We start from the raw sequence: 288,358 nt of genomic DNA, 5'->3' as shown, positions 1-288,358 counted from the left end.
GGTGTGATGTCTCCGTGATACAGCTTTAGCAGGTAAGGTCTTCTTTCTCTCCAATTCTCTCTTATCTCCCTTTGCAGGTGACCCAGGATGCTAACAGGCGTGGCTGAAGTCCAGATGCAGGAGCTGACACGGTGAGCGTCCAGCTGCGAGGAGCAGAACAACGCGAAGCAAGAGTTGCTGATCGGGCGTGGTTTAAATAGCTTTGGAAGAAGTTCCAGGTATGTATCCTTCCACCGATCAGGTATGTATCCTTCCCCGACCACACCCAGGTGGAAAGTAGTCTCACAGGTAAAGAAGTTCCATTCAGGCCTCAAGAGGGCCTGGATGTAGCAGCATGGTCTGCATCAGGTAAGTGCACATTGAACCACTTGAACCCATGTCTAGCTTTATGAGCCTGGCGCCTAAGGCGCCAGGACAGGGGTCCAACATGAGCCTGGCGCCTAAGGCGCCAGGACTGTGTCCAAAGGGCCCCAGCTTGGGTCCGCTGGCACTTCCATGGGGGGAATGATGCCTGCCTCTGGGGTTGCTGGGTCGGACTGGGCTCCTTGGAGGTAGGCATCATGACAGTGCTACAGAAATGATGAAGATATTAAGCCAGTTCACACGTGTGCAAATGCAAAGTAACGCAAGCAGATGAGGTTTTCATGAGGCTAGCTTTATAGTGAATAGATTGCGGCAAGCGCCAATGTATGGATACATAGTAATGAGTAAAAAATTGATGGTTCCACTACGAACTATAAGCAGAGTTCAGCTAAAGGAGAAAGGCCACTTTTTTCAGCATGGCGCAGTTAGAAAAAAAAAATTACAAGAAAGTTTCAGAAAGGCGAGGTTGAATGAGCCAAGAAGCCAAGGTCGTATCCGGCTGAGAAGAACAGAAATTAGTTACAATGTTGTGAAGGAATGAACATCTTGTTCAGAAGCTTGGAGATAACAAAGAAGACATCAGAGGTCTATTTGAAAATAGCATTTTAATACATTAAAAGCTCAATTTCGTGGTCTTCAGTCACGTGGGGAGGAGGAGTTGGACGAGCATGATGGACACACCTACGCACGAGAGATGAGTGTATCTCTACTCCCCTGTATTCTGCAGGAACAGAGAGCATCTTCAAGGACAAGTTCAAAGGCCCTAATTGACAACTAACCACTTAGGTGATGATGGATGATGTTCTAATTGGTGGGAAGCGGATGTTTAAGACTAACTCACCAGCACCTGGACACTAGGCCTGCATTCGGCTAGCAGGGGCTGAAGGATGCTGACGGAGGTTAGAAGCCAACCAATGATAGAGGATTGCATGATTAGGGGTTGTGTATTGAGTGACGTTCACCTGATGTTAAGAACCCTAGTATCTTTCGCACGCCCATTAGACGAGTATGGATTATATACTTAGATGTTGTCATGACCCACATAACGCGCCCCTTCTGGACTTCCTGGTCCTTATCGCGACAGGGCTTGTATTCATTGTTTCTTCCAACATGGCCGTATCACATGACACGCCTCGCACCAGCCTTCACGGCGGACATTGTACGTCCCATAAATGTGCCACGCCCCCACGGCCCGGCACGTCTCAATGCTATTGCGAAGTAGCGACCAGACGTGTGCTCCGTAGCTCGCGATATTGTATCGTTTGCTTCTTCCTGCTTACCCCATCCTAGTCCCTTTCCTTCCTTTCTTGGTTCCTGGACTTGTGTGCTTGTTGCGCACCCTGTTACTTTCCCGGACTCCTGGATCCCTGCATCCCGGAACCTTGAACGCACGCTGGAGTCGGAAAAGACTGGTGCAGCTTTATTCAAGACTTGATCAGTTCGCAAGAAGGCATCGACCAAGAAATCCAGCAAAGATCGAACTCAGGTGAGAAGGGGGGAACTCCTTGACAGATGTTCCCTTAGACCATATCACTCTCTTAAGTAGGTTTTTGTAGTTTGCCACGTAGGATGATGTTAGTAATACGCAGATTGTACGTCACCTATGATGAGATTTTAGTATAAAAGTGTACTTTTTTGTGAAGTTCATTGAGACCTTGCTATGATACGTCTGACGGCGTTCTTTGTACTCCATGTTTTAGATAATTGATATTAAAACAGTTATCTTTTTGCCAACTTCCTGAGTCGTTTTGTTTATTGGTGTTTGAGTAACCTCTGCATCCCCATTCCTCTCAAATGTATTGGTGACCCATCTTAAAGGGATGGAATTTATCCAGTTCATCCTGATTAAAAGCTCAACCGTGGAGGAACACATAGCGTAAATCCGCTATGGTGTGACCCAGTTGAGGGTTGCCGGAACAAAACTGTCCTTCCAGAAGGCACAGTGGTGTAGGGCCCGTGAAAACTTCTTGGGACATGAAATCACCCCTGAGGGTCTCTGTCCCCAGGTGAAAAAAGTGGAAGCACTACTAAAACTAAAACCAGAACAGAAAACCTGAGGTGTGCCAGGTGAAATAGCGCTTGAGAAAATAAATATTGCAGAATTGACCCTGTTTAGCCTCGAAAGGATAGGCTGCTGCACCCTGAGGGAAAAGCGGGCACCTCAAACCCACTTAACAAAACAAATGGAACACTGGGTATTCCCACATTTTGGATGCGCTGCCAGAACAAATCATTTGAACATCCTGATATTGAAAAGTCCTCATGCACACTCCTTGTGCAATAATTGTTATGAATAACACATGAATAAAACTTTCAAACTTTTATTCATGTGTTATTCATAACAATTATTGCACAGGGAGTGTGCATGAGGACTTTTCAATATCAGGATGTTCAAATGATTTGTTCTGGCAGCGCATCCAAAATGTGGGAATACTAAAACTAAAAGACTGCACAACTCTGCGTGAACTAAGGAGTCTTCTTGGACTGACTAATTACAGTAGGAGGTTCATTGAGGATTTTGCAGAGTTCACGAAACCCCTGGTCCATTTGTTATAGGGGGGTCAAGTGGGAGTGGGGTCCAGAACAGGCTGAGGCAGTGAAACAATTCAAAAGAAGTCTCTCACAAGCACCTTGTCTAGTTTACCCCGTCAAAAACAAGCAGTTCTTCTTGGAGACAGGGTTTTCGAATACATGCTTAACAGCAGTATTATATCAAAAGCATGACAAGGTCAATAAAGTCATCTCCTATGTAAGTAAGACTTTATCCTCTGTGGAGGAAAAATTCAAAGATTGTGAGGAGGCACTCCTGGCAACTGTGTGGGCATTGAAAAATTAAAGCCCGTTCGTACAGGGGGAGCACATCATTGTGGAGACTCCACACCAGCCTTTCCAATACCTCCAAAGTGACAGAATCCGGCCTGGAAATGTAAGTAATTCCAGAATTACTTCCCGGACTCTGTCCATGCAAGGCTTTCCTGTGGAGGTCAGATATGGCCAAAACAAGAAGAGTTCCATCGCGCAAGGTTTGGCTGACTTGCATGATTGAGGACGAAAGTCTCAAAACCCAAGACAACATGGAAGCATACCTGAATTCCCTGCACAAGGTCTATGAAGAAGACACGTTCAAGGGGATGCCCAGAGTTTATGTGGACGGGTGCTCCTACCACGTTGTTGTGAGTTCCCCGCACAAGGTCTATGAAGAAGACACGTTCAAGGGGATGCCCACAGTTTATGTGGACGGGTGCTCCTACCATGTTGACAACAAGGGGGAAAAGGAACTGGTGGCCGGCGTTGGAAATGCGTTGGTGGATGATGCCCCGGAACCCTCGGCTGGGTACATGATCGGTCCCTGCAGTAGTCAGGTGGCGGAGTTGATGGCAGCACATCTTCTCGCATTTTGGCCTTCCCCAAAGGATTGAGTCAGACCGAGGAAGTATCTTCACAAGTGAAGTGATGACAAAGATGTGGGAGATACTTTGGGTAAAGAGAAAACTTCATATTGCATACAGCCGATCCTCCAGTGGAGGAGTTGAGAGGTACAATAAAGCCATTGTGAGTATTCTTAAGAGGTTTGTGTCATATTCTGGGCCAACTTGCATCATCCGATTACTGCTTGTCCTGATGGCCATCAGATCTACACCATCTTCTGTGACCAAAATGTCTCCATTTGAGCTAATGACTGGACGAAAAATGGTGCTACTGCAGCATCTGCTCTATAGAAAACAAGAGCAGACACTCATTAACGCCTCCACGACACATGAATATGTTGAGAATCTAAGAAAACACCTTCAGCATGCTTTGCGTATGCTCCGCCGAATCTGAAGAAGTCGGCAGAGGGGATGAAAACCTGCTATGACTTAAAAATAACTAAAAAAGAACACCAAATAGGAGACAGGGTCGACTTGTACAATATTCAGAGTAACCACACTAAGGAGAGAAAATGCCTCCCCTCCTGACGTACTCCCTTTGAAATTGTAGACAAAATTTCACCTGTCACCTACAGGATTCGCATCCCCAAGAGCTGTCAGACGAGAAATGGGTTCACATCAATCAGTTAAAACATTGTCACCCCAGACACACTTTTGCAGCTGATTGATGAGCCAAAGGAAAATCCAACAGAGTAACCATTGGAAGAAAGGAAGAGAAAAAGCAGAAGGAAGTAGTTAAATGTATATGCATAGCTATATAACAGGGAGTATTTTTCTTTATTGTTATTGTAAAAATGAAAGAAAGGTGTTTTAAAAGTCAAGTTGCTGTCCTGGTCCTGTTGAGTAAGTTGCTTGATGTTATTGTAAAAATGAAACCAAGGTGTAAAAGTCAAATTGTGGACCTGGTTCTGTTGAGTGATTTGCTTGATGTTATTGTCCAAATGTGAGGAAAAGCTCACAGAAAAGGTGTAACTGTAATCATTGTTCCGCTGTTGTAAATCTTCCGGGAATACGGTCATTGTAAAATCCTAAAACTTATCTATCTCCTATTAGATAATTAACTCTATTACCTCCTAGCCTGGTGAGGACCTCCACAGGGACCTGGAAGGGAAGGAATGAAAGAGGGTGCGCTCCACACCCTCCAACCGAAAGACAGAAGGGGATGCTGCAGTGCCACTCCTTGAGGCAGGAGGATTCCGCCAAATGAACCCCACTCTGCCCTACTCTCTCTCAATAAAAAGTCACGGCAGAGCATGGGGGGTGGGAATCTGTGGGGTACATTTAGCGGCTCCAACAAAAATTCCCTTCTTTACAAAACCGTATTTCAAAATTCACCCAAAACACTGCTGTGTTGTGTTCTCCTTGGCACATGTGTGGCGAGCTTTGAATACTGTCACCCCAGAGAATGGCTGCATTCAAGACTGCATTGCAGTTTGTTCCTCCTTTAATTTTAAACACCACAAACACCTGCTCCAATAAACACAGCCCTGCAGGTGTATTTCATCTGATTGCCATCAAGCCCAGAAAGGCATTGTTTTCATTAATAAAGTCCATGAAGAGCAAAGAATTCTGTTTCAGTCAACACGGCTATGATTTCCTTTTGAAATGAACCACGCATGCAAATTACTGCAAAGGAAAGCAATTGCGTGGCTCTTTCTCTTGCCTCGTGTTAATTACAAAGAAACTCTTTGCAGCATATCTCTCTGTCCTGAAACTGACCCTATCTTTAAAAGCCTTCCAGAAAGTTAATTTGAAAGAAAGTGTGTGCGGCAGAAACCACATTTGTGAAATTAACATAAAAGAAAATGAACACACGTGTAAATCTGCTTTTGCAAAGCAGGAAAATGCCATTTGAAACCTAAAATGTTAAATAATACTGTGGCTCACACAGAAACACAATTGTATATGTGGGTGGAGGGACTGCAAAGCTATGTATATTATGCTCTTTCCACAAAAAAAGACTTCAATCAGCCTGGCTGAGGCCCAGGAATTCCAATCAAACCAGTTTGGCAAGAAGGCTTGCCCCCCAATTTCACACTTACACTTACACGTGACTGATGCTGCAAGGACATGGGCCGGGATTAACAGTGTGATCATTACTGGTTCTGCTAGACTGCCAGGCAGAACTGCCCCAAAGGACAAAGCAAGGGCATGAAGCCCTGTGTTTTGACCCAGAGGTATGATTTCCTTCTACATCCATTCCCAGCACCCACTGGATGGCTTCAAAGGGCGTCATGGAAACCCTTTGTTCAGGCTTACCCATGGGAAGACAATTTGGTTGTGGGGGTGGCAGCACTGCCCACATCTATGGCAAATGTACCTTATTGAGAATAAAGGACATTTATACTTTACGACATTTTTCCCCGCAATCTGAATAAGCAGCAATGTGATATTATGATAGTTTTCATATGATTTTTAAACAAACAAAATTAGAACATGTGCATCTTTCTGACACATGGTAGACTGGACTAGCAGGAAAAATGCATTTCTGGGTGAATGATAATTGGCTCAGAATTAAAACCTGGGGAAAATATGCCAAATGCTAGTATGCATACGTGTAGCTATTTGCAGAATTTTAAATATTATACTTTTCATGAAAACAATGAAATTGTGCCACAAAGTGATGCAACTTCACACAGAATTCGCATTCGAACTGGCCAATTGCTTGTGAAATATGGGATCTGCATATCTGCTTTTTATGATGGTGACTAGTGTAAATGTGATGTTTTGATCCATAACTCATTTTCGTTAAAAAGATAGGCTTTGTGAGACAAAGGAAGTCATAATTGCACACACATAAAATGATGTCACTTCCCCTGAACCAATCAGCTTGTGAGGAGGAGGGAACACCAACAGCCTGGCCTATCCTAGGATAGGAATAACTCCAGAGTACTTCCCCCAAGATTGTTAAATTCTATGATGTCACTCTGGCTATTTAAGGGGGAGACATGGAGACACAAGGGATATTCAAGATTTAGAGACTCAAAACCCAGATCCAGAGGCAGCTGATTTCATCTAGACAGGACCATCCAGATCCAGGCAGAAGCACCCATCCAGTTCCAGGCAAACCCAAGGAATCCAGGGAGAAGGGAGGAGAGGCAGCTGATCCCATTTAGAAGAGTCTAGTGATCAGACCCTTTGCCCAGCTGTCCCATCCTGCTGTCCACAGTGACCAGACCTTGCCCAGCTTATCCCATTCCAGAGAACCCAGCTGTCCCAGTGACCGGATCTCTTGAGCCTGCTGTCCAGTGACCAGATCCTTGGCCCCGCTGTCCGGAGACCTTGCTGGCTGCCCAAATTACCAAACTCAAGCTTATCTTGTAAGTATCCTACCACCCAGTACAAGAAAACTGCCTACCCAAGCTCTTTTACCTTTGTATCCTATTCAAATCCTATTAAAATCCCATAAAAACCCTAGTCAAATCCCAAATTCCCAGTATCATGTGTTCACCGTTCCTTAGAAGAATCTGTATTAGTCTATGTCCATTAGCACATTCCTTTTATAATTATTTCAGTTATCTCTGTAAGTCCTTAGTACCATTTTAAAATAAATCAATGAATTCCCCTATAAAGAGGTTCACAGTGAGTTGGTTGCAATTTGAAATCAACCACCTCATGTCAAGTGCCTTTCTTTAATAAATATAGGGCTTAAAATATAGTCTCAGTAGAACTAGTCATTGTGCTAGCAAAACTGAACTTGCCTGTGTATTTTGCTTTTCTTTAAAATCCGATTTGCCTTTCCCATAGAAAACCCCACACTTTCATCCTATTAAGAGTCATCGCTTCCCCTCAGAATCCTATCTGTTCTGTGCCTTTGTTTGTCATTCCCAAACTGATTTCCGATTTTGACTACTAACCCTCTTTTCTTAACTGTTTGTCATTTTAAAAACTGTGTAAAATAAGAAATTGCAAATCTGCCACGTATTTTTTCTTGTGCATTGTTTTCCTCCCAAAAACGATTTTCTCACCTGTGTTCACGCTGCTTTGGTGCCCTGCTCAGTAGTTGGCAAGCTTCCTTGTCTCTTAAGTGCAGCCACATGAAGTTCAGTTCTAGCCATCCTACTGCAACTGTAACTGATCTATAAGTAACCAGTGAAATCTGAGTATGCCATTTTGCTACTTTTGAGGGTTTTCATTTTTGTTTCTGTCCACCCATTCTGGGGTGTTGGGCTGAATCTTAAATCTGATGTTTCCCTCTTCTTCCCGACTCCTTGCCACTGCTTTCCATCCAAAAAGAATTTAGTCAGCAGGTGTTTGGGGGAAGTGTTGCATGGGGAGTGCATAACCTGTGTGCCATCTGTCATTATATTTTTTTTAAAAACGATTTTGCTTCTGTTTTCCATTAAAGGTTTATGAAGATTATGTTAGGAAGTTGAATTAACTGTATTATTAGATTTTGCATTTGTATTGCCACATTGTGGTGGCTGCTGCCCTACTTTTGTTTTGCTCTGATTTTGCATTGAACTCTAAAAATAAATAAATATTTCATTGTTACACATCAGCCTGGTTCATGGTCCATTGCGAAAAAAGGGTATTTGTCAAGGTGGGTGTGAGATGGGTTGGGGCCTACTCAAACCAAGAATCCAGGAATCAAATAAAAATAAAAATAAAATTTATTGTGCGCCAGCTTCAGTGTCAGTGGAAAAAGTCCCTGGCTGGGGTGTGTCATATTATAGAAACGCTACAAGAATGACCCGGCCACTGCCTCTGCTCTGTAGCCTTAAAATGCAGTTGATAAGACTTTACTCTTATAAGTTTTTGAGAATCTCAAAATACCAGTGCATCTTTTATGTAAGCTAAGGTTAGCTTTTTGTAACTGGGAATCCAAGGAATTGTTTATGACTAATCCTTATTCCCAAATAATCAAATGTTTTCACTTCATCAATGGCTTCCTGTTCTATTGATATTTTGAGATGCATGCAGTCGTTAGTCCTTATCCCGCACCACATAATCTTAGTTTTTGACTAATTTATTTCCAAAGGTTCAAATTTAAGTTTGTACATTATTGTGTATAATAATGTACAAACTTAAATTTGAACTTTTACAAACCCATATTTTAACTTTAACAGCCCTGCAACGGTGCAGTAAATTAATACTACATCATCTGCGAACATCAATATCTATATCTTTTCTCCACCTAGAGTAAGGGTGTCGGCATTAACTACCAGTGATCCACTGGGGCCATTAACCACTCCATCAAAATAAAGAGAAATTATTGTTGGAGCCAATATGCATCCCTGTCTTACCCATTGCTGAACCGGGAAATATTTTGTTTGCTCCCTTCCCAAGCCCCACCTGACCATTGCATTTGAAGCAGAATAGAGGATATCATAGAATAAAATAGAAATCATAGCTTTAAGTAAGGCTGGTGTTACTGTTGTTAATGGAGTAGTTAATTTCAAATAAAAAATGTTTACATGTCGAAACGTTTTAATAACTGGTAATGGAAGTATGGTGTGTGTGCATCCAGTTTCTTTTAGTAGTGATAAGTAATAATGTGCAGGTGTTTCAAAGCTATGTCCACTATTCTCCAGGTGCAATATCCATTGGGGTGCAGCCTCTCCATTCACAGTATTTATGATCAGGTTATTTTATTTGTGTTGTGCCTGTTTGTTCTGGATGTGTACAACGTCTGATCTGACACAGAAAGCATCATGTGTTTTGGGTGGAATGTTTATTTTGTTGCTTATTGGGTATGTAGAATTATTTCCATCACTGCATACTTGCCAACATTCCGTGACCAAAAAGATGTAGGATTTTTCAAGTTTCAAAAATAATACTTAGCATAACAGTCACATCACAGGAAATTACAAAACATACATTGTTGGCACCAGTGAAGCATTCCAAAATCGATCAATAGCACAACATGGAAAGATGTTCAAATAACTCCAAATTCAATTACCTAACTACACAGAAAATAGGCACACAGAGCTGGTAGGCAACGTTTGCCACTGCTCTGCAGCAGCAGACCTGACAGTACATATGTATTCCTGTAGTACCGGTTGAACACTGAACAGCATGGAGACTGATACCCTCCTCAGTCCCATAGGCAGATGCTGTGCGATGGTGATGCGCTCTGCCACTTGCCTTCACTGGTGGTTCATCTAAAGTCTGTCCCGACAAGAGTGCAGGGCAGAGTCATGTAGTTGTCAGGTCAGTGGATTGGTCTGAGCCCATCATTGAAATGTATCACTTACTCGCCCACGCACAGACAGATTAATTGCCTTAAAGTCACAAAAATGAACTGTAAAAAGTAGTAGGATCTGTATGCCAAATCTGTAGGCGGTAGGACTTCTTAAAAAGCAGTAGCCTACTGCCTAAATCAGCAGGGTTGGCAAGTATGTCACTGATTTAAGCATAAAAATGCCCTTGTTAATCCTCATGGATATTTATTGTGGGATGCAACTCGACACTGTTGTGATAGTTCAAGGACACTGTGAGCCAGCGCCACTTTCAGAATAATAGAAACTATTTTAAAAGGGGCAATCATTAGAAAAGCCTTTTCCAAACTCAAAGTGAAATGGATGGAGTCACTCGATGACACCAGGTTTCGGGGTTGTCCCAGATGTGTTAAATAAAAATATGGTACCCTTAAATTAACATACCACAAATTATAAGTAAGGTAAAGAACATTGAAAAGCAACAAAGAGAAACCTTCAACAGACGAGGTGCAACATTAGCCAGAGAGATCAACGTTGGCGATATAGTACAGATACGACTGCCCCAGAAAGCCAAGAACACTTCTTTAAAAGACAGTAAGTAGACCTGTAATTGTCATCGGGGTACATGATGACACCATAACGGTTGAAGGTGGCAAGAAAGAGACCATATGCAGAGTAGCGGTTTACCAAAGGAGCAAAGAAATTGAATCAGATAGCGGGTGCTCACGACCAAAGAAACTACAGCAAACCTCAACCTGAAGTAGCAGAACAAAACAGTTCACCGACCAATGAAGATGAGGTTGTGCATAACGTAAAGAAGGTTCAAGAGAAAACAGAGAGAACGCTAAAGTGTTGGGGGTCTATCATTGGCCCCCATGCGTGCCCGTGAGCCCCCAACGCGACAGAGCACACACACACACGTCTGTCGGCTTCGGGCTCCCCGGTCGCTCTGCTGGCTTCCGGGAACGCCCCGTTTATTAAAGCTGCACGCGGCGACGTGCAACGTCACGCCGCCGCGTGCGCAGCCCTTGCGGGCCAACGCCACACTCCTCCTTTTTCAGGAGGAAACACAATTGCAACATTAGTTAACCACGACACATCACACAACAAAACAAACTGCCTGTCCTGAGCCCATGCCCCTTTAATGTCAGCCACCCGGGTCCCATCACTCCGGATGACCCTCAACTGTCCCAACACATACTCGCTGAGGTAAGCGGGTTTCCCTCGCCCAGCCCTCTGGGGGTACCTCCCGCTCACCTCCGGCACCGGCAGTCCATCAGCAGCAGCCCCTCGACTCGGAGAGGCCAGGGCACCGAGAGTGGGCCCATCATCCTCAGGTATCTCAGCGACACCAGGGTACAGAGGGGGCTCCGTTCTTGAGTCCCCCAACTTCTTGAAGAAGTTGACGTTTCAGGTGACAGCCGGTCGCCCATCTGAGGCCGTCACCATCGACCCCTTCACGGCGACCACATCCAGGGGCTCTGGTTCGTAAGGGAGGGACAGCTTCCCGTGTGGATGTCGGTTCCGGATGAGCACCTCATCCCCGGGTTCCAGCCGCTGGGGACGAAGACCCCGGCGCATGTTCTCTTGGCTGATCCTGGTCAGTCGGTCGGCCTCAACCTGCTGGTCGTTGATCACACTGGGTTCTTTCTCCTGTACCTCTGGCAGTAGCCCCCGGGGGGATCGCCGGAATAAAGCCTCCGCCGGGGCAACACCAGTGGATGCATGTGGAGTGGTCCGATACACTCTCAGGAATTGATACAAGGCCTGTTGGAGAGGCTGACCTTGTCCCTGCGCAATCCGAAATGTCTTGTTCAGCGTTCGCATCAGCCGTTCTGCATCACCGTTGGCTCGGGGCCACAATGGGGATATCTACCGATGTTTGACTCCACAGCTGGCTAGAAATTCTGAGAACCGCTCGCTTTGGAACGGTGACCCGTTGTCCGAGCATAGCGTCAGAGGAAAACCAGGGGTTGCAAATATCTTTTCCACGGCGACTACCACATGCTCGAATGCCACCGACTCCACAAACTCCACCTCGGGGTACCGGGAGTAGTCATCAACTATGGCTAGAAAGTGGGTGCCCACGGACGTGGACCCAAAGTCCGCATGAACGACCTCCCAGGGCCTGGTCCCCCGAGGCATGGCTTCGATGGCCGGTTCTCTCGGCACCGGGGATGCTGCCTGACACCATACGCACGCTGCCACAAAGTCATCGACCCTTTTCTCCAGCTCCGGGAACCAGACCTTCATCCGCAGCCTTGCCTTAGTCTTGGCGGCACCCTGATGCCCGTGATGGGCCAGAGTGATCACATCACCTACTTTGGAGTGGGGGACCACTATGCGATCCCCTCGGAGTAGGAGTCCCGACTCCGAGAATGACAGTTCGTCTTTCACTTTCCACAGTTGTTCAAGGGCGGTCTTCGCCTCCAGGGTCCGCCCCGCGAGAGCTTCCAAAACGAACTTCCAGGATCCGCTCTGCATCGACTGCTTCAGTATTTGGAAGCACCCATCCTCGGCCGCTGCAGCCTCCAGCTCCGACAGGAGCATCGCATTTGGTGTTGCTCCTTCCACTACCATCCGGACATGGTCGTCCGCCTCTTCCGCGCAGGTGTCTCCCACCACTCCCCCACGCACTCCGGGATGCCGGGAGAGGTAGTCCGCTGCATTGTTAGCTCCTGGCCGGTACACCAGCGTGACCCCGTACTCAAGCAATGCGAGCATCCATCTCTCAATTCTGGCCGGGGGCTTTGAGGACGAGCCCGCCAGGATCGGGAGCAGGGGCTTGTGGTCAGTCACCACAGTCAACGGGCGCCCCAACACATAGAGGCGAAAACGTCTGCATGTCAGGACCGCCAGGGTCTCCCGCTCAATCTGGGAGTAACGCTGCTCCGTTTCCGAGAGCGCTTTGCTGGCATACGCTACGGGACGGAGGCTTCTATTCCGGCCCACCTGAGTCAAGATCGCCCCCAGGCCAAACGGACTGGCATCGACCACAATCTCCGAGGGAAGCGCTGGGTCGAAAAACGCCATGGTGTCCTCCGTTGTTAAGGCGCTCTTGATGTCCTCGAACGCCGACTGCTCCAGTGGACCCCAGTGCCAGGCCGTCTCTTTCTTAGTGAGAGCTCTGAGCGGCTCAGACCTTGAGGCCAGGTTTTGGATAAACCGACCGCATTAGGTCACCATGCCCAGAAAACTTCTCACCTCCGACACCGATTCCGGGGGCTGCGCCTCCTTTATGTCCCGGACTTTCCGCGGGTCGGGTGACACCCCTCCCTCCTTAAACACGAACCCAAAGAATTCTATGGAGGGGAGCAGGAATTCACACTTGTCCCTATGGAGGGTAAGGCCCAATGACTGCAGTCTCTCGAAAGTCTTGGCCAGGGGTTTCAGGTGGATCACCTCCGTGGTGGCAAACACCAAAATATCGTCACTGATGTTGAGTACCCCTTCAAGATCAGCAAGGGCACCTCGGATGATGTTCTGAAACACTTCCGCAGCCGAGGACACCCCGAAGCTTAACCTCTTGTATCTGTAGAGTCCCCGGTGGGTGGTGAATGTTGTTACATACCGGGACTCCGGATGGAGGACAACTTGATGATACCCTGCTCTGAGGTCGAGCTTGGAGAAGAATCTGGCCCCTTGTACCTCAGCGATTATGTCATCAATGGTCGGAGTCAGGTGTCGCTCCCTTTTGATGGCCTTGTTGGGCAGCCTCATGTCCACACATATACGAACTGAGTCTGGCTGTTTTGGTTTTCTGGCCACGACAATGGGGGACACCCATGGTGTTGGGCCTTCCACCTTCTCGATGATGTCCAAGGCCACCAGGTTATCCAGCTCCTTGTCGACCTGCTCCCTCAGATGAAAGGGAACTCTCCGGTGTTTCAGGGCAGTGGGTTGTACTGAATTGTCAATGTGCAGCCTGACTGGATCACCGGTCATTCTCCCAATGCCGTTGAACAGGGCCGCGTACTTGTCAAGTAGATCGTTAATGTCCTCCAGGTATGCAAAACTGACTATCCCGAGTGCCTCCGCAGCCGCACAGCTCAGCAGGGTGTTGTTGCTTATAGGGGTCACGTAGAACTGAGCCCTGATCATCGAGCCTTCATGTTCCACCTTCGCTACGAACGCCCCGTCCAGCGGTATAGGCTCAAGTCCACCAAAGGCGAATATGCGAGCTCTTGGCACAGCCAGATTCGGTGGCGGGTCAAGGGCGTCATAATGTCCCCTCGCCATTACATTGACAGATGCCCCTGTGTCCACCAACACGGGAACAGGCGAGCGGTTCACCTCCACCACGCACCTTGGCTGCCTCCTGCTTTTGCCTTTCAGGACCCCCATGCTTGAGACGAAAGATGTTTTCCTCCTCTTCTTCTTCAGCCACCTCCATCTGGGTCTCCTCTTCCGCTTGATCTACCTGGGCCACGTTGGACGGCCGGTTTTGGCGCGGAGTCCAGATCCGGGCAGGGCCTCTCGGTACCATGACAGGTAGAGCCGACTTGCACACTCTTGAGAAGTGATCAGGCAGTCCGCATCGGCCACATGTTCTTCCTGCGGCTGGGCACTCTGTTGGGTGGGGGAGGTCATAGCCACACTTTTGACATGACTCCCCTGATCTTCCAGCTCTGTCTCGGGGACCTCCACCAGGCCTTCTTATTCCTCGGCCGCCCCGCCAAACAGCGCACACCTCTTCGGCCTTGATCGAGCGTGACCCCGCCTCCATTTTGTTTGCCCGTGCCTCAGCCACTTCGTGACATCGACCCAGTTCCAGTATTCGGGGGAGATTGATTCCTGGCTCTCAGAGGACCTGTCTCCTCAGTTTGCCGGAGGAGCATGCTTGGATCAGCATTGTTCGTATCATATCATCCGCATCCCCCCACGCACACCCTTGGGAAAGGCGGCGCAGGCGGCCGTAAAAAGTGTCCAGGGTCTCATCATCCTTTTGTTTGGCAGACAGCATGACAAACCTCTCGAAGTCCACGTTGGCGAGGGGAAGGAAATGTGCAAGGAGAGCCGCTTTGGCCTCACCATAGGTCTGGTCAACCGGTGTCAGCGACTCGAAGATCTCCTGAACCGCTGCTCCCGCCGAGTACAGCATGGTGGCTACCATGCTGTCGTCGTCCGTCACCCGAGCAGCCCTAAAGTACATGTCCAGGCGGGCCACCCACCTCCTCCATCGGGGCCCCAGGCTGGACGGGGGGCCCGTTGGATCAAATTCTGGTATCGGTTGTAGGGCCGCCTGGGCTCTCGCTTGAGCCATGATGGGAGACCCTTGTGGAGCGGCTGGCTGCGCCCATAGTAGTGCCTGGGGTGCAGGCGCCTGACCTTCGTCCTGAGAGTCTTCCACAGGGTCCGCAGCGTCGCCGTCCTGGTCGCTGTCGTACATGGGATTGAGCGCACAGGCACCCCCACTTCAAGTCCTGGGGCCGCAACTCAGATTCCCACCATCACCATGCAGGTGGATTCACCCCCACACCAGGCACAGCAATGGTCCAACTTGGAGAACGGAGACGACGGTGAGGTGTGTCCCCTTCACTGAGCACCACTAAAGAGTCTTGCACACAAAGAAGCACCAACTGCCACCACCTTGTGATGATGAAGAGGATCAAGAGAATGTGAAGCACCAACTGCCACTACCTTGTGATGATGAAGAGGATCAAGAGAATGTGTCCTGATGATGAAGGGGCGAGGAAGTGCCTTGTCGCCACCCTGCAGCAATGCACCGCAAAGTAGAGGTCCCAAAAATTAAGCTATGTGGGTGGACTGGACTAAGCAGGCCCTGCCATAGTAGTCCTTGTCCTAGCTTGCACACGACGTAACAGTCCCAAAATATGAGTAAAACACACAAATTAGGTATGGGCGTGCAGGTTATGCAGTCTGTTACCATGAAATCCAAAACTTAGACCCGGATCACCTTCTCGTTCCGAACCGGAGCCCCGAGAAGTTCCGCGGCCTTGTGTCCAAAATGGCCGCCAGCCGCGTGTGCGGTCCGCAGCCACGGCGTGAAACAAAACGTCCGTGAACGTTCCGTTATTAAGAAAAATTCCAGACGCCTTTCACCGCCGGGCCCGGGCATCCGTCACCACTCGTCGCCACTGTTGGGGGTCTATCATTGGCCCCCATGCGTGCCCGTGAGCCCCCAACCCGACAGAGCACACACACACATGTCTGTCGGCTTCGGGCTCCCCGGTCGCTCTGCTGGCTTCCGGGAACGCCCCGTTTATTAAAGCTGCACGCGGCGACGTGCAACGTCATGCCGCCGCGTGCGCAGCCCTTGCGGGCCAACGCCACATAAAGGGGATAGGAGAGAAACCTGCCCTCTGCAAAAAGTGGACAGACCAAAAGAGGAACACATGTACCCGAATGCTTCAATAAGTATGAACTTTATGACCGACGATTGGAAATGATGTAGCATTACACGCCCTGCTATGCGCCATGACAGCCCGTGCTCATGACGCTGAGCAGCATGGGAGTGGACCAGGGTTCAGAAATGGAGGTGGTGAATGAATCAACAACATGCATCCCTCCCATGACTTGGGAACGATTGATCTATGCACCGTTTGTCGGCATAATATATATTTATTTACCAATAAAGAAAGGGTTTATAAACTAACAGCTTCTTTTATTTACCAACAACAATTCCCACACCAACTCGTGCATTGATATGACTCTAAAATGCAAGAGGATCTGCAGCTGAGCAAGGACCCCTCCCATGAGTATACATGCTAACCCTCCCGAATTAGGTGGGAGACTCCAGTTTTGTACTTTTTTTTTGTTTGTGTTTAAACGTTTTTTTATTTGTTTTATTGGTTTTCCGTTTTATCCCAACAACATAAAGGTGTACACATTTTCAATACATTTTGATCAATGGGCCTCATTCCGAGGTTGGTGCTAGTCCTGGCGCTATTACCGTGTCCGCCCTGGTTCAATGGGGACTTACCGGTCTAATCCGACCTTTGCGAGACCAGTAAGTCCCCATTGAAAATGTCAATCCCCATTCCCATTGAGCCCCCATGGGGCTCAATGGGAATGGGGAGGGTGCTAATAACGGTACCGTAAATTACGGTAGCGTTATTAGCTCTGAAGTCCCTTTGCGGGTCCCGTCCTTAACGTCTGCTAAAACCAGGTGTTAAGGAAGGACCCGCAAAGGGACCTTAGAATAGGGCGCAAAGTGATTACCGGCACCGGTGTCATTACCGGTGCCCGGTATCCCTTTGCGCCCGGGTCGTAATGAGGCCCATTGACTGGTTTGCTGTTAACTGTCATGCAACACCTTTTAGTAAACATTCCCTCCCCCCTCCCTTACCATAACTAGCCATGATACAGTATCCGTCCTCTTCCATCCTTCTCTTGTCCCTGTACACCCCCCCTTTCTAATTCACACCCTTCATTTTACCGCTCTAATCCACATCTCTACTCGTTCTCGGGTTAAACAAGGTAAGTGTAAGTTCTATTCATTGTAACATGCGTTCTCCAGGGTCCTGTTTCGGCCCATCAATCGCCTGTTTCCATACTGCCGTCTGTGCTATTGTCCATTTCTGCAAGTCTCTCCACCACCTCTCTACAGGCGGACCCATCTCTGACTTCCAGTTCATGGCTATGCAACGTTTAGCCAATACATATACTAAGTCTTTCAGCTTCCCCACCGCTTTTCCGTTCTTACCCCTCGGGAAGAGTCCCAGTATGCATGACTCCGGGGTGTGGATGTCTAATTATATGTTTCCTTTGGACATTTGGTGTGCAATTTCCCACCAGAACCTCCTTATGATGACACATTCCCAAAAGATATGCAACATTCTGGCATTTACAGCTTTACATGTGGGACAACTCTGTCTATCTGCCCCTTTAAATCCTGCTATCATTTTTGGTGTTAAATAAGCTCTCTGTGTTACATACATTTGTATCAACTGCAATCTCGCATTCCTGGATACCGTCTTGTGATAATTAGTTACCTTCAGCATTTTTCGTCCGTAAAGGTCGTCCCCAGATCTGTTTCCCATTCTGCCCTTGTTCGCCGTTCCCCTCTAGAGCGGTAGTCTATTTACACATTGTATAGCCACAATAAAGTATGCCTTCCTTCTGAGATATTTATTATTGTTTCCACTTCTTTACACCCTATCAGGTATTCCCCTATTGATGGCCATCTTCCTTTAATCATGTTCACGATAAATTGGTGTAGAAGATATTGTCCTCCCTGTATTCCTGATAATTCCTGCAGTTCTTGAAAGCTTAATAGTGCCCCTAGCCCCCTCAAATCCCCAACAGTAATAATCCTGCACTTCTCCCAGTAAAGTCGCACACTGGTTCTCATCCCTCTGCTGTCTGTCATTACTGCTGCTAGGGGTATCTGTGGCAATATCAGATCTTTGATCTTGAGTTTTTTACAGGTTTGCATGCACAGTTTCACCAGCTATGGGTATTCCTGTGGCTCTGGCAGGGCTCCCATAATAGGTCTTTTAGTTATAGGTGTTGTATCACTGGCTGTAGGAGTGCGGTATGTAATGTAGGTTTATCCGCCAGCCAACCGACCGCATATTGCATCTGGCATGCAACATAGTACAGCTCAAAGTTTTGAATTCTCAGCCCTCCTCTTTCATAAGGTCTCTTCAGTGTATTTAACGCCACTCTATACCTCCCCCTTGCCACCGGAAACTCCTACACTCCTTTTCAAGACTTGTAAATAATTGTTTAGGAATATTGTTGGGGATGTTCCCAAAACAATGCAGCATCTTGGGTAGTGCAATCATTTTTAGCAATGCTGCTCTCCCCATTACTGACAATTGCAACTTCCCCCAAAATGTAATTGAATTCACTAAACCGTATAGCGCTTTTACAGCATTATGTGTGTGTTCCTGTTTTGGGGTGTGGTAGATGTCCACCCCTAGATATGTGAAGGTATTCGTCGCCCATGGGAGTGCTAGCTTCGGTAGTTCCCCTCTACTGTCCTCTGCAAGTTTGGCTAGTGGGAATAAGCAGGATTTAGTCTTGTTTGTTTTTTAAACTTTGTTATTATTAGTTTTGATACATCAAAAAACATCAACAACATGAGTAGGATTGTGATACGGATCCAAACTTTCCTTTCTCCCCCCTCCCTCCAAAGTCACAACCTTAACCTGCACTACTTTACACCCTTGGCCCCTGCCCCAGCCCTCCTTTAAGCAGTGTCTTCTTCTACAAAAAACCACAACCGCCAGGTCTTTCATGGTATGTGGACAGTCCCTTCTCCTGTTGTTAGCCCATGCCTTCGGCTGCCTCTAGAGAGGCTTATTCCAGAATGCGATATTATCCAACTGTGGTGGACCCTATAGTGGCTGAGGCTGGGCACCCTCTTGGTGTGTTTGTCCATCTACTGTAGCCCCTCTTACTACATATTGTACAGTGTGTTCTTTTACTTGTTATCCAAATATCTAGCCATACATTCCCCCATAACATTTTGTGCGGTGCTGCTTTCCCATGGAGCGATGTGGTTATCCTCTCCATCGTACATATGTTTATGGCAACATTGATTTACTCTTTATTTTACTGGTATCTTGGTACCTTTCCATTGCAAAACATGGCAGGCCCTCGCTGTGAGCAAAAGGGGCGCTACCACACCCGTCAGCCTCCTGAATTCCCCATCAGTCTCTTCCATTCCAAATATTATCAAAAGCGAACCATTAGTACGGTGGATCCCATCTGGATCCCTAATCCACCCCAAGACCTTGTCCCAAAACACCCTAATACGGGGACAACCCCACCACATGTGCCACTAATCGGCCCTCTCACCACACAAACACCAGCACATGGGGCTAGCCGACTGAAACATCTTTGAAAGCCTGACTGGGTCATATTGCCATCTTGAAGAAGCTTAATGGCGTGCAACTTGTACTGGCTAGCAATCGAGATAAATGAGGCCCCCTTACATATTCTCCCCTAAAGTTCGGGGTCCATGTCAGTCCCCAAGTCCCTCCCCTACCTTAGTCTCAGATCCTCTGTTTACCCCTTCCCAGCATTCACCAGCACGCTGTACATGGCAGAGATCAAGCCCTTTGTTTGCCTCCTTTTGTCCAAAAGCTCCTCAAAGGGGGTGAAGTATCTCTGAATCTTGTCCCTCCATTTTCTGCCCGTAAAGACTCCCATAAGCTGCAGGAAGGAAAAGACTGAGAGGGGACCTATGCCCAATGCCTCTTCCAGGTCTGTGATCGTAATAAAGGTGCACGCTTTCCAGAGTTGGCCCACCCTCTCTAATCCCGCCTCAAACAAGTTTGGAATCTTTCGGGATGTGGAATTGCCTCCCGGACCCCGGGTGCCCAGATATGACTATGGGGATATGGCCATGAAGTTATTCCTCACATGCAGATGCGCTCCTGCCAAACCTCTTATATGGTACCCAGAATCGGGTGGTCCCTGACCCTTTGTGGGAGCTTACTTCTCGGTACACAAAGCCATTCTGCCACCGTGGCAAGGGTAAAATTGATCATATCTAGATCAACCCACTGGAGTTCCTTCTGCCTTCTTAGATGGGGAATGAGAACCCTCAGCTGTACTGCTTCATAATACTTCTACAGATTCGGAAGTCGAACCCCCCATCCCCTGTCTTTGGGCAATGTGAGTCATTTTACAAAAGCAAGAAAAATCCACATATAGAACCAAGCAATTTGTTTGTAGTTTTCCTTACAATTTAAATAGACTTGTTCGGTGTTCAAAAAGTCACCAAACAGAAAAGCAACAAAGTAGTGTCTACGGCTTGTCAATATTTATGGATAAGACAAAAGAATATATACCGAATGTGTATTGCAGCCAAAATATAAGCGATGAATCAATAGTGAATGAAAGCATAAGCAAATAACAGGAAAGTATTATCTAGGAATTTAGTAAAACAAACAATAAAACATTATTGAGCATAAACATTCAAGGTAGTATTAAGCAACATAGAAACACAATAATTCAAGTCAATTCATCATGTGTATACCCCAATAGTAGACCTATTCTCACTATACAGAGGTGTCAGAATCCTAATATTAGGAGTCCTTACTAGTTGGTTTGTAGCAATGTAATGGTCTCATTTGGTTTCATGATCAGAACCTGATCATGTCTAAATAGTCTGCCAATCTGCCAACGTGCGTGCCTGGGCAATGTGAGGACATCATACGCTGCTCTCACTTTCTTCCCCTGCCATAAGAACTTCAACAATACCCCCTTTACCTCTTGAAAAAAGGATTCGGGGAGGTGAATCGGGTGAAATGGGTATAAGAATCTAAACAGGTAAACCCTGTTCTGTGCGTTCAATCGCCCGAGCCAGGATATGGTCAGTTTCCCCCATCTTTCTAGGTCGGCCCGGAAGCCGGAAACAAGAGGGGGGAAGTTGGCTTCAAATAAGACACCCACCTCCCTTTTGAGATTAATCCCCAGGTATCGCAGGGTGTCCCCTCCAACCATCAGTCCCAATGGGGCAAATCTATTACCATCTCCCTGCGCAAGTCCCTTCAATGGAAATAGGACCGACTTGGCCCTGTTGATCTCGAAGCCAGATAGTTACTGTTCAATCAGTTAGATCGGGTTACCAGTCATTTCGTCGAAAAAAAAATGGTCGAATAACAAACTGATCGAATGAAAATGATCGAAAACCAAATGGTCAACAACAGATAGAAATAATGTAAACAGGTCAATAGGTCGAAAACAAATGATCGAAAGTGAAATGGTCGACAAACGAGTGACTAATGTGACAAGCATATGCGCAAGATATAGATGGCATTAACATAGAAAAGGGTCACAGGAAAAAAACATAAACACACGAGTAAAGAACCTCATATGACACCGGTGATCACAGATGACGGTTAAAAACAAACTGTCAGTACTTCATGAAAGTGACAGAGAGCACAGCTGATGAAAACATTTGCTGGTACAACGTATACGTACATAAAACAGCGGTGAGTTACACACGTTAAATAAACAAATTGCATAGTGGTTCACACAATTTCATATTACTAATGGGGGGGGGGTTCCCCCCATCCCCCTGTTTTTTTAATACATTTTTTTATAGAAATACGAACCTTCCGAACAATTGAATAAGTAATCATACATTTTTTTCAGCACATATATATGTTCGATTTTGCATTTTTGACGTAACAAACCTATAAATGCAAACTCATGTACCGAAAAACAAGTGAATTATTTAGAATCATTTTATTATTTTGCTATTTCAGATACTTCTTGAGAGAGAAAAATGGAATTCATAAAATCACAAAGAGGCGCCGATCAGTTAACGCATGAAGGCTACATATACAATAAAGAAAGCACAAAGCAGGAAAGAAACTACTGGAAATGTAAAGAGTACACCAAAAATAACCTCAAAGGAAGGGCGATTACGGTTGGCGAAAACATACATTTAACGTGCGAACATAACACATGCCAGACAATACAGAGGTTTTCATAAAGAAAACACTGAACATATTGAAGGAAAATGTCGAGAAAAATACGAATGAAGCATCGACTTCTCAGGTTAACCACTACATATAACGGTACAGATGCCAAACACGACAACTGTAAAACGCAATATAAATCGCCAAAAGCAACAGAAAGAAAACTTACCCATGGCACCAGTAAATTATGAAAATATGGTTATACCAGAGGTATTACAGATAACTGAAAAGGGAGAGCATTTTCTATGGAAAACTTTGGAAATTAAAAAGGAAAAAATGTTAGTTTTTACTACTTTTCAAAACTTAACACATTTAGGCAATTCGAAGACTTGGCATGGGGATGCAACATTCAAAACCTGCCCAACTCCATTTCAACAATTTTATAGCGTTCACGGCACAGTAAATGAAACCGTAACACCTCTAATCTACGTTTTAATGCCAGGAAAAACCGAAGAAATGTACAGCTGTTTATATAAATTAATACAAGAAACAATGCCTGAAAAATACCCGGAGACTATGATCATGGACTATGAACAGGGACAAATGAACGCTTTTGCTAAAATATATCATGAGACACATATTCAAGGGTGCTTTTTTCATTTTAGTCAATCACTGTGGAAAAGAATTCAAAAATTAGGGTTAAGAACATTGTACATAGGTGATACCGAATTTCAGCACCAAATCAAACGATTATACGCATTAGCATTTGTAAGAGAGGACATGGTTACTACGTATTATGACACTTTGATTGCTTCTAGTTACTATACTAATCATGACGAATAGTTAAGCACATTACTAGACTACATGGAAAACACATGGATTGGGCAACTTACGCGACATGGAACAAGACGAAAAGGGAAATATGAAATTAAAATTTGGAATTGCTACACATCAGTCATTAAGAAAACCCCAAGAACGAACAACGTACAGGAGGGATGGCACAGCAGGATAAATAAAGAATTCAATTCACACAACCCAACATGATGGCACTTCCTTAAAAGTCTGAAAAAAGAACAACATTTACAAGAAATAAAGGTGTCCCAGACACTGTCACACGAAAACCGACAAATGGCAAAAAGAAAATACAGAGACCATGAAGAGAGGATATCGAGCATAGTGCAGAATTTTGAAAAAACTGAGCCAATACAATATCTTGAAACAGTAGCATATAATCTAAAATGTTAAAGAAAAATAGAATGAACTCACCAAACAGAGAACTCCGGTTCAATGCAGGAAAACATGCATCCAGAAAGCAAAAATCCAATGTAAAATCCACCAAGTCCTTTTGAACATCCATCCAGGAAACGAAACGAAAAGATGCATCCAGAAAGTGAAAATCCAATTTAACATCCAAAGAAAGACTGCGATCCGGAAGTTGCAAAAAAAAACATCCGTTGGTGAAAAAAGCAGATCCGTTAAAAAAAACCCATCAAAAAGACGATCCGACGCAATGAAATCCAACCAGGAGAAAAAAAAAACATTGAAAAATCCATCTAAAAAAAAAACCAGGAAAAAAAATAATAATAATCCATGAGCAGGTCCCGAGCGCGAGCAACAGGCATCCTACAGGAACGAAGGAACTTCAAAAATGGCGTCTACGTCGCGTACGTACAACGTTATGCATTACAAAGTTTAGTAAAGTTGGATTTACAATAGCATTAAATAATAGTGAAATAGCACCATCTAGTGGTAAAAGTTGGAAACACAGTTATAACTTGTTCAGTTTAAAATTACATTGCAAATATTTATTTATTTATCAAATATCACTAAAGAATTGTATTAAGAAATAAAAATAAATAAAAAATTTACAAATACAAACTGTATTAGTGTACAATGTTTTAATTACAAATACAAACTGTATTGCTGTACAATGTTTAAAGCAATTACAAAAGCACAATACATATATATAATTACACATGTAGTTTAGTTTACTGCATTTCGACCAAAAAAATACTAACGACCAAAATGCATGTCGAGATAATTGTAATTCGACCATATTTATTCGACCAAATTAATTTCGACCAGTTTTTATTCGACCATTTGTCTGGACACCGTTAGATCGTCCTAGGTATGGAGGTCAGGGGGTTCCTTATGTGCAACAACAAGTCATCCCGGTATAGAGCCACATTGTACTTCACCCCTCCAGCCATGAGACCTTCCACTTGGGGGTCCCTTCTAATTCTCTGTGCCAGGGGTTCAAGGGAGAGGGTGAATAAAATCGGAGAGAGGGGGCAGCCCTGCCTCGTGCCCCTACTTAAGTTGAACCAGCAGGAGTAGCTTCCATTAACCGCCACCGACGCCCTGGGTGAGGTGTACACTGCCATTACCCCCTCATGAACCTTCAGCCCAACCCCACTCTGCCTATGACCTCCTCCAGAAAGCCCCATTCCACCATATCGAATGCTTTCTCAGGGTCCACTGAGAGAACGGCCGGACCCACCCCACCCATATTCCGTGACTCATGGATCAAATGCAAAGTTTTTCGCATCATGTCAGCCCCCTGTCGCCCCATTATAAAGCTGACTTAATCCAAGTGTATCAGGCGGGGCATATATGTTTTCAATCTCGCCGCCAGTACCCTTGTGTAGATTTTGGCATCGGTGTTCAGAAGCGATATGAGACGATAAGACCCACACCTTTTGAGGTCCCTATCTTCCTTATGAATCACCGTAATTAACGCCTGTGAGAATGATTCAGGGCTTCCCCTGTCTCAAGAATGTAATTAAAGAGCTCCACCATGAAGGGGAGGAGGGGGGAGATAAATGACTTATAAAAGCCAGCCGTGTAGCTGTCTTCTCCCGGGGCCTTACCCAGCAGCAATCTCAACACCGCCCTTTTGATTTCCTCTGCCGTAATAGGGGCATCCAATGCGCGAGCCTCCTTGCGAAAGAGTCTCGGCATCTGTTTATCAGCTAAGTATGCCCCTATTCCTGTCCTCCATGGGTTAGCCTCTGATTTGTATAGGGTCTCATAGAATGTCGAAAAAGCCTCTGGGATTCCTTCTGTCCCTGGGTCTCGCCCCCTCCCTCCTCATCTATGGCCGTCACCCACCTTTCTGAGCGCTGTCCCCGTAATCTGGCTGTGAGCAGTGCATCCGCCTTGTCTCCCTTCTCATAAAATGTTTGTTTCAGGAATGATAATTTCCTAACTATTTGGCCTTCCTCGAGGAGTCAAAGCTCCTCTCTTTTCTGTATAGCCTCGAGGACACTGAACTCCCTCTCCTCTGTGGCTTCCCTTGCCAGCCTGTCAAGGCGGGCAATCTCCCCCCTCAGCCTGTTCTCTATTAGAGCCCTCTCCCTCTTCTTCCTCGCACCTTCCCTAATCAGGATCCCACAGTACGTCGCCTTCCCCGCTTTCCACACCGTCTTCCTTGGGACCTCTCCCGTGTTATTTATTTTAAAGTATTCCCCAATTTCTTCAGCCATCTCTGTTCGGAACACGGGGTCCTTCCACCGTGACTCATTGCTTCTCCACTTTCACTCTTTATGCGGTAGGCCTGATAAGTCTAAATCAACCATTACCATGTCATCATCCGACCATGCGAATGGGAAGATTTCCGAGCCCAACGCCACATCCCATAGGCCACCCGAGACGTACAGGTAGTCACTCACAGTTAAAGGACCATGGGTTGCTCAGTAAAAGGTGTAGCCTTTCCCATACGGGTGATAGCTCCACCATGCGTCCCTGAGCCCATAAATCTCCAGCATCTCTATGACCGCAGCACACCCCCTACCCGGTGGGTCCTGTGCTCTGAGATCTCCCCCTTGCCTGTCCAACTTAATATCAGCCCATAAATTGAAGTCCCCACCCAGGATTATATGCCCGGAAGCCTTAAGCATAATTTTCGGGAGCGTCTTCAACAGGAACCGCGGCTGACCCGTGTTGGGGCAATACACTGTCACCAGCGTAAAACTCACGTTCTGTACTGTGCCCACAACCATCTGGGCCCTACCTTCCACATCTGCCCACACTTTGGTCACCTGCATTTTCAGCCCTTTCCTCATGAGAATACCCACCTCCCCCTTCAAGGGACCTGAGCCCCAGTACTCTTGCCCCAATACCCCACCCGGGATCCTCCATTCCTCCCCATATTTGCATATTTGGTCTCCTGAAGGAACATCATGTCGAGGCCCGCACTCCGGAATTCCCTGGCCACCAGTGACCTTTTCGTGGATGATTTCAATCCCTTAACATTTAACGTACTCACAGCCTGAATCTACCAGCATTCTCGCATTCCCACACCCTTATCACCACCTCCATCCCCGGGCAGCCAAGTCCAAAACCTCCACTTCCACACTGTCGCTTACACTCAGCTTAAAGAAGACCCCATTCCTACCCCATTCCCCCGCACACCCTACCCCCCCTCACCCCTCCTCAAAGGCATCCAACACCACCCAGTCATCACCAGGCCGAACTCTGACCACCAGCGGGGACCGTTCACCTTCCGGTCCCTCAATTACACAGCCTCGTAATTACTGAGCCCCCTGCCCCCCTCAACTAGGTCATGTCGCTACAGATCCCCATCAAGGCCTGTGACTTCTATACCCTACCTTCTGGTACATTGTTAGGACACATACATGGGGTCTCATTACACGGATGGCGGAGAACCATGGCGCTATTAGCGCCATGGTTCATGCCGGTAAAATACTGGCACCGCCTTGGCGGAAAGGGGAATTACCGCCGCATTCCAAGGTTGGCGGGGCGGTAATTCCCCCTTCCACCATTGCCCTTCCCCATTCCCATTTTTGGCCCATAGGGCTCAATGGGAATGGGGAAGGCGCTAATTACGGTACCGCAAATTGAGGTACCGTAATTAGCTCCCTGGGTCCCTTTGCGGGTTGGTTTTTAACGCCTGCAAAAAGCAGGCATTAAATCCCCCAACCCGCAAAGGGACCTCGTAGTAAGGCGGTAAGGATTTACCGGTACCGGTATTTTACCAGTACCGGTAAATCCTTACCGCCATCCGTGTAATGAGGCCCATGAACTCTCACGTCTAAATGTAAAACCTCTCTACAGCCACTTCCTGCACGCTTAACCAACATTACAGTGTACCCGGTGTGTGTCAGGTGTCCACCACAGGTGACGCATTCATTCTCCTATACTTACTGGAGCCCGGTCTGCGCCTTCGTTTTCAGCCGTTGAAAACGCCACTGCCTGTCATCGTCTGCTCTCTCACTCTGGTTCTGCTCACTCTTGGATTCCCGCAACAGCTCAGACATACATCTCCGGATGTCCCTACCCGTTGTCAACCTCTGCTTGTGCCCACCCTGTTCAAATGTAAGGGAGAACAGAAACCCCCATCTGTAGTGTACTTCCTTTTCCTGTAACCACTTTGTCAAGGGCATGCCCATGCTTCGCCAGCGTCAGTGAGGATAGGTCTTGGAAAATCGTCACTCACGCCGAGCCATAGGTGATTGGGCCCTTTTGATTCGCTTTCTCTAAGATTTTGGTTTTGTCACTGTAGTTATGCAACCGGGCTAGGACCGACCTGGGGCCTCCAGCAGCCACCACCGCTCTATGTTTCCTCTCGATCTTTGCTTCGTTGATGGAGTCATCCTCAAATACCAGCTTCGTAACTTCATGGCGCATTCTTTTCAGGTCTTGCTCAGATTCGTCTTCTTTGTCCGGGATTCCAAAGAATCTCATGTTGTTCCACCTGTCACGATTTTCCAAATCGTCCATCTTCAAACGAAATTCCTCATCCCGGTTCTCCATGTCCATTATCTGTTGGTCCATTTGTGCCTCCAGGGTATTCAATGAGGTCTGATTATTTTCAACTTCCTCTAGACACTCCTCCATCTTGTCTAGCCTATGAGTAATCTTATAGACCCTGCTTCCAATGTCCGCCCTCATGTTCCTTATCTCCCCCATCAGGGCTGCCACGTCCTTCTTGGTTGCTGCTGATTCCTACACTGACTTTGCCATTTTGGGCTGCTTCGGGGTCTCTGGCCCAGGACGTTGTGGGTTATATTTGTAGCTGGTCAACTACTGCCGTACTTCCATGCACCTCCTTCCGTTGCCCTTTGCGTGGCCCACAGTTTGCTCTGTTCACTTATGTTCTCCTAAGGGTGGTAGTTGCTGCTTCTTGTATGATCATTTCTTCAACGGCCTACTGTCCTCCGAGGTTGCAGGTCATCCACCGTAGCCCCTGTGGTGGGCACACGCCTCTAGATCGGGGGTCCACACCACAGAGGTAAGATTAGGATGGGAGGCAACCAGGCTTCTCCCCCTCAAAGCAGTGTTGTCTCCTCAAGGCCCAGTCGGTGCCAAACTATTGTCTCTCTTTGGCACCTCCTCCGGTACCGAAAGCCTACCTGGTCGATGAACTTCCCCTGGCATCTCTGATCAGCAGTTTCAAGTTGGCGGTGCATGCTTAGTTCGGAGCTCAGTAGGAGGGCGCACGCCCCAGGATTGAGGGCCCACCCCTCCTTCGGTGTACTGTTCTCTTGTGTTTAATCCGGTGCAGGTATGTGTCCAGGCCTTCAGGTTGGACTGTTTCAAGTGGGTAGAGGGTGTCTTACGCCTGGACGTTATAGGTATTCAATAGTTGGTGAATCAGGCACAGTCAGTAAGTAATTGGGTGGTGGAGCACGCCTTACCACCCACTCCTGTTGCGGCCACAGCACCCGCAGCCTGATTGGGCTCCTGTCAGTGTATGCCACCAGGGCGCGGCACGTGAGAGGAGGAAGTGAGGAGTCTGATGGGCCTCTAGATGGTGCACAGAGTAATGCGCTCCTCCAACGGTGTCCCTCAGATGTTACAACAAATAGACTCCCCCTGTCAAGTTCCCCCATCTCAGGGGTTCACTCCCTCTGGGCAGCTGTCTATTCAGGTGGAAACTGTATTCTGGCTCTCCCCTGGGCCTCTAATCTGCAGCTCGAGCACTGCCGTGGTCTCTGCTCCACGTCCTTCTGGCCCGGCAATGGCAGAGTATGGCGATCCACTCCTGTCCACCTAGCACTGCGTGCCTCCTAGCAACCCCCCGTGAGTGGAGGGACCCTGAGTCAAATATCCCGTGCCGGTCTGCGTTAGCAAAGATGGGTCTGTGCTCCTTTACCACCACAATGCACCTCCTCCATATTGGCCTCTTTTATGATCCCTTTACCGGGTTTCTCCCTTTGGGCGATGGATCACCAGACCTCCCGACACTGCGTTACGTTGAGGTAGGGCCGCTGGCCACAAACCCGGGCTGCCGATGCCCTGCTGCACCTCACCTCAGGAGCAGCCGGGAGAGGCAAGGTGTCCTTGCGAAGCCGGCGTCTCCGTCTAGCAGAGTCTCCTCTGGCTCTCCGCCATTATAATCCACCAGCTCTTTCCTCGTGTTGCGGTACTCGGCTGCTGGGAGCACCACGCTCCGGGTGCACAGCCAGGTACCACAAGCACCCTTGTCGCGGGGAGTGTACGGACAGCCACAACTCCTCCACAGCCCCCTGAACTGGCCCCGCGGGCCAGCCACTGGCTCAGTTGTTGTTCACAGTGGCCCTCCACCTCTTCATGCAGCTCCTCTGCCATTAGGAAATTGCTTTTGTTTTCGCCGCCTTATACCGCAGCTGTTTCTCAGCGATTCAGGGACCGATTTCCACTGCACTTTGGACAGTTCACGCAGAGACAGTTCCCACACCTCAATATTCACTCCATCTTGGGGCGGGGGGATTAAAAGTGGGGGATCAAGGCACTTTTTGGGACTTAAGGGCTAGTGGATTACGCAGAGACAGCCTGCATCCCGCGCCCCCTGGTGGCCACCAGATTTATTTTTGTTAATCGTAATTCCGGATAACCCACTAAAGTTATCCAATACATCTAACTTGTGTTGTAGATTCTCCTCAGTGTTTTGCAAATACAATAGCATGTGGTCCGCATACATGGACACTGTATGCCATACCCCATCCATTCTGATTCCTGCTTATTGGTATTCTTGCCTCAAGAGTGCTGCTACTGGTTCCATTTCTATGACATAAAGCATCAGGCACAGTGTACAGCCCTGTCTGGTCCCTTTCGGCCATTGCCATCTATCTGGGAAGATGCTCCCCGTTCTGACCCTAGCCATAGGTTTGGTGTAAATCCGTTTTATCCATTGCATATACTTTGGCCCAAAGCCTAGCTTCACCATTGTCACGTAGAGCCAATCCCAATGGACTTAATCAAATGCCTTCATTGCGTCTTCCTAGGCCACTGCACAGTATTCTTCCCAGTCTTTTGTACTGCTAACAACGTGATGTAACCCCCTCAGGTTCCAGGAAATGTTTCTTCCTGGGACATATCCCGTTTGGTCGGGTGTATCAGTTCTGTTATTACTTTCACAATCCTATTCGCTAATAGTGCAATAAGGATTTTGTTGTCTTGATTCAATAGGGACAGGGGCCTGAAGGAGCCACAGTCTGTTGGCTCTTTATTAGGCTTAGGAAGAGACATTATCACATCTTCTTTCATACTTTCTGGGAGCATCCCTGTTTCCAATGCTTCGTTGTATACTCTCAGCAGCACCGGTGTTTGGCTGTCCGCGTATTCGTTATAGAATTCACCAGTCAGTCCGTCCATGCCCAGTGCTTTTCCCAAGGGCAGTGCTCTGATTATGGCCTTAACCTCCTCTGACGTTATTGGTTCTTCTAACATCTGCAATTGCTCTATCTCTAGCTGCCGTAAGGTTATGTTAAGACTTGATGGTCGTGTAGATGATGAAACCTCCGTCCCCAAGTATCACACGGGCAAATAATAAAATCACTGCCCGTGCAATCTTTGAGGCCACAGGTGTAGAGTACCGTCAGCCTGGAAACAGCAACACCTTAAGGACCCCCCTGACCACTGCAAGGCAAGCAACGAGGTTAGGCAATGGAAAGTGATTCTAATCTGACCTATGAAAAAGGCACACAAGAAAGCTTACCCGAATGCAGGTGGTAGGATGTCCTCGGTGTAGCAAATGGGTAGGGGTCTGTAGTGGTCGACGGCAGCAGGCGACAGATGGTAATTAGAATGGCACTCTAGGTAGATGGTGCACACCTGAATCAGCAGAGAAGCATGAGCATGGTACAATGGCAGGAAAATCCGTAATGAGTCCAGTACACAATCCGAGGTCAAAAACCAGGAGGTAGCGTCTATTGCAGGGGAAATCCAAGAAACAATCCAGAAGACAAGCCGAGGTCAAGAGTTCAAGGTAAGGCAAGGCAAGGTAAGGCAAAAAAGGCAGAAGTACCAAGGAGAGACAAGGAGAGGTCCGTGGAAGCAGTCCGTGATCGATTAAGTCAAAGGAACGATAACAATGATGACGCCAAACAGTACCTGCCGAGAGCAGCTGTGAAGCGTTGTCTGGAGTCCGCTCGATTCATTTGAAACGGTAGCGTGGTCACATGATCGGGTCACGTAACGCGGGCACCGTGTCACATGCTATTTCCACTGGGGTGCCTTCCTGATCATGTGGATCACGTGATGCGTGATCAGCATCTCTCCTTCCTCTCCTGAGTTACTTCCTGGTCACGTGCCGATGCACGCGATGAGCCCCCAAGCACCGCCGAAAACCATGGTGCAGCGTGGACAGATGCCACGGCAATCGCCACCGGAGGAAAGGAGTCTGCACTGGGCACAAGATCCCCCCATGCCTGCGCCATGAACTGTCGCGCAGCTGCCGTCGCCGGGTGTGTGGAGGCAAGTGGGAAGCCGGGGGGTTGGTTCGTGACTGAGGACGTGACAGGGGACGTAGTTCACCGTTTTGCACTTCCCTGTGTCTTCATACAACACGTTGTAATATTCATAGAATGTCCTGTTCACCCCCTGTCTGCGTATTGCACATGTTGCCCTCCTTATTCTGGACTGTGTGTATTGCCATTTTCCTTATATGCTAGTAGTTTGCCTGGTTTATCCCCCTCTGCGCGTGTCTTCTCTAAGTGTTTCGCATAGCAGAATTTGGCCAGTCTCTCCCATTGTATCTGACAGTCCTGTCTTAGTTTAATTTCCTCGCCAAGATTGTCCTGTTCTGCATTATTCCTTCTCTCTACCTAGATTCATTCTTGTTCGATTCTGCTTGATTCTGAGGTGATGGCTTTACGTATCCCTCCAGCTTTGGCTATCATATCTCCCCTGCTCGCCACTTTGAATGCCTCCCATAGCTTTCCTACTGCTTTAACACTTTCCTCAATCTCCTCTGTGTATTTCCGCACATGTTCTTTGAAAGCTGTGCCTAATAGGGTCTTGCTACAAAGTCTCCAGGTTGGTATTGCCGCTGTAAGTGCCGTTATGGCCCATTCCACTTCTAATGGGCATGATCCGACAATACCCTTGCTTTATATTCCACTTCTACAAATTCCCTCAGGTGTTCCTCCCCAGTAAACAAGTAATCTAGTCTTGTATATACTTTGTGCGGAATGGAGTGGTGCAAGTAATCCCTCACCACTGGGTGGGGCGTCCTCCTTATATCCACAAGGTTAAAGCATTGTAAGAGGGTGTTCAAAACCTTTGCAGGCGGTGCAGGTCTTCTGTACTTTTCGTCTGACCTGACTACTTTGGGATTTAGTGTGCAATTGAAGTCCCTTCCCCACAATATGACTCCATTTCTGTACAGGATTAATCTTGCATATAGGGAATGGAAGAATGACGTAGCATTGTGGTATGGTGCATAAGTGATTACTATACATATTTCCCTATTTTTCAGGGTGCCATGGATCAACACCATCCTGTATTCATCATCAGTCTTCGTACATAGGACCTTCAGTGGGACTGTCGGGGATACCCAAATGAGAACCCCCCTTGCGTAAGCCGAGTACGTGGATCCCGCTACTAAGCCTACCCATTTCTGGGCCAGCTTGTCATGTCTGGTTATATTGAGGTGCGTCTCCTGTAGTAGGGAGACTCCTATCTTGTTCCTGCGTAGGTATGTAATTATTCTGTGTCTCTTCACATAGCTATTTAGACCTCGCTCATTCAAGGTCATTACTTTAATACTACCTGCCAGTATATGCTTACCTAGTTGTTCTCATTTGTTGACCTCATACTAGTATATCGGTTCTCAATGTCATGAGTCCATATGTGACAGAACATCTGAATACTCTATCTGCCTTTTTCCCCAAACTGGTTAACAACTCCCCCCTCCCGTTTTATCCAACTGCCCCATCCCCAACTTTAACCACCCAGCTATGCAGTGCATGCTCAGGCCAGCCCACTTCTGCTCCCTCCCCTCGTAGTCAACCGACCAGGTGTTTGGTGCCCAACAGGTGGGTACTTATAGCATACCCTAACTGAGATGTATGGGGAAGTTGGAGGGTCTCTGTCCAGTGACACTCCTCCTCTGAAGACTGTGTCTCTACTCCATGCGTTCCTGCTCAAATGCTACTGTTCAGGGCCGGCAACTTTATGTTTTAATCTCCGGTTTGGTCTCCTCATCTATTCCAGTTGTGCCCTCCATGTCGGGCTCTGGAGACCTTTGTTTACTTCTTAATTATCAAGGCCACCTATTTCTTCTAACAGTCTTCACTCACTGAGCCTGGTCTTTTCCAAGCACATGTTGCATTCAGTCTCTTTCCTGTGATGGCACTTTCCATCCAATCTTGTGCTTCTGGGTTTTCGAAGAACAGTGCTCTACCATTATGCGGTATCTTCAGCCTGGATGGATAAATTAACATGTATTGAAGTCCTTCTTTCCTCAATCGCTCCTCTACTGCAATAAACTGGGCTCCCGTTTCTGCACTTGGAAGGTGTAGTCCGGTATATTGCCAGTTTAGCCGAGTCCCTTTGGATAGCACCCCCCGTTCTCGAGAATGCCAAAATCTTCCCTCTGTCTTTGTAATTTATTATTTTGGTGATGATGGGCCTGAGAGGTGCACCTCGTGGTGGTTTCCTAACTAAGGATTGGTCCGTGTGCTTCCCCGTAAATCCCTGTGTGAGATTTTCTGGTCCCAATTCTTGCAACAGCATTTTTTGACATATTTAGTGGGGTCGGATCCCTTTATGCCTTCGGGCAGTCCCAAGATCCTAATATTGTTCCTCTGAGCGCGACCTTCTGTGTCGTCAGCTATATCTTCCAGCAATTTTACTTTTTGCTGCAGTCTCTTGACATCCGCAGTTGCTTGTGCCACTTCCTTGGTGTTGTCTTTCCCTTGCACTTCCAATTGCCTGCGTGTTCTGCTAGTGAACGCATGTCCTGTCTCAACAGTCCCACATCCACCATCACTGCATCAAATTTTGCCTCCAAGACCCTCTTAAACGCTGCGATGGCAGCCACTATTTGCAGATCTCCTTTGTCCAGCGCGTCTCCCATTCCTTCAGCCGGTTCTACTAGCGTTCCTCCTTTAGGGCTGTCTTGTCCTCTGGTGAACGATTCTATGGTGGTCTGTTTGCCTTTTGTTTTATGGCCTTTGTCATTTGGTGGCTGTGTACTTCTCTCATTCCCTGCTTGCCTTATTTATTAACTGCTTATGCATTTAGACTTTTTAGCTGTGAATCTCTCCCAATCCTCAGCACTATGGGCCTCATTCCGAGTCTGGCGCTAACCAATGGCGCTATTAGCGCCTTGGTCGGCGCCGGACCTGTACCGGCACCGCCCTGGTGGAATGGGAAATTACCGCCCTATTCCGAGTTGACCAGGGCGGTAATTTCCCATTCCCCAGGGCTCTTCCCCATTCCCAAATGAGCCCCCATAGGGCTCAATGGGAATGGGGAAATTGCAAATAACGGTGACCGTACTTTATGGTCACCGTTATTGGCTTAAAAGCCCCTTTGCGCCCTCGTTCCTAACGCCTGCTAAAAGCAGGCGTTAGGGACGAGGGCGCAAAGGGAACTCGGAATGTGGCGGTAAGGGATTACCGGCACCGGTCTCGTTAACGGTGGCCGGTATCCCTTACCGCCATACTCGGAATGAGGCCCAATGTGTCCTTGTGCCTCACTCTCGATTGCGCTGCCTTCTCTGAGAGGTGTTCAATTTCTCTCTCCACTTGGCTCTTCTACAGTGTGGGCCAATGCTGAAGTCCAGTCTGATCTTAGTTTCCCTTGCTTGCTAGTGTGGGATTTGTTTTGCCCTGCTCCTCTGCCAGCATTCTTTATGTCCACCTTTTGCAGCTTCCACTGCCTTTCTTTTATTTCGTTGCTGGTGGCTTCTTGCATCTTCTCCCCCTGCCCCGTGTTGCTTCCCTTTCTTGATCATGCCCCTCCACTAGGCTTTGCTATGTAGCCTTCCTAGCTCTATTGCATGTTATTGGTGCCTTCAGAGGACTCTCATATAATTCTCGCCCTTTCTGGGTATCATTTAGTCCCCCGCACGCCTGTTCGCCGTGCTGTGCTTTTTCCCACTTTGTGTCCTCCTTGAGCTCCTTACCACTTGTGTTCTGCTGATCCTTCAGTCTGGCGTGTCAGCCATAGTTTGGAGGGGTTTATAACTTCTCTCTAACTCCTCACCAGTTTGCTGGATACGTTGGAGTCCGCTCTTCCAACCTGTGACCGCCAGTCTTCTCTTGGTCTTCCGTCCTTCTGGCGAGCGGGGCACTCTTCTCGCCCTCACTCTTCCTCTCCACGCACAGGTCCTCCAGCCTCCTGTTCCCTCACGCTAGGGTCTGCATTGCCTTCACTCTCTACTAGCCGCCATCTTGCCTCTCCTTCTCGGGCATCCGCGACCTCAGATTATTCCCAACTGCTATCTCCACTGTTTCACTCGTTCACAGACCTGGATACTTCTTTTTTTTACTGCTTACTTCGGATCGGTGCAGGATCAAGCAGGAGCAGCTTGAGGCATGTCTTCACTGCATGGCAGTTAGCCGTGCCAAGTCCCTCGCAGAACAACATGTAAAAGAGGCATCTGAAGTAAAACATGGGATCTGGTACAATAGTAGTTGTCTATGCAGTTGGTATACACGCAGAGCCACAATTTCGATGGATAATGATGTGATACAAACATATGTATACATTTTCTTAAAACCTTGTAAAAGAGCAATATCTCAGTAACAAAACATGATTTCTATATAGCAGCATTATGTCTGAAACAGGATGAGAAGGGAGTCGATTCAGGTATAGTATTCTGATTAAGCTATTTTAGTAATAAGTGGGTAGACATCCAATGCATAATGAATTGATGGCAGTGACACAGTAAGTGGGGATAAAACAAAGTTTATTTAAGCTGTGGACCCCGTTGCTGCAGCGCCACAGAGCCCCTCCAACTGCCTCGTCCACACCCACACCACCAACAAGAGTAGGTACCGGCCTCTCACTGCACCCCAGCTCTGACCCACCAGCAGATTTGCACACACGCTGCTCCACGGAAAACCTGCTCAAATGAGGTTCCAAAAAAGAGCCACACCCAATCGATGGCGCCATGGTGGTATCACTCAACACAACAACCCTTTTCTTACTCCACCTTGTCCCATCGTCCACAACTACATATGCTTTCCCCACCCTAACCACAATGCGGGGTGAGATAAACATACTCTTGCCCTTAGGCACGTACCTGGGGTTCTTTACACATACACGATCCCCAACCTTGACATCCAGAGGCCTCCTATATCCCTGTTGTGCCCTCACCCATTGCTGGGAGGCACACACCTTTTCCAGCACCTCTGACATATTAAATTCAGTGAGAAACCCCCCTCCAGGAGCCGCCGTTCTCACCCTTGACCATGCCTTCCTTCCCCTGATGAGTTTAAATGGGAACTTACCGTTAAACGTTAAACGTTGATGGTGTCTGTCTATACGCTGTTAACGCCTCCGAGACCACCTCTTGCCAGCACAAACTATTGGCGACAGCCAATTGAATGGACCACTAACAAAACCAAAACCATTTATCCTTTCAACCAAACCATTCACAGATGAACTATACAAAGCTGTCATATGATGCCTAATACCATTATATCTCTAAATCTCCTGCATACAATGGGACATAAACTGCACACCATTGTCGGTGACCATACTCGATTGTCCACACACTATTTTAGTGATAACACCATGCTTTATATAAATAAGGTTCAGGATATCTACACAATCAATAACACACTTTGTTCTTTGGCAATACTAATATGGCAAATATGTACAATGTCTATGTGGTACCAAAGTTAACTCTTGACTCCTTTAAAATGCACCAACTGCTGACCGTCTCAATGGCATACAAATCAAATAGTAAAGTGAATCAACAATAGACATGGGAAGGAAGACAAGTTGGGTTAAACAAAAGGCCGAATACTTTGTCCCTACCCAAGACACAGTTCTGTGTGAGGACCCCCCCCCACCTGGGCAACCTGTAAATAAAGTGTATGTGAGACTCAGCAATAACACGGTGTCCTTCCCTCCACTCCTCTTCACCTCTGGGTTCAATGAAGTCTGTTGGGTGTTCCATTTATTTCTTCTTTCGGAGTTTCATAGTCTCCTTCCCTTTTTTATCCTTCTTATGATGTATATAAGGACGTGGCTCCCCAGAGGCCACCGTGACCGGAAGAGCACCTGGTCCCGGGGGCCTCCCAGGAGCTAGTCCTCGATTCCAGGGAAAAAGCCAGCTGGCAGAAAAAACCCTGTATAGAAGATGTTATTCCTTGGAGACGATGACTTGATTCTGGCGAGATGTTGACGTCCAATTCACGTACCTCTCCGTGAAAATAACAAGAGACTGCCAGTGAAAAATAAGAAACCTCAGAAGTATTTCACCAGGTGTGATAGTGGGGAAATAAAGTGTAAGCGAGTAAGTTGAAAGGCAAAGAAAGTTTCTCCTCAGCGTAAGGAACTCTGATAACTAGCGTTGGGAGTTAGGGAAAGAACAACGATACAACGCATCCGTACCACAGTGCGTGTGATGTAAATACGTGATGGAAGCCATTTTGGAAAATGCATAGACCGATAAGACGGAACACTAGCCTCCATTTTAGGTGTATCTCCATCGGAGCCAAACCTTCCACAGCTGATGCATTACAGTATGCCCCCTTCGATGTCTGAATCCTCCTGGTTTGCTTGGGTAAAATCGGTGGAACCTTTGTGCAAGTTCCGGAGCATGTACATGTGCTTTAGGCTCCCAGGTTCTCTCAGACCTTGGATATCCTTTCCCGTGCACTAAGTATTGTAGGGTTCCCTATCGATAGCGAGAATCTACCAATCTGGCTACCTCATATTCTTCTGGTTCTGGAGGAGTAGAGACTTCCATCTTCTTGATCCTTCTGTGGAATGGATCCTCTACATATGCCTTCAGTAGTGAGGTATGAAAAACCGGATGTATTATTTTGAATCGGGGTGGTAACTTCAACTCGTAAGCTACAGAATTGATCTTGGCCTCTATCCAAAATGGTCCGATAAATCTTGGAGAAAACTTGCCCAAGCGCGCCTACCGAGGTAGGTATCTGGTTGACAACCAGACTAATGAACCCGGACCCCATTGCGGATTAGATCTTCTTTTGGCATCTGCATACCTTTTATAGGTCTTTCGACTCTTTTCCAAAGTGTTGAGGGCTGACTGGTGTATCCTTTGAAGTTCAGACAATAATTCATCCACTGCTGGGGCCTTGGTACCTCCAGAACCGACTTCCGGTAAAAAATGTGGATGGTATCCGTACGTGCATTGAAAGGGACTCATTGCAATCGCTGAATGTAATGTATTATTATACGCAAACTCTGCCATGGGAATCAAGGACGCCCAGTTCTCTTGTTGCTTGTTGCAGAAACATCTAATGTACTGTTCAAGAGTAGCGTTAAGTCTCTCACTCTGCCCATTGGACTGTGGTTGATAACCCAATGATAGAGCCCTCTGGATCCCCAGCTCTTTACACAGAATGGACCAAAATCTTGAGGTAAATTGTACACCCCTATCGGAGACAACTACTTGAGGTAAGCCGTGCAGTCGTACAATGTCTCTGAGAAATACTGATGCTGTCCCTGCTGCAGAAGGTACTCCTGTTAAGGAGGAAAAATGAGTTACTTTAGAAAAAGAGTCGACCATTACCAGAATCTCTGTCTTCCCCTGAGAAGGAGGTAATTCCACCACAAAGTCCATGGAAAGGTTTTCCCAATGACGTGAGGGTAATTCCAGCTGCTGTAGAAGACCGAGAGGTCTTTGCTTAAAAACCTTAGCACTGGCATAAACTGGGCACATCTTGACATATGGGTTTACATCCGTACGTTCCAAAGGCCACCAAAAACTCCTGGTTAAAAGCTTATAAATTGCCTTTTGACCCTTATGTCCCGCTAAAGGTAGATCATGGCAGAACTGCAAAGCCTGTTCTTGAAGTTTTTTAGTGGGTAGAAAGAGTGCAGAATCGTGAAACCATAGTCCTTCTCTTTCTTGTAGGTGTTTAGTCAAGAGGTTCTGTTTCTTCACGGTCTTGCACTCATCCTGTACCCTTTGGAGTAAATGATTGATAACTGCTACGAATCTTTGTTTAGGCAATAAACTTTCCTCTCTGGTTTGTCTCTCTTCCTCTTCTCATTCTATTTCCGGCCAGCTTCTTGAAAGGGCATCTGCTAAACCGTTCTGCGTTCCCGGAATATAGGTGATCTGAAAATCAAAATTAGAAAAGTTATATGCCCACCTGGCATGTCGAGAATTGCGGCATTCCATCTGCCAGACTACCCGTAGATTTCTATGATCTGTGCCGATGAGAAATTGATTGGTGGCTCCTTGTAATAAGTGTCTCCATTCTTCACACGCCATCCTCATGGCTAGTAGTTCTCGCTCCAGAACCGAATAATTTTGTTCACTGGCGGTAAAGGTTTGTGTGTAGTAGGCTATTGGGTGTTCTTGGCCTTTTCTGTCTTCTTGTAACAGTACTGCTGCAATGGCTCCACCTGAGGCATCAGTCTCCACAATGAAAGGCTTAGGTTGGTCTGGCTGGATTAATGCTAGTGCCGTGGTGAATAATTCTTTGAGTTTGGAAAAAGCAGCCTGGCCGCCGGATTCCAGTTAAAGGTACACCCTTTCTTAAGGAGGGTGGTTAATGGTAACACTATTTCAGAGAAATGAGGAATGAAGCAGCGATAGAAATTCGCCAGCCCAAGAAACCGTTGCACCTCCTCGATTGAAGAAAGTTCTGGCCATCTAAGAATGGCCTTTACCTTGTCAGAATCCATCCATACCCCATTAGAGGATAATATGAATCCAAGATAAGGTACCTCGGAGGCTTCAAATGTACACTTTTCGGGCTCAGCATACAGATGGTTCCCCTTTAATCTTCAAAGGACTTCTTTGACTTGAATACAATGTTCCCTGTGAGTAGTAGAAAATATCAAGATATCATCCAGATATACTACTACCAATACGTTGAGCATATCGGCGAATACTCTGTCCATGAATCTTTGGAACACCGCTGGGGCATTCACTAACCCAAAAGGCATAACACAATATTCGAACAAACCCAACGGTGTTCGGAAGGCGGTCTTCCATTCATCGCCTTGTTGTATCATTAGTAAATGGTAGGCTCCACGTAGGTCGATCTTTGTGAAGATCTGGGAGTCCCTAACTGCTTCTAGTATATCCCTTATAAGAGGCATGGGGTATCTGTCCCAACTGTAATACTGTTCAGACCCCGGTAATCAATACAAGGGTGAAGCTCCTTGGTTCCCTTCTTTGCTATAAAAAATAAAGACGCCCCTCCTGAAGATCTTGACTTCCTTATGAGTCCGTTCCTTAGGTTGGAGTCTAGATACTCCTTGAGAGCCACCTGTTCCTGCTGGGATAACGGGTACATCCGTCCGAACGGTAAGGGTACGTCTTCCTTCAGTTCTATGCTACAATCTTCAAGATGGTGAGGTGGGAGGAGTTTGGGAATGACATCTTCAAATACTTCTTTGTATTCTCTGTATTGTCCCGGAATAGCAGAAATGGAAATACGTGGTTGAGCCGCAATCTATGCTGATTGCACTTCAGCCTGTGGCTCCTTGATACAATGCTCATCGCAAAATTCTGAATTGAAACTTAGTTTGTTCGAACCCCAGTCGATGCAAGGGTTATGGTGTCTCAGCCAAGAAATGCCGAGTATTAAGGGAAAGTGGGCTGCTCTGATTACATCAATTACAAGATCTTCTGTATGATTACCCATGATAGCTGGATGGGTAGGGTCTCCATCATTATCGGTCCAGAAGATAGAGGGCGACCATCCACTCCTTCAACTGGAATAATCCTTTTCTTAGGCTGGAGAGGAATCACTTTGTCTTTAGCCCAGGTGATGTTAATGAAGTTGCCTGCTGCTCCGCAGTCCAACATAGCAAGTACAGGAATAGTGATTCCTGATGTAACAGATCTGGTGGTGTTGCAAGGACTTGCCACTTTCCCCCGTTGTCGTGGTAGCCAACCCTTGAAATTGAGTAACGTAAGATTGGGCATCCTGACTTCCTTGCTTGACATCCAATAAAGCCTCATAAATTGAATACTGAACCTCTGGCCTCTCGAAACATGCCTTCGGATTGTGAACAAACAGGTCATAATCGTTTACTGAAGGGTCTTTGGCTGTTACCAGTGGTGTTCCCCATGCCAAGGCACTACCTGCCAGGTTTGCTATCAAAAACCCTACTCGAGACCTTTCTCTCTCTCGAAGGTCTTTGTTCTGAAAGAAAAATACACTGAACATGCATCGAGAAACCCCTTCATACCTTTGGATGTCCATCGTACCTTTTCATTGGAAAGGGCATCGGAGGTAGATCACCTCTTCCTTCGTCTCTAGCAGAGGCTTGCTGACGAAGAGTCTGATTTTCCGCCTTGAGTGCTTGCATGTCCACTCGTAGATTTTGAATGGCGTTAAACATCTCTTGAATCTGTTCTGGCATAGCCATTGTTCTCTTTAGGCATTGTATACTGTGAGACTGGGCAATAACACTGTTTCCTTCCCTCCACTCCTCCTCACCTCTGGGTTCAATGAAGTCTGTCGGGGGTTCCGTTTCTTTCTTCTTTCGGAGTTTCTTAGTCTCCTTCCCTTTTTTATCCTTCTTATGATGTAAATAAGGACGTGGCTCCCCAGAGGCCACCGTGACCGGAACAGAACCTGTTCCCGGGGGCCTCCCAGGAGCCAGTCCTCGATTCCAGGGAAAAAGCCGGCTGGTAGAAAAAACCCTGTATATAAGATGTTAGTCCTTGGAGACGATGACTTGACTCTGGCAAGATTTTGACGTCCAATTCAATTTGTGAAGTCCTTTGAAACTCTGCTGATTCAGATAAGAAAACAAACTGTTTCCATCCTGGCTGACAGGATCTGTAATAAGTACAGTGTTTGGGGTCGCCAGAGGCGCTGCCTTGCTTCCAGGAAATGAACGGCTCGGCAGGATAATAATGAGCCGTGGAGCAAATGCTAATGGACCTCACTGGATACCAGGTTGTAAATTCTAATTCTGAAAACGGGAAACCCGTCCTCAGAAAGGAGCACAAAAGGAGTACCCAAGAGGTACGAGAGGCAGAAGGTAAGTAGGAATGAATGAACAAAGTAGTAGAAGGATATCGCCAGGGATGAAAAGAAACAGATAAAAAGAGACAGAAAGGCAAATAGTGAAGATAAAGAGAATAACGGCTGGGAGAGCAGAAAACTTACCTCTCTGTGAAAATAACAAGAGACTGCCCACGAAAAATAAGAAACCTCAGAAGTATTTCAACGCGAGTGATAGTGGGGAAATAAAGGGTAAGAGAGTAAGTTGGAAGGCAAAGAAAGTTTCTCCTCGGTGTGAGGAACTCTGATAACTAACGTTGGAAGGTTAGGGAAAAAAAACACAATACAACACATCCGTACCACGGTGCGTGTGATGTAAATACGTGATGGAAGCCATTTTGGAAAATGCATAGACCAATAAGATGGAACACTATCCTCCATTTTAGGTGTATCTCCATCGGAGCCAAAGCTTCCACGGCTGATGCATTACAGTGTATCAACAAGCCCAGTCCATATATTGTTTAAAATAGTCTTGGTTGCTTCTAAAATAAATTCTACTACCCCAATGAACCTGGTTTGGCAGAGTTCTTTGATGAGTCGTCGACAGATCCTTCTTGAGTGAAATCCCTTTAAGGCAGGAGCCACAGATCGTCGAGATTTCTTTGAAGAAAATGTTAACAATGTTTTTGAGGCAGCAGCTTCGGTCCTTGCGGTGCTCGTCGACGATCAATCTTTGACGTCCTGTGACTAGGAGGAGTGCGGTGCACACCGATGACGAGAGTTTGTTGCCGCAAAGCAGATCGATGAAGAACGTAGGCCCAGCAAGTGTACCGGGTCATCAGCGTTTGGCATCAGCGATCAGGACTCGACAGTGGCTAGCTTTTGGATCTTCGGCTGCGTCTTTGTGGACTTCGGGTGGCGGGAAAAACCCACCGGCGGATTCTCCTCGGTTTGTCAGCGACCTTGACTTTCTCCAGCGGGACAAAGTGGTCGACGGTGATGACCAAGGGAGTCCTTGATTTCAAAGTGTCTTAGGCAATGGAGAGTTGTGGCTCTGGTCGACGAGGTTACAATGGTCCTCTGAACCACGGTCGACGGTGATGGTCGTCAACGGCCTCGACGTCCTGCGCTTCACTTCAGATTCCTCGGCGGTCCCTGTCTCTGGTCTGTAGCCTTTCGATGACTGACTTCGAGAGAGACTTGGTGAGGGTTAGCTGGTGCACAATGTTTTCTCGTAGCTTGGGATGAGGTATCCTAGGCAGGTCCTATCTTGGATCCGTTCTTGAAGACAAAACAGCTTTCGGATTGTGTCGAGGAAAAGCAGCAGCAGAGCCTTTTTCTTCCAGCTTGGCTTCAAGGTTAAGCAGCAAGTTTCGACTTGAGCTTCTGAACAATTCCAGTAAGTGAGAGGTCCCCAGATAGACTGTTCTGTCTCTCATCATTCAGAAGGGCATTCAGCAGGCAGGCACACAATCAGGCTCACAGTGCATTCAGGCCATTCTTCTCCATCCAGACACTCACAACAAGGAATGTGGATTGGGACAAGTACCCAGCCATTTAGCACTCCACACTGCATTCGTACCCGTTTCGGGCAGGGATGTTTCATTCATTGTGTTACACACCAGAAACCAGACACTTTAAGGTCCCTGGGTAGGTGTAGGTGCCTGAGAAAATAAAATGTTTTCCTTTATTTGGTCTGTGTTTCATTTTATTTAATTTTGGTTAAGTTCTTTCTAGTTTTTGGTTAGGCCTTAACTTTAGTTGTCAGAGTTCAGTTGGGAGCCCAAGCCAAGATGGTGGATGAGAACAGGAGCCATGATTGGTTGAAGGGAAACAAAGGTTTGACCTCCACATTCTAAACTGCCTTTCATTTAGTATTTCTTTAAGCAAGTCATGTGTTTTGTTCTCTCCTGAGCAATTTAGGCCTTGAGCCTTTGTGAAGAGATTTGGATTTAAAGTTAACTTGAAATAGCCATCTCAACTAGTTGGAAGGAAGACTACATTTCCATTTCCTGAAGAAAGAATATTCAGCAACAAGAAAATTAAAGATGCAGAGCTAAGTATTTCATGTTTTGTTTGGATTAAAACAAGAACTTAGTAGATGTGGAATTATTGAAGTAATTTTAACTTTTGAAGAAAGGATCTGGTTAGCAAGGAGTTCAAAATGATCTTGACTGAACGCACGTTTTTGTGCGCGGTGGTTCTTTTATTTTGTGCGTCATTTCTGATGCCTGTGCTGCTTACCTCTTCAGGAAGTTGAAGCGACGCGTCTCTGCTTCCGAAAACGTTCCATTATCTAAGTCGTGTGTTTCTATTCAATGCAAATGAAGAGAAGAGTTCAGCCACGGGATCGTGTGAAGACGTGTAAGTCTCTTCTGAACTAAACCTTTTGAAGTCAAGGTAAGCAGCACGTTTTTATTAACGTTTTTTCTTCGTAACATATATTTTAAGTATATCTTTTGTCTTTTATTACTCTGCGTATTATTTTAAGAATTATAGACTTGTTAACTATTTGTTCCTGTTGAGAACTCTAGTGCGCATGCGCGATGACCGGATACTTCTTTTGCTAGCACGGCAACTGAACATACTTTTCACTATTGATGTCATTCTCAAAACAAGCTGCATAAGAAAATAACTTTAAAGGCATCCCAAAGTTGAATAATAAGCAGGCTTCATAAGAAACTATAAACAAAGACAATTTTAATAAATATGAAGCAAATCCTCACTTTATAACTACAAAAATGAAATGCAAATATCATGCAGTGAAGGTAAAGAAAGACGCTATGCAGAAAGTGTTTAATGTTTATTGAGCTACAGGAGTAAAGACAAGTTTTAAAGGAAAATAAACATTTCAAGGTTTTTAATTTTCAATTCTCTTACTTGTTGAAGAACTTTTAAAACAAACTGATGAACTCTATTAACTATTTGAGTCTCAAGAAAGCTCAATAATCTGTTTGAATTCTCATTTAAGAATTAAAGGGTACACACTTTAATTCAATAAGAGAAGTTGAACCTTGTAATATCTTGGTACCTGAAGCAACACCCGGACCAGCAGGTAAGATATAAGTAGGTTTATTGTAGTATAGTTGCCAGGACAAACATTGGCATGTCGCCTCAAGCCAGCATAACTAACTGTAAAACACAGAACCCAAACCACCACTTACACAAACCCATACATACACCTGGCCAGCACGTAATGCACCAAACTCACCAGACTCCACTGGCGACAAGAAAACTGCCACCTGGAGCTCACCTATGACCCTAGACACTCCACAATTTATAACACTAAAGAAATGTGCTTATGCCTACATGGCACCCCAAGAAATACACTAACTGTGCCACCAACAGATTGGACAACATTAACAACCCGTGTCAACCAAGACACCCAAATCCACTCTTAACAACCGCTGTCAACCAAGACACCCAAATCCACTCCAATTCTACTCCTCCCTCTAAAAACACAAAATGAGGGACCCAACGCAGTCTAATAAGGGCTAACTCCTCTCATGAAACAGAACTGGAAAAATACCATTGAGAAACAAAAACAATAAACTAGCACTACCACCTGTTCCAAGCTGCCCCTTGGAACCTAGGACCTGCCATGACCCAGTGTTCACAAAAATACACTACATAACGCGCCAAACACTTCGTGCACAAACAACCTTCCGCCCTAGTCTGAACCCTAGGGCACCAGGGCTGCCACCCCCAGGGCACGAATCGAGCTCAACAAGAGCAACAACAGGCACACCATCCCAAGATCAGTCCACAACAGCACCCCAACAGGGCACCCCAACACCTAAGGAAGCCCAATCTTAAAAGATTTCAGAAAAACAATCACCTTAAACCATCACAATATGAGTACACCACAAACCTAGGACCCCTAGTCCAGCCAACTGCACCACCGCAGCACACTCACACACACCTTGGACCCCTGGTCCAGCCAACTGCACCACCGCAGCACACTCACTATCGCCACAGACCCCAAGTCCAGCCAAATGCACCACCGCAGCACACCCACACACACACTATGGACCCCTGGTCCAGCCAACTGCATGACCACAGGACACCACACCACCACTGAGGACACCCAGTCCCCACCACCTGCACCAACGCAGGATGCCACAATATAATTAAGGACCCCAAGTCCTACACACTGAAATGTTCACCTCACGCACCATATGCACACCTGTTAAACACACGATAGGCGGGCATACACACAAAATATTGGCATAAATGTGCAAATACAGTGACATAAATGTAATAAAACGCACCATTGCGGTCAAAAATTACTGCAGCAATACTACTGAAAGATAAATGTCAGTGCAGCAAAATTAATTACATCAAAAATCCTTCTGGCACAGAATAAAAATGCTGTCATCAATAAAGCATCTCAACCCGCGAGTACCCCCACCCACGAGTCCGTCCAAACCCAATAGTGCGAAACCCGACCTGCAAGAAAGCATTGTTAGACATTTAACATTTTTCATTAGTACACACACACAATGTTCAGGCAATCAACCACTGGTCTTTACGGGCGAGCCCCCACCCACGAGTCCAAAATCCCAAAAGTTCACTAGAAAAGTAAGTTACACAAGAAAACACAATGCAATTTTGGGCATATTAATGCAACATACTCAACAAAATCTCACTCGCACAGCTAATTGCAATTAAATACCAAATCACGTCATAAAACACATATCCAGATACATACATACACAACTACCAATGGCGCATCCACAGTCACTCAAATGGGCCCATTCTACACACACACACTGTAACCAACACACACAGCCGGCCATACATACAAATTCGCACTAGTGAAAAATGATCTGCCTCAACAGGAACTCCTGCTAACATCCTGCTGCCGTGATTCAGGACCCAACTGCTCCGAGGCCCTCGCAGCACAACAACTCCAGTACATAGCTCCAGGCAAATCCTCCACAGTGCCTGGCCAGATGGAACCACAGTTCACTGAATCTCCATCGCGTCCCTCCGGCAAGAGATTAAAACTCCCCGTGGGGTCCTTGCGAGTGTCCACACTCGCCTTCCCTACGACCCCACACAGATCCACCTTGCTGCCATCCTCACAACGATGTGGTGTTCTTCCGACCACAGAAGAAAGAAAGGAAACACTTTTCTTCTGTTGCGTAAAAGTAACGCAACATAATTCCTCCTTGTGTTACGCACGCCAAGACTAGGACAACGTCACTCCTGTCCTCAACATACATTGCGACTTTACTCGGCGCGGAACACCAATGACTAGTCCAAGAACCAATAGCCAACACGTCCAGGTTTTGGCCGCAACACTGATCCACTTCCAGGACACTGTTCCCAAACACATTTCCTAGACGTGTCCTCCACACGCAGCGCGTTCCAAAAGTCTTCTGCGTCCCAGCCGCACAGCTGGAACGCAATGTGATGGCCCCAAGACGTCATCGCTTCACTGCAGGCTCCAATGAGTGCAGACCTACAACACTCTGCCATGCGGGTCCCGAGGTGACTGGACCACCTGGCTTCCAGTCACAACAGCTAGCAGTACCACAACTTTCCTCACCGGACACCAAGGGAAGAGCGTCCAGTGTGACGTTTGTCCACCCTGGCAGAACTGCACTGCTCCAGTCACACCGAAGGACCGTCCAATATCTCTCATCTCCACACTGCCAATGGAAAAGTCCAGAATTCCACCAGGACACGCACCGCAGTAGAGAGCTTATGCACCAGAACGGGCCATGGCAAATATTTGCGGCTGCCGACTCACACACAAAGAGCCGCCTCCTTCCTGGGCGCTTCTCCGCCAGCACTAATCTGATCCCGAACACTGATCGGAACTGGCAACAAGCCCAGCCCGATGCGCTGGGACCTCACAGCTGGGGCTTAAGAAGTCACCTTATAGCCCCGCACACCGACCTTTGTGCCAAACAGTACCCACAGCACCAACCGGCCACTGGGTCAAGCGGCCCCCTAGAGTTGCTGTGCCAACCTGCACTGCACACCGACCTCTGTTCCGACTAGGCTCCTCAACTCAGCACCACCTTGCCTGCTGAAAAGGATACACAGCCCAGTCAAAACAACTCTGGACCCTAAACCTGCTGACAACTTCTTCATGGGACATAGGTTCAATGGAGGGCAATGATTCCTTGTTCTGGACTGTCCCCTCCACGACAGGATTCCATCCTCGTCGCCAGTGTAATATCTTGGTACCTGAAGCAACACCCGGACCAGCAGGTAAGATGTAACTAGGTTTATTGTAGTATAGTTGCCGGGAACAAACATTGGCATGTCCCCTCAAGCCAGCATAACTCTAACTGTAAAACATCGAACCCAGCTTCAGAGCATAATATTCCAACACTCCACTCACTCTGACATCAAAACATTCCATGTAACAGTGATGTCACCGCCTCATCTCAAATGCACATTACAACAAACCTCTATCTACTTTAAACAGTACTTCCCTTGTATGAAATAAACTGTAAATGAAAACTATATAATTACAAGGGATATGTGCTCTAGGCTTTCGCAGAGGATTTTCAGGTAATCAAGGTTTATGTGAGTTAGATAGCATGGAATAGACATGAACATTTAAATGCTTACTAATTTTTGGTTAAACTTGTTGATCTCTCATCCATGCAGATACAATCATCTTGAAGGGATTTCAAGTTCCGGTGTCTGAGTTTATTGTTTTATCCAAATTCCCCTTTCCCCCTGGGGTGTTACGGACTCAACTGGTTTTATAGTTAGTTGAGAACGCTACGCTTTCGTGGGTCTGTGTGGTTCAGCTCCAGCATTGGATTTGAAGATTAGTCATGACAGACACCCATAACATGAAATGTATATTGGTCACACACTCCATTCACCCAGGTCCCACCCAAGGGTGTACTCACAACATACAGTCATAGGGAAGGCTCCAGCCAGTCTGGCCTGGACTTCCCCACAATACCATATATGGAACTTCCACCCAACAGCCAGTCAGGGGAAGGGACAGGGCTTCCCATGACTTTGGTAAAACAGGGTAACAGGCAATATAAAGCAAGAGGCCCCAGGGGCCCTCTTGTCTCCTATAAGGAATCAACTGATTCCAATGGCAGGGCATCTCAAAATGGAAGTTACTCAGAGCACCTGTCAATTGCAGCATGGAGCTGCCACCAGCCCATAGCCTCCTCTGTGGACCACACACAGGTGCCCAAAAACATACACTAGGGGTACAGGGTTGTACTCCCACTCATGGGTGCCATAAAGTTATCCCAAAGGTCTGTTCACCACAACGAAGCAGAGGAAGAACTGCACTGCAAGGAGTGCTGCATGTACTCCTGCGCAGAAAACAACACAATACAAACATGAAAAATGAGCACAGGACAAGGACATGGAGGCCCTGTCCCTCCAATGCATTTTCAGCATCACAGTATTCTTCCTGTACTCCTGTAAATTTGCAAGTGGCCATGAGAGTACATAAAGCCGTAACGTAGACGTGGATGCCTTCCCAAACTCCTTGTGCCCTTGAGAAAAAATGGTGTTGTTCAAGTACCACATTGGGTCTCTTCCCAAATCGTCCCTCCAATTTCTTGAGAGCTGTGTCATATGCACTCATTACTCTTTCACCTTCTACGCCATCTGGCACATATACTTCTTCACCCGGCAAATGCCTAAACACTCCGAGACCTTCAGTGCCTAGACAATTTAACAATGCTGCCTCTTTTTCGTCATCGCTGTACCTAGAACCTCCGGCCGCTCTCACGTGCAGTTTGAACACATCCACCAAGAGATCTCACAAAACTGGAGGTTTTCCCTGAGACAGCAAAAATGCTGGGGGAGGCCCGACGTTGCTGTGCTGCATGGCTGCTCGAAGTTGCTCAAGTCACAGTCTGTAACTACGGCTGGGTATCACTGCATGCACTCCTAGGTCACAGTGCCTTATGTCCCTTCTCCTTCCTGTGCTGCCTTGCCGCACAACCAGCTGGATTACATTGCACAGTACCTTATGTATTTTCTTCTTCCTGTCCTCCCTTGCAGCACACCCAGCTCCACTTCGCTGGAAGTAGGTGCGCGAAGGAGCTCACAGCAATACAGATGCCGGGCGTTGCTATCAAACCAAAATGGCCACCACGTCCGTCGACGTTGCTAGGTCCCATCCTCTAGCGATATGGTGCCGGCCTGGCTGGACAAACCGGAGATTCACTGCCGGAGTGGAGACTACTCGGGTGCTTCGGTGCGGCTTCAACAGCAGGCAGCGGCCGCCTACGAGTGTCTTCCTGCGAGCCGTGCGTCACACTTGACGCTGTGACACCTGCTCTGCACGCGTGGATCGGGGTCTGCCAGCTGCCAAAGTAGCTTGTCACCAGTGAAGTGATGGCAGTGACACAGTAAGTGGGGATAAAACAAGCTTTATTTAAGCTGCGGACCCCGTGGCCGCACCACCACCAAGCTCCCCCAACTGCCTCAACAAATCTGGAATGCTGGACGCAGAACACATGCCAGCATTCCATTACAACGGTTAAATAGTGTAGGTGTCTTAGTAGGTAGATATAGGTTGTGATGTTTCTAGAGACAGAAAGGAGTGAGAGGTAAAGTGCTGAGTGAGCGGAAGGGCAGTAGTGTGAAAAGTCAAAAGAGAAAAGGAAATCCTGGAGAGGAAGGGAACCTTTGAAAGAGGAGTGGAGCTTAGCTATATGTGTGTCTTGTGGATGGGATGTTGTATAATGGAATACTAAACACTGATTGTGTGTACCCTTAACAAATAAATGGGGTGAGCTGAAACTGAGGATCCTGTGGGGGCAAGGGAAGGAGCGGGTGTTAGTGGTAGACCAGCCAGATGTATTTAAAAGTGAATGTTGCCCTTTATTCCTTAAATTGGTAAGCTAGGGATGTGCTGAAAGCTCCTGATTTTCCGATGAAAAATATTGCTATATTTTTTATTAATCCCACCTAAAATAATTAAGTCCCCAATGCAATCCTATGGAGAATTTCCTTCCTCCCAAGTGCTCAAGGGTGTTGGCCTGTATGCTTGAGCACCATATTGATCATTCCTACGAACACGTAAGTACCTTAAGTGTGCACTCTGCCCTCTTAGATTGTGCTACACTGCTCCGACTAAGTATTCTGAGGAATCTTTTTGCCTTTGGTTTTTTACTGTGGACTTTATCCGGGGGCCATTGTTTGCAAAAATGACTACGTTAGTAAATTGATTTACTAGACAAAAAAAATGTTTTTGAGCGCATTTTCCCCTTTTCTCTCTGAATCACTTTCATTGTTTTTTTTATTGTGGGCCTTATCCGAAGGCCAGTTTGCAAGAATTAATACGTTAATAAATTGATTTACTAAACAAAAAAGATAATTTTAGCGCGTTTTCCCTCATCTCTCTGAATCACTTTTTCATAACTCCACAAAGAGTCTCTGCTTTTCCACGGCGATAAAATAAGCACGGTTCCTGCGCAATAATATTCATGCACGTCTTCCAACTTTGTATAGTGAGGTTTCCCTTTTACATAATTCCTTAAATTTCACACATGTGTAGCCCAACATTTCTCTGTGGGCGTAGTTTCATCAAAGTCCTTAAGCTCAGGATCCACTTTTAACCAACCGGCAACCTGCGTGGTTCGAATTCGCATCCGGCGGCAACCAATTGCAACGCTGCGCTCCAAACTTTCCCAAGTCCTCGTTTCACCTCCCCGCGAAGCGCTCAAAACCGCACGGCGTCTTCTTACGTGAAAACAAAACAGTCAAGTACCTTTTTACACAATTTGGTTTTGAGAAGGCTTTTAAAAAATTCTATCACATAATGCTGGGTGGACTGACTGCAAAAGTCTCAGATCTGTGAGCTCAACCCGTCTCAAGGTTTATATCCCGGAAGTGTAAAAGCGTCTCAAACCTCGCTTTGAGGAAGGAAAGGGCGGGTATCCACCTATGGAAAGCGAAAGAGAAGTTTGAAAAAGTCTGGCCAGTGGGCGTGAAGGGGGCGTTCCATTCCTTTCAATTATGTGTATAGGAAACTCTAGGCTGAGGTTTGCCGTTGGCCTCGCGCGCCGAAGAGGCGTGGCTTGTGGGCGCGCGGCCCGCTCTTGGAAAATTCAGGCTTCTCTCTGCGATTGGAGTGGTCGCGGGGGAGCCTCTGTCCGTCGGAATCTGTAAACCCGTTTTACGGTCCCCAGCTGAAGCTATCTCCCTCCTCCCCCAGCGGTGTTGGATACTTTGAAAATTGGGAGATCACGGCGGACCCCATAACCATAAGAGCAGACCCCTCGGCGATGAAATCAGGCGGTGAGTCCCGTTAAATTGTGTCGTGTGTCTTTCCCCATGTCCAATTTTGATGGGTTAGGAATCTCTTACCCCAGCAGCAAATGCAGGTACCACGGCATTCTACCCTCTTAGCACACCTCGATTAACGTGGGGATATGAGTCTAAGTCACGTTGTTACACCGTAAGCATTGGTTTTACCTGATGCGATGCAGCGCTTTGTGGGGTTATGTTGCTTTTTGGGAACGCGTGCTTTAACAGAAGAACTGTTTTGGGCACACTTTTATCATCAATGTATTGTGAGCGCATATCTACTAGTAACTATCCAAACGGTCATAAGAGTAAGAGGGCGGTTACTCAAACCCCCTTTTCAGCCCTCATGATTTGCCACCCAGGATAGTAGTCCCGATTGACCGCTTAAGGCGGTTCCGATCCTATACGAACAAGTCCTGGTTTCAGTGCTTTTTCATTTGTGCCCAATAAATGCCAACACATGGGCAACTGAAATGGTCACGGATGCACTTTAAGTCCCCAAGGAAGGAAACGTTCCCACTTGAGCCACGTGATGTTAATCGATTCTGTAAATGTCTTATTCGTACGAAAATCGGTATTGGGCCGTGTCTGACAATGACATACTGCACAAAGGTGAGGCATTGTTTGATGCACATTTAAGAATGCATTTCACCTGCTGCCAAAATCTTGAATGCAGTTTTCCCTCCCTAAACTCCGCCCCCACGTTTAAATCCCATCGGCTCGAACTACTTCCTGAATGCATGCAGTTGATTTGAAACTGGGCTGTCATTGCCTCGCAGTACAATTATTGTGTTGTATGCGATCACGTATCCCTTGAGAGATATCTACGACACCGGTGCGGTGCACTGTCTAGCCTCATTCTCCCAGGTTTCATTAACAAGGCTGAGAGTTAAAACTGAAAAGCGTTTCAAAAACATCGCCTCCAGCTCGGGAACATTTTTCTTAACCATGTCGGTGATTAATCAGAATCAAGCCGTGAAGGCTAGATATTCAATACGATCGTGGAAGGGAAGCACATTTTTAAAGGTACTTGACGCAGTAACATTCATTCACCCTACCGATCATGGAGAGATCATGAGACCATTTTCAGTAATAAACTTTCACAAACGTGTTACCTCCAAATCGCCGTATCAAATTGGAGGGATTGGTCATGGCTTACTGGAATTTTAGGGGAAAAGTTTTAGTCCAGACATATTTGACCATGTTAACTTGCCAATTTGTCATGGAACACTCAATTACAATAGTTTAGTGCTGGGTTTTGTATTTCTGAGGTCTGTCGTCTAGACACACTAGCCATCCAATAAGATCTAGACGTGTCATCTTGAAGAAAGTTATAAAAGGCCCGAAGGGCTGGATATCTGCTGGTCTGAGGTTAAGGTGTGACCCGTACTGAGGGAGGCTGTTGTTGCAGCAAGTGCCTTGTGGAAAATGTGCATGGGTTTATACATAAACATTTACTGGAATACAAAAGGAACCCCACATAAGCAATTGTTTGATGCTATTAATGTTCTGATGGTTGAATGGACAAATGCCACCCAGCCAACTGAAGTCATAGTTCAGATATTCAACGCGTTTATTAAAGACAGTCATAATTCTATTAGACACAGAGGCAAAAGATTGTGCTTCCTATACTTTACTAACTCAGCATAACGATAACAAAACCATTTGAACAATAAAGTGAGGAAAAATGACACGTTCCATGAAAATCGAGTCTTTAGTAGATAACGGCAATTACAACGGCATTGACATCCTATTCATCCCAGAAACATGGCTGGATGACAACTATAAAATCGCACTCCAAAGCTGCCTCCCAACAAATTTCAAATGCCTTCAGGAAAAATAAAAAAAGGAGGCCTCGCAATAGCAAGGACAGCTGAAAATAAAAACTGACAAACCTCTCAACATAAACTACAAAACCAGGGTCATACATATCAGCAAATCTAAAAACTAACATCACAATCATTTTGGTGTACAGACCACCAACATACGGAGCAGCCCTACGTTGACAGCTTCATAGAAGCCATCGCCAACAGACATCAAGCACGAACATCTAATAATCCTGGGGACTTCAACATCTGGTCCGAAGAAAAACACGCAAACTCACCAATTGGACAGTTAACAACAATGAAACTACAACAGTTGGTCAAAGGGACAACACACTCGGTAGGACACATCCTCCAAGATGGACAGATATGTGGATGTGATAACGGATTTTTATTTAGCATTCGCTCGCACAGCCCACGGGCATCGAGGTGCTGTTACAGGAAGTTTTTTTTTTTAGTTGCATAATTGTATTTTTTTTGTCTTGTATTTAAAACGCGCTTAAACACCCAGAGGTTTCAAAGCGCGGACCAGGGGATCGAACCTGTGTTGCTTCGCGTCGTCTTGCTTCCAAGGCGCGCACGTTGCCGTTAAGCTATCCTCCCAGGGCGAGTACGTTCATGAACGAGAACTACCAAAGACTCGGTTTTCATGGAACATTTAGTTTTCCTCGCTTTATTTTTCAAATGGTTGTGTTATTGTTATGCTGCTCGAGTTAGTGGAGTATGTACTTGGATGGAATTGTGAAGGTTGGCATGTAAATGTTATATAACGCACTAATGAAAAAATGCTCAACGCACACAACCATCTCTTGCACAACAAGCCGCACACTTCACCACACCGCAACACATAAGAAGCAACCTCACACGAGCACTGGCATCCACCCGATACTCGCACCAAAGCTCAGTGCACATTGTACAGCCAGATTAAGCTGCCAACAGAACACCACTCCTACTCCCTATTCTCCTTATTAACCCATCCTGCCTTCTCGTTTAAAAATCCGCCAGAGCGCCTGCGGACGAACTCCGTTGGTGACGGTGCGTGTTACAAATACCTTAACATAAGAGAAGCATAATCCTGAGTCTTGACACAGAATTGCAGGGGATTTAAACTGCATGGACAATGTCTTGCAGGTTATCCGGTATGGCCATAAGAACGGTTTTATGTGGAGAGAACTGAGGGCAGAGTATTTTTGTTATTTTTTTTTGAGTGAATGTGAAAGGAGCGGGCCTGCATATCCCAACATGGTGTTCTAACAAGAATCATTGAGTTTATATATTAATCTTCTACACTTATTTTTGAAATCGGAAACATTTAGTGTAAAAAGAAATAGTGATCATGCACTTCCTTGTTATAGAAAGTAATCGCTCTTCTCAGATCCCCCGCCCCCTTCCTCTCACCCAAAACATTCTCCTTACTCAATTGTTCTCACCCCCAGGATTGTCTACTCCACGGCCATGGGTATTTTCAGAGCATTTGACACATGCATTGCATTTTTTTTACTTGTCATGGAGCTGAATAGTCCTTTTCGTCTGCTGCATCGTAGGTAGTAAATGGTTCAACATAAAGCATACTTATGTTTTGTAGCATGATTACTTTGACATGCTCTATATTAACAATTTGAAAATCTTTTTTAATGACTGACATAAGTTTTCTAATGTACACCAGTACAGTTGTGCATCTACCAATTTCCACTCAATTGTTTTATGTTGGGCGATGCACTTGAAACGTAGGTAGTGTTCCAAATGTAATGCGTATAGTAAGGGTTGTTGTATGGTAGGTGTGGCCCATGTCCTTTTTGATTTCTCAAGCTACCCATCAAAGTAGTGGATTAAACAGCTGACATTGCATGGCTTCTTTGTCAGATAGGTTTTGTCATTGGAGATCGAAATGTGTTCTGTAAGAGCTAAAAGCAGCTTCTGGGAATTCGGCATTGCCCGGTAAACAGACGCCACTTCACATCAACAACAAGCTAGTACTTCTAATTTCCACGTGATGTGCATATTGTTTTTCATTTAGTCTAGAATGTCCCCTTCTGTTTAGACACATCCTCAAACACCCAGTTAATGTCACACTGTTTAAATGCCCTAGTTTGCATGGTTTAGTCAACATGGCTCCTGTTAGCGGTTGATGTCAAGCCAACCAGTTTAGCTACAGGCAGAACGAAGTATCTCCCAGCTGCCAATTTCGGAAATTGAATTCGAATTGTACTTGCTTCCTGCTCAGTTTCATTTTATATGCTGTGGTGGTTTTCAGGCAATGGAATCAACTGCTATCCATTGGAAGTTTATGCTGCTTGGGTTGAACTTTGTTTCCCAGGACCCTTTAGTCTAAAATCTTGGTGCTTTATTGTCAGTTAGATTCTTTTAGATCTAGTTTTAAAGAAGGCCCTGGTCAAAGTTAATATGATCCTTGGCCAGTGAAGTAAAAGTGCACACAGCCTACTTAAGATATTTAAAACCTTTTATTAACTCAAACCGAGATCCTGAGAATGTCGGGAAGCAAGTTAAACATCCTACGCATTCTCAGTTCTATAATCAGTAGGTTGTTTAAATAAACGGGACATGAGAAAGGATTTCAGGTTAAGGAGAATGTCGGATTTACCATTGGCTAAAAGGGACTGTGATCAAGGGGTTACGACAGTCCTATCGGAACTGACTTGGGCAGAGTCGTGCCAAGCTGACGCAGAGGTTAATGTTCTCAATTAAAATACTCTAGCCTTTTGGGGTCTAATGAATAACATTGAATCTGCCCAGCATTGCAATCAACTTAATGTGTGGTTGGGTGTCCCACTTTCATAATCTATTTACTTGACTGCCTGTTGAGCATATTTTCTCCTCCTATTGGGGGTGTCAACATGAAAACCTCCTTGTTCGAAAATGATATGGTTCTGTAGTAATTAAGAGGATTAGGTCCTCCCGTGCTCCGGGCCCTAATCAGTTATCCAATTTTCTCTTTAAACGAGAACCAGTGGTTTGGGTGCTTAACTCTGAAAGTATTATGAGCACAAACCACTTTCCTGCATTTTGGTCTACTACCTTCATAGTTCCTATATATTGAAAAGGGTGCAAAATCAACCCAACTAAGTATAGACCAATTGCTTTATTGTATGCAGACAGTAACGATTTTTCATCTTTATTACTGTCATCTGGAGCTATGGGCGTATGGGGCAGGAAGGTTGGAAAAATGGAAAACTGGGTTTAGGTGGAAAATGGTCTATCCATAAGTCTCATTGTGAAATGTATACAACATCTGGCGTGGGGAGGTACTTCTGAGGTAGTGTGTTTGGCATCTGTTAACCTAATTGCTGCCTTACATGCCGCCGACAATCTTTTATGGTCAGAATTGAAGGCATGGGCTATTCCTTTAAGCCTTCTGAGGTTGATTATTCTAACTGTCCTAACATAATCTCCAAAATTGGTTGTCATGTCTTGGCTTTTGCCAACCAACTGTCCAGGATTGACTCAAGGTACAGTAGATTTTTTCCCTCCTTCTGTGTATTAAGTATTATGAAAGGAACATTGTTCCCAGGATTTTATATGGAATGGATGTGTAGCCCGCTATTTTGGAATATCTGGCAAATTTTAATAGACTTATTAGAGGTGGATTTTACATCTTCCCGACTCTGTACCCATGTGTTATCCATTACAAGTTGGGCTCGCTTTCATGTAAGGAGAGAGCTCAATGGAAAGTCTTGATGCTTCTAAGATCAATCATGTCTCCATTGAAGGGCTCGCTGTTTGTGGGCCTTAAATTGATCCTGGAGGGTAAGAGAAGCACTTGTTGACTGAGATGCATACATTTTGCTGTGATATCTTGATAGTCACAGGCTGTTATCTGAGGGATTTGGTGAACAATCCATCTAAAGTTAAGAAGCTTCCAATGCTTTGTGATTGGATAAAAGGAATGGTTTTTCCATTCAGCTTCTGCTCTGTTGCTCCATGAGCAGCAACAGAAGCACTGCATGTTTAGTTTCCTAGCATTTTAGGATTGTAAAATTCATAAGATGGAAAGAAAACTAAGTTGCAATTGAGAATTGATATTTTGTAACAAATTATGTTTTTTTTTTCTTCCAGTGAAAGCAAATTAGCATTGAGTTCCTGTGCTGTGTGCATAAGCAGATCATTTTTACACTTATAATGTAATCTGTAATGAAAAAAATAAAATGTGGTGTAAAATGATGACTAGGCACAATCTAGTTTACATCCATTCAACCTTGCAGTCAATGGGTACATTACTATAAATGCTCTGTGGCAGCAGAGTCTTTGCTCCAGGGTTGAGTGATTGGTGTAATGACAATCGGAGGTGTTCCCAAATCTTCAAGACTACAATTCAAACATCCAAAACTTGACTCTAGAAAGTCCAAGAGCTCTTCAAAAACAAGCTGCCAAACGGTGGAATGCCCTTCCCCCTTAGCCTCAAGACAGAACCTGCATTCTGGACCTTTAGAGCTAAAGTTAAAAGCTTGCTCTTCGGGGAAACTCCCTGTTTGCTCAATCTCTGGCCCAGCCGGACTAAATCTACCCAGCCCAATTTAAGCCCCTGCTGACACCGCATCCTGCTGCTCCCCTCCTCAAACCACATTCTGAAAATGCTGGTCATCCTGCACTCATCTCTATTTGTTAGGCAGAATTACACACAGTTAAGACTACAAGGGACAGTACAAATTCACCTTTGGTACAAGCCTGTACTACACAGTAAAAGTAGTAGCGATGGCTGAGCAGCCAGACTTATCTCAAGAGCAAGTGAGCAGTATCAAATAGTTACACAAAGGACCGCAATTACTATGATTCAAACAAACACTGACTCGAGGTTTCCAAGTGAAATAAATATACATTTACTTATCAGTTATATAATATTTCACTAAAGTAAAGCAGTTTAAAAATCACACTCTTAATGCACCACACCACTCCCAATAAGTTCCAGACAAGTTAAGCTCACAAAATGAAGTGGGAGCAAAATAGCACTCCAGCAAGGGAGGGAAAAACAAAGTTAATAGAAATTGAACCACACCAACAGGTAAGTGCCAAGGGCAATTGAGCAAGGGGAACTACTGTGATGGAACAGGGTAGAAAAGGCTTAAGGCCAAAGTCAATAGGTCAAGTCTTTTGCTCAAGAATGCACGATTCAGGGTAGTTTGGGGTAAAGTTCGTGCCACGGGTTCTGGACGAGGTTGGTTGGCTGAAAAGTTAGTTCGAAGAGAAGGACAAGCCCTCGGATTGGAGAAAGATTTCAAACCCGTTCACCGCAGCTAAACGAAACTAACAACCGGATTTGCACAGTACCTTGAAATGGAGAAGAAGCTGTAGCTGAGGCAGATGTTCCTGGTAGTTGCTGCAGTCTCACGGTTTCTGAAGCGACTGTACTGACAAGAAGTAGGAAGATGGAGGGTCCTGCACTACACAGGGAAGAAACCAGCAGCAGAGCAAAGCAACAAATAAAATGTGCGCTCCTTAAAACCCAAGCAGGGTCCGACCTTCCTGGCTATCTGCCCCACTGTAGCTCTGTACAGTGAATTCAACCAGGGAAGGGGTCCTGGCATGAAGTTTGGGCAAACTGGTTGGTCCCACCTGTGGGTGCGATTTCTCGCCGTCGCCAAAACCAGTACAAAAGGGACCCTATAAAAACTCAAACAGAAAAGAGTTGAGTAAACATTGCTTTATTAACACACAAGCATTCGCGAATGGGCCACAAGTTCAACCGTCTCGCAAAGCAAGTCGTCAAAGTGCCGCCCTTTGCCCTGCACATCGTGGTCCTTTTATACCCATCTGTTTTACATTGTCATACATTGCTGCACATAGATTATGTCCACCACAAGGCGGTTCCTCCCAGTCATGACTTTGCATCAAGGTCAACAGTTCAACATCTGCTATTGTGGTTTCCTGTTATCTGTTATTCGCTCTCTCTCGTGCCCTTCTGTGTATCTCTGTGCACGAGGCTGTGCTTACTCATTCCTTCCCCACCCGTAATCTGCAGATAGTTTTAGCAGGCTCAACATGCTTCGACATACAGTGACCAAACACAATTCTTCTGTTAAAACAAGTTCTTGCCAGGTCAGCAGGTCTCTTTCTAGTTTGCAATTGCTATTCATATATGGCCATTAAACGCCACCGTATAAAAGAGAAGGCCTCTTCTTTTAGCAAAAAGTACATTCTTTTAACGCATATGATGATTAGTACAAACTCCAAGTGTGAGCACAACATTACATATGTATGCGTACCTTCAATCCACCCTTTGCTCACACTTGAGCATCAATCTAAACAGTCCTAGCATAAGCAGATGGCAGGAAAGCAACATCATCACATACTGTATGTACCATAATCTTCTCCAGGCCTCCCATGTCAAAAAATTCCTGTTGTACATGGCTTTTATCCATTGGATTTAGGCGCGTTATGCTGGAAGAACACATGGAAACACAGCACGACACACATACCGGGAAACATTGGATGCAGAGACAAATACCTACAACTATTGCCGCTAGAACCAGTATAGGCGTAAGAAGTTGCCATCCAATTTCTTTCAGGAGCTTCATCCACCAGCTATCTCCTGACCCTTCCTCCTGGTGGATGCTATCCGCCACTTTATGCAGTTTGTTTACTCCATCCAGGATTCCTGTACTCCCTTCTGGTATGTAAACACAGCATTGGGATCCCACCAAAAAACAGACTCCGCCCCTTTCTGCAGTGAGTATGTCTAAGACATACCTATTTTGGAGAGCCACTAGCCGAATTGCTTTCATTTCATAAGTAATGTTTTCCATTAGGTCTGCAGATTCTTCGATTACGAACTCAAGGGCCCTGTTTAGCTTTTGGATTTCTTGACTGTTCATAAAGATGCCCGCTGGAGGAACCAGGACCCCCATCAGATCTATAAACGTTTCCCATCCTGTAGGTTGATACGTAGGAATTTTTGGGTTTACTGCTCGTTTATTTCTGCTGTGTATTTCTTTATGCAGAGTAGACGGGGCATATACCATCACAGCCGGCATTATTCTGGCTATGTAACATACCCCAACAAAATCTTTGGCTAACCACAAATAAGCCCTCTTGTTACAGACGTAGGCATGTCCTTCAATCTGTAACAATCCCTTCGTGTAGTTATTTAGATTCACCATTTGACTGCACCCCGAGATCATTCTTTGATTACCTCTTGCGCTCCTCTTAAAACATATATTCTTTGGCCTAAACTCTTGTGTGATGGTGATAGGGGGAGGAGGTTCTCTTACTATCTGTACCATAGCAGGTGCAAGCCCGATTCCCTCAGTTTTGATTTTATAGCGTATCTTTTCCTTTAGAAGGGTTTTGTTCTCTCCTCTAACATAACAAGCGGTATTCGGTATCATGTATTGCTGTGCTGACACTATTCTCATGTAAATTAATGTACACCCGGCATCCTCAGTAACTGGCGATGCGTACACTGGGATGCCTTCACTGCTATGTCGGGGCATGTGGGTGCAGATCCAGCAATCAGTTTTATTCACTACCCCATATGTTGTGTTTATTATCTTCACGTATTCATTTTTAGCATAGTCTTCCGGGTCGTGTTGGTCATAGGCATCTCGATTCCTGCTCTTGACCCAATCTGTTCTCCCTGTTTCATTTGACTCGGGCAACAGGTTCTTTAATTCATATCTAGATGGATGTTCCAGATACCAGAATATTATGGCAAATGCTATTAGTACTACTATCGTGCATACAGAAAACAAAATTTTGCCTCTTGTGGTACAAACTGGTATTTTCCTCTTACCTTCTGTGTTTGAGGAGCATACACTTATCCGTTCAGGGACTAAACCAGCATACACGGGTGTAGACATAGTTCAGTATATGGCTCAGTATACAGCGTATATCAGTTGCAACCTAGCGATATAGCAATATCCCCTATTTAAAGCACCAGTGTCCTTATTACTCTAATAGTGGTAGGTCTCACTGAAAACCTTCATCCGATCTGTCCCACGTCTCGCAGTGCCTGTCCCAGGAGGGGAACGCCGAAGGCCCTTCAGGCTACAAGCCCGTCGTCTTCAGTAAGGCACAATTCTGCTAAAACCAACAAGAGAGTCCAAATGTTCATCTCCCTAATGATCAAAGTTCAAAACAGTGTCCTTACACGTTGCTTGGCACATACACGTCACGGGATCGGAGGCGATGGGCACACCTGTCACTGGCATCTGGCAGTACACTTGCAACCTGCGGTTTGTCGGTTCCCTTTTCTGGAGGAATCAATAGTGGCAGCGTCTTCTTGACGTGATTCACGTGGTACCAGTGCGGTTTGCCATCAACTTTTACCGCAGTTTGTGTTGCGAGGAGCACCTGAAACGGGCCTCTCCATCTGGGTTGCAGTCCGCTGGTGTGATCGAAGGCTTTTATAACAACCCAGTCACCGGGCTGCACGTCGTGACCTTCTCCTATCAGAGGAGATGGAGCTACTGCGTTCACCTGTGCATTAATAGAAATCAGTCTATTAGTTAACCCAATACAGTACTGTTGTAATGCAGGCCATGCTTGCTCAGACAATCTCTTAGGTGATTTGGGGGTCCCAATACTTGGTGGGCGCCCCATAACAATTTCGAAAGGAGATAAACCATGTGTACGCTTAGGCATAGTACGCATACTCAATAATGCAATAGACAATGCATCCGGCCATTTCAGTCAAGGGCATCCAGTGTTTCAATATGCATTGTGCTGTGGAGGTGGCACTATTGTCCCGCAGGGGATATGCTTCCACCCATCCTGAGAACCCACATTTCATCACCAAACAGTAGGAATGTTTATTTACAGGCTCCAGCTGTATAAAGTCCATATACACCACCTCAAAAGGGCAGGTGGGTAACTTACTGTGGCCCGCCGGGGCCGGTACACCTTTCCCCACATTATATAAAACACATATTTCACATTGTTTTGCCCATTGGCGACAATACATTCCCAATCTTTTGTTGTACCACACAGTACTTAAAACTTCTTCCATAGTTCTTGCGTTAACGTGGGTTGGACCATGAGCCACGCTCACTATCACAGGTAAGTATGCGTCAGGTAGTACCCAGGTGTTCGTTTTGGTATGTGCCCATAGCCCATCTACCGTCTCCTCATATTGATCATCCTTGTGCCAAGATAGTCTTTCTTCAATGGTTGCATCTGCTTGGATTTCCTTTACGCGCTCCTTCGTCCCTTCCATAGTCACATCCCTCCCCACTATGAGCTGTCGGGCTTCCCACCGAGTGTCCCTTGTGGCAGCTAGTTTAGCCATCTGGTCAGCCAAAGAATTTCCCTGCGTGACATAATCCAGTGTTTTTTTATGCGCTGAGCACTTCACTACGGCCACCATTTTGGGCAGCGTAAGGGCTTGCAATAATTCAGCAATCAATCGGGCATGTTTAATAGTATCACCTTGGGAGGTTAAAAACCCACGCTCTCCCCAGAGTTTACCAAAACTGGAAACCACCCCATGAGCGTAGGCTGAATCAGTATAAATTGTCACTTTCATACCGCTGCTTAACACTAATGCTCTCGTTAGCGCAATTAATTCTGCTGCCTGGGCCGATTTTTCACACACTTTCCCACTCTCAATCAACCGTTCCCCTGTAGTTACTGCATACCCTGCTGTTGTCTCCCCATTTGGCAGTTTGAAACAGGAACCATCACAGAATAATATACCCTCATTATCAACCAGCGGGGTGTCTTGCAGGTCTGCTCTACCCTTAGTGTGTTCTTCCATTTGGATCACACAATCATGCCTAATGTCATCAGGTGAGGTGGGCAAAGGAAGCAGTGTCGCTGGATTCAAAGTGTTACACCGTTCAATTTTTACATTACTGGCAAACAGGATCATCTCATACTGTGTGAGTCTAGCTGTAGTCAAATGCTGTGTATGCACTCTATTCAGAAGAACATCTACCGTATGTGGAACCTTTACTGTTACTTCACTCCCTAGGATGAAACCTGCACTTTGTTTTAGGGCTATCGCTGCTGCAACTACTGCTCTCATGCATGGGGGTAGGCCTCGAGCTACTGAGTCCAGAGTGCTAGAAAAATATGCACATGGTCTCTGTTTACCCCCTTGTTCCTGTGTCAAGACTGACACAGCGCAACCTTCCTGTTCATCAACAAAAAGGCAAAATCTCTTAGTATAATCAGGTGTGCCTGTTTCCAGCTCCCGTGTCTACCAGACATCTCAAGTTTCGGTGGGGGCCGATCCTAATAGAGGCATAAGGCCCCCTTTGGTCTATAGGAACCTGCACCACTCCCGCTATCTCATTCCGGCATCCTCAGGACATATCGCTTGTGTTATCCTGAAAATCATTGTTATAGTATACCCCTTCTCCACATTCTTCACCCTGGCATACACCTTGTACTTGTGTCGTTTGTTGTGGCTGATACAATAGATTGGGGGGAGGCGGGGCCGGCCAGGGAACATCCCCTCTTGCTTGTCCGTCAAAGGCATTGGGTTGAGGGGGTTTAAACATTCTATTGTCTTGGTTGCCGTACCCACCAGTCCTATTTCCTGGGGCAAATGTTGTCTGTGAAGGGGGCCGTACGCCCCTTCCTCTCCCACCACTCTGGGGACACTGGGATTTCCAGTGTCCGGGTCTCTTGCAGAAGGCACATACATCTTGGGGTAGCCCATCCCTCCTCCCATATAGCGCACCTCCTTGCACTGTACCTCTTCCTGTCCCTTGGCCCCCTATCATGTTGCTGCTATAGCCCTGTGACGGGCCGTTATTATTGTAGTTATACCTGCCTTGGGGCCCTTGATGCAACTGTTGCATCAACACTTTGGTTTTTAAATCCTTCTCTTGTCGTGCCTTTTGTTGTCCCTTCACTCTTTCCCCTCTTTCGTAATACCTAGCCATTTCGAGGAGATCCCGGGGGTTCCTAGTCATCCATGTACTTTCTGCCCTCCTAATGTTCTCCTGAATTGGCCCGTGGAGCCCCTCTACAAAGTTTGTGGCAAAGTACCGTTGGCCCGTTTCAGACCCTATCTCTAGCCCACTGTGCGCTTTGAATGCTGCTTCATAACGCAGAAAGTACTGTGCTACTTCCTCACTTGCACCCTGTATCACAGCGGACAGTTTCTCCACATTCACATCAAATGGGGGTAACACCTTTTCTAGAGCCCTCAGGACTGCCATGCCATGCCCCCTTAGGGGTTCAGGATATTCCTCATGCAGTTTTCTATTTTTGCTCGCATCCATTACATCTTTCCATTTTATTGTTTCATTGTCTTTGGCACGAAAGGGGGTCCATATTTCTTCTGGGACAATGGCTAACAATATGTTATCTACATCCTCTACGGTAAATAACCCTGGTCTGAATAACTTTCCCACTTCTTTGTAGAATCCTGCCGGGTCTATACGGGGGTCGGGGATGGACTTGGTGATATGCATTAATTCAATTCGGGATAAAGGGACATACACATAGGTGCGCATCATGTTACCAGTGGCTGCCTCTATGGTGGGTTGGCACTCTCTCATTGGCATTAATAGTAACTTTTCCGTATTTGTTTGTTCACTCACAGGGGCCTGCGCTGGTGGCGAAACAGAGGATTGATGACTAAGAGCTTTCTCTTTTTTATTTTTCTATAATCTTTTAATAGTTTCTCCACCTTAGCCATCCTCCATTCTTCCGCCCCTGAATCATCCACTCTTATATTAGATAGCAGTTTCTTATCCAATTCCGTCCTAATCCTATTCCACTGGGACACATATCTAGGCTCCTTTTCCTCTTCTATATCATCCACCCTAATAAGAAGATATTTAATTACGTTTACTTGTATAGGCCAGCCAAGGCCCTCCATCAGACTCACCAGGGTGGACATGGACTGTGAGTGTATGGATGCTATCATACGATTAGCTACGTTTTGGCCCGCCTGGTCTGCATCTTTGAGTTTAGCCTCTCTTTCCCTCACCTCTCTTTCCCATGCCCTCTTTTCCTTCTCCCATTCAACACCGCCCCTTATGACTTCCGCTATTATGTCGGACATACATCCCCATAACTGAACACTGGACGCAGTCACTGGTAGTAACGCGACAGCGTCCTGATATGCTGAGGGCAGATCCGCAGTACTCTGTCCTCTCAATTTACAGTTACCCTCATAAAAGGTATATAGTTTAGTGGCCACTGTCCTAAATTCCAAAGGTGTCAAACGCCCCAATTGGTCCCGTAGGCTGTCATTGAGGGGTGTGCCATACAGCCCGGTCATAAGGATTTGCAAGTCTCCATCTCTATCCTTTTCTACAGTAGTCGTTCTCCTATGGTCTATCAACCTATCTGGGTTTCCATACTTCATTGGGAATTCCACCCTTTCACCCTCACTGTCTGCCGGTGGAGCTGTAGCTCCTGGAAACAATAATTCAGTCGTTGTTTGTTCTGCTTCTAGCCCTATCACATCTTCATATCGAGGCACCGGCACGGCAGGATACATACCCCCACTGTTCTTAATCATCATATGTCTATCCAACTGATCTAGCCTCTCGCCCTTCTCTTTTATCTCTAGATCATGTAATTTTTGATTTACCGTTCTCTTCTGCTCCTTTGCTTTTTGTTTGTTCTGAGCATTGCGCCTGCGCATTGCTTCTACCCTCCATAGTCGTATAGCCTCAAACTGTGCGGGTCTGACCCGTCTTTTACTAATTCTATTTCTACTTTGGATATGTGGTCCACATCAAAGGACCCGGTGTCTGGCCATTTATGCTCAATCAAATCTTTTGTGTATTCGGACCATTCTTTTAAGAACAATGTTGAATTCAATCCATGTTTAATCAACATATCAAATGCAGGGGTTCCTTCAAGAGGGGCATAGTGTCTCTTGCCTATACCACTCTTGCTGGAAGCCGCTTGACCCATTTTGTTGGTATACCACAATTGCCTAAAACACTCACCTTTCCCAAATATGCACCTATTGGCTAACAATAATAATACATCCTCCTGGCGTATCTAACATATCATATCATCATTTCAACATTACTTCTTCATAGACGGACTTACCACCGTCCTCTTCACAAACCCTGAATCATTATTTCCTTATTCCATCATGCATCCGTCCATACCACTTATCTTAAGGGTCCCGCCAGAGTGTTCCGGACCCGAAGGGCGACAGCCTGCTGTTCCACCGCCGACGGAGCCGGAAAAACAAGGATGACGCGTCGGTTGCAATCAAAGGTGCGGATTCAGTTGTTGGGGCCCCGTGATCAATTCCTTCTCCGGTTCCGCCGCGGCGTTCCTCACCCAGTGACGGACTGTCGCTCCTTCGCGTCCCACTTCTGACACCAAAATTGTGGGTGCGATTTCTCGCCGTCGCCAAAACCAGTACAAAAGGGACCCTATAAAAACTCAAACAGAAAAGAGTTGAGTAAACATTGCTTTATTAACACACAAGCATTCGCGAATGGGCCACAAGTTCAACCGTCTCGCAAAGCAAGTCGTCAAAGTGCCGCCCTTTGCCCTGCACATCGTGGTCCTTTTATACCCATCTGTTTTACATTGTCATACATTGCTGCACATAGATTATGTCCACCACAAGGCGGTTCCTCCCAGTCATGACTTTGCATCAAGGTCAACAGTTCAACATCTGCTATTGTGGTTTCCTGTTATCTGTTATTCGCTCTCTCTCGTGCCCTTCTGTGTATCTCTGTGCACGAGGCTGTGCTTACTCATTCCTTCCCCACCCGTAATCTGCAGATAGTTTTAGCAGGCTCAACATGCTTCGACATACAGTGACCAAACACAATTCTTCTGTTAAAACAAGTTCTTGCCAGGTCAGCAGGTCTCTTTCTAGTTTGCAATTGCTATTCATATATGGCCATTAAACGCCACCGTATAAAAGAGAAGGCCTCTTCTTTTAGCAAAAAGTACATTCTTTTAACGCATATGATGATTAGTACAAACTCCAAGTGTGAGCACAACATTACATATGTATGCGTACCTTCACACCAGCTCGGAAGATTATTCCTGGAGGATCTTCTGTCGTCGGATTCTGAAGATTCGAACCTGCAGCAGGGCTTCACTGGGCGGTTCAGTCGTTGTAGGGGTCCTCTTCCATCAGCTCCTCGTTGGTTCTTTCGTTCCAGTGGCGACTCTGCCTTTCCAGTCCCAGAGACCTGCTTTTTATGCAGTCCTGTCCCCCCCCCCCCCCCTTCACACAGCCTGGCTGTCAATCACACAGCTGGGTGGCTGTCCTGGCAAGGGCATTCACCCAGCCAATCAAACAGTCTTGGGTTACCAAGGGAACCCATGGCAGGGGTCCTACGCCCCCTCACATCCTGCCTACCCAGACTTTCAGGCGCCTTACGGAGGGCTTCTGTGCAGAAGCCCGCAAAAAGATGGCGAACAAAGGGACCAAACCTGGTTTGGCGCGCAGAGGAAGACTTTAACAAAAAGAAATGGCAAATAAACCCAGCCAGAGCCGAAATAAAATATATTTGGTCAAGCGGGTTTATGTTCGAGGTTAATAAAATAGCCTAAAACAAAGCCATTGTTTAAGATAACCGCAGTATTAAAAAAATAGGGTAGTTACCACTGCCATCAGCCAAGTCTTGATGAAAAGGGAGCGAAACAGTGCTCCAAGAGAAGCAGACAAAAAGGGATAAGATTTAACCCTTTCCAATACTGCCGGTAAAATGGGGTTGTACTGGGTCTGTGATTTAAAGAGACTACATAAAGTTAATAGCAACTTTACATGTTTCTGGGAGACAATAGTCAGTCCCAGAAACATTGAGTCAGCGGCAAGTCTAAAAGAACCCTGTGTCACTGCACTGAAGGTGCTGTGTAACGCGCAAAAAATGATGCTCATGGAGTAGGTGAGGCTCCAGAGCCCAAGATCACACAAATGGTAAAAACACATGTAAGAGTGGGGGGAAAAGGCTCACACTCTTACCAGGTGAAAAAATTAAACCCTAGACGTTTAGCAAAGCTGCTGAGGGACTCCGTAGGTAAGGGAAATCGGCCATTTATGAGAATTCTCCCCAACACTATTATTGCCCTCTATCTGTGTATCTCTTCAAAATCACCTGTATTTCCTGCAAAATTACCTGTATTAATTGCTGATCTGTGTTCATGATTCTGTAACATCTGTATAAGCTTTAAGCGCCCAGTTACCTGAGCGTTCGGTGAACGGTACAAATAGAAACTAAACTAAAAAATGAAAGTTACATTTGTAATTGAAATAGAAACTCAGCAAAACCTGTCCCTGTTATAATCAGATAGGTATTTAACTTTATGTAGCCCTTCATTCATGGCTCGTCCAACATCTAGGCAATGTGATTATTATCAAAACACAAGAGAACACTAGGTATTTTCAACCCCGGTCACACCTGGTTGATTTAATAGACCTAGAACAAAAAGGACAGGTGGAATGCATCTGTCTAGGGAATGCAAATAGACCAAATCATCCACCACTGTTAAAATATTCAAAGAAAATATTTTTTAGACAATTCAATTCTCATTCTCAGAACTCCTAATTTTTTCTAAAATCCATGAATGGAATCTATATAATGCATTACAAATTATATTGATACAATACAGATCAGCTTCTCCTATTTGAACACTTAAGAAACTCGCAATACTCAAAACTGAGTGAAATGCACACCATCCAGAAAATACCCTCCACAAAATAAAATAATGTATATAACCTAATTACACCTAAACAAGTGTACAAAATCAAAATAAATTTGACATCAATAATACACAAGATTGCCGACTTCCCACAATGAAATGTCAAAAACAAAATAACAAAGCTAATGTAATAACTACCTGTCTAGCTGGTATGTATTACCTGGTCATTCTAAATAACTCATAAGATCCATAATTCCCATACCATAGTCGATACTCGACTAACTGACCTCTGAAGGATGGAAGCCAGTAAGATAGCCCAGCTGGTTGAGCACTCGGAGCTACAATATGTGCGTGATCTGTAGGTTGCAGGTTCGAATCCCAACAAGGTCAACTAAGCCGTTTATTCTTTCAAGGTCGATGGAGTACTGACTTTGGTTTGGTGATATTGTGATAAATATGTTCTATGCATCGTGCTTTGCCAAACGCGCTATATAAATGAGCATTTGACCATGAGATTAGATATAGAATTTAGCATGCAGTCCTTCCCTCTCTTCACTGTTGTATCCTAACATTGGCATACAATTAGGTAGTAATGGCTCCAGGAAATCAGGACTTTCATTCAACATCAAGACAATTGTGCTTGCTTTACTATGTAATTGGCTGGATTTTTGTGTTTTCAACTTTTAAATGTATACAAGCAAGATCAAATGGTCAGACCGTGGGGAAAAAAAATGAAAGGTGTTTTCTGTCACAATGCAGAAAGCTGCCGTATAGTAATTTCCATACAGTTTTTTGCACATTGTCGGCTGGATGTGACATAAATTTTACTCTCTTGCAAAGGACAAAAGTCATTTGTACTTTCTTAAAATCACAAGAATGGCACAGAGTTATTCTAGGCAGGTAAAACCTACTATGTTATATACTATTAGTTGCTTTTCAGCTCAGTTGATCATAGTAAGGTAAGCAGTAACTTACAAGGCAGACCAAGGTCAGCAAAACCTGTAATACTTATTTTGAATCACACACAGCTATTCAAGGTAAGAAAAACCTATGGCAGACTTATTCTAGACCTGCTGTACAGCAGGTATGGGGAAGCAAGACCCATTTGGGGAACTTGTACACTCATTTTCTTAAATAATTGGTTCAACAGCATTACCTCTGGGAAGAGGCAAAACCAATTCACAGGTGAGTAAAATAACCATACGTATGCTTTTCAGAATGGCAGAACACCTTCAAGGTAAGTAAGAACTTGTAACTGTTCACTCTGTTACCAACCAACTATTTTACAAGTACATACACTTTTTAACACTTCTAGACAATCCTTAGAAGTCTTTCCCTATTCTTGGAGCATGAGTGTTCTCAGTGGCAGAAGAGGGGCATGGGGGGACATCACGACTCCAAGATGGCCACCGACACGTGGTAAACTTCGGCACCGGCTCTGCATGCCCTATGGAGAATCTGAGGCTCCCCAACCAACCTGGCGCAATCGGAATCCACCCAGTCTGCGGATTAGTGTTGTGGAACATTGCAGGCTTAAGCTCACATACCTGCAGATAGGTGGTCGAACGGTTGCCGCCCAAGTAATACAGAAGAGGGACATTGCTATTCCAGTACACTGCAGCCACAACAGAAAGGTGTAGCAGGGGCGTGCTGGAGGGAGGATTCGGCCCAGGGCCTTTATGCAGCCCCTGGAGAGGAGAGCAGCAGCAACGCCGTCGCAGCAAGATCCTGTCATACAAGGTGCCTGCGGCAGCCCAGGTGTGCAGTGAGGGAGGGGCTGCAATTGCTGGCAGCCAGATACAGAGCCAGGAAGGGTCCGGGAAGGCCTGCACCTCTTGCAGTGTTGGGGGTGATGCCCCAGTCGATCCGAGGAGATGGGGCGAGGAGAAAGACACAGTGAAGCCTCGGGAGGAAGCAGACTCCCCCAACACCGGGCTGTAATGTTGCAGGGCAAATGCTGTGGGAGGAGCCGACCTGCTGCAAGGGAGAGCAGGCACATCCCTGTTGCTTGGAGCGGAGGTCCAGAGAGAGGTGCCGGCCCCCTGGGTTTGCCACAACCAGGTGGGCCGAGCATGTAGCACCACAGGCGGTAAGGAGGCAGGCGCCTCTGGCTCCAATATGTTTGGAAAGACCGGATGTGGGGGAGGATCCTGAAACTCCCCTGTCCTTTGTCTCTCGGAATGCCTGCATGGAACCAGTCCTGATTGGCTGGCTGGCTGGCCACCCTGCTGTTTGATTGGCCGCCTAGGCAGTGCATGAATGGGAGAAACCTTAAAAGGTGAGGGTTTTGAGACTAGTCGACCACTGGGAGAAATACCCGATGAAACTGTGAACAAAGCTTGCTGCAACCTCCTGGACCTTTGAAATGCCCTGTGAAGCCCTGCTGCTGTGCTGAAACTCATTTTTCTAATGGACAAGGGAAGACTTCTTCCATTGGGTTAGTGGGACCGACTAACTCCACTGGACCATCTTCCTGACTGGCTGTACTACTTTGCTACTGCAAAGAGTGCCAGGGGTCGAGAAATATGTTGTCGGATGCAACGTCTGAAATCCGTACAGAAACTCCAGGAGTCTCGAAGCTGGACGACCAGAGCTCTTCCCCTCACCAGAGTGCAGGACCCAAGGAGCGAAAGAAGCCGTACTGGTATCCGAGATCCGTGACTTTGCTGTTTACCAAGTGCTGAAACTGCGAAGTGCCGCTGAACCTAAAAAAGCCCATAGCTGCAGACGGCCTGGCCTCCCTCTTGTCCCCACAGCTGAGGCTCAAGAACAAAGGGTCTACATTGCAGCAACAGGACAGAATCCAGCTGGATAACTCTTCTTCAAACCAGACATACTGTTTAGACTTGGGTTCTCAGTGTCTTTGAGCTGTGCGTTTCTCAGTTGAGACTTGAAGTGGCTTATGCTTAGAGTTGATTTTTCACAGGCTTAAGAGCGTGTGACCTACAAGTTATTTTTCTAACAAATTTCTAAATGTTTTCACGACCTTTTTATCGATGTGCCTCAGCTCCATAGACTGTGTTCCAATTGACTTTCGCTGTCCTGGCTGGCTGTCCTGGCTCCCTGCGGACTCCTTTAGCCCATTGACTTTGATACTTTTGGCCCCTCCAAGGTGGTAACTTGTTTGGGAGTGTTACTGCTGGCAAAGGCGTCTAATTTCATTGGAAGATTTAGTTGTCCTTGCACATACTGAGAACCTTTTTATTTTTTTTCTTCCTTAAACCTTTCCTTTCTGCCACCTCGGAATCTTCAAAGTATGAATAGTGATATATAAATGCCATTACGGTCCTTGTGAATTAAGTCACCTCAGGGTGTAGAAAGTGTATAAGGAGCCTATCCAAAGAGTATCCACTAACTTGTTTGATTCTGAAAAGTTTTTTAAATTAGATTTACAGTGTTGCATATCTTGCCCTTTGAACGCGTATTGAAAAATTGATGTTAAATAAGTAAATAACTAACTGAAACCAAAGTGTTAGTGTTACTTGTATTTGCGAATTTCATTGCTAGAGCTCACATTTACCCCTCTTGAGATGAGCCTGGCTGCTCAGTCACACTAACAACTTGTGTAGTACAGACCTATACCAAAAGGTGGATTTCCTAATACCAAGTAAATAAGTGTTGTGTAATCTCAGTGTGACTGCACCAATTCTGCCACAAGGCTGCTCCCGTGTCAGCCTCATGGAGACACCATGATGCCACTTACTGCAAAACCCCTGTCACTGAAGTTCCACCCAACCAATGGATAACCATTATGACCTCACAAACTACTGATCTGTAAATCACAGGAGCCTTTTCCTCATCTACTTGCCAGGTAAACGGGGAAAGCTGCATTCTAATGCTCCTAAATAACATTGGGTGGAAGTGTGTGGAGGGCGCGGGGGGGTGGTGGTTATAACATTTTGCTAATGCCATATAGATCGTGCTTCGTTCCGCAGCCACTCTGGCCAGACGAGAATAAAGCTGTTGAAGAATGATTGCTGCTAATCCATAACCGATCCCAGTACTAGCACAACCAATAAGTTCTGCAATTGCTGTATTTGGAAACGTTTGTTATTTTACAGCATACCACCAGTTAACACAACTTTAACTGCTCACTGACTTTGGGTGGCTGGGGCTAGGTTCTGTCTTTATATTGCCAGAGCAAGTTTGAGGGATAGGCCTACATCCGCTTTCAATCTCCTTGTGAATAAGTTTACATTCACTAAGCTGCCCTACAATAATTTTCTTTGATCTGTTAAGACTTCTCTGCCAATTTCCGCGCAGTGACTCTGTTGGTGTCTTAATTCTGAGCAATTTGCAGTATACTTTGTTCCTGTATATTGAGTTCTTTTTTTTAATTATTTTTTTTTTCCTCGTCAGTGCTTCACTGTAGATGCTCCAAATGCTTTTCACTCCCGGCAAAGCGTCGACTACGGAAACGTCCACGATTGCTGACCTTGCTGAGCCTCCCTGAAGATGTTCTTTTATACATATTAAAATGTCTTGCTGCCGAAGATATCCTCTCTGTGAGAGCTGTGAGTGTGCTATCCTATCCTTCTCAAGCACTCTTTTACTCGTCGATCTGCTGTTTGGAGTGGTGTTGATTGAGTTTAGTCTTTGTTGCGTGCAGTGTGTGTGTGTGAACGGTAAAGTCAAACACCACGGTTTATAATGTGTACGCCTCTCTTCCTCTGATTTAAAACCTTAATGGAAGGTACAGAAAGAGTATGATGCGTTTAAACCAGTGATGACCTCGGTATAGGCCCCATCCAGATCTTTATGGTAGTAGTAAAAGTGAAGTACATGCATAGTTCAACCATTTTTCAAATGTGTGAGTAGGAGGTGAGACCAGAGTCAAGCGGTTGGTCTTGGGGTTGCAGGGAAATAATTGGTGCAATAATCCTAAGTAGTGGCTGGTGGTGATGGGGCCACTGATCAACACTTTGTAAAAATATGTGAAACATTAATTTGAAATGGACTTGTGGGTATTTTTGCAATCTCGGTTTATTTTCACTGTAGCATTTCCACGTTCTTGCATAGTTCAAGTATCAGAACACCAGAAAAGATTTGACTGATCTGCCCTGAGAAAGCAGTAGATAAGGAAAGGGTGGGTACCTCCCTTAAACCTAAGCTTTGGAAGCATGTGCTGTTCTTGCTTTGCAAAGAATGCTGGGAGCAGGAGCACTTGGCTTCCACATGAAATGCCAACATTACCAAACAGTTAATTCTGGGAGGCCTACTAGAATTTTTACTCGCCGTTTGCAGTTGGCGAATGATGATTGGATAGTCAACTCATGGTGAGTAAGACATGATGTGCTGTGTGCATGTAGATGCATGGGGCTAACAACAAGGGACTTTATGCTCGCTAGGAGTCTTCTACTTGACATGCCCCCCCCAACCGCACCCATTTTGCTGGGAAGCACAAAGCCGCTTTGTCTCATACAGTTGGTGTCAAGCTAGCCATGCTCTTATAGGCTACAAGCAGGAGCTATGGCTCCAATTAATTTGGATGCCTGTGATGTAGCTATCCTGAGCATAAGGAGAAGTTATCCGCTGGCTGTTAACCTAGTTTTAGTCTATCATCGTTTTTATCTAAAATACGTAGGTATACTTTACATGTGGATTATCTTTACAATCGCATGCAAGCACCTTGCTAATAGGGTAGCATGGCGTGCATTCTTAAGAAAGCCATGCCTAACCGCTGTTTCCTAATCTATTTGTGCAAATTATTTCCTAGTTCTTAATAGTTTCCGCCAGCGTTGGGGATACCACCTTAAAAAGGGTGATGCAAAAAAAAAATACTGATTGAGGTGCAGATAACCAGCTTGTCCTCGAATATCTTATGGGGGTATTGAGATCTATTGCTTTTAACATGAACGTACCCACCTAATGCAGTGTACTTTCATTTTTCAGGTGCACTCACACTTTAAATATCTTGTGGATAATCACACAAGTGTATGGGCCTGTGCCTGCTTCCAGGAAGCCTGGCCTTCGCTGGACAACCTCAGGCTTTTTGAAAGGTAAGAATAGAATTGCTTTTCTTGCGTACCCCATGTCGCCAATGTTTTACTTTGTTCCCTGGTATCTTCATTACTTTTGCTGTTTTTTAAAATTTTATTTTTTACTCCATATAGATTAGTGTTGTATCGTTATGTGTTCATGCATTCTTTAATGACATATTTGTGTATTCGGCGTCCTGCATTCATCCGATTGAAATGTAAAGGGGTTCGGACGTGGAAGGTTGAATGCTGTGGCAGAGAGAGTAACAGGTGGCTGATGGCTGCGGATGGAGTGCAGGGCGACGGGTCTTTGCATTGAATAAAGTTGTATCCTTCCCTTTACTTGAGAGGTTTTTATTGTTGGATACATTACATTTGGCGACGAGGTTTGACCCGTTGCCGCTACCCACGTCGGAACAGAGGGGACAAGTTTTATCAATTAATTGGGGACACTACTGATACCAAGGAGTGAAACAATAGCCATGCAAGGTATCCATGTCCAGCCACCAGTGAGTTTGCTGCCAACTCAGCCCACAGTAGTGTGGTCAGAATGGAAAGAATGTTGGATACATTACATCCAGACAGTGGAACAGGAGGGATTGACATCCCATAGCAAGACATTTTTGCTACTCCATGCTTTAGGATTGGATGGTCAAAGGGAGTTTAGAGAGCTTCCAGAATTAAGTGGATGAAGCGCGTGACGGCGATGAATATGAGAAAGTTTTGAGACCGTTGGATAAATACTATGCGCATGAGACCAATGTAGCAATCAATAGATACAATTTCTACACTAGAATCCAAAAAGAGCAAGAAAGCATAGAGGATTATGTCTCAGCTTTAAGGTCATTGGCCCACACATGTCATTTTGGGCATGGAATCGCCCTGGATGAAGGATCAGATCATAATTCATACCAAGGACTCTTTGTTTCAAGACAGGCTATGGATGGTAGGAAACTCGTCGCTACCAGAGACCATTGCGAAAAGGATTGAACACAGTCAATTGTGTTCAAAAGAGATGAAATGCAAGAAGCAACTCAGAACATATTGCAATCTAAAAACAAATATACACAAGAGACAGAGGTTCAAGGTGGTGTTGATGCAGTACGCATCAGGAAAAGGTCTGAAGTTGTCATGAACAGAAACAAGAGCAAAGGATTCGTAAATAAGGAGGCGAGAGGAAATCGTCACCAGAGGGAAGTCGTGGGCAAGGACTGAACCCAGGACTAATCCTCCCCAAACAAGGGAAGGTGATGGGTTTTTTAGTTGTGGCAGACTAGGCCAATACACTTACTCCAGAAATTGCCCTGTAATTGGGCAAAAATGTGGGAATTGAGGAATGAAAGGTCATTTTGCAGTTACTTGCAGACGGAAAAAGAGTCATCAGCCATACAAGAAGATGATGAAGCTGATGAAGAAAGAGTATTTGTAATTCATGAACCACCTGTGTGGGAATTTAAATGCCCAAGTTGTGTAGTCGTCATAGATAATTGGAAATTGAGGGTGAAAGTCGACAGTTGCTCACCTTGGACCATTATTACGAGAGACTTAGCAGAGACTTGGCGCAGAAGGTCTCGGGTGCAATTTGAAGTCGCCAGACATAAGGAACCCAGGTGGATTTGAAGGATCAAAGATGCAGATCATAAGTTGGTTGCATTGCATTATTCAATTTAAAGATCGACAAGCTCAAAGGTTTGTGGCGGAGAAAGGAGTAATTATAATCGGATGGAGACCAAGCAGCATTAAGGATAAGAGTAGATCTGTGTAAAGAAGAACAAATACTAATTGTAAACAGTAGTAGCGAACAAGAGGAGTAAACAGTCAAACCCAGATGGTGTTTTTCAAACCAAATTGGGATTGTTAAAATTTTGCTTTTAGAATAAAACTAAAACGAGGAGCACTACCTGTAACCTGTTGCTTTGTCTGACCAGGTAGAAAAAGAACTTGGAAAACTTGAATTTGAAGGGGTAATTGAAAACATCGAATCATCACAATGGGTGAGTCCCATTGTTGTGGCCATAAAGAAAAATGGTAAGCCAAGAATATGCCTAGACTTGAGGGACGTGAATAAAAACATCATAGACATGTTTCCTTTGCCAATAATTTCGGAGATGCTGAATAGTATTGGAGGAGCAGATACTTTTACTACGTTGGACCTGTCGAGTGCATATCACCAAATATCACTCACGGAAGACTGCAGAGATATTACTGCTTTCATCACGCCTTTTGGCTTATATAGATGCAAGCAGATGCCTTTTGTGTTGGCCTCCGCAGCAGCGGTGTTTCAAAGAGTCATGACGCATGTTTTGAGAGGTTTAGCTGGGACTTTAGTATATCGGGTGATATCATTGTTTTTAGTAAAGATGCTGAGGAACACAAGAGATTGAATGAGGTGTTGTGGAGATTGGATGCTAGTGGTTTGAAAGTAGAGCAAAGCAAATGCAAGTTTAAGGAAGTTGAGTACTTGGGACATATTATAAATGGAAGAGGGTACAAACCCAAGGTAAGAGGCCATGAGGGCGATCAAAGATGCACCTGAACCCACTAATAAAGATGAACTGAGGTCATTTCTTGGTTTATGCGAATATTAAAATGAATTTGTCAAGAATTTTGCTAGTGTCACTGAACCGTTAAGGAAACTACTTGGACGTAAAGTTTGTTTGGGGATAATGAATGCAAAAGAGCAGCAGATTGTATCAAAGCAAGCATCTATTGAGCTGTAGAATTGGGAGGGTTTGTGTATGGAAGACGGACAAGAGTCAAAGTAGATGCCAGTGGCAGTGGACTAGGGGCTGTGTTGTCGCATATCACAGAAGATGGTTAGGCGAAGGTCATTAATCTCGTGTCCAGAGCAATATCTGATACTGAAAGCAGATATTCAGTTATTGAAAGGGAAATGCCAGCCTGCATTTGAGCAATTAATTACTTTAGGAAATATTTATGGGGAAATAAATGTGTAGTACAAACGGATCACAAGCCTCTAGTGGAAGTACTTACTGTACATGGAAAATGTAGGGCCTCTCCCAGATTGAGTTTCAGGTAACCAGATTATAATTTTATAGTGTATGTTCCAGGAAAAAGAAACGTGATAGCTGTGTTTTTTTATTTTTTTTTTTATCTAGATTACCCATAGTTGATAGTGACATGGTGGTTGAAGATTGCAAAGTGGTAGCAACAGTTTTTGAAGTGACGTCAAGGGAAGCATGGTTAAATGAACTTGCCAAGGATGAAGCTCTTCTTCAGGTCATGAATTATACTGAGTGAGCTTGGCCTGAAAAAAGGTTGGATAATGAGTGTGCAAAATTTTGGGAAGTCGTAGAAGATGATTTGTTACTAAGAGGAGATAAGTTGGTGCCTCCACAAAGATTACGTGAGGATTTAATTGAAAAGAATCTAAGAACATCCAGGTATTACGGGAACAAAAAACAATCTAAGAATGAATTGTTGGTGGCCTGGTATTGATTTAATGGTTGAAAGACTTGTCCGAGATTGGCCATTCCAGAATAGTGACTAGTTTTAACAGTCACTGATTCGGACCTATCATCATGTCTAAAATTGAAGCGCCATGGGACAGGTTAGGTATTGATATTCTAGGACCATATGAACTTTTGAGATAAGAAGGTAAGTTTGTTTGTGTTGGTGGATTATTATTCAGGATGGGTGGAAGTCAAGATGGTGAATAAGATTGGTTCGGGTGAAGTTATAGGATTTTTGTTACAGGTGTTCAGAAGAGGGGGATAACCTAAAGTCATCATTGGTGACAATGGTGTACAGTTTCGAAGCAAGAAAATGAGTTTGCTAAATGTTCAGGGATAGATTGGAGATTCTCAGCGTATCACCCTCAAACCAATGGTTTGGTGGAGAGATGCAATAGTCATTGTAGAGACAATTGAACAAGCCTTGAGAAATAATATGCCTGTGGATGAGGCGCTCAAAGAGAAAATTAGGAGCAGCAGGATTTCTGTTAGGAGGGACACAGGAAAGTCTCCATTTGAGATGAGAGGCATTGCCAAACACATTACTCGATCCTAGTTGGGGTAACTATAGGAAAAGGAAAGTTTGTGACGAAAAGGATATTGGTGATAAGGAGTGTGTTGAAAAGAACAGGTGGAAGATTGTACCAGGTGACTTTGTAAGGATCGAAAAGGTGAGTCTAAACACTCTAACCCTGTAAAGGCAATAGAGTTATTCAGAAGAGCAGTTAGAGTCCGAGGCGGATCAGTGTGGAATTTAGACAGGATCAGCAAATGGAATTGGAGGGGTGAGGGTGTTCTAAATGAATGCATTAGGAAGAAGGATAACAGAAGAGCTATTGATCGATTTGATAATATTTCACGCCCAATGCATAGCGAGTTTAATCAACAGGCAAGTGAGGGGAGTGAAGTGAGTGTACATGGAGATGTGAATGTGCAACAGACAAATGAAGTGAGAAGAAGATTATGTACATGGAGCTGAGCATGTTAGTGATATTGATGGTGGTAGATTTGTTCGTGGTGCACGGATTAGGAACATGCCGTTTTGGTCTAAGGACTACTTTGTTTTCTGGTTTGACATCAATGATATAAGTGATTTTGTTAATATTGTTCAGCCTATTTACAATTATCCTTTACATTTTCCTGTTTATAGAACATGATATAGGAACATGTTAAGTTTGATTTCCTCCTTTGTTTTTCTTTTTATGTTTTGTTTTAAAGGAGGGGGGTAGTGTTGTATAGTTATGTGTTCATACATTCTTTAATGACATATTTGTGTATTTGGCATCCTGCATCCATCGACATGGAGAATAATGTTGATTGAAATGTAAAGGGGTTCGGACGTGGAAGGTTGAATGCGGTGGCAGAGAGAGTAACTGGTGGCTGATGGCAGCGGATGGAGTGCAGGGTGCCGGGTCTTTGCATTGAATAAATTTGTATCCTTCCCTTTACTTTGCGAGGTTTTTATTGCTGGATACATCAATTAGCACTGACAGCAGATGTAGTATTCCTTTGTAAAAGAGCATTTTTTTTTCTCAGATTTGCAACTTTTGCAGAAAGGCATAAGATTGAATACATTAAGACCGGTGGGTAATATTTAGTCAAGTTCTTTAACCTGCAAACAAAGCTTAATCTGCCACAAAAGCGGGCTGATCGTTGGCCTTCGTGTTGTGTTTTCCTCATCACGTAGAAATGCTTGTTAATGGGTGGTTATTTTAAACTGATCTCTCTACAGCAGTTGCAAGGGTTTCTGACTGTTGCCCTTCGTATTAAGAGTACAGGAAATGATCAGAAAAAGGAACCATTGTAAAGGTGTCGCCAACAGACCAGCTTTGAAACAAGAGCCTTATCGTTTTGTTGTGTCGTATTAAGAGATTACATTTGGATGGGTCATGGAAGTGTAGGTTTCTCTAATTCCAGAGTAAGGCTGTCTGCCTGCTGAGGAAAGTTTAAAGCAAAGGACCCATTGGGCAGGAGTGATTGAGGGCTCTGTGTAGAGAGGAGGTGGAACTTAAGGTTGGAGTTATTGGCTGTCACAAGTGGGTCAATGATTAACTACTATTGTTATAAGGGGTATTGTTATTAGGGGTATGACTGGCTGGAAACAGCCTTGTCACCTAATCACTTTATATTAGCAAAACCTGATCTGCCCGGGATCACTGAATTTGTTCAAGTGGAAAATCTCTTTCATGTCATCTGTCGTCCCTTCCAAAATCTTCTACTCTCCCCTTCCATTGTTTCTCCCCACTCATTTCAGCCCTCTCCCCTTTCGGGCACCCCACCAACCACCACCACCCCCTTGTAAGGCAAACATTTGCTGCAACATGGTAAATGAAAACTACTCCTCCGACCCTTTCACATAAGCGTGACTGGTGCATCCCACTTACACATGTCCTAAGAATGCTATGTACTTTTATTATTAAATGTGCACTGATTAAGCTATAGAAAGTACAAAACCAGAGCATTGGAGAAGCAACACCCACCCTGTTTACCTCCTTCCCCAAGCACTTCCCACTGTCGCCTTACCTTGACTGGGAACATTTAGAGCACTGCCTCATTTGCGAGGCCTTATTCCATCTCGGATCACGTACGGTCCAACAATCCCTCTGGCCCCAGAGGTGTGAGGCTTACAGTTGTGGCATCTTGAAGACTCCCAAAATTCCCCCTCCCCCGGGGTACTAGTAAGCAGAAGAAAGCTATGTGCAATTGGAAATGTAACCAATGTCCTTGAGGTGGCATAAACGTTTGGAAACAAAGGTTATTTATATATGGATCAACACTATTCCAAGAAGCCTCGCTCTTGGTTTAATAGTGTACTTTGTGAATGTTAGGTAAGGATTGCTGTATCTGTGTGAGTCTACACAAGCCTCATCTGCTTGGTATTCAGTAACCCACCTTTTGGTATAGGTGTGTACTTCACATGTTAGTGTGACTGAGCAGCAGCCAAACTACCATCTCGAGGGGTACATGTGAGCTGTACAGCTGTAGGAATGAAATTCGTAAATACAATTAACTCTTCCACTCCAGGTTTCAATTATAAAAAGTTTAACATCAATTTTTAAATAACCATTCTTTAAAAAGAGCAAGATATGTAACTCTGTAAATATACTTTTCAGAATCAAACGGGTTAGTGGATACTTTTTTGGATATGCTTCTTACACACTTCCTACACCCTGAGGTGACTTCATTCACAAGGACACTAATGGCATTTATCTCACTAGTTATACTTCGCAGCTTCTGAGTTGGCAGAAAGGAAAGGTTTAAGGAAGGAAAAGGTTCACAGGTTCTCAGTATGTGAGAGAACAACATTTTTCAATGAATCTAGACAAGCCACACGCCTTTCCCAGCAGTAAATCTTACAAGTTAACCACCTCTGAGGGACAAACGGTATCGGTCAATGGGCTAGAAGAGTCTGCAGGGATCCAGCACAGCCAGAAGTCAATTGGAACAGTTTATGGAGCTGAGGCACTCCTTAGAAAGTCTTCTACAAAGTTAGAGAATTTGTAGAAAAATCACTCGTAGGGTCACAAACTGTTAAACCTGTGAAAAACAGTTGGAATCAACTCGAAGGGTAAGCCACTGCAAGTCTCAACTAAGGAAAGCCTAACTCCAAGACACTGAGGTAAGTACCCCAATACTCAACAGTATCTATGGTTTGAAGAAGAGTGGTCCTGGATTGTTGCAGCGATGCAGACCCTGGGTTCCTGAGCCTCAGTCGTGGGGACCTACAATTTGTAGGTCAGCTGCCGCTACAGGCTCTTCTCGATTCGGCAGCACTTCACGGTTTCAGTGCTTGGTAAACTGCACCGTCTTGGATACCATTTGGGCTTCCTTGGGTCCTGTACTCTGGTGAGGGGACACGAGCTCTGGTCTTCCTGCTTCTGGAGAGTCATTGGGAGACTCCTGGAGCTTCTGGCTGGATTTCAGATGTTGCCACTAGGTGTGTGCTGGATCTCCAAAAAGAAAAGGTACGTGAAATCCATTCACTTTACTATTCTTGGGAACAATAGTTCACACACACACGAAAAGGTATTTAAACCGTATGAGAAATCTAAGTGAGTTCTGTCACTGCACTGAAGGTGCTGTGTCGCCATACAAAAAGTAGATGCCTATGGAGGTTTCAGACTCCAAAACAAGAGGAAATCCATAATCCAAATCGGGTTAAAACGCATGAGAGAGTAAAGGTCTCACTCCAGGGTTAAAATAAAAAAAGTCCAGCAAAAGAGTTGTGGGGGGTACTCGGTCTCCAAGGTTGAAGGGGGAATTAGCACAGAAATGAGAATGATCCCTATCGGTGAACTGAATCAGTACCATGGTAACTTAATTTTTGCAGGTAAGCAGGGTGATATTCAATCATTCACCCGGATCACACCTTTTGGTTAAGTGGTGAAGCCAGAATTTGGTTGGATCCAGTAACCGGTTTGGGTTAAAAATCGAAACAAAATATTTTATTTTTTTAAACCGGTGGCTTGAAGTGCATGTTACCAAGATTTTCATATTGGTGACCTGTCTCAACCCAGAACTTTTTGCTCGGACTTGATAACTATTTGACCTTGTCCCTAGGTGAGTGGGGCTTTTTTTTAGTTTTTTTTTTTTTTTTTCCCCCCTCCTAGCTCTTTATGGGCGTTTTATGTCTCCCCACAGTGTATGGTTGAAGTGAGTTTCCCATAACATTTGGGCTTCCCTGTTAATATCTTTCATGTACTTGGGTGACGTGCTGTTCCCCAAGTAGTAGAGGGATTTTTATCACCTTTACTTTTTGTATAAGTGTAAGTGAGCCAGCACACGCCACCTTATGTGGAGTGCTTTGGGGGGGGATACAAAGTATGCCTGTTGGGTAAGATTTTCATATGAATGATGAATCTTCCTGAGATGTCAGCCCCAGCCCCAGAACTTTTTTGCTTTTACTGGTGGATTATTTATCATTAAACCTTTTCCCACACCTCTTTGACAACTGTTTGGCAATATGTGCCTATTGTTGCTGGGTTGCTCTAGGGGCTCTCCTTTTAACTTTGTCTGGCTAACCTTGAGAACTACAGTTCCCAAGGGTAGAAAGGATCATTGGGTCCCTTTTACATTTTATCAGGTGAGACCAGCACCCCCACCCACCTTATGTGGAGTGCTGGAGAAATGCTGATTATCCCCTTTCTCCTTTTAAATGTAACATTTGTTACAAGGACAAAATAACTTTAATGGCTGGTGGCAGTGAACCTTTTTATTCATCCGGTGCACCTTTACCGCAGGCTGTAAACGCCCCCCCCCCCCCCCCACCCACTCGTAAAGGCACTCATGGGTGCTCATTTTACCAAAACGGCTCCTGCCTTTTTTTCGCCATTTTAGTGTTTCTTGTTCTGACCTCCAGGGTGGGAAATTCTTTTGTGTGATTTTTATCTTCGGCAGGAGTCTTGTGGACTCCAGATTGTCCAGGCTCCAGATTGTCTGTGAAGGGAGGGAGGAGTCCAAAACTCTGCAGTCCTTTGTCACCCAGTTCAAACTGAGAGGCTGGCTGTCCTGAAAGTAGCTGCACTTGGCTACCCTCAATTCTCTTTCTATTAAACATGCCTCAGATATCTGTCACCTCCTTGAAGACCTTGACGTTATTGCCCTTACTGACACCTGGTTCAAAGTTAGCACCGACACTGCTTTGGCACTCTTCCTGACGGCTACACGATCATGTCTAATCCCTGACCCTCCCGATCTAGTGGTGAAGTGGCTCTGATTTTCTGTGAGTTTCTTCCGACTCCATCATCCCCCACTCAATCCTACTCTTCCTTTGAAAGCCTAGTCTGCCGGATCTGTGTCCCTTTCTTTGTTACTCTTGCTACCATTTACAACCCCCCCTGCCCAACCTCTAACCCCCCCAACCTCTTCGTGGGTCCTTCCCTCTTCCTCTCTGAATGGGCCGACCTCTCCCCTTCTTGCCTCCTCCGCCAAATGTATCTATGTATCTTCCTTGGGGACTTCAACATGTACATCGACTCCCTGTTGGTGACCATCTTTTGCCAAAAGGTTGTCGAAGATTAAGACACTATGGATAGTCTTAAAAATGACACACCTAAAGTGAAAAAGATTCAGAGTGTGTGGGAAGGTTCCCACTCAGAGCTATAAGGGAACATAATCCACCAGTAACAGAAAAGCGTTCTGGGATTGACCCAGGTCAGGAAGATTTATCATTATGAAAATCTTACCCAACAACCCCAATACTAGTATACTTCTGACCCACGGAACAGCCAAATCCGTCCAAATCTTTGCTAAGCTCTAGGTGAACCTCCAGAGACACAATCCGGCCTGTCCAAGTCCCACTTCAACAGAGTGCAGGACTTCAGGAACCGACGAAGACAATTCTGGGGAATTGCGTCCTTTGATGGTGCTGCACAAAAGATGCCAAAACCACAGAGTGACCAGAGAAGTTGCTGAAAGCCCTGCCAGCGGCCCTTCCTCAAGACTGCTGCAGAGATCCCATCCATTGTGCTGCCGTTGGTCATCAGACCAAAGGGCCTGGTGCTGCCACGTCAAGAATCCAGCCACAATTCTTCAAACCTAAGGTACTGTGGGGGAAAAAGATTGCTTACCTTGATCCATGAAGTCGCTCGAGGGCGTTGAGTGCACATTGGTGTCCAGGATACCCCCCTCTTACCTGCGACTCAAGCGGCTGCTTGTGCCCTTTTAGCAAGTCCTTAACAGGGTTTCCAATGTTGGTTTAATCTTACTACATCAGAGCCACTAAGTATCCCCAGGAACTTTTCGTAGTCTACTGCTTGCCAAGACGTAAGCCCTCTGCGAACTGCTTTTAGCTAGGGTGTTTGGGTACTTGAAAGACTTGCTCTGCGAAGAAACTGCCTCCTAGAACCTTAAGCCTTGCTTGTATCAATTTCTATCTTCTATATGCATGCAGAGTAAATGTAACTGTATTTCTTCTAAGATTTGCGAGTGTGCATTACGATACGATAGAACTGTCATTACTGTCCAAACCTGTAACAAATGTAACGGCGAGCAAGGACAAACTAAGCAGTGGCCTTCGGAAAAGTATTCCTTAATTGTTTTGGTTAATTATGCTAAGTATTTAAGTGATTCTTGTGTAAATATAATCTAAATGTGTTTTATGTGCATTACTAACAAGGTTCAGTGTACACCTCACATCTTCAGATAAGCCGGACTGCTCTGCCACTCTACCAAGGTTCCATGAGTAGTGGAGGGGACCTTCATACAATTGGGATAGGTTTGTGACCTTCCAGAGGACTTCGCAAAAACTCGCCTAGGGTGCATTTGGCATTTCATCTGTGAAAGGGCTGAAAGTATGATATATGGCATTTGTAAAGCGCCTATACACAAGTGTTTTAAGGCGCGGACTGGACTGCCCAGAATGCCATTGAATCAACCACTTTCTTAACCGCTTACTTTCCTGCAATCATCCTCCCACTACATTGTCACTTTGACCCAGGTCAATTCTCACCCCTTTGTCCCCTTACCTCCTGCTTTGTCGTAACTTTCTGCAAGACTGTGTGTTCCACATTTAAAAACATTTTTTATTTGAATTCCCTTTAGAGCTGCTGAATGTGGGAATTTTGAAGCTGCTGTCAAATTGGGAATTGCGTATCTCTACAATGAAGGGCGTAAGTGAGATTTCTACTATAGTGTTCTGGAGCGAGTAGCTTTGTGTTCTTGATTTTCACTTTTACCTTGTGAATTGTCTAGTTTCAGTTTCTGACGAGGGTCGTGCAGAGGTCAATGGACTGAAGGCATCACGTTTCTTTAGCTTGACGGAGCGTCTGAATGCAAGTACCAATCCCTTCATCTGGCTGTTTATCAGACCGCCATGGTCTGCCACTGGGAGCTGTTGTAAGGCGGTTGTCTACGAGAGTCTCAAAGAAGAATGCCAATCACAGACTGTGAGTATATCCTGGCTTTTATTTGCATATTGCTTCTCAAATTTGCTGAGGGGGGGGGGGGCATAAACTGCTCATTTCATGTTATTTGGTAGTGATTGAGTGGGCTACTATAACAAGGCAGCTCCATGTGATTTGTTTTGTAGTTATGTGCAAGTATGCAATTGTGTAAAATCAATTGCAAGTTTTATGAGGAGGAATCACAGGAACCCCCCCCCCCCCCCCCCCCCCCCAGCTTTACAGAAATCAGACTTAAGTCAATACCCCACCCAACACAGTACCTCCGTGCAGAAGCGAGTTGCAGCAGGATCTGTGGCCAAAAAGGCGGTTGATTTGATTCCTTGTAATGAAGATATAAGACCGGACTTTGGAAGGGATTTTGCAGTCGGGATCAACAGAGAAGGCTCCATTCGACGGAGACCGTTCGGACTCCACTCTTAGTATAAGGCTGTACCACCCGAGCTTAGACCGAGCAGCCAGGCTTGGAAAGAGGGCTGTATTATCAGTACAAAGAAGTTGTAATACAAATGGTCCTAAGAAAAACTAAAACACTGATTTGTAAAAAAAAAAAAAATGGTTTATTTGAATAAAAGTAGGCCCAAATAAATCTTGGGGGAGGGAGGGGAATGGATACAATCTCATTATGTACAACCACAATCCTAAACACTATGCTTGAAGGTGCACAAACCAAAGCACATAACCTTATTTGGAACAACTAACAGTAGTTCTAGGGAAGTCCAAAATCAATAGATACTTTAGGGTTGTTTACAGACCCTAACAGTTCTGTGACGCTCATCAAGAAATCGCATAGTAAGTGAACTGGACAAAATACTTTTCTGAATAGTGGACCTATAACTCTCATTCAGGATAAGCTATTTTGGATGGCACACAGCTATGCAAAGTAAATAAAACCTCTGTACTTTTGTAAGGAGCTACCAGCGACCTAAAAGGTATGTATGACCTAGGCAGACTTATTCTGGTCAGGCTAACGGCAAGTATGGAGGGGAAACGAGACCCAATTGGGGCACACATTTGTTTATCCTAACAGGACTCAGAAAGTGAAAGAAGCAGCATTAGTTTTGTGAAGAGGGGAACCCCAATTCACAGGTGAGTATGTTAAGTCTTGTTAGAATGGCAAGACCGTTTCTATAGAAAGTAAGACTTTGAGAATACTTATTTAAGGAGACACACAGCTGATTCAAGGTAAGTAAATCCATTATATACTTTGAATGGCAGAACATATCTATGGTACGTACTAACTTTGTATCTATTCACTCAGTTTAAAGTTACCAACTAACTTTGTTCTACTTTACAAGGCAGACCTTTAAATTATCTAGCCCTTCCCAATTCTAGCACATGAGTTCTCTGAGGCAGAAGAGGGGCCCTAGTGGTCTAGGAGCCAGTTGCAGGCAGGGTGGGAGTGCTCAGTTGCAGGCAAAGTTCCTAAGGAAGGCTGCGCAAACCAGTAATTCAATTTGAAAGTTAGTTAGGGTCCAGGGACTTCAGAGAAGACACCCTAGGAGGATTCCAGCAGTTGGCTTGGGTGAACTGGGCGAGAGACCTCCCAATCACAGTAGCACTCCAAGGATAGTTAAGGTCGCTGCACGACGTGGGATGGCTCGCAATGTCGGTCGTCTTTGAGTCTAGCGAGTCTCACCTGACTCGGTCGGGGTCGTCCGTTTCAGGATCCCCAGGTCGATTGGAAATTGCTAGGTCTTCGTTTCTTCATTTTCCACTTTGATTTCAGCTCCATTGGTCAACTTGTCAGCAGCTTCCAGGATCAGAATTTTTATCGAACTACAGCACAACCTCGGCATTGTCTCCCTGCATAATGGGGCGGTCTGGCTGTCCAATCAGGACAGCCAGCCTCCACCCCACTGGCAGTTGATCACTTTCAGGCAGGCACGGTTGAAGACAAAGGGCTGCAGAGTTTTGCACTCCTCCCTCGCTTTGCGCCTTTCCAGACATTCTGGAGCCTGATCAGGGAATCCACAGGATTCCCGCCAAAGGCAAAACAGCCACTGAGGTCATTCCCACCTAGAAAGGCCACAGCAAACCCACAAGAAATGGCAAAAGAATTGTAGCAAACCCTTCTGTGTATTAATGAGGCTGAATTGACAGCTTGCCAGTGATAGACTAAAAAGCCATAAAAGTAGTTGCACTGCTAACAGCCATTCAAGAACACTTGCCATTGCAACAGTTATCAGGTAAGCAAGACTGGCGATGGGTTGTATCCCCCAGCACTCCACATACGGTGGGGTGTGCTGGCTCACTATAAAAGTGGCTCACTACAAAATGGGGTAATGAAAATCCATCTTTCTCCAGCATGGGGTCTGGCATGGATTCACATGCTCATGAAATTCCCAGTCAGGCTGGGAATCCTCAGTGAAAGAAAAAAAATCTGTTTCATTTCTGAACTTTATTCTAACAACCAATCACTGAGCTCTGGGACTGACTGCCCTCTACCTAAGACCCTCCTCAGGCAGCCATCTTTCTATTTTTACCGCACGTGGGAGTCCTCGTGCTTGGCTCTCAAGCTTTTACTGCAATTTTCGCTTTTTGGAAGAGTTCTACTCTATTTTTCGGTCAATCGAGCCTGTGTGCTTCATCGATCATCCTTCCAATTAACAGGGACCCGTTTTTCAGATTCTTAAGCGCCCCTCAAGGCTGTATTTTGTCGATCGTGGAAGCTTCCAGAAGATTCTTCAGGCCTACACCGCGTGGATCATGTCGGACAAGAATTCCCCTTCCCTTTTCAAGCTTTGCTCCGACTGCGGTTTGCAGAATATTTACATGGATGACAAACATTCCCAGTGCCTGTACCCAACGCATAAGGAGTAGGATTGTGCATTTGCCGTGAACTCTCAAAACGCATGTTGAAGGATTAGCATAAACGGCTGGAAGAGTGGCTGCAGACCAAGGCGTCTGCACCGGGTGGTTTCCAGAAACCTGCCTCTCCCGGATCCAGGTAAGCTGGACGGGCTTCTAAGTCCTTTGAGGGCGCCCCTCCCGCGGGAGTCGTCCAAAAGGCCAAGCACACATGTCTGCTACTGTCGGGAGTGCGCTGCGGCAGGCTCCTCGATGGCCAGTGTGCGCTCGACATCTCTGGCCGCATCAATCTCCGTCAACGCTCTGGATATTCATCCAAGAGCAAGTCAGATCACCTGGGCAAGCTGAAGGTGGCTATGGAGATAACCAAGGAGAAGACCAAACCGGGCATGGCGTCCGGCCTACCCTTGGCGGATAATGCCAAAGGAGATCTAGGGTCAGACCCAACCCCCTAAGAAGGCCAAGCAGGACAAGGTCGGGGGCGACCATGAAGACCAAGCCGTTAAAGGGCCTAGCCTGACCGTGAAGGCCAAGTTGCACCAGATGAAGGCGGCGCCCTCCATCTAGGTAGTGGTAGCGTCCCTTTCGAAGGCTGCAGGGGTGGACCTGCACCGCGCCTCTCCAACGGCAAGGGTGTCCCTTTCTCACAGTAAGGAGACTTTGTTAAGCCCATTAAGACCGTGCAGAAGAGGATGCGATCTCCCTGAGACCGTCCCCTCTGGACGCAAAGAGGGGCGTTGAGGGCCTCCAGTGCACGGATATCTCCTCTGCTAAGGCGAATGAACTCGTTTACCACCAGACCATCCAGGAGGGCTATTGCGACGAGAGAGACGTCGGTGTCGCAGCCTATGACTAGGGCGGCGACTCCTAGGATACCGACAAAGGCCTCGGCCCTGCTCGTACGCCCCAGCTGCCAATCCCTACGCCTCAGCTGCCACCTAGAGACCTTTCAATGAACATTCTCTCGACCCTTCATATGCTGGTATCTGAGATACAGAGGAGGATTGCGACGCCGCAAACTGCTAACTCGTGGGACGTGGGAACCGCCAGGCAAGAAGAGGCACCGGCACCTGCTGTCTCCTTGTCACCCTTCACCTCCTCCTCCACCCCGCACAGGTGACACTGGTCGGGCACAGCCAACGATGGCTGGATGGGCGACCTCCCGTTGCCTCCGCCCAGATCCTCCCCGCTGAATGAGATGGGATCGTTCCATGCCATGATCTCAAGAGCATCGGAGCTTTTCCACTCGCGCCGGTGGAGGGCTTTAACAGCGCTGCGATGCGAATCAGTCCCGCTCTTGGATGACATTTGGGATGAAGGACTGGCGCTCATAAAGAACCTTTCTACCGCCTCAGCGAAGAGGGACCACCCATAGAAGTATAGGGTGCTGGACTCTGCACCTGCAAGCTCAACCGTCATCGGACTCTGGTTTCTGCAGCGGCCAAGAAGTCATCGGGCTCGATGTCTTCTGCAGCGTCCACCCGAAAGTTGAGGCGAAGTTGGATGCGATGGGTAGGAGAGTTATCTACTCTGCGGTGCCTGCCATCAAGGCCGCCAATACCCTTTCTATCATGGCACGCTACGACCGGGAGCTGTGGTTTAAACTTGCACCTCTACTGGACTTCCTCTCCCGACGATGAGAGGTTAGAGGCTTAGGAGATTTTCAAGAGAGCAAAGTGGCGTCGGACCATGCCATCACAGTGGCTATGGACATCGCGGACACGGGTTTCCTCCAAATGGGCAATGGCATTTGCTGTCGTGGCTGGCTCAAGGCCACCAAATTTCAACAGGAGGTTCAGTCAAGGATTTTGGACATGCCGTTTGATGGAGACAATCTTTTCTGGAAAGTGGTGGCTGAATCCCTACAGGTCATCAAGGTGGACAGAGGCGGCACGTGCCCTGGGCACGCTACAGCAGCAACGGCCATCCTTTCGGTCCTCAGGAGTCTACCCAATCTTTGAGGGGTTTCGGCGGGGGCTCCTCTTCAACACCTGCTCAGACAACTGGAGGAGGGAGACTGTCGTCGCTGGATCGGGAGGATGCGTACTTCCACATCACCATCAAGTCTCTGCTCGGCATGTCGTCATGCATTTACCCCATCCGGCTCTGCAGGTTACGGATGCGCCCACTGCTAGAGTTCCTTGACGCCTGTTGGATCCAGGTGTCCAGAAGCTTCCAAGACAGGATTGCGCTCGACAGGGGGGTTCCATTGGGTGATAACTTGGTGGGCTGTGCGCTTGCCTCTGACCGAGGCACGGATTTCCAGGCCCCACTGCACCAGAAGACGTCATGAAGGACGCTTCCCTGGAGCCCGCGCCGGAAGTCTTCATGCCAGAGGCTGTGGCTGCTGGAGGAGAAGGCGTTGCACATTTAACGTTCTGGAGCTACGGGAGGTGTTTTGGGCCCTTAAATCCTTCCTGCCGTCCCTCAAAGGACAACACACCTCTTCAGACAACACCACCAAAATGTTTTACATCGGGAAACCGGGGGGGGTGGGGGGCACCGAATCCCCAGCGCTCTCCAAAGAGGCGCAGGATTTATGGCACTGGGCCGTCTCCCAGGGGATGTTCCTCATTCAGTTTCATCTGGCAGAAAACTGTTGCCGACTCTCTGAGCACGGAGCTTCGCTTTCCCACATGTGAGGAACTTTGGCAGGATCTGGTGCTGAACCTTTTCCTCAGGTGGGGTAATCCCCGGATAGACTTGTTTGCGGCGGTGACAAACACCAAGTGCCAGAGGTTTGCCAGCAGGTGAGCATGGGGGACGCATTCTCATGGGAGGGTCTTTCTGTATGCGTTTCCACTGTTGCCGTCGTTACATAGTCATCAGTCAACTCAAACGGTACCAGTGCCCGTATGATCCTCGTTGCACTGGCATGGCCGATGCAGATCTGGTACCTGTACCTTCTCGGCATGTCAGCGTCCCCACCAGTCAAGCTGCCGGTGGTCATGGATCTTCTCGCCAGGGAAGGAGGCGACATTCATCACAATGATCCAGGGTCTCAACCTGAAGGTCTGGCTCCTGCAGCGCTATTTCAGTGGCTACGATTTCCTGGCAGACTGCAAGGATGTTCTCGTCAAGGCTAGAGCATAGTCTACTCTGTAATGCTACAGACACAAATGGAAGCGTTTTGCGATTTGGTGCCTTCTCAGAAGATTAACCCCTTGCGGTGTCATGGCTCCTCAAGTACTTCCATAATTTCCTGTCATTGGCCAAATCTGGACTGGCCCATGCCTCCATTAAGGTACATCTGGCAGCTATCTCCCGCAACACCAGATCTCCAGGACTGTCTTCTTTGTGGTCGCACCGTCTGGTGGAGTTCATCAAAGGACTGTTCGGCTTCACCGGTGAAGGTTCCGACCCCGGCGTGGGAACTCAATTGCTGACCAGGTTCATGGAGGCCTGATTCAAACCTATGCATTCAGCTCCGCTCAAGTTTGTCATGGAATGTCTTCCTCGTTGCCGTCACCTCTGCTAGGTGAGATCCAGGCCCTGTCGTGCAAGTGGCCTTACTTGACTTTTCACGAGACGAGGGAGTTGCTACAGCTGCATTCCTCGTTGAGGACCAAGGTTCTGTCGGAATTCCGCCTCAATGAGCACTTGGTGTTGCCTGTGTTTTTTTTCTGACGCCCTCGTTGCCGGCTGAAAGGACTTTGCACTCGCTGGATGTGGCTCGTGGCCCGAAGTTTTATGTGGCCCACACAGAGTTTCTGGAAAACTGCTCAACTTTTTTGCTAACTTTGTCCTGTGAACCATGGGACGGCCCTGTCCAAGGCTTCGCTCTCCGGCTGTATGACCCACTGTCGCTAGTTGGCTAACCGAACACTGCCTGGCAGTCGGAGCCCATTCCACCAGAGCGATAGGTGCCACAATGGCATTCGGGTCTGGTGTACCCCTGCTGGACATCTGCAGGCCTGGTACGTGGAGGCCAACGCACACATTCACGAAATTCTACTGCGTCGACAGGGATTCCAGGGAGGAGTCCAGAGTCGGCCAGGCAGTGCTGCGCAACCTGTTCGCTTGAAGGTGAGTCTGGTGAGGAGGTAAGGGATGCTTATGTTAAGCCTTGCCATCTCCTGTGGTTGTGCATGTGTGTACTGCTAAGTATTTATTCAAGGGCATGGATTCACATGCAACCCTTCCTGCCTAACCCTCTGTGGCTCTTCTCTTGGTCCTACTGCCACTTTATTGCTACCCTTTCCTGCCAGATTAACCGCATTTGGCACAAATGGGTGGCTTGGCTCCAAAATGGCCATGCCACGAGGTTCTTTGTCCTGTCCTTTGGCCATCTTGCCCCTTCACCTTCCCCAGGTCAAGCCGACCCGGGTCAGTCCTTGTTAGGTCATGCACTTCCCCGCAAATCCCAATGCTTTTGCGGGCTTCTGCATGCCTTTGTGTGCGCGCCTCCAGGATGTGGGCTGGAATGGCTGATTCCAATACACATCCTGGGTGCCAGAAAGTCTGGAGTGCCATGAATGCCTGGGACCACCGTGGTCAGTGATTGGTCCACGTATGGAGTGCTTGTGAGCAGATCTCCAATTGGGTCCTCTGTTTTGGCGCAAAGGGAACTTTGGATAAGAGGAGGCTGAAACCACCACTACCATGTCGATCTCCTGGGTTCTCACTGAACAAAGGATAGGATCCAAGTATCCTGCAACTACGAAGCTGAGTCGAGGAACCGCTGGTGACCCGCTGGAAGGTTTGGCACCCTGAGCCTGCTGTCGTCCCATGGGACCCCGCTGCATCTGGTCGTCCTAGAAGGTCTGCGAAGACGCTTCGACCCATTGAAATAGTGGGACCAACTATTCCCGGCACTGTCCTCAAACTAATCTTTCTTGGAAGTGTCCCTGGGCCAACCAGTGGACTGACCAGCTTACCCAGTTGCTTTTCTCTGTCACTGCTGCCGCTGTTTCGAGGAGGCCCTCGAAACTTGGTATACTGCTAGCTCTGTGTCCCCGGCACCCTTGCACCAAATTTCGTACACTTGGCGTTCCCAGGTCTGAAGTGAGTGTGCCTTGACCAGAGTAACCACGGTTACCAACGTCCTTCACAAGTCTGTTGGGACCCTCTTGCCCCTGAAGCCTGCTGCAGTAAAACTGGGTCGATTCATCCACCCAGAGCAAAGAAATCGCCACTGTCCCGTTTGGGAATCTTCGATGTATCTCGGGAACTAAAAGGTAAAGGTGCTGAGGCGTGCTTTTTTATAACCGCATTTGAACCGGCAAGCGAAGTGGACTGACCTGCCGAAGTTTGGGTCCGCTTGCGTTGGGGACCGGTGAGTACTCCATACCCTAACCGATGGCCTGTAGCGCAAGGGCCATCCCGCACTCTCAAACTGCCTCTGTCTTCAAGTAGAGGTCCTCCTTGAAAAGTGGTAACTTGTTCTGCATCGCCCCATCCAACTTCTATTCTGCCCATTGGCACACGCTCATGCATGGCTCCTATCTTCCTAGGGCTTGGACTGCCTCTTAGTTAGGTGTAGTGTCGATGTCGAACTGGGCCTAAAGATGAACTGCACTGCCTGTTTCCTTCCCATCTAGGTTGTCGATTTTGTGCATTTCCCCCCTTAGATGCCAATGGTCTTGTGTATATATATTGTATTGATTGTGATGTGTTGGTTTATCTAGTGATACTGTAATTCTTTTGCTATGGTCTGTTACAAAGGCCTTGTAATGTGTATATATTTTTGATATAACACCGGTCTGGAGTAATTTGTAAGTGTCCTTGCTCTGTGTGCTCATTGAGGTCTTTCAGTCACTCTCATCCCTCCTGAGACTTGGTCTTGACCACCTGCCATAGCTACCCTGATTGGTCTGGCCTGTCCAGAGGTTAACCCGTTCCAAGAAACTAGGCTGGCCTTCAGAGTTCAGAAAGCCATCTTAACAGTGTTGACAAGATGTATCATTGAAATGAAAATCTTAACGGAGGTAGCTGAACTGTCGTCAACATCTAGCTTTTACTTGCTATAGTGGTTTTACACCACAGAGGCTGTTAAATATCCACACATCCTCAGCTGTACTGTAAGGAATGAATGCAGTTTGTCCTATGTCTGGAACTTGTAACCGTTTTTTTAACTGGCCTTTTCTTTTTATTTCTAGGTACAGAAAGGGTCTGTGCTGTATTGTTTGGCAAAAGTACTGAGTCTTTTTGAGGTAAGTCTGTTTTTTACATGTTTGGAAGGCTTTGAGGTTTGGTAACCACCTCTGTAGTTATTGTTTAAATTTGATTTCTCTGTAATTAGGATGAAGAGAAGAAGGGGGAAGCTCGGGAGATGTTTGAGGAGTCGTCCAGGCAGGGATGTTTAGCCAGTGCCTATCTCCTCTGGAAAAGAAACCAAAAAACTGCTGTGAGTGTACTGAGCATTTGTGTTTTGTTACATTTGTTTTTCACTTCGTATACTTGTTGTCCCCTTGAACACCTAATATGGGTCAAGTGCTAGCCTATACCCAGGGTTCATTATGAACCCATCCCATTGTGGCCAGGAAAGATACTTCTTGGGTGTTAATTTTGGGGCAGATGTGTTCTGTGAACACATTTTAGTGTTAATGCTTTAAATTAGTACATTTTTCTTTCAGTTTGTGCTTTTTAACATAGTCCCACAGCTATTGCCTTCAGGTCTGGAATCCCCTTTAAAAAAACGGTGGCATCTTGGATTGCTGTCATGAAGAGATAGTGACCTTTCATTTGTTCTACTTTAGTGAATCATATTGATCTCCTTGAGTTTCTCTATGGAGTGCTTCTTGCATTATGGCAAAGTCAACTTTTTTATTGAATGCAGGAAATCTTTGTCTTTTGTATGGTAATGTCCATTTGAAGTAAAGAAATATGCATTTTGTATTGGAAGAGGCTTCTATTGGAGGGGGGGGGGGGACTGTGTGATCTGAGCAACCTGATGGGGTGGCTGCCCCAGCCCGGGTGCTATAGTGACTTAGTCAAGCACACCAGACTCTCTTGGAAATCATGGTTGAGCCCAGGCCTAACTCAAAGCTGTTGGAGTGGCCTACTTTATGGTTGCAGTGCTCTTTCCTTTAAAGATCCCATAACGGAGGCTCCAAAATATATATCATTATATGATAATTTGTTATTTATAATGCAGTTAATATCCAGAGGTTTCTAAGCATGGACCCAGGGATCGAACCTCTGCTCTGCGTCTTTCTATCCTCCTGAGACATATGTAAAGATATACTAAATATATTTAAAGAAAAGGCAGAGACCAACAATACACTAACTGCAATGTAAAGTTTTGTAAAACCGAGAATGCAATGTAGCAAGTATCACTTATCAATATAGTTTCTTTCAGGCTCCAAAAAGTCCTTCATGATAGAGCAACCGCAAATAACAGACAGGTACATACTTTTAGATTCAAGTTCTCGGACGGCCATTTTTTTTGCGAATAGGGACATGCTTTGGAAGCAGTGGAAGTGTGCAGTTACTGAGTTGTTGAAGTAAGAGTCGCTGGTATGAAGAAACAAATGGAGACGAGGCCTGCTAGCAGTTCCGCGGGAAGGGTCGGGATAGCAGTATGTTGGAACTGGGTATGTAGTTTTGCCAGGTACAGTTGACTGTTTCCAGAGGCAGTTGCTGTGCATGTTCAGCATCCGAGGGCTCCAGTTACCGTTAGGGAGAATGTTCAGTTTCTGTGCTAATTCTCTTTAACCGTAGAAACCCCAAACCCTTTGCTGAAATCTGGGACATTTTTAATTTTAACTTGGTGAGTGGGCCTTTTTTGCCAGCCACTCATGCCTTTTCCCGCTAAGATTTTGTGTTCCTAATAAACTCCACCAGCATCTGCTTTTTATAGTGACCCACAGCGCCCATTGCGCAATGCCACTGAGGAATCCCTATGTTTAAATACATTTTCTTGTGTGAACTACAGTGTTTTTTTTCTTTTGTCCTTTGTGGATCCATCTCACACCACCTTATGTGGAGTGCTTGGAGGGGGGGGTGGGATTGCATAACTCCTTATCCCACTTCTCATGTAACTTTTTGTTACACAAATGACTGGTGGCAATGTTTTCCTTTTTAATACCTTTTGTGCAATGTATCTGCAGGCTGATTTCTCAGCTGAAGTGCAGCACCCATTGATGACCATTTTACCAAAATGTCCCGTCTTTTTTTTCGCCATTTCTCATCTCAAAATTTGTTAGTCCCTTCCGGGTTTTTACTTGTCGTTTAGATCAGGTTTGAGTCCGCTGTTCTGCCTTTGGTGGGCTTTAGCCCTGAAGCCCGCCCAGGCTCCAGTGTGTCTGGGGAAGGCAGGAAGTGAAGGAGCCCCGAAACTCCACTGGTCTCTGTAGGCACGCCTGCCCGAAACCTGTTCCAACTGGGCGGCTGGATTTCCTAAAGGACGGCCGTACCCCCGTGTGATTGACAGCTTAGTGCTTTGAATGAATGCAATTTCGGATATACGGCGAGGGTTTTGGGACTACAGGCAGTCGACCTGAAGACGCAGACACTCGAGCACCTCCTTCCAGGACTGCGAAGGCACAGGTGAAGACTTGCAGCTGTGCTGACGCACTTTTCCAATCGACGGGGAAGCTCCACCAAGGACCGAATTCCTCCCTAAGGCTGGTGAGACCAACTAGCCTCAAGGCATGCTTTGTTCTGGGCTAACCCCTGAGTCGCTGTAATTTTCATGGGCTGCAATTGCCCATTACCTGGTGTTCCTGGAACACCGGCTAGTGCAACTTGTTCCCGAGAACGAATCCCGCCAAAGCTTTGTGCACATCTTCAAGGACCTCCAGAAGCAGGAATTCTTCGTTCATATTCAACTCGCCAGGGTACAGGACCAAGGCAACTCCAACCAGAGCCATTTGTTTGGCACTGGGGAAAAGGCGCCAAAACCAGAGTCGTTGAAATTTGTGGAATCCATTGCAGTAAGTCCCTCTCAAGAGTGCAACAGCCATAGCCCGCCAGAAGTCCTACCTTTCGTCACCAAGTCCAGGAACAAAGGTCTGCGTCGCTGCATCAAGGAGGAAGTCTGTCAGAGTTTGTATGCAGTACCCTTTGGGACCACTACACACCACTATGACTACAGGTGTAAGCAAGACCAACCTTAGATACAAGGCTGTACTACAGTTTTTTGGTAGCGTAGCTGAGCAGCCAGGATTATCTCAAGAGGGAATGTGAGCTGTTAAGGATTTTACAGAGGCCTACAATCACAAGTATTCAAAAATTCTTACACTCAAGGTCACTTGGTTAAACATGTTAATTTATTCAAGTCCGTTATAAATCCTTCTCTAGAAGGAGGCAATCTAATATATTTTAGTACTTTACACTGTACATTTGTGAGGCAAAAAAAAGAAGAAATTCAAATGTTGGGTCACAAGCTGACTAGGCCTGCAAGTTCCAAGCACTTTCGCAGTGAGAGGTAAGTTCTCTCGGTCGGGTTTTCACAGTACCTTGCAATGAAGAAAAAGATGCAGCTGAAGACTGCTGTTCCTGGCAGTTCCTGCAGATCTCGCTGTTCCTGAGCCTAAGTCGTGGGGACAAGAGGGAGGACGTTGGGACTCCGCACTGGGACTGGTCGAAAAGCTGGCACTTGGCAAATCTTCAATTCCGGTAGCTGTAGACCAGCACACAAACTGGTGTAATTGGTTATTCGGTTTCCTGCAGCACTCCGAGGAAAATACAACTAGCTCCGAGAATGGTATCCAGGTGGTTTACGAGTTGATTGGTCCCACCAACTCAAAGGGAGAAGTCCTCCTTGCAGGGCTTCTCTGTCAAGATTGATTTAGCAATTTGGACCTGCAGCAGGGCTTCACCGGGCAAACCAACGGTCCAGGAGTTGCAGCAGCCATCCTCTTCAAGTTCGTCTTCAGTTCTTTCGTTCCAGTGGTCGACTCCGCCTTCCAAGCCAAGAGACTCACCTTTTATCCAGTTTCCTCCCTTTCATTCCAGCCTAGCTGCCACACACCCAGCAGGGTGACTGTCTTTGCCAGAAAGTCAGCCAATCACGCCAGAGTGCATTTGGGTCTCCTAAGAGACTAAGCACAGGGAGTTTTGGGCACCTCCCTCACTTCCTGCCCACGCCAGACACTCGGGCGCCAGAGGCGGTGTTCGGTCCTGAAGCCTGCCAAAGGCGATGAAACAAAGGGAACCAAACCTGGTTTGGTGCGCAGAGACAAACTCTAGAAGGACCTTTCCAAAAAGAAATGGTGAAAAAAAGACCGGGACCTGTTTTTACATAGGGGGCTCAGGCGCCATCTTGAAAAACATGGCTCCTGCGATTTAATGCTACGGGTGTTCGCAGTCGGGGGGGGGGGGGGGGAAATAATGGTCGTTCATTGTAAAACCACCGCCACTTCGAGAGGAAAAGGTAGCATTTGACTGCTACAAGAGTATCTAGACATAGTGGATACTAAGTAATCCCTCCAGCACTCTAATGTAAGATGGGGTGTTCTGGGTCTAGGAATTTAAAGACTAGTAAAGTCAATTTCACTTTACTTTCTCTGGGAAACAGTAGTTTATCCCAGAGAAGATATTTAAAACCTTGGGAAAACCTGAAAGGCTTCCCTGTGCCATTGCACTGAAGGTGCTGTGTGACATAAATGAAAAGATGCCTATGGAGTTGTCTAAAACTCCATAATCAAAAGAAACAGGAAACAAAATAAAAAGGTTCAAAGTCCCAAAGTTTAGCAAAAGAGCTGGAGGGCTCTAAAGTGGGAGGAATTGGCACATTTATGAGAATTCTCCCTAATACTTGCAGGGAAAAACAAGAGGGTGAGAAAAAGGTCCCACTCGCCCAGGAATTAAAACGTCCTAAGTCCAGCAAAAGAGCTGGGGGTCTCTAAGGTGGGAAGAAATTGGCACAAACTGAACATTCTCCCCAACAGTTGCCCCTTGCTGATCCCCTCTCACCCCTGCTCTTGCTTATCTTTGTAACCACTCCTTTACTGCTGGTTCTTTTCCACCCAGCCTCAAGCACTCCCTTGTGGGTCCCCTACCCCTGTCCTTAAAAATGTTAGCAGAACCTTCGTGCCCAGCCAGCCATCACCCCATCTTCGTCACCCCTTTCCTGGGAATCTGCTTGAGAAGTTGGCCCTCCCCCAACTTGACTCCCACACTGAACTTGTTAGCGGTCTTCACGACCATCAGTCTGGATTCCGATCAGCCAGAGGCAGATAAACTTCTCTTCTGCACACCCTTGCATCCCCGGATTCTAACTCCCCTGCTGTCCTTATGCTCTTGATATCTCTTCTGCATTTGACAGTGAACCACTCCTCATAAAAAGGCTCCATGACACCCTTGGTATGTCCGAGGGGGCACTGGACTGGCTTACTTCCTTCCCAACTGACTGCACATGTCACTGTAAGTCTGTTACAACCCTACAGGTCACGTTGATCCCTCTTGAGAGAAGCCTGGCTGCTCAGTCACTCTACTACCTTGTGTAGTACCAGCCTAACCAAAGGCTGGGTTACCTATGTCCAAGAGGATAAGGCTGGTGTAGTCTCCCACAGGGTTACTACAGGGTGTAGAAGCAAAGTATTGACATCTCCAAACAGTATTCACCAGCTTTATTGATTTTAAAAAATAAATTCCAAAGTTTGCTTGACTGTACCAAACAATTGTTTGTTTTAGAATGCTTTGCTAAAACCGATGTTAAATAACTATAACCTTGAGTCTTAGTGTTACTTGTATTGACAGATTTCACCTGTACAGCTCTCATTTACCCCTCTTTGAGATTGCCTGGCTGCTCAGTCACACAACCAACTTGTTTAGTACTGACCTAAACCAAAAGGTGGGTTACCTGATACTAAGCAGGTAAGTGTTGCGTGGTCTCACACAGTGTGACTGCACCAATTCTTAGCTAAGCCCCCAATTTGTTTGGAAGAGACCTTAATGGAGTTGACAACTCTGGTGGTTTCTTCTGGAGAGATGGAGGTGACAGAGGAATGTAAATTGTCAGGGTAGGCAAGGTGTAGGGGGGGGTGGGTTGGTAGTGTGTGGCAAAGCTGTCCAATATGTCCTGGTTTTTGGAGGTGGAGTGGCGAGTGCATTGCAAAGGTCCTGGGAAGGCAGAGGAAACTGCAGACTGGTTGGCAAGTTCTCTGCCGATTTTGAGCTGTGTTGGATGGGCCTGAATGTGGGTTTTTTTTTTTTTGCACGCGTAGTCTGTAATGTCTTTGGCGCAAGCAGCAGGCCAGTTTGTCAGAGGGTGAACCTGAAGTTTGCCACTTCCGTTCTGCAGCCCTGCACTAACGTTTTTGTTCTGCGAGTTTCTAGTCGTACCAGGTGTTTTGCTTGGAGTTTCAGGCGGATCCTCTTGACTGGGGCAAAGATGTTAAGGGTGTGGGGAGATTCCAGGGTAGTCTGAGTTGGTTCGGCAAGGGGGAATGAAGGTGGAAGTCGAGGCAGCAGCTGACACTAGTTTCATCGGACGGATGAGGTTGGCAGGGCTTCTGGAGGAGTTCTTAAAGGGCCATAGGGGCCCAGGTGGGGGGGGAGAAGAGCGGTCAGACCAAGAGGGTTGACCTGAGGAGATGAGGTAGGTCCGAATGGGGGATGGCGTCCAGCGTGTCTACGGCAGATTGTGTTGGATCAGAAGGAAGAATGGAGAGGGATAAGGAGGTGCAGAGGTCAATGAAGAGGGTGGATGCTGTGCACAGGGAGTCTAAATGGATTTTAAGATCACCCAGGAGTAGCAGGTTGGTGATGGTGGAGAGTAAGGAGGAGCAGAAATCGGCCATTCAGAGAAACCGATGAGGCGCCTGGAGGCGGGTGAATGGTAGCAATGGTCAGGGTGGAGGAAGGAGAGATGACCAATTTGCATATGTTTTCAAAGGGCGAGTAGAGTGGGTAGGATGGACGAAGGAATCCAATCTGGGAAGATTAAGGCAACGCAGCCCGGTGAGGTCGAGGCTTGGAGGTGATCTTAAAGTGTCTGGTAGGAGCGAGTCAAAGGAAGGGACTAAGCTGGCATTGAGCCAAGTCTCAGTTAGTGCAAGTCTGTCAAGGTCCGTGCCTTCATGGAGAAGGCAGATATCAGCAGAGTGTTTGTTGGCTGAGGGTCGCCAGGTGGAGACAATCGCTTCCCTTGAAAGTTTGAGGTGGAGTACAGGGGCGATGATCATTTTGAAAATCTTATCTAACAGGCACTAGAGAACTCATAGTCCCCCTTTCCTCCATACGTCCCAACCACCTTCCCCCGCTAGCATGGCAAGGGCTAGTATGCAATAAAAGTAGCCAGGTAGCTAAGCGTCCGATGTGTTCAAAAGTGGACTGAGGTGAGGCGCCAGAGGGCATGGCCTCAGCGGTGTGTTCCCATGCCTGAGCTCTAACTAAAACTAAAGGGCAGTAACATTTTTCACTGCCAAAGGTTCTGGTACCATCTCCATTTTGGGGGATGCCCACAAGGATGGAGGAAAGGGGACTTTGAGTACTCTAGTCACCACGCAGATAACTAATATTTCTGGTCCAAAATAATAGTTATGTTTTGTGTCCAATAAATAGTGGTTGTACTTGTATGGACTTCTGTTACCTAAAAGGCTGTTTTTGTTAACAGCCTGGACCCAACTGTTATGGTCAAAACCTTTGGTGTAAACTGGTTGCACCTTTTCAGTTGCCTTCTCAGAAGTCCTCACAATGGTAGTTGCTGAATCTCTTATGTAGATACTGCAAAATTATCAAATGATTAATTTTACATCCAGATCATGCTACGGTCTACAAAAAGACATAGCTATTTCAGCAAAATGCCCACACATGCCCAAGGTACTTTGAAAATGGCACGATAGGATTATAAACATGGCCACATCATTTGTTTTCTCCATTTGTGTATGTGGTACATAACGCAGGAACCCTAAGCCAACAATACATTATTTTCTTACAGAAGGCTCCACTAATAGTTGTCCTGGACAAACCATGCTATTTAAGGCTTGAAAAGAAATCTAATCTTAATGTATTTTCACATGTTTCTAGATGAGTGATCCTGGAAGATACCTTCAGAGTCTTCGGAAGCTCCGAGACTATGCTGCAAAGGGCTGCTGGGACGCGCAGGTTATATGCATTTCTAACCCACACTTCATTATTTAATTGGTTTGCTTTACAGTTGTTAATGACTCTTACTTTCTTTGCTGTAGCTATCGTTGGCCAAAGCCTGCGGAAACGGTAACCAGCTGGGACTGGAACCCCGAGCTTCTAATGAGCTTGTGTCACAGGTCTTCCAGGCTTCTCATCCAGTCAGCAAAGCAAGCATCTTTAGTGTACAGAAGGGCATGAATGATACTATGAGGTGAGAGCACAAACCGGTTTTAAATTCTCTGCTCAATGGGAGGGTGGTCAATGATATGCAATTGCCATTAAACTGTTCTGCGTTTACTTGTGCATCTAGCCATTTTGGGTGCCCAACTAAGTGGCACATACTATTTTTATGCCAGCCTTCTTTATTCCATTGGCACACTTGCTTTGCCAGCATGAGGTCTTCTTTAGCTTTGTAAGCTTTAGTATTCTGTCATGTAAAATATTCGAACACACTACACAATAAAAACTGGTAAGCCTTTACATCTGGTTACTTCATGAAGTCGTACAGACTATGGATTTGTGCCTGAATGGTAATTGTTTTCTGATATCCATTTGCTCTGGATATTCTAATTTATGTATTCCTTAGTCATTGGCTTACATATGGAGTCTTACATGAGGAAAAAACGTTGCTAACACAAACCCATAAGCTTAGTTTTGTATCTGGGAATTTACTGTGTCTACAGTTTGTATAAACACAGTTGTTAGTATAATGGATTTCTGCCCCTCTAACCCACATGCATGCTGGTGTACAGCCTTGACTTCTAGTCGTGAAATTCCAGGTTGCATTGTTACTTCCAATTGTACTCCATTGAGATACAGATTGCAGACACTGGTGGGACAGTAGTCCAACTAAGGGCTTCATAAAACCATATATCTGAGACAGTACATAAATCCACTTTTAGTATAAGGCCGCGCCATCTGAGAACATTTGGTAGCGTAGACTGAGCGGAAGTGTACAAAAATGTCGACCTGAGAATTGCGACGGCCGAAAATGCAGCCTTTTTTTTATACCCCCTTACACACTATATATATACACATGTATGTATGTATGTATATATATATATATATATATATATATATATATATATATATATATATATATATATATATATATATATATATATATATATATATGGGATATTATAGTAATACGGGGAGGGGTGGGGGGGGTCTCCCCCTGCATATCTATTTGGTGCAAAGAGGGTTTAATAAAATAGTCGGCATTTTCGGCCATCGCAATTATGTGTGGTCTCAGTGATCACATAGATCCGACTGAGCAGCCAGGCTTACCTTGGGAGAGAGACCTGCAGCTTGGTGCAAAGAAATTGTAGCATACATATGGAAGCAGGATGACCCAAGCTCGAGTTACCTCACCAGAGTGCTACACTCAAGGAGTGAAGTAAGCCCAGCCGGTGTCCAAGATCCACGGTGGTGCTGTTTACTGGGTGCTGAAACAGCAAAGTGCTGCTGATCCGAAAAGAGCCTGTAGCTGCTGCCGACCTTTGAATTGCTGTGCAGGAGTCCTCCAGACATCCTCCCTCTTGTCCCCAATACTGAGTCCCAGGAACACAGGATCTGCATCGCTGCATCGGACAAGCCAGTTGGATCTTCTTCTAACCCAAGGTACTGTTCTGATTTTGGGGTACTTATCTCTCTTTGTCTGTAGTTCTGCTCGTCTCAGTTGAGATTTGCAGTAACTGCTTTTTCTAGAGTTGATCTCTGCTCTTTCACTAGTGTAACCTCTTGTGACCCAACAGTGATTTTCTACAACAAACTCTAACTTTGTGGAAAACTTTTACTATCTAAGAAGTGCCTCAGCTCCATAGACTTTGCTCCAATTGACCTTGGCTGTCGTGGCTGCCTGCAGACACTTCTATTCTCCAGCATGGGGTCTGGCATGGATTTGCATGCTCATGAATATTCCCCGTCAGGCTGGGAATCCTCAGTAATGGAAAAATCAGTTTGTTTCATTTCTGAACTGTCTTTCTAACAACCAATCACGGGGTCATAACGCCCCCAGCGAGTGACTGCCCTCTACCCAAGGCCCTCCTCTGGGAGTCCTCGTGCTTGGCTCTCGGGCTTTTACTGCATTTTGCTCTATTTTTTTCGGTCACTCGAGCCTCGTGTTCCATCAATCTGCCTGCCGATGACGGGGACTGTTTTTTTTTTAATTCTTTGCGCCCCAGTTTTGGGGAGAATTCTTAGAGACCCCCAGTGTTGTGCAAAGTTTGAATGCAGTACCCTCTGGGAACACTACAAGCAACTATGACTACAGGAGTAAGCAAACCAATCTTTGGTATAAGTCTGTACTACAGTTTTGGTAGCGTGTTCAGCCAGGTTTATTTGAAGAGGGGGGAAATGTGAGCAGTAATGTTACACAGAGGTCTACAATGGTTCAAATAAACTTACACTCAAGGTTTCTTGAACAAAACACTGTCAGTTTTAAAATATGAACTAAAAGGAGGCAATTATGTAATCATAGACAAATATACTTCAATACTGTACACTTAAGTTTCTGAATCAGATGAACAGGTAACTTTAGTAACAATGATGCTGGGGACATGAATATCTTACTGTAAACATTCAGAATACTTTTCAAGAGGAGTAAAAGACCAAGGTTATTAGAACATGAGAGTTTACAATTCTTGGTGCAAATAATTTGAGCTCACCAGAAGAGTCTATTCAATAGGCTAGGCCAAAATCAATTGGCTAAAGTCTTGATTAGGATAAAGCGGTTCTGGTAAGAAGTAATTTGTAGCAAGAAGAATCATAGGTTGGGTCACAAGCTGATTAGGCCTGTGGGTTGCAATTAGAACTTAGCAAGCTGGCACTGCAGCAGGGCTTCATCGGGCAAACCAACTGTCCAGGAGTTGCAGCAGGGGTCCTTCTTTTTGGAAGGGTTCCTCGAGTGCTTCTCTGCACTCAACTAGGTTTGGTCTTTGTTAATTCGCCTTGGCGGGCTTCTGGAGTGAAACCCGCCTCTGGCTCCAGAGTGTCTGGGGTAGGCAGGAGGTGAAGGAGGTGCCCGAAACTCCGTGCTTAGTCTCCTAGGAGACCCCAATGCACTCTGACGTGATTGGCTGGCTGGCTGATTGGCAGCTAGGCTGGAGGAATGAATGGGAGAGACCTGAATAAAAGGCGAGTATCTTGGCTTGGAAGGCAGTCGCCCACTGGACGAAGGAACCAAGAGCTTGAATAGGGTGGCTGCTACAACTCCTGGACCGTTGGTTTGCCCGGTGAAGCCCTGCTGTAGGTCCAATAGCCAAGTTCGCATAGACTGAGAAACCTTGTAAGGACGACTTCTCCCTTTTTGAGTTGGTGGGACCAATCGACTCCCAAGTAAGCCACCTGGAAACCCATCTCTGAGCTGGTTGAATTTCCTCAGTTCCTGCCAGAAACCGTAGAGCCAGGGAGAGACACCAGATTGTGTGATTTGCTTGTAAGCTGGCCTAAAGCTTTTGGAAGATCCTCTGGACTCCCACGAAGCAGGACTGACCAAGCCTGGCCCCCCTAACTTTTGCCTTTTACTTAATTTTGAAACTGTATTCTGAATGCCAACAGTAAGGTATTAATGTACCCAGCCTCCCCTGAATTTGCCTGTGAGTGTAGGTTTTGTCTGTGGGCCATCCCAAAAGGGCCTTGTCTGATTTACAAACTCTATGTACAGTATTGAAGTATATTTGTGGGTTACTATTCTATATTGTTTTCTTCTGAAGGCTTTATAACTGACAAATTATTGTTTATGCAAGAAACCTTGAGTGTAAGTGTATTTGAATACCTGTCTGAATCTTTGTGACTCCACTAGAACTCACATTTCCCTCTCTTGGTCAGCCTGGCTGCTGAACACGCTACCAAAACGGTGTATTACAAGCTTATACCAAAGGTTGAGTTGCCTATACCTGTAGTCCTAGTTATTTGTAGTGTTCCCAGAGGGTACTGCATTCAAACTCTGCCTAACACCCTCCAAGGGCAAATTTCGTTGTTTTCTTCTTGGAGGATTGCAGAAGATTCTTAAAGGCCTACTATGCGTAGACATGTCTGATGAGAAGGACGAATTGGCGCCCCATTTCAAGAGCAGTTCCGGCTGCAGCTTGCGGAATGTCTTTTCGGACGACCGACATTTCCCTGAGCCTTTACTTCCTGCACTCAGACCCCACGCACGTGGAGGAAGACTGTGCGTTTTGTCAGATGGCGCACCGCACCCTGAAGAATCGGCATAGGTGGCTCAAGGAGTGACCCCCTGCTCTGGGTGAGTCCCAGCAGCATGCCTCCCCTGCCCAGAAAAAAGCTGGGTGGTCTTCTACGACCTTTTGAGGATGCCCCTCCGCGGGGGTCAAACAAAAGGCTAAGCGCTACAAGTCCACTGTCACTGGGAGCGCCGTTGCGACGGGCTCCTCGGCGGGCAGGGTGAGTACAGCTTCTCCAGCGACTAAACCTTTGAAGACCCAGGCAGGCCCTCCGAGAAGGCCAAGGGGGAGCAGGGCTCAGACCCTCCCCGCGCTTATCAACCTCCAGACCTTCCAGGAGGAACGGTGCGTCGAGAGCGGGCCCTATGGCAAGGATCCAGACGAGGGCGATGATGGTGACGACAAGGAGACCGACTAACAGCAGGGTGCTGAGGGCTTGGACGACCAGCCTAGGCCGCAAACGCCTTCTCCGTCGTCACAGCCACCTGGAGATATCTTGGTGGACATTCTCGCTGCTTTGCATACTATATGCTCGGAGATCCGGACAAAGCTGCCTCTTGCACAGACAGCTCCTCCCTCAGCGCCAGTACCGTCTGGGGAACCACCAGCCAAGACGAGGAAAGTTCACCCTCCGTGCCACCCTTCCCCTCCTCTCCCCCTCCCCGAGGGACGAGACTGATCCTGGCACGACAGGCACTGGCACGGACGCCAACAGCAGGTTGGGGTACCTCCCGTCTCCACCTCCCAGATCTTCACCACCCGACGAGATGGGCTCATTCCACGCCATGATCTCCAAGGCCTCAGAGCTATTCCAGCTCGTCCCTGAGAAGAGGGTTTCCTATACCAGCGCCGCTAGGCGAAGAAGACGACTGTCCTTTAGAATCTGCTCCTGGATGACATTTGGGTGCCAGACTCTGCCGTGCTTGTGGTCCCAACCGTCTCCAGGCTGTGGGTTTGGCAGCAGCCAAGAAGAATTCTTCGGCTCCTCCTCTTCGGCGGCTTCTCCCTGGATAATGAGGGGAAGCAGTTAAATGCCATGGGGCGATAAATTATCATAGCGGCAGCGACTACCATCAAGACCGCCAACACTCCCGCCATTTTAGTGCGTTGCTACTGGGGGCTGTGGTTTAATATCGCTCCTATCCTGGACTTCCTTACCGATGGGTGGAAGCTTTGGAGATTCTAGAGGAAGGCGGGGTGGCATCGGACCATGCCATCGAGGTGGCCAGGGCCATCACCGACACAGGGTTCCCCCAAATGGGCAACATTGTTTGCTTTGGTCGGCGGGGCTGGCTGAGGGCCACAAATTTTCACCAGGATGTTGATTTGAAGGTGTTGGACATGCCCTTCGTGGACTATTTGTTCAGTAAGACCATGGATGAGTTTCTTCAAGCCATCAAGGGGGAGACGGCTCGTGCCTTGGGCATGCTTAAACAGCGATGGCCATCCTTTTGGACTTCAGGTGGAAAATTCCAAGGTTCTTCCAAAGGATTCAGTGGAGGTGCCTCATCCTACCGTCAACCCTCCTGCTCTACGGCCCAGGAGACCTACAGGGGCTGTGCCAAATCTGGAGGACGTCGTCGCCAGGGTCCCCAAGGCAGCGCTTTGACGTCGGAACAAGATTGAAACGGCCGTGGCATCCGGGGGACCCCCCCATGCACCCCTGTGGGAGGCCACCTGGTGAGCTTCGTCAGCGTGTGGAAGACCATCTCCACTGATCGCTGGCTGCTCTCGCCCACAGACACTCTGGAATTTCAACTGAAGTGTCCCCCTATACCACCGGTGGCCCGGCTGGAAAACCACATCCCTCAGCTGCTGCTGGAGGTGCGGACCATGCTGAAGAGTGCTATGGAGCTCGTTCCAAAGAGGCTCTGGGGCTCCGCTGTTACTTCCTTGTAAAAAAAAATTTAAAAAAACAGCGTCTGGAGGCCCATCCTAGACCTCTGTCGTCTAAACAAGTCCATCCAGTCCCAAAAGTTCTGCGTGGTAGCTCTTCAGCACGTGCTCTGACAGCTAGAGGAAGGGGAAGTTTGTCGTCGCTGGACTTGGAGGATGCCTACTTCCACATCCCCATTCACAGGGGACACAGCAAGTTTCTGCGCTTCATGGTCCAAGGGCAGCATTACCCTTTCAAGGCCCTTCCCTCTGGATTGAAGTCGGCGCCGGAGGCAGCGCAGCTGCATCTTGAGGGATTTCACGTCTACCCTTACTTGGACGACTGGCTCATCCGGGCCAGTTCAAAGGAGATCAAAGGAGATCGCCATAGACCAGACGGCGAGGACCGTCCGCCAACTGACCGATCTTCGGTTCTCGGTGAACAGTCCTGCTTGAGTACATCGCAGGACGTGCAAATTCTGGAATCACAACTGTCGTGCCTGTCACAACTCTGCAGTGTCTCCGTCGGAGGAAAGGATGGCTGCCATCCTGCGCAAGGTGCGACGGCTGTTGGCATTGAAGGTTGCCACAGTGAGGGCCATCAAGTCCCTGCTCGGTATGATGCCGTCATGCATCTACCTCATCAGGCTATGCAGGCGTCCATTACCGGAGTTCCTCGATGCCCGTTGGATACAAGTGTCGGATCTTCCAGGACAAGGACTCATTCGACCAGAGCTTCTGTCGTACGATGCAGTGGCGAGGAGTTTGCACACATCTGTCCGCAGGCGCGGATAGCCAGACACCACTGCAACAGACGATCATGACCGACCGCCTCCATGGAGGGATGGGGTAGCCCACACCGGAAGTCTAAACACAAGAGGCCTGTGGCTACCAGAGGAGAAATCGTTGCACATTGTGTTGTAGCTACAGGCTGTCTTTTGGGCCCTCAAGGCTTTTCTTCCGTCCCACAAGGGCAAGGTGGTGCGGGACCTCGCAGACAAAACCACCACTATGTTTTATATCAGGAAGCAGAGGGGCACCAGATCCCTGGCGCTCTCCAAGGAGGCACAGGAACTGTGACAATGGGCTGTCGCCCAGGGGAACAGTTGCCGATTCTCTCAGCAGGGAGCTACACTCGTGCCACAAGTGGGAACTTCGGCAGGACCAAGTGGATCTCCTGTTCTGCAAATGGGGCAATCCCCATCGATCTATTTGCGAAGATGATAGTGCCGGAGATTCGCCGGCAGGTTTCCCAAGCCTGGGAGCATAGGGGTACGCATACTTATTCCCCTTGGATGTCCTGTTTCTGTATGCGTTCCCTCTGTTGCTTTGACTGTCAATCAACTCAAGACAGTCCCTTTGCAGGATGATCCTCGTCACACCGGCGTGGCCAGATCTTCTCAACATGTCGGCGTCCCCTCCAGTCAAGCTTCTGGCGGTTGAGTTTGGGGGCTACGGTCTCCCGGCGGATTGCAAGGAGGTGCTTGCCAAGGCCAGAGCTTAATCTACTCTCATATGTTACGGGCACAAGTGGAAGAGGTTCGCCGTTTGGTGCCATACTCAGATCGACCCTCTACGAGTCACTGCTCCATAGTTGCTTCCCTATTTACTGTTGGCCAAGGCAGGACTGGCCCATGCTTCCATCAAAGTTCATCTGGCGGCTATTTCCTGCTTCTCCAGGACAATCATCCTTATGGTTGCATCGATTGTGTCAGGGAGTTAGTCCAAGGACTACTTTGCTCGTTCCCACCGGTGAAGGGACTGGACTGTGTGGGAGCTCAATGTGGTGCTTACTAGGATGGGGCCTCCATTCGGCGCCACTGACCTTATTTTATCGTGGAAAACGGCTTATCTTGTGGACATCACAGCCGCACGACTAGTGGGAGAGATCCAGGCCTTCTCTTGTAAACCACCTTATTTTAAATTCCACAAGGGGGTAGTGCTGCAGGCGCACCCCTCCTTCATGCCCAAGGGGCCATCAGACTTTCATCTAAACAAGCCCTTGTTACCTGTATTCTTCCCGACGCCTTCGTCGCGGGCTGAGAGGACTTTGCACTCGCTGGATGTGGCTAGAGCGCTGAAGTTCTATGTGGACCGCACAAAGAGTTTTCAGAAGAAATCGCAACTTTTTGTCAACTTTGGCCCTGTGAACCATGCTAAGGCCCTCTCCAAGGCTTCCATTTCCAGGTGCTGCATTAACCATTGTCACCAGTTGGTGAACCGACTGTTCCGTGGCCATCCGAGAGCCCATTCGACCAGAGCGATCGCTGCAACTACAACGTTCCAGTCTGGTGTGCCCCTGCTTGACATCTGCAGGGCTGCTACATGGAGGTCGACGCACATCTTCACATGATTCTACTGCATTGAGCGGGATTGCAGGAAGGAGTCCAGAGTCTGCCAAGCAATGCTGCGCAACCTGTTCGCTTGAAGGTGAGCCTGGTGAGGAGGTAAGAGTTGCTAAATGTTGAGCCTTGCCACCCCCCGTGGTTGTACATGTGTACTGCTATATATTCTTTACTCATGAGCATGTGAATCCATGCCAGACCCCATTCTGGAAAAGGAATAAGTTACTTAACTGTAACTGTTGTTCTCCAGCATGGGTCTAGCGTGGATTCACATGTGAACCCTCCCGCCTACCCCTCTGCGCTCTTCTCTTTGTACTACTTCCACTTTACGTGAAGATGGCTGCCAGAGGAGGGGCTTGGGTAGAGGGCAGTCATTGGTTGGGAGCAGTATGATCCAGAGACCAGTGATTGGTTGTTCGGAGAAAGACAGTCATACATTTTTCTTTAGAGGATTTCCAGCCTGACGGGGAATATTCATGAGCATGTGAATAGGCGATAATTGGTTTTTAACTTATATTGCTGGCAAAGGACTTCATTGGGAGATTTAAGTCTTCCAGGCTTGACCAGGTGAGTGCTGTACTCCTTGGCCCCTATTTTGCCCAAATTGTGTTAATTGTTTAAAAAATGTGTTTCCCAGGCACCTGTTTGCCCACATCCCCCTGTTGAGTTCCCCTCTCTGCTTCCCTCATCCTTCCGCCTCCCTGCCCGCCCACTGCCCCTGATTGGCTCTCCACCGAGGTCATAACTGACCCTCCCTGGGCAGCCCTCTGCCCGTGCGGCCATTGTGGCAACGTGCGTCTCCAGATCGTGTCAGCAGGGGTAGCCAGCGGCCAGCCATCATTCAGCAGCTACTAGGACCAGTGCGGCAGGAGTGGCCTAGAGGCACGTCCACCTTCAAGCTTACCTACACCAGTACAGTAATACGATTAATTCCACCGCCTCACACCTGCCACCTCACAGGACTGTCTAGCTGTGTCCTATTTCAAATTGCATTGTCAGCTCTAGGCCTCTCTCCCACTATACATGACTATTAAATCTAGCCATGTCCTAATTTCAAATTGCGTCGTGGGCTGTGGGACACTCTCCCGCTGTTCGGGACTCTCGAAACTAGCTGTGTCCTATTGTCAAACTGCCTCTACCCTTGGAGATCACTCATTGACCTGATTCACATCTAGAAACCTCCATTACAGAATAGCACTGTGACTACTAGCTTGCGCCTCCAGGACAGTACTGAGATTGCCTTCTTCCCCAGGATAATACTGTAATTGATTGTTAAGGCTGAGCACTAACCTTGGAGATTGGCACACATTGAGCAATTCACATCTAGAGCATCACTGTGGAGTGGTACTGTGATTATTGGCTCGCGCCTTATGAGAAGACCGTGATGATCAGTTGCGCCCCTCGGGGTAATTCTGTAGTAATTAGCTATACCCTTCTTCACACCAGTTAGTTTACTGCAGTAAGCCTCTTCCAGGGAGACCCACATTGGGGACAGCCACTGAAATATCCCAGCAATATAACCCTAGTAAGCCTCCCCTGCCTAACTCGAGACAGCGACTGAACCACCTAGCAATAGCACCTGACTAGACCACCTAACAGACTGAGCCCATACTTGTACCAGACAACAAGGAAATCGCAACACCAGTCAGAAGACAATGCCAACATTAAAACACAAACCAAGCTACACCTTTTAAATCAACTACAACCTAATAAACACAAGATCCATGTCAAAACACTCAGATCTTTGACCTTCTCTGCGACAACAGCATTGGCATTCTATTCAGGTAAACAGGGAAAAATAAAAAGGAAGGCCTCACAATAGCATTCAAAGGACACCTGAAAATAAAAACGAACCTCTTAACATCAACTGCGAAACCTTGGTCCTACACCTATCGGCAAATCCAAAAATCACATTAATTCTGGTTTACAGACCACTCACATACGATGCAACCTTTGACAACTTCATAGAAGCCATCACCAACATAGCCATTGAGCACAAACTTCTAATAATTCTGGGGGACTTCAACATTTGTTTCAAAGAAAAACACGCCAACTCCCAAAACTCACTAATTGGGCAGCTAACAACCAAACAACCATGAAACTACAACAGTTGGTCAAAGGGGAACACACTTAGCAGGACACCACGGAAAAACATACCACGGCACCACCTATACAAATACTGTGGAGTGACCATCTCCTCATGCCATTCGTGGTCACACTACCAATCCAGCCCCCCAATCTCACAACCATCTCATGACCAAACCTTCAACTTCAGAACTGGAGCTGGCAGACCTAGACGGGAAAGCGGGGCTACTCCACAAATGGATTGCTGATACAATTGGAAATATTGCCAAGGAAAAACCATTTACCTCCTCAAAAGAAAGCAATGGCAAAATGGTTCACCCCACTACTAAGCACCATCAAAAAGAACAAGATGCAATTGGAATGGAGGAACGAATACAACCAAGACAAATCACTGTTCCAGAAACACATCCACGCATAAAAGGAAATCGAAATGGTGAATAGAAGGCATTATGATGACAGAATCCCCAATGCCACCAACACACAAAGAAATGTTCAACATCATAAAAGAAATGAGAAACTCACCTGGCTGTGACAACACTCTCAGAAAAACTTTGCAACAACTTGGTAGACCATTTCAAGAACAAAATCAATGGCATCCGACAAATCATACAAAACAGACCAACCATAACACTCTACCAACTGGACCTAACTAACAGCCACAGCACAAACTCCGAAACGTTCCTGAAATATCAGCAGAACACAGCAAGAAAGCAGGATCACCATGGATCCCTGCCGCCCTGACATCTACAAATGAATCTACGCACAAGGAATGCCATCCGAATACTATAGAAACCTCCTAAATCTTTCACTCACAACAGGAACTGTACCACGATCCTTCAAATCTGCATATATCAAACCGCTTTTAAACACAAACAAGTGGCTACATGGAAGACCTCAAACTATAGACCGATTTCAAACATACCCTACCTGGCAAAACTCCTAGAAACGTACGTATACAAATTAACCCAAGAACATGTAGAAAAACATCACTTGCTAGACCAAGCACAAGTCTCTTTCAGACCCGCAAGTGGCACCGTCGGCACTACTATCCATCTGGGAAGACCTAAAATCAAATGCAGACTCCAACACCTCAGCTCTGATTCTGCTTGACCTCTCCGCAGACTTCGACGCAGTAAGCCATGGCACTCTAACCAAAAGATTAGAGATAAAGGTATAACAGAGATGGCACTACTGGATTAAATAATTCCTAGCAGACAGAACAGAAATATGGATAAAACCCTTCAAATGTACTCCGTTAGATTGGAGTATGACCAGGATCCTCACTATCACCACTGTACTTCAACATCTACCAGAATCTTCAGAAATTACAAAATTACATGCTACAACTATGCAGACGACACTCAAATCTACAAAGCCAATCGCCCAACCCTAATTGAGTGTCTACAAGAAGTCTTTAACTGGATGAATGCCAACAACTTGAAAATCAACCCAGGAAAGAAGAATCATGATAATATCCAAAAACCAAGAGAACACAGATTCCCTGGCTGACGGAAATGGGAACCGTGCCCACACCGTCTAAGGTAGTACAAAATCTGGGAGTCCTGATGGATAACACCCTAACCTTAGAACCACAAGCGCAATAACGAAGAAATGCTTCTTCCTTCACACAAGAAGCTTACATTTCCTCTCCTTCACCCCAAAAAGACAATTGTCGCCCTCATGTCAAGAATAGACTACACAAACAGCCTCTACCTTGGGATGCCAGAATACCTCCTTGAAGAAATGACGCATTCAAAATGCAGCAGCCAGACTCCTCAAACTATCCAAAAGAGACCTTATCACTCCAGCCCTAAAAATACTACATTAGCTCCCTGTCAAACGATTGCATCACCTTCAAAACAATGTGCATAACGCACAGGGCAATCAGTGGATAGGGAGCTGAATTACCACAAAAGAAAATAACAATCTAAAAGCCAACGAGACTCCTCAGATCAAGCAATGAAATCCACTTGGAACCAAAACCATAGGTACAAAAAATAGGGGACTCCTTCTCCCACATGGCCGCAAAAACCTGGAACATCCCGAAAGAAATAAAACACCAAAGACCTCCTACAGTTAGAAGAAAACTACTCAAAAACTTCAACACTGCAGAATCCAATTGAAACAACTAAACAATCAAACGGGAAACAAAACAGGTTGACAGAATTTAGGATGACAAACACCCAGAACCGACTAAGGGAAACTCCTACAATAACAAGCGAGTCGACGCTAGGCGAAATAGGACACAAGCGACAACCCCATGAGGACAGAAATTGGCATCCCTGCTTAACTCCATCCAACAACCTTCACCCACTCCTTGAACTCTGCCAAGCGCCGTACTTAGATGGAACTGTTAATATTTGCCACATTTGGACAGAGTTGTGGACGTTGGCATGCGAAGGGCCCGGACGGAGTTGTGAATGATGGCAGATGCCGTGCCTGGATGTACTTGCCAGTTTGGCATGTGCCGCGCTTGGATGGGGTTGTGAGCAGTAGCCTGCATGAGCAGCTGGGTAGGATTGTGAATGCCGACCATGGCCACATCTGGATAGATTAGCGGTGGTTGACCGCTGCTGCGTCTGGATTGCATTGGGAATGTTATCGAGGCCAGATTGGATGGAATCGCGAACTTGCTTGCCTCACATAGACAGATTTCAAAGGTGGGCAGCGACCGAATTTAGACAGTTGTGAATATTGGTGGGTGTCATATATGGAAGGGATTGTGAATATCGGCCGGTGCCAGATCTAGATAAAAATGCAGATGTTTCACACGCCACACCTAGAAAGAACGTGAAAATTTAGCACATCGCTTCTAGACAGCGATGCCAATAACCAATCCATTAACAATTTCACCCTCTGCATACACCTCAAACTCTAACCAAACGCAACCCTACAGCACAACAAACCGCAGAAACTTCACTACACCGCAACAACAAAAGCCATACATGGGCTCGCACAACTGCTCATGGCAGCTACTGACTGGAAAACACCCCAAGCCCAGCAAACAGTGTTATCCAGGCTGAGGCTGCCAACGGCACATCACTGTTCTCTTGCACTTTTTCCCGCTTATTCCCACTAACTCGCACCCCTTTCCTTCTCAGAGCGCCAGGGGGATCACTACGGTGGTGATAGTGCGTGGTACAAATATCCTTTAACATTAACGTGCTCTCAGAACCTGGTAACTTTTTTTTTCCTTCCTTTTAACCTTTCCTTTCTACCCACCTCAGAATTTACACAGTGCAAAAGTAATATGTAAATGCCATTACTGTCCTAGTTGGTGAAGTCACCTTGGGGTGTAGGAAGTGTGTATGAAGCATCTCTGAGTATCTACTTTGTCTTGATTCTGAGAAGGTATTTTGATTGTTGCACATTGCCTTTTTTAAAGAATGCTTATTTAAAACTGACCTTTAAATAATTTTACTAGAAAACCTTGAGTGTTTGGATACTTGTATTTGTGGATTTCCATGCTGCAGCTCTAATTTGCCCCGCTTGAAAATCTGGTTGCTCAGTCCCACTACCACTTGTGTAGTAAAGACCTATACCAATAGGTGGGTTACCAAATACCAAGAGGACCAGGGTTGTGTAGCCTACCACAGGGTTACTACATCAATTCTTGCCTGTCATCAAAGCTTTCCGACACCTTGGATATAGGACGCATCATAGCGTCAGGTGCGTTTTTGGTTCAGTCTCCCATTAAAGACCAGAATTTAGAGTGATCAGTTCGAATCAGTGTAGTAATAAGGTCCTGGTTTCTACTTGTATATGCTTCACGTCTAAGTTGTTTCAGGGTACCTTTGTATATGGTAGTAGTTTGCTTCTTGGCGAGCATGTAGCCCATACCACCCTTTTGTGTCATTGCCCAGGCCTTCCTTGCCCTCCCCTTTACTGCTCTTCCTTTAGATGGATCGTGTATGTGGATGCGAGTAATGTTACCAAACAGTTTGCCACTGTTTGAGATATCTTTAATGCATGCATGTACCAGGTGACGACAATTTTCCGATGTGAGTTTCTGCCCTTTATGTTCCATCTGAAGTATTCCCCACCCCCCCAAACTGGCGTGATGAGTGCCAAACAGTGGTCTGTGTAGAATGTGGATGTATTCAGGACTGTGGTTAGGAGTAGCAGGAAATGGTCACGAGATTCCATCTCAGCGTTGTAGGTGAGACTGGGCATGGGTTGCCTCCATTTTGGCCAGTAGTGGCCCCGGCACACCGCCATGCCCCGAAGCGTCCCTTTCTTGTGGCTCCCCTTCCCTCCCCACCCCCTCATACCTATTAGTCTATCAAGGCTCTTAAGCCACCTTCCCAGGGCAGCCCCTATGGCTAAGGACCCCGAGGCGAAGGACGACTACATGAAGTGTCTGCAGGTGTCCGCTGGGGGAGAAAAAGAAGCCAACAGACACCAACTAAACTGTAAGTGTGGCATGGGTGGGGGAGTAGAGCAATTACTCAACTCCAGAAAGCCCTCGTCACTCTAACTTACCTCTCCTAAACGCATACTGCCTTAGAATCACACCATGCCTAACTCCATTCTTGACCTGACTTAAATGTTTACTGCATTACGCACTAAAACACTAGCCAATGTTAATTAGCACCACATCGATAGAGAAATGTCAAGATTAGCCTGCATCACCTTTAGACAGGTGTAACAATGTTAGCATGTACCACACTTGGCTGGATTTCTCAATCTTAACCTGCGCCGCCTCTAGATAGAAATGTGAATGTTGGCATGTACCACACTTAGATTGAATTCGCAATTTTGCTTGCGCCGGATCTGGATAGGGGTGAGTGTTAGCTTGTACCACTCTTAGATGGGATTCTCAATCTTAGCCTGCATCAAATCTAGACAGAATTATGAATGTTAGCATGTGCCACACTTGGATTGAATTCTCGATTTTGGCTTGCCTCGCATCTATACAGGATTTTGAATGGTAGCTTGCACCACACTTGGATGTAAATCTCAATTTAGCCTGCGCAGCATCTAGATAGAAATGTGAATGTTAGCATGTGCCACACTTAGATGGAATTCTGAATCTAGCCTGTGCCGCATCTAGATCGAAATGTAAATATTAGTATGTACCACACTTGGATTGAATTCTCAATTTTAGCTTGCGTCACATCTAGACAGGATTATGAATGTCCACACTTGGATGAATCCGTAATGACGACAAGGGCAACACCCGGATGGAATCGTGATCACTAGCCTTCGTCACATACAGACAGAATTTTGAAATTAGCAAGCACCACACACAGATGGAATTATGAATGATAGCAAGCATCACACCTAGACATAATTGCAAGGACAGAAAGGCCAACTAACCAATCCACTAACAATTTCACTCCTCTGCATACACAGCTCAAACTCTAACCAAACACAACCACAAGCCTAAAACGCAGCAATCCGCACAAACTTCACTTCACTGCAACAACAAAACAAACTGCACATAGACTTGCACAACAGCACATGACGACTACCGATCGTAAAACATCCCAAGCCCAGTCAACGGACCCACCGGGCTGTGGCTGCCAACAGCAAATCACTGCTCTTGCACTTTTCCAGCCTATTCCCACTAACTCAGCCCCCTCCCCCCTGCACTTTTCCAGCCTATTCCCACTAACTCAACCCCCCCCCCCTTTCTTTCAGAGCCTTCGGAGCACCAGGGGACCACTACGGTGGTGATGGTGCGTGGTACAAATATCCTTTAACATTAACATAACTATCCTGGGAGTCGCCCCCGCGCTATTGATGTTGAAACTTAAAAGTGGTCAATCCATGTCCCTCTGTCGGCATGCATACTTGCAAGTCCTAACTAGACAGATGGGTCCCAGATCAAACCATTGTGGTTTGAGCCCTGACGTGCCCTGCCACATGAAGTGCACCTCTTGGTTCCTGTGTGTCAACACGGAATGAATTTGGGTACCCAGGCAAGATATGTTAATTGTGGTCCTGCCCCATTCGGAGTTCAAGCCCATTCCCCAGATAACCATGGATGTTCTCGAGTGGTGCTGGCACGATATCGGTAGATGTTTACAAGTTTTTCTTTTAACGCTGGGGAAAAAGATGTTAACAACCATTAGGCCCGAGAAATTCATTGGAACTTCACTATGTAGGCAGTTTAGATTCTGATCTATTGTAATGGCCAAGCCTGGACATGGTTTCTTGCAACATTATGGCTCCCACTGCTTTCAGGTCTTAGATTTTTGTGGTGAGTTTGTGGTAAACAGACATGTTTCGGGGGACCACCCATAGGAATTTTTTGGGGGAAATGCTACCCTCAAGCTATCTGAGCGAAGTGCCCGTAGAGCGGGTATAGCTTGAAATTCCTTAATTTGGCCTCTGTTCATGTGAAGCTGGTGCAGATGTTTGGAATGATGGACCAGCCCATAATTGTGCCTCAATTCATCAGGTGTTAAGATGTTAACTATCCCTGTCTCGGGAGGATAGCTCGGGGGTAACGTGCTCGCCTTGGAAGCAAGCCACGGAGCAACACCGTTCGATCCCCGAGTCCGCGCAAAAAAACCTCTATTGTATCATATCAATCCCCATGTATAGCATCTGGCTGAGGTGATTTTCAAGTTAGCACTGGTTAACCCATCAGCCGGTTGTAACTCTTCCATTCAGTAGTTGAGTATCCGGTTGGTGCGGCACACTAGTTATGTCCGTTTAGGCATGCCAGAAGAGCACTGTACCTGCTCCTCCATGTTTCTCTCGGAAGGTTATTTTGGCTTGTGTTTTCATAATTGTGATTACATATGTGTGATGGTACTTAATTACCCCTAGATTTATCTAGGCCTGCATGTATTTGAATAAATCCTTTATTTTTACATACATAGTGTTAGTGTTTCTTTGGACCATTTGTATTACAATTTCATTTGTACTGATTCTTCAGGCTTCTCTCCCTTCTTTGGCGCTCTCTCCCTCCTAAAATAAGCCTGGCTGCTCTGTCTATGCTACCATGAACTCTGGTGGTACAGCCTTGTAGTGGAGTCTTGTACTTCCTCAGTTGACTGGTTTTACTAACACCTCGGACTTCAGAAAAACTGTCCTAACCTCGAACTCCAGCTGTCCTGAGCCCTCTGAAACATCCCTGCACTGACCAGCTCTCCCGCGAGCTACCTCAACAGAAGCACTGCTGTTAACATGTTCGTCTGGAACTTCAGAGGTTGCCAGCTTGTGCCACAAGTCTCCTTACTGCCAAGTTTCAGCTTCACAGCATCAATGTATCCTGTCCTGGAAGGTCTACTTTGACAGCGACTAGAGAAACACCTGCTGTCGGCTGTTTGCAGTGACTTTTGCTGGAACCAGCCTTCCCCGTCAGGTGTCCTGAAGTGGCCTGCATCGGTGCCTGCTGCATGTCATTGTCAAATGGTGCCACTCTGCTCCTGGGCCCAATCGGAAGAATCGTTGCACCCTCAGCTCCTGGGCGTATTCTACTGGATCCGATGGTGGGAAAACCTACCTCTAGCGAGACTCCCCAGTCAACCTGCCTAGTCTCTTGGACGGGGGATAGTGCTGGAACAACACGCTTGTCTTTGAAGCAAGAGCAACAGAGGTTCAAATCCCAGATCTGTGCTTGGAAACTGAACTCTGGTGCGGTATTAGGCGCATTATAAAAAACAAATCTTTGGGGTAGAGGAGGGGCTGGTGTAAGTACTCACAAGGCATTCAACAACCCCAGTCTCCCCCTATAATGAACCTTTGAATAAACTTGTTTTGCCATCTTTTTGATAATTTGATCCAAAAGCTGTTTTAGATCTTTCCTGCAATATTCTTCTCGAACCTTTTTCACCACAACCCTTCCTACCTCTGCTAAGAAGCTTTGTTGCATTTGGACGCAAGGCCCCATTCATCATAGGGATTGGACTTCTAGAGTTGGGGTCCAATTCTTGTGAACTGGTTTCACTTGCTGCATCACTACTTATCTCCGGTTTGTAGAAATGCATGCAATAGCTTCAACTGAAAGGTGACTGTATATATGTTTGAAAACGGAATGTTGTGTGAGTAGAGTATTTTTTTTTTTAATTCTTTTACATTTTACCAAACAAGAACACAGAAATCATTTAAAATAGAACAATCACACAACATTGCATATAAAGTTTACCAATACCAACAGCATGAGATAAAGCGAGGGGGGGGGGGGTTTGGGGGGTGGAGTACCCATAAAGAGCTAGTACATATTCTAAAAAAACATCCCAGATCTCCCCAACCTTCTGTAGATCATTCTTTCAATAGCTGCCAAAGGAACCATCTCATCAACCCAATCATCTGAGTTGGGCGGGATCTGGGATTTCCACCCCCCTCAAGATCATTTTCTTGGATATTGACGCTCCCCTGAACAAAAACATTTTCTCAGACATGGATAAATCCTCAAGTAAGACACCACAGCCCAAAACCATGGTCTTAAAATCCAAATCGATATTGTGATTTCAGGCCCCGCAGACACAGTACAAACCTCCTGCCGAAAACCCCTGACCCGGACACAATCCCAAAGTAAATGTTCGAGAGTGCCAACTTCCACCTCACAGCACCAACACACATCAGATTCTGACATGCCTCTGCTCTTGAGTCTTTCCGTGCAGCAATAAACCGGGTTGAGAATTTTAACTTGCCTAAAGCGCTCACACAAATTAATCGAGCAGAGCCTCACATTTGCACACAACTCAAGCCACATATCAGCAGTGAACTCGCATCCCAGTCTTCTATTCCACTCATCCATCAGACCAATATTCCCTTTGGAGTTGGCAACAATACGGCGATACACTTTGCTCGCAATAGACTGACAGTCCCATGCAAAAAATTCCAAACTCACAAATTCGTTCCCATCAATCTCACCAATCTCTTTAATTTCATGTAGTCTGCAACTGTTAGATTTTCAATAGTGAAATTTGCGCACAGCACATCAAAATCAACCCACTTCCAATCCCTGTAGACCTCACTAATCCAATGAACTCCAACAACAAACCATTCCGGACACAATAGAAGTCTGCCACCCTCTGTGATTGCTTTATTAAGCCAAATTCGAGGGCGAAGGTGATTTCAAAGCAATTGAACCACACATAAAAGGCTTTCCACACATCCCTCAGAAATTCAATCAAAGGAAATCTCCAACCACGCTTGCAAAATGTCATAAGCACAGCTTGCAGGGCAAGCGGGCCCAATGAGCTTGCCTCCGCCACTGCCCAAGCACTCGGAAAATCACTCAGAAAAGGAAGCACAAACTGGCAAGATAAGGCTAGATGATGCGCCCTAAAATTGGGCACCCCGAGACACCCCACACTTCCCCCCCCCCCCACCCCACCCCCCTCAACAGGTAACTGCAGCTTCCACAATTTTAGTATAGGTGGTTTCTGGTCCCAAAGGAAGGATTGTAAAGTTGCAGCAATTAATTTCTAGTAATATGCACTAACCTTCAAAGGGAGCATACTCGCAACATAGTTGATTTTCGGGGCCGCAACCATCTTCAAGACGTTCACCTTGCCCCACAAAAATGAACGCAAAACCGACCGCCTCTGCGCAGGGGACTTCAGCTCCCGGCAGGCCTCCCTTAAGTTCACCTCCACCAGATCACTCGCAACTGGAGTCAACCAAATCCCCAAGTATTTTATTTTGCATAAACACCATTGAAATCCATAACCAGTCACCAACGGTTAGCACAACTCCTTGTGATTGGCAAAACCTCAGACTTTGACCAATTCATTTTATATCCAGCCACCACATGGAATCGATCCAGGATGTTCATCAGAGATGGCAAAGAAATCTCCAGATCCCGTAAAAAGAATAAAAGGTCATCCGCATAAAACCATGACTTCTATTCAACCCCATTGAAGCATACCTTTCAAGCACAAATCACCCCGCAAAAAATAGCGAGTGGTTCAATGGTCAGCACAAATAGTAAAGGTGAAAGCAGACGCCCTTGTCTGGTGCCCCTCCAAAGACAAAGTTCCGGAAAACAAGCCATTCATATTAACGTCCACTGTGGGACAAGCGTACAAAAGGGAAACCCAAGAAATGTATGCATCACCCAAATTCATTGCCCGCAGTACTGTAAACATATATTGCCAATTAACATGATCAAATGCTTTTTCAGCATCGAGAGAGAACACAGCTACGTCCTCATACAAACTCTGGGCCTGTGACATGGTCAACAAGAGATTTCGACTATTGCTAGAGTACTACGATGTTTGACAAAACCAGACTGATCCGTGTGAATAAGTCTTTGAATCGCATCCTCAATGCGCAAAGCAAGTATTTTAGCCAGGATCTTGTTATCTGTATTTATTAAACTTATCGGCCGATAACTGGAAGGTAAAACACTATCCTTCCCTTTTTTCAGAAATACTGAAATGGTAGCATGATTGGTTGATTCTGGAAGCAATCCCACCTCCTTGGATTAGTTCAATGCAGCAACATAAACAGGACTCCAAACTAGAAACCTATAAATAACAAACAATATATGTAAATGAAACATTATCAGCTACCAGCACATTACTAAATGAACATCAGCATCCGACCACTGGCATTGACAATTGCGACATGCAATGAAGTGCATTAGGTCTCAATGAGTGCAGTATTAACATGAGCACTAGAGGTGGGGGCTGAGCAGATGCAGTACAAATGCCCACAATTCCAAAAGTTCTCAGGGCGTGACGCCATAAAACCAGCAGCTGTGCCACTTGATGAGCACCCTCATTGGAGGTCGCAGTGTTCCCACATGTCTGACTGTGATAATGGCGCATAAATATCCTAGTATAGTCGCCTATTAGAATAGAGTATTTTTATATTTGGCTGTCTAGAGTGAATTATTGTATGCTTCACTGTGTGGACCCTTGACCCCACTCACTCTTGAGAATAGCATTGACTGCTTTCCATTGCTACCTTTATTGGTGTTTTGGCTAACCTCAGTGTCCCTGTTCACTAGAACTAGGGTCACATCCTGAATCTGTCCACCAGGCCAGATTCTAGAATTTTCAATGCCTTCAACAAGCCTTCTGCCTTAATCTTGAGTGAAGACAAGACACCTCTGCCACTGATACTCCTTAGTGATTTTGGTCTGTCTGATAGTTGGGACAATGTCTTACCCTTAGATGGTTTCACAACGCTCATCACAGGGCTGTGGATATGTGCGAGCCAGTCCTCTCTCCCTCCCGCACCCCAAATGCCAAAAAGGCTTGTTTTCTATTTAATTAAAGATTTTGACTGTCTGGGGAAATAAGGCATTCTTATTTTTCTGAATTCTTCATTGATCTGTTCCTCCTGTGCTCTGCAGCGTGTGTGTGTGTGTGTGTTGTGAGTGTTGTCTAATCAAAAAGGGTTGATGCATTGACTAATCTAATGTTTTTGATTTCAGGTACATTCTGATTGACTGGCTAGTGGAAGTCGCCACCATGAAGGATTTTTCCAGCCTCTGCCTTCACATGACAGTAGGATGTGTTGACCGCTACTTGAAGCTGCGCTCAGTGGCTCGAGCCAGACTCCAGCTGGTTGGCATTGCTTGCATGGTAATTTGCACTCGGTGAGTGGTAGATCTGATTAGTAGTGTCTTGTGGCGGTGGGGGAATGCTTGGTTTCTTGGTTTTCTGTTTTACCTGCATGTGTCAATTTACCTTTCTAGAAACATGGGGATCTTACAATTTATGTGCACAAGATATCCTATACCGGAATGGGGTCTGGCATGGATTCACATGCTCATGAATATTCATTGTCAGGCTGGAAATCTTCAAGAAAAATTTCACTTTCACTTACAAACTGTGTTTCTCCTTTAAACCAATCACTGAACTCTGGGTCTTACTGCCCCCAGCCAATGACTGCCCTCTCCCTAAGCTCCTCCTCTGGCAGCCATCTTCAGATTTCTACCGCACGTTCAAGTGTTGGGAGTCCTGGTATTTTGCTCTGAGCTTTTTTCGTTTTCGTGCTTTGTTAAATTAAAAAGTTCTATTTCTGTCATATAGAGCCTGTGTGCTCTTTTGCTCCTTAGACCGTGTTAGGCAAAGTTTGAATGCAGTACCCCCTGGGAATACTACAAGCAACTATGACTACGGGTGTAAGCAAAACCAACCTTTGGTATAAGTCTGTACTACACAGTTCTGGTAGTGGTGCTGAGCAGCCAAGCTTATCTCAAAAGGGAATGTGAGCTGTAATGGCGTTACAGAGGTCTACAATTAGACTCTTACGCGCAAGGTTTCTTATTCAAATACTTATTACTTTATTCAACAGTCAGTTATAAAACATTCACTAGGAGGCAGTTAAATATCATACACAAATATACTTCAGTATTATATACTTTAAGTTTCTGAAGCATTCAGACTACTTTGAAGGTGGACCAAAATGGCATGGGTTATTTAGACAATGAAAGGTTACAAGTTATTCTTGGACACCAAAAGAGTCCATTCATTAGGATAGGCCAACGTCGAAAAGTCTCTGCACAAGTTCTTAGGAGTAGTTTGTAACCAGAAGAATTATATGCTGGGTCACATGCTGATCGGGCCTGTGAGTTGGGAAAGTTTCAAGCACTTTCACCGCAAGAAGTAAGTACTGTCTGGTTTTACAGTATCTTTACAAATGAAGAAAAAGATGCAGTTGATGACTTCTGTTCCTGCAGATCTCTGTTCCTTGGCCTCGGGTGTGGGGACAAGAGGGAGGACGTCTGATGTGTGGGGGGCTCCTGCACTTGAACAGTCTAAGCTTGGCAAATATTCAATTCCGGTAGCTGTAAGTCAAGCACACAAACTGGTGTCCCTCCCTGGTTCTACAGTTTCTTGCAGGACGCAGAGGAAAAGTCAACCAGCTCTGAGGTGAGTATCCAGGTGGCTTATTGTTGAGTTGATTGGTCCCACCAACTCAAAGGGAGAAGTCGTCCTTGCAGGGGCTTCTCGGTTGAGGTGAACTTGGCAATTTGGACTTGCAGCAGGGCTTCACCGGGCAAACCAACGGTCCAGGAGTTGCAGCAGCCTTCTTCAAGCTCTTCGGTTCTTTCGTTCCAGTGTTTGACTCTGCCTTCCAAGCCAAGAGACTTTCCTTTTTATCCAGCTTCCTCCCATTCATTCCAGCCTCGCTTCCACTCAGCCAGCAGGGTGGTGTCCTTGCCCGACAGTCAGCCAGCCAATCACGCCAGAGTGCATTTGGGTCTCCTAGGAGACTAAGCACCAGGAATTTCGGGCACCCCCCTCACTTCCTGATCCCCCGACCGTACCCTGACCCCAAACCCCCCCCCCCCCCAGATACTCGGGTGCCAGAGGCGGTCTTCAGCCCTGAAGCCCACCAAGGACGATGGAACAAAGGACCAAACCTGGTTTGGCGTGCAGTGACAAACTCTTGAAGGACCTTTCCAAAAAGAAATGGTGAAAAAGACCGGGACCTGTTTAAACAAAGAGGGTCAGATGCCATCTTGAAAAACATGGCTCCTGCATTTAACGCTACTGGTGTTTGCGGTCGGGAAAAATCATGGTAGTTCGTTGTAAAACCACTGCTACATGAGTATCTAGACATAGGGGATGCTAAGTAACCCCTCCAGCACGCTATTGTAAGATAGGGTGTGCTGGGTATAGGAATGACTACTAAAGTGAATTTCACTTTACTTTCTCTGGGAAACAGTAGTTGATCCCAGCGAAGGTATTTAAACCTTGGGAAAGCCTGAAAGGCTTCCCTGTGCCACTGCACTGAGGGTGCTGTGTGACACAAATGAAAAGATGATGCCTATGGAGCTGTCTCCATAATCAAATGACGCGAGTAAAACGCACATCAAAATGCATGAGTGGGAAGGTGTCGCTCGCTCCAGGTAAAAAAAATCAAGTCCTCAAAATCCAGCAAAGTTGCTGGGGATCTATAAGGTGAAGGGAATTGGCACATTTTTGAGAATTCTCCCTAGCAGACTGGCAAACAGGGATCCTTTTGTCAGCGTCTTTCAATGCTCCTCAAGGGCAAGAATCGTCAAATTTGCATTGAAGATTCCAAAGGGTTATCTGGCCTACGCTGTACCATGTCGGAGGAAGGAGGGGAGGCTCCTTCTTCAAGCTCTGCTGTAGATTGAAGAACTTGTGTTTCTGGAGGACAAACCCCCCCAGTGACTGTCTCCATCTGGACCACAGGGAAGCAGATGATCTGCCTTGGATTTTCCAAGCGGGCTGTCGAGGATAGTCACAGTAGGTTGGCGGCATGCCTCACCCAGGACCGGGTGGTCCAAAGAGCGGGTTTCAAAGTCCTTTGAGGGCGCTCCATCTGTGGGGTCCCAAGACCAGGCCAGGTCATTTTCCGTCTGGGTCGCCGTTCAAGCGGGTCCTGCGACGGGCAGTGCACGATCATCTTCAGTCTGCCTCCATCTCCAGTCATTGCTTCAGCCTCTCCTCGAAGAGGAAATCTGCTAACCCAGGGAAGCTGCGGGAGAAGCCGGAGCAAGCCAAAGCACAGGTGAAAGGTGTACGACCTGCCCCTGAAGGCCCAGGTCGTCCAAGCGAAGACCTCAGCATCGAGCTGGTGGCGGCCGCCCTCTCAAAGGCAAAGGGGGCTGACCTGGTCCAGGGGGCCTCTACGTCACCTAGAGTAGGCGGGTTGCCTTGGCCAAACTGGTGAAGACGCCAGAGTAGAGGATGCCATCCTTAAGCCTGAGACTGTTTCCTCAGGATGCAAAAAAGGGGGGTAGGGGTGGAGGCCTCCACCATGCTCCAAGGCACCGATATTTCTTCCTCGGATGCAGAGGACCTGGTGTCTGTTCACACGATCCCAGAGGATGTGGGGAACGACAACGACAGTGGAAATGCCCAAGGGGGCATCTGAAACTCTGAGGGTAACAGCGGCGGAAATGCTGACGTGGGCGCTGGGCCCTGCAAGTCTGCCCCCCACATCACCTGCGGGGATGTATCTGACATCCTCGCAACACGCGCACCCTGGTGTCGGAAATCCAGAAAAGTATGCCAACACCTCCAGTGGCTTAAGGTGCTGGATCAACCTCGGAACACAAGCCTTTTTTTTTTCTTTTTTTTCCTTTTTTTTTTTTCTCCCCATTCCAGGGATACAGGGACGTACACGGCGACAACTGACACGACGGCATCTCTCCGCCACCGAGGGCTTCTCTCCCAGATTAAGTTGGGTCATTCCATGCCATGGGTAACCTGGTTATCCCTGATTAGGCTCTGGCCGGGCTGACCTCTTTCCTCTGACCAACTCTCCCAGGTCCAACTTGGTCCCTTCCTCCAGCTTGCTCTCCCCACCTGCGTGGTTCCCCAGGGGTCTAACCTTTCTCCTTTGTTGGTCAATACTTCACACCCATCTTGTTTTTATGCTCCCCTCTGCCGCCTCCTCTCATCCCTGATAATCTACAATCAATGAATGGTGCGCCGCCAATGATCTCTGCCTGAATACCAGCAAGACAGATCTTCCTTTAAAGGCACACCTACACCTCTTTCCCTGCACTCTTTGGCCGGCCTCCCTTGGTCCTCTTCCTTCTCCCACCTGCGTGGCTAAGAACCTCAGTGTTATCTTGGACTCCACATTCTCCTTTTCTCCTCACATCTCTGACTTCTCCAAGAAGTCAAACTACCAACTTTACCTCCTGAGAGGTATTCTTCCTTTCCTAACACCCCCTCCCCCCAAAGCTCACTGTCTCTAGAGCTCTGGACCTCTCTAGGCTTGACTAACAGCCTCTTTTTAAATCTGCCTGCCTCTACTCTCCGTCCTCTCAAACTCCTCCAGAACAGGACTGCAAGACTTGTCCTTGGCCTCAAGCCCAGGGATTGTATCTCTCCATCACTGAAATCTCTCCATTGGCTCCGAGAGGTTGCAAGGGTCAAATTCAAGACCCCTTGCATTGTCCACAAGGCCTTCTGGGGCCTGGACCAAAATGTCTCTAGTTTTCTCTTGAAGCATCTCCCTACTCGAGCTCTTCGCTCTTCCACCGGCAACTTCCTGAGGGTCAATCGCTTTTCCAAGCAAAGAGCTGGAGGCATCTCTATCTCGCACTCGTCCCAGCTGATCTCCTGTCTGACACTGCACTGGTTACCCAACTGCCCTCCCAGTTTCACAACTGCACTGGCAAACCTACACTTGCGCTATCTCAATGTCACGGACTAGTAAGATCGTTGTCTTGTTCCCTTCCCATACCTTGACACGCCTTCAAACACTTTTGTATAGGTGCGCTATAAATAAAATGTATCCTATCATGGTCGCCAGAGCCTGTCAACAGAAGAGACCAAGTAGGAAGGTTGTCTGTATAGAAAGTGGGAGGCCAAAAGGAAGACCATTCTGGCGGTGCCTCTCCTGGACGACGTTTGGGATGAAGGCCTGGCACTAATGAGAAACTGCCCCGGCGAGGAGGGATGGGCTGGTGAAAAAGTACTGGGTGCCGGAGTCTGCCCCCAAGTGCCTAAGTTCGCAGCCTTCCCTGGACTAGGTAGTCTTCGGCAGCAGTGAGAAAGCAGTCGTCTAACCTCATCGTCTGCCTCCGTTCCCCCGAGCAGCCAAGGGAAGAAGTTGGATGCCATGGGTAGGAAAGTGATCTACTCTGCGACCAGTCAAGGCAGCTAACATGCTCGCAATCCTCGCCAGATATGGCTGGGGGGAGGGGGCGGGGGGCGTCTGTGGTATAAGATGGCCCCGCTGCTGGAGTTTCTACCAGACCAAGCCAGTCGGTGCTCGAGATACTCCAGGAGGGTGTGGTGGCATCGGACTATGCCATCACTGTGGCCCTGGACATCACAGGCATTGGTTTCCGACAGATGGGGAACAGTGTTTGCCTCAGTCGTCGTGGCTGGTTGATGGCCACCAACTTCATCAGGAGGTGCTGGGCATGCCCTCCGACAGGGACAACCTCTTTGGGAAGAACGTCGAAGAATCGCTGCAAGCCATGAAGACTGACAGCCCGTACCCTGGGCACTCTTCAGCAGCATTGCCCATCCCTTCATGGCTCTGGCAGGGAAAACTTGTAGATCAAAAGGCTTTGGTGCAGGATCCTTTTCATACTGTAAACCCTCCTGACCCACTATCCAGGAGGCCTACAAAGGCCGCTCCAAGGCTTTTGGTGGAGGTGGCAGAAATTGCCGCTACCAAAGCAGCACGCAGGCCCCAAAGCAGGACGTCTGGTCCGGCTGGCGGGCCTTGTCAGCAAGCGGTAAAAATCTCCACTGACCGATGTGTGCTGGACGCTCTTGCCCACGGACACCTTTTAAGTTCCAACGAAAGTCTGCAGATACAATCAGTGGCCCGGAAGGAGCAGCATATCCCTCAGCTCCAGATAACTTTAGACCTGCGACGTCTCAACAAATACAAGTCCCAAAAATTCAGGATGGTCACGTTGCAGGACATGCTCGGCCATCTGGAGGAAGGAGACTTCTTGACGTCACTGGACCTGGAGGACGCATACTTTGATGCTTCTCGTGAATGGGGACGTGAAGGTTACAGCGCTTCCTAGTACAAGGAAGGCACTACCAGTTTAAGGCCCTTCCCTGTGGACTGAAGTCTGTGCCCAGGGTGTTCACGAAGTGCCTGGTGCTGGTGGCGGCCCATCTGTGTCTACAAGGGATACAAGTCAAGGGAAGTGGCTGTCGAAAGGACCGTCCGGCTGCTGACGGATCTGGGGTCTGACTCGCACTGTCTCCTGCCTGGTGGCCCCCTTGGAAGAGAGTATAGCGTCCATGCTGAGCAAGTTGCAACGGCTGTTGGCACTGAAGACCGTCATGGTGCGGACCATCAAGTTGCTGCTTGGCATGTTGTTGTGCATTTTGTTAGGCAAAGTTTGTATGCAGTACCCTCTGGGAACACTACAAACAGGTATAGGAAACCCAACCTTTGGTATAAGCCTGTACCACACCGTTTTGGTAGTGTGTTGAGCAGCCAGGCTTATCTCAAGACGGGTCAATGTGCGCTGTAGTGGAGTTGCATAGACATTTACAGTTACAAGTATTCAAATAAACTTTTATACTCAAATTAATAATTGTTTATTCAAGAAACCTTATCGGTCAGAATAAGCCTTCAGACGGGAGCAATATAACAGTAACACTCAAATACACTCTTAATATCTATAAATCAGTGAGTACCCTTTTGGGATGGCCCACAGACACTACCTACACCCTCGGGTGACCAATTGCTTGGGTGCTGCTGGACATTAATATATCACTGTTGCATTTAGAATCAGATAGTAATAAGTCAAAGGAAAAGATTATTTACAACCTACAAGAGACCACAAATATTCTTAAGCAGGCAAATACTTTTAAATCCTCCTAGAAGAGTCATTCAGTACAATAGGCTAAGCCAAAGTCAATGGGCATAAGTCTTATATAGGAAGAAGCACTTCTCCAGCATGGTGTCTGGCGTGGATTCACATGCTCATAAATATTCCTCGTCGTCAGGCTGAGAATCCTCGGTAAAGAAGAAATCTGTTTAGTTTCTGAACTGTCTTTCTCCTAACAATCGCTGGTCTCTGGGTCATACTGCCCCAAGCCAATGGCTGTCCTTTACCTAAGCCCCTCTTCTGGCAGCCATCTTCAGATTTTTACTGCACGTTCAAGTGTGGGGAGTCCTCGTGCTTTAGCTCTCGAGCTTTTATTGCATTTGTGATTTTTCTTAGTTTACGTTTTTCGGTCAATCCTCAAGCTCCATCGATTCATCATCTGACTAACTGGGACCGATCGTCGAGTTCACTTCTTGAAGGATTCCAGAAAATTCTTGGAGGCCTACACCACATGGACCTGGCTGAAGATAGACTCGACGCCTCTGTTCAGGATTTGCCCAACGGAACACTTTTCTGGACAATGGGCATTCCCTTTGCCTCTACTGCCTGCATACCAACCAGACGCACGTGGAGGAGGCCTGTGCGTTCTGCAAGGATATGGTGTGGGGCACCATGAAGGACCGTCGCAAGCGGCTCAGCGAGTGGCTACCAGCGGGTGAGCCCCGCTCACCCAGCCGCAAGATGGCCGAGCAGTCGTCTAAGACCTTTTGAGGCGACGGGGTGCTCAACAGAAGGCAAAGCTCCACGGGCTCCTTGGCGGCCAGGGCAGGCGCAGCATCTCCAGCACCTTCTGCCTCCAGAGCGAGTGTTTCCCTGCCGGCCGAGGAATCCTCTTTTCTACCCATAGAGAATATGCCGGTGAAGACTATGCCGGTCATCTCCCCGAGACAGTCTTCCCCTGATCGAGATGGGGGGAGGGCAGGCACAGTAGTCCTGCACGGAGGAGCTTGCTGTTAAGACCGTTGTGGATAAAAGGTCAGTTGAGAGCAGGTCCTACGGTATGGACACTGACTAGGCAGATGTGGAGACTGATGAAGACACTGACGAGGAGCAGGGCGTTTAGGATCTAGAGGACACTACACCACTGCCCCCGTCCTTTCTGCTGCAGCCACCGCAGCTGCCTCTGCTGCCTCCGGCAGACATTTCAGTTGACATCCTTCAGACTTTGCACACTGTGCTCAGAGATTCGGACAAGTATGCCCCTGTCGCCGGTGGGAGACCCTGCGACACCTGGGCAGCCGGGAGAACCCCCGCACAATCCATCGCCTCCCTCCCCTCCACCGAGGGACGAGACTGAACCGGATACAGTGACAACGGTTACGGACAATGACTGCTGCGGATTGTATGCCCCGTCCCCGCCACTCATAGCCTCGCCGCCAACAAGATTGGCTTGTTTCATGCCATGATCTCGAGCACCTCTGAGTTGTTCCATCTGGCTCCCAAGGAGGAGGGCTTCCTGTACCAGCACAGGGAAGCCAAGAGGAAGATCGTGCGGTCTATCCCACTGTTGGACGACATTTGGGTTTAGGGACTGTTCGTCATGAAGAACTCTGCCCAGGCGGAGAGGGACTGGTACAAGAAATGGTACAGGGTGCCGGACTCTGCACCCAAGTGCTTGAGATCACAGCCTTCCCCAGATTCAGCGGTCTCTGCGGCGGCTAGGAAGAAGTCTGCAGGTTCGTCTGCGTCGACATCCTCTGTCCACCCCGCCCCCCCAACCACCCGGACAGAGGGAAAGAAGCTGGACTCCGTGGAATGACGGGTCCTCTCGCCGGCACCGATGACCATCAAGGTGGTCAACGCCCTCGCCATTGTGGCTCATTACGACGGGGAGCTGTGGTTCAAGATCGCTCCCCCCTGGACTTCCTGACAAGAGCGGAAGTGCTTGAGATTCTGCAGGAAGGCGCGGTGGCATCGGACCATGCCATCATGGTGGCCACAGACCTAGCCAACACTGGGTTCCGCCAGATAGACAACATTGTATGCCTTGGTTGGCGGGGTTGGTTGAATGCCACGAACTTCCGCCTGGATGTGCAGTCAAAGGTGTTAGACATGACCTTCGACATGGATAACTTGTTTGGCAAGACTGTGGATGAGTCTTCGGACCATCAAGGGGGATACCGAGATGGCCCGCGCTTCAGCAGTGACGGCCATACTTTCGGACCTCTGGAGGAACATCCCAGGGTTCCTCCAAAGGCTTTGGTGGATTCTCGTCATCCTACCGTAAACCGGCCCGCTCTTCAACCCAGGAGGCCTACAGGGGCCGCAGCAAGCCCAGAGGTGGTTGTCACCAAATGGGCTCCTCCATGGCGAAGCATGACTGAGTGGACGTCAGGCCCACACCCCAATGGGAGGCCGGCTGGCGAACTTCATCGGCGTGTGGAAGACCATCTCCAGTTAGGTGCTGGACGCTCTCGTCCACGGACACACATTGCACTTCCAACGGAAGTGTGCGTATACCACCCGTGGCCAGACAGGAAAACTACGTCCCCCAGCTTCTGCTGGAGGTGTGGGCCATGCTGAGGAAGGGTGCGATGGAACTCTTCCCAAAGAGGCTCCGTGGTGTACTCTCAGTACTTCTCGTCAAGAAGACTGGTTGTTGGAGGCCCATCCTGGACCGCCGCCGCTTGAACAAGTACATCAGATCCCAGAAGTTCCAGATGGTCACCCTTCAGCATGTGCTAGGACAGCTGGAAGAAGGGGATTTCCTGTCATCATCATTGGACCTGGAGGATGCTTACTTTCACATCCCCATTCACAAACGACCCCGCAAGTTCCTGCGTTTCGTGGTTCAAGTGCAGCACTCAGTTCAAGGCCCTCCCCTTCGTACTAAAGTCGGCGATGGTGGTGGGGTGGCCGCACGCATCCTTCGGCGGGCACGGACTTCCAGACCCCACCTCATCAGGAAGCTGTCACGCCTCTGATGTGCACGCCCTGGAAGCCTGGGGCATGCACATCAGAGGTCTCCACGCAATAGGCCTGTGGCTGCCGGAGGAGAAGTCGTTACATATCAACTTTCTGGAGCTACGGGCAGGGTTTTGGGCCCTCAAGTCTTTCCAGCCCTCAAGGGCAAGGTGGTACGGGTCTTCATGGACCAAACCACCACGATGTTCTACATCCGGAAGCAGGTGGGCACCATGTCCCCAGCACTCTCCAGAGAGGCTCTGGAGCTATGGGACTGGGCCGTGGCCCAGGTGATATTCCTCGTCCTGTTTCATCTGGCGGGAATGAAGAACATTGCCGACTCCCTCAGCAGGGAGCTGCGCTCGTGTCACAAGTGGGAGCTTTGGCGGGATCAAGTGGATCTCCTGTTCCGACGATGGGGCAATCCCCACATCGATCTGTTTGCGATGGTGATGAACACCAAGTGCTGAAGGTTCACCAGCAGGTTTCCCCAGCCGGGGAGCATGCATTCTCTTTCCCGTGGGGCGGCATGTTTCTCTATGCGTTCCCTCCGTTGCTTCTGCGACTCATCAGTCGACTCAGACGGTCCCGGTGCCGGATGATCCTCGTCGTACCGCCGTGGCCGAGACAAATCCGGTACCCGGACCTCCTGGACTTGTCAGCGTCCCCTCCAGTCAGGCTTCCGGCGGATGCAGATCTGCTCGCCAGGGAAGGAGGCGTGATTCTGCACCACAAACCAGGGTCGCTGGCCTGGCTCCTGCAGCACTACAGTTTGGAGGATACGAGATCCCGGCGGACTTCAAGGAGGTGCTTGCCAGGGCTTTGTCTCCACTTAAGTGCCACAGACTTTAATGGAAGAGGTTCACAGTCTGGTGCCTTGCACAGAAGATAAACCCTCTATAGATTGCGGCCCCTCGGGTGCTGCCGTACTTGCTGTCGCGGGGCTGGCGCACGCTCCCATCAAGATTCATCTGGCGGCTATCTCCCGCTACACCAGAACGCTGCGGCGGTCATCGCTGTGGTCGCACTCCCTGGTCAAGGAGTGACTTTCCCGCCGGTGAAGGCCCCGGCGTGGGAGCTCAATGTAGTGCTGACTAGGCTCCTCCGTTCGAGCCTATGCATTCAGCGCGACTGTAATTCCTATCGTGGAAGACAAGATGTTTGTGGCCGTCACCTCCGCACAACGAGTGGGAGAGATCCAGGCGCTCTCCTGTAAACCTCTGTACTTAACATTACACAAAACGAGGGTCGTGCTGTGGACGTCCCCCCCGCCCCCTTCGTGCCCAAGGTGCCACTTTGTGTTACCTGTTTTCTTCCTGTCGCAGGCTGAGGGGACTTTGCACTCGCTGGATGTGGTTAGAGCGCTGAAGTTCTACGTGGACCGCAGAAAGTGTTTTTCAGAAGACATCACAGCTGTTTGTGAACTTTGGCCCTGTGAACCACGGGAAGACCCTCTCCAAGGCTTCCATTTTCAGGTGGCTCTCCGGCTGCATCACCCATTGTCACTGGTTGGCAAACCGACCGTTGCTTGGCCATCCTAGAGCCCATTCGACCAGAATGATCGCTGCAACTACGGCGTTCCTGCCTGGTGTGCCCCCTGCTTGACATCTGCAGGGCTGCTACGTGGAGGTCGACGCACACATCACAAAGTTCTACTGTGTCGACGGGGATTCCAGGGAGAAGTCCAGAGTCGGCCAATCAGTGCTGCAAAAACTGTATCTTAAGGGTGAGCCTGATGAGGTGGTAAGCGATGCTTAATGTTGAGCCTTGCCACCTCCCGTGGTTGTGCATGTCTACTGCTATGTATTCTTTAAGAGCATGTGAATCCATGCCAGACTCATGCTGGAGCAGGAACACGTTACTTAACCTGAAACTGTGGCTCTCCAGCATGGGTCTGGCATGGATTCACATGCGAACCCTCCCACCTACCCCTCTGCAGTTCTTCTCTTGGTCCTACTGCCACTTTGCATGCTACCAAATCTGAAAATGACTGCCAGAGGAGGGGCTTAGGTTGAGGGCAGTCATTGGCTGGGGGGCAGTATGACCCAGAGACCAGTGATTGGTTGTTAGGAGAAAGACAGTTCAGAAGTGATACTGGAACTGATATTTTTTTTACCGACGATTCCCAGCCTGGCGGGGAGTATTCAGGAGCATGTTAATCCATACCAGACCCATGCTGGAGAACAGTTAGGTAAGTAACTTGTTCCATATGCAGGTAGTTGGGGCTTCCAAACCTGCTGCAGAGAAACTACTTGTTTTGCAAGCACTTACATGGCTGACCAATACCCTTTCCCTTGTCAATTATAGCTTCATCAGCAAGGAGATCCTAACAATACGAGAAGCTGTGTGGTTGACGGATAATACCTATAAGTATGAAGACCTAGTTCGGATGATGGGTGAAATAATCTCTGCGCTAGAAGGCAAGATACGCGTAAGTACCTTGTTGCCTTAACTGTTAGCAGGTTTGACAAGCAATGGTTTTAGACCTTTTCAAGAATGAAATTCAATACTTTCTAAATTTTAAATGAGTTTGGCACATTAATCAAAGGATCTTGGACAAATGACTTGCACATGTGCTGATGCAGTGGTTACTTTTTGAGAATGTTTTTTAAAAAGTTTTAATTTCTTTTTAGACCCCAACCTTGGTGGACTATAAGGACGTCCTATCAAACATTGCACCTCTTGAGAGAAAAACCTTGCATCTTTGCAGCTATATCTGTGAACTGTCGCTGCTTTATACAGAACTTTCAATTTACTCTCCTGCCCAGCTTGCCACAGCTGCTCTTCTGCTGGCAAAGATATTGCACAGACATGGTGAGCAATTCCATTTCTCTCCCCACCTCCTAAACGAGGCTTGTGATTTTGTTGTATGTTTGGCAACTATGCAAACCTTGGATTATGTCCCTGTTGGATAAGGGTGCCCATCTTTATTCTTTGAGAAATGTTTTCTTTCTTTTTTAACTTTACCTCTCAAGTTATTGTTAGGCAAGAATTGATGCAATAACCACGTGGGAGACTGCACACTTGTCCTCTTGGCATTGGGTAACCCACTTTTTGGTATAAGCCTGTAGTACACGTTTGCAGCATGTACTAGGCTTATCTCAAGAGGAGTAAATGTGAGCTGTAGCAATGAAATCCACAAATGCAAGTAGCCAAGTAACATACAGGTTTTTGTTACAAATATTTAACAATTTTTAAATGAGCGTTCTTTAAAAAGGGCAATGTATGTAACAATCTAATATACTTTAAAATACTTGTCCAGAATCCACACAAAGCTAGTAGATAATCTTTAGAGATGCTTTTAACACACTTTCGACACCCTGAGGTGACTTCACTAACTAGGACAGTAATGGCATTTATGATCACTGGTGCACTTTGTAGATTCTGAGGTTTGTAGAAGGGAAAGGTCAATGGAAGGAAAAAGGTTAAACAGGTTCTCAGAGCATGTGATCACTTAAATCTTCCAATAAAGTCTAGACAACCTTTTCTCGCAATAATAGTTTAAAACCAAGTTATCACCTCTGAGGGACAGTAAATATCAAAGTAGGGTGCACTAGAAGAGTCTGCAGGGAGCCAGGACAGCAGAGTCTATGGAGCGGAGGCACTTAGATGAGCCTTCACTGTACGGTCACAAGCTGTTACACTTGTGAAGGGTAGAGCTGAATCAACTCTAGAAAAGTAGCTACTGCAAGTCTCAACTGAGAAGAGCAAAGATAAAGACACTGTCAGAACCGTACCTTTTGGTTAGAAGTGGTCTAGCTGGCTTCTGTCTGGTTGCAGTGATGCAGATGCTGGGTTCCTGGGCCTCTGTCGTGGGGACAGGAGGGAGGACTCTTGCGGCAGCAATTCGGAGGTCTTCGCCTAACTTGTTATACTGTCCAAAATCAGTCTGCCCAGGTCATGCTTAGCTTTTAGGTTGCTGGTAGCTCCTTTAGTAAATAGGTGTTAAGTATAACTGTTATCCTGAAATAAGTTACGTTATTGCTTCCCCTAGTCTGAATTGAAAAGCAACTAGAATTGAATATTACACCAAGGTCCAACTCCCCTAGAAGAACTGTTACCCTGAATCAGAGTTGGAGGTTTATACTGTTTCTGTAATAATTGTGTAAATGTAATACAATTTTCTCCCCAAACAGTTAATGGTGCCAATAGTCCAAAGTTTCAGTGCAGTTTGTCAAGCAAATGGTATATTAATGCATTTTGTTCAGGGCTTCCCCCTTTATTAGGCAGAATTGTATGCAGTACCCTCTGGGACCACCACATATAATTAGCACTATAGGTGTAAGCAAAACCAACCTTTGGTATGAGCCTGTAGTACAGTTTATGGTAGCGACCGGAGCAGCCAGGCTTATCTCAAGAGGTAATGTGAGCAGTAAAAGGTTAGAGGTCCTACAATCAGTGGCTCAAGTAGACACTTATACTCAAGGTTTCTTGGTAAAACACTTATTAATTCATTACACAATCGTTTAGAGAACATTCACTAGAAGGATACAACTTAATATTATAAACAAATACACTTCAATACCAAACCAATAAGTTTCTGAACAAACTAAGCTCCTCTGAAATAGCAGCAAAATGGCATTTCAGTTTCAATGGGAGTAAAAGGGCAAAAGTTAGCAGAATGGATCAAAAAAACTTTCTTAGGCAGTGCAAATAGTTTTAGTTCACTATTCAGTTAAATAGGCCCAGGCCAAAGTCAATGGACTAGTATCTTGGATAGGAAAGAGCAGTTCTTGAATAAATTGCCAATGTTCTCAGAAGTAGTTTGTGTGAAAAAGAATCATATGTTGGGTCTCGTGCTGATTAGGCCTGCAAGTTGCAAAAGTTCAGCAAACTTTCACTGCCAGAGATGTTCTCTCAATCGGGTTGGCACAGTACCTTTAATATGTAGCAAAAGATGCAGCTGAAGACATTGGTTCCTGCACATCTCACTGTTCCTGAGCCTCAGTCGTGGGGACAAGAGGGAGGACGTCCGGCTCCTGCACTGCATGGGATAGTCGGAAAACGCTGACAAAATGGAGTCACTTCAGTTCAAGTAGCTGTAATTGAAGCACACAAGCTGGTGTCCTTCCCCCTGGTTAATCCTAACCAGCTCTAAGAATGGTATCCAGGTGGCTTACGAGTTGGTTGGTCCCACCAACTCAAAGGAAGACGTTGCCCTTGAAGAGGCTTCTCTGTCGAGATTAACTTGCAATTCGGACCTGCAGCAGAGCTTCACCGGGCAAACCAATGGTCCAAGAGTTGCAGCAGCCGTCCTCTTCCAGCTCATCTTCTGTTCTTTCGTTCCAGTGGACGACTCTGCTTTCCAGTCCAAGAGATTCAACAGGTTTCTCCCTTTCATTCCAGACTAGCTGCCACTCACCCAGCAGGGTGGCTCTTTGCCCGGACAGCCAGCCAATCACGCCAGAGTGCATTTGGGTCTCCTAGGAAACTAAGCAGAGGGAGTTTCGGGAGCCTCCCTCAATTCCTGCTCACCCCAGACACTCAGACACGGTCTTCAGTCCTGAAGCCTGCCAAAGGCGTAGAAACAAAGTGACCCACTCTTGTTTGGTGCGGTGACCAGCACTAGAAGGCCCTTTCCAAAAAGAAATGGTGAAAAAAGACCACTGGGATCTGTTTAAACAAAGGGGCTTAAGGCGCCATCTTGAAAAACATGGCTCCCGCTATTTTTAGCTACCAGTGTTTGCGGTCAGGAAAAATCATGTGAGTTTGTTGTAAAACCACTGCCACAGCTATTTCGATAGGAAAGGGTAGCATTTGATTGCTATGAGTTTCTAGACATTGGTTCCATACTAGGTAACCCCTCCAGCACTCTATAGAAAGATGATGTGTGCTGAGTCTAGGAATTAAAAAAACTAGTAGTCAATTTAACCTTACATTCTCTGGGAAACTAGTTTATCCCAGAAAAGGTATTTAAACCTTTGGGAAGTCTAAATACATCCCTTTGTCACTGCACTGAGGGTGCTGTGTAACACACACAAAAAGATGTTTATGGAGTTATTTTAAAACTCCATAATCAAAGTACACTAGAGTAAAACACAGGAAAAAAGGCTCACTCTTTCCAGGAAAAAGCAGTCCTCAAAATTCAGCAAAGTTGCTGGGGTCTCTAAGGTGAAGGGAAATGGCACACTTCTGAGAATACTCCCTAACACCCTTTTATCGGCTGGACATCCTCCAATTTGTCCAGGCCCCCCGTACCTGGATATCCCCCTTCATCTGATGGTGGTCATGCAAACAATTATCATAGTTGATCCGCTGAGCCTTAGACCAGTCATCATAGATATACTTGCCTGCAATTATGACACATTGGGGGTCGTTCTTCTATACCATCAATTCTTTTTGACACCCTCTGTTAGGCAAGATTGTATGCGGTACTCTGTGGGAGACTGCTGCACCACCCTTGTCCTGTTGGCATTAGTTAACACAACCTTTTGGTATAAGCATGTACTACACAAGTTGATAGTGTGTCTTATCTCAAGGGGTTTCACTGTGAGCTGTAGGGTTATGAAATAGACTTTCACAGTTACAAGTATCCAAATACTCGTCCAGTTTGTCCTCGGGGAAGGAAATCCAGTAGCTGAGCCATCTTTTTCCATATCTCCCGGTCGTACCTGGCCAGGATCGCTAAAGCGTTCGCCTCCATGACCGTCGCCGCTGACTTTCTACCCACAGCGTCCAACTTCTTCCCCCTCACTGTCGCAGGGGACAGAGGCTGAGGACGACTGCTTGAATGACTTCTGCGCCACCGCCGAGACCACTGAATCCGGTGATGGTTGTGACCGCAAACACTTGGGTACAGACTCCAGCACCTGGTATTTCTTCTCCAGCCGGTCTATTTTCACCAGGGCTGATGCAGGGTTTTTCAGCAGCACCAGACCCTCATCGCAAGCATCATCCAGGAGTGTTACAGCCAAGATGGTCTTCCTTTTTGCCTCCCAGTGCTGATAAAGGAAGCCCTCATTTCGCGTGAGCTTGAAGAGCTCTGATGCGTGGGCGGCCATGGAGTGGAAGGAGCCCACTTTGTTCGGTGAGAAGCCCTAGGGCCAGAAATTCTTTTGGTGTCTTGTCGTCGCTGTGTCCGTCCCTATATCACTAGGGGGAGGACACGTGCAGTGGCTGTTGAGGCGGAGTAGGGCGCTGCTTTTTCTTCGCCGGTGGTGACTCCGGTGTAAACTGGGCCAGCGCCGGTGGTGCCGTCGGCATCCTTCTGTATCTGACACCAGCGTGTGGAGATTTGAAAGCATGTCCCGAGACACATCTCTGCGGGGTGCCGGGTATTGGGCAATGTTTGTATACAGTACCCTCTCGGAACACTACAAACAACTCTGTCTACAGGTATAGGCAAACGTCATTCAGTTATAAAGCCGCCTTCAGAAGGGAGCAATAGTATAGTAACGCACAAATACACTTGTACCCTGAGTTTCTGAATCAGACAAGGCCCTTTTGGGGTGGCCCACAGACACGACCTACACCATATGTGACTTTAATAACAAGGGTGCTGGGGACATAATATCTTGCTGGTGGCATTTAAAATACTCTTTAAAGCTGGTAAAAGGCAAAGGTTATTAGAACAAAAGACCACAAATATTCCTAAGCAGTTAAGTACTTTTAGATTTTCCTAGAAGAGTCATTCAGTTCTATAGGCTAAGCCAAAGTTAATGGGCAAAAGTCTTGTACAGAAGCACTTCTGGTAAGTAAATGGAAAAGTCTTTGCACACTGAGTCTTTGAGTTGTAGAAGTTACAAGCGCTCTACAGTAAGAGGTAAGTTCTCTAAGACGTTTTACAGTACCTTTAGAAATGAAGAAAAAGATGCAGCTGATGACTTCTGTTCCTATGCAGGTCTCACTGTTCCTGGGTCTCCGTTGTGGAGGCAAGAGGGAGGACGTTGGTACTCCTGCAATGCACTGGGACGGACACAACTTGCCACTGAAAGTGAAGTTTGCTGTTCAGTGTTTCAGCTCCTCGCGTCTACTGCAAATGGCAACACTATGGTTCCTGGCTGTCCAGATGGACTTTCCTTGCTTCTGGGATCCCGCACTCTGTTTAGGGAGTTCAGGCTTGGTCAGTCCTGCTTCCTGGGAGTCCGGAGGATGTTCCAAAAGCTCTAGGCCAGCTTAAAAGCAACGGATGCAATCTAGTGTTCCTCTCCCTGGCTATACGGTTTCCAGCAGCAACTCTGTGGAAATTCAACCAGCTCCGAGATAGATGTCCAGGTGGCTTACTTTGGAGTTGATTGGTCCCACCATCTGAAAGGGAGAAGTCGTCCTTGCTCTGTCGATGCGAACTTGGTGTTTTAGCACTGCAGCAGGGCTTCACCGGGCAAACCAACGGTCCAGGAGTTGCAGCGGGCGTCCTCTTCAAGTTCTTCTTCGGTTCCTTCGTCCAATGGTCGACTCTGCCTTCCAAGCCAAAGGCCTTTTATTCAGTTCTCTCCCATTCATTCCAGCCTAGCTGCCACTCACCCAGCAGGGTGGCTGTCCTTGCTGGACAGTCAGCCGGCCAATCGCTAGAATGTATTTGGGTCTCCTAGGAGACTAAGCACAGGAGTTTCAGGCGCTTCCCTAACTTCCTGCCTACCCCAGACACTCTGGAGCCCGAGACGGGTTTCACTCCTGTACCCCGCCAAAGGCAAAATGAACAGAGACCAAACCTAGTTTGGCATGCAGAGAAAATCTCAAGAAGGACCTTTTCACAAAGAAATGGCGAAAAAAGACTGAGCGCCATTTTGACAAAGATGGCTCCCGTGTGTGCTTTACTGTAGCTGTGAACGCAGCCTGCGGTAAAGGCACACTATGGTAGTTCAAACAAAACTGCCACCAGCCATTCTGTGAGGAAAGGGTAACATAAATGATACATGAGAAACTAGACAACGGGGATACTAGGTAACCCCTCCAGCACTTAAGATAGGGTGTGCTGGGTCTAGTAAGTTACAATGTTAAGTAAAGTCGATTTCAATTTACTGCTCTGGAAAACAGTAGTTTATCCAAGAGAAGGTATTTAAACCTTTGGAAAGTCCGACTTCCCTGTGCCCCTGCAAAAAGATGCCTATGGAGTTTGTCAGACTCCACAACCAAAAGAAAGTGTATCAAATCACATTAAAATGCATGAGTGTGGAGGGGGGGTCCCACTCTCTCCAGGTTAAAAAGTCCTCAAAATCCAGCAAAGTTGCTGGGGGTCTCTAAGGCGGAGGGCACATTTCTGAGAATTCCCCCTCTCGCGGGGGAGTAGGCTTGCTGGGCCAAGCACCTATGTGGTCGCCAACGCAGACCACTTTGATGGTCCCATTGTCGTCATCCCCAATGTCTTATGGGATTGTGTGGACAGACTCAATGTACCCTTTGTCGGAAGAAGAAATATCCGTGCCCTGAAGAACCTCCACCGCCCCCTTTCAGGCTTATGGCCTGCATCCTCTTTTCCGGGTCTTTTCCACTGGCTTGGCCGAAGCCTCCTGCCTGGGAGGAAGGGCTACTCTGGCCACCGTCGGGGCACCCACGCCCGGGTCAGGCCCTTTTGACTTTTGAAAGGGCGGCTGCTACCAACTCTGTAGTTGAGGACGATTTAGCCTGTATCACCTGGACCTTCACTGGCAGGTCGTCCTGCTGCTTGGCCTTCTCCGATTTCTCTCCGCTTCCCAGGGTAGCTGACTTCCTCTTCGAAGAACTAACGCCGATGTAGTGGATGAGTGCGCCCTGCCCACCGCGGGACCTGCTTGCTCGGCGACCCAGCCAGAAATTGACTCGCAGTGCTTGGCCTTGTCTTGAGCCCCCATGAATGGAGCGCCCTCAACAGACTTAAAAGCCCGCTCTGACTGGCTGGATCTGAATTAGGCATGCCCCCCTGTGAACCACAATGGGTAGAGGCCTTAGTCTTGAGCGACGCCACCAGCCTGGAGTGCCAGTCCTTCATGGTGCGCTTGGTAAAGCCTCAAACCGCAGCTGGTGCAGAGCTTGAATAGGGATCTTCCGTCGTCCTCTGACATGGTGCGGCGTAGGCCCGATGGCCTTCTGGAATCATCGAAGATAAAGCACTTGATTCTGCCCTTGAGTGGAGAAAAAAGTTGGATGAAGAAACAATAGAGCACGTGGGCTTGATCAAACAAATAGGAATTTCCTGCGAAAAACGCAGAAAGCTCAGAGCGAAACACGAACGCCGAACACTGCGGTAAAAATCTGAAGATGACCGCCAGAGGGTCTTGGGGAGAGGACAGTCATTGCCTGGGGGCAGTATGACGCAGAGCTCAGATTGTTACCACACGTTCAAGTGTTGGGAGTCCTCGTGTTTAGCTCTTGAGCTTCTACTGTGTTTTTTTTTTTTTTTTTTTTTTTTTGGCAGAGTATTACTTTATTTTTCAGTCAATCGAGCCTTGTACTCCCATCGATCAACCTTCCGATTAACTGGGACCAGTTTTTCGGATCCTTCAGTGCCCCTCAAGGGTGAATGTCGTCTAGTTTCTCCGTGGAGGCTTCCAGAAGATTCTTCAGGCCTATGCCGTGTGGACCATGTTGGAGAAGGATTCAGCCCCCCTGGTCAGGATTTGATCCGACTGCAGCTTGCGGAATGTCTTTTCGGACGACAAATTCCCAATGTCTTTACTGCCTGTACCCGACGCACATGGAGGAAGACTGTGCGTTTTGCTAAGAGATGCCACCTCGCTCGCTGAAGGATCGGCATAGGCAGCTGAAGGAGTGGCTGCAGGCCAAGGCACCTGCTCTGGGTGGGTGTTAGGAAAGATTTCTTAATTGTGGGTAGTTTTCTTTCCATGTGGCAACCCCTAAACTTTTTGCTGTTTTCACCCTGATCTAGACTTTGCCAGAGAAGCGCAGCCTTCTGCCGCACTCCTGGGCTTTCGCTCCATTCTTACAGGGAAACTGACATGCCCTTAAGACGGTCAGTACCGGGAAACGTTGTTTTCCGTAGTTCTTTTATCATGTTGCAGCTTTCGCGCAACATGACACAAGAGGGCACTGTAAGCTAAGTTATTGCTCTCTTGGTCTCTAGTCACTCTACAGGCCCTAGACACACTCTTTGGATTGTTAAAGAACGGTGTAAGTGAATCATGGACGGGACTGGTGGCAGCGATCGTTTCTTTTGAGCTCCTTTTGGATGTTTAAGCACGTTTCTCGCGCTTAGCCCAAAATGGTGGCCTGGCTCCCAAAACGGCCAAACCACAAGGCTTTGTCCTGCCCGCTGACCGTCTTGCCCCTTCACCTTCCCCAGGTCGAGCCGACCCATGGCCTTATTTAAGCATGTACTTTCCCACAAAACACAGGTGCTTTCGCGGGCTTCTACAGGCCTTGTGTGTGTGCCTCCAGGATGTGGGCTGGTATGTCTGGTCCCAATACACATCCTGGGTGCCAGAGAGTCTAGTGTGTCTTGAATGCCTGGGACCACCGTGGTCCGTGATAGGTCCACGTATGGTATGGTATGGTGTGGTGTGAGTGTTTTGTGAGCAGATCTCCCATTGGGTCCCCTCTGTTTTGGCGCGAAGGGAACTCTGGATAAGAGGAGGCTGGAAACACCACTACTATGTCGATCTCCTGAGTTCTCACGAACAACGGATACAGAAGCCAAGTATCCTGCAACTACGAGACTTAACCGAGGAATCGCTGGTGACCCGCTGAAGGACTGCTCCTCTGCCCTGCTGTCGCTCTGTGAAACCATTCTGCCTCTGATCGAATGAGAAGGCCTGTACTGGTACTTCGACCCTTTGGAATAGTGGGAACAACTATTCTCGGCATCTTCATCTCCTGCACGTAAGCGTCTCTGGGCCATCCAGTGGACTGACAAGCTTACCCAGGAGCCTTGCTCTGTAACCGCCGTCAGGTTGTGTTGTATTCCAAGTCCTTAGCACTCTCACACGATTCGTACACTTAGCATTCCCAGGTCTGAAGTGAGAAGTGTACATTGGGCTGAAATACACACGGCCGCTCCGTTGCCCTGCTGTGGTAACAAACTGTGCGGGTTCGTTGTGTTTGGGACATCCTCAACTTTAACTTCTGTTGCCGCGGAATCTACACGACGCTGATATGCCCCCTGCTTGCATTTGAACCTGCCAGCACTGAAACTGACGCAGAGAAGCCGGGGTCTGCCTGCATCGGGGACCGGTGAGTAGCAACGCTAGGAACTGGTCGCCCTCCTGCAGTAGCCCCTAGCTTTTCCTCGCTGTGTTAACAGCACGCCTTTTTCGCACTCGAGCTCTGCTTCAGCCCGCAAGTGGAGGCCGCGCTTGAGTAGCAGAGATCTGTTCGCCCTCATTTTGTTCACCACTCTGAACTGCCTGACTTCCTTGGAGAGACTTCCCTTGGCCCATCGGCACCAGCGTGTGCAGGTACTTTTGAGCACAAGGCTCCACTCTTCGTAGGGCTCGGACTTCCTAGTTAGGTGGCCTCTGAAGGTGAGCTGGGTCTAAACGATTACTTGCACTCTGTTTTCCTCCCCATCTAGGTCGTCTGCATATTTTGTGCTTCTAACTCCTTAGACCCTTTGGTAATTGTATATATATTGTATTTGATTGTGATGTGTTGGTTTACTTGAGTTTTATTGTGATTCTTTACTATGGTCAATATTACAAAAGCCTTGTAATAAATGTGTCTATTTTTAATATAACACCTGCTTGGAGTAATTTGTGAGCGTCCTTGCTTTGTGTGCTCGTTGCGGGCTTTCAGTCACCCTCACCCCTCTTGAGACCTAGTCTTGACCGCCGCGATCGCTACCTTGATTGGTCTGGCTTGTCCAGAGGTTACCGTGTTCCAAGAAACTAGGCTGGCCTTCTGAACCTCTGCCCCTCCAGGACAGAGTTCAGAAATCCATCTTAACAGTGGGTCCCAACAGCATGCCTCTCCCGGTTCCAAGAAAGCTCAGCGGGCTTCTAAGACCTTTGAGGAAGCCGCTCCCACAGGGGGGGTCCAACAAAAGGCTAAGCACCACAAGTCCACTTACACCGGGGCTGCCATTGTGACGGGCTCCTCTGCGACCAGGGTGCGTTCGAAGTCTCCAGCTTCAGTCACCAGTCAACACAGCTTCAGTCGCTAGTCAGTACTCGGGCACTTCGGCCAAGTGGAGTTCGGACCATCTGGGCAAACTCGAGGAGAGGCCCAAGACCGACCTGCCGAAGAAGGCCGGGGGGGGGGGGGGGAATCAGGGTTCGGACCATCACCCTAAGGAGAAGGACTCTGGGATGACAAAGGCCAAGCTCGACAAGGCACCGGTCCTGACCATGAAGGCCCAGGTACATCCGTTGAAGGCCCAACCTTCCATCGAGGAGTGGTGGCATCTCTCATGAAGGTCACCGTGGTAGATCTGCATTGCACACCCCAGAAGCCCAGTGTGTCCCTCCCGGCCATGAGGGAGTCCTCTTTCCAGCCCATAGAGAAGACCCAAGAGAAGATGCCGGTCATCTCCCCGAAACAGTCCCCTCTGGTCGAGAAGGGGGGTGGGTCTCCAGGGCACGGATATCCCCTCGGAGGAGGAGCTCACCTGCTTTCAAACTATTCAGGAGGAGAATGATGTCAGGAGCAGGCCCTATGACAAGGGAAACGACGAGGATACTGTCGAAGGCGACAGGGGCCTGGGCGACCAGCTTTCACCTCGGGTGCATTTTACCTCCGCCAAAGCTGTCGCCTAGAGACCTCTCCGTGGACATTCTCTCTGCACTGCATACACTGGTCTCTGAGATAGACGAGGGTGCCTATTGCATCAGCGGCCCCTCCTGCAGCAACGGGGTAGCCTCCGGCAAAGAAGAGGGTAGTCCCTCACCTCCTTGCCACCCTGAGCTTCCCTCCACCCGACCCCCACGCCCAAAGGCATGATGATCCTGACACGGGAGATGGGGGACCTCCCGTTGCCACCTCCCAGACCTTCCCCGCCAGACGAGATGGGCTTGTTCCACACAATGATCTCCAGAGCTTCAGAACTCTTCCAGCTCGCTCCAGAGGAGGGGGCCCTCTTATATCAGCGAGGCAAAGAGAAAGACCATCCTCTCAGTCCCACTCTGGGATGACATTTTGGACGAAGGCTTGTCTCTCATGAACCGTTCTACGGCCCTGGCGAAAAGGGATCGCCTTGAGAAGTACAGGGTGCTGGACTCTGCGTCCAAGTGCTTGCAGGCCCAACCGTCTCCGGACTGGTGTCTGCTGCAGCCAAGAAGTCGTCCTCGGGCACTTCTTCCTCGGCAGTCTCCACCCCTCCAGACAACAAGGTCAAGAAGTTAGATGCCGTGGGACAACTGGTCATCTATTCTGCAGCAACGACCATCAAGGCCGCCCTTGCCATCGTAGCACACTGCGACCGAGAGTTGTGGTTCAAGATCACGCCAATCCTGGCCTTCCTCCTCAACGACAAGAGGTCGGAAGTGCTGGAAATTCTGCAGGAAGACTAAGTGGTGTTGGGACATGCCCTTCGACGGGGACAATTTGTTCGGGAAGGCTGTGGATGAGTCTCTACAAGCCATCTAGCCGGACACAGAGATGGAGCGTGCCTTGGGCACTCTTCAACAACTGAGGCCGTCCTTTTGGTCCTCGGGCATCAAGTCCCAAGGATCCTCAAAGGATTTCGGTGAGGGCTCCATGTCCTACTGCCAACCTTCCCGCTCTTCGCCCCAGGAAACCAAGAGGGGCCGCTCCAAGGCCTTCAGAGGACGATGTCGTCACCAGGGTCCCCAAGGTGGCCCTTCGACGTCCAAGCAGGATTGAACTGACTGGCGTCGGGCCCCCACCCATGCACCCCGATGGAAGGCTGGCTGGCGGGCTTAGTCAGCGTCTGAAAGACCATCTCCACCGACACGCTGGACGCTCTCGTCCACACACACCCTGGAATTTCAACAGAAGTGTCCCTGAATACCTTGTGTGGCCCGGCAGGAAAACCGCATGCCTCAGCTGCTGCTGGAGGTGTGGGCCATGTTAAGAAAAGGCGTGATGGCGCTCGTCCCAAAGAGGCTCTGGGGCTCGGGAGTGTACTCCGGGTACTTCCTTGTGAGAAAAGACTGGAGGATGCAGGCCCATCTTCGATCTACGTCGACTAAACATACATAAAGTTCCGGATGGTCACTCTTCAGCACGTGCTCGGGCAGCTCAAAGAGGGACTTTCTGTCGTCGCTGGACTTGGAGAATGTGTACTTCCACATCCCCATTCACAAGGGACACCAAGTTTCAGCGCTTCGTGGTTCAGGGGAAGCACTATCAATTCAAGGCCCTTAACTTCAGATTGAAGTTGGCGCCAAGGGTTGTCACAAAGTGCCTGGCGGCGATCGCAGCACGACTGTGGGGATCCACATCTACCCTTACTTGGACGACTGGCTCGTCTGGGGCAGTTCAAAGGACATCGCCACCAACCGCACGGCAAGGACCATTCCCCTATTGACAGAGCTGGGGTTCTCTGTGAACTATGCAAAGTCCTGCTTGACTCCATCGCAGGACACGCTGTTTCTGGGATCCTGACTCAACATAGGGTCGTGCCTGGCGTCTTAGTCGGAGGAAAGGATAGTGGCCATCTTGGGCAAGGTGCAAAGGCCTTTGGCACTGAAGGTCGCCACAGTGAAGACTTAAGTCACTGCTCTGCATGATGTCGTCATGTATCTACCTCATCCGAATATGCAGGCTACGGATGCGCCCACTACAGGAGTTCCTCGACGAACGTTGGATACAAGTTGGGAAGCTTCCAGGACAAGATCACGCTTGACGAGAGCTTCCGTCGAGAGACAAGGTGGTGAGGCGTTCACGCTCATCTGTCCGGGGGCATGGATTTTCTTCTCGCAAGGGAAGGAGGTGCAATTCTACACCACAACCCAGGATCGGTGAACCTGAAGGCCTGGCTCCTGCAGCGTTGGGGTTCGGGGGCTACGATCTCCCAGCGGACTGCAGGAGATTCTTGCTAAGGCCAGAGCATCGTCTACTCTAAAATGCTACAGACATAAATGGATGAGGTTTGGTGCCATGCACAGAAGATCGATCTTCTACGAGTCATGGCTCCGCAGGTACTACCAGATTTGCCGTTGTTGGCCAATGCTGGACTGGCCCATGCCGCCATAAAAGTTCATCTGGTGGCTATCTCCCATTACCCCAGATCTCCGGGACGGTCGTCGGTCTGGTCACACCGTCTGGTTAAGGAGTTTGTCAAAGGACTGTTCCGTTCGTTCCCGCCGTTGAGTGCTCCTGCCCCGGCGTGGGAATTCAATGTGGTGCTGACCAGGTTCATGGGCCCTCAATTCGAACCTATGCAGACAATTCCACTTAGGTTCTTGTCATAGAAGACGCCGTTCCTCGTGGCCATCACCTCTGCACAGATTCAGGCCCTGTCCTGTAAACCACCTTATTTGACGTTTTACGACACAAGTGTGGTGCTGCAGACACACCTCTCCGTCATGCCCAAGGTGCTGTCGGACGTCCATCTCAACGAGCCCTTGGTGTTACCTGTATTCTTCCCGACGCCTTCGTCGCCGGCTGAGAGGACTTTGCATTCGCTGGGTGAGGCTAGAGCACTGAAGTTCTATGTGGACCGCACAAAGTTTCCGGAAGACGTCGCAACCTTTTGTTAACGTTGGCCCCAGGAACCATGGGAAGGCCCTCTCCGAGGCTTTCATTAACAGGTGGCTCTCCGGCTGCATCACCCATTGTCACCGGTTGGCAAACCGACCTTTGCCTAGCCGTCTGAGCCCATTCGACCAGAGCGATCTCTGCAACTACGGCGTTCCAGTCTGGTGTGCCCCTGCTGGACATCAGCAGGGCTGCTACATGGAGATCGACGCACACCTTCGAGAGTCTACTGCGTCGACAGCGATTCCCGGGAGGAGTCCAGAGTCGGCCAAGCAGTGCTGTGCAACCTGTTCGCTTGAAGGTGAGCCTGGTGAGGAGGTAAGCGATGCTTATGTTGATCCGAGCCACCTCCTGTGGTTCATGTGTACTGCTATGTTTTCTTCATGAGCATGTGAATCCATGCAAGACCGCATGCTGTGCTGGAGAAGGAACGAGTTTTTTACCTAAACTGTTCTCAAGCATGGGTCTGGCATGGATTTGCATGCGAACCCTGCTGCCTACCCCTCTGCGGCTCTTCTCTTGGTCCTACTGCCACTTTACGTGCTACCAAATCTGAAGATGGCTGCCAGAGCAGGGGCTTGGGTAGAGGGCAGTCATTGGCTGAGGGCAGTATGACCCAGAGCTCAGTGATTGGTTGTTAGGAGAAAGACAGTTCATAAATTAAACCGATTTCTTTACTGAATTCCTAGCCTGATGGGGAATATTCATGAGCATGTGAATCCATGCCAGACCCATGCTGGAGAACAATAGGTACAGGTTCATTCGGAGGAACATCCTGTAGAAAGAACATTACCCGGGTTAAGTAATTTTTTTTATTTTTATTCATGAACGGTTAGAAATGAATTAATTTGTGCCTTACTGTCTCTCGCCTTGACTCAACATCCATGTATGTTGATTTGGGTTTTGGCAACTTCCCCGTTCACTAGTACTAGGGTGGCCTCCTGAATTCCAGAATCTAGAGGTCCATCTTAACCAATTGAACTTTCATAAAATGAGTGCAGAGGAGCATTCAAAGAAAACTTCTTTAATTTGTAAATGTTTAGTTATGCCTGATATTAGCTTTTTAATTTATTTTTTATGGACTAAACCTATGTGATTATGCAGGGTTTGATTTTTTTTTTTCTTTCTTACTTGCGGATGCATGTTTGCATTTTTAAAACTATATTTTCCTTGTCGCACAGCACATCCGTGGCCCAGTCATCTGGCTGAATGCACTGGCTTCACTCTAGAAGATCTTACTCCGGTTGTGCTCAGCGTCCATAAGAAATGGTAAGAAGGTAGTTGCTGGTGAGATGATGCCTGGGTAGTGGTTGCTCAGCACTGTAGTAAGGCTCTGCTTCAAATTGAGCTACACATTTTTCCTGCCATGCTTAATCATAACCTTTCTATTTCAGAATGTTCTATGGTCATGTTTATTCTATTCTGTCAGATGCTGAAACTTTGTAGCCAGCAAGTCGGATAGTGTATGATGTTGACCAGGTTTTAAGTGAAAAAGACACCTTTACATGTCTTGGCAGCTGTTATTTTTTGGGGTGGAGGGTGGGGGTGCTGTGCTCGCTTTTGGGTTGAATTTATTTTCCTCTCAACCAGGCTTAATCCAAGCCTGAGGAGTAGCTCAGTTTATATGCCTTGTTAGGTAAGATTTGTACAGAAATGGTAAATCATCCTTTCCTGGTTCAACCCCAGAACTTTTTGCTGTATTAGTGGGGATATTTTTAATTAATACCTCAGTGAGTGGGATCCTTTTTTCCACACATTAGTCTTTAACTCTTTTTATGGGTGTAATTTTTAAGACTCTCCATAGTGTCTTTAAAGTGATCATCTTTAAAGACGTACTGGCAATAAGAGCCTGTTGTTCCTAGGTTACCGTAGAGGCTCCCCTTTTAACTTTATTGTGCTAGCCTTGAGTGAAATACATTTCCCATGGGTAGAAAGGATCTTTGGAATCCTTTTTGCATTTTATTCTGTGCAACCAGCACAACCCACCTTATGTGGAGTGCGGGGAGTCCCCTTTCACATTAAAACTGTAAGAATTCTGTTAGTGACAAGCTTGCCTTCAATGGCTGGTGGCAGTGGTTTCTTTTTGAACCATGGTTTGCATTTACCGCAGCTGTTCGCAGCTCCAGTAACGCTAACCGCGGGAGCCATCTTTTTTCACAATGGCGTCGAGCCATCTTTGCTAAAATGGTCTCCGGACTTCTTTGTTGGCGATGTAGTTTCTTCCTTCCCATAACATCCAGGGCGGGAAATTCCTTTGTATGATTTGTATCTGCGGCGGGAGTCTCCTGGACTCCACACCCAGGCTCCAGTCTGTGAGTAGGAAGTGAGGAAGGAGTCCAACTCCCCAGTCTTGCTTGAATGGGGACAAATCTTAGTAGGGGGGCTGGCTGTCCTGATTGGACAACCAGACCGCCCCTTGTAAAATGCGGGGAGAGAATGCAGAGGTTGTGCTATAATTGCTGATAAATACTGCGAACCTGGAAGCTGAAGACGTGTCAACCACTGGAACTTAAACCGAAGAGGAAGGGAAAGCGGCTGAGACTATATCTGGCAACCGGAGAGCTTGCTGAAGCCCTTCCTTCCAATCGACCTGGGATCTCTGAAAAACGACGACCCCAACCCAGAGCCTGGTGAGACTCGCTAGACTCAAGGAGACCTACATTTTGAACCATCCTACGCGTTGCTGCGACCTTGCGTTGTTGCAATACCCTGGGACCTTGAGCCATCGTGCGGTGCACGGTCTTACAAATCTCGCTGAAACTTCATGGGCATCCTGGTGTCTCCAGAGACATGAATCGAGTCCGAAAAGTCCCCTCACCAGAGTGCTGGACCTTTGTAACGGCAAGAATTCAACCGCGATTTTCTGTCTTCTGTGCTCCTTGAAAAGGTGCCAAATCCACAGAACTGCATTCAGACGTGAAGGAAACCTTGCCTAGAGCCTTCTTCGACCCCTGCTGCAAAGTCCCTTCTGAGGTATTTTTTTCAGTCTCCATGACAAGGAATCCATTGACCAGGTATTTGGCTGCAGACCCTGAAGTTCTCCTGCTGCTAAATCTTCTTCAATGCTGAGGTACTGTGTTGGCTTTGGTATGTACTTGTCTGTTAGGATTTCTGTGTAGCTATGTGGTGTTTTCTGTGAGTGGTGGGGGAGGTCCCTCGTCCAGTGCACCCAGTCTCGCTGCTAGAATCCTGCTAGGGTGTCTTCTGCAAAGCCCCTGGACCCTCTTCTAACTCTAAAGTGAAGTACTTGCCTGTGTGCCCAGTTTTGCTACTAAAGAACCTATCCTGACACTGCCTATTGGTCACTAGTCCTAGTGAATTCAGCCCCCCCCCCCCACTTCTGCCACCGAAAACACTTTAGCTCCAAGAATAAGGGAAAGCCTGTCAAGGGATTGGGGCTTCTGCCTAGAAAAGAAAATAAGTGTTTAAAAGTTACTTGCTTGTAAAGAGGGAACAGTTACAAGTTCTTACTGATCTTGAATGTGTGATGCACTATTCTTAAAAGTATGGTGAACACCTTTTTCTTAGCAACTGTTTTGCCAGTCTACTAGAAAGTAGATGTGAAGGTATTTTACTCTCCTGTGATTTAGGTTGTGCCTCTTCCCAAAAGTAAAGTGTTCGTATCACCAGATTATTCCTTTGAGGATAATTGCATGAGTGTTCCCCAACTGGGTCTTGCTTCCCCTAACTTGCTGCTAGCCTGTCCTTAAGTCTGCATTAGGTTGTTGCCTACCTAGAATAACTATTCAGTAAAGTGTAACATTGGGTTTTACGTTCCCCTTCATTGTGAGGTTAAACAAAGTATGTGGGTTTTACTTGCCTTGTTGGATGTGTGCAATCCAAAATAAGTTACAAGAGTTACTGCTTACCTCAAACTGGGGTTCACTGATTTCAAAAGCACCTGTAATTGTATATTACGTCCTTAGGTTTCACTCACCTAGTATAACTGTTATGACAAAAGTAGTTATAGGTTTTTACTGCACCTAAAATAAGTGTTTTACTATTCACCAAAAGTATATTGTTCAGTTGACTGAAGTGATTTGTACTATGAAGAATCAAACCACTGGAAGGGTCTACTGCCCTTGCATTATTGTATGTAATTGTAAAAAGTACTTCCCAAGAATAGACTTGACCTAGACTGAATTTGTATGAAAAGGTTTTGACTTCCCTAGAACTACTGTTAGGTACTTCAAATAAGGTATATACTTGGGTCTGTGTACTTTCAAGTATAGTGTTTTATATTGTGATGTCATATCAGTTAGTACTTACCACTAGATTTATCTGGGCCTTCCTGTATTTAAATCTTTCCCCCTCTCCCTCCTAAGATGAGCCTGGCTGCTCTGTCTACGCTACCATGAACTGGAATGGTACAGCCTAATACTAAGAGTGGAGTCTTGTACTGCCTCTGTAGAATGGTTCTACTAAGCCCTTAGTTGGACTTCAGAAACTGTCCTAACACTCTGCCTTTATTCTGAAGACCCCCAAGGCAGGGCGTTAGGCAGAGTTTGTATGCAGTACCCTTTGGGACCACTACACACAACTATGACTACAGGTGTTAGCAAAACCAACAGTTTTTGGTAGCGGAGCTGAGCAGCCAGGCTTATCTCAAGAGGGAATGTGAGCTGTAAGGGTGTTACACAGAGGTCTACAATCACCGGTATTCAAATACACTCAAGGTTTCTTGGTAAAAACAAGTATTCATTTATTTTAGTCAGTTATAAATCATTCAATAGAAGGAGGCAATATAGATCGCACACTAATCTACTTCAGTACTTTACGCTCGAGATTCAGAGGCATTTAAACAACTTTGAAGTAGGAGCAAAAAGGAATAGGTTAATAAAGATTAGTTACTCTTTAGACAGTGCAAATATTTTGAGTTCACCAGAGGAGTAGATTCAATGCATTAGATTAGGCCAAAGTCAATGGGCTAAAGTCTTGTAAAGGATAATGCAGCTCGGGTAGTTAAACGGAAAAGTCTTTGCCAAAGTTCTCAGAAGTAGTTTGTAAAATTGTTGGGTCACAAGCTGACTAGACCTGCAAGTTGGGAGGAAAAGTTTCAAGCACTTTCACTGCGAGAGGCAAGTTCTGTCTCGTTTCACAGTACCTTGCAAATGAAGAAAAAGGTGCAGCTGAAGATGTTGGTTCCTGGCAGATCTCGCTGTTCCTGAGCTTCCGTCGTGGGGACAAGAGGGAGACGTCTGGCGACTCCCGCACTTGAACAGTCAACAAGCTTGGCAAAACTTCTATTCCGGTAGCTGTAAGTAAAGCACACAAACTGGTGTCCCTCTCCCTGGTTCTTCGGTTTCCTGCAGCACTCTGAGGAAAATACTACCAGCTCTGAGATTGGCATTCAGGTGGCTTATGGTCTAGTTGATTGGTCCCACCAACTCAGAGGGAGAAGTTGTCCTTGTGGGGGCTTCTCTGTCGAGATGAACTTGGCGATCTGGCTGTGCAGCAGGGCTTCACCGGGCAAACAAACGGCCCAGGAGTTGCAGCAGCTGTCCTCTTCAAGCTCGTCTTAGGTTCTTTTTAGTGGTCGCCTTCCAAGCCAAGAGTCGCCTTTTATCCAGTTCTTTCATTCCAGCCTAGCTGTCACTCACCCAGCAGGGTGGCTGTCCTTGCCGGACAGTCAGCCAATCACACGAGTGCATTTGGGCCTCCTAGGAGACTAGGCAAAGGGAATTTCGGGCACCTCCCTCACTTCCTGCCCCCTAGACACTCGGGCGCCAGAGGCGGTCTTCACTGCTAAAGCCCGGCAAAGGAACAAAGAGACCAAACCTGGTTTGGTGCGCAGAGACAAACTCTAGAAGGGCCTTTCCATAAAGAAATGGTGAAAAAAGAAGGCTGGGACCTGTTAAAACAAAGGGGGCTCAGATGCCATCTTGAAAAACATGGCTCCCGTGATTTAACTCTACCGGAGGTACAAATAGTTTGTGGTCGGGAAAAATCATGGTAGTTAATTGTGAAACCACTGCCACCAGCCATTCTAAGAGGAAAGGGTAGCATTTGACTGCTACATGAGTATCTAGACATAGGGGATAGTAAGTAACCCCTCCAGCACTCTATTGTAAGATGGGGTTTGCTGGGTCTAGGAATTTAAGACTAGTAAAGTCAATTTCACTCTACTTACTCTGGAAAGAGTAGTTTATCCCAGAGAAGGAATTTAAACCTTGGGAGAGCCTAAAAGGCTTCCCTTTGCCACTGCACTGAGGGTGCTGTGTGACACAAATGAAAAGATGCCTATGGAGTTGGTTATACTCCATAACCAAAGAAAACACACAAGTAAAACGCATCAAAATACATGAGTTGGGGGGGGGGGGGGGGGGGGGTTAGACTCTCTCCAGGTAAAAAAAAACAAGACCTCAAAATCCAGCAAAGTTGCTGGGGGTCTCGAAGGTGAAGGGAATTGGCACATATTTGAAAATTTTCCCCAACAGTCTCCAGCCTTTGTCACCAGTCAACGCTCCTGATCATCAGCCATGGGGAAGTCTGATCATTTCGGCAAACTGAAGAAGCCGCCCAAGTCTGTCCGGCCGGAGAAGGCCAAGGGGGATCGGGGCACAGACCCTCCGCCCTAAGGAGAAGGCCAAGCAGGACAAGGCTACGGCCTGACTCTGAAGGCCCAGGTATACCTGGCAAAGGCCCAGCATAGCATCGCTTGCGAAGGCTGCTGGACTTTGCTTCGCAGGGTGCAACCCTGCAAACGATGGTGTCCCTTCCTCGCATGAGGGAGGCTGCGCTCCGGCCCATAGAAAAAACCCCAGAGAAGATGCCTGTCATCTCCCCAAGACCTTCCCCTCTGGACACAAAGAAGGGATGAGGGGGGCGGGTGGTGCAGTGGCCCTCCAGGGTACCTATATCTCTGAGGAGGAGCTCACTGGTCTGCAAGCCATCCAGGAGGAGGAAAATGTAGGAAGCGGGCCCTACAACGAGCGCACCGACAAAGGGAAAATGGTGTTATGGCTGATCTTCACTTGATAACTGCTCCAGGGATTAGTCTTCCTCTCATAAAACCCAGTACTCATCGGGGGACCAGTACAGAAAGAAGTCCCAGTCCTACTGGGGGTTCTCAACGGCAGCGTGGCTCCTCTCAGTCTAGGGGCCTGGCTGGAAAACAGACATAACAGCCCGGGGCCAGCTCCTCCCACTTCAGCACCCCGGTGGGAGGACAATTGTCAAGGTTTGTAGAAAAATGGGCAAACATCACAAACAACAAATGGGTGCTAGCGATCCCTCCTCCAGCAGGGCTACTCGCTTGCAGTCGTGGACTATCTACTGGGCATTCCTCCTGCACACAAGTTGTGACGCCACCTGCTTCCGGAGGTGCGTGCTCTGCAGCTAAAGTGGGCAGTGGAGAAGGTTCCGAAGGACTAACTGGACAAAGAAATCTACTCTACTTCCTGGTAAGGAAAAAGTTGCTGCACAACAAGTCAGATGGTTGGAGGCCCATATTAGATCTGAGGGTGTTCAACATGTTTCTATTCACAAATATTCTGCATGCTCCTATTCCAGCAGGTGTTGTCCCAGCTACAACAAGATTTCTTGGCGTCCCTAGAGGATGCCCATTTTCACATTCCTATTTGCCGCTCACACCAGTGCTACCTACGCTTCGTGGTGGCAGGAATACATTTTCAGTTCAAGGCCCTCCCATTCGGCCTGCGGTCTGGTCCGCAGATGTTTACCAAATGCTTTGCGCCAGTGATTGCACATCTGCGGTGGAGGGGCGTTCACATCTACCTGTATCTGGACTAGTGAGAGCACCCCCTCCTATCTGCTGGCAGAGGCCAACACTACCACAATCGGTGGCTACAGCAACTCTTTTTCTCCAACTTCCCAAAGTCGTGCCTGTTGCCATCGCAACAGGCACTTTATCTGAGCAAGACTAGATACCCAAACCTGCACTGCCAGGCCCTCAAACAAAAGGGTGGCAGTTCTTCAGGAAAAGGTGCACTGTCGACGGCACCCAGGTGATGCCAGTCCGCAAAAAAGTCTATGTTCACAATGTTATCATGGAGCCTGTTGATCACCAACTGCCGGTTACGCATGAGGCCTGTTTGGAATTCCTGAATGCACGCTGGATCCAAGCCTTATGGTCCTGGGGTGACCGCATTGTTCCGACAAGTTTTAAGGCGGATACTTAACTGGTGGTCGGTGAGGGAACATCTGTTGCAAGGCGCCCCTTCAGGTTGTTGGACCATCAAGCCACTGTCCCGACCAATGCTTCACTGGAGGGCTATGGCACTCACTGTTGGGACCTACACATCAGAGGCCTTGGTTGGAGGAGGAAAAGTGCCAGCACATCATCCTACTGGAGCTTATTTTCTGTGCCCTTTTAGGCTTAAGCTTTCATTTCCTCCCCATCCTGAGGGGGGTGGGGGAGGTGGTACTAATTTACACCAACAACACTTGTCTGCATGGAAGAACATGGGCCCCACAGCTTTCCAAGGAGGCCCAAGCCCTGAGGCATTGGGTTGAACAGTACATGTTTCTCATTCCCCTGCATCTGCCGGGGATTATTCTGGCAGACTCCCTCTGCAGTGAGTTCCGCTCTTGTCACTAGTGGGAACTACACAATGACCAGCTTCACCTGTTCCAGACATGGGGGTACTCAGGAGAATGGCCTTTTACCACCTACGACAACAGTCGCTACAAGACCTTTGACAGCCGCTTACCCCCATCCAGAGAGATTATGGGGCGCCTTTGTGTTTACATGTGGGGAGGGATGTTTCTGTATGCATTCCCCTCCCCCTCTTTTCTAGTGGTTTCAGGCCTACACACCTTCCTACTATCGGAGCAAACTGATAATAGTGGCCCCTGCGTGGCTGAGAACGTTTTGGTGCTCCGACCTCCTTGCCCTCTCGTCAGCGGCGCAGATGAAGCTGTGCACACACACACACACACACCAATCGCTCCTGTCCAGGAACCAGGGGGCAGTGCTGCACCACGACCCAGCCGCTCTAAATCTGATGGCCTGGCTCCTGTGTTAAGTTCAGAGCTCTGTCCATTCTGCAAGACTGCCAGGTCCTGGCCTGGGCAAGAGCTTGTTCACCTGGAAGTGCTAGAGGAGCAAGTGGAAACTTTCAAGTGGGGTGCATGAACCATCAGCTGTGACCTGTCCTCTTGCCGGAAGATCTGTTGTCCCAGGCTCAGTCTGGCCTGTCCCATTCGTCCATTAAGGTGCCATCTATGGTGAAGGCGTTCTTGCTGGGGCTGTTGCTGTCTTTCCATCTGTCCCCCGCCAGCATGGAAGATAAATGTTTTTCTTCGCAAGGCCCATGAGAAAATTGCATTCTTTGTGGCCATAAAGTCAGCCAGGCAAGTGAGCGCAATCTGGGTATTTACTTCCAAAGCGCCTTATTTGACGTTTCACAGGGACAAGGCTACTCTATCAACTGACCCAATCTTCATGCCAAGCAGCCGTCCTCTGCATCTCACTCAGCAGGTGCTTTTTCCCGTATTGTTTGGCACACTGTCTCCAGCGGAGCGTACGCTGGATGCAGTGCGTGCCCTCAAGTACTACGTAGCGGGACTGTCATTCTGTATGATTTGGACCTTCTGGGCATGGGAAGGCTCTCTCCAAGTCCTCAATTTGAAGATGGATTGCAGCCTGCCTTTCATTCTGCCATGAACATACTGGCAGGCCGCTTCCCGGCAGGCCCCAGGCTCACTCCACCAGAGCAGTGGCTGCCACTACTGCTTTCTTCTCTGGAATCCTGCTGCCTGATCTCTGCCATGCAGCCACCTGGAGATCTACTGTGTTGACAGATGCCGCAGAAGTCTAGAGTCGGCCTGTTTGTTCTGCTGAACCTTTTTGCGTGAGGTTAGTGACTCTTCAGTGGTAAGTTATGGTTGGAGCTTGCCTTCGCCCACATGTATGGTTGTACATTTGCTTTGTAATCTTTTCAGAGCATGTGAATCTATCAAAGATCCAATGCTGGAGAAGGAATAAGTTACCAATGGTATCTTTCATAGACTCAAGTGTGACCCTCCCACCTACCCTGGATGGCTCATCTTTTGACTTTCTGCCATTCATGGGAGCACAAAAGTGACATTTTAGGTTTAAGTTTAAACTGCCGTTACCCAGCCGGACAATGGGAAATAATCACAGTATGTGAATCTATGAAAGATACCAATGCTGGAGAACCGTAGTTATATGTAATTCCCACCATGGATTTCATACTTTTGGGAAGATTCTTAACTTGGAATGTATGCTACAGTTGGAAGTTCATGGCTCTTTAACCAATACCTGGCAACTCCCGCCCACCGCATTGCCATTTTCTGCTCAAATTTCCAGTGCTAAGACACTCCACTCCTTTTCAGGCTTCCATTGGCCACCTCTCATCGCCGACTGCCTATCTGCCCTTCAGGATTGGTGTGCCGCCAACTATCTCTGCCTGAATGCTAGCAAGATTGAGATTCTCTTCATCGGCACACCTTCACCCTCCTTTCCTGTCACTCGCTGGCCGGTCTCCCTTGGCCACCTTCCTACTCCCTCCTGCAAGGCCAAGAATCTCAGAGTAATCTTTTACTCCACTCTTTCCTTCTCTGCCAACATCTCCATCTCAAAGTCAAACTTCCTACTGCTCCTCATCTGAGGTATTCTGCCTTTACTCTCCTTCCCCCCCAGAAGCTCACTCTCTCTCAGGCCCGGGTTCTCTCAATTTTGGACTATTGCAACAGCCTCTTTCTAAATCGACCTGCCTCTAGTCTGGAACGGGGAGACTTGTCCTTGGCCTCAAGCCCTGGGGTCGTATCTCCAGCCCAGAAATCTCTTCACTGGCTCCCAGTGGCTGCAAGGATTAAATTCAAGACCCTTTGCATTGTCCACAAGGCTTTCTGGGGCCTGGGTCCAAAATACCTTCAGCTGTCCCTCCGTAAATACCTTCCCTCCTGAGCCCTTCTCTCCTCTAACTCCTTCAGGGTCATTTGTTTTTCTAAAACAAGCTGGGGTAGATCTGTCTTCGGCTGTGGCCTCCCTCTGGAACAGCCTCCTTGCCACTCAAACTTGAGAACCACCTCTGGAAGCACCTCAAGACCTTCCTCTTTGCTTCTGCCTTCTTCCCTCCTGTTGATCTGTTCTGTCTCTGCATCGTGCACCTGGTCTCACTCTGTCTTTAGGAACCAAACACCTTATTCCCAGCACTTGCCACTTGCTGGCTGCAGTACCACTGTTGGTTGCTTTTTGTTATTTATTGATGTTTTATTTACTTTATTTTTGCTCAGCACTTTCCACCTACCCCTCCCCTCTTGCCCTTACCCCACCTTAGGCAAGATTTGGAGCAGTACCCTTTGGGTGCACAACAACCACCTTGACCTCCTGGCAGTAGGACCCCAACCTTAGGTATAAGTCTGTACTACACAGGTTGGTAGTGTGGCTGAGCAGCCAAACTTATCTCAAGAGGGGTCAATGTGAGCAGTAGGGTGGTTACACAGACATTCAGTGATAAGTATCCAAATAAACTCTTACACACAAGGTTTCTTGATTAAACAATGTTTAATTTATTTAACAGTCAGTTTGACTAAGGCTTCTTCAGAAAGGGCAATATAATCGTAAAACACAAATGCACTCCAAAATATTTAGTTTCTCCAAATTTAGGAAGTACCCATTTGGGATGGCACACACTTCCTACACCCTCAGGTAAATTCTATAGCTAGGACACTGGACATTAATATATCACTGGTACATTTAGAGCAATACTGAGATGTGTAAAAGTAAAGGAGGTTTTAGAAGAAGACAAGAGATCACACAATCATTCTTAAGCAGGTAAGGGAGGAAGGTCTAAACACACACTCAGAGGAGTCATTCGGGTAGCCAGGCCAGCCAATGTAAATTGGGAATAAGTCTAGGTGAGCTGAAGCACTTCTTGCAGGTAAGTAAGTCTTGCAAAATGTTTTAGAAGTCTTTGTAGAACAATGTAGGACCACATGCTGGGAGGCTTGTGAGAAGTAGAAGATGCAAGCAACTCTACAGGAGCAACCAAGACAGTTCTCAACTGAAAAGTAAGACTACAAGACACGAGTTTAGTTCTCTTATTAGACTGTACAGTACCTTGGTTAGAAGAAATGGTTCCAGATGGCTTCTGTTTCTGTGTGGATCTGCAGATCCTTTTGTTCCTGGGCCTCAGTCGTGGGGACAACGGGGAGGACTTCAGAGGACTCCTGCAACAACACGGGACGGTCAGCGTCCGCAACGGGCAAACTTTAATTCAGTGGCACTTCGAAATTTCAGCTCCTCGCGTCTGACAGAAAATGGCAACACTGTGGTTCTCGGATACCACTTCAGACTTTCCTTGCTTCTGGGGTCCAGCACTCTGTTGCAGTGGCTCAGGCTTGGTCAGTCTTGCATCAGGGATATCCGGAGGATCTTCCTAGCGCTCTGGTCTGACTTAAGTGATCCACTCAATTTGGTGTTCCTCTCCCTGGCACTTTGGTTCCATTTGCAGTGGAAGTACATCCAGATTCGAGAGGATGTCCAAACAAATTAACTTTGGAGTTGATTGGTCCCACCAACTCGGGAGAAGTCGTCCTTGCAGGGCTTCTCTAGTCAAGGCGAATTCAGAGCTTCAGCACAGCAACAGGGCTTCACTGGGCAAACCAACGGTCCAGGAGTTGCAGCAGGCGTCTTTTCCAAGTTCTTGATCGGATTCCTTCGTCCAGTGGTCGACTCGGCCTTCCAAGCCAAAAAGCCTCGCCTTTTATGCAGGTTTCACCCATTCATTCCAGCCTAGCTGTCAATCACACAGCAGGGTGGCTGTCCTTGCCGGGCAGCGAGCCAGCCAATCACCTTTTGGGTGCATTCCTGTAACCAAGGGGATTAAGCATAGGGAGTTTCGGGCACCTCCCTTACTTCTTGCCCTTGCCAGACATATTCGAGCCAGAGGCGGGCTTCACTCGTGAATCCCGCCAAAGACCAGGCAAACAAAAGGAGCCCGCAGTAAATCTCAAGAAGGACCTTTCCAACAAGAAATGGTGAAAAAAGATGACCAGGGCAATTTTGACAAAATGGGCACTCATGGGTGCTTTACTGTAGCTGCGAATGCAGCCCATGGTAAAAACTCCCAATGGCAACTACTGCCACCATCCACTAATTGCAGAAAGGGTAACATAAAAATGTTACATGAGAAACTAGACAAAGGGGATACTAAGTAACCCCTCCACCACCCTATTGTAAGATAGTGTGTGCTGTCTAGTAAGTTATAAAGTAAGTGAAGTCCATTTTCACTTTACTGCTCTTGGAAACAGTAGTTTTATCCAAGAGAAGGTATTTAAACCTTTGGGAAATCTGAGACTTACCTGTGTCACTGCACTGAAGTGTCACAATGTAAAAAGATGCCTATGAAGTTTGTCAGACTCCATAACCAAAAGAAACAGAGTTTAAATCACAGTAAAATAAATGAGAATGGGGGGTGGGGGGAAGCTCTAACTCTCCAGGTTAAAAATTAAAAGGGCCTAGACTCCAGCAAAAGTGCTGGGTGTCTCTAAGGTAGAGGGGGTATTAGCAAAGCTCTGAGAATTTACCCTAACGCCCCATTATGCTTAGCCCCTCCCAAATGTCACTGGGCCTAGTAAGATTGTGGTTTTTATTCTCCTGTGTTCCCCTCCCTTGCCTCGTGGCACTCTGAAACACTTGTGGATGAGCGCATTACACATAAAATATCAATATCAATGGGTAAAGTTTTTAATAACCCTCTGCTGTATTGTCACCACCTAACGGACATTGTTTTATTTAGTATAGCGCTCCAGACCCAGGGGTAAATCGGCGCTTAAGGACAAGTTACATAATTACAGTATATCAGCAGTTATACAATTGTGGCGTTAATATGCCATATATAGTATGTACAGGCAGGAAGTAGGAAACATTTCGGAGTATGTACAATATACACAGTTGGTACGTCTGAGGAGTGCCTTCTCCAGAAGCCAACTGACTAGTCTTCTGAACAATTGGGAAGGATTTGGGCAGTTTAATACTCAGTGGCAGGGTGTTGCAGAGTTGAGGGGCGAGGAGAGTAAAGCTCGAGCCCCCCGCTCTTTTGGGGGAGAATCTAGGCACCGTGAGGCAGAGAGTAGTGGATGATCTGGTGATTCTTGTGTTTGGCTTAAGGGAGAGTTTGTTGGTGAGGTACTGGGGGGGGGTTAGGTGGTTTAAGGCTTTATAGGTGAGGCAGAGGGTTTTCCAGTGTTTTTTTTTTTTTTTTTTTTTTTTTTGGTTGAATAGATAACCATTTGCAAGATATTCTTATGTGGGAGATGTGCTCTCTCCTGGGAATGTTTAATGTTGCTCTCAGCGCATTATTCTGGAGGATCTGAAATTTCTTGATTATAGCTTGGTTGGCACTAAGGTAGAGGCTGTTGCAATAGTCAAGCTTCGATTGTATGAGGGCCCTCGCCAGAATTAGGCAGCTGTTTGTAGATAGAAAAGGTCTACAAGCCCTGATTGATTTTCCTGTGTAGGCGGTAGCTGAGGCGGTCATATTAACTTGTTTGGAAAGGTTGGTATTGGCGTCAAGGTAGAAGCCTAGGGATTTCACATTATTCACAACTGGAATGATGTTGCCATCTATGATGAAGTTGGAATAATCGGGGCTGAGTTTCTGTAGGTTATTGGGGGACCCGACCAGGAGGAGCTCGGTCTTCTCATCATTCAGGCAGAGGCAGTGTGGGGCCATCCATGCCTGAATGATGGCGAAGATTTAGTTAATCCTGGTGGCGTCAGTGTTGTAGTTGCCAGTGATGGTGAGGAGTATCTGGATTTCATCTGAGTAGTTGGTATAGGTGACACCCAGATGGTCCAGTTTGTCAAAGAGAGGCTTTGTAAAGATGTTAGAGAGGGTAGGGGAGATGCAGGACCCTTGTGGGACACCGCATGGGATGGGGTCTGCTGCAGCCACAAATGTGAACTCATGGTTCTGTTGGCTAGGAAGGATTGTATCCAAGTGACAGCAGAAGGTGAGAAGTGGGCAGCAGAAGAGAGGTGGTTGCAGAGTATTGTGGTCAACCAGGTCAAAGGCTGCTGAGCGGTCTATGAGGAGTAGGATAGCTGCTTTTTTTGTCCTTCATGTCATCAATCTGACTTTTGTGGTCCTCAGGGGCAGTTTCTGTTCTGTGTTGAGGACGAAAGCCAGATTGACGCAGGCCTAACAGATGATTGGTCTCCAAGTAATCTTGGATTTGCAGATAGGCAACTCTGTCGAGGATTTTTAGCAGGAAGGGGACCGTGGTGATAGGCCTCTAGTTGGTGGGAATGGCCGGAGGGGTAGAACCCAGGACTGTTTCAGGTTGTTGGGTACAGAATTGGTCGAGGGATAGGTTTACTAATTTGAAGATGAAGGGGGGGGGGCTAGGTCTCGTGCAGCATCTTTGATGATCTGGGCTGGGCAGCTGTCCCCTTTACAATTAGAAGGTTTAAGGGATGCTATGGTTTTTTGGATTTTGGGTATAGTGACTGGTTTGAATGTGAAGCCGGTGGTGTTGCTGGTTGGGGTGGGTGTGCTAGGTATGAAGGCGTTGCTATTTGAGAGTTGTAATCTTTTGGTGTCAATTCTGTTTTGGATACCGGTAATTTTGTTGGCCAGGGCATTTTGGATGCTGGTGCACCATGGCTTGTCCTTTACACAGGTATCGGTTGGAGGGTTCGGATTTTCTAATTCCTTCAGGATGGTGAAGAGTTCTTTAGCAGTGGATTGGGCGTTATTTATTCTAGTATTGTAGGCTTCTTTTTTAGTGTGGATTGCCTTTCTTATAAAAGGAGGAAATGGTTTTGAATTTGGATTTATTTTCTGCAGATGGGTTGTTTTTCCATAGGGTTTCCATCTTGGCTTTCTTTTTTCTTAGAATTTTGAGTTCCGGTGTGTACCAAGGGTTCAAGTGAGCTATGGGCTTGCGTTTGCGTCCCTTTAGGGGTGCAACGGCATCAATGGCGCTGGTTAGGGCATCATTGTAGGTGTTGACTAGAAGGTTAAGGTCGGCGGTGGCTGGGAGTGTGTTTAGAGGGGGGGGGAGATCAGAAGTGTGAGGGTCTCCGCAGTGGTGTTGAGTTTGTTTCTAGTCAGGCAGGCTGGTGCATAGGGGCGCTGCTTGGGGTTAGGATTATTTTGGTTGATGTCGAATAATATGAGGGAGTGGTCAGTCTATACAAGAGGTTGTGGGGCTTTGCAGGTGATATTGCAGTTGTGGGCTGCGACCCAGTCAATGGTTCTACCTTTCTGGTGGGTAGGTAGTGTAACGACTTGAGTGAAGTCGTGCTCGGATAAGGCGTTAGCCAAGGAGGCAGCTGGAGAGTCGTTAGGGTCATTAAATCCTAGATTAAAGTCTCCTAGAATAATATTTTGGGAGTGGGGCTTGGATTTCTCTGCTATAAGAGTGGTAATGTCTTCCTCGAAGGAGCCTGTGGGGCCTGGGGACCTATATATTAGTTGCAAAGTAATGGTACTCATAGGGGTGGTTTGTACTTTGATGGTAAGGTGCTCGCAGGACTTTAGCGGGGGGGGGGGGTGGATTAGTCTGAGGTCAAGTGAGGATTTGAAAATGATAAACCTAATGCTCGCGGAGGAGGTGTAGCTATCTGCTCTGAGGATAGAGTAGGTGTCGGGGATAGCAAGAGTGAGGTAGGGTCCTGCTGCTTCATGTAACCAAGTTTCTGTAGTAGCAAGGAAGTCGAGGTCGGCTACTAGAGATCTAACATTGAGTAGTGCACCTTTCAGAGAAGTCGCGTTGGTGGCCTTAGCACTGTCCTTAGTGGTTGTGGTCTTGGTCCCAGCATGTGGTAGGCAACTTACTAGATGTGGTATGGAGTCTAGTGCCGAGTCTGTTATTGCGGTCCTGGAGGGTGGGGTTGTTTGTGGGGCAGTGAGCTAATGGATTGGGAAGGTGAGGGTTGGAGGCGATGTGGTCAACTTTAAGTTGGTACTGTTAGGTAGGATATTGGCTGGTGTGGCCTTACTTTTAGCAGTGAGTTGTTGGTGAGTGGTGCGTGTGAAAGGTGAAGGGGATGGGAGCAGGGAATGGGGTGGTGTCTAGGGCAGCCTAGTTTAGCTAGACCATTGTTGTATGGTATGTAGCTGTTATTGCTACATGTAGTGTTTATGATGCAGAAAGGGAACATGGTGAGCATGAGCCAAAGGAACATAGTTGGAATTAAGCAGAGAGTGGGCAATTTGGTTGTTAGCACAGCAAGGTGGGCAGGGACTAGGTTCGAGCTAGGTAGTGTGGTGCGGAGGAGGGCAACTTCAATTAGAGTACAGCCGTGGTTACAGATTGAAATTGCTGTTATAGTGCAAGAAGGGCAGTTTCAATAATACAGCAGCAGGTAGGCACAGGCTAAATTCAAACTTACTGCTAAAGTGCAAAAAGGGCAGTTCTAGTGGTACAACTAGGCATAGGCTAAAAATCGAGAATAGCTAATGAGACAGCAGCAAGGTAGCCCTACCAGATGAGCACCATCTGAACCAGGTGATTAGTTGGGCAACAACCGTTTCATTTGATCTGCAGTGAGGCAGTTGCATTTATGCAGAGTTCGAGGTTGCTGAAATGGGATGAGGGAGATCTGAATGCTTCTACTAATGCAAAGCGGGATTCTAGCTCGGTGGGCAATAACGGTGGTGGGTCTGGGTAGTGCAAGGTTACGTGTGCAAGTTGAGGCGGCATATATTCATGCTAGATACTAAACAGCGGTACAGCGGGGACCTCAAGGGTGATGAAGTTAGTTGCTACTTGAAAATAGGTCTGTGGTAGTAGGGGCGCATGCCAGTCCATTGAAAGTACTTTCTTGGAGAGGGTTGTGGAGGAAGAGCAATGTGCTTACCCTGTGGAATGAGGGCCGGACCGGGGGGCTAGGGGTCGCAGCCCTGGGCTTGCCGATGTAGACGGGAGAAAGGCACTCTGCCTTCGAGCGTGGGCCAGCTTCCGGCTTGTGATTGGGTGTAAATGGTGGTAAGGAGCCAATCGCAGCGCGCGCAGTGCTGAGGGGCCGGATGGGAGGCGGCCATCTTAGAGGGCGGTAAGCCTTGTGGCTTGCAATGGTGGCTGGTGAACTCCAGTGCAAATCTGGAGTGATCATGATGTAGGATTGGCAGCTGAGCAAATTCGAGGAACGGCGTTGATATAAATAAATAGATCGCTGTGAATTACATAAATTCCTAATGTGTTGCTGTTATTAAATTTGTCATTGCTAGGTCTACACTCCCTGACTTTGTTTGTCTTTATACCTTCCAGTTTCCATGACGATGCCCCAAAGGATTATCGGCAGGTGTCCCTTACAGCTGTGAAACAGCGATTTGAAGATGATTGCTATGATGAAATCAGCAAAGAAAAGGTACCCAAAATTCAACTGTCCTCAAAATGCAGGCATCTCGGGTAATCGCTGTTGATTAGAGGCTTGTCTATAGCGGGCCATAGAGCATACAGCTCTTCACAACAGTCCCTCACTGACTTGCGTAGTAACTGGTTTTTGGATCAGTTCGGCAGCTCTTCTGTATTTCGGAGATCCTATACATGGTCTCTACTGAGCAGTAGAACCTGGTTCCCTAACTCTGCTCAGAAGGTTGTTTTTGGGCTCCAAGTTATACTAGTTTTATTTGAATTTTTGTGAAGTGCTGCCCCTGCGCAGAGGGTGTTGGAGTGCCTCACAAGGTTAAAAAGTCCAAGTGGGAGGTGAAACAGAAGTTACAAAATGTTTTAGATATGTTTAGATAAGACTGGAGATGGTAGGGCTGGGCTGGCTCAAGTGTAAAAACTTTTGAGGCTTTTTTGGAAAGTCGTGATGGAGGGTGAAGTGGAAGGGTGTTCTATGATTTGGGTGTCCACTGGGTAAATGCTTGTGTTTTTGGTTGCATGTTTGCGGTGTGGAATGTGTAGAAGTTGCTGGCTAGCTGGTCTGGTTTTTGTGTGGGGCGTGGGTTTGAATTTAAGGTAAAATGCATTTTTGAGGTAGATGACTTTGAATTCAACGCAGAGCCCTTTGAATTCAATTCTCGGTGTGGTGAGCCAGTACTGCTGAGCAAGTTATGGGGTGATGCAAGTGTTTGGATAGGTGGAGGGTGGATCATCTTGCTATGTTTTGTATGGCTTGCAGTGGGCAATGTTGCTGTTGGTGAATCTGGTGAGGGGAACATTCCCGTAGTGCAGCTTGGATAGAACCAGTGCGTGGACTGCAATGCAGAAGTGGAGTAGGTACAGTTTGTAGATTGCATGTTTTGGCGATGGCAGCCATGTGGCGTGTAAAGGAAAGGTGTAGGTTGATGGTGAAGGCTAAGGATTTGATACGTCTGAAGAGGGATCTTGAGTAAGCCTTCTTCAGAAGGGGCAAAATTACAGCAAACCACAAATACACTCCAAAATACAAACTCTTGGATTCTCTGTCAGAAAATACCCATTTGCGTTGGCACACAGACACTACACCCTCAGGTGACTTAAATAGCTATGACACCGTGGACATCACTGTTGCATTTAGAGTAATACTGATGAACATGTATTGTAATACTGATGAGCAGGTATGTAAAAAGTCTTGCACAATGTTTTAGAAGTCTATGTAGAAAAGAAGAAATCAGTGGGCCACAAGCTGATTAGGCTTGTGGGTAAAGAAGCTAACAGCAACTCTACAAAAGCAAACAAACCAAGTCTCAACTGAGAACAAAGCAAGAGGTAAATTCTTAAACTTGACAGTACATTTGGTTGGAAGAAAAGGGCTTTGGCTGGCTTCTGTTCCTGTGCAGCTCTGCAGATCCTGTGTTCCTGAGCCTTAGTAGTGGGGCCAAGAGGGAAGACGTCTGGAGGACTCCTGTACTGCAGCGGGACGGTCAGCGACAGAAAATGACTAACTTCTATTCAGTGGCACTTTGTCTCAGCAAATAGCAACACTACAGACTCTTTGCTGTCGAGATGGGCTTTCCTTGCATCTGGGGTCCAGCACTCTGTTGAGGTAGCTCAGGCTCAGTCACGCCTGCTTCCTGGGAGTGAGGAGGATCTTCCTGGCGCTCTTGGCCAACTTAAAAGCAATGCACACGATCTGCTGTTTCTCTCCCTGGCTCTACGGTTTCCAGCAGCAACAGCAGTGGAAATACAGCCAGCTCCGAGAGGATGTCTAGGTGGCTTACTTTGGTGTTCATTGGTCCCACCAAATCAAGGGGAGAAGTTGTCCTTGCAGGGCTTCTCTAGTCGAAGCAAATTCAGAGCTTCAGCACAGCAGCAGGGCTTCACCAGGCAAACTAACAGTCCAGGAGTTGCAGCAGGTGTCTCAAGTTCTTCAGATTCCTTCGTCCAGTGGTCGACTGTCTTCTATGCAGGTTTCTCCCATTCATTCCAGCCTAGCTGTCAGTCACCCAGCAGGGTGGCTGTCCTTGCCAGACAGCCAACCGGCCAATCGCCTAGGAGTACAGTCCTGTCTCCTAGGAGACTAAGCACATGGAGTTTTGGGCACTTCCCTCGCTTTCTGCCTCCTTGAGCCAGAGGTGGGCTTCACTCGTGAATCCCGCCAAAGCTAAAACCAACAAAGGGACCAAACCTGGTTTGGCGCGCATAGCAAATCTCAAGAAGGACCTTCCCACAAAGAAATGGTGAAAAAAGACCAGGGCCATTTTGACAAGTGGCACCCTGGGGTGCTTTGCTGCAGCTGCAAATGCAGCCCGCGGTAAAAGCACATCACAGTAGTTAAAAGTAAACCACTGCCACCAGCCATTCATCGAGGAAAGGAGAACATTAAATTTACATGAGAAGCTAGACAAAGGTGATGCTAAGTAACCCCTCCAGCACCCTATTGTAAGATGGTGTGTGCTGGGTCTAGAAAGTTAAATGTAAGTAAAGTCAATTTCACTTCACTGCTCTTGGAAACAGTTTATCCAAGAGAAGGTATTTAAACCTTTGGGAAATCTGAAAGACTTCCCTGTGTCACTGCACTGAAGGTGCTGTGACACAATGTAAAAGATGATGCCTATGGAATTTGTCAGACTCCACAACCAAAAGAAGAGTTCAAGTCACATAAAAACATGAGTGGGGGAAAGTCTTGCTCTCTCCAGGTTAAATATTCAAGTCCTCAAAATCCAGCAAAGTTGCTGGGGGTCTCTAAGGTAGAGGGGAATTGGCACATTTCTGAGAATTCTCCCTAGCAGAGAGTCATTTGTCATCTGCGTTTTGCTGGAAACGTGCGTTGGCTGAGGGATTCTACATATAGGTTAAAGGGTAGTGAAGACGGGTGATCCTTACAGGACCTTTCCATGACCTTGTACTGGACTTGACTGGGGTGAGGTTGGATTGTCAGTGTCTTGGTGAGGAAGGGGTGACCCAGTCGAGGACCGTGCTTATGTTGTGGAATAGGATGTTGAGAATCGGGTTTCCAGTGGCCTTGAAGGCATGGTGGTCAATGGTGTTGAAGAGAGGTTGAGGCGCAAGAGTAGGGTTGTGGCCTTTTGTAATGAGGTTGTGGAGGTCGTATGAAGTGTAATGGTCTTGGTGCTGCAGCCATATCGATTGCCTGATTGGAAAGTGTTGAGAAGCTTGTTTGTGGTTATGTGTTGAAGTTGGGTGCAATCTTTTAGGTCACAATATAGCCTTACATAAGGCAGTTTTCTTAGTACAATGCTTAAGTGTTTACCCATCGCTTTAACCAGGGCAGCTCCTGTTTATGGATGAGCGGAATTCTGGTTCCAGTTCTGTATACATGTCCATGAAGGTGCTTTTCACATGAAGATACATAGCCCGACTAGTGGCTTTCCATTCTCTAATTTACTGGTCATTGGGTTTGACCGTGCCTGCAATGTGTGTCCTTATTTTTGTGAAGATGACTGAGGCATTGGGCTAGGTTGCAGTTCACAAGTTTGTATCGTTGCAGAACTTTCTGAGCCCTTAATCCTTTCAAAGATGATATATTGATTACTATTAAATTGGGTAATAGAAGTGGGAGGTATCTGGCATGAAGTTATATATTTTTAAACCGTGTGGTGCATGTTTGATTTACTTTGTGCCATTTAGGGATGGGATCAAGGGGATTTTAATTAATCCACACTGCAGCTGTGAGCTTACCTGGACTGTGTTGTCGTCGTCCAGGTGATGAATTACAGTCTGCTGTACACCTTGCTAGGAGTGAGAGCTTGGCTGATGTAAAGGTGTTGCTTACCTGGGCTATGGTGTTGTCGTCCAGGTAATGGATCATAGCCAGCTGTGCGCATTGCTTGGCGTGAAGCATGAGGAAGAATTGGAGCCCAGCATACTTCCAAGTAGCACCCTTGAAGTACAAGCTTTCCTCTGCTCTCCTTCTGGAAAGAAAACTAAGAGGCAAGTCAATGCGTATGGTCTTTCTGTCAAGTTAAATAGTCACTGAAGCCTGTTTGCGTAATTGCTTTCTATGTCTACTAAATCACTAGTGGTTTGTCATTCTAAAGGTTCTTATGTTTATTTGTATAGCACTTACTACTGCTATTGTTAGGACCACAAAGCTCTGTGGGCTGGAATGCCCTTGGAAGACCATTGTCTGTGCAAACAAAAAAATAACAATTACATTGCGTGTGTACAGTAATTGGAATTTAACTGACATTCAATTATTGGCAGAGATGACACTATACAAGCCATGCCAACCAGTGTGTTGCAGATAGTTGGTTGCTATGTCGGTCATTATGTTACAGCTGGGCCATATTTTTAGTGGGACTTGACTATTTTTTATGGGTTAAGGTGCAACAGGTGTGTGCTCTTGCATCTGTTCTTTGCACTTGGATCCTGTTAAAAACAAAAGGCAACACTTTTGGCTTTTGTATAGATGTTAATGTTAGTGGTTTGTACTGCACTCTTGGTGACCTTGCTGCGCTTGGCTCTGGTACTTAAGTGGGAAATGGAGATGCGAAAACTAGGGGGTTGATGGGTGTTGGTTGTAAGTACCTGGTTCCTGAGTGCCAATCTGCTTTCTATTGGTTTGCTGGAGAAAATTGGGAGTATGTTATCCATGGGGAAGAGCCCAGCCCTTGTCTATCACTGTTGATTAGCAGGCTGAGATGCTGCAAACCACACATGCACAGCTACTGAAATCTGTGACCGCCAGTGTATCTATCAGAGCAGGGCCAAGAATCCCTAATCATTTTGCAGAGGCCTATTGTGCTGTCTTGCACAAGCCCCAGACTCTTCTCATGCAGTCCAAAAACGAAATGCCCCTCTCCACCACAAACTAACCAGGTTTTGAGGTTGCACCAGGCCTCCAGTGTCGGTAAACTGCAACCCTTCAGCGGATTCTTCACAATGTTAAGGAGTCGAAAAGGAGGCACCTAAACAGGGGACTGGGAGGTGAGACTGCTGCAGAATGGTAAAGAGCAGTGTGTTAGTCAGACCAGGGTTTGGGGTTTCAGGTGTATAATGGACTTTCCAAAAGTCGCTCAAGTTTAGAAAACAACCATACTTTTGATATTAAGCATACCAAATTTCTACAAATGTTAAATGCATGTTGCTCCCTGCACTGTTAGAAGGCTTCCCCTCCATAAAAGTACTGGGCATTCTGCTGTTTTCTCCAATGGTGTAGTTTCTTCTCCAGTCTCCATCTGATGTTTGAAGTAAAGTCCCTATGTTTCCCTCTGTATGATCTATCATTTGTTTTTATCTGTTCCAGGGCAACATCTGGGCCCTGCTTGGTGTTGCCTATTCATTGTTTTTTCTGTGTCATTTCACCCTGAAAGTCTGGAAGATTATGGCAATCTATTTTGTCAGTTGAGTCAACCAATGATGATGCTGAAGAAAATGGACAGTCCATCCACGGTAGCACTGGGAAGGCACGTTTGGCAGTGCGGTTGCAGAAATGGAGGCAGCCGAGGCCGCTGGAGTTTACCATTTGGTAGAGATGGAAGAAGGGCTTGACTGTCTTGAAATGTAGATTCTTTGCGCGGTTCAACAGACAAACATGGCTGCCTCTACTTGCAGCATGTTTGTCCCGCCCCTGATTTCACCTCCCTGGTACAAGGAGCCGGAAGGCGGCGCCTGTCTCATCAAAGGCCTCCATGAAGGGCCGTACAGACTCCTGTCAGGGTAGGAAGGGCATCCCAATCTCCAGCAAGTATGGGCAAATCGCAAGCAAAACCTGTGTAATGCCCTACTTAACTAAACCAGTACCACTGTATTCAAGCATCTGCCCTACGGCCTTCCTGCACTCCTTGCTCCCCGTGCCTTTGGTGGCAAAAGACTTCACCCCGTCGTGCCCATTACACTATCACAAGTTCACCCTGCGCTCCACTACGTGCCGTTGACTGGGCCTCTTGGGCACCCACACTTGAGGTCATGTGTTGATGTTCCCAGCCCCTATTACCTGCATCCCACTGCCTGTGTACTGGATAAACGGCAATAGCCCACGCGCGCACACAACCTGGCCAGCCTTCAGCACTGCTACCCTACTTCATTAAGCGGTTGCCCCCTCCCTCAACTGACATACAGCCCACGTCGATCACCAACAGGAACCTCCTGAATGTCTGCTCAGCCATGAATGGAAAAATGCACCTGATGCCGCCCCATTAAGGAGCATTCTCATAAATGTGCCCATTCCCTTCACCTTAGAGACCCAGCAACTTTGCTGGATTTTGAGGACTTTGTACTCTTGTGTTCTTTGATTATGGGGTTTTAGACAACTCCATAGGCATCTTCATGTGTTTTACACAGCACCCTCAGTGCAGTGGCACAGAAGCTTTTTAGGCTGTCCCAAGGTTTAAATACCTTCTCTGGGATAAACTTTCTCTGAGAATGTAAAGTTAAATTGACTTTACTAGTCTCTTTAAATTCCTAGACCCAGCACACCCTATCTTAAAATAGAGTACTGGAGGTGTTACCTAGTATCCTCTGTCTAGAAACTCATGTAGCAGTCAAATGCTACCCTTTCCTATCGAAATGGCTGGTGGCAGTGGTTTTACAACAAACTACCATGATTTTTCCCGACCGCGAACACCGGTAGCTAAAAATCGCGGGAGCCATGTTTTTCAAGATGGCGCCTAAGCCCCCTTTGTTTAAACTGGTCCCGGTATTCTTTTTTCACCATTTCTTTTTGGAAAGGTCCTTCTAGAGTTCGTTTCTGCGCACCAAACCAGTTTAGGTCCCTTTGTTTCTATGCCTTTGGCCGCCTTCAGGGCTGAAGACCGCCTCTGGCACCAAAGTGTCTGGGGTGGGCAGGAAGTGGGGGAGGTGCCCGACTCCCTGTGCTTAGTCTCATAGGAGACCCAAATGCACTCTGGCATGATTGGCTGACTGTCTGGCAAGGACAGCCCCCCTGCTGGGTGAGTGGCAGCTAGGCTAGAATAGGAGAAAACTGTTTAAAAGATCAGTCTCTTGGCTTGGAAGGCAGTCTACCACTGGAGCGAAAGAACCGAAGACGAGCTGGAAGAGGACGGCGGCTGCAGCTACTGGACTGTTTTGCCCGGTGGAGCCCTTCTGCAGGTCCGAATTGCCAAGTTCATCTGAACAGAGAAGCCCCTTCAAGGGCGACTTCTTCCTTTGAGTTGGTAGGACCAATCGGCTCGTAAGCCACCTGGATACCATTCTTGGCGCTGGTTAGGATTAACCAGGGGGAAGGACACCAGCTTGTGTGTTTGAAGAACAGCCGCTGAAATCGCAGATTTGGCAATTTGCCAGCTTTGTGACCCGTGCAGTGCAGAAGCCCCCGGACATCCTCACTCTTGTCCCCATGACTGAGGCTCAGGAACAGCGAGATCTGCAGGAACAGAAGTCTTCGGCTGCATCTTTTTCTTCAATATAAGGTACTGTGAAAATCCGACGAAGAATTTGCCTCTCACCGCGAAAGTTCATGGAGTTTAGGCAACTTGCAGGCCTAGACAGCTTGTGACCCGACATACAAACCTTTGTTCCGTGAACTACTTCTAAGAACCGTGGCAAAGACTTCTCCGTTTTAAATACCAGAACAGTTTTTACTTATACAAGACAACGGCCATTGACTTTGGCCTACCTATTGCATTGAATCAACTCCTCTGGTGAACTCAAACTATTTGCACTGTTTTAGGGTAACTGTAATATTCGTTTTATTAACTTATGCCTTTTTGCTCCTACTTAAATGCGATTTGGCTCCTACTTTAAGGGAGCTCAACTGCTTATTAATCAGTATTGTAGTATTTTTGTGTGATTGGTTGTTTCATTTAGTGAATGCTTTTGTGTAATAAATTAGTGTTTTTACCAAGAAACCTTGAGTAGAAGTGTCTATCTGAATACTTGTCATTGTAGACCTTTGTGTAACACCCTTACACGCTCACATTCCCTCTTGCGATGAGCCTGGCTGCTCCGCTCGCTACCGAAAAACTGTTAGACTTAAAAGGTGCTTACACCTGTAGTCCTAGTTGTGTGAAGTCTGCCTTACACCCACGCTGTAGTGTCACCCCGTGAACCTACCACTTTAGCTAGCACGGCGTCAAAGTTTGAGGTAAAACTCCATCCCAACGGAACAGTCGGGCATATATACACCATAGAGCTAGAGACTGACAGCGATGTAAGCCACGAGACTTAGAGCCATGATACACTACCCCACACACAGCCCTGTACCCAGTCTCCTCCCACCCCCCCCCTCCCGACAGGTTGTGCCCATAGCAGTGAACCAAGAAACCCTTGCCCTCCTTTGTGGCCCACAAGGAGTACCACAAGGAGCAAGTAGACCACTGGAAGCTGAAGCCCACTAGAAAGGGCTGCCCATCGATGCTCCTAATTCCGCAATAAATGCGCAGATTGCTTTCCTATGCTCGGCAGCAACCAAACTCACTCACCATGCAGAACTGGCAGAACCAGCTTGCATGCTATTGTGCACTGTTAGGGAGATGGTATCACTACATATTATCCCCACCAAAAATATCGCTGTATATTTGGTCGTCTGGAATGGCCATGGGCGATATTTTTGGGGGGGATCATTTTTGGGGTGTTTGGGAGCAGGGGTGTCACCCGTGCCTTTAAAATGTGGGGGTTTTCGGGGGTTCCCCGCAGGTTCCATGCCTTTATATCGCCACAAAAATATGGCAATATCTTTGTATGGTGATATTTTTGCTGTGATATTAACACATGGAACCAGGGAGATTTATTATTTGTATGCTTCATCCCCTCTCCAGTGAGATCGCCAACACTTCTGCTAGACTTCTGGACCTGTCTTTAAATCCTGAATGAGTGGAGCCTTTTTCCACTCATTCATTATGGGCTGTCTTTTGGAACTTTTATATTTGGTCTTCAACCTGTACTGTGGTATCTGTCTGCTCCATAACTCTTAAAGGCATCTGTATTTTTCTACTGCTGCACACTGCTTCTTATGGACAGTGTTGCTGGGGGACCCCTGGGGTCGTCCTTTGATATTCTTTTCTTTATCCTAGAGTAACTACAGTTCTTAGATACTTGGTACTGCTCTCTCCTAAACCTTTATAGTTGGAGGGATTAGAACACACCACTTTGTGGTGTGCCAAAGGGTTACTTGGTCTCCCCCTTCTCTCTGCTTCTGTGAGTTTTTAGTCGCATAGACAATCTTCTAGGTATGGCTGGTGGCAGTAAACTTGTTCTACCAACTATTATGAAGTTTGTGTAGTGCTATGTCCAACTTGGGGCCCTCGCTTTTTTTCCACCATTTATAGCGTGGTTGTTCTTAGTTAGCCCTTCTACCATTCTGGGACTGGGAGGTCAGTGTATGTTTTGCCTTTGGCAGGAACTCTTGGGGGTCCCTGCATAGGCTCCAGAGTGTCTGGGCAGGCAGCAAGTGGGGGGAGTTTTCCACCCCCCCTGTCCTTTGTCTGCCAGAGTGCCTGAATAGGACCAGCTCCCACCGGGGTTCTGGCTATCCCAATTAGAAAGCCAAATGCCACTTTCTGAAAAAAGCTGAGATTGCAGAGGAGGTGCTGGAATTGTATAAAAGGTGAGTCTTCTGGAGTGAAAAGCAAGTAGACCACTGGAAGCTGAAGTAACCGAAGATGACGAGACACCTGCAACACTATGGTGACCACTGCTGTCCTGACAGTTTTCTGTGCAGCAGAGCTCAGAGGACGACTTCCCTTTTGGCTAGTGGGAACAACCAGTCCCAAGACCAACTTGGAATTGAGCCATCTCCTGAGGTTCTAGGAGTTTCCAGAGCTGTGGAACGCCATACCACCACACATTCTGCCCATTTTGAGTGCATCGTTGTGGAAAGGAAAAACTAGTCCAAATCTTTGAGCCCTCAAGGACACTTCAGCGTTTCGATCCAACTCACCCAGGTCCCATCATCGGAGCGTGGGACTGCAGGAAGCAAAGTGACTGGGCGATCTGTCATTACTCTTCCGTCCCCTTGCCTCCATACTGCATGGGCGTCACTCGCTAGGAACAGGAGACGGAACCTTTTTCACCAGAAAAAACTTCTTCCCCTTTAAATTGGGATGCAGCCCTAGAAGCATGCGCTTGCCTGACTCCGCCCACTGGTGCCAGTGCCCTTTCCTGTGTCGACGAACGGGCTGATTTTCACCAGCGCTCCTGGGTTTGGCTTCCCCCGATGCTTCTATCATTTTGTAATTCAGGTACTTGGTCCTCTGGTATCACGCTCCTCCGTGGGGCATGTCGACTTGAGCGGGCTTCAGCAGGTGACCCCCACGCTCTTGGCCTTCGCTGCCTGCACTGACTCCATGCACACTGAAGAACAGGCTAGCTAGGTGGAAGGGAGCTCTTCGAAAGATCGCCGCCAGAGGACTTGGAAGTACTTCGCCAGACAGATCGAGGCCCAAGGGAGGGCTGCTATTTTCCATCACACCCCGCAAGTGTGACTCCTTCCCAAGGAAATACCTGAGCGGGAGGAACCTTTCTGGGTCTCACACCAGCACACGTACCGAGGCTAGTCCAGCTACCGGCCGATGGGTCATCATTCTTCTGGAAGCAGTGCTGAAGGACTGCAAGGTTCTTTTACCGGGTGTACACCCGAGTGGCAACACACTAGTACAGGCCTAATGTCCAAGGGGGCGCCTGCACGCAGCACTACCGGCGACACTGCTACGGGCAATACGCCTTCCATGCCCCGTCCTGAGGTGCAGGGTAGGTCTCATGATCCACTGCCAAGAGTCTTGGACGAAACCGGGCCCAGGGATCCAAGCACCACGACTTGGGCACGCAGACAAAATGGCTGCCGGGACGACAACATGGCTGCTTGTCTGATGCCACTCCTAGGAAAGGAGCAGGTGGCAGAACGGGTTTCAAGGTGGGGACAGTGTGCGCCCCAGCCACTCCGTCAATCTCTACCACCACTTCAGCCTCAGAAGACTGGTTCTTTGAAAGGTTTCTGGCACTGATGCGAACTTCCCCAGATGGGGGCCTTCCTGCAGGAAGCAGTCGGGGACTTGCTCCCTCCAGCGGCCATAGTCATTCCACCCATGGCTCCGGTGCCACAGCTGCTCCTGCCGGCTCCTTCGCTTCTGGCTTCCCACAGTACAGGCAGATCCACACCAGCCTCCGCCTCTGGTCTCCACACAGCAGCCCACGGCTCCTAGTATTCCTCCACCTGCTCCGGACCAGCCGGACACTCTGATGGACACAGACGAGGAGGAGGAACCTGACACGCCATCGTCGGCAATGGCCTTTCACGACCGGCTTGCAGGTTTGGCTGAATATTTGGGCCTTGCTGAACCTGAGGTCCAGCAGCCAAAGGAGGTGGTCTTGGCCGAAGTCCTTGCCCTACGATTTCCCTCCGACCAACCGCATCCTCCCCCCCCCCCCCCCCACCCCCCTCAATCCAACAAATCCAAAACTGGTATCCCGAGGCAGAAGAATGCCGTTGTTCTGCCCAAGAAGGGGTGGCTCAAGCCACACTTAGCTCAACCTGTCAGTCAGAGCCTTGATGCAAAGTATAGACAGATGGAGGGGTAATCCACTCTTGCTGTCGGCGGACGCTCAACCACACTCTTCGGTGATCGCTGCAGCGTCACTACTCTAAGCCTGTCATCCTCACAGCTGCCAGGCAAGGAGAAGATCTTGGAGGCGTACAGGAAGGTGTACTCCAAAGCCTCACTGCACCTGCGTCAATCCAACGCGGATGACATGCTGGCTGTTAACGAGAGGCTTTGGTGGAAAATGGTGGACTTCCTTTCCAGAACTTCTGGTGCAGAGCTAAGCATGCTTCAAGGTGGGTCTAGGAGAAGCCAAGCTGGTAGCGCAGGACATCATGGAGTCCACCTTGGCCCAAATCGATACCTCTGGCCGGACCATATGCATTGCCACAGACATGAGGATGGCCTGGCTTCGGGCTACGAAGTTTAACCCTGATGTCCAGGAACGCATATTTGACCATCCGTTCTTTCACTGTACCACTGACGAGAAATCGGATGAAAAGAAAAACTCGCAAACTGCAAAGTCTTTATCCTAACAAAGGCCTCGCCCAAGGTGTACACCCAGTCGCATCAATGCTCCGACAGGGCAGTCGTTCGGTGGGTTCTGGGGCTTTCAGTAAGTGGGGGGGGCAAAGGCTTTTTCCAGTCCCCCAACCCCCCCCCCCCCCCCCCTTCCTCTGAAGCAGCTTTGGAAGGAAAGAAAGCATGGCGGTTCCCTTTGGGTCCACATGTCTCCGGTGGGGGGGGCGGCAGGCTTAAATTTCACGTGCAATTTCGGAGCCGGAACTTTTCGGACCCCTGGAATCTTCTGTAGAATACTCTGGGTACTGCATACCGGTCCCTCCCTCTCCTTACTCCCCTTCACTCCCACAGATTGGGCCGGCAACTCAGTTGCGGAGATTCCGTCAAGAGCCAGGCAGTGGAAGAAGTCCCAGTCTCCTAGAAAGGATTGGTCTTCTATATTTCTGACATACAAAAGAACCAGGCTGGCCTGAGTTGTGCTGGACCTATCCACCCTCAACCTCTCCCTCTTCAGAAATTCAAGATGGTTACGCCAGCGCTCATTGTGGAGACACTAGACAAAGGACGATGTGCTCCCTGGATCTGAAGGATGCTTATCTACACGTCCCGATTTGGCAGCATAATCTCTCCTTCCTGAGCTTTAGTTTCATGGGCTGCCATTTCCAATACAAGGTGCTACCCTTTGGCCTCGACCCAGCCCCCGGGGTATTTACCAGACTCATGACTGCAGTGGGAGCCCTCCTCGGGGCCACCAAGTCTACCTGTACCTGGATGACTGGCTTGTCAGGGAGAGATCACCAAAGGGGGGGGGGGGGTTATCCACACATCCGCACTTGAACACACTCCACGACTTGGGGTTTACCATCAACCTCAAGTCTCAGCTGCAGCCCATGCAGAGCCTTATCTTCCTGGGCCTCATCTGGGATACAAGCTCAGAGAAGGTCTTTCCCTCGGAGGACAAGATTACGGCCATCAAGAGGGCCACTACTCGCTCACCAGAGCAGTGACTTCGGTCTGGTGGTACCACCACCTATTGGGTATCATAGCAGCGATTCTACTGGCCGTGCCCCACATCGTATGAGGTTGCACTTCGCAGCCTCATGGGTTCAGGAGAAGGGCTACCAAGCGGAGCAGGTCAGCATACATCCTTCTTTCCACTCAGACCTCACATGGTCCAGGGACTGCAACCTGTGGACGAGCAAGCCCTTCCAGCAGCCAGCCCCCGCAGGTTACCATCCCCGTGGACTCCTCCCTGGAAGTTTGGCGTTCCACTCTGGACAGCCACAGTCCATGGAATTTGGATCCGGCAGGAGTAGGAGTCACATATAAACTGCTTGGAGCTCTTGGAACTATGATTCGGCTCATTGGGGGCATGACCGTCCTTATCCAGACCGGCCACTCAACCAGCATGTACTATGTCAACTGTCACGGCTCCAAAGTCCAGGTGCAGGAGTGGCGCGCACCAACCACCCCCACTGCGGTCTGGGCACCTACAAGGCTTACACAGGCCGCCGAGACCCCAGCAGGGAAAGAGGGTTAGGATCTCGTTGGTTGGATAGGTCTCGAACAGAGGGTAACAGGAGCGAGGGTTAGGAGAGGGGATGTGGACAGGCAAGGGAACACATGGGAGAAAATGACAATAACAAAAGCACCAACACCCCCACACACTGTTTTACATTACTTTTTAGATTCAAAAGGCTAGATTCAAAAGGCACTTAGCTCTGTGGTTGAGTGCTGGCCTCCTGCCTGCGCACTCTCAGGTCCGGAGCTTGGAGCAGTTCAAATGCTGCAAAAGAGTTTCAGTATTAGTGACCTGTGTTAACTCACATAGGGGTAATACAACATCCACATAATCCAGTGAGGTATGCCACCTCGGGGTTGGGTTAGTGTTGGTGCATGCACACTAAGGTGCGCCTGATCGCAGAGCTCGATAATACCCAATCATAGGGAGTGGGTTCAGAACATGCGGCCCAAGTTCGCCGCATGTGGCTTAAGCGAAATTAGATCCATCGTGCTGCCAAAGTTTGCCGCACGTGGCTGCGATCAGGAAGTGCGCTCCATGCTGCCAAAGTTTGCTGCACGTGGCTGACAATGCGTTGGTACACAAACGCTGTGCGTGTTAGTCGTGATGGGTCAAGGTCGCCATCAGCGGCGTTGGTTAAATACTGTTACAAAGCGGCGCTTAGCTTTTGCCCCTAGCAGGGGACATGAGTGTGGTTGGGCGGTGCCCCCTGCGTGAGCCCCTCAGCGGAATCCCAATGCTTCCTGGCTGTTCTGTACTCTCCCCCCCGTGGCTGCGCTTCTAATTCGTTAGCTATAGTTTCGCTGCACTTATCTGTATTATGCGAGGGGCCGGAATGCTGCTTCCTTGGGGCGTGGCCCCTCGCGTGATCCCCGTCGGCAGGAGCTCTGCTGGATGCGTCCGTTCCAGTCGGGAGCTTTAGCACAAGCCCCGTGCCTTCGTTCTTCGCGCATGCCCGAGCCCCTCCCAACCTGGGAGTGGAAAAGTAGTTCCGGCCCAGAGGCTGCTGTGAATTGTTGTCCGGTGTGCCTGTTGCCTGCAAAAGGGACAGAGAAGCCTTCTATAAGGCTGGAGGCTGTTCCTTTGGGGTTGTTTAGTTTTAGGCCTGGTTCTTCTGCGTCCTGGACCCCTCTCTACGCCCTGACTCCCTCTGACAACACCCTGCACCCTGACATCAACAAGCAGAGGGTTACTGGGTCCCCTCTGCTGTGCAGCCTAGTGGTCAGCATGTGGGAATGGGCCGTGGAGAACATCTACCTCACGGCCGTCCACCTCCCGGGGGAAGCCAACTTGGAAGCGGACAGGCTCAGCGGACTGGGAACGGACAATTACGAATGGCAATTGAATGACCAGGTGCTGCTGGAGGTTTTTAGTAGATGGGACATCCTCATGTGGATCTGTTTGCCCCCTGGAGGAACAGGAAGTGCCATCAGTTTGCGTCCTGGCAGGGGCAGGGTCCCGGCCTCCTGGGCAACGTATTAGATACAGTGGGACGGCATGACAGCCTATGCCTTACCACCAACACCCCTAGTCCACAGGGTAAACCACAAGATAAAAGAACTGTCACCTCTGCATCATCTTGATGGGTCCATGGTGGCTGGTGAAGCTTTGTTTCTCCGTACTGCTCAGCCTCTCGGATAGACCACCCATTCATCTTCCAATGGGGCTAGCCCACCTACTGTCCCAGCTGGGGGGGTGGGGGGGAGACAGGGTTACACCCTGCCCCACAGAAGTTGGCCCTCGCAGCGTGGTTCCTGAGCAGGTCCCCCTAAGGCACCTGATCCTATAACAGGCTAACCTGGAGCTCATTCAGAGCGCCAAGAGTAAGGCTACCAGGAGCCAATACAAGAGTAAATGGACTAGTTTTTGTGATTGGGCGGACTCTAAGGAAATCGACCCCCCCCCCTCCCCCTTATGTGCATGCTGGATGTGCTCTCCTCCTCTGCACACCTTGCACACTTGGGAGTACAGATGGACACATGTCGCACCTATCTGGCTCCCATGGGGGCCTACCGAACTACGTAGGAGGTGGTCTTCTCTTCCAACCTGATAGTCAAAAATCTGGTGGGTCTGTCCATGCTCTACCCGCCCATCAAGAAGCCGCACCATGTGGGACTTCAATGCGGTGATGGGCGCCTTGGCGCACAAACCCTTCGAGCCAATTCCGTCCGCATCCGGCTGGTAAACATTAAAACAGCCTTGTTAGTGGGCCTCGCCTCAGCTCAGAGTGGGCAAGATTCAGGCTCTGGTGGCCTCAGAACCCTTTGCCACTTTCCACAGGGATAAGGAGGTCCTGCGGACTCACCCTGCGTTCCTACCCAAGGTACCCTGCGCTTTCCATCTAAATGTGGAAATGGTCTTGCCTATGTTTTTGCTGACCCCAAGGACGAGGCTCAGAGTCCTGCACTGTCTTGATGTCAGTTGTGCTCTGAAATTCTATCTGTACAGGGCTTCTGCAATTCAAACGCATGGTTTGTCACCTTCGGGGGCTCCAGGCCCAGGTATCCAGCATCCAAGGCCTCTATTGCATGTTGGATGGTTGCAGCCATCAAGGAGGCCTACGAAGGGCAGCACAAGCCACTGCCAGCTAACGTGCACACCCACGCTGTCAGAGCCAGGGCAGCGGCCATTGCATTCCAACCGCAGGTTCCGTGGCAAGTCATCAATCAGTAGGGCAGCCACCTGGGCCACCCTTTGGCTTTCTGTAAGCATAACTGTTTGGACGCCGGCTTGAAGTCTGATGCGGCGTTCGGACAGGCGGTTCTACGGAACCGATTTGCTCAAGGAGGGTCTCCTCTCCACCCTGGGGCTACATTCAGTTGTAATTGCCCATGCACTATGGACTAAGAGTACATCGGTCACTGCAGTGAGTAACTAGTAATTTGTTGATGCTGCAGAAAAGGTGCCAAAAAACGCTGATTGAACGAAGGAGTTGTTGCAAATCGTGCCCCACGTATTCCTTCGAGACTGCTGCTGAAAGACCCCCATCCAGTGTCCTCCCTTCAGTCATCGAATCAAGGAATCCGGAGGTCATGTCCAGAGCTACAACATTGTGAAGCATTCAACTGTTACGTAACATTTCCACCTAACTGGCCAGTCTTCCAGACTTGGATCAACCCCAAAACTTTTTGCTTTATTAGTGGGGTATTTTTCATTAATGCCTCAGTTAATGCCTCAGTCAGCGGGATCCTTTTTCCACACTCACATAATCTAACTCTTTTTATGGGTGTCATTTTTAAGACTCTCCATAGTGTCTTTTTAAAGTTCTCATCTTTAACAACTTATTGGCAATAAGTGCCTGTTGTTGCAGGGTTGCCGTAGGGTCTCCCCTTTTAACTTTCTTGTGCAAACCTTTAGTGAACTACAGTGCCCAAGGGTAGAAAGGATCTTTGGATCCCTTTTACATTTTATTCTGTGAAGCCAGCACACCCACCTTATGTGGAGTGCTAGGGAGATGCACTGTAGCCCCTTTCACATTAAAACTGTAACAATTCTGTTAGTGACAAGCTTGCCTTCAATGGCTGGTGGCAATGGTTTCATTAGCAACTAACCTGGCATGCATTTACCGTGGCTGTAAGCAGCTCCGGTAACGCTAACCGCGGGAGCCATCTTTTTCAAAATGGCATTGAGCCATCTTTTTCAAAATGGCATTGAGCCATCTTTTTCAAAATGGCATTGAGCCATCTTTTTCAAAATGGCATTGAGCCATCTTTTTCAAAATGGCATCGAGCCATCTTTTTCAAAATGGCATCGAGCCATCTTTGCTAAAATGGTCCCCGGACTTCGTTGTTTGCCATTTTAGGGTTTCTTGTCATTTCTTCTTCCTTCCCCCTGACATCCAGGGCAGTAAATTCCTTTGTGTGTTTTGTATCTTAGGCGGGAGTCCCCTGAACTCCAGGCTCCAGTATCTGTGAGAGCAGGAAGTGAGGGAGGAGTCCAAACTCCCCAGCCCTTTGACTTGCGTCTTGCTTGAATGGGGACAAATTCCACTGGGGGTGGCTGGCTTTCCTGATTGGACAACCAGACTGCCCCTTCTTGTAAAAAGCGAGGAGAAAATGCAGAGGTTGTGCTGCAATTCCTGATAAATACTGCGAACCAGGAAGCTGAAGATGTCGGCCACTGGAACTTAAACCGAAGAGAAAGATGAAGGAAAGGCGACGATCTCCAGCGACCGGAGTGCCTGTTGTGTAACTGGAGCCTGCTGTAGACCTTCCTTCCAATCGACCTGGAATCTCCGAAAACAACGACCCCGACCCAGAGCCTGGTGAAACAATATACTCAAGACCACCTGCATTTTCAGCCATCCCACGTGTTGCTGCAACCTTTCGTTGTTGCAATACCCTGGGACCTCAAGCCATTGTGCAGTGCACGGTCTCCCGAATCTCGCTGAAACTTGGTGGGCATCCTGGTGGCTCTCCCGAGACAGAAATCAAGTCTGAAGTCCCCTCACCAGAGTGCTGGACCCTTAACAACGAGAATTCAACCGCGATTTTCTGTCTTCTGTGCTCCTTGAAAAGGTGGCAAATCCGCAGAACCGCATTCAGCCGCGAGGGGAAACCTTGCCTAGAGCCTTCATCGAACCCTGCTGCAAAATCTTTTTTTCAGTCTCCACGACAAGCAATCCATTGAACGGGTATTTGGCTGCAAACCCTGAAGTTCTCCTGCTGCAAAATCATCTTCAATGCTGAGGTACTGTGTTGGCTTGGGTATGTACTTGCCTTAAGCCTGTTTGGATTTCTGTGTAGCTATGCAGTGTTTTCTGTGATTGGTAGGTCCGTCGTCCAGTGCACCCAGTCCCACTGCTAGAATCCTGCGAGGGTGTCTTCTGCGATGCCCCGGACCCTCTTCTAACTGTAAAAGTGATGTACTTACCTGTTTGCCCAGCTTGCCTAAGGAACTCTGACTTTTGCTATTCTGACACTGTTGGTCACTAGTCCTAGTTACCACCCCCTCCCCCCGTCCCACCCCCTTTTCTGTCACTGAGAAGACGTTCGCTCCAAGAATAAGGGAAAGACTGTCAAGGGAACAGGACTTCTGCCTGAAGTGTTTTTTAAAAGTTACTTGTAAAAGGTTGGTTGGTAACTGTACTTCTAAGAGTGAACAGTTACAAAAGTTATTACTCATTTTGAATGTGTGATGCACTATACTTAAAAGTATGGTTAACATCTTTTCTTCCTAAGCAACTGTTTTGCCAGTCTAGTAGAAAGTAGATGTGAAGGTGTTTTACTCTCCTGCTATTAGGTTATGCCTCTTCCCAAAAGTAAAGTGATGGTATCTCCAGATTAGTCCTTTGAGGATAATTGCATGAGTGTTCCCCAACTGGGTCTTGCTTCCCCTGACTTGCTGCTAGCCTGTCCTTAAGTCTGCATTAGGTTGTTGCCTACCTAGAATAACTATTCAGTAAAGTGTAACATTGGGTTTTACAGTCTCCCTTCATTGTGAGGTTAAACAAAGTATGTGGGCTTTACTTAACTTGTGTTGGCTGTGTGCCATCCAAAATAAGTTACAAGAGTTACTGCTTACCTCAATCTGGGGTTCCCGGATTTCAAAAACATCTATAATTGTATATTACATCCTTGGGTTTTACTCACCTAGTAGGTCTGTGTTATGACAAAAGTAGTTATAGGTTTTTACTGCACCTAGAAAGTGTTGCTATTCACAAACTATATTGTCCAGTTGACTAAGTGATTTGTGCTAAATCATTATTTAACTGGAAGGGTCTACTGCCCTTGAATTATTGAATGTAATTGTAAAACGTAACAATTGGTTTTTACTCCCCAAGAATAGGCTTGACCTATACTGAATGTGTATGAAAAGGTTTTGACTTCCCTAGAACTACTGTTGAGTACTTCAAATAAGGTCTATACTTGGGTCTGTGTACTTTCAAGTATAGTGTTGTGTTTTTATATTGTGCTTTCATGCAATGTGTTGGTACTTACTTTTCCCTAGAATTATCTGGGCCTACCTGTATTTAAATAAATCCTTTATTTTGACATTAAATAGTTTCTTTGGATCATTTGTATGACAATTTAATTTGTACTGATTCTCCTGCCCTCTCTCCCTCCTAAGATGAGCCTGGCTGATCTGTCTACGCTACCATGAATTCGGGTAGTACAGCCTTATATTAAGAGTGGAGTCTTGTACTGCCTCAGTTGAAAGGTTTTACTAAGCCCTTAGTTGGACTTCTGAATAAGAAAGGAACTTAGAGTAACACCATGTCCCTTTGTTACATTCTTGTTTGTGTTTGCAAAGTAAATGTCTTACCGTAAATCTAAGTTCCTAAGAACCGCATGTGCGCGTAATTACCAAATACAATGGCATTCTTTTCACTTTCTAACGTGGCAACAAATGTAACCACTAGTCTGGTTCAAGGTAACAAACAAATTAACCACGAAGAAACAGAAATGTGAGTGTGCTTTGAAGTATATGCTGTAGTATTCTGGTATGTTCTAGTGTAAACATGAGATTTAAAGTGAATCTGGTGTAAATTAATCCATAAATTGTTTTATATAACTTATAAGTGTAAGTGCTTCTTTGATTTACATGTCCAACTGGGTTCAGTATACTTACTACAGATCAGATCTTCCTCTTAAGATAAGCCCGACTGATCTACCAAGGTCCTTTGTAAATCCAAACTCTTAGGATCAGTCTGTACTGACCACTAGGATAGCTTAATAAAGTCTTACTCTCATTAGGACTTTTCGAAAAACTCCCCTAACTCAATGCAATACGACCTGCAAGCATCTAGATAACACTAAACGTAGGAGCCTCCGGGAACACCCTTCTTCTGGCCACTGAAAAACAGATAACTGCCCAATGATGACCACTCCAGCTACCACTCAACCTCATCACCATCTAGCCTTCCATCCACCAGCATGACTACTAGCTGCCATCATTAATTGTGCCCTAATCAATGCTCGGTCAACACTAGCCCACCCATTGGCGAGCCACAATCTCATTTTTCTCAAACAGCCTGGACATTCTGGCCATGTCTGAAATGTGGCTACATGACGCAGCTTCCCCAACACTATCCATCGCCATCCCACCACGGTTTAGCATCCACAGACAGGATCGACCTAATTCTAGAGGTAATGTAGTGGCATTAATTGCCAGGGACAAGATCAGCTCATCACAACCCAGATACCTGGCTGCAACTTACTCTCGCTTAAACTGCTATCACACAACTATTACCAGCCACATCATGTACCACTCATCTGGCCCACCCCTCTTAGTTGAAGACCACCTCTTACACCTGATTAACGGCAATCTGAAACCTACCTCAAATTATCGTACTAGATGGTTAATGTTAATGGCAGATGACTTAAAGGCGGCCTATACACTTCACTCGTGCTTGGCACAAAGAATCTTGACACTTACCCACATCAAAGGATGCATCTTACATTGGTAAGCAGACCGTGAATGCCCGTTACAAAAAAATCTCAAATGTGCTAATTCCCGTCTACCTTAGAGACCTCCAGCTCTTTTTGCTGGAATTTAGGACGTCTAATCTCTAGCCTGTAGAGAGACCTTTTTTCCACTCTCCTTCCTATTTTTCTGTGACTTGGGACTCTCGTTTCTTTTGGTTGCGGAGTCTGACAAACTCCATAGGCATAATTTTACATTGTGACACACTGCACTTTCAGTGCAGTGGCACAGGGAAGTCTTCCAGATTTCCCAAAGGTTTAAATGCCTTTCGAAGGGATTGTGTCCTCCGTATTCTTCGGTTCTTCTACTGTTGGATCGGTTCTTCGTATCTTGGTTTCTTGTGAGAATTGTCTTCGTCTTCTACCCCTGAGGTCGAACTTCAAAAAGTGCCGCAGCTGCGGTTCCAAGATGTCGCTTACGGACCCGCACAACATCTGCCTGTGGTGCCTCGGTGAGGCCCATGCTACCGATGACTGATGAATGCCAGTCTTTGACATCGAAGGCCTTGCAGGAGCAGAAGAAGCGATCTATAGGTAGTTTCCAAACCCCATAAGTTGAAATCCACTGGGCTTTCAACTCGACTATCTGCGTCGGCGTAAGTCCAGGGGGTCTCGGTCCCGGAGTGGTTCCTGCCATTTCTCTGCTTCTTCTAGGCACTGGCGGAAGTGCAGTTGCCGCCCTTGTCCGAGGACTCCGGCAGACGGCGGGTAACTTGTCCCAACAATCATTCATCTCCGGCAGAATGGGACGCATTTCGTAAGGAGATTATGGCGATTTTTTTCGAAACTACAGGCTGCTAAAGCACCAGCAAAGCAGGCGGCGTACCCTACAATCCCTCCTGATGGGGACAACAAACGCTTTGATGGTTGGGTGAAGAAGGTATTTTCTTCTGGGGGTATGGCTTCAAAGTCAGCCAACTCCGTTTGTGCCCTTGCAAGATTCACGCGCTCTCTGTGGAATTGTGTATCTTTGGCGGCTGAGCATATTCCCGAAGGGGAGGAACGGGATGGCTTTCTTGTTCTTGTTTAGGATGGCAAGGATGCCATGTGTGAATCCATTCAGTCGGGTCTGGACGTGGCAGACTGTCAGCCGGTCCATGGCGGCAGGCACCGTGATGCGCAGGTTTGTGTGGTTGCGTAAGTCGGGGTTTGCTCTGATGTACAGTCCCGGCTTCTCAACATGCCCTTTGATGGTGTCCATCTTTTTGGCAGCAAGGCTGACGAGAGCCTTGAGAGGTTGCAGACCGCCAAAGCTGCAGCAAAGTCGTTGAGTGCTGCAGTACGTCAACCTCTGCCTTTTCGTCCTAGGGGACAACAATGGCGGGGGAGGTTCCTTTTGATACTACTCCTTTGGTAGATCGAGGGGAGCTGCCAGTCAAAGGGGCCAACGTAGGAGTACCAGAGGTGGAAAACAAGGTACTCAAGGTGCCAAAGCTGCTTGGGCAGTTGCCTCTTTGCCCTCAGGCACTGCCGCTTCAGCTTATTAATGAGGCTATGTCCCATGGTTCGCGGGTTGGGGAAAGGCTGGCGCAGCATCTTGTGGAATGGTGTGCCATTACTTCAGATGTGTGGGTTATGGAAATTCTCCAGCATGGGGTCTGGCATGGATTCACATGCTCATGAATATTCCCCGTCGTCAGGCTGGGAATCCTCGGTAAAGAAAAAACCAGTATCAGTTTCGTTTCTGATCTGTCTTTCGTAGTAATAACCAATCACTGGTCTCTGCGTCATACTGACCACAGCCAATGACTGCCCTCTACCTAAGCACCGCCTCTGGCAGCCATCTTCAGATTTTTACCGCACGTTCATGTGTTGGGATCCTCGTGCTATTGCTCTCGAGCGTTAGTGCTATTTTTTCGCGCTTTTTCACAAAAACTTCGATTCTTTCGGTCAAAAGAGCCTCAAGCTCCACCGATCCTACATCCGATCAACGGGGACCCGTGTCGGATTCATCTGTGCCCCTCAAGGGTGAAGATTTCGTCGAGCTACACTTCGGAGGACTCCAGAAGCTTCTCAGGCCCGGTCTCGGAGATGGCCCAGGAGAAGGGAAGCTCGACGCCCGGAAAGCTGTTCAGGGCCTGCCCTGGATGCCAGCTGCAGAACGTCTTCAAGGAGGACGAACACTCTTTCTGCCTTTACTGCCTTCATGGGGACAAGACGCACGTGGAGAAGGACTGTGCGTTTTGCGGCAACATGTCGGAACGGACCATGAAGGACCGCCATCAACGTCTCGCCAGCTGGCTGGAGGGTAAGAGCCCGTCTGGCGAGAAGAAGAAATCTGAGCGGTCTTCTAAGACCTTTGAGGGCGCCCCGGCGACGGGGGCCCAACATAAGGCCAAGCACCGCGAGTCCGCTGGCACCGGGAGCGCCGAACGGTCGGGCTCTAAGGGCGCCAGGCAGGGCGCACCCTCCCCGGCACCATCAACCACGAGCCAACGCTCTGGGTCGGGTAAGAGGAAGGCCGAGCACCCGGCGAAGCTCCTGGAGAGACCCCGGTCGAGCTCTAAGGCAGAGGAGGAGCGTGGCAGTGCCCCCTCCCTCAAGGATAAGGCGGTGAGCGCACCTAAGGTGGTGAAGGCCTTGATCCATTCGACCAAGCCCTCTATCGAAACGGTCGCGGCGGCCCTGGCCCAGCCTGTGGAGGCTGCACCAGTGGTGGCGGCCTCGGGGCCCAGAATCTCCCTGCCTCCTCGGAGGGAGTCTTCTTTCGTGCCCATCGATAGGACCCCCGTGAAACCCTCCGTGGGGAAGAAGGGGGGGGCAGGGCGTCGTCGTAGATTCGGCCTCAACCTCAGAAGAGGAACTGATCGAGGTTTTAAGCCACGGCCTAGGCGTGGAACAAGACCAGCCCGTCGGAATGGGCCCCGACGCAGGTGACGACGACGACATCGTCGAGGATACCGACGGGGCCCCTGCTCGCCCGTCGGATTCCCCTCTGCCAGCGCCGCAAGACAACTCAGCGGCCATTTTGTTGGCTATACAGTCCTTATGCTCCGAGATAAGGACGAGACTACCGTTACCGACGGAGGAACCTCTCCCGTCGGGGGATCCAGAACCGGGGCCTTCTGGTGTTCCCCCTACCAAGAAAAGAAGGATTCATCCACCGCCTCCTTTTCAACCGTCGCGCCCCGTCCAGCCCTCCTCCCCGTCCACCCGAGGGGATGATACGGGGACTGACACGGCAGCGACGGGTACGGACGACGAGGCATACGACGAGGATTTTCCGTCGTCGCCTCCCACCAGGGCTTCTCCGCCCGACGAGATTGGATCGTTCCACTCAATGATCGCCAGGGCATCCGAGCTTTTCCAACTCTGCCCTGAGGAGAAGAAAAAGGAAGGCTTCCTTTACCAACGGCGCGAGACCAAGAGGAAGACGGTCCTCGCAGTGCCCCTGTTGGACGACATTTGGGATGAGGGCCTTTCCCTCCTCAAGAACCCTTCCACGACGCCAGCGAAAAGAGACCGGTACGAGAAAAAGTACCGGGTCCCGGACTCGGCCCCCCTATGCCTCCGGGCGCAGCCTACCCCGGACTCCGTCGTCTCCGCGGCAGCCAGGAAGAAAGCGGGGGGGGGTGCGGCCTCCACGTCGACTTCCCCGCCGGACGGCGAGGGAAAGAAATTGGATGCCATGGGACGCAGAGTCATCTCGTCGGCGGCGACGACGATTAAAGCGGCCAACGCCTTGGCTATCGTGGCCCGCTACGACAGGGAACTCTGGTACAAGATAGCTCCCCTGCTGGATTTTCTGCCGGACGACAAGAGGGCGGAGGCCCTTGAGATCCTGCAGGAAGGTGAGGTGGCCTCGGACCACGCCATCACCGTGGCGACGGACATCGCCGACACTGGGTTCCGCCAGATGGGCAACGGCGTTTGCCTTCGACGTCGCGGATGGCTCAAGGCTACGGACTTTCGGCAGGACGTCCAGACCAGGGTCCTGGACATGCCCTTCGACGGGAACAACCTGTTTGGGAAGACAGTGGACGATTCCCTTCAGGCCATCAAGGCGGATACTGAGACGGCCCGGGCCCTTGGAGTACTGCAGCAACGGCGGACGCCCTTTCGGAGCGGCGGAGGCAAGGGCGCCTCCAAAGGTTCCGGCGGCGGTTTCGCTTCCTACCGTCAAGCGGCCCGCTCGTCGTCGCAAGAGGCCTACAGAGGACGAGGCAAGTCTGGCGGACCCCGCCGTCGTCGCCAAGGAGGCCAAGGCGGCAAGGCCGCGTCAAAGCAGGATTGAACCGGCCGTGGGGTCGGGCCCCCACCGAAGCACCCCGGTGGGAGGCCGGCTGGCGGGCTTCGTCAGCGTGTGGGAGTCCATCTCCACCGACCGTTGGGTGCTGGACGCCCTGGCCCGGGGCCACGCGCTCGAGTTTCAAAGAAGGTGCCCGCGCGTCCCCCCAGTGGCCAGGAAAGAACTTCACGTCCCTCAACTTCTCCTGGAGGTAAAGGCGATGCTCAGAAAGGGCGCCATCGAACTCTTCCCAAAGAGGCTTCGGGGCTCCGGAGTCTACTCGCGTTACTTCCTCGTGAAGAAGAAGACGGGAGGATGGCGCCCCATCCTGGACCTGCGACGCCTGAACAAGTTCATCAAGGCGCAGAAGTTCCGGATGGTCACCCTCCAGCACGTCCTGGGTCAGCTGGAGGAAGGAGACTTCCTATCGTCGTTGTATTTGGAGGATGCCTACTTCCACATTCCCATCCTAAAGGGGCACCGAAAATTCCTCAGATTCGTGGTCCAAGGGCGTCATTACCAGTTCAAAGCCCTTCCCTTCGGACTGCGGTCGGCACCCAGGGTTTTCACCAAGTGCCTCGCACCGGTGGCGGCGCAGCTGCGCCGCGAGGGGATTCACGTCTACCCCTACCTGGACGACTGGCTCATCCGCGCCAAGACGAGGGAGCTCGCCGTGGTCCACACGGCAAGGACCGTCCAACTCCTCACGGACCTGGGATTCTCCGTGAACTACGCCAAATCCCACCTGGTGCCCGCGCAAGTCGCACTGTTTCTGGGAGCGAGGCTCGACACAGTGTCCCTTCTGGCCTCCCCGTCGGAGGAGAGGACCAGGACCATCCTGGGCAAGGTGCAACGGATGTTGGTGGCCGACGCGGCCAAGGTGAGGTCCATCAAGTCCCTCCTCGGGATGATGTCTTCCTGCATCTACCTCATTCCCATGTGCAGGCTCCGGATGCGCCCGTTGCAAGAGTTCCTGGATGCGCGCTGGATCCAGACGACGGGCAGCTTCGAGGAAAGGATCAAGCTCGACGAGAGTTTCCGACGAGCGATACGGTGGTGGGGCACCCGCGCGCATCTGACGGCGGGCATGGACTTCCAGACCCCAGCCCACCAGGTGACTGTGACCACGGATGCCTCCCTAGAAGGGTGGGGAGCGCACACCGAAAATCTGCACGCAAGGGGACTCTGGCTCCCGACGGAGAAGTCCCTGCATATCAACGTCCTGGAGCTCCGTGCAGTGTTTTGGGCCCTCAGGTCCTTCCTTCCGTCCCTCAAGGGCAAGGTGGTGAGGATCTTCACCGACAACACCACCACCATGTTTTACATCAGGAAACAGGGCGGAACCAGGTCCCCAGCGCTGTCCAAGGAGGCGCAGGACCTGTGGCATTGGGCCGTCGCCCAAGGGATTCTTCTGGTGCCGTTTCATCTGGCAGGGATAAAAAACACCATCGCCGACTCACTCAGCAGGGAGCTGCGCTCGTGCCACGAGTGGGAACTACGGCAGGATCTGGTGGATCGCCTCTTCTGACGGTGGGGCACACCCCAGATCGACCTGTTCGCGACGGCGACGAACACCAAGTGCCGGAGGTTCGCCAGCAGGTTTCCCCAGACGAGGAGCATGGGCGATGCTTTCTCGTTCCCCTGGGAGGGCCTGTTCCTCTACGCGTTCCCTCCCTTGCCTCTGCTAATCCGGCTCGTCAACCAGCTCAAGAGGTCACGGTGCAGGATGATCCTCGTCGCACCTGCGTGGCCGAGGCAGATATGGTTCCCGGACCTTCTGGACTTGTCGGCGTCCCCGCCAATCAAGCTGCCGGCGGACGCGGATCTACTCTCCAGGGAAGGAGGCGCCATCCTCCACCACGACCCGAAGTCGCTGAACTTGCAGGCCTGGCTCCTGCAGCGCTAGAGTTTGGAGGATACGACATACCGGCCGATTGCAGAGAGGTTCTTGCAAAGGCCAGGGCGTCCTCGACTCTTAAATGCTACGGACACAAATGGAAGAGGTTTTCTGTCTGGTGCCACGCACAGAAGATTAACCCTCTACGGATTACGGCTCCCCAAGTGCTGCCGTACCTGCTGACGCTGGCCAAAGCTGGTCTGGCACACGCGTCCATCAAGATTCATCTTGCTGCGATCTCCCGATACACCAGAACCACGGGCCGGACGTCCTTGTGGTCTCATCGTCTGGTGAAAGAGTTCATGAAGGGACTGTTCAGATCGTTCCCGCCGGTGAAGGCTCCGGCCCCGGCGTGGGAGCTCAACGTGGTGCTGACCAAACTCATGGGACCTCCGTTCGAGCCTCTGCACTGGGCCCCGTTGAAGTTTCTATCGTGGAAAACAGCTTTTCTCGTGGCCATCACCTCCGCACGACGAGTGGGAGAGATCCAGGCCCTTTCCTGCAAGGCCCCGTACTTGACTTTCCACGACACGAGGGTAGTGCTCAGGACGCACCCCTCCTTCATGCCCAAGGTACCGTCGGACTTTCATCTCAACGAACCCTTGGTGTTACCTGTGTTCTTCCCGTCGCCTTCGTCGCCGGCTGAGAGGACTTTGCACTCGCTGGATGTAGCTAGAGCGCTGAAGTTCTACGTGGACCGCACGAAAGGTTTTCGGAAGACGTCACAACTCTTTGTGAACTTTGGACCTGTCAATCAGGGGAAGGCTCTCTCGAAGGCTTCCATCTCCAGATGGCTCTCCGGCTGTATCATGTACTGTCACCGGTTGGCAAACCGACCGCTGCCTGGCCGTCCGAGAGCCCATTCCACCAGAGCGATCGCAGCTACCACGGCGTTCCTATCTGGTGTGCCCCTGCTGGACATATGCAGGGCTGCTACGTGGAGGTCGACGCACACCTTCACGAAATTCTACTGCGTCGACCGGGATTCCAGGGAGGAGTCCAGGGTCGGCCAAGCAGTGCTGCGCAACCTGTTCGCCTGAGGTGAGCCTGGTGAGGAGGTAAGATGCTTAATGTTGAGCCTTTGCCACCTCCCGTGGTTGTGCATGTGTGTACTGCTATGTATTCTTTATTCATGAGCATGTGAATCCATGCCAGACCCCATGCTGGAGAAGGAACAAGTTACTTACCTGTAACTGTTGTTCTCCAGCATGGGTCTGGCATGGATTCACATGCGAACCCTCCCGCCTACCCCTCTGCGGCTCTTCACTTGGTCATACTGCCACTTCACGTGCTTCCAAATCTGAAGATGGCTGCCAGAGGCGGTGCTTAGGTAGAGGGCAGTCATTGGCTGTGGTCAGTATGACGCAGAGACCAGTGATTGGTTATTACTACGAAAGACGGATCAGAAACGAAACTGATACTGGTTTTTTCTTTACCGAGGATTCCCAGCCTGACGACGGGGAATATTCATGAGCATGTGAATCCATGCCAGACCCATGCTGGAGAACAACAGTTACAGGTAAGTAACTTGTTCCTCATAGCCCACAGCTACGGTCTTCCTTTCCGGCAGAGGCCTCCCGACAATCCACCGGGGAAGCTATCTTTGAAGAATCCGGATCCGCTTCTTGCGCAGGAAATCAAATCCCTGCTGGAGAAAGGCGCCCGTTGTCTGTCTTCCCGTTACTCCCTCCCTTGCCTCGTCGCGCCTTGAAACACTGTATAGGCGCATTATAAATGCCATATCATATAGAACTGGTGCCTGTAGCGGAGAGCACCAAGGAATGGTATTTCCCCATATTCTTGTTGTTTAATCCCGAAAAAAGACTGGGGATTGAGACCATCATGGACTTGCGTGGTTTGAACAAGCTCCTCAGGAAGGAAAAGTTCAAGATGGTTACTGTCTCTGAAGCCATCCAGGCCCTTCAACTTCAGGACTGGTTGGTGTCTCTCGACCTCAAGGATGCTTACTTTCATGTACCGATTCATCCCAAGCACAAGAAGTACCTGAGGTTTGCGGTTGGCGACTCGCATTTTCAGTTTCGGGTTCTGCCGTTCGGATTGACCTCCACCCCGGAGGGTTTTCACCAAGCTAATGGTGGTGGTGGCAGTTTATCTCCGGAAAGGGGGGGATTCATGTCTACCCCTATCTGGACGATTGGTTGATCAGGGGGCACTCTTCTGAGCAAGTCCTGGATCATCTGTCAGTAGCCTGCCACTCCCTTCACAGGCTGGGCTTCTCCCTCAACTTGAAGTCCCACTTGACACCTACCCAGCGGCTCCAGCATATCGGAGCAGTGCTCGACAAATCCCTGGGGCTGTGTTCGCCTCCCCAGGTGAGGGCTCATCACATTCTGCAGATGGGTTGGTTGATCGGCGTAATTGCATTCTACTGGTGCCAGAGGTCAGGTTGCAGATGAGATCTCTGCAATGGGCTCTCAAGATGCAGTGGTTGCAGTCCTCCGACAGGATGTCGGATCCTGTTCAGTTGCCGCCCTCGGTCGCCCAGGATCTTCTGTGGTGGGCCGTCGAAGGCAATCTGATGAAGGGGGCTCCATTTTGGCTACCCTGGTCGGAGGTAACTATCGTGACGGACGCATCCCTCGCGGGATGGGGAGCTCATGTCAATGAGTTGACAGCCGACGGTCGTTGGTCTCCGTTGGAATCCCGACTCCATATCAGTCGGTTGGAGCTGAGGGCCATTAGGCTAGCTCTGAAGGATTTTCTGACGGACAATACAGTGGCCATGCACTACCTCAACAAAAAGGGGGGGGGGTCTCTCCCACTGTGCGGAGGGGTGATGCAGCTCTGGTTCTGCGCCATCCGGCAGGAAATCTGACCAGAGACGAAAACTAGGAGCGGATGCTCTGAGCAGGCAGACCACTGTCTCTCCTGAGTGGGAGTTGGCTCAGGAGATTCTCCTGCCGATCTTTGCCCTTTGGGGAACCCCAAAAGTGGATCTCTTCGCCACCAGTGTCAACCGGAAGTGCGAAAGAGTCTGCTTGCGGGAATTTCCTCCAAGAGGAGCCTTGGGGGACGCGTTCGTAGTGGAGTGGTCCTTCTGACTGATGTACGCGTTTCCTCCAGTCCCCGTCATTCCGCAAGTGTTGCAGAGGTTACGGAGGTTCGTTTCCTGAATGATCCGCATTGCTCCGGCATGGGCCAGGAGAGCGTGGTACCCGGACCTTCTCGACATGTCCATCTACCCTCCACGCAGTCTTCCCTACCGAGACGATCTGCTCTCACGGGAGGGCGGGGGTCAGGTTCTCCATCCAGAGGTCAAGCCTCTCCGCCTTCATGCTTGGTATCTGAAAGGTTGAGGTATAAGGATTGGGACCTCCCTGAAGACGTGATGGAGGTGTTGCTTTCGGCCAGACGGCCCGCAACAAATTCCCTGTACCATTGCCGTTGGAGAAAGTTCTGCGACTGGTGCAGAGTACAGAATGTGGATCCTTTTTCATGTCATTCCTGTGGTTGTCTTTTTTTTGCTTTCGTTAGCCCACGAGGGCCTGCAAGTGGGTACCATTAAGGGGTAGCTGGCGGCGCTGTCCATATTTAAGCGCTCGTCTGAGTGTCCTTATTTTAAGATCCCTTTTGATTTCTCAGTTTCTGAAAGGGCTTACTCTTGTGTTTCCACCGTTGCTTTTCCAGGTGCCGGGATGGAATTTGAATTTGGTTTTAAAGTTTCTCATGGGAGCTCTGTTTGAGCACTTACACTCTTGTCCATTGAGACTGTTAACCTTTAAAACTGTATTTTTAGTTGCGGTTATTTCCGCACGCTGAGTGAGTTGCAGGTACTTTCTGCCAAACCACCCTTCACTGTGTTCTATAAGGACAGGGTTGTCCTTACGGTTCGTCCTTTTCTTCCGAAGGTTGTCAAATTTCATTTGAGCCAGAAGGTAGTTCTTCCGGCTTTCTATCCTCGTCCACATCCTGTTAAGGAAGAGGAGGCTCCATAGGTTGGATCCTAGGAGTGCTTTAAGTTTCTACATCTCACGCATGTCCCGGGTCAGAGTGGACAATCAGCTGTTTGTTCTCTGGAAGGCGTTTAGGTCAAGCTGTTTCTAAGCAGACCTTGTCCCGTTGGAGGTAGGCTTACAGGCCCATTCTGCTAAGGGTGTGGCTGCCTCTACTGCTCTGCAGAGGGGTGTTCCCATTCGTAATATCTGAAGCAACCACAGGGCCTCTGTCCACACTTTTGCAAGACATTACTCTATGGATTCTATTCATGGGCAAGATTTAGCCTTTGGTAAGGCGATCCTCTATTCTGCAATTTCATTGGGCATTCTAAATTCTTTTCCCACCTCCATACGTTGGTACTGCTTTGGGAGTCTGTCATAGATGTGGAATATGTCGTAGGACACAATCCCTTCGAAGAACAAGTTACTTTTTTACCTGGTAACATTCTTTCGATGGGATGTTCCTCCGACGTATTCCACATCGCACCCTCCCAGCCTGCCCCTCTACGGAATTTCTTATGCAATTGCCGCTTCCGTTTCCGCAAGGCTCTCTGTAGTCCTACTGGCAGAAGATTGATGCCACATGTTCTGGGGAAAAAACTACAACTGAAGCTACGGGCGTCGTGCGTCCTACATATAACAACCAGTGCTGTCGGAGGAGGTCCTTGAAGGGGCGTATCGATGCAGACACCGAAAAATTTCCAAAGCAGCACAGCTGTGGTGATTACTGTCATAGATGTGGAATACGTCGGGGGAACATCCCATCGAAAGAACGTTACCAGGTAAGAAAGTAACTTTTTCTTCTGAAACTACAGTTTCTGATGCTTGTTAATCTGCTTAAAATCACATGCTTTGCATATAGTCCGACATCCAGGGGTAACCGCAGAGTATTTCATGTTGTCTTTCGACAATCGAAAGGGGACGTCGACATGGGCGTGACTGTAAGACTATCCCTAAGTGATGTGTAGTGTACCTAAAATCCCTCACACGTTGAGGTCCCTCAGATTCATTTTTTTCCGCCCAGCATACTGGTTTCCTTATGCGGAGCTCGTCCAGAGACATTGCTATTGCCACCCTTTCGACCCTTGGTCAAGTTATTGAATATTATCCTACCGTCCAATCCTTCGGCTGTTTCCTGATCTATGCCGAAGCCGGTTCCATGTACCTTCGACAGTGTTCAGGTCAGCGCTGCCGACCATGCGACCGGGCCCTCTAATCGGCCTACACAGTAGGGAGAGTGGGGTTGGGGTGGACATTTCCTTTTTCTGAAAATGCCTTTCCCTTTCCTCTTTGTTACTGGGTCTTTTCGTCACTATTTTTCCTCACCTATGGAGAGGACTCAGTTTAGGTGTTGTCCTTTGTGTAAGGCCAAAGTTCCTTGGAGGGATGAACACCTTAAGTGTAATAGGTCCCTTGAATCACAACGAGACGGCTTGTGCAGCTTGCAAGCTCCTGCGTCCAAAGACATTAAAGGAGCGCAGTGTTAAGCGGTGGGCGGCCTACTGTATGTTGCCGGCCGAGTCTAGTTCTCCTGCAGCCACAGCCGCCGTGTGACGAAGGGCCAAGTGATGAACAGGCCTCCGATTCGGAGGCCATTGACCTCCTGCATCTTCCGTCCCCAGCCCCGTCAGGTAGGTCCTGCTATAGGGTCTGTACACCCCAGCGACAAGGACGCACACACGAAGGACACAACCCACGGGACATCTTCGACAAAACAGTCGAGGCGGCCCATAGCACCAACGGGCACACCTAATATTTCGGCTGTGCCCGCCGATCGTCTGGGTCGGCAGCCCTCCCCGCAACTGCAGGTGCGCCTTGCGACCGGGCATTCTAAATCGAAGGCCACTGCCCCAATATTCAGGAGACCGTCGAGACGCATCAGGTGTCTACGGTCTAAGGCCTGGTTCCGCCGAAAACCACCACGCAACCGCAGGCCTGAACTAGACAACCTTTATGCCTCTGAAGACGTTGCCGAAGGTGTCACTAGGATTATTTCGGCGGATAGCCAGAAAGGGGGGGGGGGGTGGCGAGACAATCCTCCGCCTTGGCAGTCACCTAATCCAGCACCGGAACCTGATGCCTTGTGCATTCATTGTTACTCCAGACTCACTGGTGGTAACTACAACCAGGAATAGAGCGGGGGTTACCCCATCAACTGGGGAAGCACCCCCCTGACGAGGAGTGCTATACATACGCTCTAGGGAAAAGGGTCACGACGGCTGCAGCTTTTTCCACTCGCATCGCAAATAACACAACTTGTTGGCTAGCTATGCCGATGCACAATGGAACATACTACAGGAGGGCCTTCAAGAAGTCTCTGAACCGCTGCGGGCTCGCCTGCTCTCCATGGTAGCAGAAGGGAGACGGGTTAACCAAATTTTCCTAAAAAATACTTGGGATGCAGCAGAGACAACCAGCAATTGTAGAGTTGTTATATTGAGTTTTGCTTTAATTTGTTCAAATAGTAACCTTCACAAGGCTAAGCACCACTAGAAAAGCAACTTGATCATGCCTGATATGGATAACTTCAGACAGGAAGCCCTTATCATTCTAACAGTAGATCAACTGAAAGATGTGTGCAAGGTCACGAATCTCCCTGTTAAAGGAAAGAAAAATTAATTAATTGATTGAAAGATTGTTGAATTATCAAAGTCTGAGAAGTGGGTCTGTTACAACTACTCCTTCAGTAAATGTGGAAAATGTTGATGAGGATGATTCAGAGTCTAACTCTGTTATTGAAGAGCAAGAAGAGTTGGAGGGGGTCTTAGGTTGTGAGCCCCTCTGCACCTCAACAAGCTCTTGGGCCTCAACCTTTAGCCACAGGGACCCTACCAGGTCCAGTACCGAGTCCAGAATCTGGGGGCTGCGAACTCTGTGGTTAATAACCACTAAACAGGTTATCATGCTGTGTTCTTTCGAGGGAGGGGCACCTTTAACTTTTTGGAAGTTACTTGGGGTTGGTCACCCTACGTTACCTGGGGGCAACCAGACGTGGACTCCCTGCTCACTGTGCTTAGAGAGGCACAGCTTCACCTCACTGATGAGGCCCAACAAGGCTGAAACACGTGTATGGGGTTGCTGTTGGTACTCTTGTTCAGAAGAGAATTGCCATAGCATTTCGTTACTTGACTGCCCATGTGGGCGGGACAAAGACTGATATGCCAATGGATATTTCCCATCTGTGAAAGGTACAGTGAGCAAAAAACAGATGCCTGCGAACTCTCAAAGTGGTTAATAACCACTGAACGGGTTATCGTGCCGTGTTCTTTCGAGAGAGGGACGCCTGCTAACTTTTTTGTATGAGTCCAGAATGTCTCTTGAAAAAATGCGACGAATTAGTTCAAAAGGCTCCAAATGCAAACAAACATCAAGAACTCAAGCTAAGGGGAATGGAAATGCAACACACTCTTGAAATGAAGACATTGTCTCTTGGAAGTGTTTCTATCCCAGAGTCTTCTAGGTCTTCTAGTCCTAAGAGACCTTGCATGCCTAAGGAAGATGTATGTATGAGGTGAAACTTGATATTTTGGATTGGTTGGGTGCTTTTGAGTAAAACTATGGGATTCAGGGTTTCACAGGGAATCTGTTGATTCCTTGGCTTTTATCTAGGCTCCCCCAGGTTGCAACTGATGCTGTAATGGAGGTGGGGGGGGAACTTGAACGATTGGAGTATGAAAATGTGAAGCTAGCTTTGATAGCTAGATTTGGGAAAACTCCTTCCCAGTACTCTAGGAGGTTTAGGACCCTCAAAAAGACTGATGGTACCCCTTGGGCTACCTGGGTTTGTGAATGTTTGAAGAACTTGGATGGTTGGGTTAAGGGTTACAGAGGGAACACTTTTGAAGGAATGAGAACCAACAGGGCCACTCATAAGGATTCTGGGGCGACTCACAGCAAGGACGGGGCGGAAACAGCACAAAGGTGAGAATAACGATGGCTCTAATTCCAACCAACCAGAAGAGGTCCCCAAACCACAGAAGATCTCACCATGCGCCCTGTTATAGATTTGCGCGCAGCAACACATTTGTCAAGCCTCAAATGTTTTGTATGGTCACTCTGCCGTTAGTCTCCCCCACTCACACAGGGATCACATGGCAACATTGAACATGAAAGATGCATACCTTTATATTTCAATGTTGCCGGTGCACAGAAAATACCTCAGATTCATGATACAGGATAAGCACTCAGTTCAAGGAACTACCCTTCGGCATAGCCTCTGCACCAAGGGTATTTACAAAGGTACTGCCAGTGGCAGCACCACCTACGCAGGCTATCCATCCCAGTTTAGCCTTACCTTCAAGACTGGCTCATTACAGGGGACTCCTACGAGACATGTCTGTCAAATACCCAACAGACAGCCCTTTTGTTCAGCCTAGGATTCTCCATCAACGAGAAGAAATCCAGCTTGGACCCCAGTTAAGTCAAGTAGTTCCTAGGGGCTCTAATTCGAACAAAGGACGGCCTTGTCTTCCCCTCCAATGAGAGGGTCCAAAACATGTTTGAAATCCCTCAATGTAGCCAGACGTGACGGTACGCAAGGCTATGCGACTGTTGGGAATGATTTTGTCATGCATTTATCTGGTTCCTAATGCGCGTTTGCGCATGCGTCCAATCCAGGAGTGGCTCAACAGCCAATGGTGTCAGGCCAGCGGACAATGGGACGATCTAGTGGTTGACTCGCCAGCCCTCGTTCTTTCGCCGCAGTGGTGGTTGAGGGAGAACCTCTTGAAGGGAAAACCCTTCACCACCCCCGCATGGAGGCCAATCTCACTACAGACTCATCTCAGAGGGTGGGGAGCTCACCTGCTTCTACAGACTGCGCACAGAGTTTGGTCGTCAGACATAGCATCCAAGCACATAAATCTGTTGGAACTATTAGCAGTATTCAAAGCACTGAAAGCCTTTCAGACACAACTGCAGGGAAAGACGGTCCTGATCCTCAGACAGCACCACGGCCATGTACTGTCTGAACAAACGTGGGCAGGGCACTCGCTCTCCAAGGCTGTCCAAACTGTCCCAGTACATTTGGAAGTGGGCTCTCAAACACATGTTCCAGGGGAACTCCATCTTCTGGCAGACTTGCTCAGAGATTTCCCACTACCCATGGAGTATGAATGGCGATTACACGAAGACATCGTCTCCAACGTTTTCGCAGAATGGGGCTTCCCAGAGATTGACTTATTTGCAACTCTGGAGAACGCTCAATGCCAAGACTACACCTCCAAGGGGAACAGACTCTGAATCACATGGTAAAGGAAATTTGTTACGCTTCTCCCCCTTGGCTATAAGACAGCCTTCCTAGTGGCTGTGGGTTGGTGAACTACAGGGCCTTTCAGTTCAGAGATAAGGTGGTTCTGCGCACTCACCCTTGATTTGCACCTAAATTTACCTAAGTTCACCAATCAATAGAATTGCCTACTTTCTTCCAGAACCCTAACCTGGCCGAAAGAAGCCTATAAACATTAGATGTGCGTAGAGCAGTCATGTTTTACCTGGACAGAACTAAGCCACTGAGAAAGACGAACCATTTTTCCGTTTCAGTGGCAGCTGGTAGATAAGGGGATCCTGTCTATAGGCTATCTCAAGGTGGATTGTCAAATGCGTCACTGTTGCTCACTTGCTAAGAGAACTACCCTTCAAGCCTAGAACGCATTCTACTCGAGGCATTGGGGTTTCCATAGCCTTCATTGGAAATGTTCCCCAAGAGTCCATTTGCAAAGCGGCAACCTGGAGTTCTGTACACACCTTTACAAAACACTATTGCCTAGACACTCCTAGGTCTGATTCCCAGGTGGGACAAGCGGTACTAAGATCTCTTCACTACTTTTCCTTCTCACAACCCACCTCCAACTCTGGGTACTGCTTGCTAGTCTATGCACAGCATGTGCTTCTAAGCAGATTAACACGCATCAGAAGACATGCATTACTTAACTGTAAAAGCATTTCTAATTGTTTCTGCTTGTATTCACACGCACCCGCCTTTCCTCCCCGCTCGGATGGAAGGAACATAGACTTCTTACTACGGTCTCTTTTCTGTACTCTATCACGATAGTCAGGGTCCCTCGCGGCAGAAAAAATACAATCGGATAGTCCTTGACAGTGACAGATTTTGGGTACACTACACGTCACGTAGGGAGAGTATTAATCACACCCATGTCGACGTCCCCTTTCGAATCTTGAAAGACAAGGTGCAATACTCTGCGGTTACCACTGGATGTCGGACTATATGCACAGCATGTGAATCTAAGCCGATACAATCAAATGCTTTTATGAGAAGTAATGCATGTCGTCCAAGAGCAGTGAAGTGAAATTGACTTTACTTACATTCTGTAACTTTCTAAACCCAGCACACACTATCTTTCAATAGGGTGCTGGAGGGGTTACTTAGTATCCCCTTTGTCTAATTTCTCATGTAACCTTTTTGTTACCCTTTCCTCGATAAATGGCTGGTGGCAGTGGTTTACTTTTAATTTCTGTGGTGTGCTTTGACCGCAGGCTGCGTTTGCAGCTGCAGTAAAGCACCCAATCCAATGGTGCCATTTTTCATCAAAATGGCCCTGGCCTTTTTTTTTCGCCATTTCTTTATGGAAAAGTCCTTCTTGAGGTTTACTCTGCGCTCCAAACCAGGTTTGGTCTCTTTGTTTGTTTTTGCCTTTGGTGGGATTCATGAGTGAAGCCCGCCTCTGGGTACAGAATGTCTGGCAGGGGCAGGAAGTGAGGGAGGTGCCTGACACTCCCTGTGCTTAATCCCCTTGGTTACAGAATTCCTAGGTGATTGGGATTCTGTCTGTCAAGGACAGCCACCCTGTTTGACTGGCAGCTAGGCTGGAATGAATGGGAGAAACATGTATGAAAAGTGAGGCTTTTTGGCTTGGAAGGCAGTCGACCACTGGACAAAATAATACGATGAAGAACTTGGAAGAGACGCCTGCTGCAACTCCTGGATGGTTGGTTTGCCCGGTGAAGCCCTGCTGCTTTGCTAAAGCTCGGAATTCGCCTCAACTAGAGCAGGCTTGCAAGGACGACTTCTCCCCTTGAGTTGGTGAGACTAATCATCTCCAAAGTAAGCCCATCTGGACATCCTCTCGAGCTGCTGTATTTCCACTGCTGCTGCTGGAACAGAAGACCCAGGGAGAGGAACACCAGATTGTGTGTGTTGCTTTTAAGTTGCCCAAGAGCTCCAGGAAGATCCTCCGGACTCCAGGAAGCAGGACTGATCGAGCCTGAGCCACTTCAACAGAGTGCTGGACCCCAGATGCAAGGAAAGCCCATCTCGACAGCCAAGAGTCTGCGGTGTTGCTATTTGCTGAGACGTGAGGGGCTGAAACCACAAAGTGAAACTTAATAGAAGTTGGTCATTTTCTGTTGCCAACCGGCCCCTTGTGTTGCCGGAGTCCCCAGAAGTCCTCCCTCTTGTCCCCACAACTGAGGCCCAGGAACAGGATCTGCAGGGCCACATAGGAACAGAAGCCAGTTGGAACCATTTTTTTCTAACCAAAGGTACTGTACACTCTAATATAAATAACCTTGTTGTGGTAGCCTTTCTTGATCTTAGTTGAGACTTGTCTTGGTTGCTTCTGTAGAGTTGCAACAGTTATGTTACCTCACAAGCCTAATCACTTGTGGCCCTAACTTGATTTCTTCTTTTTCTACAAAGACTTCTAAAACATTGTGCAAATCTTTTACCTTACCTGCAAGAAGTGCTTCTGCTCACCTAAACTTTTGTCCAATTGACTTCGGCCTGGCCTGGCTCGCCTCCCTCTGACTTGGTGTTTGGTCTTCCTTCCAAGAAGGGGTTAACCTAATTCGCATTGGGGGTTTCCAAAAGTACTTATCTGCTTCAGAATATTTGTGTGATCTTGTGTGTTCTAATACGTTTTCTTTGACATACTCTTAAGTATTGCTCTAAATGAAACGGTGATATATTAATGTCCAGTGTCCTAGCTATTTAAGTCGCCTGAGGGTGTAGGAAGTGTGCGCCATCCCAAAAAAAAGGTGTTTGCTAATTTAGAGAGAGTATTTTGGAGTGCATTTGTGCGTTACTATATTGCCCCCTTCTGATGAAGTCTTACTCCAACTGTTATTAATAATTGTTTAATCAAGAAACCTTGTGTATAAGTTTATTTGTGAATCTGTTTCTCCGGCATGGGGACTGGCGTGGATTCACATGTGCATGAATATTCCCAGTCAGGCTGGGAATCCTCAGTAAAAGGAACTGTCTTTCTCCTAACAACCATGAGCTTTGGGGTCATACTGCCCCCAGCCAATGACTGCCTTCTACCCAAGCACCTCCTCTGGCAGCCAACTTCAGGTTTTTACCGCACATTCAAGTGTTGTGCAAGGCATACATTAGTTTTCAAAAATTGATTAGCAGAGTTTTCTAATTAACATTTTTTTGATTAGCAAGCAGACCCATTTGATTAGCAATTTTGTACTAATAATGTCATCAGAAATTATTCATGCCCAAGGCATGAAATGAGAAACAATACAGCAGTTTTGCATAGCGCTGAAAAACATTAGAGGAGTCGCAAATTCTTTAAAATTCATCTAGACCTGCAGGTCGGGTAACTTAGTTCCCCTATTCAACCTAAGAAAAATGCACAAGACCCATAGCAATGGAGGACAACAAATTTAAAATTATGTTGCTGTACAATGGTGCATGTCACTACAAACCCGCTTTGTTTGGCCTGCTGATGCCACACAGAGGCTAGCCATGCACAGTGAAACTTTTGTTTGACATTTACTGCAAACAAAGTAAATGTTACATACAAGTTTCAAACATCTAGTACATTTTATGACAGGCCAGTAGCATTGACAAGACTTTGCGAGTGGGCGAAAATACTTTGTGAGCCACAGCTGATTGTCTGTAAAATGTAAAAGGTTAGCTGCATGAATGGACACAAATACATATGATAAAGCTCTGAAAACAGTTTGACCAACTGTCTCCTGCAGGGGGGTAATGTATAATGCAGACATCCTAAAGCAAAGCGAGCTCTGGTGGCTAAATACAGTGTTTGGTATTGCAATAGATTGTAGATGTACAGATTGGATGGAAGTATTGATCACTACTTTGCGTAAGCAATTCGCTTTGTTTATTCATTGTGTACGAGGAACGAAAGACTTAGCAGAGTGGATTGCGTAGCAGGCAGAGAACTGGGCAAACTAAATGGAATAGTGTAGTTTGCGGTCATCTCAATTTCAGAGTACCTGATTTAAAGCAACTTGGTGATAATATAGAATGTAAAGGAGTATGCCAAGGAGTATGGGTTCGCGCATGGGTTGAGCACCAGTTGCAAGATGTATGCAACCTGCAGGTTACAGAACTAGGTTTGCCCTCAAAAGCATTCGATAGTGATCATGTACATTTTCAAAAGTCTTCCCCAACAAAATGAAATATAGTTGACACAATGACATTTAGATACACTAACCTAAACTTCACTGTACTGCATGGAGATGATGCAGTGTTTTACATTATCAATACTGTATTCATGCATTATGTAACAACCAACATTTTAGGAATGAATTGCATGACTGTCTTTTTAAAAAAAGATAAAGTTGACACATACTGGTCTTTGCCAGGCAGCATATAGAATGCTTAATAAAAGTAGCATCCCAATTATTTCTTGTTTGTAATTATTTGAAAAATAAAATTAAATTCTTGCCTACCACTCAATCGCATGCCTTTGGCACTTGAGTGGAGGAGATGATTGCTGCTGCACTTTCTCTCCATTAGGACTTGAAGTGAACAGAGAAAAGAGGGGGAAGAGATCAGAGGGCAAGAGGAATGCAGGGCGAGCTGTGGTTTCATTGAAGAGGGAAACTTAAATAGCTATCTATGCTACACAAGTGTGCATTTGATTAGCAAACTGACAGAATTGCTATGCGACCCCACTTATTTTATGCCTTGTGTCCTCGTGCTTAGCTCTCAAGCTTTTTTCTGCCTTTTTGCTTTATGGATTTTTTTCGGTCATTCGTGCACCTGTACTCAATCGTTCAACCTTCCGATTAATGGGGACCCGTTTTTCTGCCTTTTCCGTGCCCCTAAAGGGCAAATTTCATTGAGTTTCTTCGTGGAGGCTTCCAGAAGATTCTTAAAGGCCTACACCACGTGGATCATGGCGGACGAGAAGGAATCCCCCTCTTTTTAAACTTTGTAACAATTGCAGAATGTACGATAGCATTCCCAATGCCTTTACTAACTGAACCCGACGCACAAGAAGAAATATTGTGCGTTTTGCCGTGAGCTCTTGACTCACACGATGGATCAGCGTAGACTGCTGAAGGAATGGCTACAGGCCAAGGCCTCTGCACTGAGTGGGACCCAGGCACATGCCTCTCCCGGATCTGGGAATGCTGAGCCGACTTCTAAGTCCTTTGAGGGTTCCCCTCCCGGACGGGTCCAACAAAAGGCTAAGCACCACGAGTGCTGTTGCTGCATGCTCCTCAGAGGCTAGGGCACGTCCGACGTCTCCGGCTACTTCAGTCACTAGTCGGTGCTCAGGATAGTCATCCAAGAGGAAGTCGGACCATCCGGGAAAACTCAAGGTGGCCCGGAGGCAGCGAAGAAGACCAAGACCAACCTGCCGGAGACGGCCAAAGGGGGGCTGAGGCTCTGACCCTCCCCAAGGAGAAGGCCAAGCAGGACGAGGCGCCCAGGACGACCAAGGCCTAGCAGGACAAGGGACCGGTCCTGACCATGAATGCCCTAGTACACCTGATGAAGGCTCCACCTTCCATCAAGGTGTTGGTGGCCTCCCTTGTGGAGGCAGACCCCGAAGGCAAGTGTCCTCCCTGCCAGGAGGGGAGGGTGGGGCTGGAGTCTTTCCAGCCCATAGAGAAAACCCAGAGAAGATGCTAGTCATCTTCCCGAGACATCCCCTCTGGATGCGAAGAGGCGGGGTAGGGGGCGCAGAGGTTCTCCAGGGCACAGCAATCTCCTCGGAGGAGCTGGTCTACCTTCAGACCATCCAGGAGAACATCAGGATTGGGCGATGACTGAGGATACCGTTAAAGGCGACGGAGAGCCGCAGGTCAACAAGGGCCTGGCCCCTGCGCTTCAGCTTACTATTCCACCTCCGCCACAGCTACCACCTGGAGACCTCTGTGGATATTCTCTACGCTACATACTCTGCTCTCCGAGATACAGATGAGGATGCCTATTGGCCGGCGGCACCCCGCAACACCGGTGATGGGTGACTCTCAGGCGACAGAGGAACCGCCAGCGAGGAAGAGGTACCCAATGCCTCCTTGACACCTGACCCGCCCGAGGGATGAGAAGGACCCTGACCCTGACAGTGACGGTGGGATGGGGTACCTCCCGTTGCTGCCTCCCGGATCGTCCCTGCCGGACGAGATAGGTTTGCCAACGCGGGGTTCCGCCGGGTGGGCAACTGCTTAAAGCCACCAACTTTCGGAATGACGTCCAGACAAGGGTTTTGGACATGCCCTTTGACTGAGGCAATCTGTTTGGGAAGTCTGAGTCTCTACAGGCCATCAAGGCAGACACGGCAAGTGCCCTTGTTACACTACCGCAGCGATTGCCTCCTGAGGATCGAAAGGACGGCCAGTCTCCCTGTTCTGCCAAGGGTTACGGCAGGGGTTCCTCTTCGTACTGCCAACCCTCCCGTTCCTTGGTCCAAGAGACCAACGGGCCGTTCCAAGGCTTTTGGAGGACGCCGCCGAAGAGACCCGAATGCTGCCAATCGACGTCCAAGCAGGAATGAACTGGCCGTGATGTCTGGCCCCCACCCGTGCACCCCTGTGGGAGGCCGGCTGGTGAACTTGGTCAGCGTGTGGAAGACAATCGCCACTGACCGTTTGGTGCTGGACGCTCTTGCCCACACACCCTGGCGTTTCAACTGAAGAGTACCCAAATACCATTGGTGGCCTGTCAGGAAAACCACATCCCTTAGCTGCTGCTGGAGGTTCGGGCCATGCTAAAGAAAGGGGCGATGGAGTTCGTCCCAAAGCGGTTCCGAGGCTCCGGACTGTACTCGAGGTACTTCCTTGTGAGAAAGACTGGGGGCTGGAGGCCCATTCTCGACAGACGACGACTCAACAAATTAAGTCCCAGAAGTTTTGAATGGTCACTCTTCAGCATGTGTTCGGATAGCTAAAAGAGGGAGACTTTTCTGTCGTCGTTGGACCTGGGGGATGCGTACTTCCACATCCTGATCCACAAGGGACACCAAGTTTCTGCGCTTGTCGTTCAGGGGAAGCATTAACAATTGAAGGCCCTTACCTTCAGATTGAAGTCGATGCCAAGGGTCTTCACCAAGTGCCTGACGCCGGTGGCGGCACATCTGCGACTGGAAGGGATCCACGTCTACCCTTACGTGGACTGGCTCATCCGGGCCAGCTCAAGGAGCATCCGCCTACTGACAGATCTGGGGTTCTCAGTGAATTATGCAAAGTCCTTCTTGACTCCATCTCAGGACGCGCTGTTCCTTGGATCCTGGCTCAACAGTGTTGTGCCTGACGTCACCGTCTGAGGAGACCGTGGCGGCCATCCTGGGCAAGGTGCAACAGCTGCTCGCTCTGAAGATCGCCACAGTGAGGGCCATCCAGTCGCTGCTCGGCATGATGTCGTCATGCATTTACCTCATCTGACTCTGCAGGCTACGGATGCAGCCACTGCATGAGTTCCTTGATGCCCGTTGGATTAAAGTGTCCGGAAGCTTCCAGGAGAAGATCGCTCTCGACGAGGGTTCCATCAGACGATAAGGTGGTGGGGCGTGCGATCATCTGACCGGAGGTGCGGCGGGGTCTGGAAATCCGCATCAGGCTACGGTAACGATGGACGCCTTCCTGGGAGTCTTCACGCAAGAGGCCTCTGGCTGCCGGAGGAAATTACGTTGCACATCAACGTGTTGGAGCTACCGGCAGTGTTTTAGGCCCTCAAATCGTTCCTGCCATCCCTCAAGAGAAAGGTGGTGTGGGTCTTCACAGACAATGCCACCACAATGTGTTTGGGGGCACCAGGTCCCCTGTGCTCTGCAAAGAGGCACAGGATTCATGGCATTGGGCTGTCGGTTAATCTGGCAGGAGTCAAGAACGCGGTTCTAGGAGTAGATCGAGACACTTTGTCGTCATCAAAAAAAATGAAGAGGAGACCTAGATCTCCCTCATCTTCTTCAGAGTTGACCGAAGAAATTCGTTGTCCGACTAAATCGGATTCTCCCAGTAAGTGGGAAGAATTCCGCAAAAAGATGGTTTTCGAGAATGCGGCCCCGACCCCCTCGAAAGACCCTCGCAAAAGCCATACCCCTAAAGTCGCTCCATTGGACGACAAAGGAAAGTCCAAGGCTACTATGGCCAAGACCAGTAGCGTCGGAATACAAAAAACCTCGAGTCGACGTAAAACAGTCGAAAAATCTTAGTCGAGCACCTCTCCAGTGCCGTGCAAGAAACACGCTTGACGTCGATAATTTCGACACCAAAGCCAAAATGCGTCATCAACGCCATTATCGAAGTCATCTTTGAAAACTTCGAAGACACCCTCAATCTTCGAGGGATTTGCCATTTCCTTCAAAGCAGATGGAAGAGGAAGAAACGAGATTCACTCCCTTGCCCTGATCAGACTTTTTCAAATCTATATCAGCAATCTATGAAGAGTCTGCTTCACAAGAAGACGAGGTTACTCCTTTGGGAGTTAATTATGGTACAAGACAAATTCCTGAGGAACTTATTGACCAGGAATCTAGAATGAGAGACCTGAGTGATACTCTACATTCTGCCAGTGGAGTTGACACATCCCCAGAATTAGAGTTCGCCAAACCTGATCCTGCAGAGCATGCAGATGCTGGGTACAGGGGTCTTATGACCAGGGTAGTTGACTATATGGGTTGGGGTAATACTTCACCCATTTTTGAACAAGATAACATGACGGATATAAAAGATCCTGTTCTCCCTTTTCACAGGGCCCTTCAAAGGACTGTGGAAAAAAACTGGGAGAAACCAGAAACTATTGCTGCTGCAGATAGCACTTTTCCAAGAAAATATAGAGCAGCTGGAATGGATCCTGAATATTTGAATAAACATCCGACTCCAGAGAGTTTAGTCATTCAGGCAGCATCTACTTCAAAACAAACTGCTTATCCAACTATCCCTCCAGATAGAGAGGATAAAAAAATTGATGCCTGGGCATGTAAAGTTTTCACGTCAAGCAGTATGGCACTTAAATCGGCAAATGTCACCTGTACCCTAGCCAGGTTTACCCATACCCTGTGGGACTGTATTTCTGCGGCGGCTGATCATATTCCGGAAGGTGAGGAAAGGGAAGGCTTCCTGAATATAGTCAGACTGGAAGGAGGCAATGAGGGAATGTCTCCAGTCTGGACTGGATACTGCTGATAGTATCAGCAGATCCATGGCCGCAAGCGTTGTGCTACGCAGATTTGCGTGGTTGTCTTGATTTGCACCGGTCAAGCTAGACTCCTCAACATGCCCTTTGATGGCTCGAGGCTCTTTGGCAGAAAGGCTGATGAAGGCCTAGAAAAACTTCAGACCTCGAAAGCAGCAGCTAAATCACTTGGCGCCTCTTTTTGCGCCAGCCTCTAAAACCCTATTCCTGGCTCATCTTCCTGGAGGGGTCGTTCTTTTCGATACTACTCCTTTTGGTAGAGGAAGAGGACAGGCTTCTCTCGGGGGCAAAAGAAACTTCCCTCGTGGAGCACGAGGAAGAGGTGCAAAATCAGCCTCAGGAGTGGCATCTGTACCCTCAGCCACTCCTGCAGCCGCCTCCAAATCCCTCTGAGACCTTGTTACACAAAACACCAGTGGGAGGCAGGATTTCTCAACATCTGAAGGAATGGCGGGGCATTACCTCAGATGCTTGGGCACTGGAAACAGTAGCCCAAGGTTACTGTCTCCCCTTTCTAAAAAGGCCTCCATCATCCACCGGGAGCCAACTCCGTCAAAATTCCGGATCTGCTCCTGTTGCAGGAAATTTTAACCCTGCTAGAGAAAGGTGCCATAGAACTGGTACCTGTAGCGGAGAGGAACAGGGGTTGGTACTCCCCATATTTTCTCATCCCAAAAAAGGACGGAGGACTGAGACCCATCTTGACTTGAGAAACTTGAACAAGTTCCTCAGGAAGGACAAGTTCAAGATGGTGACTCTCTTTCAGATCCTTCAGGCTCTCCAACTTCAAGATCAGTTGGTATCATTGGACCTTCAGGATGCTTACTTTCATGTGCCAATCCATCCAAAGCACAGAAAGTACCTGAGCTTCGAGATTGGCATTTCTGAATATCAGTTTCGAGTTCTGCCATTCGGGTTGACCTCCACCCCGAGGGTTTTCACCAAACTGTTGGCGGTTGTGGCAGCAAGTCTCAGGAGAGGAGGTATTCACATATGTCCCTATCCTGGACGACTGGTTGATCAGAGCAAGTACTCCAGAACAAGCTCAGGAACATCTTTCGATCACCTGCCACTTCCTCCACAAAGTGGGCTTCTCCCTCAATTTCAAGAAGCTCCACATGATACCATCCCAGAAACTCCAGTTTATCAGAGCAGTCTTGGACACTTCATCGGGAAAAGTCTCGCCTCCCAAAGTGAGAGCTCTCCACATCCAGCAGATGGTAACGAAGTTTCAGAATGCCCAACGTCTACCGGCCTTCGATTTTCTCAGGTTGCTCGGCCTCATGGCATCCTGCATTTTCCTAGTACCAGAGGCCAGGTTGAGAATGAGATCCCTTCAGTGGGCACTCAGAACTCAGTGGTCCCAGTTCTCAGTGAATATGTTGGATCTTCTGCAAGTCCTGAGTGCAGTTGCTCAGGATCTTCTATGGTGGGCTTGCAACGACAACATTCTCAGGGGAGAGTCTTTTTGCCAACCATGGCCGGAGATAACGGTAGTGACGGACGCCTTACTCACCGGGTGGGGAGCACACACCAACGATCTGACAATCCGCGGTCGTTGGTCTCAATCGGAGTCCAAACTACACATCAACCTATTGGAGCTGAGGGCAATCGGACTAGCTCTGAAGGCCTTTCTGCCCTCTGTACAGGGAAAGAATGTCCTGATAATGACGGACAATACAGTGGTCATGTACTATCTCAACAAGAGAGGAGGTGCAGGGTCACTGCCACTGTGCAGAGAAGCAATGCAACTCTGGTTCTGGGCAATACGAGAAGGAATCTGTCTGCAATTCACCTACCCGGAGAGAAGAACACGGCGGCTGATGCTCTGAGCAGGCAGAGCACGGTCTCTCACGAGTGGGAGCTGGCTCAGGAAGTCCTTCTGGAGATCTTCGCCCTTTGAGGAACCCCATAAGTGGATCTGTTTGCCACCGCGATCAACCGGAAGTGCGATCAGTACTGCTCAAGGGAATTTCCTCAAAGAGGAGCTCTGGGAGACGCATTCGTAGTGGAGTGAAAGTTTCCACTGCTGTACGTGTTTCCCCCAGTCCCCGTGATTCCTCAAGTAATCAGGAGGTTGAGAAAGTTCAGGAAAACCTTGATCCTAATTGCCCCGGATTGGGCCTGGAGAACGTGTTACCTGGACCTTCTAGACATGTCCATCTGCCCTCCAATACGTCTTCCGCAAAGAGGATCTTCTCTCGCAAAAGGAAGGTCGGGTTCTCCATCCAGAGGTGAAGACACTCAACCTTCACACATGGTTTCTGAGAGGTTGAGATACCAGGATTGGGATCTTCCGGATGACGTAATGGAAATCTTGCTTTCGGTCAGAAGACCAGCAACAAAGTCTTTGTACAGATGTCGCTGGAACAGGTTTAATAACTGGTGCAAAGGCAAGGAATTCATCAAAGGACTATTCCGCTCATTCCCGCCAGTGAAGGCTCATGGGACCGCTGTTCGAGCATCTGCATTCTGCACGACCAGTGGGGGAGATCCAGGACCTCTCCTGTAAACCACCTAACTTGGCTTTCCACAAGACGAGGGTGGGGCTGTGGACGCACCCCTCCTTCATGCCCAAAGTGCCGTTGACTTTCATCTAAACAAGCCCTTGGTGTTGCCTGTGTTTTTTCCTTCGCCGGCTGTAAGGACTTTGCACTCGCTGGATGTGGCTAGAGCGCTGACGTTTTATGTGGCCTGCACAAATAGTTTCTGGAAAACCTCTAGGCTTTTTGTGAACTTTGGTCCTGTGAACCATGGGAAGGCCCTGTCCTAGGTTTCCATTTCCAGGTGGTTCTCCGGCTGTATCGCCCACTGTCACCGGTTGGCAAACCGACCGCTGCCTGACTGTCTGAGAACCCACTTGTTAGGGAGAATTCTCAATGTGCTAATTCCCTCTACCTTGGAGACCCTGCAACTTTGCTGGATTTTGATGACCTTTATTTTTTTTACCTGGAGAGAGACCCTTTTTCCAACTCTCGTATTTTGATTTGAGTTTATACCGCTGTTTCTTTTTGGTTATGGAGTCTAACTTCATAGGCTTCATCTTTTTACAATGGTGTCACACGGCACCTTCAGTGCAGTGGAACAGGGAAGTCTTTCAGATGTCCCAAGGTTTAAATATCTTCTCTGGGATCTAAAATTCTAGACCCAGCACACGCCATCTTACGAGAGTGCGGGAGGGGTTACTTGGTATCCCCTGTATCTAGTTACTCATGTAGCATTCACATATTACCCTTTCCTCTCAGAATGGCTGGTGGCAGTGGTTTTGTAATGAATTACCATGATTTCCCTGACGGCGCACTGTTCGCAGCTCCGTTAACGTTAAATAGCGGGAGCCATGCTTTCAAAATGGCACGGAAGCCTCCTTTGCCTTTGTTAAAATGGTCCCTGGTCTTTTTTTTCGCCAGGTCTTTGTGGAAAGGTCCTTCTTGAGTTTTTCTCTGTGTGCCAAACCAGGTTTGGTCTTTGTTCATTCGCCTTTGGCGGGCTTCAGGAGTGAAATCCGCCTCTGGCTCCAGAGTGTCTGGGGTAGGCAGGAAGTGAGGGAGGTGCCCGAAACTCCCTGTGCTTAGTCTCCTAGGAGACCCAAATGCACTCTTGTGATTGGCTGGCTGACTGTCCTGCAAGGACAGCCGCCCTGCTGGGTGAGTGGCAGCTAGGCTGGAATGAATGGGAGAGAACTGAATAAAATGAGATTCTCTTGGCTTGGAAGGCAGTCGACCACTGGACGAAGGAACCAAAGAAGAGCTTGAAGAGGACGGCTGCTGCAACTCCTGGACTGTTGGTTTGCCCGGTGAAGCCCTTCTGCAGGTCCGAATCACCAAGTTTGCATCAACAGAGAAGCCTTGCAAGGACGACTTCTCCCTTTTGAGTTGGTAAGACCAATCAACTCCCAAGTAAGCTACCTGGACACCCATCTTGGAGGTGGTTGAATTTCCTGAGTTGCTTCAGGAAACCGTAGAGCCAGGGAGAGGGACACCAGATTGTGTGCTTTGCTTGTTAGCTTGCCTAAAGCTTTTGGAAGATACTCCAGACTCCTGTGAAGCAGGACTGACCAAGCGTGACCCCCCCTCAATTGAGTGTGGGTCTTCAGATGTGAGGAAAGGTCACCTTGACAGCCAGGAACCACGCTTATTGCTATTTGCTGTACCGCAAGGAGCTGAAATGCGAAACAGCCGCTGAACGTAAAGTTTGCTGGTTGCCAGCTTTAATGGTGCCAATACAGTGCAGGAGTATCCCTGACTTCCTCCCCCAACGTCCTCCCTCTTGTCCCCACCACTGAGGCCTAGGAACCGTGAGATCTGCAGAGCTGTACAGGAACAGAAGTCTTCAGCTGCATATTTTACTTTTTACTAAGGTACTGTAAAACTAGCCTAAGAACTTACCTCTTACTTTGGGAGTGCTTGTAACTTCTGCAACTCACAAGTCTAATCAGCTTGTGGCCCTACATTTGGTTCTTCTTTTTGATCAAAGACTCCTAAAAAACTTATGCAAAGACTTTTCCATTTACTTACCTGAAGTGCTGCATCCTATACAAAGACTTTGGACCATTGGCTTAGCCTATTGAATTCTAAGTGTTATCTGAAAGTATTTGCCCTGCTTATGAATATTTGTAAATTCTTGTGTTCTAATAACCTTTGCCTTTTACTTATTTTTGAAAGAATATTCTGAATGCCAACAGTAAGGTATTAATTTCCCCAGCCTGCTTGTTACTGAAATCACCTGTGGGTGTAGGTTGTGTCTGTGGGCCATCCCAAAAGGGCCTTGTCTGATTCAGAAACTCGGTGTACAGTATTAAAGTTTCTGATGTTTGTTAATCTGCTTAGAATCACATGCTGTGCATAGGTCCGACATCCAGTGGTCACTGCGGAGTATTGCATTTTGTTTTTCGTAGTCGAAAAGGGGATGTCGACAAGGCGTGTCTGAAACACTATCCCTATAGTGACGTGCGTTGTACCCACAATCCCTCACGCGTCGAGGTCCCTCGGATTGTTTTTTTCCGCCCAGCTACTGGTCGCCTTTACGCGGAGCTCCTCGAGAGACATTGCAGATTTCATCTCCTCGACCTTTGGTCGTTTTCTTATTAATCCCTCACTCGACGCAGTTGTGAAGCTGTTTCTCCGCCGAGCAAGATCTTCGACGGAGGGGACGAGCGGAGGAGATCCTTCGGCGTTGCCGAACACGTGGCCTGGCCTCGCAGGCCAAATACAGTAGGGAGAGTGGGGTCGTGGGACATCCGTTTCCTTTCTGAGAATGCCTTTCCCTTTCATTTCCCTTGGGGTCGTTATCACGATTTATTGCCTCTGCTATGGAGAGGAAACCCTTAAGGTTCTGCCCGCGTTGCAAGGGCAAGTTCACTTGGAAGGACAAGCATTCACGGTGTAACTGCTGCTTGCCTCTCGATCACAAGGAGGGTTGCACGGCTTGTCGGCTTCTTAAGCCAATGTCGAAGGCCGATTCCTCACCCGCCGCTGCTACCACCGACAGTGACGAGGAACGTGATAACACGGCCTCCGCTACGGAAGTCGTACACCCCTCTAAAGAGCGCTCGCACTCTTTGTCGTCTGTCCCTGGCCCCGACGGGCTCGGCTCACGCCCTGCTTATGGGGATGAACACCCCGGCGACACTGATGCACACGATACCACCCATAAGCACACAACCCACGGCTCTTCGTCGAAGACGAAGCATCAGCGCCCAAGGAGACGCATGTTCCACCGGCGGCCTCCTCGGACCGTTCAGGTTCAAAGCCCCTCTCGCAGCCGCGACCAGCGACTGGGCTTTTGGCAAATAAGGGCGCCGCCCCCAAACCATCGGCCGGCGCGCACCAGCAGAGCGCGCACGCCGCCGTAGAACGATCGACACCCGTAACGTCGAAACCACAGCCCTCCTCTGACAAACTAGTCACAGAGAGTTTGGCGAGGATCGTTGTAGCCGACGCCCAGAAGCGTACACCGAAAGACACGTCGAGCACTACGCAAAGGTCGAAAGACACGCCGAAAAGGCCCGAAGAAAGACAGGGACTACCCCCTTCAGTCGGGGGGGGACCCCCAGCACACCGGAAGGCTTTTCTGAAGGCGACGGGACACTTTCCTCGACGTTATGGGAGAGGTCGAGCCGTTTTCAGGCGGAAGACACTAATTTCCCCCGCTAGACCGCTCAGGGGTACCCCATGTGACCATGGAAAGGCTCCATCTCTGCATGGAGAGGATGGAGAGGTTTATGAAGACCCAGAACCCTCCCACTCCCAAGAGAACAAGAGAAGGGCCTCAGGAGGACCCCAGGGCTAAATATCTGAGACTATTCAACCCCCTCCCAGCAGGACACAGCCTCAGATTTCCATAAGGTGTATGACCTCACTGGTGAGGAGCAATACTTGGAGGAGGAGGATGAATTTGTGGATGATGAAGAGGGACAGAACCAGGAGGAAGGTCTGGAAGACAGCCCAGACATGGTAGGAGAAGGCTTCGGAGAAGATCCAGAAGAAGGGCGTTCACATCCCTGGCAATCCCCATCAGTATATTCGGACACTGATGTCCTGAACCTAAATACTCCTGCCAATTCACCTGTTAGGAACACGTCTCCCATAGACGATCAACCCACATTCAATGCAGAGCAGCAGCACATTTCGAACTGGACACTGGGGAGATCTCTCCTGAAATAGACTTTGTGGAAAGAGTAATTAAGGAGAAACCCCCGGTCAGCCAGACCATTCCCCTCTCTTCAGTGAAGAGAAGAATCATCCCTTCGCTATCCACGCCTGCACTAATCCGAGAAGTTAATCCAAGAATTGAAAAACTTTTCACTCCTTCACCCTCAGACCCGCTGTACATTAGGGGACATTCTATTCCTGACTCCCTTGTAGTAACTAATACAAGGAAGATGGCAGGGGTGCCGCTGTCCACCAGCGAGGCACCACCTGACAAGGAGGGCAAGAGATTATTTGCCCTTGGAAAGAGTCACATCCTCGGCTGCCTTTTCTGCAAGAATTGCGAACAATAATTCCTTGCTAGCTAGCTACGTGGACGCGCAGTGGGCCAAACTCTCTGGATGCTGCAGAGACAGCGGGACGTTCCCTGGTCCAGGCAATACTCCTAAAACGCCATGTATGGCTGCGCAACTCGGGGTTCAAACCGGAGACACAGGCGTCTTTAATAAATAAACCTATTGAAGACTCAAACCTCTTCGGGAAAGCGGTGGATGAGGCTCTGGAGATGGCTAAAAAAGAGTTTGATACTATCAAAACTCTTGACCAGATCTCTAAGCCCACTACCATGCGCGGCTATGGCAACTAAACGCTTTTTTCGTGGCCAACAGAATCAGCAGCAACAGTACCCTGCCACCAATTACCAGACCAATAGTGGGCAGTACAGCCAAAGAGGCCAGCGCCGTGGCAAAGGGAGAGGTCGGGGGTCCATCCCCAGAGGCTTCCAAGCCCCCAACAACACCAAGTGACGCGAAGATTCGCGTCCCCTCCCATGCATCACCGGTCGGGGGCCGGCTAACATCCTTTCTTCCAGCATGGGAGGGAATAACGTCAGACCGCTGGGTACTTTCCACCGTAGCCCACGGATACTGCATCGAATTCAACGGTTCCCCAACATACAGACCCCCGAGGGGATGACGCATGACACCAGAACACCTTGCCATCCTTCTCCAAGAAGTAGAACTGCTGGAAAAAGGAGCCATAGAGGTTGTGCCTCTATCTCAGGTAACGGAAGGTATTTATTCAGTGTACTTCCTTGTACCCAAAAAGGATCTAACCATGCGCCCTGTATTAGATCTGCGCCCAGCGAACAAGTTTGTCAAACCCCAGAAGTTTCGTATGGTGACCTTACAGGAAGTGATCAACCTGCTATCACAAGGAGATTACATGACAACACTAGACATGAAAGATGCATACTTTCATATTTTAATGTTGCCAGCGCACAGAAAATACCTCAGGTTCATGATAGAGGGCAAACACTACCAGTTAGTGCTACCCTTCGGCATAGCATCTGCACCAAGGGTATTTACGAAGGTACTGGCAGTGGCAGCGGCCCACCTGCGCAGGTTGTCCATCCCAGTTTACCCTTACCTCGACGACTGGCTCATAACAGATTCTTACGAAACATGCTTCTCCAATACCCAAAAGACTGTAGACCTTTTGTACCAGCTGGGCTTCTCCATCAACGAAAAGAAGTCCAGCCTGGACCCCAGCCAGATCAAACAATTCCTAGGGGCTCTAATTCAAACAAAGGACGGCCTCGTCTTCCCCTCCGAGAGGGTCCAAAACATGCTGTTTCAGATCCCTCGATATGTGGCCGGTCGAGAGGTGACGGTACGCAAAGCACTGCGCTTGCTAGGAATGATGGCGTTGTGTATTTATTTGGTACCTCACGCGTGCCTGCGCATGCGCCCAATGCAAGAGTGGCTCAACAGCCAGTGGTGTCAGGCCAGCGGACTATGGGACGATCTAGTGGTGGTCTCGCAGGCCTTGGTTCTCTCGCTACGGTGTTGGACAAAGGAAAACCTGGTAAGAGGGAAACCCTTTGCCACACCCGCGGCGGAAGCCACTAACCACAGACGCATCCCTCACAGGATGGGGGGCTCACCTATCCCATTAGACTGCTCACGGAGTGTGGACTCCGAACGTAGCATTCAAACACATAAATCTACTGGAGCTACTAGCTGTGTTCAAGGCGCTAAAAGCCTTCCAGAAACACCTACAAGGCAAAACAGTGATGGTCCTTACAGACAGCACCACAACCATGTACTACATCAACAAGCAGGGGGGCACCCACTCTGCAGGACTGTCCAAACTGGCCCAGAATATATGGAAGTGGGCTCTCAAACAAAACATGCTCCTACTGTCACAACATGTACCAGGGGACCTCAATCTGCTGGCAGACAAACTCAGCAGAGATTTCCCCCTGCCCGAAGAGTACGAATGGCGACTGCACGAAGACATCGTCTTCGACGTCTTCACGCAATGGGGATTCCCAGAAATAGACCTGTTCGCAACCCTGGAGAACTCACAATGCCAAAGTTACGCCTCCAGGTACCCCCAGAACCAATCCAAGGGGAACGGTCTGTCGATTCAATGGTTATGGAAATTTGTTTACTCTTTTCCCCCGACTCCCCTTCTCAACAAGGTGGTGCACAAGATACACCAGGAACGAGTGACCATGGTACTGGTGGCCCCAATGTGGGCCCGACAGCCATGGTTCGCTCACTTGATGGAGATGTCTCTATCTCCCCCAGTGAAACTCCCCTGCCCGTACAACATGCTGTCACAAGACAAGGGCAGGACTCTGCATCCATGCCCCCAGAACATGAAATTAGCAGCCTGGCTCCTGAGATCATAGAATTTGGACACCTACAGCTCCCGCAGAGATGCATGGACATCCTCAGGGAAGCCAGAAAACCTAACACTCGCCACTGCTATTCTAGCAAGTGGAAGAGATTTGTCATCTGGTGCAGAGGAAAGAGCATCAACCCGATTGACTGCTCTCCCACACATATTGTTCTATACCTGACCCATTTATTGGATTCAGGTCTAGTGTTCAATTCCATTAAAGTCCACCTAGCGGCACTTTCTGCATACACCACTTCCCAACTCAAAGTGTTGTGGTGGAAGATCCCTGTTATAAAGGCCTTCATGGAGGGAGTAAAGAGAATACACCCCCCCCCCCCCGATAGCTCACCCAGCTCCCGGATGGGACCTTAACGTGGTACTTACCAGACTCATGGGCTCACCATTTGAACCCATGCACAATGCATCTCTTAAGGACCTCACTCTTAAGACTGCTTTTCTAATAGCTATCACCTCCATCAGGAGAGTAAGTGAACTACAGGCTCTTTCTGTTCTAGACCCCTTTGTTACAGTTCACAGAGATAAGATGGTTCTACGCACGCACCCAAGGTTTGCACCGAAATTCATCTCGAAATTCCACGTAAACCAGACTATAGAACTACCAACGTTCTTTCAAAATCCTTCCAACTCTGCAGAAAAAAGTCTGCACACACTAGATGTGCGCATAGCGGTCATGTTCTACATGGAAAGAACCAGACCACTGAGGAAGACTAATCAGTTCTTCGTCTCGGTGGCAGCAGGAAGAGAAGGGGATGCAGTTTCAAAGTCCACTATTTCTAGATGGATTGTTCAGTGCATCACTCTGCTATACTCTTGCTAAGAGAGAACTGCCCTTTAAGCCAAGAGCACACTCTACTCGAGGCACGGGGGCGTCCATAGCATTCATTGCAAATGTTCCCCTTGAGTCCATCTGCAAAGCGGCTACCTGGAGTTCTGTGCACACCTTTACAAAACACTACTGTCTAGATGCACACTCGAGATCTGACTCCCAGATGGGACAGGCAGTATTAAGACCGCTTTTCTCTACTGTTCCTTCTCATAACCCACCGCCAACTCCGGGTACTGTTCGCTAGTCTATGCACAGCGTGTGATTCTAAGCAGATTAACAAACATCAGAAGACCATGCATTACTTACCGTAAAAGCATTTCTGATGGTTGTATCTGCTTAGATTCACATGCGCCCACCCTTCCTCCCCGCTCGGATGGAAGGAACATAGACTTCCTTTTATATCTCTTTTCTGTACTCACTCACGTCTAGAAGGCTCCCTCAGGGCAGAAAAATACAGAGGGACCTCGACGCGTGAGGGATTGTGGGTACAACGCACATCCCTATAGGGATAGTGTTTCAGACACGCCTTGTCGACGTCCCCTTTTCGACTACGAAAAACAAAATGCAATACTCCGCAGTGACCACTGGATGTCGGACCTATGCACAGCATGTGAATCTAAGCAGATACAACCATCAGAAATGCTTTTACGGTAAGTAATGCATTGTCATATGTGTTACTATTCTATTGCTCACTTCTGAGGAAGGCTTTATAACTGATTAATACATTATTGTTTATGCAAGAAACCTGGAGTGTAAGTTTATTTGACTATTTGTAACTGAATCTTTGTAACTCCACTACAGCTCACATTTCCCCTCTTGAGATAAGCCTGGCAGCTCAACACGCTACAAAAACTGTCCAGTACAAGCTTATACCAAAGGTTGGGTTGCCTATACCTATAGTCATCGTTTGTAGTGTTCCCAGAGGGTACTGCATTCAAACATTGCTTAACACCACTCTACCAGAGCGATCGCTGCTACAATGGCGCTTCTGTTTGGTGTGCCCCTGCTTGATATCTGCAGAGCTGCGACGTGGAGGTTGACGCACACCTTCACGAAATGCTACTGTGTCGACAGGGATTCCAGGGAGGAGTCGAGAGTCGGCCAAGCAGTGCTGCGCAACCTGTTCGCTTGAAGGTAAGCCTGGTGAGGAGATGAGGGATGCTTATGTTGAGCCTTGCCACCTCCCGTGGTTGTGCATGTGTACTGCTATGTATTCTTTATTCATGAGCATGTGAATTCATGTCCGACACCATGCTGGAGAAGGAAAAAGTTACTTACCTGTAGCTGTTCTCCAGCATGGGTCTGGCATGGATTCACATGCAAACCCTCCCGCCTACCTCTCTGCGGCTCTTCTCTTGGTCCTACTGCCACTATATGTGCTACCAAATCTGAAGATGGCTGCCAGAGGAGGGGCTTAGGTAGAGGGCAGTCATTGGCTAGGGGCAGTATAACCCAGAGCTCAGTGATTGGTTGTTAGGGGAAAGACAGTTTAGTAAATAAACTGATTTTTTTTCTTTGAGGATTCACGGTCTGACGGAATATTAATGAGCATGTAAATCCATGCTAGACCCATGCTGGAGAACAGTTAAAGTTAAGTAACTTGTTCCATCCTACCTTCTCATGTAACATTTTTGTTACCCTCACTACGTTAAATGACTGGTGGCAGTGGTTTAATTTGTCCTACCATTGTGTTTTTCTACCGCAGGCTGAACCCTCAGCTGCAGTACTGCACCCATGGGTGACCATTTTGTTGAAATGGCCCCTGACTTTTTTCCCCCGCTATTTTCTGTTAGTGAGGCCTTTCTTGGGGTTTACTTGTGCGTTGAGCCAGGTTTGATCCCTTTGTTTGTCTTGCCTTTGGCGGGCTTCAGCTCTGAAGCCCGCCTCTGGCTCTGTCTGGAAGGACAGGATGTGAGGGAGGGTCCCGAAACTCCCCTGTCCTTTGTCTCTAGGAATGCCTGAATGCAACCAGTCCTGCTGTGCGATTGACAGCTTGGGCTGTGCATGAATGGGAGAAACCTACTTCAAAGGTGAGCGTTTTGGGACTAGAGGCAGTTGGCCACTGGGAGAAACGCCAGGTGAAGAAGACATGAACCAACCTTGCTGCATCCTCCTGGACCTTTGAATTGCCCAGTGGAGCCCTGCTGCTGTTCTTAAACTCCTTTTTCAATTCGAAAGACAAGCTCCGGAAGGGTTGACTTCTCCTCTCGGGTTAGTGGGACCAACTAACCCTGAGACGAACTCCACTGTACCATCTTCCCCGGCTGGCTGTACTTCATTGCTGCATGAACCGAGTGCCAGGGGTCGAGTAATCCATAGTCTAGTGAAACGTCTGACATCTGGCTAGAATCTCCAGGAGTCTCCTAAGGACCCTCCTGAAGCAGGACGACCAGAGCTTGAGGTCCCTCACCAGAGTGAAGGACCCAGGGAGTGAAAGAAGCCCAACCGGTATTGAAGATCCACGGCGGTAAGTGCTGAAACAGCAAAGTGCCAGTGAATCGAAAATAGCCCGTAGCTACTGACGACCTCCCAAGTACCGCCGCAGGAGCCCTCCAGACATCCTCCCTCTTGTCCCCACGACTGAGGCTCAGGAACACTGCGACTGCACCTCTGTAGCAAGACCGAATCCAACTGGACAACTCTTCAAACCAGAGGTACTGTTTAGACTTAGGGTATTTACCTCATTGTCCTTTAGCTGTGTTTTTTCTCAGTTGGGAATTGCAGTGGTTTACTGGATTCCAACTCCATTTTTCAGACTTAACTGCTTGTGACCCTACACATGATTTTCTATCACTCTCTAATTTCGTGTAAGACATTGATTCTAAGTGCCTCAGCTCCATAGATTGTTACAAATTGTCTCTGGAGGATAGCTTGGGGGCAGCGTGCTTGCCTTGGAAGCAAGATGACAGCACCACAGGTTCGATCCCTGGGTCCGTGCTTAGAAACCTCTGGGTATTAAGCGTGTTATAAATAACCTATCATATCATTGACTGGCTCCCTGAAGACTTCTAGCCCATTGACTTTGATATTGTTTGTCCCTCATAGGTGGTAACTCGTACATTTAGTGCTGGGAAAGGCTTGTCTATTTTTATTAGATTTAGTTGTCCTCCCGTTTATTGAGAACCTGTTTAACCATTTTCCTTCCTACAACCTCAATCTGCAAAGTAGAACTAGTATGATATATATATATAAATGGCATTACCGTGCTTGCCTTTTTAAAGAACGCTTATTTAAAAATTGATGTTAATTAGATAACTATAACTGAAACCATGTTTCTCCAGCATGGGGTCTGGCATGGATTCACATGCTCATGAATATTCCCCGTCGTCAGGCTGGGAATCCTCGGTAAAGAAAAAACCAGTATCAGTTTCGTTTCTGATCTGTCTTTCGTAGCAATAACCAATCACTGGTCTCTGCGTCATACTGACCACAGCCAATGACTGCCCTCTACCTAAGCACCGCCTCTGGCAGCCATCTTCAGATTTTTACCGCACGTTCATGTGTTGGGATCCTCGTGCTATTGCTCTCGAGCGTTAGTGCTATTTTTTCGCGCTTTTTTCACAAAAACTTCGATTCTTCGGTCAAAGAGCCTCAAGCTCCACCGATCCTACATCCGATCTACGGGGACCCGTGTCGGATTCATCTGTGCCCCTCAAGGGTGAAGATTTCGTCGAGCTACGCTTCGGAGGACTCCAGAAGCTTCTCAGGCCCGGCCTCGGAGATGGCCCAGGAGAAGGGAAGCTCGACGCCCGGAAAGCTGTTCAGGGTCTGCCCTGGATGCCAGCTGCAGAACGTCTTTAAGGAGGACGAACACACTTTCTGCCTTTACTGCCTTCATGAGGACAAAACGCACGTGGAGAAGGACTGTGCGTTTTGCGGCAACATGTCGGAACGGACCATGAAGGACCGTCATCAACGTCTCGCCAACTGGCTGCAGGGTAAGAGCCCGTCTGGCGAGAAGAAGAAGAAATCCGAGCTGTCTTCTAAGACCTTTGAGGGCGCCCCGGCGACGGGGGCCCAACATAAGGCCAAGCACCGCGAGTCCGCTGGCACCGGGAGCGCCGAACGGTCGGGCTCTACGGGCGCCAGGCAGGGCGCACCCTCCCCGGCACCATCAACCACGAGCCAACGCTCTGGGTCGGGTAAGAGGAAGGCCGAGCACCCGGCGAAGCTCCTGGAGAGGCCCCGGTCGAGCTCGAAGGCAGAGGAGGAGCGTGGCAGTGCCCCCTCCCTCAAGGACAAGGCGGTGAGCGCACCTAGGGTGGTGAAGGCCTTGATCCATCCGACCAAGCCCTCTATCGAAACGGTCGCGGCGGCCCTGGCCCAGCCTGTGGAGGCTACTCCAGTGGTGGCGACCTCAGGGCCCAGAATCTCCCTGCCTCCTCGGAGGGAGTCTTCTTTTATGCCCATCGATAGGACCCCCGTGAAACCCTACGTGGAGAAGAAGGGGGGGCAGGGCGTCGTCGTAGATTCGGCCTCAACCTCAGAAGAAGAGCTGGTCGAGGTCTTAAGCCACGGCCTAGGCGTGGAACAAGACCAGCCCGTCGGAATGGGTCCCGACGCAGGCGACGACGACGACATCGTCGAGGATGCCGACGGGGCCCCTGCTCGCCCGTCGGATTCCCCTCTGCCAGCGCCGCGAGACAACTCGGCGGCCATTTTGTTGGCCATACAGTCCCTATGCACTGAGATAAGGACGAGGCTACCGTTACCGACTGAGGAACCTCTCCCGTCGGGGGATCCAGAACCGGGACCTTCTGGTGTTCCCCCTGCCAAGAAAAGAAGGATCCATCCTCCACCTCCTTTTCAACCGTCGCGCCCCGTCCAGCCCTCCTCCCCGTCCACCCGAGGGGATGATACGGGGACTGACACGGCAGCGACGGGTACGGACGACGAGGCATACGACGAGGATTTTCCGTCGTCGCCCCCCACCAGGGCTTCTCCGCCCGACGAGATCGGATCTTTCCATTCCATGATCTCCAGGGCTTCCGAGCTTTTTCAACTCTGCCCCGAGGAGAAGAAAAAGGAAGGCTTCCTTTATCAGCGGCGCGAGGCCAAGAGGAAGACGGTCCTCGCAGTGCCTCTGTTGGACGACATTTGGGATGAGGGCCTTTCCCTCCTCAAGAACCCTTCCACGACGCCAGCTAGAAGAGACCGGTACGAGAAGAAGTACCGGGTCCCGGACACGGCCCCCCTATGCCTCCGGGCGCAGCCTACCCCGGACTCCGTCGTCTCCGCGGCGGCCAGGAAGAAAGCGGGGGGGGGGTGCGGCCTCCACATCGACTTCCCCGCCGGACGGCGAGGGAAAGAAATTGGATGCTATGGGACGTAGAGTCATCTCGTCGGCAGCGACGACGATTAAAGCGGCCAACGCCTTGGCTATCGTGGCCCGCTACGACAGGGAGCTCTGGTACAAGATGGCTCCCCTGCTGGATTTTCTGCCGGACGACAAGAGGGCTGAGGCCCTTGAGATCCTCCAGGAAGGTGAAGTGGCTTCGGACCACGCCATCACCGTGGCGACGGACATCGCCGACGCTGGGTTCCGCCAGCTAGGCAACGGCGTTTGCCTTCGACGTCGTGGATGGCTCAAAGCTACGGATTTTCGGCAGGACGTCCAGACCAGAGTCCTGGACATGCCCTTCGACGGGAACAACCTGTTTGGGAAGACGGTGGACGATTCCCTCCAGGCCATCAAGGCGGATACTGAGACGGCCCGGGCCCTGGGAGTCCTGCAGCAACGACGGACGCCCTTTCGGAGCGGCGGAGGCAAGGGCGCCTCCAAAGGTTCCGGTGGCGGTTTCGCTTCCTACCGTCAAGCGGCCCGCTCGTCGTCGCAAGAGGCCTACAGAGGACGAGGCAAGTCTAGCGGACCCCGCCGTCGTCGCCAAGGAGGTCAAGGCGGCAAGGCCGCGTCCAAGCAGGATTGAACCGGCCGTGGGGTCGGGCCCCCACCGAAGCACCCCGGTGGGAGGCCGGCTGGCGGGCTTCGTCAGCGTGTGGGAGTCCATCTCCACCGACCGTTGGGTGCTGGACGCCCTGGCCCGGGGCCACGCGCTCGAGTTTCAAAGAAGGTGCCCGCGCGTCCCCCCCGTGGCCAGGAGAGAACTTCACGTCCCTCAACTTCTCCTGGAGGTAAAGGCGATGCTCAGAAAGGGCGCCATCGAACTCGTCCCAAAGAGGCTTCGGGGCTCCGGAGTCTACTCGCGATACTTCCTCGTGAAGAAGAAGACGGGAGGATGGCGCCCCATCCTAGACCTGCGACGGCTGAACAAGTTCATCAAGGCGCAGAAGTTCCGGATGGTCACCTTACAGCACGTTCTGGGTCAACTGGAGGAAGGAGACTTCCTGTCGTCGTTGGATTTGGAGGATGCCTACTTCCACATTCCAATCCTAAAGGGGCACCGAAAATTCCTCAGGTTCGTGGTCCAAGGGCGTCATTACCAGTTCAAAGCCCTTCCCTTCGGACTGCGGTCGGCACCCAGGGTATTCACCAAGTGCCTCGCACCGGTGGCGGCGCAGCTGCGCCGCGAGGGGATTCACGTCTACCCCTACCTGGACGACTGGCTCATCCGCGCCAAGACGAAGGAGCTCGCCGTGGTCCACACGGCAAGGACCGTCCAACTCCTCACGGACCTGGGATTCTCCGTGAACTACACCAAATCCCACCTGGTGCCCGCGCAAGTCGCACTGTTTCTGGGAGCGAGGCTCGACACAGTGTCCCTTCTGGCCTCCCCGTCGGAGGAGAGGACCAGGACCATCTTGGGCAAGGTGCAACGGATGCTGGTGGCCGACGCGGCCAAAGTGAGATCCATCAAGTCCCTCCTCGGGATGATGTCTTCCTGCATCTACCTCATTCCCATGTGCAGGCTCCGGATGCGCCCGTTGCAAGAATTCCTGGATGCGCGCTGGATCCAGACGACGGGCAGCTTCGAAGAAAGGATCAAGCTCGACGAGAGTTTCCGGCGAGCGATACGGTGGTGGGGCACCCGCGCGCATCTGACGGCGGGCATGGACTTCCAGACCCCAGCCCACCAGGAGACTGTGACCACGGATGCCTCCCTGGAAGGGTGGGGAGCGCACACCGAAAATCTGCACGCGAGGGGACTCTGGCTCCCGACGGAGAAGTCCCTGCATATCAACGTCCTGGAGCTCCGTGCAGTGTTTTGGGCCCTCAGGTCCTTCCTTCCGTCCCTGAAGGGCAAGGTGGTGAGGATCTTCACCGACAACACCACCACCATGTTTTACATCAGGAAACAGGGCGGAACCAGGTCCCCAGCGCTGTCCAAGGAGGCGCAGGACCTGTGGCATTGGGCCGTCGCCCAAGGGATTTTTCTGGTGCCGTTTCATCTGGCAGGGATAAAAAACACCATCGCCGACTCACTCAGCAGGGAGCTGCGCTCGTGCCACGAGTGGGAACTACGGCAGGATCTGGTGGATCGCCTCTTCCGACGGTGGGGCACACCCCAGATCGACCTGTTCGCGACGGCGACGAACACCAAGTGCCGGAGGTTCGCCAGCAGGTTTCCCCAGACGAGGAGCATGGGCGATGCTTTCTCGTTCCCCTGGGAGGGCCTGTTCCTCTACGCGTTCCCTCCCTTGCCTCTGCTAATCCGGCTCGTCAACCAGCTCAAGAGGTCACGGTGCAGGATGATCCTCGTCGCACCTGCGTGGCCGAGGCAGATATGGTTCCCGGACCTTCTGGACTTGTCGGCGTCCCCGCCAATCAAGCTGCCGGCGGACGCAGACCTACTCTCCAGGGAAGGAGGCGCCATCCTCCACCACGACCCGAAGTCGCTGAACTTGCAGGCCTGGCTCCTGCAGCGCTAGAGTTTGGAGGATACGACATACCGGCCGATTGCAGAGAGGTTCTTGCAAAGGCCAGGGCGTCCTCGACTCTTAAATGCTACGGACACAAATGGAAGAGGTTCTCTGTCTGGTGCCACGCACAGAAGATTAACCCTCTACGGATTACGGCTCCCCAAGTACTGCCGTACCTGCTGACGCTGGCCAAAGCTGGACTGGCACAGGCGTCCATCAAGATTCATCTTGCTGCGATCTCCCGATACACCAGAACCACGGGGCGGACGTCCTTGTGGTCTCATCGTCTGGTGAAAGAGTTCATGAAGGGACTATTCAGATCGTTCCCGCCGGTGAAGGCTCCGGCCCCGGCGTGGGAGCTCAACGTGGTGCTGACCAAGCTCATGGGACCTCCGTTCGAGCCTCTGCACTCGGCCCCGTTGAAGTTTCTATCGTGGAAGACAGCTTTTCTCGTGGCCATCACCTCCGCACGACGAGTGGGAGAGATCCAGGCCCTTTCCTGCAAGGCCCCGTACTTGACTTTCCACGACACGAGGGTAGTGCTCAGGACGCACCCCTCCTTCATGCCCAAGGTACCGTCGGACTTCCATCTCAACGAACCCTTGGTGTTACCTGTGTTCTTCCCGTCGCCTTCGTCGCCGGCTGAGAGGACTTTGCACTCGCTGGATGTAGCTAGAGCGCTGAAGTTCTACGTGGATCGCACGAAGGGTTTTCGGAAGACGTCACAACTCTTTGTGAACTTTGGACCTGTCAATCAGGGGAAGGCTCTCTCGAAGGCTTCCATCTCCAGATGGCTCTCCGGCTGTATCATGTACTGTCACCGGTTGGCAAACCGACCGCTGCCTGGCCGTCCGAGAGCCCATTCCACCAGAGCGATCGCAGCTACCACGGCGTTCCTATCTGGTGTGCCCCTGCTGGACATATGCAGGGCTGCTACGTGGAGGTCGACGCACACCTTCACGAAATTCTACTGCGTCGACCGGGATTCCAGGGAGGAGTCCAGGGTCGGCCAAGCAGTGCTGCGCAACCTGTTCGCCTGAGGTGAGCCTGGTGAGGAGGTAAGATGCTTAATGTTGAGTTGATGTGATGCTTAATGTTGAGCCTTTGCCACCTCCCGTGGTTGTGCATGTGTGTACTGCTATGTATTCTTTATTCATGAGCATGTGAATCCATGCCAGACCCCATGCTGGAGAAGGAACAAGTTACTTACCTGTAACTGTTGTTCTCCAGCATGGGTCTGGCATGGATTCACATGCGAACCCTCCCGCCTACCCCTCTGCGGCTCTTCACTTGGTCATACTGCCACTTCACGTGCTTCCAAATCTGAAGATGGCTGCCAGAGGCGGTGCTTAGGTAGAGGGCAGTCATTGGCTGTGGTCAGTATGACGCAGAGACCAGTGATTGGTTATTGCTACGAAAGACAGATCAGAAACGAAACTGATACTGGTTTTTTCTTTACCGAGGATTCCCAGCCTGACGACGGGGAATATTCATGAGCATGTGAATCCATGCCAGACCCATGCTGGAGAACAACAGTTACAGGTAAGTAACTTGTTCCTTCTTGGCTACTTATATTTACGGAATTCATTTCTGCAACCCACTCCTCTTGCAACAGGCCTGGCTGCTCACACTACCAACTTGTGTAGTAGAGACCTATACTGAATACCAAGCTGATGACTGTTGTCGCACACGGTGTGACTGCGCCAATTCTTACCTAAAACTCAGTCTTTGACCCAACTCTCGATGCTTGTTAAGTGTAAACTGGTTTCACCTTTTCGAAGTTGGCATCTCAGTACACCACACCGGCAATCTCTAAAAACCCTCAACACAAACTAATCTGTATGGCTCTGCAGTACTGAGTCAGATGTTCCTTGTCTCCTTGAAAGCAGGCAGAGCCTGAACCACAGGTTGGCACATCAGTTTGATGAATTCCTTAACTTATGGATTGATGCATGATGAGCACACCGTGACCTTTCTTAATGGGTCATCAGGCACTCCTCTGCAACAATCTTGGTGCCCTCCGAGGTTGATCTGGGTCCATGTGATTTGCTCATCCTTACAGCAGTGCGCAAAAGCACTTCTGCCTACATTTGGAGACTCTGAAACTGAGTTGCTCATCTGTTGCTTGCATCTTGATGCCTACTGCTTAACCGGATAAGTCTACTGCATATACCTCTGTGTAGTAATTGCTTTATTCAAAGGTATAATATCTTTTCTTCTCCAGCATGGGGTCTGGCATGGATTCACATGCTCACGGGGAATATTCACATGCTCATGAATATTCCCCGTCGTCAGGCTGGGAATCCTCGGTAAAGAAAAAACCAGTATCAGTTTCGTTTCTGATCTGTCTTTCGTAGCAATAACCAATCACTGGTCTCTGCGTCATACTGACCACAGCCAATGACTGCCCTCTACCTAAGCACCGCCTCTGGCAGCCATCTTCAGATTTTTACCGCACGTTCATGTGTTGGGATCCTCGTGCTATTGCTCTCGAGCGTTAGTGCTATTTTTTCGCGCTTTTTTCACAAAAACTTCGATTCTTCGGTCAAAGAGCCTCAAGCTCCACCGATCCTACATCCGATCTACGGGGACCCGTGTCGGATTCATCTGTGCCCCTCAAGGGTGAAGATTTCGTCGAGCTACGCTTCGGAGGACTCCAGAAGCTTCTCAGGCCCGGCCTCGGAGATGGCCCAGGAGAAGGGAAGCTCGACGCCCGGAAAGCTGTTCAGGGTCTGCCCTGGATGCCAGCTGCAGAACGTCTTTAAGGAGGACGAACACTCTTTCTGCCTTTACTGCCTTCATGAGGACAAAACGCACGTGGAGAAGGACTGTGCGTTTTGCGGCAACATGTCGGAACGGACCATGAAGGACCGTCATCAACGTCTCGCCAACTGGCTGCAGGGTAAGAGCCCGTCTGGCGAGAAGAAGAAGAAATCCGAGCGGTCTTCTAAGACCTTTGAGGGCGCCCCGGCGACGGGGGCCCAACATAAGGCCAAGCACCGCGAGTCCGCTGGCACCGGGAGCGCCGAACGGTCGGGCTCTACGGGCGCCAGGCAGGGCGCACCCTCCCCGGCACCATCAACCACGAGCCAACGCTCTGGGTCGGGTAAGAGGAAGGCCGAGCACCCGGCGAAGCTCCTGGAGAGGCCCCGGTCGAGCTCGAAGGCAGAGGAGGAGCGTGGCAGTGCCCCCTCCCTCAAGGACAAGGCGGTGAGCGCACCTAGGGTGGTGAAGGCCTTGATCCATCCGACCAAGCCCTCTATCGAAACGGTCGCGGCGGCCCTGGCCCAGCCTGTGGAGGCTACTCCAGTGGTGGCGACCTCAGGGCCCAGAATCTCCCTGCCTCCTCGGAGGGAGTCTTCTTTTATGCCCATCGATAGGACCCCCGTGAAACCCTCCGTGGAGAAGAAGGGGGGGCAGGGCGTCGTCGTAGATTCGGCCTCAACCTCAGAAGAAGAGCTGGTCGAGGTCTTAAGCCACGGCCTAGGCGTGGAACAAGACCAGCCCGTCGGAATGGGTCCCGACGCAGGCGACGACGACGACATCGTCGAGGATGCCGACGGGGCCCCTGCTCGCCCGTCGGATTCCCCTCTGCCAGCGCCGCGAGACAACTCGGCGGCCATTTTGTTGGCCATACAGTCCCTATGCACTGAGATAAGGACGAGGCTACCGTTACCGACGGAGGAACCTCTCCCGTCGGGGGATCCAGAACCGGGACCTTCTGGTGTTCCCCCTGCCAAGAAAAGAAGGATCCATCCTCCACCTCCTTTTCAACCGTCGCGCCCCGTCCAGCCCTCCTCCCCGTCCACCCGAGGGGATGATACGGGGACTGACACGGCAGCGACGGGTACGGACGACGAGGCATACGACGAGGATTTTCCGTCGTCGCCCCCCACCAGGGCTTCTCCGCCCGACGAGATCGGATCTTTCCATTCCATGATCTCCAGGGCTTCCGAGCTTTTTCAACTCTGCCCCGAGGAGAAGAAAAAGGAAGGCTTCCTTTATCAGCGGCGCGAGGCCAAGAGGAAGACGGTCCTCGCAGTGCCTCTGTTGGACGACATTTGGGATGAGGGCCTTTCCCTCCTCAAGAACCCTTCCACGACGCCAGCTAGAAGAGACCGGTACGAGAAGAAGTACCGGGTCCCGGACACGGCCCCCCTATGCCTCCGGGCGCAGCCTACCCCGGACTCCGTCGTCTCCGCGGCGGCCAGGAAGAAAGCGGGGGGGGGTGCGGCCTCCACATCGACTTCCCCGCCGGACGGCGAGGGAAAGAAATTGGATGCTATGGGACGTAGAGTCATCTCGTCGGCAGCGACGACGATTAAAGCGGCCAACGCCTTGGCTATCGTGGCCCGCTACGACAGGGAGCTCTGGTACAAGATGGCTCCCCTGCTGGATTTTCTGCCGGACGACAAGAGGGCTGAGGCCCTTGAGATCCTCCAGGAAGGTGAAGTGGCTTCGGACCACGCCATCACCGTGGCGACGGACATCGCCGACGCTGGGTTCCGCCAGCTAGGCAACGGCGTTTGCCTTCGACGTCGTGGATGGCTCAAAGCTACGGATTTTCGGCAGGACGTCCAGACCAGAGTCCTGGACATGCCCTTCGACGGGAACAACCTGTTTGGGAAGACGGTGGACGATTCCCTCCAGGCCATCAAGGCGGATACTGAGACGGCCCGGGCCCTGGGAGTCCTGCAGCAACGACGGACGCCCTTTCGGAGCGGCGGAGGCAAGGGCGCCTCCAAAGGTTCCGGTGGCGGTTTCGCTTCCTACCGTCAAGCGGCCCGCTCGTCGTCGCAAGAGGCCTACAGAGGACGAGGCAAGTCTAGCGGACCCCGCCGTCGTCGCCAAGGAGGTCAAGGCGGCAAGGCCGCGTCCAAGCAGGATTGAACCGGCCGTGGGGTCGGGCCCCCACCGAAGCACCCCGGTGGGAGGCCGGCTGGCGGGCTTCGTCAGCGTGTGGGAGTCCATCTCCACCGACCGTTGGGTGCTGGACGCCCTGGCCCGGGGCCACGCGCTCGAGTTTCAAAGAAGGTGCCCGCGCGTCCCCCCCGTGGCCAGGAGAGAACTTCACGTCCCTCAACTTCTCCTGGAGGTAAAGGCGATGCTCAGAAAGGGCGCCATCGAACTCGTCCCAAAGAGGCTTCGGGGCTCCGGAGTCTACTCGCGATACTTCCTCGTGAAGAAGACGGGAGGATGGCGCCCCATCCTAGACCTGCGACGGCTGAACAAGTTCATCAAGGCGCAGAAGTTCCGGATGGTCACCTTACAGCACGTTCTGGGTCAACTGGAGGAAGGAGACTTCCTGTCGTCGTTGGATTTGGAGGATGCCTACTTCCACATTCCAATCCTAAAGGGGCACCGAAAATTCCTCAGGTTCGTGGTCCAAGGGCGTCATTACCAGTTCAAAGCCCTTCCCTTCGGACTGCGGTCGGCACCCAGGGTATTCACCAAGTGCCTCGCACCGGTGGCGGCGCAGCTGCGCCGCGAGGGGATTCACGTCTACCCCTACCTGGACGACTGGCTCATCCGCGCCAAGACGAAGGAGCTCGCCGTGGTCCACACGGCAAGGACCGTCCAACTCCTCACGGACCTGGGATTCTCCGTGAACTACACCAAATCCCACCTGGTGCCCGCGCAAGTCGCACTGTTTCTGGGAGCGAGGCTCGACACAGTGTCCCTTCTGGCCTCCCCGTCGGAGGAGAGGACCAGGACCATCTTGGGCAAGGTGCAACGGATGCTGGTGGCCGACGCGGCCAAAGTGAGATCCATCAAGTCCCTCCTCGGGATGATGTCTTCCTGCATCTACCTCATTCCCATGTGCAGGCTCCGGATGCGCCCGTTGCAAGAATTCCTGGATGCGCGCTGGATCCAGACGACGGGCAGCTTCGAAGAAAGGATCAAGCTCGACGAGAGTTTCCGGCGAGCGATACGGTGGTGGGGCACCCGCGCGCATCTGACGGCGGGCATGGACTTCCAGACCCCAGCCCACCAGGAGACTGTGACCACGGATGCCTCCCTGGAAGGGTGGGGAGCGCACACCGAAAATCTGCACGCGAGGGGACTCTGGCTCCCGACGGAGAAGTCCCTGCATATCAACGTCCTGGAGCTCCGTGCAGTGTTTTGGGCCCTCAGGTCCTTCCTTCCGTCCCTGAAGGGCAAGGTGGTGAGGATCTTCACCGACAACACCACCACCATGTTTTACATCAGGAAACAGGGCGGAACCAGGTCCCCAGCGCTGTCCAAGGAGGCGCAGGACCTGTGGCATTGGGCCGTCGCCCAAGGGATTTTTCTGGTGCCGTTTCATCTGGCAGGGATAAAAAACACCATCGCCGACTCACTCAGCAGGGAGCTGCGCTCGTGCCACGAGTGGGAACTACGGCAGGATCTGGTGGATCGCCTCTTCCGACGGTGGGGCACACCCCAGATCGACCTGTTCGCGACGGCGACGAACACCAAGTGCCGGAGGTTCGCCAGCAGGTTTCCCCAGACGAGGAGCATGGGCGATGCTTTCTCGTTCCCCTGGGAGGGCCTGTTCCTCTACGCGTTCCCTCCCTTGCCTCTGCTAATCCGGCTCGTCAACCAGCTCAAGAGGTCACGGTGCAGGATGATCCTCGTCGCACCTGCGTGGCCGAGGCAGATATGGTTCCCGGACCTTCTGGACTTGTCAGCGTCCCCGCCGATCAAGCTGCCGGCGGACGCAGACCTACTCTCCAGGGAAGGAGGCGCCATCCTCCACCACGACCCGAAGTCGCTGAACTTGCAGGCCTGGCTCCTGCAGCGCTAGAGTTTGGAGGATACGACATACCGGCCGATTGCAGAGAGGTTCTTGCAAAGGCCAGGGCGTCCTCGACTCTTAAATGCTACGGACACAAATGGAAGAGGTTCTCTGTCTGGTGCCACGCACAGAAGATTAACCCTCTACGGATTACGGCTCCCCAAGTACTGCCGTACCTGCTGACGCTGGCCAAAGCTGGACTGGCACACGCGTCCATCAAGATTCATCTTGCTGCGATCTCCCGATACACCAGAACCACGGGGCGGACGTCATTGTGGTCTCATCGTCTGGTGAAAGAGTTCATGAAGGGACTATTCAGATCGTTCCCGCCGGTGAAGGCTCCGGCCCCGGCGTGGGAGCTCAACGTGGTGCTGACCAAGCTCATGGGACCTCCGTTCGAGCCTCTGCACTCGGCCCCGTTGAAGTTTCTATCGTGGAAGACAGCTTTTCTCGTGGCCATCACCTCCGCACGACGAGTGGGAGAGATCCAGGCCCTTTCCTGCAAGGCCCCGTACTTGACTTTCCACGACACGAGGGTAGTGCTCAGGACGCACCCCTCCTTCATGCCCAAGGTACCGTCGGACTTCCATCTCAACGAACCCTTGGTGTTACCTGTGTTCTTCCCGTCGCCTTCGTCGCCGGCTGAGAGGACTTTGCACTCGCTGGATGTAGCTAGAGCGCTGAAGTTCTACGTGGATCGCACGAAGGGTTTTCGGAAGACGTCACAACTCTTTGTGAACTTTGGACCTGTCAATCAGGGGAAGGCTCTCGAAGGCTTCCATCTCCAGATGGCTCTCCGGCTGTATCATGTACTGTCACCGGTTGGCAAACCGACCGCTGCCTGGCCGTCCGAGAGCCCATTCCACCAGAGCGATCGCAGCTACCACGGCGTTCCTATCTGGTGTGCCCCTGCTGGACATATGCAGGGCTGCTACGTGGAGGTCGACGCACACCTTCACGAAATTCTACTGCGTCGACCGGGATTCCAGGGAGGAGTCCAGGGTCGGCCAAGCAGTGCTGCGCAACCTGTTCGCCTGAGGTGAGCCTGGTGAGGAGGTAAGATGCTTAATGTTGAGTTGATGTGATGCTTAATGTTGAGCCTTTGCCACCTCCCGTGGTTGTGCATGTGTGTACTGCTATGTATTCTTTATTCATGAGCATGTGAATCCATGCCAGACCCCATGCTGGAGAAGGAACAAGTTACTTACCTGTAACTGTTGTTCTCCAGCATGGGTCTGGCATGGATTCACATGCGAACCCTCCCGCCTACCCCTCTGCGGCTCTTCACTTGGTCATACTGCCACTTCGCGTGCTTCCAAATCTGAAGATGGCTGCCAGAGGCGGTGCTTAGGTAGAGGGCAGTCATTGGCTGTGGTCAGTATGACGCAGAGACCAGTGATTGGTTATTGCTACGAAAGACAGATCAGAAACGAAACTGATACTGGTTTTTTCTTTACCGAGGATTCCCAGCCTGACGACGGGGAATATTCATGAGCATGTGAATATTCCCCGTGAGCATGTGAATCCATGCCAGACCCATGCTGGAGAACAACAGTTACAGGTAAGTAACTTGTTCCTTATGGTCTCAACTCTTGCTAGTTGACCTTGAGCACTCGTTTTTTTGTTAAGCTCATGTAATTGTAGTGGCGGTCAAGCATATCCTTTTTGCCTCTGTTCAGCAAGACACCCTAAAATAGGTAAGGAAATTCAAGGCAAAGCTTGATTGAATTGTAATTAAAATAGTCGTCCACAGAGTCGAAGTCAGGAGGAACAAATAGTAAGCCAAGACTGGCGCTTTTCATAGAACAGGGATCACTTGCTGCACTGCAAACCACTCAAGCTGACTTAATTTGCTGCTTTCTTTCATATTAAACTGGCTGCATTTAATTGTTTCCTCTCAGGAGACGGGAGGACAGTCTACAGGAAGATCGAGGTAGCTTTGTGACCACGCCCACAGCGGAGCTGTCCAATCAAGAAGAAGCTTTGCTCGGCAACTTTCTGGACTGGAGCTTGGATTCCTCTTGTACTGGCTATGAAGGGGATCGCGAAAGCGAAGGGGAGAAAGAAGGGGACAGTAAGTGTTAAATATGCAAGTGATGGGGACCAACACGAACCTGGGGAGTTGGTGATATTTTTTTACTAGGTGGATTGTTGAATTAAGCTGTAGCACTTTGAACACTACAGTGCATGGGAGAAGTGTTCCTAATTTCCAATTTACTGTATAGGTACATCACTTTCCTGATGTAAAGACCTTTTGTTTATCTACTGTAAGGTCTTTTTTGTCTTATGCTGGACTTCGGGTAAGATTTTGAAGTGTGAAAGTTGGGAGTAAAATATGGTTTGCTCCATGGCAATGTTGGGTGACTAAAAGTATAGTTGACTTCTAAAGCAGGTCTCTTTAATCGATACGTCTTTGCACCTAGTCATTCATGCAAAGTAAGATTCAGTTTTACCATGGGATTCCTCTTCAGATCAAACAGTAATTCTATTATAGCTGCTTCCTGTGGCACTGCTAATCTCCTAGCACGGATCCAAACCTCTGTAGAGCTGCGTAGATGGAAGCACAGAGGTGGGCTCATTTGGTGGTTCCCTTTTTTCTGTGAGCAGTTTTCTTCCCCTTTTTATTTTAATTGGGATGGTAGGCTAGTTATATGGCTTAAAGTGGTTGCCTGTTGACTATGTTTAAGTCAGATGTGCAGAGTTGCTGCTTGAGCCCTTTTTGCTTGTCCTGAACGGTCCACTGGCTTTTTTCTTGGTGTATCCTCATCCAAGGACCCACCATAGGGGTTACTGTTGTAAAACATTGCAGTGCCTGTAAAGGGTCCATGTGTTTTTCTGATGTTGGGGAGAATTCTCATTGCTTTGTTCATTCCATTCAACCTTAAAGACCCCCAGCTCTTTTGCTGGTCTTTAGGACGTTTTAATTTTACTCTGGAGTGAGAGACCTTTTTCTCCATGTATTTTTGATCTGACTTACTCTTATTTCTTTTGTTTTTGGAGTCTGACAAACTCCATAGGCATCCACTTTTGTATTGTGAGTCACAGAGAAGTCCTTTGGATTTCTCATAAGGTTTAAATACCTTCTCTTGGGTGAACTACTGTTCCCAAGAGTAGTAAAGTGAAATTAACGTTTAGCCTCACCACTTTTAATGGCTGGTGCCAGTGGTTTAATTTTCTTACCATTGTGTGTTTCTACCACAGGCTGAATCCTCAGCTGCAGTAGTGCACGCCATTTCTTGTTTGTTGAGGTCTATCATGGGTTTTACTCTGCTCGCCAAACCAGGTTTAGTCCTTTTGTTCGTTTTGCCTTTCAATGGTGAAACCCGCCTCTGGCTCCAGTGTGTTTGGCAGGGCAAGAAGCGAGGGAGGTGCCCCGGAACTCCCTATCTTTAGTCTCCTTGGTTACCTGAATGCACCCAGTGCTGATTGGCTGGCTGGACAAACACCCTGCTGTGAGTGACAGCTAGGCTGTGCATGAATGGGAGAAACCTGCATAAAAGGCAAGGCTCCTTGAACTGAAGGCACAGTCGACCATTGGAGGAAACATCCGATGAAGGAGTCTTGGAACAGAAGCTTGCTACACCCTTCTGGCTGTTGAACTGCCCGGTGATGCCCTGCTGCAGTGCTGAAACTCTAATTCCGAATCGACTAGAGCAGCCCCGGAACGGACAACTTCTTCCCCTGGGTTAGTGGGACCAACTAACCCCAAGACTAACTTTGCTGGAGGAACTTCCCCAACTGGCTGTACTTCTTTGTTTTTGCTGGAATAGAGTGCATTGTCTTTAAGCCGGACCAGAGCTCCAGGAAGATCCTGATGACCCTGCCAAGCAAGATGACCGAAGCCTGAGTCACCTCACCAGAGTGCTGGACTCCAGAAGAAGGGAAGCCCATCAAGTGACCAAGATCGGCCGTGGTGCTATTTGCTGTTAGCTGAAACAGCGAAGTGCAGCTGAACTGAATAGAGCCTGTAACCTTTGCTGACCTTCAAACTGCAGTGCATGAGTCCTCCCTCTTGTCCCCACGATCTGAGGCCTAAGAACCCAGGGTCTGCAAGACTGCAACCAGAACGGAAGCCAGCTGGATCCTCTTCTTCAAACCTAAGGTACTGTGCTGACTACTGAACTCTTGTCTGTAGCTTGCATGGTCTCACTTGAGACTTGCAGTAGCTGTTTTGCAGAGTTGATCTCAGCCCTGAATTTCACAAGCCTAACAACTTTTTGCCCAACAGTGATTCTTTTTCTAAAACAGTGCAAGACGTTTGTGCTATCTGAAGTGCCTCTGCTCCATAGGCATTGTTCAAATTGACTTTGGCTGTCCTGACTTCCTGCAGACTCTTTTGACCCATTGACCCTGATTCTAACTGCCCCTCATGGGTGGTGCATAAGTTGAGCTTGTATTGCTGGAAAAGATCTAATCTACACTTCATTGGGAGAGTGAAAAGTATTTGCATGCTCTGAGAACCTGTTAACCTTTTTCCTTCCCTAATCTTTTCCTTTTCCACACCCTCAGAATTTTATCAAGTACAAAAAGTGATATATAAATGCCAAAACTGTCCTAGTAATTTAAGTTGTGAATAAAGCATCTATAAAATCTACTCTTAAATCGGAGTGTTGCGAAGTATATTTATATTGTTGCATATTGCCCTTTTCAAAGAGATCTCCTCAGATAGGGGCCATCCTTCGGCATGTGATCAGGGACATGCTCCCTCTGCCTATAGTCATTCCTCCTATGGCTCCAGTGCTGCAGGCCCACGTGCAGCCCCTGCTGTCCTTGCCGGCTCCTTCATTTCGGTCTCCCCTGCCTCCCACAGTTCAGGTGGTTCCAGGCCAGCCTCCTCGGCAGCCACTGTCTCCAGTTCCTACACCGCAGCCCTCAGCGCCCAGCACTCCTCGACGCGCTTGGACATCCTAGTAGAGCTGGCTAGGAGGACCCCAGCTCACTGTCTTCAGCCAAGGCCTTCCATGAACGGCTCTTAGGTTTGGCATATTTGGGGCTTACTCAACCAGAGGTCGATCAACCAGAGGCGGAGGTCCTGGCCGAGGATCTCACTCTACACCCCTGCAGCTAGAACGGGGATCCAGATGCAGAAGGATGTCGCCTTGGCCAAAATGGGATGGCTTAAACCTCATTCAGCCCAGCCTGTCAATAAGCGCCTCAACGCCAAGTATAGGCAATTGGAGGGGGATCCATGCTTGCTGTCGGCACACCCTCAACCACACTGTTCGGTGATTGCTGCAGCTCCACTGTACTCCAAGCCTCCGTCGTCCTTGGCGCTTCTAGGCAAGGAGATCATCTTGTAGGCTTACGGAAAGGTTTATTCCAGCGCCTCACTGCACCTTCGTCAATTCAATGCAGATGCCATTCTGACAGCTGTTAACCAGGGGCTTTGGTGGGAAATAGCTGACTTCCTTTCAGAACTTCGGCGCAGAGCCAGGCAGGTTGCAAGACGGGGCTGGCAGAATCTAAGTTGTTGGCGCAGGACATCATGGACTCCACTGTGGCCCACATTGACACCTCATGCGGGGCCATCTGCATCGCCACGGACATGAGGGCTGGCGGCTATGGGCTACCAAGTTCAACACGAATGTCCAGGAACGCATATTGGACCTTCCATTTGAGAGTGGAGACCTTTCATTCCACCACCGATGAGTAGCTAGATTAAGAAACAGTACCCAAACTGTGAAGTCTTTATCCTTACGAAGGCCACGCCCAAGGCATACACCTAGTAGTATCAACGCTCTGATAAAGGGTGGGTGTTCGGCAGGTTCTGGGGCTTCCAAGAACTGAGGTCTAGACAGCCTGACCATTCTCCAAGTCAGCACTGGTGCAAACAGAAGGGGGGGGGGCGGGGTTCAAGGGCTACTTTCAGACCCCCCCTGCGCACCAGCCTTGGAGGGAAAGAAGGCATGCACCAGCCTTGGAGTGAAAGAAGGCATGACGCGCCACTTCAGATACACGTGTTTTTGGTTGGGGGGGGGGGGGAGGGGAGGGGAGCGTGGGGGCAGGCTTGCCCTTCACGCCCAGTCTTGGGGTCAGGTTTGCAGACACCTGGATCCTATCCGTAGTGTCCATGGGGTACTGTCTACCGATTCCTCCCTCTCCACCATTTCCACAGATTGAGACAACTACTCTTCAGGCGTAAAATCTGTCTGTCTCATCGAGAGCCAGGCAGTGGAAGTCCCTGTGAGGCTTGGGCTTCTACTCCAGGGTTTTCGCTTTACGAAAGTACCAGGCTGGCCTGAGTTTTGTCGGACCTCTCCACCCTCAACCGCTCCCTCCAGCTTCAAAAATTGAAGGTGGTTACGCTAGCACTCATTGCGGAAACACTGTGCAGGGGAGACTGGATGTGCTCCCTGAATGTGAAGGACGCGTATCTATATGTCCCAATTTAGCAGCCTCGTTGCTCCTTTCTACAGTTCAGGATCATGGGCTTCCATTTCCAACACAAGGTTCTATCCTTCGCCCTCAACTCAGCCCCCAGGGTATTTGCCAGACTTATTAATGCAGTGGCGGCCCTCCTCGGGGCCTCTGTCTACCCGTACCTGGACGACTTGCTCGTCAGGATGAGGTTTCTGGAGGCGGTTCACCACACCTCCAGGCCGGACAGTGAAACCGATTACACAGCGCTACTGGCGGCTAAGATCGCACTCGCCTGCAGATGGAAATCCAGGGAAGGCCCCCCTTCGCAAGTCCCCCCAGCCCCCCGTGGTGGGCCAAGATCTGGGCCATCCGAGCCCCGAGAAAGTCACGGCCGCCAAAAAAAGGAACATTACACTGCTAGAGTGGTCCTAGAATATGACAAATCCTTAAACCTTCCAGCCACAGCAGGCTAGACTCACTCTGCGGACTTAGTAATGAAAGAGCCTACATGGAGGGGCTGACCCAGAAGTTGGGGACGAGAGACTGGGCCGTTTCCAAAGGAGGCAGGGTGGACCGTTTCCAAAGGAGGCAGGGTGGACCGTTTCCAAAGGAGGCAGGGTGGACCGTTTCCAAAGGAGGCACGTTGGAGGGGGATAAACGGGGATAAAGTGATAATATTGCCACTGCACAAATTCTATATTGTATTCTGCTGCAACCAGATTTGAATCCTTTTTATTATTTTTTTTTTTTACAGCCCTGTTAGTGGGGGTTTTCGGCTGTGCGTAGGGTCAGTGAGATCCAGGCACCGGTGGCTTCAGAACCCTACACTACTTTGCACAGCAATAAGGTGGTCCTGCGAATGCACCCCAAGTAGTCTCCTCTTTACATCTAAATGAGGATTATGGTGTTACCTACTTTCGTTGCTGATCCGAAGACGATGCTTAAAGGGTCTTGCAATGTCTGGATGTCAGACGCGCTCTGAAATTATATCTGGACAGGACCAAGAGCTTCCGCAAGTCGGACGCTCCCTTTGTCACCGGGGTCAAGGCCCTGTTATCGGGCATCCAAGGCCTGGTGGACGGTTTCGGCCATCAAGGAGACTTAAGAGGGGCAGCACAAACCACTTCCAGCGAACATGCATGCCCATGCTGTCACCGCCAAAGCCACAGCGGTCGCGTTCCAGAGACTGGTCCTATGGCAGGGTGACCACCTAGGCCACGCCTTCTCCAAGCACTACTGTTTGGACGCCGCCTTGAAGTCGGACGGCTTTCGGACAGGCAGTTCTAAGGAACTTGTTTTCTTGAGGCGGGTCACCTCTCCACCGTTGGGCTTCATTCAGTTGTAATCGCCCGTGCAGTAGGGAGGAAAGGGGACGGGACGTATGAGTAATTATTAGTCACCATAGTGACTAATGTCCTCCTAGTCACTGTCCCCTGTATGTCCCACCATTTTTGTCCCAAAAAAAAAAAACTGCTGTCATTAGGCAATGGTAATATTGTTGGAGTCAATGGGGACTGAGTGGGCGGAGTCAGGGGAGCGTATGCTCCCAGGGCCATGCCTCTAAATTTAAAGGTTAAGGTTTTTCTGGTGAAAAGGTGTTCCGTCACTAGCGAGGGACGCCCATGCAGTATGGAGGTTTAGGACCCTCAAAGACTGGTATCCCTTGGGCAACCTGGGTATGTGAGTGTTTAAAGAACTTAGATGGTTGGGTAAGGGTTAGACATTTTTTGATGGCTGCTCTCCTGAGCTGAGACCACTTGGTTGACTAAAAAGATTGATCCCAAAAAGTGAGCACAGGCGGCTGACTTGTGGGTAGCCAACAGAGCAACTCGCACAAATGAGGGGAAGCAGCACAAGAAAGAGGTAATGGAGAATTCAAATTCCAACCATCCAAACAAGGGCCACAAACATAGTACGGGTAAGTCTAATGAAACCTCTGGTGCTAAACCAGAGGGAGGTCAGCAGAAACTCCTATTCCAGAGAGCATTTAGAAATGTGTTGTCTGTGGGTCTACCGATCATGTGAAAGGGATCCCAGGTGTAAGGGTAAACCTTCAGGGGTCCACTCCGCCTCCTTTAGCCTTTATCCCTTAGGGAGAAGTTCATATGGCAAGTGTTAACTTTCAATTACTGGCTGAAGACCGCATTGGAATTACAGCCAGTGTGTCTTTCGTGTCCCCGAGTCTGTGGGAATGTGGATGTGTGTTAGGGAGAATTCTCTGAAATTTGCTAATTCCCTCCACCTTAGAGACCCCCGGCAACTTTGCTGGATTTTGAGGACTTGACTTTTTTTTTTTAACCTGGAGATTGTGACCCCTTTTTCCCACTCATGTATTTTAATATGGTTTGGTAGACTGTTTCTTTTTGGTTGTGGAGTCTGACAAACACCATAGGCATCATCTTTTACATTGTTACTCAGCACCTTAGGTGCAATGGCACAGGGAAGTCGTTCAGATTTCCCAAAGGTTTAAATGCCTTCAATTGGATAAACTGTTTCCAAGAGCAGTAAAGTGAAATTGACTTTACTTACCCTTGGAACTTTCTAGACCCAGCACACCCCGTTTTATAATGGAGGTCTGGAGGGGTTACCTAGTATCCCCTTTGTCTAGTTTCTCATGTAACATTTTTTGTTTTATCTTTTCCTCACTGAATGGCTGGTGGCAGTGTTTTTGTTTGAACTACCATGGTGTGCCTTTACCATGGGCTGCGTTCGCAGCTACAGTAAAGCACCCACGGGAGCAGTCTTTGTCAAAATGGCGCCTGGTCTTCTTTTCTCGCCATTTCTTTATGGAAAGGTCCTTCTTGAGATTTAATCTGCGTGCCAAACCAGGTTTGGTCTCTGTTCATTTTGCCTTTGGCAGGATTCTCGAGTGACGCCCGCTTCTGGCTCCAGGTTGTCTGGGGTAGACAGGAAGTGAGGGAGGAGCCTGAAACTCCCCGTTCTTAGTCTCCTAGGAGACCCAAAAGCACTCTGTGATTGGCCGCCTGACTGTCCAGCAAGGACAGCCCCCTCCCCCTTGCTGGGTGACTGACAGCTAGGCTGAAATGAATGGGAGAGAACTGAATAAAAGGTGTCTTTGGGCTTGGAAGGCAGTCGACCACTGGACGAAGGAACCGAAAAAGAACTTGAAGAGGGCGCCTGCTGCAACTCCTGGACCATTGGCTTGCCCGGAGAAGCCCTGCTGCTGTGCGGAAATGCCAAGTTTGCATCGACTGTGAAGCCCCTGCGAGGACAAATTCTCCCCTTGAGTTGGTGCGACCAATCGACTCCAAAATAAGCCACCTGGACATGCATCTCGGAGCTGGTTGAATTTCCAGAGTTGCTGCTTTTTATTTATTTTTTTCTTCCCTAAGGTACTGTAAAAAGTCTGACATAACTTGCCTCTTACTGTACAGTGCTTGCCACTTCTGCAACTCGCACGTCTAATCATTTTGTGGCCCTACATTTGATTCTTCTTTTCATCAGACTCCTAAGAACTTGTGCAAAGACTTTTCCGTTTACTTACCAGAAGTGCTTCATCCTAATTTGCCCATTGACTTTGGCGTAGCCTATTGAACTGAATGAGCAAAAGGAAAACCTTGGGGTCGTGAAGTAGCAGTACGCTAGTAAATGCCACTATTTGATATAAGTATGTGGATCTGCTGCGTTGGAAACCTTTTGCTGCGCCCCCTAGTAAGTACTAGGAAACTTAGAGCAAAAAGTATGAAGTAAAGGTATATCCAATGCGCAATTCCGAAAATTACAAATTCACATCAGTTAAAACAATGTCGTCTGCTTGTATGCAGGGTTTATTGGTCTTGAACAGCCGACACGTGTTTCGACCAATATGGATGTTATCAAGGCATAAGTCAAGTGGTAAAGTGAATGGATGCTCTAAGTAGGTAGAGAGTGGTAAAACAGGATAGATACCACCAATAAGTCAATTGGTAAGGAGATCTATATAGCATGGATGCTAGTGGAGGTCAAGGGGTCCAATCCCCATAGTCCCATAAATGTGGAGACCTGGATAATGTGAGGACTGAACAACACTTCTCCGAAAATCAAAGTATTTGCCTGCTTAAGAATAGTTAGTCTCTTGTTCTAATAACCTTTGCCTTTTACCAACTTTTAAGAGTATTCTAAAGGCCAACAGTAAGATATTGATGTCTCCAGCACCCTTGTTACAGAAGTCAATTATGGGTGTAGGTTGTGCCTGTGGTCCATCCCAAAAGGGTCTTGTCTGATTCAGAAACTCAGGATACAGTATTGAAGTGTATTTGTGTGTTACTATTCTATTGCTCCCTTCTGAAGAAGAGTTTATAACTACTGATAAATTAATAATTGTTTATGCAAGAAACCTTGAGTATAAGTTGAACACTTGTAACTGTGAATCTTTGAAACTCAACTATAGCTCACATTTTCCCTCTTGAGATAAGCCTGGCTGCTGAACCACGCTACCAAAACTGTGTAATACAAGCTTCTACCAAAGGTTGGAAACTTTTTTGGTTTTGCTTGCACCAGTATTTCCTGTCTTCACGTATGACTTATGCTATTCCCAACAAATAAATGAAAGCATTCAAGTCCGTCTGTGTAGATTTTTTTTATTTTTGTGATAATTCGAGCCCTTTTTGGATGGCACGTGTTTCAGCATTACTTTGCCTTTCTCAAATCTGGGCATTTCCTAAAGTATCGCGGTCCGGATAGTCTGCTTTATTGCAGTCCAGTTAGTAATTGAGGTCAAATCCCATTTGCTGAAAAAAGTCCAATTCGTGCTCCAAGCGTCGAGGAATTGGACATTTTTCAGCAGATGGGATTTGGCCCCAATTACTAACTGGACTGCAATAAAGCAGACTATCTGGACCGTGATACTTTAGGAATGCCCGGATTTGAGAAAGGCAAAGTGTAATGGCGAAACACGCGTCATCCAAAAAGGGCCTAGAATTATCACAAAAATAAAAATTACAAGCAGACTGACTTCAATGCTTTCATTTATTCGTTGGTAATAGCATAAGTCATATGTGAAGACAGGAAATACTGGCACAAAGAAAGGTGCAAGGAAAACCAAAAGTTTTCTATTTTTACTAACAGAGTTGGTCTCCATGTTTGCATACACTGTGTGACAAACTGAAAGTTAACAAAACAATCTCCAATTCAAAATGGAGTTGGAGCAAAAGTATCGGTCGCGAGAGTACAAATCTAAGGGTATCACCATAAAGCACCTCAAATTGAACCACTTGTACCAAAGGTTGGGTTGCCTATACCTGTAGTCTGAGTTGTGTGTAGTGGTCCCAGAGGATACTGCATACAATCTTTGCCTAACAATGTGCATAACTCCATACCAGATAACACAAAATAATATTATAAGGACAGTTTACTTGTAAATGGTGAGGAGGCCCCCTGCCATTAGAGACGCTGGGGCAAGCATTACAGTGGTTGATGACCTTTCTTTCAAACCTGAGGATGTGGACCTCGGGGGTCGTAATGGGAGAGTTGGGCTAGGAACTAGGATACACATGGTTTGCAGAACGCATAAGTTGGAGGTTGTGGATGTTTGCAACACAAATTGGGTATCCTTTTTCCTTAATGCCTTTTCCCAGAGATCAGCTGAGTTTGAACACTCCTGGTGGATTGGGCTCAAACCCACGCCAAGATGGTGGATTCCCTCAGCAGTGATCCATTTTAGAATTTTGAAGACCGATTGTTCTGGCAAACCAATTCGAAACTGCCTTTCAACATTTTCTCTAGTTGAAGTTGGTCATGTTTTAGGTTAGTTCCCCTTAGGCCGTCCCTGTAAAGAATATTTGAAAACTGAAGAAGATAAAGGAGTTATCTTCAGTCAACTGTTAGCTCGCCAAAAAGCTGCGCTCCCACCAGATAACAGCATTTTCACTTCGAACGTTATTTTGCTCTGAACTGAAACTGTTAAACACAGCACATTTGTAAATCTGTGGGCGAGCCAACAGCTGCTGTCATTTCATTTTCTTTTTTAAAAAAAAGCTTTGTAGTCAGGAATTCTGTGTTCACAGAAGTCGGCGTTATTCAGCTTAATATGTATACATGCTTTTGGAACTGTATGGTGAAGTAAAAGGAAAGAGTCTGCTGTTACACGACTATCGCGTTTTATCTCCTGAACTGATAGCTGCTCTTTGACTTTCAAAGGTGTGTTGAGTGAGAACTGATACCGCGGTCACTCTTTGACATTGGAAACTTACTCTAGTGCCGCGCAAAACTGCAGTATGAATCTGTTTGCTTTCGAACAGGAAATGTAATTATCAGCAAGTGCGTTTCTAGCAGCTATTACGACACATAGGCGTTCATGAGCCTCAAATGAAATATTACATGGAGATGTAATACCTTTTTTTAGTTCTGCACTGGCAGGGATTCATCTGCAACTTGCAACCCATTTCGAAGACAGTATGATTTTCATTTAGTTTCTTCAGAAGGTTTTAGGATTCCGCATGATACGGCAAAAAAGCGCTGGTGGCCGTTTTGTTAGGAATTCTGGGTAGTGTAGTTTTTGATGCGCATCTCAGTTTGTTTGCTGGCAAATGAACAGTGAGTCTGCATAAATTCTTCATTATTTTAAGAGGAAATTCAGGTTCAAGTTCATTTAAGGTTTGGAGCATCATACTGGAACACAAGTTTAGCAACAAAAGCAGATTAATTCAAAATTTAAATTTGGAAATGACATTGATATTAAATGGAATTCAGGTCACACAAAGATTAGAGTGAAAAATTATAGAGCAGACTTTACGATGTTTTGAATTACTAAATTAATGAGCAATTAAAGACTAATCAGAATTTGACTATTCCTCCAAGGTTGTGGCAGAGGAAACACGGGTATTATTCAGTTCCTAGAGTTGAATTTTAAGTAGCTTTAAATTTAGAAGCAGTGCTGTTTTTAACTGGTTTTAATTCCCGAACAGGGTGTGCGTATGAAATAAGAGCTCCTGTGTCATTTGTTGTTTTCTTGCATTTCCCCTTCCCCCACCACTTAATCTGAACCACACTGTAAAATAAAAAGTGGGGTGCAGAACAGCTGGAGAGGGACTGTGGGGTTCAGCAGCTCCTACAGAAAGAAAAGAAGGAACCTGATAGCTAAGGCACCCAACAGTCCCTCTAAACCTGCTGGAGCCCCAATCCAAATGGTTCCAATTCTACCAGCTCTCATCCAGTGCATTAATGACTTTTAGGGTACATGTCAGTGTACAGAATGAGGTGCCAGGAGAGTCCTGTTGGGTAATGGTTTAAAAACTCTTGGAGTTGTATCTAGCACTTCCAGGCCTCCCAGTAAGAGGAAGCAGGAGCAAACCAGATTGGCCAGAGGCGCAACTTTGGATGACTCTTAGTAGGAGGTTGAGATTCCTCTTACACCTCCCGGCCCCCCAGTCCACAAGAAGGACCCCATTCTATTTCCAGGCCAAAGAAGGAGACCAAGGGGAAACCCAACATCTCTGGTAAAAAGAAAGATGTTACACCTAAACCTGTTCAAAGGACAAGGACATCCGAAAGAGGATAGTCCCAGGTCACCCCAGTGGCCCCTTCTCCCCCCCTGCTGAGGCTGAGTGGGGGGTGGGGAGGGAACCAACCAAACTCAAGAGTCAGCTACTGGTGAAACTGAGCTGGATGAAAACCTTCCCTATGCTGGAGATCTGGATCTTAAAGACCATCCTGAGCTGCAAACGTTACTTGCAGAAGGTGGACCCTCTAGGGCAGACTTCAGCAAAGATCAGAAGATCTTGGCCAACGTGCAGCTTCCCACATGGAAGGTCAACAGCCGGGGAAGTGTAGGCTTTACTGGGAGGATGGCCTCCTCTACAGTGAACCTACTGAGTCTACCCCAGGAGACTTGTAGTGCCCCGGGAGGTGAGACAACCGTTCTTAAAATTAGCCCATGAGATCCCTCTAGCTGGTCACTTTGAAGAGGACCAAAGAAAGGCTATCTCTGTATTTATACTGGCCCAAGATGGGGTATGATGTAGAAAAATTCTGTAAGAGCTGCCGCACTCGTTGGGCTTCTGGCAAAAGTGGAGCCAAAAATGTGGCAACTTTAGTGCCCCTCCCAGTGGTGAAGGTTCCTTTTTGAGGGTGGGGATTGACATTGGTGGTCCCCTAGACCCTCCAACTTGAGGCAACAGATTTATATTGGTTGTGGTAGACCATGCTACCGGGTTTCTTGAAGCCATACCTATGAGGACAGGTAGTGGCTAAGGCCCTCCTTATCTTTCCCGGGGTTGGTTTGCTTAAGGAGGTCATCTGATGGGGGAGCGTAGGGGGGGGTCACATTTTATGTTCCACTTCATGCAGACCATGTGTAAAAACTGGAGTGACCTACAAGTTCTAAACAGCCTACCATTGCCCAACCAATGGGTTGGTGGAGAGATTTAACAAAACTATGAAGAGCATGATGAGGAGCCCCTTGGAAGAAAGAGGGACCTTCTACTGCCATGCCTTCACTTTGCTTATAGCAGTCCCTCAAGCAGGGGTTGGTTTCGGCTCCTTTGAACTGCTCTATGGTAATCTGGTTAGAGACCTTTGGCCCTGGTCAAGGAAGGTTTGGAGAGTGCTCCTTCCTTCAAGCCAGTGAGAAGTCACTATGTTCTAGGTCTCCGGAGGAGAATGGTTCTCATGACACTCTTCTGATAACTTGCAAGCAGGTCAGGCTCTGGTCCAGCATTGGCATGACCAGCAGGCCAACAGAGTTTACTCCAGACCAGCCTGTTATAGTACCTGCCAGGCAGAGGGCCTTACAGGACAAATGAATTGGACCTTTCAAGGTTGTGGGCAGACTTGGGGAGGTACATTATTTAGTGGACTTAGGCAACCCCAAGGAGGCCCCTAGAGTCTATCACACTAACTGTCTGAAGGCTTAGTTTCCAGACCAGCACTAGGAGCTTTGCTTTTAGCCTCTCAAGAGGAGGAGGAGGAGAATGAGGAGAGTGAACCTCTGTGATCTCCTCAGCGGGTAACTTTCGGGATGAGAAAATTGAAGGAGTAAGACACTTCAGATCTGACTGCAACAGGAGGAGTGCAAGGCTCTGTTGAATCAGTTTGCCTCCATGTTTTCATTGATACCAGGCTTGACACCATGGGGCCAGCATGACATTGTCACTGGTGAGTCTCCCTCTCAAAAGCAGGGTTACAGGATGTCGGACCATGCAAGATCCCACATAAATGAAGAGGTCCATAATCTGCTTGCTCTTGGTGTTATAGAGCCCTCTACAAGTCCATGTGCTAGTCCAATTGTACTAGTGCCAAAGGCAGGAACCAGGGAATTGAGATTGTGTGGACTATAGAGCTCTTAATGCAGTCACCATGACTGATGCCTGTCCTTTACCCAGGACAGATGAGCTGGTGGACGAACTTGGTTCAGCCAAGTTCCTCGGTACATTTGACCTAACCTCAGGCTATTGGCAAATGGCTCTGCCAGACCACGCCAAGGAGAAAACAGCATTTTTCACCCCAGGAGGCATCTTCCAGTTTAAAGTTACGCCTTTTGGACTAAAGCACCTGCTGCATTCCGGAGGATGGTGAATCAAGTTCTAAATGGGATAGACTTCTGCATGGCATGCTTGGATGTAGGGATGTAACGGTATACCGTTAAAGATACTGTGAACCACTTAATTGAACAATAATAACCGTCACATTGTTTATACCGTTCATACCGTAAAGTGTGCTTTTCAATCTGATTTGGAAAGGCTGCAGTAAGCAAGTGCTGCGCAGTCTTGGTCTTGCACTGTTGGATGTGCCGTCTGCCAAGTAGTTTCAGTTGGAGTAGTTTTTAATGCCATTACATAAACCACACGTGCCTGACACACAATCAATATGTTAGCAATAGGAAGAATAGATACAGCGCCAAGAAGGAAAAGGGTTTACTTTGGGTTGGCGGCTTTGGGGTTTATATATTTATAATGGATAATGTTCTCTAAACATATGGCAATGGGGGATTTCCCTGGTTCTATCATTGAATTTACATATAATAAGTCATACTGTGAAATTCACTCATCTCTGTGGGTATTCCCTGCTGCCATACCAAAGGGTAACATGTCCGTGATTACTGAACAACTTTTGGCCCGCAAGTAAACTAAAGGCTGTAACGTAAAGAGAGTGCGTCTGTGTGTGTATATGCGCACAAGCGTATACTACCATCAGCCTCCATTGATCGGTGGCATGCAGGTTATCAAGATGGCAACATGTTAATCTTCACCAGTAGCCAGTGGGGGAGCATAAAGCCTAAATGACCACTTAAGAAAAGCTATTCAGTTTGCTTTGCAAGTTGCAGCAGCCCCCCGCTCCTCCACTCCACCTGTGTTTGTGTTTGGTGGAAGCAAGGCATTTCAGTGGAAAGTATGTTGAAAAGCCCAATTCTGGCCCTGGGTGCCTGGTTTTGTTTGTGATGCTAAATCTGTCAATTTATGACCTTTTAGAAAATATTTGTTAAGATTATTTCTCTCCACCTGCTATACCGCCATGATATACCGTCATTTGGCAAGAAGGTTATCGTACCGTCATAAAACTAATACCGTGACACCCCTACTTGGATGACATTGCAGTGTTCAGCCCCACTTGTGAAGAGCATCTTCACCACCTTGGATATGTTTCCAGGCTCTTGAACGGGCCCATCTGACCCTAAAGGCTAGTAAATGTCAAATTGGTCATAGCAAAGTGGTCTACCTTGGGCATGGGTTAGTAGGAGGTGAAATAAGGCCGTTGCCTAGCTAAGTACAAGCTGTTCAAGACTGGGCCACCCCCACTACTCGGACCCAAGTGAGAGCCTTTCTAGGTCTCACTGGGTACTACAGGAACTTTCATAGAGAACTATGGCACCATAGCTTCTCCCTTGAATGTGATCTCACCCAAATTCCCAATAAGGTCAGGTGGAATGAGGAGTGCGCTAAGGCTTTTGAAGGGCTGAAGAAAGCCCTTTCTCAAGCTGCAGTCTTGAGAGCTCCTGACTACAACCAATCCCTAATTGTACAGACAGATGCGTCTAATAGAGGGATAGGTGCTGTTTTGAGTCAAGTGGATGAGAAAGGCAGGGGAACACCCTATGCTTCATCAGTAGGAAACTGAAGGACCATGAGACAAGGTGGGCAACTATTGAATGTCAGTGTTTTGCCATTGTGTGGTCTCCGAAGAAGTTTAGACCATACGTATGTTTTTGTTGTTCAGACAGACCACAACCTTTGAGATGGTTAATGCAGATGAAGGGGGAGAATCCTAAATTAAGATGGTCAATCTGCCTCAAAGGGTTTGATTTTTACCCTAGAACACCGGTCACGGTGTAATAACCAAAATGCTGATGGTCTCTTCAGAAATTGACTGACTGGATTAGGAGCTTCATCCAGGAGTGGATTCAATCTTCCTGTCCTGGGGTGCGAGTGTTGGGGAGACCCCCAGCTCTTTTGCTGGCCTTTAGGGCTTTTAATTTTATTCTGGATTGAGCACGACCTTTTTCTCACTCACGTATTTTTGATCTGACTTGGTCTCGGTTTTTGTTTTGTTTTTGGAGTCTGACAACTCCATGGGCATCCACTTTTGCATTGTGACCACACAGCACCTTCAGTCCAGTGTCCGAGAAGTCCTGTGGATTTCTCATAAGGTTTAAATACCTTCTCTTGGGTGAACTACTGTTCCCAAGAGTAGTGAAGTGAAATTAACTTTATTTACCTGTTTTTCCTATGTAGGTCCAGTACAGCCCAACGTATGTGGAAGTACTGGGATGGTGGGGGTTACTTAGTAGTCCCTTTTCCTACTTCCTCGTGTAACATTTTATTTGTTACCCTCGCTACTTTTAATAGCTGGTGGCCATGTTTTAATTTGCCTACCATTTATGGATTTCTACCGCAGGCTGAATCCTCAGCTGCAGTAGTGCGCCCATGGGTGCCCCTTTTGTCAAAATGGCCCCAGTATTCTGTTTTTTCCATTGCTTGCTTGTGAGGTCTTTCTTGGGTTTTACTCTGCACGCCAAACTAGGTTTAACCCTTTGTTCGTTTTGCCTTTGGCAGACTTCAATGCTGAAACCCGCCTCTGGCTCCAGTGTGTCTGGCAGGGCAGGCAGCGATGGAGGTGCCTGAAACTCTCCTTGGTTACCTGAATGCACGCAGTGCTAATTGGCTGGCTGTCCTTGAAGGATAGCCACACTGCGGTGTGAGTGACAGCTAGGCTGAGCACAAATGGGAGAAACCTGCATAAAAGGTGAGGCTTCTTGAACTGAATGCTGTCGACCACTGGACGAAACATCTGACGCCAATCGCTTGCTGCACCCTTTTGGCTGTTGAAATGACAGGTGAAGCCATGCAGCACTGCTGAAACTCCAATTCTGTATCAACTAGAGAAGCCCCGGAACGGACGACTTCTTCCCTTGTGTTAGTGGGACCAACTAACACAAAGACTAACTTTGCTGGAGGACCTTCCCCCAACTGTCTGTACTTTTGCTGCTGCTGGAACTGAGTGCTAGGGGTCGAGTTCCATAGTCTAGTGCATTCTTTAAGCCGGACCGGAGCTCCAGGAAGATCCTGAGAACCCTCCCAAAGCAGGATTAACTAAGCCAGTCACCTCACCAGAGTGCTGGACTCCAGAAGCAAGGGAAGCCTGGGGTGTCTAAGATCCGCGGTGGTACTATTTGCCAGTAGCTGAACTGAAAAGAGCCTGTAGCCACCAACGGCCTTCAAACTGCAGTGCAGGAGTCCTCCGTCTTGTCCCCACGACTGAGGCCCAGGAACGCAGAATCTGCAAGACTGCAACCAGAACAGAAGCCAGCTGGATCCTCTTCAAACCTAAGGTACTGTCTTGACTAAGGGGTTGTTAGGAGGTGGTTACATTTACTTCATTGAGTTTACAATCACATCAATTCAGCTGCTGCCATGTAACCTAGTTACCAAGGAACCTTTGTTGTTATGATTAAGCAAAGGTTCCACATTCTAGCAGCAGAGAGAGAGAGGATTGAGAGCAGGAGGACAGCCACAGCTGGGGGCCTTTCTCTTGGATGAACTAAAGAAATAAAGCCTCTCTATAAAGACAAGCATCAGCGTGAAGCGTGGTCATTTACCTATTAACATTGGCGACGAGGATGGGATCCAATGTTAATAGGTAAATGACCACGCTTCACGCTGATGCTTGTCTTTATAGAGAGGCTTTATTTCTTACCTCTTTGTCTGTAGCTTGTATCCTCTCACTTGAGACTTGCAGTAGCTGCTTTCTGCAGAGTGGATCTCAGCTCTGTCTTTCACAAGCCTAATGGCTTGTGGTCCAACAATGATTTCTTTACAAACTGTAATATTGTGCAAGACTTTTGTGCTATCTGAAGATGTGAGTCTGCTCCATAGGCATTGTTCAAATTGCCTTTGGCTGTCCTGGCTCCCTGCAGACTCTTCTGACCCACTGACTTTGATTCGAACTGTCCCTCATAGGTGGTACATAGGTTTAACTTGTTTTGCTGGGAAAGATCTAATCTAGACTTCATTGGGAGAGTGAAAAGTGCTCACTTGCTCTGAGAACCTTTTCCATGCCCTAGCCTTTTCCTTTTTCACAACCCCAGAATATTATCGAGTACAGAAACTGATATGTAATTGCCAACACTGTCCTAGTTAATGAAGTCAGCTCAGGGTGTAGGAAGTGTGTATGAAACATCTCTAACGAATATCTACTTGCTTAACTTGATTCTGAGAGTGTTATGAAGTGTATTTTGGCTGTTGCATATTGCCCTTTTAAAAAAAGGTTATTTAAAACTGACCGTTATATAATTTTTTTACTTTGTTATTTGTATACATGTATTTGTGGATTTCAATGCTACAGTTCACCTTTACCCCTCTTGAGATACAAGTTTGGCTGCTCAGTCACTCTACCAACTTGTGTAGTACAGACCTATAGCAATAGGTGGGTTACCTAATACCAAGAGGACAAGACTGGTGTAGTCTACCACAGGGTTTGCTGCATTGAATCTTACATTTGTTTTTCCACAAACCCTTGGTTATAACCACGGACACCTGACATTTCGATTGCAACTGCATCACAGAAATTAGTGTTTGAGGGGGCGGGGGGGGGAAATGGGAGGGGTGTGTGTGTGTGTGTGTGTGTGTGTGTCAGCAGCAGGCACACGAGATGGGGAACTTGGTGATGGTCAGCAAGGGCAGGTACGCATTTTTCCACATTTTCCTGAGAATTGCAGTATGACTACAAATAACAGAGGGTCTCTGTAGTTCATTGTAATTGTTAGACTTTTTAAAATTATATTTTTACAGCTAGGGAGGGGGGTGAAAAATCAACGGCTGCTTGTTAACGCTTTAAACAGCTGAAGGTCTGGTAATGTTGTAAAATATGTCAGCATGACCGTAGGCCATGCCCACATTATAACTAACCCTGGTATAACAAAACTCTTCAAATTCAAGGAAAAAACTTCAGTTGTTGCAGTTCAGGTGAGTGAAGTTAACACAACAAAAAAATTGAAATTCAGAGCATAGGGCAAACTCAATAAGAGAAGGAATTCATGATGCCATATAAAATGGCATTGTTGGGGAGATGTATCAGTTTTATGCTTAATCCTGTTCTCCTAGCGAGACCCCCAGCACTTATGTGCCTTTTTCTTCTCCTGAATTAGGGGAGCCTTCCCCACCCCGTCATTCAATTGTACATGCTCTAACCATAGGAACTCTGTTCTTTGTTTTAGCTATTTTTATGGAGTCTTGCTTTCCTCCATATAGCATAAAGGCACCTGGTACGCTTTTGCAGCACACAACACCCTATGTGCAGTGTTTCTGGGGACCCTTTGGGGTTCTCCTTTTTATATTCCTTCATTTTCTCAAACTACTGTGCTTAAGAAAGCAGAATACTTTAGGAGAGATTAGCACACCCCACCTTATATAACTGTGCTAAGGGGATAACTGGTATTCTACCCAGACCCCCCCCCCCACCCCCCACCCGGAGACCTGTGACTTTGTTCAGAGACAACCCTATAGTTATGTCTGGTGGCACTGGATGTGTTCTACCAACTTCTGTGCTATGTTCTACTGCAGGCTTTAATCCCAGCCCCGGTTATGCACAAAGGGGTCACCTATCTTCTAGCATGGTGGCTCCTTTCTTTTTTTTGACATTTCTTGAATGGTTGTCCTTTGATAGCCCTTCTAGCATTCTGGGTGGGTGAGGTCTGAATGACTGTTGCCTTTAGCGGGAAAACTTTGTGTAGCCCACTAGGGCTCCAGTGTGTCCGAGGACAGGAATTATGGGAGGAGCCCCGAATCTACCCTGTCCTTTATCTGCTGATGTGCCTGACTGGAACCAGTTCCCGTTGGGAGGGCTGTCCTGATTGGACAGCCACCACCCCTTTCTGTAAACTACAGGGGGAGTTTGCAGAGTAGTGAGTGGGGTAAAGTGCTGTGACCTTCGAGGGTTGCCAACCGTGAATACTAGTGGACCTCTGACCCATTTGCAGTGCAACGTCTTTGCATGAGCGTATCCTCCAGAACTTTTGATGAGCAGAAGTTGGACCGCCAGAGGCATGATCCCACTCATACAAGGCCCCTCGCCAGAGTGCAGGACTGCAGAATCGATGCAGATTGACCAGGTGGTAATAACCACCCCCTTTTTCCTTTCTACAGACTGTCTGAGTGACTTTGCAAATTTAATGACACTCATTTCTCTAATGCAGGTGCGCAACATTGCTATTTTAAGCAGTGAAACTGTCATTTTCTGTTACAATTGTGTGAGCAGCTACTATTAAAGCAGTCACCTGTGGAAAGTATTATTTCCTATGTGTGTTGGTTAGTATAAAATTGTATTTTCCTACCTTGCCTTGTGTATATAAAATAAATGTGTATTTTATTATAACTTCCAGTGTGTGGGAGTTCCTTTGGGCTAATGTATAGACTGGGTTCATTGTACTTACCTACGCTCACATCTTCCTCATAAGATAAGCCTGGCTGTTCTTCCATTCTACCCGTTGGGTGACCTGTATAACAAGGGATAGTTTTAGAGTCTTGCCGCCAAGTGAACTTTGGGTAAACTCCCCTGACGGGCATTATGGAAGATGTGGAATTCTGGGGAAGATCAAGGGAACGTGCTGAGTTAATAAGCCTGTCCTGAGTTTCCAAATGTGCTGAATTTCAAGGGGTTTGTTGCGTTAAGCTTACTCACCCGAACAGCACTTGAACTTAAATTCTTTACTTTTACACGCACAGTTGATCTTCCTGGAATTAACATTCACTTTTCTGTGAATGACGGCTGCAAAAAAGAAAATATTTTCTAACCCCATTGTACTAATTGTTCAGTCATGGGTCTCTTCATTAAATTAACTAACTTCCCAAGAGTGACATGGTAGGAACAAAGATTGAGTGTGGTGAAAAATACAGATATATAAGAAATGAGCTGCTCCGACCAAACAACCCCTTGACTAAGGAGCATTTCCAGCAAATAACATTCCTTCTGATTCTAGGTAGGCCAGGAAACCTAATATATAGGTCCCTTTCTCTTTAAGAATGTGGCTCAGTGCCACACCATTGAGCCAAGTGGCCAGTCATAGCTGAGTGGTTATAAAAGCCTAAATAGTAGTTCAGATCACATTGGCAGGAATATGTTGGCAATTCCATTTATGAAATACAGAAAACAAATGTGCTTACTAAGCTGTATTTCGTCAGTACAAGTGTGTTGGCAATGGTTTTCAAAGTACAGGTGGTTTTCCTTAAAACTGGTACTTATAAGCAGATCTCAGACACACATAAGCAAATCAGTTAACAGTATCTGTTTTGAAGCTTAAACTGTCAAACAGAATGGACATGTTAGACACACCTGTGAGTGATGTTTCCTAGGATAAACTGCTTATAATAAGGACGTACAGATAAGAGGCAGCAAAATGGCATGTAAAACCCTTTTCCTGTTGATTGACTTTGGATTTGTTAAATGGTCCTCGGCCATCCCTTAAACGTAACCCCAGTTCACAACTCTGATCTTGCATCGCTTTTCCTTTCCTTCATGGCAAAAGGTTTAACATTTTGACTGTGGTCAGAAAGTGCATAGTTCCCACTCGCTTTCCCTCAAACTCTTTCAGTTCATACCCACACCTCCTTTGACTGTTTTGCTTTCATTTCCTTGCATAATGGTGGTCCCATTGTTGCAGGGTTATCTGCCACTGTGGCCAGATTTTCAAACGGGTGCCTTTTTGGGAGAATGTTCCTTTTTGGTGCTACCAGATTTCCAAAAGTTTTCTGCCCGCTAGTGTGCAAACCTCCTTCAGTACTGTTTTTCAGATCAGAATATTGTGTTAATACCCCCCAATCGTGTTACAAATGTTAAACTTGGAATAGTTTTCTTTATAGGGCTGTCCTCTGTAGATAGTCTGTCCGCGCGAAACACTAATTGCTAAATTTTCCATCTTCATTGACGGACACTTTTCTGATAGTTGGTTGCATCTTAGATTTCTTAATCATGCCTGTTTAAATGTTTTAACCTTTCAACGTTTTTCTTGATGCTTTTTTTGGCAATTGCAATAATTACTATATCCTCATTAAAAAAATGTATTAATTAGTTACAGGACCCAGCGGCATCTTGGATGTCACCGTAATGCACCTGGACCCTGACCAGCATTGCTGTGTGGACTCTAGTGACGACGAAAGCCTAAATGAGCCAGATCTTCACTGCGTGCCTCAGCCAGAGCACCACTTTATAACTAAAGTTGGCACCACATTGAAGCCATGGATCACGTTCCACAAGCCTAAGGAACCCTCTGACCAGGCAAGCTCTGGCTACTCGTCAGTGAGCGGGGGCAGCCCCTCTTCTGTAGAGACGAACTGTGCTACACCTACTACAGCTACCTCAACTCTACCTCATGGGGCAAGTGGCAAAGGCTGGCCCTTCCTCACCCAATGCTTGAAACCATGTTTACATCCTGTCCCCTCCAGCCCAACAGAGGACATTGGGCATCGGCGACAAGTGAAGCGCAAAAATATAGCCGGACACAGTGACGAAGAGAAAACAAAACTGGGAGTTTTAAGCATTTAGTGTTTTAAAAGCAGCCTTTAGAAAAGACATTTATATTTCTGCAGTATTTTTGTATAACTTCCTTTTGAGAAGGAGTTGAAAGGATTTATAAAGGAAAGAAACTATTCATGTCTTTGCATTCTGCTTTGCAGAGGTCTTGCATATTGATCTGTCGCCTTAAGCATTAGACTTCACTCCTCGGGTTCTGCCCTGAGCTGGCTGTTTGTTCAGCAGGTTGAGGTTGAAACTGGAGGCGGAAGCAACACTGCATTTACCCATAAAGTAAGCCCACTCACCCACCTAAGCAGTTTTTTCACCTTGACTCCTTCTTAAGCACTAGTAATTCACATTAAGCACCTCTATTAAAGTTGGGGGAAAAAATTGCCTTTTTGCCTCTTGGAAGGTACCAACTGCCAATGGAGTTGTTTTGTTCCCTGCTTTATTCACAAGAAGTACTTTTACTTCAGAGCACCAGGTGTTTAGGGGTGCAGAGGGGTTTTAAAAAAGAAATTGTCCTGGCCTATTGCTAACAAGTGAATCGGATGAAATCCTCAAGGCTGTTTCTGTTGTGACCTTCAGTGCTTGAACCCTGTTTTGTGCAACTTGCAGGTTAAATCTGGATCTTCAGCTGCTGAGACTCTGCCCTTTGGCATTCCAAAGTGGAGCATGATTAAGCTATTATGATTCTGTCAATTAACAGTGTGTAGCAAGCAGAAAATTGATTTTCTTGCAAATTGAGTTGCGATTTTGGGTATTCTGCAAAGTTGAAACATTCTGCACACCCACTTTTTCCATCTCTGGGGCTGTAAAAAGTACTGCTCCAAATTACATTACCATGTGTTCTATAGACAGATTGCTCAGCATAGGAATGAGCGTGTATCCGACTTTGTATTTATCACCTCAATGGAAAGCCAGATGCAAAGAATGTTATGAAGACTATTTTACTTGTACAGTACAATTTGTATGTATTGGAGGTTGGACACTGCCCTGATTATCTTCTAAATGAAGTGTGAAACAATCCTTTACAGATTGGATGGGTTGAAACAATTGTCATATTAATTAATTTACATTCAAGCTGGAACTTAATTGTTTTTGTATTTAGAGTGAAGTCCACTCTACAGGCAAAATTAGTCCTTTTGAGCTAGTGAATTAAGTTTACAAAACATGATTTTTTGTTAAAAAAATAATTATCTTTTCGGATAGTTTCTGCTGCTTGGAAACGAGATCATGAGGTCTCCTTAGGTTTCAGAAGGAGAATTATAGACATTGGCTAGTGACTGTTTGGTTTCGTCTTTGTATTTTGTAGTTTTTAGTACTGTAGTTTATGCAAATGCTTCCCCATCAGAAAGCAGTGCTTAAAACTTTCTCTGTATAACATAAGGTGAGCATGTGCACCATGTAGGGTTAGCTCCCAGGTCCTGTAGTTTGATTCTTCTCTCTACCCTGAAAGCGAGGATGCTTCCTTTGGTGCCGTGTCTTTTATGAAAGTAGTTTCTATGCTACTGTATGGGTTTGTCCAGCTGTACTGTAGATGAGGCAGTTAACTCCCCCCACCCCCCCTTAGTTGTTGCTTCCCATGAAGCCTCACTTTGGGAGGACCTAGGCCTTGTACACACTGACCTGGAGAACTTTTTTTAGTTGGCCACTTAATGGAGCATGAGCGACTTGCCTCGAATTGCAAAATCAATATATACTGGGGGGGACTACCGGGGGGGGGGGGGGGGGGAGATGATCAACTGACGAATTTGCCCTCAGGTTTTTGATGGGGACATCGGCTGTGACTTTCATTTTGATTTGCAAAAGTTCAGACCTCAATCGATAGTTTGATAGCCCCAGCTTTGGTGTACTTCTCAAGCTCTTATCTTGAATCCATGGCCTTGTTCTGGAGAGAGCCACATTTGCTGAGAACTAGAAATTGAAATATTACTTGTGCCTTGCCTACTAGGACCTGCGAATATGAACTTGTGTTGAAATTTGAGAAAAACTATAAATTGTGAAAATCTGATTTAATGGCACACAGTCATACCTCGTAGGCTTTGCTTCTTCTAAATAAGATCTTGGCTCCTGATTGCAAGATTTTATTTGCATCTTTAAGTCTTCGGGTCATAAACTGTTGTCCTGCTACCCCCCTTACCAACTGGTTGGAGACATCTTGCATTCTCCAGCTTGTCTGAAAGAAGATTGGAGCTTGAACATATTGGAGGTGCTTCTGGAATAGGTTTCCCAAAATTATTTCCATTGGAGTGGCCTCCAGAAGATTTCTGAAAGTGTGAATAGAAAAAGCTTTGTTTTTGAAACCACAAAATTGTTTGTGAATGTAAGTGCCCCATATGACAAATGGTCTGGGGTTTAAGAGATGTATTTTTTTGCTTTCTCACTCTGGTGTTTAACGTGCACAGCAAGCAAAACACATTATTAGAACTGCATGCTTCATAGTTATTTCACGGGTGTGGGTTTGTTGTTGACAATGCACTGCCTAATTGTTTTTCACAAAGTAGTCTGTTGTGTAGCAACTGTTGGCTGCTGTTTGTTTGGGGCAGAACCTGCCTCGATTCCTGTAGCAAGGGAAATACTATGTGCCTAATCACCAGGATTTTTATGCTGAGTCTCTTATTTTGAAATTAGGACACTTCCTGTGCACTTTTTAAATGGTTGTGCCCACTTTGCTCCCTCACAACTGGTTTGAATATCCTGCACTGCTGTCACACCCAGTAAAAGCATTTCAGAACGAAGTCTCCTTAAGAATTTAAAACTGGGGTCCTATGAGCATGTCTCTCCGTGAGCTGGGTTTGGCACATATACATATATCTCCACCTACTTAGCTGATTTTTATTTGTATAATATGTAGATCAGATAAACTAGCCAGCTTTTCCTTCTCGGGTGCTTTTCTCATCCCTTTATCCACTTACCTTCCATTTTTGTCTCTTGATTCTGGTTGACTACAGGGAAAGGTATTGGTTGTGGCAAATTTTTTTTTTTGAGGGTGACCTGCACCGCACTTGTATGACTTGTTTTAGAAATGTCCAGCTCTTAAGCACCGGATTTCAAAACAAGGATAGTGCTAAAGTTAAGGTAGTTCTTTCAAAATGTCACGGGTCCATTACTACAGCCAAAGGCCTATTTTTTTTTTATTGCTTATTGCAATGTTTTTGATTTAGGCATCAAGACTTTCTAACAGTGATGGTTCTTGAACCAATGGTTCGGCTCGATCGTCAGTAGCAGCCCCTCCGATGTACCACTTTGCTCAGCCAATTTGCAAAACGCTTCATGCGAGTGGTGTTGCATCTACAAAACTATCTTCAGGGTTGAGTGTAGCTAGCTTTGGCCTTGCAGAGCTCCCAAGTTTCTAGTGGCTATGCATGAGGACATCAAGCCATTTTTTTTTTTTTTGCTGGAGCTTGTATTTTCTTTGATTTAAAATGTAATAAACTAAAAGTTTTGGAATTCAAGGAAAAAACGAGTAAACGGCCTCTTGCATGGCAATGGGGAAACTTGAGCGCTATGTATATGGTGTCTGCATTTGTATATCTGTATTCTCAAAACTCTTGAACTTCAAAAAAGCCTGCTCTCTCTACTTCTTACCACAGGTACAACTGCAAGTTTTTTTTTCTTTTGTCTTCAGATTGATTGTTTGTATCTTACTGCAAACACAGCTCAAGCATCTAATGGTACTCAAATTTATATGGTGGTAGAGTCCTATATTTGTGGCAGAAGATCAAGCCTACGCTTGTCCGAATGTCACGCCGCCTGCATTTTTCCTGTATCTATTTAATACTACAGACCTGTAGTAATTCATGTTTGCAATTCTGTTTTTTGTGGCCACCCCATCCACTATAGACTTGTATAATGCTTGTCTGCCTATTTATATGATTTGGGTGTCTGCTTTTAATTCTGTCAAAGCATTGTGAGTCTACTTGTTACTGAGATATGTAAACTTTTAAGTAAGGCCATTTTTTGAGTTCGTTCACATTACAAAGGCTTTGTCCTTGGGAGCCCCTCTACAATCACTGCGCATCCATTTGCTATTTCCAGTCAAAAAAGCCTCTTCTCGTGCCACAAAGTTGTTTCTGCCAAAAACCCGATGGACGAAAGTGGCTATCCAGATGTGGACCAGGAAAAATCATCCTTGCCATCAAAGTTTTCTTGTGATCATAGTTATAGTAAAAGGCATTACCTAAATCAGCCAAACATATTCACTATGTAAGGGTACTTAACTGAAGCAATCCATTTTATTTTGACAAATCTCATTCAAGGTTGACCTTTACACATTTCGTGGCATGAAATAAAAGGCACCCAAGGATTAATAATAACCCTTTGGGTTTATCTGGTAATTGGTATTTTCAATCAGCTATAGGGTCAGTAACTTTGCTTAACGCAAAGGGTGAAGTATCCTTCTTTTCTTCATAAATATTTGTATGACTTATCCCCCCCCCCCCAAAACATTGCTTTATCTATGCAAAATTTCTCTCATGGATACATTTGACTTTTTCGCTTCTTAAAGCAGCAGAGGATTTTTTCAGTTGGTTTTAGGAAAAGCATTTCCACATTAATAAGGATCTGCTGGAAACAACTTCAAGGTCCAACGATTCAGCTGTATATTTACACAGGCATGGGCCTTTTGGCAACTCGCATTCTCTCCATCTTTGTTCAAGACAAAGTGTGTATTACCAAGATCTTAAGACTCTTGGTCCGAATCTCAAACTTAAAAAAAAAAAAAAACTATCTTTCTAGTTTAGTACATTCTTTTCTGCTCAGTGGAAAAGTTGATAAAAGGGCAACATGGACCAGTGTGCAAGCCAGCATCCTATTTGGGGGTTTGTCGTCTTAATCGCCTGATTGTTGGCATACCTGGAAGTCAAAAAATGCTTCATGGTAGATTCTTTTAGCAGACTACTGTACTCTAAGTAGATTTGCTCTTCAGTAGCCGGTATGCCACTAATAAGAATGCCAACTTTCTCCAGTCAGGGTCTCTGCCATAATCCACATGCAGGTGCTCCTAACATTGACTGGCCTAGAGTCATATTCGTAACCTGTTGATTGAGATGTCTTAGATAATCTTGTCTGGTATTCAAATGAGCCAGCATATTTCTGTCAAAGGGTGCCCAGCACAAATTCTAGATTAATATTCTTTTATAGAAGAGACATTTAAGGGCCCCTGTGCTGTGTATGCAGTGGCCATTCAGTTGGGATGGAGAGATTTCCATGATTTTGGTTTCCTCATTCTTTTGACTTAACTGCTTGTACAACACTTTGTAAAGAAGGGTTATCAAAAACTGTCACCTGAAATCTCCAGATCTATTTTTGCTGCTGTTATTTGAAATGACAAACTGACAGTGAATATCTTTAGTATTTTACATACAGCACAATATGGACTATTGCTACTGGAGTAGTTGTTGGGTGCATTGAATTTAAGTTCCTCTTCCAGTAGAAATCTCAATCCTGCAGCTTCACTGAAGGATGACTGGCCTAGTGTGAAGTTACTCCCTTTAAGATCAGAAATTGTTTACCTTGTGTAGTTCCTGGATCTTAATTTTCCTTTGCATTAGTTTCTCAACTGTCTTCAGTCTCACCTAACCAACCCATGTGATCCAATCGATCTGCCCATTCAGTACACCTTTGGTCTAGGAAAGAGGTTGTTCTACATGACTCTATGCTTTCTTGTTGCATCCTGTCCTTGAAGGTTGTGCAATGTCTTCAACTCACTGCACAGTTCCAATATAATACGCTTGTAGTGGCAGTGTTTTCTGCCTAACTGATCTGTTTCCTCTGCTTCTTTTTTTTGACTGGGTATGCTGCCTTTATTTCGGTCTGTTCCTTTTAGAAGGTGTTTCGAGCATATCCAAACAAACGTGTTCAGTAACTTTTGAGAGTGGTTTTAGAAATAATTTTAACTAGTGTACACACATCAACGCTGACCTTTGCTGCTTGCTTTAAATGGAAGTCTAGGAAGAAACCAATTTCACTGAGAGGAGGGAATATTCTATGCACTTAGACTGGTCCATTCAGAGTGTCTTAAAGGTTTTTTGTGGGGCATGAGGAAGTGTACTGTTACTGCCTGCTCAATACCTCATCTGTGTCTATACAGTTCCTCACCCTGTACCTTTTGTGGTTGGTACATGGCGTGAAGCCAATTTGACACTTGTGAATATTTATATAATTTTTGTAACAATGGACTTCATTATCGCCAAACAATCTGTGCCTACAGCCATTTAAACCAAAGGCGTTCAAATAACCCATGGTGTTTTGACAAATGTTTCACAACCTTAAAGTAATGTATGTCTTCGCAGAGTTTAACTTTTTTGGGTGGGAGTGCTTTTGATGCAGTAAATGGAAAAAGACTAATGACATGTAACTACAACCTTTTCTAGATTACCATTGTGTGTGAACCCATCTATCGACATCATGTTAATATGGCAATGTGAATGAAATGTATTTTAATGATGACAACTATTGTAATTGTGTAAGGTCTTGTCTAATATTGTCTTTGATACCTTTTCTGTCCCTTGTCTTGTTGAATCTCTGGGATGAATGCCTATTCTCCTCATGTACCTAGTACATTTCTTTGAAATGGTGTAGCAGTGACTTAAAATATTGAAACACTGGAAAGCATCTTTTCTTCGTAATGTTAGTTTTTCAGTCTGTCATTTTTTTATGTGTTTCTAAAGCTAACATGTTTGAATCAAATTGTACAGTAACCTTTTCTCAGACTATATAAATGAGGTTAATATTGGAGTACAAAGCTGTGAATGTGTACATTTATCTGCATGCTGTCTGAGATCCAGCTCCATTGGCACATGCCTACATTGGTTGCTCATGGATCAGGTGCACTAACATTTGAAGAGAATCTGGCATGGGTAGGTGAGTCTCTTCTCGTTGCTGGTACTTTGTCTGCCTTTTGAGGAGCTGCCCAACCTGGGGAAGACTATATTTATCTGGTGATTTACTTTCTGTAATCAATTCGGGATCAGTGCAAAGAACAAGGTAAAATGGAAAACCTCTAGTTTCCAAAACCAACCTATTCAGCCAAACAGTACTTTTTATAACTTTAGTTATATTTAATAAAATATTTATTTTCTTACATATAAAAATGTTGAACAGAAAATCAGTAATGTGGAAGGGATATATAGGATAATAACGAGATAGTCCTTCCTCCCATGGATCCAGTCATCTTGATCTCCCAGCACAGCAGCTCTTCAGAAAGGTTTCTGCTGCTAGATGGTGCAGTGCAGGGCTGCGAATTCCAACACCTTTGTGTTCCTGTTTCTCCTGACTGGGGTGACCTAGGATCTGTCCACTAGTGCTGATTTTTAGAAACCCATTTTAACAGGGAGGTCCTAGAAAATAAAATGGCTGGGAGCAGGATTGAAAATGGTGCATTGGTAACATTGCATTAAATTGTCTTAAACCCATGGCAAAACTGGAATTAAACCTCTAGTACCACCTACCTGTTCCCTAGAACCATAATATAATACCTCAATCACACTAGGGCAGAAATGAGGTGTTGGGGTCACTCTGGGACTGGGCACATTGGGGGTGACCCAATATCACATAAACTGTATTTAAGGTGTAAAGGGGGAAATGATGGCAGGGGGACTTCAAGAGAAGTCCCTCTGGAAACCAAGTTGCCAAGAAAGGAATGTTTTGGTGGGGCGGGGGTGAAAGTTCAGGGCTCCAGAAAGTGGCCCTAAAATCACTGGTCACTCCAACTTATTAACAGGCTGCAGCAGGCCCGCGTAGTGCACTAAACAAAATACATTAAAAAGTAACCACTACCTCCAATCTGTTCAGAAGATGCCTGTAAAGTTGCAAAACAGCTACTTGGGAACAAGTTAAGGGGATACATGGCGTCCCCACAGCAATCCATGGAAGATGGCCCTGTGCTGCAATAAGGAAAATGCACCGGGCACAACATTTCCTGTACTGGGGGAGTACAGGGACTCGCCATTGAACCCGAAACAACACTGCAATAGGGAGGCTAGTGGTGCCTGGCCGCACATACTATAGGAAAGCATGGAGCCAAAGGGGAGAGGTCTCCACTCTGCTTATAAGGAAGCGTCCAGTGGTCCCAAAACTAAAGAGCATGCAGTACAAGATGGAAATGTTCTCTCGCCTCTGCAGTCAGAATTTGAGTCCACCCTGTGGACATCTTAGCAATTGAGCATCACCTATGAACCAGATACCTGTTATGTGCATTTATAAAGCATGTGTCCAACTGAAGACATCTTGACACTATAAACACAGCACATCCAGCGGTTGCCTGCCTACGCTGCAGGCTCAGACTTTGTGTGGAGTTGGTGTGTAACCTATGATCTTTCAGGTGTACTAATCCCCTCTGAACCAGTGGGTGGGGTATGGAGAATCTTTCCTCTGGAATTCACCTCGAACCGTACAATGTGTCTGCAAGGGGATTGGACACTGGCATTCCACTTGCTTCTCCCTAGTGCTGCTTGAGAGCTTCATCGTGTTCCTTGTTTGGGGAATCGCCTATTTAGATCCACAGTTACGTAATGCTTCACATTGGACTGGAACATAAACACCATTTTTTTGTGACTTTCCTGCCAGCTTTTTTCATTGCTTTACTGACTGCCTTTCACTCTTTTAATGGATTGCTTTTCTCCTGCAGATTCCTCATCCTGATATCCATCATTCAGCTTTGCTGTTCAGAAACATTTGGACAGGGGGCGTAGTGTACCTTGACTCATCCGTTTATCGGTCTTGCTGGCCTCTCCATCGTCTGCTCCAGAAGTGACCTCAGTTGTGTGTGTGTGTGTGTGTGTGTGTGTGTGTATATATATATATATATATATATATATAGCACGTCACTGCACCCAATGCTTCAGTTCCTTTTTTCTGCATGCTGCATCAGGAACGTGACTCGAGTTTACATTTTTTTTTTTTTTTTTACCTAGTATGTTTTCTCAGAAAACCTTGACGCAGTGTTGTCTTGCAGGGTTTCAGGCTTCAAGTGATGCTGTGATTGCGAGTCCAAAATGTCTGGTGCCAATGTGTTGGACATGACGCGGTGGCTTGCCCATTGTGCGCAAAGATGCAGCTGAAGTCCCTATGTGAGGGGGCTGGGAAACTGGCTTTGGGTCGACCAGCTAAATCTCTGCTGTGGTCCCTCGTCCGTTCTTCAAAGGCTGAGACTGAGGATCCCACCCTTGACAAAGGGAAGCAACGACATTGCAGGAAGACAAAGTAACAGTCCCGCTCCTGGAGTCCTTGTCTTCCTTGTGGAAGAAGCAGCACCACTGCCATCGATGCAAGTCCGCCAGTGGTCCTGATACTTCCCACACCTTGATTTCCAACAAAACCAGCCCAATACCCATGCTAATAGCTCAGGGATCTGGTTGACATGGTTGTTTGATACCCTTGGGTTGTGGGTGTCCACCACACTTCGTCAGAGCCATGATCTCATTGATGTTTTGGATGAGGGCCTTACAGTTGAGCATAACCGGCCATTCAACCCAGCCATTGCGCACCCTTTAGCCTCCTTATGGCAGAACCCGTCTACTATTTCCCCCCACCCCCCCTCTGAATGCCAATTTTACAGGGACGTATAGGCTGGCAGGATGGCCCCTCCCCACACCCCACCCGACACCATTCCCCGGAAGGGTTGGTTATATAGGCTGTCACTATTTCCACCAGACCTGCAGCATCCACTTCCAATCTGCCTACTCGGAGGGAGCCAAGCAGCCATTGCAAACGGGCCTGGACATAGCGCATTGTGTTGGCAGAGCAATGGATTCAGCAGTAGTAATGAGACGTCAACCCTATCATTAAAACATCTGGCTTCCCTCTGAATGTTCAGAACAGGCTGCTGGACATGCCCTTTTGAAGGTGACATGCTTTTCAATCAGAAAGCAGACGAATCCTTGGAGAAATGTAAGTAATCCAACTTGGCTGCTAAATAATTAGGCCTAGCGGTGCAGCCGGCCAAGTCTGCGTTCAGCTTCGCCTCCAGGGGCAGAGACTATAGAAGTTACATACCGTATGGCAGGAAGATGCATCTCCCGCAAGCCAGGCTAGGGCAGAGGTGCTTCTCGCGTCCTGAGGGGCCTCTAGAGGCCAGCATGCAGCGACATGGGTACCTGTGCCCTCTAAGCTGCTTTGACTTTCCCCACCCATGATGCACCGGTCGGTGGACGGTTTGCAGGGCATGCCCCCCCAACCAGGACAGGAGCTCCGACAGCCCTGTTGAATGGTGCTGTGGAAGAAGAGGTACCTCCCGATCGGAGGGGTCGGGTTGGTAGTCCTGGTATTTTCTGGTGCCCAAGAAGGGAGGAAGTCTCTGGACCTCAGGGCCTTGAACAAGTTCCTGAGAAGACAAATTCGGGATGGCGACATTGAGAGAGATTCTCCACGCTCTCGAACTTCAGGACTGGCTAGTGTTAATAGACCTACAGGGCACTTATTTCCTTGTGCCGCTAACACCGAAAGCTCCAGAATTTTTTAAGGTTCCTCATAGGGGACAAGGACGATCAGTATAAAGTGCTTACCTTTGGGTTGACCTCCGCGCCAAGGGTCTTTACGAAGCTCATGGCGGTAGTTGGGGCTCACCTCAGGAGATCCGGGGTCCATGTATTTCCATACCTGGGTGACTTTCAGGGCAGGTTGTCTCATTTGGAGGACACCTGGTTTCTAATTCTCCCTCAAATTGACAAAGTCCCATTTGACACCAGTTCAGTGCCTCCAGTTCATTGGAGAAGTCCTATACACCCGGGTAGGGAAGGATTTTCCTCCTGAGGAGAGAGTGGGCAACATAGCCCAGATGGTGCATTTGTTTCAGAACCAAGCTGCCCTTCCACCGGCTTCTTTCCTGCGCCTCTTGGGTCTCGTGGCCTCCTGTATTTTTCTAGTGCCAGAGGCCAGGCTGCGTATGAGATCCCTCCAGTGGCTCCTGAGGGACCAGTGGTCTCAGTATCTGTGAGCGCTCGGGGATTGCCTTTCAGTGTTCAGCCAGGTAGTCTGCAAACTCTGCTGGTGGAACATGCGCAGCATTCTTTTGGCAAGGAAACCCTTCTGGCCTCCTTGGCCCAAGGTCTCATGGATGCGTCCGTGAAGGGTTTGGGCTGCCACTGCAAGGATTTGCAGGTGAGCGGCCTCTGGTCTCCATCGGTAGCCAGGTGGCACATCAACAGGCCAGAGTTGCGGGCCATCAGGTTAGCGCGGAGGGCTTTCGCCCAGTCTCTTAGGGAACCCTGGCCTCGTCCTTCTTAGTCCAAAAATGAGGCTACTGCAAAGAAACAGTCATACCAGTCAGAAGGAACAAATATATGATCTCAGTGAGTTACTCGCTGATGAGGCCCAACAAGGCTGCCCCTTTTGGGGTGGGACCAAGCCTGATTTGCATATGTTTTTTTCCCCTTCTGTAATGGCTTGGTAGGTGAAGAACGATGGTCTGGAGGGTTGCCCAGAGCAGTGCCACAGGTTAAGATTTATTCTAAACCTTCCAGCCATCACTTTTTTTGTTTTTACAAATATATAAACAGTTTATTATCGCTTAAGCAGTCTCAGGTTTGTCAGTGCATGTATACAGGCCTAGAGAAAGTGAGCTAAGACATGGGGTTGTGAACGCACTTTATACAGTTTAGAATACCATGATGAATTTGTGCTAACCCACCATGTGAAGATGGGTCATGACCTACAAGCGTGGTCATTTCACCATAGCAACATATGCTGGAACACTGGGCGCCATCTCGCAGACAATTTACTGTCTGGGAAGCGGAGTGGGGTGTAGGAGTATATTATGTTCCTAACACAAGGTAACATTCCTCACGCTACTTTGTTGTTTATAGACTAAAAGGTCAGTCTGTATAACTACTTGGAAGCTCAGTCTTTCAGAACATACGCCATGAATTGTGCTTCTTTTAATAGTCTCAATGCACATTCACAATTAGCTACGGAAAGGGCAAGAGAGCCCAGGAAGGCACCTAATTTACAGATTAGCTACGATCGTGCCAGTACTTCAAGACTCTAAAGTGGAAGACGAACAATTTGCTCAGCAGATTTAGCATGCCTGTGCAGGGGCATATTTGAGGAGTTTCCGAAGCGGTGACTTTGTAAACCTTTATTGCGTTCGGAATGAAAACTCAGAAAAGAGCAAAACAACCAAGATGGTGTTTGGAGGCTGCAATAGCGTGGTTCAGTGTCTACGTGCTTAGGCCAATATAATGCAAATGGATATGTTTTTACAAACCCTCCTTTTGGGCTAAGCCAACACATTGCTAGTATTATGTGACCATGTATTGTCATCAGAACAACCAGTCATCACTCGTCTATATTGATAGCCATAAACTGATAGCAACATTTTTCATGATCAAGGCATTTGTTATATTCACAGAAAAATGAGGACCAGATTTTAGTTTCATTAGAGATCTAGAACAGCAGTCACCTAGTGCAGAACATAGAATGGGCAAGCATTGTATGCAGCAGCAGAACAGTATTACAGTAGTATTACCCCCAATGATAATAGTGAGTGCTGAGATTTTCCAACCCCAAGTTCTAAGCAGGTTCCAGGCCAATGTTTCAATGCCCCAATCCCCTTTGGGAACGTGAACTTCAGTACTTAGTATATGTCATTGTTTGAATGCTTGGAACACTGTAGGGGATGAGTCAGGTTCGTACACGCAACACGCAGACCAAACTGTTTTGCATACACCACCACGCTCAGATAACATGCCTAAAACATTCTATTCTGAAGAGCCACTAACCTAATTGCTCTTTGTTCCAATGTTCTGTTAAACAGTATGTCAGTAGTTTCATTGATAGTGTTTTCTTACACTCTAGCCAGTCTACTAATATCCTGCGAGTTTATGATTTGACCCCAAAAGGGAACCATGGCTTTTGCTACATCTCCTAATACCTGGAGAGGGGTGTCCTCTATTCACTTCCTAGGATGATGATTCAGTATGTCTGCAGTGGATGTGACACAAACTCTTGGCAGTAGTATCCCCAGATAATCGGCCCCCTTCCAATCTTTAGGCAACCATGGATCGGCTTTCTTTCCACAAACAAAAGTAAATGGGTCTCCCAATGTATAAAGGTCTATTTCCGTTTACCAGAACTGCAGTGGTCACACATTTATAATACGTGCCTATACACTGGGAACCTTCTTTCCACAAGCAAAATGGAACTATATCTGGATCATGATTAATTGTGTTAAGACAGGAATTGCTTCCCTGTTTCCTACTGGTGACATTCTAAATGAGATCATGTATTGTTGTCATGATCTCTGCTTCCAAAAGGCCAGGACTTACCCAACTCCCTTGGAAGCAGACTCATAACCCAGGTTCCGGGTGCCAGCCAGTCCCAATTGGGACCTTTTGGACCCTGTCGTGGCGCCAGGCTCATAAATATGCCCAGTCCCAGCGCTGCAAGCGCCGGGCTCATAATGCTTGGGTGGACTTACCTGCAGCAGACCATGCTGCTTACTTACCTGCCAGTTGAACCCCTGATCCTCTTCTGTTTGGGACTACTTTTCCTGTTGGGTGGGGCAGGAGCCACTCCCTAGGTTCAGAACGCTGGAACTCTTATGGAAAGCGGGAACTCTTTTCTTACCTAGGCGTGGCTGTGGAAGGAGACACCTAAGCATTACAGGAGGCTATTTAAACCACACCTGATGGATGAATCTTGCTTTGCGTTATTCTGCATCCTCTGCAGCAGAACGCTCATTGTGTCTTCTGCATCTGATCCTGGGCCTAAAGGAAAAAGTCTTACCATCCTGAATCCAGTCTTCAGCAACATCTATAAAGACAAGAAAGAACAGGTTAGCACTACGGTCTTCAGTGACAGCGCATCTCTTACCTGGTCCATCGGCTGTCATCAACGCCTCGCGCAGCATTCCTGCATCTGAAAGACAAGGCTTACCTACTCTTCACGCGCTCCGGAGGTCATCGCACTGCATTCCGGCATCTGAAAGACAAAAGCTTACCAACTCTTCGCACGCTCCGGAGGCCTTCGGCGCTGCATCCCGCATCTGTAAGACAAAAGAAGGTGCGTTTAAAGACATTGGGTAACGTTAAATACTCACGTGCCATTACTCCATCCACGCTGAACTCAGTGGGCATTCCGGCATCCTTCAGCAGCTCCGAACTGGTACCTGCAAAATAAAAGGACAGTTAGTGCGCATCGTGAAGCAAGCAACAAGCGCTTACTTACGTGCTTCCAGGCGCTTCTATTCCGCATACGGGTCCATCCTCAACTCACTTCAGCCAGTCAACCGCCATCGCCGGAACCCTGCAAAATAAGAGACAGCATTACAAAAGACTTTTAAAGACATTTGAAATATTCGGAACTCACCGTTCGTGAAGTAAACGACGGACAGCAGTCCTCTGAAGTCAAGAGGCCTGCGCTACCTATCCAGTGAAGAAACTGGTTACAGCACCCTGCCCCGAGGCAGATGGAGAGCTCGGCGTTCACTTACCTAAGGTGAGAGCGTTAACCTTTGGGGTTCTACAGGAGAGGAGAAAAGGAAAGAGATAGGGACACCCCAATAACCCCAGTTCATTAATCCCATATTTTCTATCTGCAGACATCTTACTCTTCGAGTCAGGCATACAGTGCACAGAGGTCCAGCCCAAAGAGCCAACCGGGTGCTACACATCACTTTTGAAGATACGGTAGTCGCCCAGTCAAGACCGGCGCCTCTGCGAGAATCAGGTGAGCGTTACAGAACGCAAAACTCTCGCCCAGGCGCTATGGAAACCTCGGATACCGACCACCTAGCCCGGTTACTTGGGGAACTAAGGGCAGAAGTGCATGCAGCTCGTCAGGAAACGAATGCTCTAAGAAGGGAACTAATTATTTCCAAGGAGCGAACAGACGATCTTGCTAGACAATTGCTACAGTCACAAGCCGGACAGACCCCGTTACCCGCATCAGGGGCAAATCTTCCTTCAACATCCCCTATGAATCCAGTGCAGATCAACCTACCTGGGAATGTACCTCTGGCTCCGCCCAAACGATTTTCTGGTGACCCAAAGAGGTTTGCAGTATTTATCAATCAGTGCCGGTTGCATTTTTTATGCCGGCCAGCAGCCTTTCCAACTGATCAAGCTAAAGTAGCTTTTGTGCTTTCGTACCTTAGTGGCAATGCGGCAGACTGGTTGATCCCTCTAGTTAATCAAGATGATCCGGTTCTCCATGATTTTCAAGCCTTTCAGCTTAGTATGGAAAAACTGTTCGCAAGACATTCACAGGGGCAGGCCTTGGACAATGAGCTTCTTTCGTTGCGACAGGGTAATCAAGACCTTTTGGGTTATATTGCATCTTTCAACAGACTAATAGTGGAAACTCAATGGCCTGAGGACAAAAGGATTACGCTGTTTTATAGAGGTCTATGTGGAGAGCTCAAAGACGTTTTAGCCCAAGTAGTGAATCCCCCACAAGACTGTTCGGATTATATAGACTTAGTCGTTCAAATAGATAACAGACTGCAGAACAGGAAGGCCGATCGTTCCAAGTTTGATGCTCGAGTATTTTCCAAACCACCAACTCCTTCCAAAGGAGTAGACTTCGGGGAACCCATGCAAATAGGGGGCCTGAAAGGACCACTAACACAAAAGGAGCGGGAAAGGAGAAAACAGTTGCAATTATGCCTCTATTGCGGAAACTCAGGGCACTTTCTTCGAGACTGTCCGGTGAAACCAGCCAAGAAGGCGGTAGGAGCTGCAGTTACCAAGGTCACAAACTCTGAGCAGGGAAACGACCTCGCCCGACAAGAATAGAGGTCCTCTTGCCGAGCGTTAAAACCAGTTCCGTGACATCGCATTTCGTGATACCTATGGTCCTCATTAGCCCTGATCATCCGGATCGATTACATGCGATTGAAGCTTACGTCGACAGCGGTGCCATCGGCAATTATGTGGATCAGGAAATGGTTTTGAGGATGAATCTAACTCTTTGTCCCAAGGCTGTAAAGGACGTCATTACTACGGTGGATGGTACGGAGATAGCCTCCGGACCAGTAACGCATACCACTCAAGAAGTGACGCTAGTAAGTCAAGATGGACACCATGAGAAGATCGTGTTCGATGTGATCAAGGCCCCTCAGTTCCAGATTATTCTAGGGATACCTTGGTTAGAGAAACACAATCCTCGGATCGATTGGCGCGCAAGAACGGTTCAGTTCCCAGAATGTGTCTCTACTTGTCACCCTCCACCTGGTGTTGCTCTAGCAGCAATTTCTTCGGAGATTCCCCAGTTACCTCCCGAATACCTGGAATTCCAAGATGTTTTCCGGAAGGATCAGGCTAACTCTCTACCTCCTCATAGGTCCTATGACTGCCAGATAGACCCGATACCTGGATCTACTCCGTGTAGCAGAATTTATGCCCTCGCCGAGCCTGAGAACCTTCACCTCCGACAATACCTGGATCAATACCTAGCGAATGGGTTTATTCGTCCTTCTAAGACCCTGCTTCTTCAGCTTTGTTCTTCGTTCCAAAAAAAGAAGGGGACCTTAGAACTTGTATAGATTACCGCGCCCTGAACCAGATCACCGTTAAGAATAGATATCCGTTACCTTTAATCCCTGAACTCCTGGACCAAGTCAGAAGAGCATGCATATATACAAAGCTGGATCTTAGAGGAGCCTACCACTTGGTAGGAGTAAAAGAGGGCGATGAATGGAAGACGGCCTTCCGCACTAAGTATGGGCTATTTGAATATCAGGTCATGCCCTTCGGACTTTGCAATGCCCCGGCCGCCTTTCAATATTTTATGAACGATGTCCTCAGAGAACTCATAGATGTATGTGTTGTCGTTTACATTGACGACATCCTCGTTTATTCTTCATCGGAATCTGAACATCGGAAACACGTGAAAATGGTCCTCGAGAGGTTGCGTCAACACAGACTTTTCGCTAAGTTGGAAAAATGTGTTTTCAACGTGACTGAAGTTGAATTCTTGGGATTCATATTATCACCTAGCGGAGTGCGTATGGATTCAAGGAAGGTCGATGCAATTCTCAAATGGCCATCACCATCCTCCGTAAAAGGGGTTCAAAGCATGTTAGGCTTCGCCAACTTTTACCGCAGGTTTATCCCCGAATTCTCTCGAATAGTCCAGCCCATCACCGCCTTGTTAAAGAAAAACAAACGTTTTGAATGGTCTACCGAGGCGGAACAAGCTTTCCAGAATTTGAAGACAAAATTTATCTCTGCACCAATTCTAAAACATCCTCGCCCCGAACTCCCCTACATCGTTGAAACTGATGCTTCGAGCCTTGCCATGGGGGCAGTTCTATCACAGAAGGACCCAGTAACCAATCAGTTACATCCCGTGGCATTCTGGTCTCGCAAATTCTCGCCTCCTGAGATCAATTACACTATTACTGATAAGAAACTTCTAGCTTTCAAGTCTGCCTTTAAGGCTTGGCGGCATTATCTTCTGGGGGCCCGACACACCGTTACTGTGATTACGGATCACCGAAACCTGCAATATTTGAAAACCGCAAAAGCCCAATCCTCTAGACAACTCCTTTGGGCACTATTCTTTGCCGAGTTTGACTTCATAATTAACGTCGACCTGGTACAAAAAACGGTAAAGCTGATGCCCTTTCTCGGATGGGAGTGGAGGAACACTTGACCAACCCTATGCCTGTACCTATCATTCCCGAACAAAGAATTCTGGGTGTAATAACCACACAATCCATAGAGGAAATTAAGGATAAAACCAGGCAACTTATAACTCCAGCAGAAATACAGAATTGGCATCTGCAGGGAAAGGACTTTGCAGTAAAGGACAACTTATTGTATTTCCAAGAACGATTATACCTGCCCAGCACAGATTTACAGAAAAAGGTGATCTCTTGTTATCACGAGTCTCTAATGGAAGGACATCCCGGTATGGCCAAAACCTCAGAAAAGATCAAGCGCTACTTCTGGTGGCCGTCTTGGAAAAAAGATATCAAAAACTTTATAATGTCCTGTGGAGTATGCGCCCAAAACAAGAGTCAAAAGGAAAGACCAGCCGGCCTCTTACGCCCTATTGACATCCCACCTCGCCCTTGGCATACGCTTTCTATGGACTTCATCACCGACCTACCTCCATGCTCCGGATACAATACGATCCTGGTAATCGTGGACTTATTCTCCAAGATGGCGCATTTCATTCCACTCAAAGGCTTGCCAACAGCAACAACTCTGGCCCGAGAATTTCTCGAAAACATCGTCCGACTGCACGGTTTTCCTTCAGTGCTAATTTCGGATCGAGGTAGTCAATTTATTTCTCATTTTTGGCAAAGTTGTTGTCGGTCGGCTCAAATTGATGTGAGATTATCGACCAGTCACCACCCTCAAACCGACGGACAAACCGAGAGGACCAACCAAACTCTGGAACAGTATTTACGCTGCATGCTGCAACAAACTGAAAAAACTTGGAAAGATATCCTTTGGATAGCCGAATATGCCTACAACAACTCTGTCCACTCAGGAACTGGGAAAACCCCGTTTTTTCTTTTATACGGCTGTCACCCTCGAACCTCAGGGTTGGATCCACTCCAAGATCTTGGAACACCAGCAGTAGACTACCTGCACTCTACTATCACCCGAGCTTTTAAGGAAGCCGTTTCTCACCTTCAAAGGGCTAAAGAACAATACAAGAAAGGAGCAGATTAACATCGGAAGGAAGCCCCCCAATATCAAGTAGGAGATCAAGTCTGGTTATCCACCAAATATCTACCTCTAAAAGGACCACGCACATTCAACCCAAGATACCTTGGTCCCTATTCCATCACTACCATAGTAAACCCAGTAGCGGTCAAGTTGGACTTGCCCCCCTCACATGAAGATACATCCGGTCTTCCACGTCTCTCTTTTAAAACCCGTGCAACCTCAAACCCGACTAACTAAATCCCCAAAACCTATCCTAGTTGATGGAGAATTCGAGTTTGAAGTCAAAAGCATCCTGGACTCCAAGATCTCCAAATCTAAGCTATTTTACCTAATTGACTGGAAAGGCTACGGCCCTCAAGAAAGATCCTGGGAACCTGCAGAATATGTCCACGCTCCTCGTCTAATCAAAAGATTTCATCAAACATTTCCTGACAAGCCAAAACCCCCGGGGAAGCCCGGTTTGGGAGGGGCCTTGAGGGGGGGGGGTACTGTCATGATCTCTGCTTCCAAAAGGCCAGGACTTACCCAACTCCCTTGGAAGCAGACTCATAACCCAGGTTCCGAGTGCCAGCCAGTTCCAATTGGGACCTTTTGGACCCTGTCCTGGCGCCAGTGGCGCCAGGCTCATAAATATGCCCAGTCCCAGCGCTGCAAGCGCTGGGCTCATAATGCTTGGGTGGACTTACCTGCAGCAGACCATGCTGCTTACTTACCTGCCAGTTGAACCCCTGATCCTCTTCTGTTTGGGACTACTTTTCCTGTTGGGTGGGGCAGGAGCCACTCCCTAGGTTCAGAACACTGGAACTCTTCTGGAAAGCAGGAACTCTTTTCTTACCTAGGCGTGGCTGTGGAAGGAGACACCTAAGCACTACAGGAGGCTATTTAAACCACACCCGATGGATGAATCTTGCTTTGCGTTATTCTGCATCCTCTGCAGCAGAACGCTCATCGTGTCTTCTGCATCTAATCCTGGGCCTAAAGGAAAAAGGCTTACCATCCTGAATCCAGTCTTCAGCAACACCTATAAAGACAAGAAAGAACAGGTTAGCACTACGGTCTTCAGTGACAGCGCATCTCTTACCTGGTCCATCGGCTGTCATCAACGCCTCGCGCAGCATTCCTGCATCTGAAAGACAAAGGCTTACCTACTCTTCACGCGCTCCGGAGGTCATCGCACTGCATTCCGGCATCTGAAAGACAAAAGCTTACCAACTCTTTGCACGCTCCGGAGGCCTTCGGCGCTGCATGCCGTCCAAGAGCCCATTCGACCAGAGCGGTCGCTGCTACTACGGCGTTCCTGTCTGGTGTGCCCCTGCTGGACATCTGCAGGGCTGCTACGTGGAGGTCTATGCACACCTTCACAAGATTCTACTGTGTCGATCGGGACTCCAGGGGGGAGTCCAGGGTCAGCCAAGCAGTGCTGCGCAACCTGTTCGCCTAAGGTGAGCCTGGTGAGGAGGTAAGAATTGCTTAATGTTGAGTTTTGGATGTAATGCTTAATGTTGAGCCTTTGCCATCTCCCGTGGTTGTGCATGTGTATACTGCTATGTATTCTTTTATTCATGAGCATGTGAATCCATGCCAGACCCCATGCTGGAGAAGGAACAAGTACTTACCTGTAACTGTTGTTCTCCAGCATGGGTCTGGCATGGATTCACATGCGAACCCTCCCACCTACCCCTCTGCGGCTCTTCACTTGGTCATACTGCCACTTGGTGTGCTACCAAATCTGAGGAAGGCTGCCAGAGGGGGGCTTAGGGAGAGGGTAGTCATTGGCTGGGGGCAGTATGACCCAGAGATCAGTGATTGGTTGATTGGTTACTACTAAGAAAGACCGATCAGAAACTAAACTGATACTGATTTTTTTCTTTACCAAGGATTCCCAGCCTGACGAAAGGGAATATTCATGAGCATGTGAATCCATGCCAGACCCATGCTGGAGAACAACAGTCACAGGTAAGTAACTTGTTCCTTCCCCAACTTATTTCCATGGTCGAATGTGGTACCTCGTGATTCCAGTGAACAAAGGAACAGAATCTGAAGGAAGTGAAGGAATTCAGAGTTGCTTGTGCTCAAAATTTTGCTCGGGATCAGAATGGGTGCCCTTATTCAGAGGCCCACTTTTGCAATCCGGATAATCAACCCCCTCCTTAACCCATTTGTCGCTGGCTAAAGGCAAGGGCACTCGTTTCTTGTGCGCTGCATGGATACAATGGTGTTTTTTCATTGACTCTTAACAGCTGTCTTGAGTAGCCAGTCGCACCTGATAGGGTCCTTTCCAACGAGCTGCAAGGCAGGACTTCTTCTCAAGTCCTTTACTAAAACGAAATCCCCAGGTCGAATGTGGTGACCAGGTCCTTCGTATTTCTCGGGCAAAGCAGTCCGAACCTGTTGGTGAATCAAACGCAGTCAATTGATTACAGAAATCTGTTACATAGTTTTCTAGGTCTAGGTGCATTCCATACATAAGCAGGTCTCCCCATGATAATTTCATAGGGAGAAAGTCCTGTTCTAGTCTGATCCGCTGTCCTCATTGACAGTAAGGCTAATGGTGAGGCGTTGGGACATTTTAGTTTACTATGAGCACACACCTTTGCTAGTTCATTATTAAGGATGCTGTTATGACGTTCCACTAAACTGGCACTCTGCGGATGCCTCGCTGAATGAATTTTATCAATTTGTAGTACCTCGCATACCTGTAGCATGGCTGCTACAAGTGTGGTCCATTATCGGACCAAATTACTCTAGGTAATCCAAATTACGGAAATACTCTTTAGCATTACTTTTGCAGCGGACATGAACGTGTAATCTCTCAAAGGGAAAGCTTCAACCCATTTACTAAAGGCACATATCACTACCAACACATACTTGTAGTTTTGGCATGGCTCCATCTCGATGAAGTCAAAGTGAATCACTTCAAATGGCATAGAGGGAGGTCCAAAACTACCTTTGGGTGCTGGTGTTCCCATCTCCAGCATGGGGTCTGGCATGGATTCACATGCTCATGAATATTACCTGTCGTCAGGCTGGGAATCCTCGGTAAAGAAAAAAATCGGTATCAGTTTAGTTTCTGATCTGTCTTTCTTAGTAGTAACCAATCACTGATCTCTGGGTCATACTGCCCCCAGCCAATGACTGCCCTCTACCTAAGCCCCTCCTTTGGCAGCCATCTTCAGATTTTTACCGCATGTTAAAGTGTTGGGAGTCCTTGTGCTTAGCGCTCAAGCTTTTTGTGCTTTTTCTAAGAGTTTCAGAAAGCTTCTTCAAGGCCTACGCCACATGGACATGTCTGATGAGAAGGACTCGGTGCCCCTTTTTCAAGATTTGTTCCGGCTGCAGCTTGCAGAATGTCTTTTTGGACGACTGACATTCCCTGTGCCTTTACTGCCTGCACTCAGACCCGACGCACATAGAGAAAGACTGTGCATTTTGTCAGTAGATGGTGACCTGCATGCTACAGGATCGGCAGAAAGACTGTGCATTTTGTCAGTAGATGGTGACCTGCATGCTACAGGATCGGCACAGGTGCCTCAAGGAGTGACTACAGGCCAAGGCCCCTGCTCTGGGTGAGGCCCGGCAGCATGCCTCCCCTACCCAGAAGAAAGTTGAGCGGTCTTCTAAGACCTTTTTGAGGACGCCCCTCCAGCGGGGGTCCAACAAAGGTCTAAGCATCACGAGTCCACTGTCCCCGGGAGTGCCGTTGCGACGGGCTCCTTGGTGGCCAGGGCAAGTACAGCTTCTCCAGCGGCTTCGATCACTAGCCAAAGCTCGGGATCTTCGGCGAAGAGGAAGTCGGACCATCCGGGCAAATGCTTGGAGAAGACCAAGACAAGCCCTCTGGAGAAGGCCAAGGGGGAGCGGGGCTCAGATCCTTCCCTCCCTAAGGTGAAGGCCGTGGGCTCGACACAGGCCCTGAAGGCCCAGGTACATCTTGACAAAGGCCCAACCTTCCATTGAAGGAGTGGTGGCGTCCCTCGCGATGGCCACCGTGGCGGATCCCTGCCTGCCAAGAGGGAGTCCTCTTTTCAGCCCATCGAAAAGACGCTGGAGAAGATGACACTTATCATTTCACCGAAACCCTCTCCCTTGGTCGCAGAGAAGGGGGGGGCACGGATATCTCCTCAGACGAGGAGCTTACCAACTTCCAGACCTTCCGGGAGGAACAATGCGTCAAGAGCAGGCCCTTCGGCAAGGATCCCGGTGAGGGCGATTATAAAGGCGACGACTAGCAGAAGGAGGAGCAGCAGGGCATGGAGGGCTTGGAGGACCAACCTAGGCCACAAACCGCTACCGTCGGGGGAACCACCAGTCAAGAAAAAAAAGTTCACCTTTCCCCTAACCCCTACCCTCCCTCCCCCCCCCCACCACCGGTCGGCG

The 288,358-nt window shown here is 48.0% G+C and overlaps 1 protein-coding gene across 1 annotated transcript; it reads left to right on the top strand.

Moving 5' to 3' along the window:
- Positions 1–52,569: 52,569 nt before the first annotated feature.
- CCNF (cyclin F) lies at positions 52,570–265,489 on the top strand. Its single transcript, XM_069646925.1, has 17 exons — positions 52,570–52,901; positions 74,633–74,787; positions 76,166–76,272; positions 87,267–87,334; positions 87,417–87,610; positions 96,535–96,588; positions 96,678–96,782; positions 104,354–104,431; positions 104,515–104,666; positions 126,295–126,459; positions 138,376–138,499; positions 138,702–138,882; positions 153,780–153,867; positions 170,809–170,908; positions 174,728–174,861; positions 242,957–243,129; positions 264,913–265,489. Exons 1-17 carry the CDS (start codon positions 52,889–52,891, stop codon positions 265,383–265,385), a joined length of 2,364 nt encoding a protein of 787 aa, XP_069503026.1. The 5' UTR covers positions 52,570–52,888; the 3' UTR covers positions 265,386–265,489.
- The last annotated feature ends 22,869 nt before the right edge of the window (positions 265,490–288,358 follow it).

This window comes from Ambystoma mexicanum, chromosome 2q, assembly GCF_040938575.1.
Source record: "Ambystoma mexicanum isolate Mex_15411 chromosome 2q, UKY_AmexF1_1, whole genome shotgun sequence".
Classification (NCBI taxonomy): Eukaryota; Metazoa; Chordata; class Amphibia; order Caudata; family Ambystomatidae; genus Ambystoma; species Ambystoma mexicanum.
This window is presented reverse-complemented; position numbering and strand designations above follow the sequence as displayed.

What these genes read in the sequence shown, in the direction of transcription:
- CCNF (XM_069646925.1), top strand. An exon ending in ATATCCTCTCTGTGAGAGCT is followed by an intron (nt 74,788 to 76,165) that starts GTGAGTGTGCTA and finishes TTCATTTTTCAG; the next exon opens with GTGCACTCACACTTTAAATA. An exon ending in GGCATGAATGATACTATGAG is followed by an intron (nt 104,667 to 126,294) that starts GTGAGAGCACAA and finishes TTTTGATTTCAG; the next exon opens with GTACATTCTGATTGACTGGC.